This window comes from Pipra filicauda, unplaced genomic scaffold (assembly GCF_003945595.2).
Source record: "Pipra filicauda isolate LSUMZ 115617 unplaced genomic scaffold, ASM394559v2 scaffold58_size5111680_pilon, whole genome shotgun sequence".
Lineage (NCBI taxonomy): Eukaryota > Metazoa > Chordata > Aves > Passeriformes > Pipridae > Pipra > Pipra filicauda.
The window spans coordinates 2,175,705-2,377,612 of NW_024104742.1; the positions used below are offsets into that span (position 1 = coordinate 2,175,705).

Consider the following 201,908-nt stretch of genomic DNA (forward strand, 5'->3'; position numbering starts at 1 on the left):
GTGCGCATGCAGAGAAGTTTAATATAGAGGCTTTCGCTAATAAAGAAAAATAAAGAATAAAAGATCTTGTCCGTGTTTGCGATAGACACAGAGGGGGAGAAGTGAGCTGCGCTGCTCTCACTGCACGTGTCCTGAGGCTGGCGATGCCCTTGGGGTGGGCTCGTGGTGTCCCTGAGGGAGAAAAGAGCCACTGGTGTGGAGGGCGGGAGAAGACAGGGATGGGCAAGAAACTTGGTGGACTTGGGACTGGAAGGAGGTATAAAATGGGACGGGTGTTGGATTGCAGCCTGGAGAGTACTGATTAGGGAAAAAAGGAAAACAACCCAAAACCCAAACATGAAGGCTGGCTTGGCAAGGAAAGGGAGATGAGGAAGAAGAGACCGAGGCTGGAAGATGGCAAGGAAAATAGCAGGCAGATGCCTGAGGAGCTCTGGGCTCAGCCAGGAACGGCCTCCTGGAATGACACATTCCTGTTTCTGATGCTGTAGTAGAACGGAGGATTTTGAATAATCAGGCTCTAGGAGACATCCCCAGCTATGGGAGAAGGAAAGAAGGCTGAAAAAGACAATAAAACACATTGACCTGATATACTGAGACAGCCAGAGTGTAGATGGTGTTGACAAGAAAGCAGTTATGGACTCCTGAGGAAGTGGCAATAATGCAATTTGTTATCAAATGGCTGTTAATTTCTTTCAGTTTTGTACTTGCAATACCAAACTTTTCCATAGAGCACCACAAACCCAAAGCTGGTGTGTCAGGGCCACCACAGAAACCAGGGCGTTGAACAAATGAGGGTCCCACACACAAGTGCTTGTGAGGTCAGACACGTTCACTGCTTCTTTGCTTTTCTTTGTGTGCTTAATGACTGCACCTAGAACCCACTTACCATGTGTATTACATACCTGCACATGCAATTGTCTAAGCAAGGTTGCATGTGAATATCAAAATTCGTATAATTTCAAAACCCTTAGGATAAATTTATATTTTGCCTTTGGGCTTAATTATTGAAAATTTATTTGAAGAAATAAACTTTATATTTAATAATTGAGCCAGCACTTGCTGTAGGCTGTGGGGGAATGTCCAGTAGCAGCAGCCCAGATGAAACCACGAATTCTGAAAGTAGCAAGTCTTTGCTCTTTCTCGGCTTCGCCACAAAGAATGGGGCATTTCAGGGGCTAGGGAGAGTCCTGGTCTGAGGAATTTTATATTTCCTCAGACTTCACTATTTTAGTTCAAAATCCTGTTTTTAAAAAGTGAACTCTCAGGGAGTTAGGAGCAATTACATTAGGAGGATTTGACTATTAGCAGACAGACAATGAATTAGGCTTTAATTAATTGGAAGAGGAGAAAATGATTGGTCTGATCCATGCAGCTGGTGTGGTTGAGTGTCACCTTCTGTATCTGCTGGAATATTTACTTCAGGACATGTAGCTTTATATATAAACATTGATCTGTTCAAACACTCCCCTTGTTCTGAGTGAAAAATCCTGAATATTTTGATCTCTTTCTTGCACATAGGAAATGGACTGTAAAACAGCTAAATATTCTGCAGACATAACAGGAAGGCTGATTAACTTGTTTTCTTTATGCCAATTTAGTGAAGCTTGAAATGAAATCTAATGGTAGCTCTCATAACAAGCAAATCCCTTTCTGTTAATAACACAAGAAAAGTAGCAACTAGTGTGGGATTAAAGGAGCAGTATAATTTATATAATTTAGCATAATGAAAAACGTATTGCTTTGCACCAGAAATACCATCATTAATGCGAGAATGCAGATTATTCTTTCTTTCTTTGCACCTGGTTACTTTGCCCTCCCTGTGCCTCCATCCCTGCCATGTAACAGCCTTCCATGGGCTTCCACAGGTGGTGATGTGACATCATTTTACCATGATCTCAGCAGACTTTGAGCTGGTTTATTGTCATTGTCACAGACTGTCACAGAGGGACTGACACGGGGTGTGTGCATCAAGGCTGACCCCAGCGACTGCACAGCAAGAGATGAGGCAACCACAAAAGCTGCCCAAAGGGCTCCTGCCCTCGTGGGGAATCCTTGGGGAAACAAATGGATCGAATTCCACCTGCAGAGAGTTGGTACAAGCACCTCATGGTCATGTACGGGAGGAGGTTTGTCTAACAAAGCCCACATGCTCCAGCCATCTGTGTTAAAAGGTTGTTAAAAGCAAGGTACTATTGCATTTGCACAGCGATAATTCTCCTCTTGCCCAGCCAACTGACAGAAGCTTGATTTTGGCACTGTTCTCCCTGAATAAAGAATTTTTGGGCAGTTCCCAAAGCCTGTCTCTTCTCTGAAGCTCTGAAGGGAACAAAATGAAACAGTTCCTCTCCTTTAACAAATCCTTCAGCTTTCCTTAGGAAAAAAAAATTAGTGTTTGGCATCAGGTATTGTCTGATTCCTCTTAAGTTCCATAAGCTATTATATTCAGTACTTGTAGGATTCAACCTCATCTTATTTATCAAGAGTAATTTCTTTATTGATTGTGTCAGTCTTAAAAACCAGTAAAATTTATGTGATAGTTGGACTTCAGGGACATAAACTCACACTCATATGCAAACTCAGCTACTTTCCTTTAACGATAGAAGACTGAATGATTGTTACCAGAATGCAGAGAAAATGCCTTATCCTTTTGCTTACTAGAGAGAAATGCTTTTGCATTTGGCATGACTTTGGGAGCCGCTGATGGATGGCAAGCTGATCCTGGTTTTCTAAGACATTCCTTATGTTTATTGATGGATGGGAAAATAAGGACTGTAATGTTTCTGTAGGGCATTACAGTTTTACCATGTTGCACCAAGTCTGATGTCAGTCATTTTAAGAAGGTATTGACATGTACTGAGAACAAATATGCAAAACCTTATGATTTCTTTTTAAAGCTTTGGTTCATCAAGGAATATGGATTTATGCCTAATTTCAAGTGTAAAGGCTGTTCAATAACTTTCATTCACATCATATGCTTAATCCTCTGTGACTCTTTTATCAGTTTCAGCTGGTTAGGTATTATATCTGTAATCAAACTTTTCTTAACCCAGGGACTTGCAAAAATTGGAGAACGTGTGTGGCCAGAAGTGAAGTGTCCACTGTTTAATTAATCACTGAGTAACTTAATGTTTCTGATTCCTGGTGCAGAAGAATAGAGATTGTGATAAAAAGAAGGAAGAGATAATGCCTAGGACGTGCAGTAACCACAACTTTATTCTAATGTATTTTTATTCATTCTTTTAGATATCTCTTAACAGAAGGGCAATTCCTGTATTTTTTTTTCCAGGGACAAGATTGTGTCAGAACCAATTATTCCTTTCCAGGAGGCAGAGGAAGGATTTGGTACCATTTCACGTGGAAGGGATGGGAAGAGGAATATATTAATGCTGGGCAGAGAGGTCACATATTCACTTGGCAGAGGGGAATGAACCGCAGGGGCCTTCTTGTTACTGTGCCAACAACTGAGAGTTACAGCTGTTTTTTCCTTCTCATGCAGCCCCAGTCTGTAGCCTGGGGACTAGGGATTTGGGATCTGGACACCGTAATGAAGACCATACTTTGTCCAGCCCAGTGTGACATCTGCAGTGCTTCGGCCGCGTGTGTGAGCCCGCCCAGGGACAGGACAGGGAGAGCTCTGAGAGCTCTGTGCTGCTTGCTCTGAAAAAACACTCCTTATCTAAGCTGTGAGAAAGCTCTGAGCAGATGGCAGCGTTTCTGAGCCGCCGGGTTTCTGGAGGAGGTGGTGGTAGGAAACCAAACCAATAAATGCTGCTGCGGGAAACTGCTGAGTCAAGACCGGGGAAATCACGTGAAATGCCAAAAAAAGAACGGCTTGGTGGGGCGGTGAAGAGATCAGAGAGCAGGCTGCAGCAGAGGGCTGCAAAACTTCCTGCTAAAGCCCTGTGAAATCTGGTGTTGTGACACAGCTGGAAAAACACATTCCCGGCGCAGCAGGCCGGAGCAGAGGCACAGGCGGCGTTTTGTCACAGCCTGTTAAACAACCACGGCTCGCACACACGCGGCTTGGTTTAGTCATGTGCTGGTGCTCTGGAGGGGGGGAAAAGCGGGGCAGGAGCTGGGCTTGGACACGGTGCCGGGGCAGCAGCTGCTCCCGTGCTGTCCCACTGCTGTGGGATGGGGGGCGAGGCGTGCCACTAGTGTTGGGGTGCCCTGTTGTGCTCAGAGGCATTTCCAGCTGCTGCTGGATGTGACACGTGCTAGAGCGCTCGGCAGCTGGGTTAACATGTGGCAGCAGATGAGATTTATGCGTTCTGTGAGTCACGACAAACTGCTTCTACATGCAGGTCTGTTTAACGTGAAAAAAGAACTCGTTTGACCGACAGCTCAACATGTTCTCTGGGCTTGTTACAGCGAAGTAGAAAAGTGTCAATACTCTTCGCTTTTGTGGTTTTATCGACACACAGTGAGAACTTGCTGGAGATACATCTGTCAGCTTCAGAGCAGAAATTATTGTGTGAAAATGGCTCTGCACAGGAGGCACCTCCCACTTCCAGCTCTTATGAAACGTGTTGGCTGTAACATTTTCTGAGAGATTTCAGCAGGAAAGGAAGTTATATCAAAAACACAGGGCTGGGAGAGAGATTATGCAGTACACAGTCATTTTCATATCTGGATATTTTAACTGCAGGATTTCAGGGCTACAGGATCCCTTGTGACCTAGAATAACATTACATCCCTTTTACAGAGAGCATAACGATATCTGTAATTAGTCTACAGTTCCCAGCTCTGACACAGGTTGGAAACCGGGTCTGGCAAACCCTGAGCTGATGCCTGTTTGGACTGCATCGTCCTGAGCCCTTTTGGAGAATGATCTCTCTCCACTTTGAGGTTGTGTGTCTGCTGTGCTTTTGGAGCTAGAATTTGAAGCAGCAGCTGCTGCTGTAGGAATGAAAAGAAGCTGAAGGGATATGCGGATGGTGCCAGTTCTGCAAGCAATAGAATCGCAGCTCTGTGGTTGCAGAACCAGTTCTCTGGAGGAGTGAGCCTGACCTAGTCCCTGACCACATCCTACAGCTTTACCTGTGTGGTGACAAGGTTTCAGTTCATCTCCACAGAGGCTCTGTTTTGTAATCTTTGTTCCCATCTCGTACCCAAAAGGAGCTGTACCTCCTCCCCAGCACGCACGTGGCAGAACTTGGCCTGCACAGTGTCTTGCCCAGCCTTTAGTGAAAATTAGTAAAGCAGCCTTGCCTCAAACTAGCACCAACTGAAGGACTTGGTGGATGTACTCAGGGGACTGTCAAAAGTGACAAAGGTATCTGGTTTTGACCATGGTAACAAATTGTTCTCATTTGTATCTCAAGCTTCAGAGGCTAATAAGGGTAAAACAGAACAGGCATTGTGATAATTTTGTGTGAGGTTTGGTCCAGAAGGGGAAAAAAAGCTACATATTAAGTGCATATCTCGCAAATAACTCAGCACTGATATTTCACGCTGCATTAAATCTACTTCCTGCTCCAAATAGTAAAAAGAAATCTATTCCATATCATTGTAGATGCACTTTACTTGTATGCTTGCCCTTGTCTGCAAAGTCATAGTGACTAAGCTTTGCAAAGAAGCCTGGGAGCCCTCGAGCCCTGCAATGGCCTGGGCATTATTGTCAGTCTGACACCTGACCCTCTGTGTGCCTTGATTGCATAAAGCATCTAAATGTTGGATCTACTGGAAAAGCAGTTACTGCAACTTCCTTGCTACTGCAAATACCATTAGATGGAACAGAATCTGTACACTTTTTGGAAACAACAAAATTTCATAGCAAGCTACGATGACTCAGGCATTTTAACACAGAAGCACCTAGTGACATCCCTGCTTTCCTCCAGCTCTAAAAGGTTTTTCAAGCTGACAAACAACTGGTTGTTTTAAGGAGTAAGCTAAAGAACTATCATCAATGTTATAGAGGAATTAGGTTAAGTGTATTCTCCTCTCTGAACAGTCTCATTTAGCACTGGTGTCTCACCATCAGCAGCTGAAGCTGCAGAAGCCTCAGGCCACAAGAGCTGACCAAACATAAACTTCTGATAAAACAATGCTGCTAACAAAGAACTCCCTGAATTCAGCAGATAGGAGCAGAATGGAGATGATAAGGACCCAGGAGACAATTCCAAGGTAATAAAGTAACTTCAGAAGGCGGCCAGCCCAGTGACAGTGAAATCCAGTAAGAGATCAGGAGACCATGGACCAGAATTTAGTGACTGATTTGGGGATCAGGTGATGGGTGGCATGGGTGTAACTGAGATGTGTGAACTGGGGTAGAGGTCTCTCTCTGGAAGCACCAGCTTGAGCTGTAACTAAAGAACTAACAAGACTAATTTAAAACACTCATTTAGACTTGGCATTCTCAGGGTCAGACCCAGTTACTGTGGCTGGCCTGGGTAAATCTGTAGCAATCAATAAAAATTTAGTATTTGCTGGATTTGAACTACTTTTCCTAAGCTTAAGACAAGGGGTTTATCTATGGTACTGCAATGTCCTACTGCTTTTAGAAAATTAACTTTCAAAGTTCTTTTTCTTGTTTTCTTTATATCCTAATAAGCAGTGGCAAGACAAGCTGTGAGTCACTTTAAAAGTGACCTTGTATCAGGAAGCAATTACTTTACCAGAAGAAAAACCTGCTCCATTGAAGGTTAATCACCATCCATTGCTCCTCTTCCCAGTTAACTCCATATTTTACAAGATACCCTCTGCACAAAGTCTAATGTCTCTCAAGCACTTGAGTAAGTTTTGAGGTGTTCCCTGTCCAAATGTATGTCCACAGGCCCTGGAAAAACTCTCTTTAAGGAGAAAGTGTTAGTGGAAAAACCCTCTTTAAGGAGAAAGTGTTAGTGGAAAAACCATCCCATGCATTTAGATCCCTCCAGGCTGTAATAAAGTAAGTGCCTGAGCAGGATTAGTGGCAGACATTTCCCAGACCTATCTGAACCCACCGGCCCTAGGACTGTTTTGTGATTACAGCAGGGCTGTGTGACCTCCCTGCAGCACATGCCAGCTTTCCACAGATCAGTCTGCAGGACCAGCACTTGCTTTGCTTCAGCTGTCCAGGTTTCCAAAACCCAGAAAAGAAATTCAAAACACTCTGCCTCCCATCTCCACTGAGTTCTCAGAGCTCCTGCACTGGGAAAGGCCAGGCTGGAGATGGTCCTGCTGCTCAGATTTGCTCCAGTGGTTCCAAATGGCTGAAGAAAACTCAAGGAATGGCCAGCCGGCCACCCTCAGGAACAGAAGCAAATTCCCTGTGAAGCCCTGTCCCTTATACTTCAATAATCATATCAGAGCCATTGAAAAAATTATAAACTGTAACCGGGAGACAAGGAATAATCATACAGGAGAGGAGCTTCCTCTAAGAGCAACAAGCCACCACTTTTGGTATTTTTGTACCATTTCTGACACTGCTACACATTCTAATCCTGATTCAGAGTTGGTGAGGATGCTTATCTCCTTCCTCTCCAAGAACCACAGAAGACTTAGTGAAAAACCCAAAATAATAAAAATTCAGGAATGGAAGCCACTTAGAAAACTCAAGGGATTTTAATGACTGAATGAATAAGGAACTATTTAAGAAGCAAACAAGTATTTTGCTATCAAAGCACAAGCTAAAGAATTTAAAGAAGCCATAAACATTAGTAAGCCCAACATACAGAACTTGGGAGTAAGAAGGCATTTTACACACAAGAGTTTATCAACACAAAACTGTTTAATATTTATTAAATGACACAAAATACCTAGATAACAGACTCACTCTCTGAAAGGACATGTATTTACATTATTTACCAACTTAAGAAAGACTCTCTGTACCCATATCAGACTTATGAAACATAAAAAAGGTTTTGCTGCTTTTTGCATCAAAGGATGCAACGGTGATACATGCCCTGTTTGCAAGTCTGCATAAACTATAACTTTTTGATGCAGTGAAAAAGCACAATTCATATTCTGGTAGCTGAGGGAAGAGGCTTCTGAAAAGTAACAGGGTTAGTTTTTTCCCCCCACTCCAGACACACTCTGAAGACTGTTATACAAAAAGTATATTACATTTTTGAATGCTGCTGTACTCTTACATTAGTGTAACGTTTCAAAGAAAATATTCTCCCTACTGTTTGAGAGCACTAAAAAAAGTGGTATTTGAACATTTTTTTAGATGCACTTTTTTTTCTTTTAAAAGAAAGCATTAGGGCAAATGATATGTCTAGGAAAAAATGAAAGGCTGACAAAAAAAAAAAAAAAAAAGAGCTGAGACCAAAATATGAAGAACAGCTAAAGCAACTTAATAATTTGCTAGGGTTTGTTTGTTTTTTTTATTAACTATTTACTTTGGCACCTTTGTGTAAACTATAGAACAAAACAACGTTTACAACACATTTGCAATTACAGCATTTAAACAAAATGGTCACTTTTGAAACCAGCCAAGACAAAAAAATAGTCCATTTATGGGTATAAAGATTAAAAAACCTAAAATATATATTTCTAAGAATAAACTGCAATTTCTTATGAACAAGGTGCTATAAACTGCATGCAAGAGTCAGGATTAAAAATGTGTGGCCAAACAGACAAGCTGTGTTCTAGCCAGATGAGTTGTGGTCCAAGCCCACTGGAGTTTTTTCTTACAGAGATATATATGGCTCAATAGGCAGGCACATGATCCCAGCAAGAAGTTGCAGAGTTGTACGGCTAGACGACAAATCTTGGCTGCAGCTTTGTCATTAACCAGGAATGAGTGAGACCTTAGCAGAAGAGATGAACAAGTTCTTGGGGAAAAACCCATGAAGCTACAAGGAGAAGCCTTCTCCCCTCCCCTCGCTCACCCCCTCTCCTGGCCTGGCCAGGGTTCTCAAAGTCCATTCTTTGGGTTGCTTTAACTCGATTGCGTTTAGGGTCTGCCTCGGCTCGTGGAGTTCTGATCAGATTTGAGGATATTTTCTATATAGTATTTTCTGCATTTAAGTTACAGAAATAGACAGGATAAAAACGAACTAAACCTACAGACCTGTGCAGTTTGACTGAATGCAACACTTGTGTAATGAGGGAGGGTTTTACCAGAATGGGTATTTAAACGTGTAGTGGTGTTGGATTTATATGCTACAACAGACTGAATGGAACCAGTTCCATACTGATGTGCATCATCTCCTGTGTCCCAAAGAGTTAAGTCTTATGCTTCTTCCCCAATTCTCTTTAAAAGGAATCTTTTATTGGCTGAAGATACAAAACACATACAAGAAAAAGGAACATTGAATGCAAAATACAGAAGGGATATTTTTTACGGTGGGGGGCATTCATTCCTCCTCAGTGGATCTCTATTTGAACTCATACTTGAAGATTTGCAGGAGCAGTCTTCAAGTTTCTTACCACATAACTCTACTGTCAGTATTTTTCTCACAGAGGCAGGGGTGGTCCTGGATGTCTACCAGTGGTTATGCTGTAATAGTGTCAAGGGGCAAGGTAAACTTTCTGCAGATCACGAAGAGCTGTACAACAGTTAGTTGAGGGTGACTGCAAATAATTTAGTAGGAGAAAAAACCCACATTCGCTTCATCTGTCAGCTGAGGACTGCATAAAAAAGAGCTTGAGAGAAAACACAGCTGGAGAAAGTATGGAATTAAACAGCAGATAAAAAAAGCAATAAGGATGGGATGTGTCAGATAGAAAACACACACACATACACACATGCACAACCCTGAATGTGGGATCACAGTGATAGAAGTTGTAGGTCATAGAGAGTTAAGTTACACTGCCATTAAACAAAACTAACATCTGGCTTTCAGGAAATATCTGGTATTCCCCAGGACTATCAGTGCCTGAAAGAGGATGAGGTTTTTCCTTGTGCTCTGCAACACAGCTGATTGTAGATCTAAAGCCTGGCTGGGTAAGGAAGAACTGTTATGTGGAGGAGTTACCTTTTCTGCTGACACTTTTTTCCCATATATTCCTGGCACATGCTGCTATAAGCAATTAAAAAAAATGCATTTTGTTGAAACAAATCTCTACATTCAAGTGACTTACTCTCCCATGTCTTATAAAGATGCAAAGAATGCTCTCTGGTCATCTAAGAAAATATATTTTAGATGCCTTGTAGCAATACTTAACTTTCTATATGAGAGGTAGGCTTCTGGGTTCTAGGAGGCCTGCTAGGCTCTAGGGCTGAGTTCTTAAAGCTTTAAGTTAAAGCAATCCAAAGCAGGGCAGTCCTAGAAGAGCTGCCCTGTCTAAACCTTGAGGTTAATTCAAGTTTAGAATGTTGCAAAGCAAAACAAGTATTAAAATCCATTTGCAATTTTTGTTCTTACAGCTTTACCACAATAACAGTGTGGCTTTTCATAGTTATCTGTAAATAGATTCTCTTTTCTAGAGTATTGCTGCCAAGAGGTGAAGGCCTCCTACCCATGACTAGTAAAACCTGTCACTTCTTCCATTATGGCTGTTTTATGCTTAAAATTCCCAAAGGTGAACACCAAGTCTCACAGGCAAGCCATATGAATCTAATCTGAACTTGTTTTGTTGTAGCAGTTATTTAAGAATGGTGTTTGTATATACAGTATATAAGCCCACACCGCAAACTTTATACATTGTTTTATATTGGTAACATTTTGTCTTAATTGTGACCAAGAATATTTTCCATTAGATCAGCAATAAGCATAGCCTGGCTTATTCCCCCATTTTCCCTCCCTCAAGGGAAAAAAATCCAAGTGTGGGCATCAACCAAACCAATGGTATGTATAACTGAAATGCATTCTGTACAGTAAATTAAAAGTTTGCATGCAGTTTAAGCATTTTTAAAGGCTATTTTCTTATATTAATTAACCTTCTGTTTCCATTTAAAGATGTGAAAGACATCTGTCATACATCAAGGGACTCCTCTTCAGACCCAGAGACAAATGGAATCACAAAAGACCAGGTACTTTCTTTCAGCTTTCTGCACATCTTACTAAATAACATGCAAAGAGTTCAACAGCATTCTTCTTAAAATGTAAATAGTACTCTTTAAATGGGCATGTTAACCACTGAAAGAAGTCCACTCTACTATACTTTTCCATTACACTGCTTTCATTCAATCATCGGTAGTATAAAAAGTCAATTAACGGGATCAACAGGCTAGTTTATCCACTGGCAACTGTGTAGGACACCAAGTGTGCAGTAAAATAAAGGCCAACATATGTTTATGCAATATAGTTGTACTGATTCGGGTTTTCTTTATCTCTTTCCATGTAGTCCCTGTCAATTAAGGATTCTATTCTCTTCTTAAGGTCAGCAGGCTGCAAAATAAAGCACATGTCAGAATTACTACTTTGCAGTCAACGCCTTTTGGTTCTTTCTTTCCACTTAAACCAAATGTCTATACTGCTTAAGATGACTGAGGAAACAGAAATCACAGTTTAAAAAAAATCCTCTAAAAGTATCAGAGCTTTTAAAGTCTGCAATGTATAACTGATGGAAGAGAAAGTTACAAAATTAACTTGTCACCTGCAGTTAAACATAGATTTTTTTTTTTTTTACAGCAGGGAAAGATATTTACTGCTGTTTGAACTGAACTCTAAAGAACTGCAGTTCATGCATCACATACCAAAGCGTTTCTATTTCTGACTTTTAGCTGGTAAAAGATGGTACAAGTTTCAATTCCTCTTGATGCAAATGAGTTTTACAACAGTTTGGGTGCCCTCTGCTTTTGTTGGGTGAAGGACTTCATAAAAATCCCTCATGATAAAGAGTGAGGAAAATCATTTAGATCAGCTGTTATACTCCTACAAAGCCCAACTGCAGCTTATGCAATACTTACAGGCCTGCAGGAACTCACCATGGTAATAAAACAGAATGAGATGGCATGACCTTTCATTTTACATTTCTGTCATATATTTGAACTCCAACAATGCATCACTGTTTATCTGAAAACCCATTTTCATTTGTACACAACAAGCTAGTCATTATATGTTGCAACAGTGGGCTTCTTCAGCTTTGAGACATTCACCAAGATTTTATTTTAATTCCTAGATATTAAATAGTATAATCTGTCTAGAAAAACCACTGTACATTTATTGGTTACTAATTTATTAAAAAGTATCAACCAAATTAAGAATGTAATGCAGAATTGGTTTTGAGATCTGAAGCATTTTCCCCTTGTGCCCAAGAATGCCTTGCCAGAACACTGCAAATGCAGGTAACAAGGAGAGCCAGCTGCACCCTTACTGCTGACAAACTCCAGCACTGAAAGCCTTTGGAAGTAGATTTTATTAGTAACTGGCACTTCAAAAATTCCTGAAAGTGAATATTTGCCCTTTCTAATACTAAAGAGATGCATATTTTAGACAGAAGCACTGTTTAACTGAGGGCAGCCCAGGGAATATAAAAGAACTGTTAAAGTTTTAGAAGAAAAATCAGTAGCACACCTTGACTGGGAATTTGAGCTGGTTGTAGACCTCTGACACGAGCAGGTTGTGACTCAGTGTCTTGCGCATCTTCATGATCCGAACGATTGCGGCGTCGATCTGGTACTGCCGGTCCTGGAATACCCTCTCTGTAGTGCTTGCCTGTTCCTCTACCTGGAGGATCCATTTAGGAAAGTTTTAATGAGAACACCAGTACTGTCAAAACAATTCTTCTTCGTATCTTTAAGACGGTTCTCAGTGTAAGACAGTAAAGTGTCTGTTGTCAAATATCTGACACAAATCCTTTACAAATATAAAGACCGACTGTCTATTAGAAAAACCACTTGTACAAGGAATTAAAATCTTTGCACAGATTTTACATTGGACAGCTGTCAGGGAAAATTCGCTGTGAACTTGTTTCTATGTTCAACAAAATATTCAGTAAAGCTCCAGGGAATGATAAAGGATGAAAAGAACATTCCCTAATTGGAACTTCTCTTGAACAACCTTATTTAGAGACATCACTGGTGTCTTAGTATAGAAGCACACATTTAAATCAGCACTGGTAGGTATGTGCTGTCATCCAAATTACACGTGTAACTTTGACAGAGACATCAGCATGTACATCACAAGAGAGAGGAAAAAAAACTTGGAAATGGGCAGGCAACAAGGTTCTTAACCCAAGGATCTAAACCCCAGAGGATTAAAAAAAAATATACCGTTTCTTTCATCTGAATTTGGTTGATTTTTATCCTGAAGAGCTTATGTCTGAAATCATCATTACATGTGAATTTATCACCATCTTCCACATCTTTGCCTTTGGGGCTTTTGGTCAGTACTCTGGCTTTGCCACAAGCCAGAGATTGAAGTGTCCTTCTCAGCTCTCCATCCTCTAAAGCAGAAACAAGTTGTTTAGGTTTTTTTCAGTAAGAACACTTGGAAGTAGTTGGCTGTTTTCAATACCAACCTATTCCAGTGGCTTGCTTTATCTCCTCTAAACTGAACTCCTCTCCTTCATTAAACATGAGCAGCACCAGTGTCTGGAACAAGGAGACCTGAAGTTCTTTTTTGCCCTGTCATAAGGGAAATAAATAGACATCAGTAGGCTGGTTTGGGTTTTTTTTGGGGGGGGGAGGAAGGTAGAGGGTGGAGGGGAGAGGATGAGGGGAGCATGAGGAACAAGTCACTATTACATGTCAATTATTTCACTTTAAGGACATTATTTATTTGAGAATATGAAAGAATAGAAGTTACTTGTCACCTTGTGTTTACTATGAAATGTAGCAGAAGCTACAGGTCACAAGGCTGGACTATTCTATCCTGTGACAAAATTCACCCAAGATATGCATCAGCCTACTCAAGACAAATCTAAAAGCACTGAATGCTTAAAATTACAATTTGAAAGGTCTTCAAGTCAAAGTCTAACACAAACATTAATTTAAGAAACACAGTATAAGGAACTATAGAATCTTTGAAACCACCAAGTTTGATATTACTTGTTTTAGCATTAACATTTTTCTGAAAAACAGAACGGGTAAACATTCCTATTTCATAAGAAAATTTCCTGTCCGTGAAGAAATGCTGAAGGAGAATAACTGGAAACTCTTTTAAAAACAGTTGTGTTCTTGTACAATCCAAAACTTTACAGTAAGCTTTTCACTACTGAACTAAAGATGCTTGATGCTGTCAGATGATGTAAGGCCACCTAAGGAACTGCCCCTTTTTTTTCTCCCCACTATAAAAATTAGTGCCATTTTTAATCTGGAGCTAAACCCATTGAATATTTTCCTCAGTAGTAACCAACAGGGCTTTTTTCCCCACCAATACAGAAATTGGGTGCATCTTCTTAGACCTTACTACTTTACTTCATAAAACTACCAACTCTGAAAATGATAGCAAGAGGTTAAAAGTAATTGCAAAAACAATGCTAGGTTTTCCATCACAACACAAAAAAGCTTCCTGATATATCCCTAAAGTACAACCCAGCCTTGGACTTGACAAAGCAAAGGAGTAAGAGAAACAACAGACTCACCTCTTTAAATTCTGCTTTTAGCACACAGTGTCCTAGTGTTGACTGCCACTGAAGTTTCCTACCACTGTGTTTTCCTAAATAAAAGGTCTTGAAAATCTCCTGCAGTTTTACCATCTAAAGAAAGAAAAACCCCAAAACACTAAAACACAGTTTTCTACTTTAAAAGCATCCTTCCCTCCTCCACAATCAATTAAGCCTTAAATCAAGGCTTAGAATGATGACAGGAATTGCAAGAAAACAAATTTCATTTACAAAGAGACAGTTGTGCATTTCTTTCTCTACGCATGTTTAAAAGCAAGTTGCAGTTGATTCCAAGATGCATTTCTGAGAGGCTGATACTTGTAAAACCTGTCTGTGTTCATTACCTCTGGGGGCAGATGGACCTCCATAGGCACGTAGGTTGGCCAATAACCCATAGTCAGAATATTCACTGTTAGTTCAATGTTGCCAGGGACATTCTGATTTTGCATATACTGCAGAGAGAAATAAAATACATGGAAATAAAGCCGTGTTTATTAAAAGTATTTCAGGTAGAACTGAAAAGTTAGAACAGGTGTTGCAAGAGCAGAGAAGAAAGAGACCTATAAACTGCAAGTTACATACAAGAAAATTAAGAAAAGCACTTTTCTCAAGTTCTAAAGGCACTTCAACACAGGAAGAAAACAGCAAAAGTAGTGTTTTAGCAGACTGATGTGAAGATCTACCTCATTATGTGTGAATGGAGTAGAGAATGTTAAAATTTCTTTGAAATCAAAACACTGCCAGAACTAATGGGCAAAAACTTCCAAGTCAGGCATCAGAATATAGTGGTGCTAAAAATGTTTTAGAATTGGTGTTAAAATATTTTTTAAGTTTACAAATCTTTTATTGTTGCAGGTGCTACTTGGTTTATTTGTCTGAAGAAGGCAATTTCCAGGTTTAACTCTGTTACTCAAGAAAACCCTTAATAAATTCAGTAAAACTTTCAAAAGCACAGACAGCCCAGACTTTCCCCCAGTACCTGTTTGAATTGTATCATTATGTCTTTTGAAAGCTCCATATCTTTAAACATTCCTTCAAGTTTGCTGGTGAAAGCAGCTCCACATTCTATAAAAGAGAAAATGGAAATCTTAGAAATTAACCTTGTTTATTTTCAATGCCACAGAGTAGTTGTTCTAAATATCAGAATGCACTTTTAAGCAAGATGACCTATTTCAGCAGATGCTCTTACATAAAAGCCAGGATTCTAATTAAGGTGCATATTAAGGTTATATACAAGAAAGGGGAAAATGTTTTAATGTGGCAGCTATTTTTAACCCAGTCCTTTCTGCACATGGACCTGACTGTTCATCCTGGGACTATGGTGGCAGCCTGTCACTCAGATGACAATTCCAATCCCTACCAGCTGCCTGCCAAACTGTCTCCTGATGGCAGAACAAGATCAAGCTCTAAAAGTCTTACTCTTACCACCCCAAGATTCCATCCAATGGAACAATGAAGATCAGACCAGAGAACCACTAGCTGGCAGCTTCGTGTTCCAGACCTTATACAGAGTGAGTAACAAGTGGAAGTCATCCTTAAGTTCTCTGAGCACATCACTGATTTACTCAGCAGGGAACCTCAACTCTATCCCACAGGCCAAGATACACCTCAAGCTCCTGTTTTTTGGCTATTGCTGTTATAATTACAAAACTAAAAGCAAACGAGTCTCCTCAAAACCCACCAGTCATTCAAGACTCGCACAGGAGGCTTTTGCCCTCATGTAAAGGGGAAACACTAATGGCTCTTCTTGGAAGGCCTCTTAAAACAACTACTTTTAAAAGAAAGCAAGCTGATAGATATTTACCATGTTTGAGTTTGGAAAGCATAGATTTTTCAGCATCCACTGATGCACTCTTCCCAACTAATAGTCTCTTTGCTAGATCTTTTTTATAAAAGGCCTCAAAGACATCTTTTCCTGTAAGAGACGAGATTTGGAAGTGATCACAAATCACTGTTGGTTTTTAACAAACATTACCTACAAGAGGCCCAATTCAAAGCTCAGTAAAGGAAAAAGGCCTTCACAGGAATATTTCAACAGGTTTTAAGTCAGGTCTTGTTACTGACATTTTAACAGGCAAAGTATTTAAACAGCACTACACCAACAAACCACATCCACAGGGAAAGAACACCTGAAAATGCAGTCAGACTGCAAAAATAATTTCCAAGTACCTTACTGATTAAACAACAGTATCCCCATGAAAAAAATCCCAATACTTACCATATATGAATCTAAATATGATCATAATTTTATCCAGCATTTTTTCAAGTTCTTCATCAGTAGCTTCTTTGTTGCCTGCACGAAGCTTTGAATCTACATATTTAGCTAGAAGTGTTGAAGAATAAAGGGTTTAGCATATGCTTAATATAATAGTGAAACAAAAATTTATAAATCTAATATTGTGAAATCTTGAAAATAAAAATGATCCTGAAATCACCTTCTATCAGTTTCACCACAACAAACTTGATACCTTTTCATAGAGGCTATAGACTTACAAAAAACATTATGGGCCAATATTTTTTCAGATAAGGAATTACTGCATTTCAACTTTACTAGCATACACAACATTAAAAACATTTGTGCTTGTGTAGGAAAATCCTGGTCTATATTGTGATCTCAAAGCAAAAAGTCACTGTTGCTACAGATTGACATGGATATAATAAAAAAAAAAAAAGAAATCAGAAGAAAAATATATAAACCAGTTATTTAAATGTGTTGACTACACACTGCTGAATTCCTCTAGCAGATTACTGGCTTTTTTAATTTTTTTAATTTCAAATGGTGTGATAAGCACATTACAGTTAGGGAATTAATGTAAAAAAAGGAGGGCAGAAAGCATCACTCCACAAAACTAACAGCACAACCAACTGCAAGGCAGGTATTATTCACTGTGTGGGGAAGATGAAGGAATTCAAAAGTGCAGAGTGCCAGGCATGGAGCACAAATCTGTAAACAATGTTCTTTGCAAACCAGAGACTGTCCCCACACTGTGAGAGCTTCAGGGCATCCTCAGCTCTCTTCACTTTCACATATTAAGCCCCAGATATCTGCAGAGCCCTGAACAGCTCTGTGCACGTGTGCTGGTGGCACAGTTATGTAAGCTGCTGAAAAAAAATCACATTAGCACTATTGTCACACCTGGACAGCAGCCAATGGCTGGAATGCCCAAGTTCTGATGCCCTGGACTTTTCTACAGCCCAGCCAGTGAACTGATAAACAGAGTTATTGATATTTAATGCTACCCTCTCCAACAATTCCCTTGCATCAGGCAGCACAGGAAAGCCCCAGTCTGACACGCACTGTGCATGGATTGACACACAATTCCAGCATATCCCATCTGCAAGCTGCATCAGCAACTCCACACCCAAATTCTCACATGGAAGAAACTGAAGAAAAATACCTATGAGTTCAGCTGGCTTATTTGGTCTTTTGTTAATGAACGTTTCAAAGGCTTCTTTCATGGCATTTACAAACTTCTCATTCTTCAGAAAGCAAACATCAATAATATGGTCAACTTTGTCTTTAAAATCAAGAAGTTCTTGGACCATGGTTTTGTCTTTTTCTGGATTAATTACTATGGTGCTACCAAATGCCTGCAAAATAAAACATAACTTTCAATTAGCCTGAATAATTAATTTAAATGACAAGACTTGTAAACCCCTAAAGTTACCTTCTTAATGTGTTGTTTCTAGCACTCATATTAATTCCACTAACACAACAAAGTAGTATTATGAAGTATTTACTATATAATCATTCCTAGATTTTTTTATAGATTCAAAACCAATTGATAAGCGAATGGATTCAGAACTTTTGTCTAAAGAAATGAAGTTAAGCATGACAAAATTAACACACCCTTTTTTATCATCTATAGCCTCAGGTTTCACACAGGTAAAGCTCCCACTAAACTCAATTTTATTTAACTGTACTCCTATGCCATTCCAAAGCCTTCCTTTACAAGAACCATACTTTCTATGACATTTTCACTGAGAAATAAGATTAGACTTCTTAACTTAAGCTACTGCTCATTCTGACAGGAAATTTTATCAGGAAGAAGACAAACATTCTGCCATTACCAAAATAACTATTGCAGAAAAACAGCTGTCCCCCAAAACTAACAATAAGCAAGATTATAAACTCCAAACTTATCTGGAGTTCAATAATTCAACTCAGTGTTCAGTATTTTCTTTGACAGGGCCAGAACAGTTACTGTACCTTTCCCAGGATGTTTCAAAAGCTGTCTATTAAACACATGTTTATAAGCAAGAATATATAATTTTTTTAAAAATGCAATAGTTTATAGAGATGACTCAAGTATCTGTGTATAAACCCCACTGATGCAGTAGTGGTACCTGTTCCAGAGTTTTAGCAACAGTACCTTTATGTACTCAATCCAGTGCTGCAAGAGGACCTGTACTCCACCTCTTACACGACTGAACAACTGATACAGAAGAGACAGGTCTTGAATTCGGTTTTCATCAAGAAGGTGGTTTAAACCTGCAAATGCAAGAGTTTCAGAAGGAAATTAAAACCAGTGTAACCCAAAGAAAGCATGGCTTATTGTTACAGTGAGAGACCTCTTCAAAACTAATGTTTTTTATCAAACAATTACTGGGGGTGGGCAGGGGGGTATTTTAAGCTACCTAATTTAACAGCAAAACACAGAATGGCTGCCTGAACCAGCTCAAACCTTAAAAATTTGTTATTACAGTGGATATCTTGGGCTACACGTACTTTACATAACATCCTTATCACAGAACCTTTGCTTACACCTGCTTTACTATTCTCTAAAGATTTGAAAAGTTTACACTGTACTGATCTGTAGGAAAAGTTCCTTGGCAAGGCAGCTCTGAGTCTCAACTCCAGCTGTAAAATCAATGTTAATGTCTGAAGGCAAGCAGCTTTGAGGAGAGTCTTCACCATTCACATTTTAACTTTCTGGGGGAGAAGGCCTGATGCATCACAGTAAAGTCCTAAGCAGACGGGTAAATATTGCAAACTTGATACTCCTCTCAGTGAAGAGTTTGTTAGAGATGTGCAGGAAAATGCTCACATACTTGTTTCATCCAGAATCCAGCTACTAAGGACTTGGCCATTTTATTATTCAACTCTTGCTGCCCCCGTTTCTATTTCCCAATCCTCAGGACAACAGAGGGTCATTTGACTCCACAGAGGCTATTGCAGAACTGAGGCAACCTATTCCACTGCTCAAATTGTGCTACATTTCTGAAACAAGCTGCTTTTTGTTAGGAGTACTCAGTATTTCTCCTTTCTGTTACAGCCATAATTTGAAGGCTACTCTTTTCTTTACCTCCAAGTCTTTGAAATGCTATTTAACAGACTTAACTCGAGGCCCCTGTTCTAGTTGTCCTTTCTCTTTGCTGTGTATCAGAAGACAGCACAGCATCCCCTCACCTCCAACAAGGAGAATGGGACTTGCCCTCCCGCAAAATGGTCAGTGCTATTTTGTGTGTTAAAGGGTGTTAAAGAGTGATGGAACTTGTGTCCTCCCCCAGCACCTGAAACTGCCACTTTCTCTTTCTGCACAGGAATTGAAAGCCCTGAAGCAGTAATTAGAAACATTTCTATAAAGAAGAAAGATTACCTTTCTGAAGAATGGCTGTTAAATGTTCACCTAGAAGTTGCTTTTCTACAGTAGCAATTAGTGGCTTCCTACAGAAAAAAATGATTAGAATTACTTTTCCTTTTCCCATTATTAACACTTTTAAACCTTGTTTTGAGATTATGTTGACTACATTTTCATTAGGAGTGCTCTAATTATAAGTGGCTAAGGACCCAAAATGGTTATACACATATTTATCCTTTTCCCTCCCCAGTAAGCAATCTTTTTTCTGTTTGCTGACTGATGATTTTAATTCACACAATAAGTCTGTTGTACATGATCTGTAGGCAGCTGGACAATGATTCTATCAGGCAAGAAGCTGGGCAGAAGTTTGTCAAATAATATACCTACTCCTCTTTTATGGGAGGAGATTCATGTCTTGGGAGATAAACCAAGGAGATAAAAAAACCACACCTCAAGTCAAGAGGTATTAAAACAAAATAGGGAATTGGCCACTAATAATGGTGTGGAAGAAGGAAGCCACTAAACAAGTGAAATGTTTTCAACAGCTGAAGGAGGAAGAAAATAAAAATGTGTGATGGTAGTGATAAAACACCTTCCTCTCAGAGATCTTATAAATGACCTACATTTTTTATGGCTTAATGGTAGGAGAATATTTCTCCTGCCCTACTAGTCATGACTCCACTTAACTGTGTGTGAAGAAATCCTGCCTCTAAGTAGAAAACACTGAAGAGTGACACTATTTGATAATTTCCCAGACTCCATAAAGAATATACAAATATTTTAATGAAAATATTCAGAGTCCTTAGTTTGAGAATTCTCTATCCTGGGACCTATCTTTTTCAGGTAGGACACCAGTTGATTAATTGCATTTCAGCAAGAAAGAGACATTTGGACTGTGAGTGGCAGCCTATTTTTCTCCAACCAAATACCCAACATTTATGTAAAAATAATGAGTGACTTAGAAGAAAAAGCTCTTAGCTGTGTGAGCCAAGACACTGCTTCACTGTAAAGTGAAAAGCATTTGATAGACAGTCAATAACTGAAATAAACTGTAGCTATTTAAATGGCCTCATCAGAAGAGGAGCCAAACAGGTAATACCACCAGGCAGAGACAGTACTTACTGTGTGCTCTGATCTAAATAAGTGATTATTCTGTCTGCTTCTTCTTCCAAGCGCTTGTTGACATGGTGAAGATATTCTGGAACCTGAAATGCCAGAGTAGTTTTGTATGTTTAAAAAACCCCCAGAACAACCAAGAAGGGAAAAAGAGAGACAGTACTGGTCTAACAGCAGCAGCAGCTCCAGCTTTAAGCAGAAATCATTAGCACTGTGACTGAAGGCAACTGTATGTGCATTTCTTTTTCCAGAGTACTACAAAACAAAGGTCACATTATTGCCTTGCACACTGGGTAAGGCAGCAGCAAAGTTCCACTCCCTGACACATGCTTTGTCATTAGGCACAACAAATACTGTTAAACATTCAAAATACCTCTCGTTCCTGCATAAGCCTCTGTCCCTCTGCTGCATACAGGCGGTTTGTCTCTTCCAAGAATCTATGTTCGAAAGAGTCCTGATAAATCTGGGGAAACAACAGCAATCCAGGGTAAAGCTTACTGAGCACTAAATAAGGATTTGAGCTATTTATTGGTTTAGAGGTGAAGCAGGTTTACTCACCTGCAAGTCAGAAAGCATGCTCAGAAGGCTCCGCAGCAAACTCCTATCAATAGCCTCCCCATTTCTTTCCCTCTCAATCAGCAGAAGAATGCCATCAATAGTTTTGTTCTGAACCTTCTGATCACTGATTATATGAGTTCTGAACAATTCTAGCCCCATATCCCTAAAAAGACAAGAAAGACTGCTCAATAAATTGCATAAGAATAAACCTCAGATATCTCTATTGTTAAAACCTGATCTAGATCAAATAAAGAGGCCAATACTAGCACTGCTCATTTCTCTGCCCCCAAATCACTCCAGATGAACAAACACATGAACACTACAATAAACCATGACAAAGCACGAACAGTAAGCTACAGGTTTTAAAGACCAATGCAGATATTTTTTCCCAAATAACCACACAGCTTTTGCAGCATCTTTATTTTTCAGCTGGTTGACAAGATGTTGGAACAGCAGCCTTCACGAGAAAATCATAATGCCACCCTGGGTTCAAATTCCATGGTTAAGTTTTTGGACAACGTTCCTTTTTGTCCATCACTTGCCAATCTCTAATTCTTAGGCAGGGCTTAGAAGAACTCAGTGACGTGAAAGACAAGGATCTCTGCTTTGGGTGTCCCAGTTAAAACCTTCCATGAATTTGAAACTATGGGTCTGGACACTTCAGGAAAAGTCAGGCCCTCCAATCTCTGGCAAAGAAATTCAGGTGGTGCCAAAGGCATGGCAGGGCATAGACTAATTATTAATAATATGGGGCGGCAGAAGTTGAAGTCCAAAAGAGAGCAACTTGCTTTTAATTTAAGTAACTTTTTCCTTCAAAAATACAGAATTTGGAATACTGTACATGCTAAAGTCAGTAACTGGGCACACCAAGCCCTTGCACTTTGGTTGTTGACAAGACCCTTCCTTTAACTGTGCAACTGGAGGCTGATACCTACTTCACTGAGATTTGGCATCACAACTATTCTAGAACAGTGCTGTAATTCATGGCAAATAAATTAAACATCTCCCTTTGCAACAAGGACATATGCATTTATCATGTAATTTACAGGTCACTACAAGGTTTAAATAAAAAACCCACAAAACAACCTGAAAATCAGCAAGATATAAGCAACTTTAAATGTACCCCCAAATAATTTTATTCTTTGTGTCCTTACCAAATAGATGGCAGCATGGAATTCTGCAGTACGTAAGTTCGATCCAAGAACAAAAAGATACTTCTAATCATAATCTGTCACGAGAAGGAATAAAACAGCCACAATCATTTTACTCTTGAAACTAAAAAGCAACACAAATTATGCTCAACAACAACAAAACTCCCATCGATGGGAAGTGTGTGCTTTCCTAGACACTGCTATTTATTTAACATCTTGTGCCAATCCCAGCATGATGATCAGTGTGACACTTGGCATGTTTCTGTATAACAGAACAGCTCCTTGAAAAATAGGTATAAAAGAGAAAGGTTTGCATAAAAGTGACAGTGGGGAGCTGGGGGTGTGTGTGTGTCTGCATACTGCAGGCAGAAGATATTTCAGAAGTTAGAAAAGGAACAAAGTTAAGCAAAACACAGGCTGCAAGGCAACCGGTTTTCCTTAAAAAGACAGAAAACTTACCATTTGTCTGCAATGATCTTGCCAACATTTGTCTATTTTCTTTAGGAAAAGGACACTATCCAATGAATCCATGAAGAAATCATTAAGAAAATCATCATTAATAGGTAGTGCTAGCAATGAAAGGAACCAATCTTATCGTACTTTTTAAAGGCACTTAACAGAGAGCACAACTCACCTACTCCCAGAAAGAACCAGTTAACTTCTTGTAACGTGTTTATTTTTAACGAGGGTCCTTGTGTTAATAGTCAGAAATCAAAATTATCTGAACAAATTAAAAAAAACCTATCTCAACACTTCTCAGTGTTTTGTTTAATCTCCCATTCCTATGGAGCAGAACACAGGTCCACACCTCCACACCCCAGAAACCAACAATCACAAACACGTGTACGAGCCCACCACTACACAGACACTATAATTTCAGCTCATGCTAAGGGATAAATTTTGCCCTTGAAGTTTATCTTTTATTCAGCTCACTGCACAGTTCTGGTACTAATTAATATCTGCTTAACAGGATCTCGATCTGATGCAACTCCAAACTTTTGAAAGTAAAACATTTTGATCTCCGAATCTGATCTGTGCTGCCAGACCACGAGTATTTTTCAAAAAGAAAACAACAATTACTTGTTGGAAGACATTTCTGTTTATCTAAGCATGGCAAGTTCAGTATAAAAAAGCCTGATGTGATACAGCCAATACAGCCTTTTTAAGCCTTGCTGCAAGTCTAACATGAGCTTCTGTAAGATGTCAAAGTGTTTCATAAATACCAATGAAACTTTCTCACAAACTTTTCAAAGGGTTACAGACATAAAAGAATGAGTTGTGTTCTCTGATGTCCCACAAAAAAAATGAAAACAAAACCACTTGTGCAAAAACCAGGAATTCAGATTACCGTGGCCTAACGACATGAACTAGTCAAAGAAATCCACCACTTGCAGGTAAAATCATTTTGGCTTGTCAACAACTAAAAAAGGATATTCTCTGAATTGGTGAATTTGTGCTTTAATGTGGTCTTCACAGATCTGTCTCAGTTGTTTGTACAAATTTGCAGAAATCTTGTAGGAGCAGAGATTTTCAACAGCCTGAAGTAAAGAGAAACAGATACTAAGAAATCTGTTTATATTTTTGTACGTGACTTTACAAGGAAAGGGCCCAAACAACCATGGAATTCTTCTGGTTCTCACAGTTTTTACCATGTAAAACACCAGAGAGAGACATGGCACTGTGAAGGTAACAGGAGACAAAGGCAGGCCATGAACAGCTCACAGATTATCAACTTCAGCTCGAGTATTGGGATCTCATATGGAACTGCAGGACTGGCATCTCTAAGAACAAGGATGTGAATTTAATAAGTTCCAGCAGCTTGCTGGGCTTCATACCTCAGAGCAGACACTTAATGTCTTAATTTTATTAACTGTTGTGCTCTGCAGGGGAAAAGCACTGCTAGTTTAATTTCCTCTTTCAGTCCTTTCCTTGATTAAGCTTCCCTCATCCCCAAAAGTACATACATATACATATTTTATTTATCTCCATCCACCAACCCCATGCCTGAGTAAGTGTAGTTATAATCTTGAACATTAGTAGCATGACTACATTCCAGATGTTTACAGTGACAAATCCCAATTTCTAGATCATCATCAAGTATTAGAAGAATTATCACTGTGCTTCACAGCAAGTGAGAAGAAATTTAATGTGGGCATGTCTTGGAGACTATCAAGCAAACAATCATTAAGTGCATAAGTGTATCTCCAGACTTTTCCAAAATTCATATCTATTGACCAGATTTGGAAAGCAACTGAACAACTTTAACTCTTTGCAGACTAGTGACAGAAAATATATGATTATTCTGTAAAACACCTGTAGAAGCTAGAGGAGAGATATATATGATTTTCAACTAACACTTCTTGCTATTATTTATTTATTGGAAAAGACTTCAGTTGCCAGTACCACCAACTCCTAGGGAAAAAAAAAAACAAACAAAGGACTGGAAGATCAAGTTTGTTCCCCAGCACCTGCAGGCAACTGTGCAGGGACCACAGCTCAGAAGCACACAAAGCAAATCTACTCCATTACACTCAAGTCCTCCAGAATCCTTCCCAACAGTCCAGACAGTCACCAATAAAAGCACAGCAACAACCAAAACAGCCAAACAAGGAGTTCCTCGATTTCTCCTGGATACCAATGGCAATTATTGACGAGTGCAAGTGCACTACATCCAGTACTGGCTCCAGGATTAAAGAAAACCCCAACAAATCAAAACCACAAACAAAACAAACTTCATAAAAACCAAAACCCCACAATGAAACCATCCCACACAATGATAACAGCAAAAAAACCCCAAACCTGCATGAGCTTACTGTCAGAATTTTACAGGTACAGCAAGAGAGTGAGTGTGCCAATTAAGACTAAACCAGGTCTGAATGGCAATTATAAGGAAAGTGGAATTATCAACCAAGTATACAATATTAATATTTGGAAACAGCAACAAGTTTAACTCTCAGCCTTAACATTTAAGACCAAACAAATACAATGATGTGATAAGAAAATACAACCTATAGTTCACTGCTCAGAACAGGTTATGGGCTGTGCTCAGCTCTATTCCACCACTGTACCCCCAGGTTCAGGCAGCAAAGGAGGAAATAACCCCATACTTCGGTTCAAAAGAACAAAGGAGTGGAAAACACTGAGCATTAAAAGCCTGATTAGACCTTCAGCAAGTGCAAACTTCCTGGGTTTCTTAATTTCTTCCACTTACTTTGGAGGAGGCAACAGAGAGCTGGGAAGGCAAATGTTTTGGATGGACCTTGCCTGTCACCTGTGGAACCACCGATAGTCTGGCCTTGACCCACCAGCCCAGGACACCAGTGGCCCCTTTCCTGGGCCTCTGGTCAGCTCATCTCAACTACCAACACTGCCATAACTCAAGAAGTTTAACTCCATTAAAAAAAGAAGTATCTTCTTTTGAGGTGTGCAGCAGAACTTTTGCAATTCCCCTCTGTGCTGGGATAATGGTGTCTGCCAAGGCATATTTGGCATCAGATCCATTTACCAAGCAGCTGTTCAGAAATGGCATTAGTTTAGATAGCATCTAAAAACACTAGTGATTCCTATTACTATTTTTAAATCAAGACACTTATTTTTAGATTTCTGTAAAAAGAGAAAAATTTCATACTTCACTGCACTCTATTTCACTGAGAATTATCTAAGTTATTACAATGTTGAATCATTGAGATTTAAAACAAAAAAGCTTATCTTTTGTTTTCTGACCACAAGCAACAATAAATTAAGCCTGTGGTAAAAGTGAGCAGAAACTTAAGTAATAACTGTGAAACAGAAGCAAGGATTTCAAGAGAACTTTGTATTTTAAAAAAAATTCTGGATATCCTTCAAGCATTTAACAGTTATTTGCACAGTTATTTAGTCTAGAGTAATTTACAATACCAGCCAGTACAGCTGGTTGTAACTTGTTATTAATTTCATAAAGTTTTACAAAAATAACAATACTATATATTATTCAGTTAAAACCCCACTATTTTTAGTTAATTAATTGAGCATTATAAATTACTGACTCAAATCTTCATTCACGAAGCTTAGCCATGATGATGATGACAAATTACTGTAGTGAGCTAAGAATGCACTGCACTGAGGAACTGTGTGCCACGAGGAATGGCAATTTATTCTTCCTTAAATCCGTCCCCAAACCTTGTGCAAACCGGACTTTTTCCCCCCCACAGAAATGCAACTTGTACTGAAAAGGGGAGGGCAGGGGAAGAAGAGACACTAAAAAGAGATGGTGAGAAGGCTACATACACACAGAGGAACAAATCAAACAGCTAACCAGGTAAAAAAGGCTTTAAAAGTCGAGCAAAAAGTTCAGGTGGTTCTAAATACCCAGCCAGGGCAGCACCGTTGCCAAGCCGCTAAAACCGCAATACTGGGACGTCTGTAGGGAAAAGGTGAGGGGGGGAAACCTCCCCAGCACGTTCAGCTGAAAAAGCAGAAGTGGAGCTTATAAAAAAGAATCAGGAAATGCCCTTCAAGTCTGATCACTTCCTAAAATATTTAAGACAAAACAATCAGAGCTGCTGCTGAGAATAAATTGCTGGTTCTCAGCTGTTAGAAGAGACAGATTGCTGCAATGCCAAAAAACGACAATCAAATAAAAACAACACAATTCCTGGAGAAAAAATGGTATTCTATTCACATACAAGAAGTCAATAGAAAGTTTCAGCTTTTAAACGATCTCTGATACTTGATTATGGACAGATAATGTCTTCAGAAATTATATTTTAATATAAATCATCTTTTTCTTACCTAAACACCAATGTTTTAGGATTTCACATTTTTCCTTTAGCAGATAAACACCATATCCCCAAAACAGAAAATGGAATACAGATCCTTGCCTTATTTAATTATTGTCAACTGTTGCAAGGGAAACCGTACCTTGGATTATGTTGTGGCAAGTAAAAAAAAAGAAAAAAATTTGAGTTCAATGTTAGGTCTTGTGAAATTTTTACTCATGATTTTAAAATAGAAAAACTATTTGGTGACAAGTTTTTCAATGACAAAAGCAGCTATCAAGCAAAATGTCATATTCTTACCACCATACCAAAAGTGTTTTAAGCAAAAAAGTCCTGCAACAACCTAAAAAGCCCTACCCCATCCCTTTCACTTAACACACTTACCTGGTAGAGCTCTTCTAGATTGTACTTAATTGAAGTACTGTTCTGGATAGCTTCTACAGCTTCTTTCAGTTTTTGCCAGGTTTCATCTGTGTAGTTTTCAGGCAATTTGGGTTTATCTTTAAAAGAAATTACATAAAGTTTGAGAAAGTGTTTAGATAAAGCAGCACCTTTCACAGAAATGAGAAGAACGTAGCTTTGAGGGGAAAAGGTATGGGTTGATGCTCTAGATTTGAATTTATACTTACATGAAAAGAGTAAAAGCATTCATGTAAAAGCAGTATCTTATTTACATTTGAAAGACTAACACATTGCAGAAATTGAGAATTGCTCTTCAAATACACATCACAGCACTTGCAGCCCAAAACAGTAGGTGTGGTTACAAAAATCACAATACTGTTCCTGGAAGGGATTAAACCAGCAAGAACTGTCTACATCTTCATTCCTCTCACTACCAGGACAGCAGAGCCAAAAAAAAAGTGAACATAAAAGGTGAAAATGGTGGATTAAAAGATACAGAGTTGTGTGTATCTTATTTTTTAATTTATTGCTCATTAATTCTACTCTCTATTAGCGGTCGGAAAGAAATCCTCAAGAAACATGCATGGAAACACTGTAATTATAATACAAGCTTTATGGTCCCAAGGAAAACATTCCAATTTTAAAGTAATCCATTTATGTCTCTCTTGGGTTTGGCCAGTGGATATTTGTTAGAGTTAAGCCTCCTTTAATGTTCAAACAGCTCAAGCTTCACAGATCTGACCCCTCTCTGTTATTTTTTCTGCCTCTTCTCTAGAGATGCCCCTGCCCTGCAGCACCTTCAGCAAGACCAGAGCATTTGCAACAGGCTCAGACATTCCCCAGGTCACATCCTCAGAATATGAGAACTATTTCAAAATTCTGTGTGTTCTCATAACTAACTAAAATGACCATGTTTGTTCCAATATGCACATTCCCAAATGGAGAAAGGAAGGAGAAGAAAATTTAGGGAGAAAGATGACACATGTGCATCCATGCCATCAACAGGTGAAACTGGCCCAGAGTTTATACTCTATTATAGTTGACTTTTACATACCTAAAGGTAAAACACAAATTTTAAAGCTTTATGATTTCCTGAGAAATAAGTAACAGAGAGAAGTAACTTTTTTTGTTCTCTCCCAAGCATTTCCCTACAATATTGGCAATATCCCAACATTAGCTGCATTGTAAGGACCTGGAGAGACAAGTGACTACAGACTTGCCTATTTTCACTAGCAACTCCTGAGTACACTGCTCAGCAGTAAACACCAGGGACGTGGATTTTAGGAAGTTATTTAAGTTGTAAAGGATGCTACTGCTATCACACTAAGATAAAGACAATAATTTTAAGATTATTATTCAGTTTAGTATCTGAGAGTAAATAAAAAGCAAAGCTGTCACATTACTGAGATGCCCTTTCCAAGCAAGTGATTCAAATACCAATTCATAAGCAACGATGATCACAGCACCATGCAAGCCGTGACATTTAACAGGTAATTTACATGTGAAAAGTTAACTTCTTCTAAAGATACGGGTGTAAAACAACCAAAGAGTGGCTTTCCTTCTCACTGTGCTGCATCATAAGTCTATATTTTAAAATAATCAAATTAAATGATGCTGCTCTGATGGGTGGAGAACATTTCTAAGAATTGGAACCTTAAAGTTTCACTGGGATCGTGAATTGCTGTAAAACATTACAATGGGTAAAATAATCCTAATCCTTACCTAGTGCAGTACCTCTACTGAACTTTTGTGCCAATTGTGTATTTAGAAATCAGCTATAATGTCGGTAATATCTTTTACCCCTCCCCAACCCCAAACACACGAGGAAGAAGAAACAACTCAAGAAAGCAAGCTATTGGACTGTTCTGGAAGGCAGCAAGAGGCAGGAAGTAAGAAAAGTCCATGATTTCCTCATCTTTGTAGGGAAAAAACGACAGCATTTTAGCTTTCTGCCTACACCTATTTGTATTTTTGTTTACTAGAAAAGGAAGCTGCATCATAGCAGAAAAGTTTCACTTCTCTGCTTCAGCTGGTCTCTAGTAACAACACCAGAGAATCTCAAACACATCTTGTGAGAGACTTTATAAAATAATGTAAACTTGTAAAATAAGAGTAAGTTAAGACAGAGAAAAGAAACTACTATTATAAGTTACAGTGAGGATATTACAAGGAAAACACTCAGTAAAAATCTGAACTACCTACTTCAAAGGCAACTGGGAAAACCAGAAAGGAAATCCGCCATAAGAGCCTGATAATCACCTTAGTTTCAACATTTAAAACTAAGCACAGGCAGATTAACCTATAAACAGACAACACTGACAGAGGCAAGACATGTAGATTCAAGGCCAATTTAAAAAAAAAAACACGATCTGTGCAAAGACTTATCATAAACTAGGTTAAAATAAACACTAAGCCCTGAATCAGGATTACTAGCAAAGAGGTATAAAACATTAGAAGTTTGAACGGAGGCAATTTACGCACTTAGGTAGTAAAACCTTTCATCTAACATACAAGTTAAGGCCTTCTCGACTGACAAGAGTGAAAGGAGCCTGAAAAATAATTCCAAGCAGCAAAGTGTAGCTCAGGATGTGTACATGACTGGGCAAGCACGCATCAGAAAACATTATTCTCCTTTACATAAGTATAGAAATGTTCGCCACAGAAAAGCCTTTCCCGTAAAACCTGGAGCTATTTGAAAGGAACCGGTTTTCAGGCTGAAAACAAAACATGAAGTCGAGTGTCAGCTCCCCCTAAGTTGTGACAAATTATGGCCTGTTACCTTTAAAGTTCTTGATCACTAATTTCTTAGCAGAGCCAGGTTTACTGTTGGCGAAACTGGAAACAGTAGAGGAGGCAGCTTTGGTCAGGCCATTTGCATGGTGCCCCACGGCCACTGATGAAATTAAAAGGCTTTTATTTTTGAGCTGCTGTTGGTGCTGCTGCTGGGAAGAGGCAGCAGGAGAGGAGGAGGAAGAAGACTCTTCAGCCATCTTCACATCGAGTCCAATAAAATCCACGGAGTCCTCAAAGCGCAGCTTCTTCTGGAGGTGATGGTTGGAGGAAGCAACCCCTGAGGAGGAGCACGAGGAGGTGGTGATGACGGAGGAGGATGACGAGGAGGTGTTTTTGGAAGGAGAAGAGGTGCAGGAGGAAATGGAATCAAATTCTTCTTTTTCGGAATTGCTGTTGCTGCTGTTATTTAACTTTCTCTTCTTGCAGGAGGAGCTGCTGCTGGTGTTACCATCAGTGGCAGGTCTGACCTCCTGGGCTGCAGCTGGGGGGTTGGGGGAAGAGAAACCTGTGGGAAACATGAACACACAGAAGTGAACAGGCTGAGGGGCATCAAATCCTTGTGGTGTGACAAAGAGAGGGAGAGTTTTAGAGCCAGTCTCTGTTTGCTGTCTCTCGTGGGGGGGTCTTTCAACTCCTCTCTCTCATCAGTGGAGTCCTTCCGTATTCCCTCTCCTTCTCGTTCTTCTTTGTCGGAGCAATCACTTTATCTCCTCTTCCCCTTTTCTTTAATACTTTGTTTCTTCTCGTAGTTTGCCTCTGCCTTCCTGCTTCCTCTCCTTCCTCAGTGGAGCGCCTCCGTTCCTGCCTCTCACCCCCCACCAGCTCCTCTGGGCTCTGCTCTCCGGCAGCGGAATGCTCCACGGCCGCCCGCTCCCCCGGCTTCTCCTTGCGCTCCCCTCCTGCTCCGGCCGCCTCGTCTCCGCCGAGCAGCAGCGGGGCGGGCTGAGCGCGGCTCCCTCTCGCCTCGGCTCCAGCCCCTGGGCCCCGCACGCCTCCCGCTCTGCCCCGCGGCCGCTGCGCTCGGGCCCCGCTCCCCCCTCTCCGGCTGTGCCCGCGCTGCTGAGGGGGGACGGCCCGGCCGGTTGTTATTGTCACCGCACGGCGGAGGGAGCGCAAAGATGGCGGCGCATCCGCCCGCCGTGCATGACGGGGCGCGGCGCACGGAAGCGCGGCCGGGGAGGCGGCGGGACCCGCCCCGGCACCGGGGAACCGCCTCAGGGACCGCCCCGGCACCGCCCCGGGACCCGCCGGAACTGATCCCGGCTCGTTATCCCCGCGCTGGCGGGCTCGTTCTGTGTGGTGGGACTGCGGAGTCGGGGAGTCTCGTACCGGGGTCCCGCCCCGCCCTGCCCTGCCCTGCCCTCAGCCGGGGCGGCTCCCGGGCCCTCACCCGGCCCGTCCCCCCGCGGGTTCCGGCTGCGGTCGCTGCGGTGCACGGCGGGGTTCGCTGGAGCCCGGCCCCGGAGCCTGCGGCCAAGGCCTCGGCCTGTTATGGAAATGGTTTTTTTTACACGTATTTATAAACAATCATTTAGCATCAGCTTTTTCGTATGACTTTAATACATACGGATTTGCATCGGGTTACAGCCTAGTGTGTTTTTTTTGTTTGTTTGGTTTGGTTTGGTTTGTTGTTTTTTTTTTTTTTAAACTTTTGGAAGCAAATACAGAAGTCGTGGCCCTTCAGAGTCTTTTTTTTTTTTTGATGCTGGTGGATCTGTTACCAAAAAGGGCTGTGAACTCCCCGGGAACGTTGTTATGATTCAAACGCTGTTGAGAAACGGCTGTGGAAAGAGTAACAAACCAGGCGATGAGGTTTTTGTTCCAGGAGGTTCTCCAAGGATTTCAGCAGAGAGCGCACACCTGCCTGCCTGACAGCAGAGCTCCTCGGGGGAAGGCTGGTGGCACTTCTGTGTTTGATAGGAAAAGATACGCTAACTTGTCTTGACAGAAACTGTGGCGCATAGAGATAGGAATGTGATGTTACTGAGGTTCTTCTGGAGCATGTTTTGTCACTGAGTCACCGTCAGACAACTCCTGAGGCCTGGAATGTAATGCTAGCGATGTGTAGAAAAGTGCTTTTTCCAGATTAAAAAAAATACATCAGCAAAACAAAGCTTAAGTCTGTTTTTGACTGGCTTTAGAACAGTTTGTGGGTTCCCAAGGCTAGTACCTTACATTCCAAGTCAGATGTAACAAATTAACAGGTTTGCTAAGTAAATAAAACTTATGTGACTGTGCTGTAAAATTTTCCTCTGTTCTCAGTAACTGTCATGTTCACTTAAGCCAAACTAGTTAAGGAGTGTAGAGCTGTAAGAGATACAAAATTTCTACAGATTCTTGGTTTGTTGAAAGGATTAGATTTAAAAAAGAAGAGACATGATTAAGTGCCCCTTCTCCTGGAGGTGCAAAAGGGTTATCCTGTCCAGGAGTCAGTGACTCTGTCCCATCAGTGAGAAAATGCAGCTCTGGGATATGGAAGAGCAGGTGACGGTAATGTAAAGTGCTGGGGATCCACGAAGAAACCAGGTGTGACGGTTTCTCCCCCAAACTTATGAGGGAAGAGATTCTAAATCCTTTCTGTTTAGCATGTGGTCCTGAGGGGTGGTTTTTCTCAGGGCTGGAAGGGTCATAATGCCATTTGCTGGATATGCCCCTTGCTTTGTCAGTCCTGTCCAGGTAAAGTGCTTTTAAAATTCTTGTACTTAGAAGTGACACTGCAACCAGAGCAAATGTCTCCAGCTTCTTGGTGGTGAGGCTGAACAGCAACACTGAGAGCTGTATTACAGAAGTCCGGTCCAGGTCCTTGGAGCCTTCTTCAAAAATCCTCTGTACAAGCACTTTTAGATCGGGTGAGCCGTTACCTGGCCCTGAAGTCTGCAGCTACACCAGCAAAAAATATTTGGAAGAGAAGATGGAAAAGCTGAGACCAGACTCGGTGTTAGCTCAGCCCTGAAGGGAACCAGTGGTCCAAGTGCTTTAAGATAGCAAAAGAATGGAGGTAAGGCCTTCCTGTTGACAAATACAATTTTTGAAAATTAGGGACTAATCTTGCTTGTTTAGGCAGGCATGAAAACAATTGCTCGGGTGGTAACAGTCCTCAGGAAGGGTAGAATTTTATCTTTTTTTTTTTAACATCTGAGGCGGAAGTATGATGAATTTTTCACTACAGTTTTTAAAAATGTGATTGTTTACATGGCAAAGTATTATTTAATGAAGATTTTTCTAAGGAGCACCAAAAATGCATGACATAGTTTGTCAGTGTGATAAGCTGTTCTCAGTTTCTAATCTGGGCATGAGCAGTGTCACTGTGTTTCAGTTATAATTGAATTCTTGATTATAACTCAGTATTTTTAGTGATGTTACAAAGTAGGTGGAGGTGGCATTTATGAGTGAAATGCCTGACTATTTATGTAATGCCATAGTTCATTCCTATCCTTTTAAAAAGTTATTAGTGTGTTCCTGATGCTGTACTTCACTAGTTGAATAGATGATACCACATATAAAGCTTGATTTTACTTTGTATGACTGCTGTAACTCTTAGGATTTAATTAGTTGTTATAGTATCAAAGGTGATTGCATAATTTTCTGTGGAAAAAAGAACTTGGTTGTTGGCATAATGATAACCTGGTGTTTTATGTCCTCTCCTCCCTTCCCTTTATGCCAGTGAAGGGACTCTAAAAAGCCATGACTCTAAAAAGAAAGGATGGCCACCTGTATGTCTGCTTATATAGCAGCCACCCGCCTAGAGAACAAACACATGCATGGCTGCTCCTCAGAGAGTGAAAAAGCAGTGTGGTAAATTCCCTCTGTCTACGGTTTTCTATTCAGGATTGCTGGAGCCGTGACCAAGCAAAATCTAATGTGGTTCTAATAAGCACTGTGGACCATAACTGTCCCCACCACAGCCCATCTCTCTGCCTGGCAGCTGAAATCTCTCCAAACCAGGCTTCTGCTCCCACTCCCTACTGAAGGATGTGGCACTGTCACTTGTGACTGACTCCCTGGCCGGCTCCAGTATCTGCTGCTTGACAAGAAACGCTTTTTTTTTGTTTTTTTATCCCCCCTTTTATTTCCAGAATGCTGGTGACAGGATCGCGTGTCCTGTTCTGAAGCTGGCGGGGGGGCAGCTTCTCCCTCTGCTAGTTTGCAGGTGGCAGCGTTTTTTTCCCGTTCAACACATTTTGTGTCTAAATGACGTGAGCAGCTACGAGCACTCCGACACTCAGTTAAAGGGTTTATTTTGTCGGAGCGGCGGCGTGCCCGCAGGCGTCCAGCGCCTGTTCCCGCGGGCAGGGGCAGGGCCGCGCGGGTGCCGGGGGTGCTCGGGGAGGCGCTGCCGGAGCCCCGCCCGTTCCGCGGGGATGGAGCGGCGCTTCCGGCGGGCGCGGAGCGAGGGACGGCCCGGCCGGAGCCGCGTGTGAGCAGCGCCGAGGCTGTGGGAGCCCGGCCCCGGCCCCCGCCCGGCGCCCTCTGCCCGCAGGATGTTCAAGAAGTGAGTGTGGCCGGGGCCGGGAGGGCCGGGGGAAGGGGAAGGGTCCGGGCGGGCCCGGCGCCCCCTCAGCCCCGGGCTCGGCCCTGCTCGGGAGCGGCCCCGCGGCCTCCTCGGGCAGCGCGGCCCCGGCTCTGCCTCGGGCACTCGGTTGTTAAATGGGAAACCCTCCGGAGGGAGCTGGGTCATTAACTTGTCTCAACTTCGGGGTGGCACAAAGCGCCGTTCGTACTTGTGTGGTGGAGGTGAGGGGCTCGCATCCCAACGGGGCTCTGGGCGTTTGTGTTGCCAGCAAAGTGCTCTTGGAGTTGAGTGAAATAACACTGTGTGCCAGGGTGTGTCTGTGAGGCTAAACACCTGCTTTGTGGAGATATTCACAAAGTTCAGGGATGAAGACAGCCTGCTAGTGGGGCTCCCCTACCATCCCTCTGCCCAGTGTTCCCAGGAGACAAAATAAAGTCTCATGAAATCCTGGATCTGAAAGTTGGACAGTTGATGTGCTGTTCTATATTGAATATATAAACATTTCTGAAGAATGCTACAAATACAGCATTGTTCAGGCAGTAAATTGTGCATTTCTGAAAAACTTTCACTCACTTTACAGATTTGATGAAAAGGAGAATGTATCGAACTGTATCCAGCTGAAGACTTCAGTTATTAAAGGTATCAAGAATCAACTGATAGACCAGTTTCCTGTTATTGAACCATGGCTAAACCAAATCATGCCAAAGAAAGACCCGGTTAAAATAGTAAGATGGTAAGTTTCTTCTCTCTTGAGCTTTGCTTTTAAGGTGCTTCCTTTATGTGTTGACTTTGTAGAGTAGATGAACCTGCTCTTTTTGAAAGGCATCTATCATATCTTAATAGCTAATAGTCCAAGTTATGGCCAAACCAGAAAGTTTACATGTGCTCATCATGCTCTTGAAGGCACTTGCTGTTGTAGGATGCTTGAAGAACATAAAACTGCTGCCTAGTAGTGAACGTGCAGTGTGTTCAGGGACTGCCCAAAGTTCAGACTTGTTTAGATACCTTCCAGTAACATTTTTTACAATTTTTGAGCTTCCATATATTATCTCAGCTATTTAGTTTTTTTCTAGATAGAGGGTTAGTACGTTTTTGCTGACCCTTTCTCCTTATCCACCCCTTACACTGCATTCCAAAACTCCAAAGAAATGCAATTTGTGCATTTTGTCTGTAGTTTTTTTTTTCAAAGGGGAAGGAAGTGAGCAGGAGACCATTATTGAAGAATAAGCCGTGCAAAAAGATAATATTTTTAGTTTTATATTTTCTTGCTAATTGACTGTCTTAATTCTCAGGTGCCAAGATAGACCAGACTCTGTGAAGTGAAATATTTCATTTAAACTGTAGAAGGATTCAAGTAGCTATTGGAATAATTATTTTTTAATCTTGCAGTCATGAACATATAGAAATCCTCACTGTGAATGGGGAGTTGCTGTTCTTCAGGCAAAGAGAAGGGATTTTTTACCCCACGCTAAGGTTGCTTCACAAATGTAAGTTTTCTGAGGGTGGAAGTGCTGGGAAGAGAAGGATGAAAAAAATATTTTGTGATCTGTAGTGGGTTTAAGGATGTAATGTGTACTTGCCTCCTGTAGGAACTTAGGCTGCATGATTTTTACTTTTTACAATTTACTGTTGCATTATTTTTCTTGCTGTTCTGCTTGATTGTGTTACTCTGATTTGAATCCCAAAAAATGTTATTCAGTCAAATCTCAGTGCTGGAAATACTTCAGGAGGGTGCCTGCACTTGAAGGATGGCTTGGAGAGCTGACAGCTTTCATGAATTTTGTCCATCTTTGCCTTTTTTGTCCTCTTAACATTAAACTGTTTCATATTAGGTTAATTTGTAAGAGTACATTTGAGGGATTTGGGATCTCTTTTTTTTTTAAGACCTCTGAGTATCTGAGCACTTGAGAGATTTATTTCCCTGTGGGAACTTGTTAAAATTGTTACTCAGTATGTGGATCTGTGAATGTGCAGGAGGCATAGGCCTCTAGTGCTGGGTTACCTTTGATTCTCAGGTAAAAGATGTGTCCTTTTGGGACAGCACTTGTGTCCTTTTGGGACAGCACTTGTGTCCTTTTGGGACAGCACTTGTGTCCTTTTGGGACAGTACAGCCCATCAGGAGCCCTGGTGATTGTCAGACTTCCTGCCCTCACAGCACACTGTGTATCTAATTGCCCCCTCTAAACTGACTTGGTAATGAGTTATTCCTGTTGTCATCTTCCTGTATTAACTGTAATGCCCTATCTTTCTCCTCCTAGACCCATTTATTCTGCCACATCAGCAGGTTGATAAAGGCGCCATTAAATTTGTCCTAAGTGGAGCCAATATAATGTGCCCTGGCCTGACGTCTCCTGGAGCAAAGCTTTACCCTGCTGCTGTCGATACTGTCGTTGTATCCTTCTCTAACTATGAGTTACTGCCTGCTGGGAGACCAGTTAAATTCCGGTCTTGTATTCTCAGCTGATCATAATCTGGATTACTTTGGATTTTAATAGGATTTTATGAAATAACTGGCAATCAGAAAAGAGCTGCAGAGGTTTAGATGTTATTTGGCAAGGTTACATTGTTCTTATTTTTTTACTTACTGTGATGTTCCTGCTGTACTGCTGGGGTGGGCTGCTGTTCCATTAATCTCCTTGGTAAGTGGAGCTCCTTGATGATTTTATGCAGAACTGTAAAAGTAGATGAGGTGCAGTGTAATGTGTCCCCTGCCTCCATAGTCAATCTTTTATTCCCTTCAGTTAAGGAAGAATTCTTTCCTGTTCCTATGGAATTTGGAAAGATGTTAAGGATCAGCTTTAATGTAGTCAGGACTTGCTCTCTGTGTCTGATGAAGTTAGCAAGTGTAAAATGAGGAAAGTGCTAATTCACTCCTCATTATGTTATTGAGAAAGGAAACCCTGAGCCAATACAGCATTAATAACACCAAGCTGTGCTGCTTGTGTTGTTAGATAGATGCTGTAGGAAAAGATCAGCTGTTGGCACCATGTGTTGCTAGACTTTGAAAAAGACACATCTGATTTCAGTACTTCTGTTTTTTTAAATTTGTGTCCCAATTCTTCTGTGCCTTGGAATCTGAAATGGCCCCACAAACATGTGCCATTTTGTTCCAGAAAGGAGAGACTGTCATCTCTGTGATAGGCACAAAGGAAGACATGGAGTGTAATGCTGGGAGGTTTTTTTTTTTCTGTAATTGCTGTTCCAACTTCATAAATACATGCTTTGTTCTACACACTGTGATTCAGTTGTTAAATGCAGTGCATTGTTTTGTTTATCTTTAAGAGCTGCAGCTTTAGAATTACTTAAAGGGTAAAAGTTCAACGTGGACTTTTGAAAGTGTTTTGGAAGTAATTTCTTCATATTGCTTTTCCTTTTCTGAAATAGTTTAAAAAGAAATCTGTTTTCCTTAGCAGTAATTTGTAGGCAATAATGGCAGAGGGAAAACAACATGCATTATGTGTGGGAGTAATGAAGATGTCAGCTGAGGACATGTAAGTGTTTTAAAAATTGAAATATAACCTGTCCCATGTCATTATTCTTAATGTTAGTTTGCAATGTAAGCACCACTGTCAAGGTTACTGCATCACTGTTGCAGCATGTGCTGTTCAAGTACAGAGTTTTTTAAGATTTCGTTTTGGTGATTGGTATTCCGGGAGAGAAGAGTAGGCAGGGAATATCTTCTGTACTTATTTGGAATCAAATTTCATGTGAATATGAATTTTAAGGTGCACAGCATTAGTATTACTGCTGAATGTTAGTATTTCTAGAGCTCTGATCATACTTTGTCAAAGATCTTGTTGAACAAAGAAATATTTGTATCAAGTACCCGAGCTGGGCAAGAGATGCAATTTGAATTTGAGAGGATTGAAAATGTTGAAGTGATTTTTGTGTGCAGGGACAGGGAGACTGAAGTCATGCTGGTGTTTGGCTGCCTGTCTGGGCTTTCCTCTGTGGCCTGCCCTGTACCCACACGCAGCATTCCTGCTTGATGTGCTGACTAGCTTATCTGAGCTTTTTGTGAAATGTAGAGGTCTGTTCAGGGGATAAACTGAAAATTATTTGAGAAGGAAAAGGGATAGAAAATGGAAATGGGTGCTAGTTGTTCTTGGCTTTCACATAGTGCAATATTTTAAGTAGCTAAATCACCTTGTCATTTTAAGTTCTGTAAGGTCTTGCAGCAGGATGTGAGGGGCACCCAGCGGGTTTGGGCTGGTTGGTTCCAGCCCTGTGTGCCATTTGTGGCAGCGAGGAAGCTGATTTTGATGAAAACAAGTCACTCTCTTCTGTGGGGATAATGCTCAGCAGGATCATCTCCTGTGCTGGGTGACTCTGCGGTCCCAAGTCATAGTGGTGGCAGCACAAGAGAGAGAGGGAATGTGTAACAGAGGACAGGGATAGAGTGGGACTGGAGCAACCTGGACTTGGACCTGCTGCAGCTGTTGAGAAATTATATCTCTCAGGATTCTTTGTAGTGCTTCAAAATACTCTAAGAGTAAGCGGAAAGAAAAGCTACTAAAGTGTCCCAGCCCTCAGTGTGCAGGGATATGCTGTGATCATGGCAAGCCAAGGTTATCTGTGTTCCTAATCCTAACTTCAAATTCAGCAGCCTTGCAGCTGAATATCCTGTTCCTGTGAGAATTATGATGAACTGGAGAGGAAAACAAAGTGATACTGATCTCTGTAGCCTGTTGGCTGCTTTTTTGTGTTACATTGGTTAAACCAGAAAATTGTGGAACAGTGTGATTGTGGTCTCTCGGTGTGATTGCGATAATTAATGTGTTAATTCTGGGCTAGCAGCATTTTCCTTCCTGATTACTTTTGGACAAGCTGTGTAAGTAATAGAACACTTGGTGTAAATACAGTAAATTATATTCTCCAGGGGAATGAAACTTGTTCCCACTCCTAGAATGATGAAATTTGTCTTGTTTATTGTGACAAAACTAGATTTTTTTTTTTTTGGTGGAATAATGTACTGGAAAAATGATAAACACAAATTCAGTGCAGACACACAGACTAAAAATTTTTAAAACATGACTTGACTGAAAAGATACAGAGTCAATACTACGGAGGATGGTATGTTTGTAACATGCTGCAAGTCCTTGGCACATAAATTTAGCATTTTTAATTCTTTCTTAAGTGGGTAGGTGACCTGCAACCAGCAGCAAGGCAACTCACCTGTGTTTGATTGTGTTGGTGGCATACTTGGAACCAGAACTTGTCAAATTTCACATTCCAGTCATGTTGTACCACCTCCTGTGCTGGGAGGGGGAGACTCACAACTGCTGTGCTACTTTGGTAGAGAAATGCTAAAATTAAAGAAAGTGGCAGAAGTCTGAAGAACTGTCTCCCACAAAGAAATAGCAAAAATACTGTGGAAGGCTGTTGACAAAATGTGGAAGGCAAATATTGTCCTCTTATCAGTCACCAATGTGGGCAAATGTAATAACAAATATTGTTTCTTGTCCACCTGCAGTTGAAGATAATGATTTTGTGATTATTAGCTTTTCCCCTTCCAGCTGACAAATGCTGCATTTTCTACTTTAAATATTATATTTTATACTGCTCTAATATTTCACCTATCTAATACTTTTGTACCTTTTTCCTCCTTCCACAGTGAGAAGGTCAACAAAGGGATTGGTATTGAAAATATCCACTATTTAAATGATGGCCTTTGGCATATGAAGACATACAAATGAAACAAAAGGAACTGTTACTCCAAAGGAATGCACTTAGATTAAATGTGGACTGCTTTGTAATTCCTTGTTTTTAATGTGACTGAATGTACAAATTATTTTGTTCTGTGGCTATGCTAAATAAATCACGTGAATGCAAAAGTACTGTTAGGCTACAATAGTTTTCTAGATTTCTTTTTATTACAGTTATTTTGTTTTGTCTTAAACCCAAGTCTTCAGTGACTGAAGATACCTGGTGGAAAGATTCTGCATGGACTGTGAGTAGACTATTTCAAACAGAAAGGAGGAAAAAGCCAAGAAATGTTTACATTTTTGTGCTCTTCTAAAAGAATAATATAAAGTGTATGTGAAATATAAATACAGTTTTTAAAACCTCTGAAACATTTCAGATTTTTTCTTCTGATTAACATCTTGTTAGTCTACGTGTTTCTGGAATGTGGAGAAATCATTTTTTTTGACATTATTTTTTAACTTATTAACAGCATTAACTTCATTTTACTTAAGGATTTTCTCTTTTTTAATATGCATTTATCTGTATAGGATTTATGAATTTAGACTGATATGTGGACTAGAAACTTTTATGCTGGTTCATATCTGAAGACTATAGCTATGTTCAGATTTCTACCTGCCAACACTTTGAGATTGCTCTCTTTGTAGTGGAGTTTATAGTAATGGTGGGCAGGCTCCAAAGGGAGCGTGTGCCACCCCGGTGCCTGACGCTCTCTACTCCCTGTTTGCCGCCTTATTTTAGGAGCAGAAGCAAAATCACTGTTAGATAAAGGCATGATAGGAAACCATGGTTATCAGTGTAGCCAGGAGCAGCTTCTTCAGGTGGAACTTCAAGAGATCTCAGCTTGTGCACACTGCCACACGTACCTACAGCTACGGAATGGGTTCAGGAGCACTGTGTGTTTGTCTGGGTAACCCAACCCTTTGTTCAGCAACTGCATACCCAAAGCTATGCTATGGAAAAATGGAATCATGTAATAAACTAAGGAAACCTTAAGGTCTACCACTCGTAACTGTCTCTGGGAGCATTTATTAATATTTCAAGTCTCTAACACATGCACTGTGCAATGGCAGAATGTAATTTTGTGTGCCCGTGCCTTGTCTCGGTGCTGTTCTGCATGTTTGGTTTCCCCACCCTGGGACCTTCACAGAAGAGAGTGGCCAAGGAGTTCTCCATCTGATTCTAAAGCCAAATTAAAATGTGGGAGACGAAATATATTACGAAATATATTACTTTAAATATATTATTTAAAGTAGCATGTGCTACTTTAAAATTTCTCCTGTAAGATTGTTTACGAGATTGTACTTCTGAAAATGGCAGGGTAAATCTGAAACTATCGATGTAGGAAGGCAAAATTTAAGCAGTGTAGCAGAAAAAGTTTCATCAAACCTCAGAACTTCAGAATGCTGATGGACATTTTTATGCATCTTAAAGGTCCCACTATAAATGTACTAATTCCTGGTTAGTGCTATGTGAAATCAATTTGTGCTTCAGTGTTTGTTTCTTTTCCTGTGTAAAACAAGCTAGCCTTGTGTTCTGTGGCTTTTTCCCTTTGCATTGTCTCCTCCTGTTGTTTTACAGTACCTCTCAAATCTGTGACAAATGAGATTTATTCTCATTTGAATTGTTCACTGCCATCCTTTCTCCTATGACTGCTGTTGCTATGGGGGGGTCAGAACTGTCTTTAATATCAGAAACACTGAAATGAAAATTTTACTTTCTTCATCTGGTTGTGTCAAAGTATTCCCAACAGTGGGTCTAACCTTTATAAATTATTCTGTAAGAAGATACAAGTCAAATCAGGCTTAAATTGTTTATCAGTTTAGCAAAACATCAAAAATACAGGTTTTATATAGGTTTTAGCAGCAATCATGGACATTTGTCTTGCTCTTTCAGCTGAGCTCTGACAGGACCAGAAGGTGCATCTTGCCTCACCTTTTACACATTCTGAAACAGCTGAGCTGTGGGAGCTTGTCAGGGGGTCTCAGCAGTTGTCTGACCCTTCTTGTCAAAAAGGAAGGATCTGATGCTTAAAACAAAAAAAATAAGATGTGGATATTCTCAACAATTTGAAGCAGCTGTTTCACTTTCCCACCTACCCCCTTGCAGCTCAGGGTAGGGTGTCACAAACAGTCTGTTAAAGGTGAGATAACACCATCTTCTCCAGTGTTTTATGAATATTGTAGTACCAACAAAGCCTGTGATAGTCCCAGATGTAGCAGATAGATGTAGTACCTTCCTTAAGTCTTGAAACACCCACGTCAGGTCAGTGAATTCTAAATGGCGTAAATACTGAAGTGCTGTTTATTTGCACATGCTGTGAGGGGAAGGGAGTGTGACCCAGTAACTTGAGCCTCAGCTGTAAAAAAAAAAAAACCCAAACCCCAAAAAAACCAAACCCAAACAACCCAAAAACCAAACCCCAAAACTGTAACAACAAACCCAAACCCCATCACCTCCCCATCAACTCCAGTATGGGAGAGTTCTGCAGGTTGTTTTGTTGTGTTACCTGTGTCACATAAAATTCCAAGGGTGGGAGTGCAAGCACGTGCTGTTCTTTCTGCATCTTCATGTTAAAAGCCTCTGTAAATGTATCTACACTACATTTTTACTGACAATTAACCATCTACTTCCTTGTAAACACTATTAGCACCACTAACATGAGTGGAAATAACACCAAACCTTTATTCTAATACACTTATAGGTGGAGTGAAGTTTTAAATGAGCAATTACTCCTGTGCAAACAGGCTCCCTGACCACATTAATACTTACTCAAATACAGTTATCTCTTTCTTTTGTCTGCTTAGAAACAGCAGTCCAAAGGGCACTTGATATGATTATGCTGCAACTTCCTACAGGATTTCTTGCCACCTTGCTTCCTGATAATTCCTTACTGCGTTAGGAGGCTGTACATGAAGCAGCAACTGATAAAACAATGTAGCTCAACCTATTGTGTAGTTGAGAGTAAAAGAAACATCTTAAAGTTAGTCTTTGAGATTGAATCTGTAGTCAGTTTTATTGGTATACTTTAGAAAGATAAAAAGACATTCTAGAAATGCCTGGAAGAACTGAGAGAATCAAAATCTTGCAAAAATATATTTGTAAGAGTAGACTAAACTTCATTTGAATTTTCATTAATAAATATTTACATGTACAAACCCCCCCTATAAACTTAATTCCCTTTCATTATAAACATTAACAACTTCTTTTTATCATTTCACTCCGGCTCTGTCAAAAGCCAGAAGCATTTTTGTATAAAAGATTTAGAAAAAAAAATTTCTCCTTCCACTTTTGAAATGGACCTTCACCAACCCTCAGTGTGCAAAAACAACCTGTACAGCAGGACCAGCACGTGTCAGTACCAACGAGTGTCGCGAGATGAGCCGACTCCACTCCTCCCCTGGTGGCACCTCAGTCGTTGTCCGAGCCCTCCGGGGGCAAGAACGCGAGGGCATCGCTGTAGGTGTGTCCGTAGGGCCGCAGCCGGTACACCCCGTACATCATCACGTGCATGTGGTTGGGGCTCAGCCCGCTGAAGGTGATGGCCATGTCGGAGCAGCAGCCGTCCACCACCTGCTGCGGGTGGGTGGCCATGGCCTCCTTGATGAGGGCGCCCACGGATTTGGTGTTGAAGACGTCCTTTCCTTCCGAATCCTCCGCGTTCTCAGCGAACACCCCCGTGTACTTCAGGCAGATCGCCAGCTGCTTGTCCTCGGCGAGTTTCCAAATCATACCTCCCTGCTCCGGACACTTGTTGGGGTCTTCAAGAACACTGGAGAGTCGTCTCAGTGACTCGATGCTTAAGACGATTCCTCCCTCGCCATCCACATACTCGAGGTCACCAGATTTCACAGCGTGGCCGATGTAAAAAGGCTGAGAGGGGTCTTTTCTCAGCAAGAAGTACTTGAGATTTTCAACAATAGCAAATGTTGTTGGATACGCAAGAAAGAACCAGCTGAATTCATCCTTGTAGCGTTCATACGTTATCTTGTAAGCTTTTCTCATCATCACCCACATGTCTTTTGTGTTGAGGGCCACAGAATCGAACACTTTGACATTTTCAGAGCTGTAGAACTCTGCCTTGTCGCAGTGCTTGCTCCAGGTCTCCTTTGCTGCAGCCCAGTGCCCCAGATCTTTTGGTTTGACAAGAATGATACAGTAAACACGGATACTTTTACTAAGCTCCATACGTTCACCCTCAGAAAGGTTTAAGACATCCTCTTTGTCAGGAGCCTGGATGTGATGGTGCTCGTGGTCCCGCGCTTTGGTCCCGTGCCCCACCTTGATGTGCCCCAGCAGTGTAACCAACATGCAGAAGGCTCCTCCAAGCACCATGCCCTTCACGAAGGAGCTGCTTTCAGAAATCATTTTTCCTAGGAAAGAGACGCACCGTGAGACCTTACAGGAATTAAGTGCAGCAGAGCACTAGCCCATACGGGTCTAATTCATTCTCCAATTTACAAACCCAGCTGCAGTTCCCTGACCTCCCGCACCAGCACAGGGCCGGCGGAACGGGTGGCAATAAAGAGGTTCCCTGTCGCGGCTCTGGGTACCGCTAACGGTACCACAGACCCCGCGGGGGGAGCCTTGTGCCCCGGGCCCCCTCAGCCGCCGGGATGGCGCGGTCCCGGCCCCGCCGCCGCCACATCGCGGCCCGCGCGCTCCCGGGGAGCGCTCCCTGAGGCCGGGCCCCACCCGCTCCTCCCCCCCTCGCCCCCCTCGCCCCCCTCGCCCCTCGCTGTCCCGCCGGTCCCGGTGCCGCCCCCGCCCCGCTCACCGGAGCCGCGCGCGCCGCCCCTTCCTGCGCCGCCGGAAGCGCCGCGCGGCCGCTCTGGGCCCCGCGCGCGCCCGGGGCGGGGGCGCCGCCTGGCGGACTGCGGGTGGTACCGCAGCCCTCGCGGAGCCCTCGCGGAGCCCTCGCGGAGCCCTCGCGGAGCCCTCGCGGAGCCCTCGCGGAGCCCTCGCGGAGCCCTCGCGGAGCCCTCGCGGAGCCCCCTCACTGCTCCCCGCCCGCCCCCCTTCAGGTGTCCCCGGTGTCCCCCGGGGAGAAGCGCCAACCCTGCTGTGCCGGCGCGGTTGTTAAAGAAACTTACCAGTCTGACCGTCCCCGAGACGCTCTGGGAGCCGCGCTCCCGACGCCGGACACTGTCACCGCTGGGACCGAAGCCCCTTCACAGCGGCGGCTCCGGTGACCCGAGGTACCCCCGCTTTGGTTCCTCCCGCACACCCCACTCGCACAGTTGGACCGGGTTTCCTCGGCTCGACCCCAGGTTTCCTCACACGGCAGAGTCTCAGATGTCTCGTTCCATAAAGCAGTTTATTCACGGCACGGTAACACAGAAACAGCTCGATCTGGTGCCTCCGAGGAGGGACCCCAACAAAGGCGCTAAACCATACCTAGGATCAACCCAAATATATCCAAATATATCCAGTATATCCAGGATCATATGATATCAGATATATCAATAGCTCAGGTATATCAATAGCTCAGGTATATCCAGGTTCAAATCATGGATATACTGCCCTAAATTTCCAATAAATACCATTAACATAACAATATAATACAATAAAATGTGCTTCAAGCATGGTAATATGGTTAATATTTAGAGTAAAGCCAAAATTTTATTTTCTACTCTTTCTTTTCTTTAGTGATAATTGTTCCTGAGCTCCAGATTGTCCAAATCTCTTTCTACACGTTGTCTCTCGAGAAGTTACAGGTGACACCTGATTTGAAAAAGCATCACTGACCAACAGTTTGATCCCTTTTCCACCACCCTCTTCGGGAAAAAAAGAAAGGTTTTACATATTTTATCTCTTTATTAGCTGATAGTGGTGTACCCTTAGGCCACCACAGGGGTTAGGATAAAGTCCTGTATGGGTTTTCCCTATATTGTAAGGTATGCCCTGGTTGGATGAACTTAGCGGATTTTATTTAAGTCAGTTTACAATTGAGCTGCTCTGGATTTTCTGGCATCTGTCTGGGTTCCTCAGATGCCTCAGTTATTCAGGTAAGGATGTTTTTTTTAGGCTCATGGCTGTACCGTAGACTTCAAGGCTTAAGGATCTTCTGGGCCTGGGGATGCATTGCTCAAGGTTCAGGTAAAAAGGCTACAAAATAGTTACTTTGGTTGGATCAGTGCATGTCCAGAATGGCTCCATTCAGTGGAACTAAACACCAATTACACACAGTGACACAAAGTACTGTCAGCTTGTACGGGTAGTTCTGTCACTGCACTAAGGGAACATCACTCATCCTATATTTTCCTACTTGACTGCTTTTACTGTATAAAATAGGTGGACACTCAGATTGTTATCACACAGCAGAGACTGGAGGCGAGTTCAGTTTGTTTTATGTATCTCCTGTTTGCAGAATCAATTGTGGCTTTCAGGGCTTCAGCAGTTTGCTTGATCCTGTACTTTCGAGAGATTTGAGTGAGTTGCGACTCGCTGCTTCAGCTGATGCTTCAACAAATTGTTTTCCTGCATGACTTCAGTGAGGTTCTTTCCCGTGTTCTGACAGAATGACTAATGTAGCTACAGATCCTGACTGTCATTTTAATGTCTTTTCAACATTGTTCTTATCCAGCAGCAGATAAGTGAAGAGAAAGTCTAAGCATCATGTAAAGCATGTTAGAAACCCGGAGAGACTCTCTGGCTTCTCTGTTGCTTGAAATTGTTGGTTGGTGTTAAAAGGACTGAAATGGCATAGGAATGCATAAGGTCTCACAACAGCCATTGTTAAGTATTCTGGAGCTCCTTTAGACATGTGTACTCCTGTAAACTCTCCATTTCAAATTACTACAAGCAACTGTTTTTAAGAACTTCAGGAGATAAGTATTTGAAGTCATTCTGCCATTGTCTGGGAACCAGCCAAGTGTCATAGCTGAGGAACAGCCAGACCTAAGATGGAAATTAAGTGAGGAAAGCTCAGGCACACGGGAGGAGTGAACCAGGAAAACTCTGTGATCAAGGCAAATGGCCTTGCTTTAGTTTTGTATTAGAACATGCACTCATGTATGCATACAGAATATCACCAGATTTCAGCTTTGAGTACTGACTTGCTGTCCGTGGAGAAGTTTGTTAGTGGCAGTTTCATCCCTTACTTCCTACTGATCCTTTGTAGGGTCTCTACCACACTCTGGAAAAATAGCAGCCTTTGGAACCTGCAGACCTGTGCCAGGATCTGCACTGCTGTCAGAGCTGACGAGCTCCATGGCTCATTGCTTGTCTCCACAGACAGCGGTTTCCCTGCTGTTTTCTGTTTGTCTTTCTTTGCTGGCTGCAGCTGCATTTGCCTTCTGGTGCTCCTTCTTGCCTCCAAGGAAAGACATAAAACATGCTCTCACTGTGTGGTGCAAAATGTCCCTGAGAGATTGGCTATTATCAAAATATATTTGATAGGAACTTTGCTCCAATTAATGCGAAATGTTTCAGCTGACACATGAGTTGTCATCTTTCATGGGGACTGCTTGTTAATGATCACAAATGAGTGTCCACTGTCTCAGAAGCAGACTCATCTGTCTCTCTGCGTGTGCAGCAGGGAGGCTGGGCCAGAGCTGCACAGACACACTCAGAACAGGTAACTGAAGCCAGGGCAGAGCTATTGCAGGTGTTTCTGAGCAGTTAAAACACCAGCTGAGCTGTATGTCATATAGAAAGAACCCCTAACGAGATACAGTTGCAGTTCAGAGAAATGCAAAGGTAAGTTTGAACTGGGACAGCTGACTTTGCTGTCACGTCCCCCATATATTTTTAATGCTGAAGCTACTGGAAAACACACAGGTTCTACCTGTCCATCTGATTCTATCAGAAGAGGGAGTCAAGTGTGATTATGGTCTGAAGGTTGCAAACTCTCACCTTGAATAGCTGGAAAGCCCATTGGAACCAACAGACACAGTGCAGGAAAAGAGCTTTTAAGAAGAGGCCAAGTATTACTGTTCTGTCACATGCCCGGTCCTTCCACTGTTTCATTCAGCCCATAAAGGGCATAACTGAACAAACGTGTCTGCTGAGGTTTTCAGTCCTGTTGCAGGAAGGTTTGGGAATCCTTGTTCTGAAATCATAAAATAGTCAGGTGGAGATTCGAGTTAGCAGGAAGATAAAGCCAGATTTCTTCATTCCCTTCATAGGGCCCTGCTCATTTTTTTTGGAGGGAAATGGATTCCTGAGCCAAACTTTAACCACTCCTTCTGAAATTTTTGCCCTGCATCCTCTTCTTCACTCTAGTTTCACACTCAAAATCTGGAATCTGGAAAGATGTGAACCCTTTGTAGGTCATGTGCATCCTGAGCCACATACAACATCAAGATCTTGTCACAGGGGTAGGCACTGGACTAAGGAAGCAAGTTTTAAAGCCAAAAAGTGGCTTTATAATTAATACTAATTTCAGAAGTCAGTTTGAAGTATTTACCTCTGAAAAAGTGTTCTCTCTGGGTGTTGGACAAAATTCTGGAACTACAGGATGAAATTCTCCTGTATTTATAGGAGATAATGCATAATCTGATCTTTTAGCCTTGAAATCTGTTAAATTGATTAACTATGTTAAACAATAGTTTTAAATCACTTTCCTCTTTCTTCCATGAGCACTGTCAAGGAAGGGCTTGGCATTGAAATGGCTGTTATTTACATAGTGCCCTCAAGCACAGGAAGATATGTGAGAAGCAAAACATATGTGACTCCAAAAGAACTTAGCAACTTTGGATTGCTTTATAATTTCTTCAGTTTTTCATGTGTGTAGCTGAATGCAAAACCCATCTTATTCTCTGGATATGCTAAATCAATCAAGTGAATGCTAATGTCCTGCTAGCTCCAACAATTCAGCTGGAATTGAACTAGCAGAGACAATGCCCAGAGCTGAGCTGACATCATTGTGAATGACTCTGATGCACAAATACAACAGAAAGAGAATAGGAATTAGACATTTTAATGCCAACTCTCTTAGAAGCATAGGAAAAAAAGAATTATCATTGATCAAATAGAAACAGACGAGAAAAAAAAAGGCAGATATAGGAAAATCTTATATTCAAGCTCCCAAAGGAAAAAAAAAGTGGAGATGAAAATAGCATTCTACCAGAAAGAATGGATTCTTAATAGGCCTTTAAAATAAAGTGCATGAAACAGTAATGAAGTGATTTTGCTGCATCTTTAAGGAGCTTGGTTTTGTTATTCTGGGGTTATTTGAAAAAGGCCCTCTGAAGAAAATTATGGTCTCAAATTATGGCTTTTCAGGGTCAGATTGCATAAAGAAGCACCATTGTGAGCAGCAGTGACAGAGACAGCCCTGTGGCACACAGAGAAACCAGAAGGGGAACCTTGCTCTGCTGGCACTGCCTTGATGTGATTTATGGACAGTTTGTGGAGCCTCAGCACAGGACTAGGCTTGTGTTTTGGCTTACAGGAATTCTGGTCTGGTGTCTGAGAAAATTTTTTAACATTGCCTTGGTTTGGCGACGTGCAGCCTGGAGAGACACAAAAGTTTCTGGCATGGTGTTTATTGTAAAAGGGCTTATGGTGAGTAAGTGGTTATTGTTACTAGATGGAAAGATCTGTGAAGTTCTGTTGATATCAGACCACTAAGGGAAGAGGAGAAAGAGGAAGGATGGAAATAGCAGAGCATTTGACAGGCTTGAATGTCTGTAGCTTCCATGAGATGCTTTCTTGTACCAAGTGTTGACATCCCTTCATTTTGCCAAGGAAATGGAGGTTTTGAAGTATCAGATTCTCCAAGCAGACATTTGCTTTCCAATACCAATGTTGAAAGTGTAGACTCCTGAGTTGCATGTGCAGAGACAAAAATGTCTGCTAGATATGTGTTTGCAACAAACTGGAATGACTAACGATGTTAGAGCAGAACTCAGAGCCTTGTGCTGCAACTGTAGATCTGTGATTTATCAGAGAGGAGATGCACCACGGACATGAAACGCCTGGTCCTGGAGTGGGGGAAGAAGTGTTTGCTGAGGACCCCTGAAAGAAAGCTTGTTCTGTGTAGGAGGGGCTGCTGTCACTCCAGCACTGTGATCAGGTGTAGAAGCTTTATGCTTTCTGGGGAAACAGGGATGTGAGAAGTGCAAATAGCTCGGGAGCAGCAAGAAGCAGAGACTGCAGGCAAGAGAGGAGAGCGCACAAGGTCTGAGATTGCCGAGTCTGAGATCAGTGATGTGTCAGATTTCAGCCTCTTTCTCTTTCAAACAGATGCTGGCAGTGCTGTGTTGCCTCACAGAGGCTCAGCCTGGCCTGTCTAAGGTTTCTTTCATTGGGTTTGGAAATAGTGGGCTGTATTTAGACTTGTGACTTGCACAGCCTTCTGCTACTGCAGCTGCTGCACCGCAGCCTTTTGCAGAGGCTCTGCTGTCAACAACTAAAGCACAGCACTCCTGTGCTCTGCCTTTTGTGGGCCTTTCTGGAGCCCTTTAGCAAATGTGTAGAAATGCATAGTGCCAGGGTGCCACTGCTCCTTAGCACTGTGGTGTATCTACAGTGTGCCAGAGGCTTAATCCTGTGGGAAGGGGCACCAGGAGAAAGGCACCTGGGGGATTCCTGAGCCTTCAATGCTCGGTGCTGCTCCTGGCTCCCTGCAGGGCTGGCACCGAGGATGGCAGTGCTGTGAAGTGAATATTGGTTCTGTTCACACTGGCAGCACCTCCCTGTTGAGAGGCAAGGGAGGGGATGCTACAGTGCTGCATGGTCTTCTCTCTTCTCCCCTCATTTCTATAGAGCTTCCATGTACTTTATACTCTCTGTGTGGGACTTTTTTTTAAATATGTGCCATATCTGACATGCTCAGAATTTGGAGAGTACACTCACAGTTTGGGATGCTGATATGCTGGTCCATGGGTGATGGTGCCCTAGTTCCTGCTCATATCTTAAAATCTACCTCAAAGTAAATAAAGCAGTAGCTGATTGCTACACCTCTGGGCTTTGCTATCTCATTATTCTGAGGATTTTTTCTTGAGGAAAAAATTAAACATGCTTGGGTCACTTACATCAGTACAAGAGGCTGTGAAGCTGCTATGAAGGAATAGAAAAATCTCTTTAGGAATTGTCAGTGATGTACAGTATCCATTCTCACTCTAAAAGATTAAAAGTGATAATTATGTGCTGTTTTTGCTGCTTAAGTTGTTTAATGCCATTATGACTGTGCTACTTAATAGAAAAGCTTAGAATTAGACTAGCATGGGAATACTAAAAATTTTAATGGATTTCTGCTCAAGTCATTCTTCCTAATATGAAACAAACCCACCAAATATATATAACTAGGTCTTTGGATTCAATTATTAATCCTCTCTCCTAATTTGAGAAGCAAAACTATCGCTTAACAGCAGTTCTCTGAAATAGAATTTTAATGATACTAGTCATCTCATAGTTGAACATGATTTTTCCTGATCAGAACAAAGTTAGAAGATTCTCAGTGCTGAATCAGGGTTAATTATTAATCCCAAGCAGGTGAAAAATAGAATGTCAACAGTGTGTCTTGAACATCTGTCAAAGAAGCTGTCAGAAATGTTTTCCATGGGTTGTCATGTGTTACCTGGCTTCTCTGCATGAGGAAAAGGCTCTGGTACATGGTATTGGAATGAGGTTGTAGGAATAATGCATAGGAAGAGAAATATACCATTCATCAGCAACCTCCTGACACACCTGAAAATCCAGTCCCCTCTTTAGGCCAGCAAGATGTCAGTCTTTATTCACTGCTACTGTTAGGGTGTTTTATACAACATGAGTCAAATCAATACTGACCAAGAGGTTTGTTTGGCCTGTTAGTAGTAGTAAACCTCTGGTCATTCTTCAGAGAATACCCAGTGTTACAGCCTGCCAATCTGTTTAGATTATTACATACTTTTCCTTTTCCATGTGTTTGTATTTTGTTTTGGCCCTTTCCATACTTTAATGGGGAAAAAAAGGTGTAATAGACTCACATTGTATGTTCCCAAGGTCTTTCTGATGGAAGTGTTGGGACTTCTTTACAGTTGCACTCAGTTTTGATGACTTAGAGCAGGAAAACAGAGCAATCTTACAGCTCTGAACAAATACTGTGAGGTTAAATTTCTGTCCCTTTGAAACTGAGAAGTCGATACAAGTTGGCAGAAACACTCATATGCAAACAAGTTTGGAAAGGCTGACTGAGGTTCTCAGATGCTATTGGGATCAATGAAAATATTGCTGCTTCATTTTCTGCTGTGGTCCCAAATTGTCTATCTGCAGTAGCTAATTGTGGCAGTTTTCTTCTCTGATGGTTTTTCTAATTGGATGTCCATCAGGAATGACACCATGATCAACATTAATATAGGTCTTAGTACTGCTCTGCCTCCTCAGCTTGAAGTCAAGGGGAACTGAGAGTGCAGGATCAAGCCTTAATTTGTTACTTACACTTGATTTGAGGCTTAGTGTCCAAGGTTAAGCTAAAAGGGTGATGGAATAACTCAGGCCTGTGAACAACTCATCATGTCAGACACAAAGCAATTGGGTCCAAGGCTCAGCATGTTGGAAGTTTGCCACTTCCTTTCTCTTTCAGTAATGTTCTGCATTCTCACTCCTGTAAACATTCTCTTCATCTCTTTTTGTGGGTAACTGGGCTTCCTTCCTGAAACCTTCCCAAATTCAAACTGAATTTGACAATAATTTTGTATTTGTGCTTATTACAAAAGTTTTCAAAGGAGCTTCACAGACATTAATCAGGGTAAAAATGCAAATCTAAAATCTGCCTTATTCTACTGTTTCCTTTGGAAACCATTTAATTTCTTACAAGCACACTTTGGCAGATGATGTGGCCCTTATAGTAATAAATCACAGGAACATAAGACACTTCACTGCAGCTGTGACATGGCTAGTTAGGATCCTATTCAAGAAAAAAGGCTTAGGCAGTGTATTTTCTTTCCTATACTCTGCTGTACCATTTCTCCCTCTTATAGATCAAGTGAAAAGACTCTCAGAATGCTCTTATAATTGTCTCCTTAGAGTTATAATCTGCAAATGCTTTTTTCTAAAAGATAAAAATACCCAAATCTTAATGGAGCCTTTTTAAATGGCACATCAGTAACTCTCCAACCTCCTTCACGGTTTTGTAAATCTCTTTAATAAGGGTGAGAAGAAGCTTACAGAGGTCTCTTTGATTAAAGGTTTGACCTGGAATTACTTTGAATTTGTATTATGGAGTCAGCAGGTTTACTGTGGTAAGTCTCAGCAGAGAATCTTTTGAAGTGCTTTGCAGGTAGAGCTGTAAAGACAGTAAGTATTCTATAAAACTTGCTAAAGCCACAACAGAGCCAGTTAAGCATCAGGGCACTATGTTGCAAGGCCATATCCATAGAGCACTGGGAACAGGCTGCCTTGCTAGTTTAAAGCTTGAGTTTGCAAGTCTTGTGAGTGAGAATATATGGCACAATTTCAAGAAAAGGAGGCTAGATTCAGTGATCCATAAGGTCTCTTCTGCCCTATGGCTGGTTTCCTGCAAGATTATCATCACTAAAAAGTAACAGTTCTGAGAAATGACTTAAATCAGTAAGAAATATAGCCGGGACAGTGAATTTCATGGAAATTAATATTCTCAGTGCTTCATCTCCATTCACGACTTGGCTCAGAGGAAGCCTGTGAGGCCTTTTAACCCCACTAATTTTGAGTTTTATGGGTATAAGTTTCCTAAAAGGTGATGTTCTCCTTAAGGTCACCTAACTCTCTACTAAGAGATTTGTTTTATTTATCAGTGGTGATCCTGTAATTCTCATGAATGGAAATGCTCCTGTGTAGGATAGATGGCCTCACTTTCCTGTGCTATAACTCTTTGTAGGATCTCTAAATCTTGGGCAAAACTTTCAGTATGGGGCAATGAGTCTATTCTGTATTTATTGCACAATATTTATTGATTGACTTCAGGAGTATTTAGGAACAGAACCATCCAACATCTACAGTACTACAGCTCTCCTGTTTGTCTCACCTACCCAAGGTACAGGATGTACCACTGAGAGCAGCTCTTCCCCTGACACACAGGGCAGCTCCACACTGGCAGTTTGCTGGGCAGAGAGGGAAGCACTGATGATGGGGAATGGGAAGAGATAAGAAGGGAGGAGTGTGTTTTTCTTCTCCCAACTGCTAGAACAGGGAAAGGCTGCTCAAAGGGGACCCAGATCTGCAGAAAAGAAGCAAGGAGAGCCCTCAGAAGGAGTAGGCAGAGCAGAGATGGTGAAAAACAGGACATGAAAGTGGCACAGCAGAAAGCTCTTTTAATTTTAAAGAAAAGTGAAAGGTCTTTGCAACTTCTGAAGGAAAGCCTGTGGGTAGGGCTTTCTGTCAATTTTCAGGCAATGTTGAAAACTCAGACTTCTGTTGCTCTGGTAAAATGTTCTTCCCCTTTGCAACGATAGCATTAAAGACACTGCAACTGAATTATTAGGCTCTTGTGCTTGACACATGCACACCTTACTCCGGAACTTGGCTGAACATAGACAGAATTCTCTGCAAGATGTTCAATGGTTTTAATCCTTCCTGAGGTCGATGACAGAGGAGCCTCAAGCCTTTCTGATGTTTTCCTGCTACATACAAGGAAATAGTCACCCTGGCTCAGCTGACAAATGGTAGTTCATTAGGATATGGTAATTCAAGTGCTTTTGATTGTCTTTCTCTGCTCTTATTATCTGAAAGAGTTTTCCAAATTATAAGGGAAATAATTTGTCGTGATTTATGCCACCAAAAAAAAAAAAAAAAAACCAGAGGAAGATTAATTCCAAGGAACAAAAATGTCTATTAACATAAATGACTGTTAGCGAGAGTGAGCATTAAACTTAAACTATCTGTTCTCTCCATGTGGCACCACAGCTTTTAGTGTAGAGGCTTGAGTGCTTCATGAAGCTAAATGAGGAACAGTGGAAGGTTTATTGCTCAGCTAGACATTGAAATGGTACCGGTTTGGAAAGCTTGACAGATGAGACAGGCTTGAGAAAAATAGGTGAATCAAAGCTGTACTTAGAAAACCAACTCAGTCCCAATACACCAATTTCTCCTATGCTTTAGTAACGATACTTCTCTTGATTTACTTACCTCACCTTGTCTCAGGAGATGAGGTCTGTAACAATGATAGAGAGCTCCCTTTTGAACTTACGTGAACTCACTCTACAAAAGGATTAAAATTGGATTTCAGCTTAGTAGCTCTGATGTTGTCTGGCATCAGGAAGGGCATTGCTAGCAGGATAGATATCTTGCCTGGTGTGTGCCTGTGTGTCCTTGAGTATTAATGTGCTACACAGATGCCTCCCATTTGTAGGGAGGGTTGCCCGGAGTGCCACTTGAGGGCCTGTTGTGGCTAAGACGATCCCTCTGCGAGCTGTTCTCAGACCAAGTGGGCCGTGCTGGTCCCAGCCCGCCCCTGCTCACTGCCTTCACGGTGTCACTGCCATCTCAGCTGGGGGAGGACACTGCTGTGCATTTACAGTCTCCATTCTATGTGCTGGCAGGCAGCCACGGGGTTTGTGCCTGCCTGCACTCCTACGGCTCTGCAGCAAACCCAGCACGTTTTCCTCAGCTGACAAAGCTGCCGTTCTGCACTTGCAGAGCAAAGTGTGTTTGCTCTGGAGGTGTCAGGGCTGGGTGTGCGTGGCCAGCCCAGCACAGAGGGGAGGAGATGTCCCTGTGCTCTCTGACCCTTCCCAGGATGAAACAGGGCAACTGGCCCTGCAAACCAAAGATGGGGTATGTGTGTCTGTGCTGTGTGATGGAGCAGCCTCTTGTATCCTGAGCTCTGTTCCCTCCATTTGCAGTGCTCCAGCATGTTGTGGTCACACTGGGTTGATGAGCACTCTAAAGCTGAGTTGCTTTCCATCTACCAGGTGGTCAGTGGACTGTCATCTTGATTACATTTGTTTTTTACCAAATATCTTCCTGAAGAGGGAAAGTAAATAACAGCCAGCCAGCTTCACCTCAGTCAAAAGAGCGTTGCCCTTTCCCAAGCCTGCGCTCAGCACCATCACGGTTCCGAGCTAGACCCAAAAGCTGGATTAGTACCCTGTTACAAGCCTTTCTAACAGGTAGACAAAGCAGACCCCAGAGAAGCTGACTGTGTTTTGGGAGAGAAAGAACTGTCTGAAAGCTTCATCCTTTGTTAAGGTATGGTTAGTCTACTGCCTGTCATATTTTAATTCCAGCTGCCTTTCAGACAGACATCTAAACTCTTGCCAGTAGGAGATGTTGTAAGCCATTTCATTCTGACTGCTTGATATCTGCTGTTGAAAGACTGTTGATAAAATCCTATGCATTAAATTACAATGGAAAACTAGCAGCATGATGCAGAATGAACTGCAGTGTTGTATGCATAAAGCTCTTGGCACAGTATTAGTCTTGGTCTACAAGGATGATTCCCACAAAGTAAATTAACAAATTGCACAAAATTTCCTCATTAAAAGCATTTATTCTACTTTTGTCACCTCTGCAGTGCTTTCTGAAAGACCCCAGACCAGATCTGTGCAGGGCACAGCTGTGAGAGAACACGTCTGTGAATCATTGGCCCATGGCCGGGCTTTGGCAACCAAGACACAAGGATGTGGGAACAGGAAACTTTCTAAGATAAACAGGCCTGACCTCTTCTACATCTTAAAATAATGTACTGAAAGTGGAAAGGACCAGGGCTGGTTTTCTTGCTGTAAGACATTTCTCTCAACTCTAGAGGCTGAGTTACAAGTTGCATGGATAGAGGGGCTGTGAGTGACAAAGGATGACTGTTGGTGGGGCTGTACAGGAGCTTGGTAAGCAGCTCCTACTGCAAATAACCCAGGGCTCTGCTGGCTCCCACTGGTCTGGTTTGCTCCGGGTGGGTGGTAGAAATTATCTCCAGTCACAAGACACAGTGGAGCACAGCAGCCTATTTTAAGAGCAAAAGTCAAATTTTCTAAGTACAGCTAATGGACTGGGTGTTTGATGTAGAGCCCACACAGGTCACTCAGTGAAGCTGAAATGGCATCAGGAGCCTTAAATCCTGCCAGCTTCCTGGTTCAATAGTGGCCCTAGAAATAAAAATCTGTCTTTTTGAGTTCTAGTGAGTGCCAGGCTAGAAGCTGAATATGCTCTTTCGCAGTGGGATGGGGTGTTAAGCAGTGAAGAGGATGGGTAGGAATCCTCTCTTGGCCCTGGCTTCCTTTCTTCTTGCAGGATCAAACAAATGAACCTGAGGCTGGAGAACACTGTACAGAAGATAGCAGGTGTGTGGAGGTCAAGCATAACTATTCTAGATGGAGTAGGGACTAACATGTTTCACTACACTTTTTTCTTTCCTTTTTTTTTTTTTTCTCCTGGAGATGGGTTATTTTGTTTTGACTTCAGTTATATTCACAGCTGTTTCTCAACAGAGGTGTTTGTTTTTATACCTGGGAGCTGAGGCTTTTTGTAGAAGATGAGTTATAAAGTGGTTAATTAGAAGGATGGAGAGCAGCTTGAAATGAAACCTGCACCTTTCCAGCGAGAGTGACATTGTACTCCTCAGCTGTAGAGGCTGTATTGATTAATTCATGCTGCCTTGGAATGCTATTGTGCTACTTACCTTAGCTCCAGCAAATGGGGTTTTTATAATGAAGTGGAAAGGGTTTGAAATAATGAGGCACAAAAATGATCACTCTGCTGGAGCAATAGGAAACTCCATCTTCTTAACAAATGTACAAAGTGGTCAGTGCAATGGCAGAGTAGCACATCACAGTGACTGCTCTGCTTCCTTCATCTGAGATGATGGGGAAGGCAATGTCTGTATTGAAAATGGGAACACAGTGAGAGTTTTACACTACTCCAGATTCCTTGGACAATGTGATGAGTAAACTTAGACAACGAGCAGTATATCAGAAAACCAAACTGATTATGCTCTGCTTGAAGAGGGGTGAGGAGGCCTCACCCTCATGCCCTCAAAAATCCACACCAACACCAAGCCCCAAACAAACTGTCAGGCTCTTTCTTGACTGTTTTGTAAGCAAGCAGTCTGGTGTGCATCTAGCTATAATCAGCTGAGTTTTTCTGAGAGAAAGGAAACCAAATCTCTTAATGTTAGTGAAATTGTACCGTGGGTATCTATCTTGTGGCATATTCATTGTAGGAAGAAACTGGAGGGGGAGAGGAGAAGGAGGAAGGAGACTCTTGTCCTTGACAACATTCTTGTTGTCTATATAAAGTAAGTTTGATTGAAAATACTTATTTGAACTGAATGAAAGAGAGGATCAAAACTGTTGTATCACACCTTGTGGGTAAAAGGGGTGAAGGAAGGGTACAAAGATTTCATTGCCTTTGAAACAGCATTTTCTAGCAGCAGAAATTGTCAGCTGCTAGTCAGAATTCTTAATGGCTTTTATGTAAAACAGACAAAACACCTAAAACCAAAACCCACTTGAATGGTTCTCAACATTTATGTATCATTCGCTATTCATACACATCAAGTACTTCTACAAGCTCTGAGTGACTTCAGCTGGCAAACTACCAAAAAGTAGTTATTAATATTTGCCCCTTACAAATGGGATGGTCTCAAGCCCAGGTAATTTTGAATTGTAATCTTCAGAGCTGTTGCCTTCTTACATCCCAGCTGAAGACCAGGGTAGCTGGAGGAGCTTCTCCTAAGAGAGGATAGAACTGGGCTGTGTTGGGTATGTGCTGTGCTGCCACAGGTAACTGAGCTGAGAGCAGGGCCAGGAGACTTTGCCTCTCTCTGCACCTGCCCTTTCCAGAAAGCTCTAAATGACTTGCCAGGAACAGAAGCCAGGTCTGTGCTGTGGTAGTGATCTTTCTGCTCTCTGCGAGTATTTTTGAGATGAATACATGTTAAAACTTACCCTGTAACCATAAAAATCAGTAAAAATTACCATAGTTGGAATAAAAATATCAGACCCACTTGTGGTTATTTAGAAGAGGAAAAAGTCATCATGTGCTGCATTAGTGATGAGGCCTGTGCAGCAGAGATTTTTAGGAGATGCTCTGTATTCTCAGTGCAGCACTGATGGCTACTCTGGGGCACAGCTACTTAAAATAATAGTTTCACTTCATTAAACTATGAGTTTCTTCAATACAAAGTACAGTCCAGAGAGAAGTCTTTTTTTAGTATACTCTTAAAAAGTCAACAGTCCATTGCTTCCTGATGTATATCCTTGACTGTGGGAACAAATGCTGCTGTAACTACTCTGAGTCCCATCCTTTTTCAAAGAGGTAAAGTGTTTCTCTAATTAAAAAAAATTGGGATTATTTGTCTAAATTTTTCTGTGTAACCTGAATTAGACAACTGTGGATTTGGGTCCCAACGTAATATGCATGCAATTAAAAAATCAATGTATAAAACAGAGCCCAGAAGAGAATTATATTTAACAGGAGACAGAAAATCAAAACAGATTCCAAACAAATTAGAAATTAACACTGCAGCGGCTTGAGCTGAGTTTGCCTTATAGGGGAAGCTTATTAATGTAACTAAGGTGATTTTTTTTTTGCTAGAACTCCTCATCAGTATTGTTTGCCCATGCCACGTCTCTGTTTGGTGACTTAATACAGCAATACATGTGGCAGATCAACAACGGTAAAATGCCAAGAAGGTAATTAAAGCTTTGCTTTACAACATGTTGGAACTTTCAATATATTGGAAGGTGCTGATACAAATGCTGAGCACCTGATCTGTACCAATATCACCCAAAAGAAGCAATACAGCTTTTAGTGTAGAGAAATATCCTGTCTTTCCCAGATCTAATAAGGTTTATTGGATCCTTAATTTGTTTTAGAAAATGATCCAAGTGCTTTGCATTTGTTTAACCTAATCCAATCTTAACCATTGGTAAGATGAAACTCCTTTGTCTTTCATGTCACACGGACAAAGATCTACTAAATATATTGCTTTTGGAAGAGAACCTGTGTTTACAACAGCAACCAAAACAATGTCAAAACCACCCTCTTTCATATAGGTTCAGATAGTTTAAAAAGCACTGGAAGTCTTACAACTGTTTGCTAACTAAAATATTTATAGGAAGGGAGGGTTCAGTTATTACTATCTGCAGCTGGCTGACTGGAGAACAGGGAGGAGACAGAACCAAACTGTTCTCACAGGTGCACAGGGACCACTCGAGAGGCAATTGGTGCAAGTAGAAACTTAGGAAATTCTGGTTAATTATAAGGAAAAATTGTTTTACCATCTGCAGCAGCTGAAATGACTCCAAGGCATTTGATTTGACAGTATGCATGGCAAAATCATTTGCCTCTGGGGCAGTATGTGTCAGGCTGTTTTTCATGGAGCTTGGAAGTAAAGAAGCAACAATGGGATTGTTTCTGTATTTCCCAATGTCAACATAGTTGAAAATAACAGGAGTTAGAATGCTGACTTTTGATGCTGAAAAATGAAAATTGGAAAGATAGACCTGTTTTAATTAAAAAAACCCCCAACCTAACCAAACCAAACCAAAAAACACAAAAAGAAGAAAAAGAAACTAATTCAGGATATGGCCTCATGTTATGAACTTCTTTATGTGTCCATGCTTTGGTAGGAGTAGGAACATCTTCAATGTTACAGGTTGACAGTGGAATATATTTTACTCTGACTTTTCAATGAAATCCAACACAGATTCAGGGGTTTCCCCAGTGCTTTCCTTCAGGTAACCTGTGTCGCAGTGGCAAGTGTTTTATGGACTTCTCTGTTCCTGTGCCCAGTTCTGCTGCTTGCTTTCCTGATCCCATACCATTCCTTGGTGATAGTGTCCATTAATGGGCAGCATGTGCTTTTTTATCTTTACTGTCAGATTTTTTCTGTCTGAAGCAGGTGAAGAAGCTCGTACAAGGTCAGCTGGCTATTTACAGCTATCCAGTAGTCCACTGAATGTCTGCTCTGGGTACCTGGGTCCATAGGTCCATTTGGATGGACATCTTAGAATGTGTTTGGTGCATTTAAGCACCGCTGCTCCTTTCCCTCCCTTGAGTTACTGCAGCATTTTCCTCTTTGTTTAAGTCATTTAAAAAAGAAAATGTTTAATGAGCCCCACTTGTGATTTTCCAACTGTTGGGCTGAAAACTGTCATTTCTAAGAGGTTATATTAATGGTGCTGTTATCTCTTGATCATGTCAATGTTAATGCATGTATGTGCTGTTTCTGCCTCATTTCCACATAATTACAAGCCTGCATTTGGCAAATGAGTGTATGTTTGCTTTCTTGATTAAGAAGGTTCTAAGAAATTTTTACATGCTTGGTAGGACATAACTTATGAAAAGAGCTGGCTTAGAAGAGAAGCTCAGCAGTAGAGATTTTTAGCATTTCCGTAATACTTTCCTCTGCTGGGCAGAAAGCACTTTGTGAATAGTAATGAAATCAGCTTTGCATTACCCCAGTGAAGAAGCTGTGTGCTACTCCTATGAGAAGATGGAGACACAGCATGATTAAGTGACTTGTCTGGATTCATATGGCTGCTGGGATTCTAGCATTTGCTCAGGCGTTGGCTTTCAGCACTAGACCCAAAGATCAAGCTGGAACACAGTGCAGGCTTGGCAAAGTCTTTTTTAAAACTTCTTTCTTTCCTTCTTTCTTTTTCTTCCTGGAAACTACTATTTTGTGTCCTAAAAGCAAAACTCTTGTTTAAATTAAAATGTCTCTGCTCTTTTATGGCTGAGAAGTTAATATCCAAAACATGACCTGCATGTAATCAATTCCTGCAGTAAGCCTCACATAAATATTAGAGAGGATTGAACTGCAGATGTTTCTCCCATGATGGGTTGGTTCAAAAGGTTGTCATGAAGACTTGGATGATGATGGCAGCCACTGAACTGTTTTTCCTCCAGTCAAATGAGGCAAGAAAGAAGCAGGGTGGGCACACTAATGTGCTAGAAGAGACTGTACACATCCCATCTTCTGCATCAGAGGGAATGGATGTTGGGTTGTATGTGAATTCCCTTTTCTTTCCACTCTGATCCCTTCCTGGGTCACAAAGGGAAGAGCTGACCCTTGTGATCAGTGGTGCACCTTCATTCAGTCACCCAGTAAAGGCCATCATTTAATGATGTTCTTTTCTGAAGAGCTTTCCCATGTCCCTTTATAGCTCTGGCATTGCCAGGACTGCATGTTTCAGGCTGGCTTCTTCTACTGCAGCATTTGAAAGGAGCAGCCTTACTATATGTTCTCTTGTTGTATAATGCTGGTTATGTCTTACTAAGGTTGTTTTAGTAGCTGTTATAGTTTTGCTTCTGTAATATTATAATATTTGTAATATTATAATAATATTTTTCTGTATGGTCTTCAGAAAGAGCTGGGAAACATATCAATAATCTTCTGTGGTTGTGAGTTTGTTTGTGGTATAAGCCTCTCCTTTTTTTGCCTGGTCTGCTGAGCACAAAATTTTGGGTCAGTTTTGAAGCCTCAACTACATGTGCACACACAAGCATTTGACAGAAGCTGGGTCATGTCAGTCTGCTCACTACTGTAAAAAAATATCTTAGTGGTGAAAATTGGTGTGGTTTTTTTTGGTTGGTTTGTTTTGTTTTGTTTTTTTTTGAATTGCAGAAGGGAGGTAGAGTGCTTTGCTGTCTTAACAGCCTCACACCTGGCAGAATCAGTTAAAAGGGAAAGTTATGGCAGTGTGAAGATCAGAGCAAAGACTCTGACAGAGTGCAGCTGGTTCAAATCAGTCTTCATTAATCCATCATCTGTGATTGGTGGTGTAAAGTTGTCAAGGTTACTACATACAGGACAAGGCTAATGATGGTTATTCCTTGAGGATCTGGGCTTTCACCCACATTTATATCAAGCCCTAAATGAATAATACTTAAAATTGAAGGGAGGCAATGATGTCCAGCAAAGGCTTATTCCCTTCTTTCTGAATTTACTTGGGCTTAGATCCTCAAGAAGGCAGTTATGAGACAAGCTACTACTTTTGGAAGTCCAAAGCTAAAATGCTTATAACTTTAATAGCCCTGGCAAAGTCCGTGTCTTCAGGTGTACTTGGGTTTTGCTACTGAGGTGCCACAGGTGCCTTAAATTCTGCTGCTTGGGTCACAGAGAGGTCAGTCCCACCTGTGCTGGGCGGGCCAGCCTCTATATGGGCTTGTGGTCTCCCTGTGCTTGTTTTTAGTGGGGCTGCTGATCTAGTAGGTATTTGTCAGGGCCTGTGTAGGCTCTCTGCTGCCCTATAGAAAGGGAAAATGGTATTATGGGAGGACTAATGTTTTTTTTTTTCCTTTATTTAGGAATAATTGACCTATCTGAGTAAGTGTTCTAACTGCTAGACCACATTCCCTTTGGAGAAAGGAACAGATTGGCTGCTGAGAGAAGAGAGAGTGAGTATGATGTTTTCACTTTGAGATTTGGAGACATTGGGAGAGGGAGAAACTTGGAATCCTGTTCTGTATAAAATAGTAATAAATTGGAAGGAAGGACTGCAAGTTGTTTTCCTCTGCTAGTGTACTTTGGGTACTGTGCTCCTCTCTGGTGAGTGAGTGTGTAACTACTCAACATGGAGGAGATCTGCCTAATCTGTATGAGTGCAAGCAATGCTCTTCTTTGCCTCAAGTAGCTTGTTGCTGGAGAATCCTCCTTGAAGCAGCGTGTGCTTGAGTTCCCTCTGGCAAGAAGGGACCTGAACCTTTGATTTTCTGTGTACTTGATCCCAGGCTTAGGTGGGCTGCGTTAGAGCAAAGTTTAAAGACATCTTGTTCCCAGTGAATCTGTAATTGCTGGCCAGGTCAACAGCTTTTTGTGTGTCAGTAGAAAACATTGCAGGCTGCCGGGGGACAGGTGTTGGTTAGCACAAAGGATGGTTAAAAAAACAGGAGTGGTGTTTCAAGAAGGCTTCTTTCCATTGAAAAAATTAGTGAGACTTTCTGAGTTGTATAGGGAGGTCCATCTCTGCAGCTGAAAGAGAAGGCACTGTGGAGAAATGGGCTTTTTGTGCTCTCAGCACTCCCTGCTTTAGGAGACTCCTGTTGTGTTTGTGGGAGTTCCTGTAATTACCACGGGAGTCAGGGCTGTAACAACAGAGAGCCCTGAACATCCCAGATAACTAATAAACCATGGCAGGAAGAACTTGGGAGGGAGTGGTGGTGTTACTTTGCTTTTGGACTCTGTACTGGGTGGTGATCCTGGTCCTGGTGTGTGTTACAATTGGGTTATGCTTACGCTGAAGCCTCACAGAGGGCTCAGTGTTCAGTGGACGGGTTGTTGTGGTTTCCCTTCTGCAGGACCTCATGGTTTGTGTGATGTGTAGGGATCCATGGGAGTGTTGTTCAGGTGCCCTGTGCTTCCTCACAAGGCAAAACAACGCTAAAACACGAGCTACAAAACTCTGCAGAGACATTTAGGGGCTGCAGCTTTAATTTCTTTTGAATTGATGCACTTCAGTGCTGTGCTGAAAGAACACAGGGCTGTAATTAGTTGAGTCCTGTTTTTCTGATAACTACTTAAGCCTTAATATCCTGAAAAGCATGGTATTTTTCTATAAAAAAAGGAAGGTTTATGTTCTGTAGTTCCACAGAACCTCATTCTTAAGGAGAAGCAGTCCATTATTATATAGAATAGATTTCCTGCATGCTTTTCAACATTATTTGCTTAATAGAATCATTAGTAGCACAACTGCTTATAAAGAAAAGTGCCAACTAACCAGAAAAATGCTCTGCAGGTCTCAGGCTGCAGTAAGTATAATGCTGCTATGTACTTGATAAGCAAGGAGATCCTTCCATATTTATTCTGAAAGCTTGTATCATGTCGATAAGCTGAAGGCTTCCTTAAAGCAAGGCTTTAGGACAGTCAAATCCTACTGAACTTCTAATTGCTGTTTGCTGGCAAGGTCAACAGCTTTCAGATCTCAGAATACTGAATGGTTGCAAACCCATGCTATCCAAATACAGCTGCAAATATATCACCCTCTACCTCTGCTCCACCCACACATCACAAATAGCTATGGGAGGAAAACATCTACTGCTGAGCAAGAAGATTCCTAAATTATAAGCGTCAACAATTTAATCAACTCTAATTTATTCCTTCATTACTTATTGCACTATGGCTAAAATGAACATCTTTGCTCTTTCTTTTCTAGCAGTATTACCATAAGTACAGGATCCTTTTTTTATTCCTGCACATTCAGTGCATCTACAGGCAACAATTTATCACAGCAGTGCCAGCGAGTGTGTGCAAAGAACGGCAGGCTGAGAATTGCTCTGCTCACAAAACCCATGGGCAGACAATCTCTACAGAGCTCAGGACACATGGGGAGGGGAGGAAATGTGCTTTTGGTTAGATAGGTAATTAGTCACACTGCCCATCAGGAGTTTTATTGTGAATTATTTTTCTTTTTAATCTGTGAAGTAGCTGACCTAAGGTTTGTACCTCATTCTGAGGAGAACCTGTATAGTTTGCATAATTTGCCCTGAAATTGGCTACTGAACCCGAAATGCCACTGTAACAATTGCCATCCAGGAGAGGCAACATGGCTTGAGAGTGTCTGTAGCTGTTAGACAGTCTGTTCATTGCATCTTAGTGTTGAATAAAATCCATCTTAGTTTGTGTGAGAAGCTAGATACTTCAACAAAAAAGCAGTCTGAAGATAGGGTGGTAGTCTGAATGTCCAGGCTTCCATAACCCATTGTAGTAATACTGCATAGAGAGAATACAAAAGCACAGGCCCCATCCAGTCGAATTTTAGATATCTCCAAGGATAAAGCTTCTCCACCCACTTGGCCCCTGTACTGGTGTTTGATCACCTGCATGGTGGAAAAAATAAAATAAGAACCATGCAAATATCTGATCAGAATTTCAAGCACTAGTCTTGATTTGGTGTTGTCTGCAGACTTGTGAAGAATATTGTGTAGGTAATTTAAGAAAGGGTTTTAAATAGCATTGAGTTTAATATCTGTCTCAGGTGTTAGCAGTGGCAGCAGTTGGACATAGTGCTGTTGATCCTGAGACTGGGGTTTTTCACTTTAGCCAGTTATGCTGTTATAGGATTGGAGCAAAGTCTGATGACTTCAATGTTTCACCCTGTTTTTGTAACGTGCCTGGATGTAGTTCCTCTCTCGTTGGTTAATGTCCCCCATGCCCTCCCCATTGAAAAGAGCAAAGCAAGTGGAGTCTTGTCACTGTGTCACTTATGAGCCACGCAGTCATAACTGATGTTGAGATGTATCTCGGTGTAGCTCAGCAGTGCTGACCTGAAGGGCCTTTTTCCTCTTTTTCCTTCTTTTGCAGAGCATCCATGAGAATGGGCCATTCTTGCATTGCATGGCTTGTATTTTGGGAGCAGCAGATTCTTGGCAATTCCAGCTTTCATGGGTTTGGGAGCAAAATATCACTAGGCTGCTGCTTTGTGGTGTGTAGAGACCAGTCAGGATGAGAGTTGGGAGGGTGTGAGGCAAGCAGCCTGCCCAGAATGTCAGCAGTATCATCCACCACAGCTCTCACTGTTCTCACTCATTGCCTTGACTGTCTCCTGCCCATGTTCAACCACTAATGATGGCCTGAGGGTCAGTGTTGGTTGTAGAGCAGGGTTTGGGAATAGTTTGTTTTAGCAGTGATGTACTTCAGTTACAAAGGAGTGGAGGTTACTTAGGTCCTGTTAATCACTTTGAATACCAGGTGCTCTACCCCAGGAGTGGGTAAACAAGTCAGATGTCAGGGAGCAGAGAGGTTGGAGTGCTCTGCAAGGGCACGTGAGCTGGGGAACCAAGGGTGATGCTGAGTCTGGCAGAGCAGTGACCTCCCAAACCAAGGGCGAGAGGCCTCAGCCCAGACCTCTCCCGTGTCTTTCCCCCATGTGGCTCTTCCCAGCAGCTGGATCCCAGGGGATCACTCTGCCAGGTCAGAGTAGGCCCTGAGCAGCCAAACCCTGCCAGGGAGAGGTTGCAGAGTGTTTTGATGCACCTGGACCATTACATTTTAGCAGGAGATGTGAATCTCTCTAATTTGTGCATCTGAGACTTTTTAAGTGCTACTGAAGATTAACAGTAAGACTTGTTATTTTATCATGTGGAGTGTTTTTTTAGAGTTGATAAAAAGAATTAGGACCTGAAACTCAGTGTGTTTTATCTAGCAACTTAATCAGCCATGACACTGACTGTGCAAAGCAGATCATAGGCTGTTAATGAAGATTCCTCTGATATGTGTAACACCTGAGGTATGCTGACAGCAGACAGAAATCAAAGGAAAAACTTGTGTTTTTCAGCTACAGACTTGACAGAAGGTGAATTTTGAGAGCAGTAGTGTCAGCCTGAGCACAATGCCTGACTATATTATAGTATGGGAACTTTATTTCCAGAGTAATAACACAAAAGAAAGGGGATAGTGTTTACATTTCAAGAGACCAAATCTGTAGCCTCATCTCCCTGACTGAGAGCAGGACCATCTGTTTCTTGCTAACGTTTGTAAGTGTCAGCTTTTGTTGCATTCCATCTTCCTTGCTGCTCAGGGAAAATCACTTGCTAATTAACAACAAAAATCTCCTGGCATGTAATAAATATAGACACCTTTCTTTAAACCTTTTCAGCTTTACTGAGAGGTGTCTAGTCCTCAGATGGCCAGCTCTTAACAAATGATGGTACATGTCATAGGTAGCTGTCATGTCCCCTGTGATCTGATCTACTCTGCTCAGGAGAATGGCAACGTGTTTGGAAAACATATGGCCTTAGTCACGGTTCTGCTACTCTGCTGGCCAAATGACAAGGCATCTCTTGCTTTTACTGCTTTCCCACTATTTTTCTTGCCATAATGTTTTCATACTTGTTAAAATAGTATAGGTTTGTTGTGTTACTGGCTGTGTGGTCATACTTTCAATTCCAACTGGCTCCTCTTTGTTCTGTGCAGTTACTATTCAGAAATTTATTGTGTTACTTATTTGTTTTTCCAGATCCTTCCACAGCAGTGTTGTGTAAAATGGAGTCTAATGTTGATCCTTGTGGGAGCACGCTTACAAATAATGCTCTTGTTCAAAACACCACTTCCCAACGTTGTTCACTGCTTCTGATTTCCAGTTAACTTCCAAACCATCCGACAGTGCTTCTGTCCAAACCAATTTGGTTCAAGCATTTTAGTGATTTTGTGAGGCACTATTTGATGGAAGTCAAGATATTGCATCTCCTGTGTTCCCTTCAGCTATTATTTTTTTTTTTTGTAATTTGATCAAACAAAGCACTCAATCTTTCTTGTCCCAATTTGTTTTATTGGCCATAGTGCCATTGCAAGCAATAGCCCAGAGCGTGGGATCTTCATTCCTGCTTCAATCCACAATGTTCTGGTGACAGTTACCAGGGTTGCTGTCATTTCTGCCTAGATAGACAGGCATTACTGTGCAGGTGATGAAAATGGAAAAGACACATAGATGACAAATTCAGCGCTTCACTGTGCCAGAAGGAGCAGTGCTGTGTTGGTTCTGTGGCTTAGCGTGTGTCCTCAACCTCCTCTTAGCTGGGCTTGCCTGTGCAGCTTTTCATGACCATTTATTTTCTCTGGGCATTTTGTATGCCAGTCTCTGGTCTCTGCTGGCTCAAGCTCTAGGTGCTGCAGTAATGCATGTATTTTAAGAAATTTTCCTTGGTAAATTGGGCCACAGGGGCTCTTCAGAACTGTCTGAACGAGCTGTACTTCTGCAGGACTAACAGGAATTGCTCTGGCTGAAAACTAACAGCATAATGAGCTAGTGACTAAAACTCAAGATGCAGCAGCCTTACAGAACCTAGTCAAGGGAGTTTGTTCTGTGTGGTTAGAATACAGTGAGAATTATAACAAACCTTGGCAAATATAAACTCTCTAGTGCTCTTGCTCCCTGCCAGCACAGTAACCTGCTGCAATCAGCTCTGTACGGCTACTGCCCCTGTTACTGGCCCTGTAGCTCTGTATCTTCCCAATCAGCCTGGCAGCCATTTCTCAGAGAAACCTGTAGCTCTGAGAGTGCCCTTAGACCTGCTCCATGTCCTTCATGTCTGTGTGTGTCAGCATTGGCAAAAGAGAATAGAAGAAAATGGGTTTACAGTTGGAAGAGTGCTCAGAGCTAGGAAAAGCTTTCATGTATGGAGAGCTTTCAAAGGTTATCTGCAGCTCCTGGACTCAGAGAGGGTGAGAGGAGAGTGTGGTTGAGCCCAGCAGCCTCCCCCTGTGCAGCTGGAGCATGCAGGGTGCCCGTAGTGTCCAGTTGGCACAGTGTGCCAGCGTGCTCTCTGCTTCCTTGGCAGTAGCACTGTGCTGACCAAGCTCCCCTTAAAGGCTCTTGCCTTTGGAAATTTGTCTAAAAGCACTTGCTGCCACAGCTGTTCAGTGTGTGCCTTTGCAGTGATGGCCAGGCTGGACCTCTGTGCATGTGTCTGAAAGGTTTCCTGCTGGGGCACAGAGCAAGTTGCTTTTGGTGGTGTCATGTCCTGCCTTTGTGGGGAATCACAGCACTGCTGAGGTGGTGTGCTAAGAGTGTGTGTGTAATTTTTTTCCCAGTGTTTCTGGAAAGACAAGGATTCCTGCATATATCTTGTGTCTGTGCTGCACAACAACCTGTCTGTGCAGCTGGCAATTTGCTGCACAGGACCTACATCACATGCAGAATTTGTGACTGCATTTGGGGGGTTTATTGATTTCATGTACTGTACTGCTCTTCATCTCTTTGGAGGTCAGGATCATTACAGCTGTGCTGAGAGCACCTGATTTCTCCCCTCTGCCCCTTAACTGACTGAAACAACTTAATAAGCAGAGTTTTCTGGAAAACTTGGGAAGCAGAGTGGAAAAAAAATAGCATATCACCTAAATAAATGAAATGGGTAATGTTCCCCAAAGCAAATAGGATTTATAGTAATTTCAATATGTGGGTACGGGGAGAAAACACCAACTAGTGTAATAAAAGAAATATTGGTGGTTTTTTCAAGCAATCACTGTGTAAAATATTGTCCTTGGGAGAGAAAAGTTACCTTGATGCTGAAATAATGCATTGGGCCTCTGCCTGTCAGCATTATATCAAACCCTCAGTACATTTTTCATTCCCCCAGGCATTATTTTACAGCTATTGTCCTCAGTACCAAACTCCATTCATAACAAGTATTTATAGCTGGACATTCTTCATAATATATAAAAATGAGGAAGCTGCCACAAAATGGCTTTTGGTTTCCTCTGAGACTTGCAAAATAGATGTTAAAAACAAATGATTTAAAACAGCAATTTTATTAAAAATGTATTATTGCCATTTGTAGCTTTCACAGCTATTCTCCAGAACTACCCCAGGCTTCCAAAGATGAAGTATGAAGCTTTGAATCTGCAGCTTTGTTTTTAGTGTATTTTAAGCTTTGAGACAACAAATCTGCTGGACCAAATTTATGCCGAATAAATGTGTGCCAGACTTATGCCAGCAGAGCTTCTGGTTCAGTCTGTTTTTCTCTCTATACACATATTTTCAGCTTTTCTTTCATTTCAGTGGGAGACAGTGAAGGCAGAGAGAAACTAAGGACTAGCTATATCTGGCTACTTAGTTATGCATATCAATACCCAGGTGTTTTTAAAATGTCTCAGGAGGTTGTGTTTCCTTGCCCCTGGCTGTGGGAGTGAGCCACCTGAAAGTTCCAGTAAGTACCCAGATACTATTTGGGAAAATCAACTATGGGCCAAATGTATTTGTCCAAATCGTGGAGAAGCTTGATGGATCAGGAATTTCCACCTAGATTTCCCTGATCCAGCTGGTGATTTCTGCTTGGAGGCCAGGCTGTGCCAGCTCTGCTTTGCTGATCTGGGGTCAGAATCTGCATATTGATCCAGTTCTCATTTAGCCTTTTGCTTCTTTCCAAATTATCAGCAAGTACCAGTCAGTATTTCACTGATCAGTCTGTTAAAGTGTTAAAAGAGATGGTGTTTAATGAAGACTGATTGCATAGGCCAGGTAATGCTGTTGGCAATTAAGATACATAATTCAACATGAGGGTCACAAATCTGTGAAAGAAATAGGAATCCACCCAATGTTATTGGTAAGAGGAGTAGTCAGCACTTGCACTGGTAAGTTCCCAAACTGGCAGAAGAAGACTGACTCTTAGCACAGTCCATCCCCATTTGTGGTGTAGGATACCTTTCGAGTGGGAAAGACATTGAGAAAGATGGATAATAGTTTTTGAAAACTTTAAGATTTCAGTGTTTTCTGTGTACCTGTTCTGGTCCATGTGCACATATGAATTACTTCATGCAGACAGAGCTCTTGAGCTCAGAGATGAAACAGGCCTTTTTCAATGGTGGAGAAAGGGATCCCTTAGTGCAGAAGAATTGCAAGACATAATATTGTGACCTGCCCTTGCTGGAAGCATGTGGGGTTAGGGTGAAAGTGTTCCTTCCCTGCACACCTCTCCTTTGCACAACAGCACAAAGAGAGCTGAGGGAGAGTTTCATCTTTGCAGGCTATAGAAAATTCCCCTCCCCTTGCAGTGTTTGGCTTTATGTTGATTTAGGTAACTCACTTTTCCTTCCTCTCTAACAACTGAAGAGCGAGATAAAATGTAAGTGTAGGAGAGACTTTGACAGTTGAATATAACCTATTGATTAAGTTGACATTTTTGTCAGCAGCAGTGGAAGAAGTTCAGTTCAAGTTAGAGGGTAATGCTTGTGCTGCAAACCCTTCTTTGTGAGCCTATTTAGTGAGAGAAAACATTTTTTTATATCTCAAAAAAGATCTTCACTGCTACATTATGTCATCAAGAAATTATATCAAGTTGCTATTTTTGCCATTAAAACTGTTGGGCATTTTTAAAAAACCTACACCTTCATAAAGGAAGCAAAATAGAGACATTAAAACAGACAGGATATACTTCAAGGTACTGACTAGATTACTGTTTCCCCATCTCTTGTTTTTATTATTCTTTGCTTCTGCTAATAGCTTCTTTAGTGGGGATTTTAAAAATGGATTGCCCATGATGTTCTTCAGTGTCAGATATAAATAAAGGAAAAGTGCTGCATGTTATTTTGTTGGAAGCTTCTTGTAAAGCTGTGTAATCAGGGCAATTAGAACTCTGCCTGTAGTTTGTCTTGTGGGTTTGCTGTGCACACCAGTTACATTAATCAAGAACTGAAGGTAATTGCCTGACCTCCTCGTACATCTGGAGACTTGCTCAGAGAGTAGTGGTTTCTAAGCTGACTCCCCTGGATCCTACATTATTTATGACAACAGTTTTTCTTATCCTTTCAAATCTATTTTGAGGGTGTTTTGCTTTTTTGCATTTTTCTGCTTGTTTGGCATATGCTGAGATGCCTGCTAATATCAGTCTTGCAAATTAAAGGGAATTAATTTTTAGCAGTATTTTTGATCTGTAAAAGGACATTTGTGTTTCCTGCTCCTTTGACTACCTTTTGAAGTGATAAGGGAGGTGTCTGTGGAGGGACTCAGTGCTTGAGGGAGAGGAGTGTCCTACCCTTTTTGGTGTTAGGAAATTAAGAAACAATAAACTGAGCTGGAAAACAGTTGAGAGGGAGAACTTAGCTGTGATGTAAGTCTTGAGAGACAAAGGTAAAGACAACCTTGGTCAAGCTACAAATATCTCCTCCCTCAAAAATCAATTATCCTCAGTCTCATATCCTAAATCTCTAAACAGCAAGGCTTTCAACATAATGTAATAATATAAATAATAGGCCTTCACCTAGCATTATTTTCTGGCATTTAGAGATAATTAAAACTACCAAATTTATAGAAACATCAGGAAATTTCAATTTCCAAAGTCTCCCATGATCCTGTGTTGGTTTTTGATTGAAAACTGATGTTTTTTGAAAACACACAAATTCTCGCAACTTTATGTGATTGAATAGCCAAGTAAACCTGAGATGAAGTACAAGGCAAGTAGTTTGGGGCTTTTGTCTTCTATAAGCTAAATGAAAATGCTTTGCAATAGAAGCTGAAATGTCACTTAGTAGTAAGTTGAAAACTTCTTTTTTGGGGGAGGGTGGGGGAATAGTGTCAAAATTCTTCTACAAAACACTGCATCTTATCTTTTTTTCTTGTTTCTTTTAACGGCAGCAAGATTTTTTTTGTGTGACTTGATAGGCTGGAAAAATGGGAAAGGATGTAATAACAGGCTTGAGATCACTAGTTGTGAGCATATTTGTTGAGCTCTATAATGGTCTCTTGAAACTTATGTTGTGTGTACTTTTGCTGACGAGCAATACAGCATTCTATAATTGACTATACAAGTGTAAAACCTGCCACCTCCCTGAATAAATTATAGTGATGTATAAACACCCAGATACGTTTTGTTCCTTTGAGTGATGATAGAAGTAGTCCAGGGATTTGCAGTTAAGAGTTCTCCTCCTCTCATCCTTTGAATGCACTCCCTATTTACTGGCCTTAGCTGACAGTTTCTTGTTTTCAAGGAGAAACTCTGAAAAATCTCTTTCTCCATGACAAGCTATGGTTTGGTATTAACACTGCAAAGAAACTTTTCTTTCAGCTAATGTTCTAGTGAGTTGCATAATAATTTGACCCAGCACAAACCTTTAAAGAACCAATATTCCAATACTTAAAATAAACAATACAGGTGAGTGTTTATTTTCCAAAGTAGTCCATCAGTGATAATTTAAAAGCAGTCATCTACTTTTCTTGCCAATGAAAGTTCTCACATGAAACCTTTTCAAAGCTACCACAGTTGGGTTTTACAGGCAGATATTTGTGTCATCCTTCGTTTGCACACTTAATCCAAAGGTAGGTTTGGCTCCCCCTGTTTGAGAGTGGAAGAACTGCAGCTTCTTGAGGACTTGGCAGAAATGACTTCTCCACTTAAGGGTTTCTTTCAGAGGGAGAGGATCCATGCATGGAGGCTGGGGAGTAAGGGGATCAAAGCTGGCAGTTAGGATGAAAAACCATAATACAAAGAAATTCTTAAGAGATGCCATTTCTAAATTTGGGTTCCCTTTGCTCTGTTTCTGTCTTTCCAGCCTGTGATATTCTGGGTAACATGTGAGGAAAATGAGTTAATTTTGAGGCATAGTCTTGAAAGCAGACTAAAACTTGATCTCTATTCTGCATTCCTGTTTTGAATTAAGCCTGAAATATGGCACAAACATCCTTATCTGTCCCTTACTGATCTCAGGGGACCTGATGTGCCCAGGCCCTGGGACAAAAGATAGGAGTAACTGCAAAGCAAGGTTTAGGATTGTGCCCCGAGGAGCTGTGTAGTAAATGTGGAAATGTTACTCATGTATTATGGCAGAAAAGGAGAGCACACAACTCTATTTCAGTGGCCTTACAGCCTTCTGTAGTCACTTCTTAACTCTACTTGCTTTGAGAACCTGGGTATCTGCAGCTGCTTACTCTGGAGCCTTCCTGACACCCTTGCTAAGCCATTGTTTGCCATCCAAGGAGTGCTGCCACATCCCCTAGCCCAGATGACAGTGACTGGTATATGGGACTGGTATAAACCCTGTGGGGATGATAACTGAATGCCAGTGCTGGGATAAGTGGATGGACAGGCTTATGATCATCTTGGGTGACAACTGGCAAGACCCTTGGGTGTAAGAGCAAAATGAATTGAATGGAAAATCTCAACACATGAGATGAAATTTTTGGGCAAGGTGTTTATGAACCAAGATCTATCATCATGTAATAAAAGTAGGATAACTGATAAAAGTAAGAAAAGTGGTGGTGAACTCTGACAGAGCTTGCAAGTTTAAGCACTTCTGAGACAGGGAAGAGCTGGTTCTAAACTGGAACACATAGTTATTCTGGGTGCTGGTTGACTCAACTGCGACTTGCTCTGCAATAGTTGTCCTGCATCTAATCAGTGATCATAAGGGTAATTTGCAATAACATGGTTAGAGTAGCCTGGGATTACATGCATGAAAAGAGGCTTGGAAAAGTGAATTTCCTGAGTGGTTTAGTCAGGAAAATCCAGTCTATCAACAGAGGAAATTAGGGTAATAAAACCTTCTCTCACTAACAGGCAAGAGAAAAACAATGAAGCTGAGGGTCTGAGAGCTTCATTTCTAATAGAACCTTCCCTAATGAGGTGGATATTACTTGAGAATAGATGAATGTCCTCCAATTTGAGAGAATTTAAGGGCTTAAGTTCTTTGTGGTAAGATGCTGCTTGTAATGACAGCTTACTTGATTCTCTTCATCCATCCATGCATTCTTCTTCTCTCCTGGCCTTCATGACTATCTTCTCATCTTTGATACTGTATTTTCACATGAGAATTACAGCTTTGTCCTCTTCAAGTGGGGAACACAGATTCTAATGCATGGGGTTATTCTTTTATTTGGTTTGTTCCCTTTCCCTGCTACTAACATGAGTTTTATGTGTATCCCTCTGTATGTAGCAGGGGGAGCTTAACTGTTCCTCTCTGCTGTGAGTACTGAGACTTCTCATTTGGGCAATACTGAAGAGAGTGTAATAAAGTGAGCTCAGGTCGCTCTGAAGGAACTGGATCTCCGAAGGTTTAAAGTCACCCTTGAGACGCTGATCCCTTCAATGTGAGTGAGCACTGACTAATAAAATCAACCTTAGAAAGCATGGATGGAGAGATGGCTTGAGGGGGGTGTGTGTGTGTGGACTGTGGATGAGCAGCAGTGCAGTGTCAGCTACTGGAGTTTAGCAGGAGTGAACTTCTCAGATGCTTCTGTGATCCTTCCATGCTGTGCTGGAGTGACAAAGTGAGGACTGGTGATCTGACAGTGGAGCTGGAGGTATGGCATGGGATGAATGCACAGAGCCTGGGAATAGCTGTTGCCATAGACTTCTTAGAGCTTCATTTTTCCTGGATAGTTTAAAAAATTGAGAGCTTGTTCTGCAGCAGTTGGAACAAAAGACATGCATCTGAGAAGGATTTGTGCAGATCCAGGTATGTGTTCTCACCTGAGGAAAATTCAAGGCCAAGCTCTAGTGTTAGTCATCTAATTTAGAGATGTACTCTGGCTGTGAACATTTTTTCTTTTTCAGCAGGAAATGTTGTTAAACTCATACCTCTCATTCAGTTTTGTTTGTTGGCAGCATGTGGCTCAGCTACTATCTAAGTTATCAAATTAACTTTTTAATTGCAATTACTGGTCTAATTAACAGTATAATTACCCACCCCCTACCCATTTGGAGCAGTAGAAACCACAAGCTGTTTCCTTCTCTTGCCAGTGCCAGCACAGAGTGAACTTCAGTTGAAGTGATGGAAGTTGAAGTGCTGAAAAATGCAGCCGCGGACCTGACTCTGAGCCCTGTGTGTCTTTCCTGCCTCCTGCCTGTGGTGGTTGTTCCGTGTGTGTCTGTCCTTCCCCTCTTAACACCAAACAGTAGCTCTGGCAGGTCTGATGGCACAGCACCACCCTTAGTCTGTGCAGCGAGTTTCACAGCAGGTCGTTAGGAACGGGAGGTGCCCGCTGAGTGTGAGCAGGGGCCGATGGTTTTGTTGGATCCTACTCCAGAGACGGTCTTTTTCTCAAGACACGACTGTAGATGTCAGTGTTTAACTAGCGCAGTGCTGCTGACTGCCCTGCTGCGAGGCTTTCAGCCAACATTTGATTCAGGCTTTTCACTGCAATGGGAAAAAAAGTGCTTTCCAAACTGGAACTCAGTGTCTGAAAAGAGCAGGATCCTTCAATGAAATAGTGCTGATTTAAAAGCCCGTTTTTCCTCATTTATAATGAAATTCCCTCTGTGACCTTGTATCTTTCCACAAAAAACCCCAAACTGAATTACAGACTTGTAAATATGTGCTGTAGATTTGAAGCTTTTTTTTGACAGGTTGCCCTATTGTATTCATGAGAAGCATAGAATAGTTCTGCATGCTTTTCAGTATTTCCTGAGTTTGTAAATAAGTATTTTTACCAAGGACTTGTATAGTTCAATTAATGTTTCTCAGTGGGACAACTGAAACTCAGTGGAAGCTTCCATTGAAAGCAGAAGGCTATGACTGCAGAAAATGGTGATTTTTGAACAACAAATGTAGGTTTTTTAGCATCTTTAATTATATAATCTCACTAAGCCCTGATTTTTTTTAAAGTCAGATTTGAAGGGCACTGAGGATTTTAATTAGATTCTTTTTTTGCCAAACCCAAAATATGTTTTGAAAATGAAGGTGAAGTAAAATTATCAAATGTTGGAGCATCTGCTGAATTTTTTTTGTTATATGAATGCTACTGGTTAAAACAAAAGTAATAAGTACACGTTGTTTCCAAATTAGGTATGCTGCATGTATTACTATGTGAAACACAGTTAATTTATACTCCTATGCCTGACTTCTCAAGATAGCAGGGATTGCATAGTATAATGGACTTCCAGACAACTGCATCCATCACTGGCCAGTGAAGTCTTTCAGTTAATAGAAGGAGGTGTAAATAGGACTTGAATTCAACATGCTCTGACTGCCCAGTGCCAGAAGTAAAGCCTTGCAGAGTGCTTGTTGTTACATATTCATTTTAGAGTGTTTCTTCAGCATTCTAGTTAAAATTTAAACAGGTCAATAATATTGCCAGTTGTGATTGAAAGAGAAGAGGAATTCCAGCAAAAAACATTAAAGATCTCTTGTGAAAGGAATGAGATGATAGTCTTCTGGATAAGAAGCTCTAGAAATGTTACAGATAGGACAGTCCTTTAACTTGTCTTGTATTTCTATGGCTGGAGGGGATGTAGAAAAATAATCATCTGGTTGCAATTTTTTTATCAAGGTTCCTGGGGAAGATTTGTCCAAATATGATCAGACTGTGCTCAAACACTGCAAAATTCCAACTGGGACAGGACTCTACCTCTGGTGTCCTGTCCAATATCTCTGGCTATCGCAGGATAAGGAATGTCATCTGAGTTTTGCATTCCCTGAGATGCTCACTTTGCCCTCAGGAGACCTGTGCCTTGGGCATGGAAATGGTGGCTGTGGTCTTTGCATTTGAGGGAACAGGAGTGGAGAAAATGGGAATGGAGAGCCTGCAGGAGACTGAGGGGCAGGAATTGGAGAGAATTGTGATGTATCTGTGAAAGCTGCTTCCACTGGAGAGCATAAGTGCTACTTAACAAGGACCTGAATTGATTTCTTGTGGAACATTGTGTACAGTTCTGATGACCCATGTCCAAGGGAAATAAACTGGTGCAAAGGAAGCTTGCTACTGTGATAAGGAAAATGGAGAGCTTACTTTATGAGAGGAGACTAGGAGAGGTTGGCTTGTTTGCTTAGCATAGTATTGCCGAGGCCAAGAGGGGGATATGTTTGTCTATAAATATCTGAGAGATAAATATCAGGCAGGGAGAAGGCTCCAGCTGTAGGCCAGCTAAAGTTTAGCTCCTAGTAAAGGCTGCTGCCTTTATAGGGGTATAAAACATCTATTGTTTTGCTGACCATGAAAACAAAGGCCCTGGTGCTACTGTCCAATGGCAGTGGTGGGAGATGAACCACAGTGTTGAAGATGATGATGAGTCAGCCAAGGAGTGACAAATGAAGGGTCCCATGGTCCTTCAGAGCAGGTTTCAGGGGGCGGGAGCAGACTAACACTTTGACCAGACTGGTTATGATGCACAAGGACCTCCCAGTCTCTGACAAATGAAAATCTCGATCCTGCATTTGTGTTTCTGTTGATATTTGTGGGATCAACACAACTTGCCACAAGCAGGAGTGTTTGCCCATGTGGAGTTCAGACTAAAGGTTGCCCAGAACCTTTTAACAGGAAGATTTCATTGTTTGATTTGTGGCAGTCTGCCATTTCTAAATTTAAACTTGGTGGCTTATCTGAAGTAATAACAGTAGACCACTTGTTAAGGCACTGATTTAGCTTATAACAGATTCAGCTCTGTCAGCCTGAACTGGACTTGAGAACTTTAACTTGGCATCTCTCATCTCTTGGTGTGTGTGTTTAGTCCTAGAGGAGTCACATTTTGTCCTAATCAGTTGCAAAAATTTTTTTTAGGAAATATATGCTTAAATCTGTATTGGAAATGGAGATGTCTTGACTGGTATCTTTTAATAAAGTGTGTTAGAGGCAAGAACTGAGAAAGCATGTGCTCTGGGAGCTGTGCAGCTGGATTTTCCTGGAGACTGGGTGGGTACTGAAGGCTTTCAGAGTTCCCCATTTGTCTCTGTCCATGTGAGGTGCAGAGAGGCACAGACTGTTTCCATATCATGAAAAGTTACATGTGTTTCCTTAGAGAAGGCAGTTGTTGGCTTTGCTGGATTAGCTGATGTCTGAGATCCTTTAAAGTCAGTTCAAATGTCACTGTATTGGTTGGACATAAAAAGCTGGATTTTATAATTTATCAAAAACTTTACAGCAGGCTGTGGAAACAGGAACTTTTGCTGACTATTTAGTCAACTTCAAAGATTAATTTCTAATCTTTCTGCACTTTCTCATTCAAATGCATGCTAGGAAATGCTACTCATATCAGTAAAAGCCTGAGGCTTTATTAATGTAAACCCCATAATTAAATCTGCTAACAGAAGAGATTTATCATCATTTATATACCTTCATAAAAATATTTATCATGACAGAATAAATGGGTGGGGTCCAGTCTTGCTGTCTAAATGTGGGCAGCTCAAGGATTTCTAAAGCATATCTTTCAAAATGGATGGTGGGAAACCCACTGTGCAGAGACTGTTCTTTCCATGCCACTGATTGCCAGTAATGGGAGTGGAGTGGCTTTGCCCTGTGAGGGCTGTCTGAGCAGACACTGAGCTCTGCCTGCTCCAACCTTCTGTCACTGGGAGTCCTTTCCAGTTGAAGGCTGACTTAGAGCTCTGTGCAGAGCAGCTCCCAAGGGAAATGCTTCACAGCAAAGAGAACAATAAGAAGAAAAGGCTTCCCTCTGGAAAGACTTGTGGGTTTTATAGAAGCTTTGGACTGCTGTAGATCCTGGTCCCTGTAGGAAGCTTGTGTTCAAATTACATGTTGGATTGAGATGTAATTTTAGCCTGAGGGTTATGTGTACTTCAGCACTCTGTGGAATGACATTGCTGAGTTAAGTGTATTGCTGAAGATATACCTTGACCCCAAAACACTAATTGCATTCTGATTGAATTGAAGAATTTGCTCTGCATTTAATAATCATCTATGAGAGATGGTTGTGATTCAGCACCTCCTACAATCACACCTGGTCAGGTCTCCATTTGCACAGTCTTCATGTCTGTAACTCAACTGAAATAGGATCTTTTTTACTGGGATCTTAGGGCTGATGTAACCCAGAAGAAATTTCTTAGAGTACAAACCTGTGCCTCTCAGGAGAACTTGGAGGCTCAGGAACACCATTAGCTTTGTACTTTGCTTGTCTCCTGCAAGAATTGGTATACAAGGTTCAGATACGCTGAATATTTAAGTGTTTGCTGCAGGAGAGCAAATTCTACATTAGCCTTTTAGCTTCAATTAAGTGTATTTTTGAATTTTGTCTCTGAACTGTCCTTGGTTAGAGTACTTTTGTTTGCATCATGGTGCTGTCTTGGAGCACATAACCTGGATTTCTCTAGTGTTCTGCAGTTCACTTTCATTCAATTTAGGATTGCATTTAATATGTTCAGATGACCAATGGGCCTGTCCTTCACTGGGGCCAACGAGATTTGGGCTGAAGGGAAATCTCTCAGAAATGTGTATAATGCAATAATTTGGTCTTTAGCACAGCCTATTTTACTCTGTAGATCTGTTCCCACTGTGCTGTGCTACTTGTCACAGGAGGTGTATAACCTGAGCCCTTCAGAGCTGATGTCAAAGAACCCCTTTGAGACAGGAATTCTTTCAGTGTCAAGGAGATGAAGATAATCCTATGGAATATATGAAGATTGTCAGTAGACAGCCATTCTTCATAACTCAATGACTCACAGTGAAGACTTGGATGTAACTTGGTATTACTGATGTATGTTATGCTGTTTCACCTCCTGTAACTCAAGGTAGTACTTTAGTATTTCTTTAATTTACCTCATTTCAAAGAACAAACAAACAAATCTGATTTTGATTCAGACCCAATAAAAACAGTACAAGAAAATTGCTTTTGGAAGCTCGACATTCTAAGTGGTGAGGTGTTCAGTGAAAGGCAGACACAGACATCTCTAATAAAATGGAAATGCAATCATACTCAAGCACTCCATAGAAAGGTGCTTCCCTTCTGCTGACGCACAGGTCTTCAGGTAGGATTGCACTCCTCTGGAAGTAAGTGTCAAAATTCCTCTGGAATCTCCTGAACAAAGCTCATGTGTCTGTCAGCCTTTGTCTGACACAAGGCTGTGTTGCAGGGAAAATGAAACCTTTGCCTAGGTCTGCATATTTTTGCATACAAACTTGAATGTTTTTCCCCTAGTGTACTGCCCACCTTCCCAGCTTTAGATGTTTTGTTCACTTTATTTTCTTGTAGCAAAGTGAGGTGTTCCTGGGGACAGCAGGATTTGGTGACACACTGATTTGAGGCTTTGTGCTGCACAGTTTAAAGAAAGAGTATCTTGTGCTCTGGCAGTGACTGGAGGGGGTGTGGGTCGGGCAAAGTTGTGTCTTGCTGAATGTGTATGAGGCAAGGTCTGAATTATGATTCCTGTTAGTTTACGTGAGGCTCAGGGTTGTTCTGGGTAGAGTATTTCCTTTAATTTGATTTAAATAATATGAAATCCCCAGAGTCTAGGGAGAAGAGGTGGGATTCTGTAATTGAAGAGTATTAAAATCCTCAGGCAGGGTTAGTTCAGAATATGAAAACTCAATTACTTGTTCTGGCAATTACTGAGACATCATAGGCTTTCACACTGCACACCACGCAGTTTAAGAGTCAGATTCTAAGTTCACAGCATGCTACAGCCTTAGTCATCCTAACTTGCATCCATCAGGCTCCCAAGAACAGCTCTATTTTCATTAGCTGGAATGGTTTGCGTGAACATCTATCTGCGGTACTGAGATCTGAACCATAGAGATGGGTTGCAAAACACGATGCTTTCAGCAGAATGAGCTCATCTTTAGACCAAGACACCTCATGCTGTAGCTTATTCCTGTACATTTGTGTATATATTGGATCAGCAGTGGGAGCTGGTGCAGAACAGCAGGACATATGTGGTTCCATTGTTTCAAATGGGAGGCCTCTCTGTGGAAGGTTTGGTTGCATGGGACTTTTTCAAGGTTTCTTAGAAAAGGCTTTTCAGTGTTTGAAATAAGTATTCAGTACACAAGAAATATGACTGATCCTCAGGAACAGTAGTAGAATACTTGGTAGAATGCAACACTCGATCTTACAGGGTACCACCTAAGTGGAAATTGTAAGATCTAGCTGCAGACTTTTCATTGGTATAAACATTCACATGACCTTGGGCAATTTCTGCTCCTTTCTTCTGTATTCTCTTCTGCTTTCAGTGTTAGCACAGGGTGCTTCTCTGTGGAGAATTATCTGTTTTGTGGGCTTTAGTAGCAGGAAAGTTTACTCATGGTTCACACCTCTGGTTGCTTCTGCAACATAAGTGAAAATAAAAGCTTTCACAGGACAGATAATTATCCTTCTCATATCCAGGTAGTTCTTTTACAGCACATTCAAGACAGGCCTCTGAGCACCTGTCTGGGAAGCAGTGGGCATGTTACAGTCCAGGAGAGGGCAAAAGGATTAGAGGGATAACCAGTGTACAGACCATAGAGGGGGATAAGACATTTTGTTAAGAATTAAATGAAGACAAACTGTAGTCTTTTCAGCTTATTTGTTGTGAAGAGCAGACAGAGTCCCTTTTTAAGCTCCACATGCTCTCTTGCAACTAAATACCCACTTAAAATCGAGGCTAAATTTGACCCTCTGTTACATGGCAAAAGGTGATGAGCCTGTGAGTCACCTGATGTTAATTCCTAGGAGGTAGTTTTTAGTTTGAGAGCTTTTCAGGGCTTCAGAGCTTTCCTGCTGTTTTCCATGGTAGTGATGGGTTTGCCTAGTGGGGGCATTGGCATGCTTAATGCTTGTCAGGTTCTCCACAAAAGATCTTTGGGCAAAAGGTAGTCTGAGCCTTCAGCGTGGCTTCACCCTCTTGCAGTTTGACTGGCAGTGTGCTGAATGGAAACCCGTGACTGAGGCAGGGGAGTACCCGCAAGCAGTTCTTTCTAGTTACATGCATTTTGACTTTCCCAATCATGTGTTGGAGTATAACCAGTCCCAAAGGCAGCAGAAGAGCCTCTGAACTCATCATCCTCTTTTCCTTTAGTGTTCAGGTACTGCCTGTCACAACAACTGCGCTCGAGTGTCTCTGCACAGATCGTGCCAGTGCTGAGCTGCTTCTGCAGTGAAGGCTTCATCCCGAGGGGGTGACAGCTGGAGTGGCAGGCAGGCTGTCTGCTTAAACCATCCTCTTCCAGGTGCCTCTGCCCTCTGGGTGGCTCAATAGATGTTTTTCAGGTGGTTTATCTGCAGTAAAGAAGTTGTACCCTTGTTTGGGTTATTCTCACCCTGCAGATCTTGCTAGTGAGAAGAAGGACTTGCTTCTGGAATTATTCTAAATCCCAAGGACAATTTGTCCTTTTCAAGTGATAGGGGCAGACTTGAAATACAGCTGTAACCTGGGTCAACTCTCTGGTAAGCAGGACAGTATGATGCAAAGCAATGTTGACTTGACTTCACATAACATTTTTGTCTTGGCTAAGTCTGGACAGTACACTTGAAATATTCACATATAATCTCAGCAGCTTTCTAAAAAACTGAAACAATAACCTTAGAAGTGAAGCTGGTGGGTAACTTCAGAGATATGATGCTGATTTTCATAAAAAGAACTGCTAATTACAGAAATAATATATTGATTTGACCCTATAGACAAACTTGGCAGTGTCTTGTAGCTTGCTCTGAGCTACTTTAGAGTCTTTTTTTTTTTTTTCCTGCATTGGACATATTTTCTATACTATTATTAGACTTACTTGTAGTAATCCTTAGGGGTAGTCATTCTTTCCATTAGATCAATAACACTTTCCTACTAAAGTGCTTTTTTTGAAGGATAGTCATCCCAAATGTGGTATGCCTGTTATAAAACCCTGTAACTGTTAATTAAACCAGATTGAGATTTGCACCTTCTGTTAAATAGTTGTATTTGGAATGATACAAAAGGAGAAGTTCTGTACAGGAAAGCTTTTTGCTCAGATATTGCAAATGTTGTCTGACCATCCCCTCGTTTCCAGAGTTGCACAGGACACGTGTTTTCCTCTACACTTGTAGCTGGCAATAAGCTGTGGTGTGTGTCAGAAATTATTGGTATTCCAGTGACTGCTGTCATGATTGAGAACAAATGCTGACATAATGGGAGTGCAGGATGATGTGTGTGCAGACAAGTCCAGTCTAGGCTTGACTGAACTGCAAATCATTCCAATGCACTCACGTGCTCCTGAGTTTGCTGCTGGTCATTGGCCAGTAGCAGTGATTATATTGGAAAAACATGGCATGCAGGGGCAGGAGTTACCAACTCACCAGGTTACCATCACAGTCATTCTCTCTAGAAGTTCCTTGCTTTACTTGCCAACCCCAAAGAACAGGGGCTGGCGGGAGAACATGAGGAATATGGTTTCTTGGAGGCTTGGCCTCAAGAGAGGCAGCTTACAGGGCCAGTCTCCAGCAAAAGCACTGTGGGTAACTGGTGTTCTGGAGGCTGAAGAGTAGAATTGTTGCAAACTGTCCTTAGTGGAGAAAGTTTTGTTCCATGCCCAAGTGAAAATCCTGAACAACTATCCCTCTAATGGATTGTCCTTTCAGTTTTCAGTGTTTTGAGAATTTTTTTGAGAGTTTAAATGTTTTGACATGTTTGTTCTTGCTTCTAAGTGGGGTTTGAATCTAGGAATTTACCATAAAGCTGCAGGAAAGAGAAATCATTAATTCACATAGCTTTTGGATCCATCCCTAGTCCTTGGAAACAATTCCCAGACCTTGGAAGATCACGTGTGCCTGGTGCCCTGACTTTGCTGCCTGAATTTTGTGACAGAAAATCAGAGGCAAAGTGTTGTCACTTTTTCAAATGGAATCACTTCAACAGTTTCATGTCACAAACACTGTTCAAGACAGGTGGACAGTGCCTGCCAATATTTTGGTATGGAAATGACAGCTATTACTGGGCTCTGAGAAACACTGGCACCCAGAAGCCATGGAGGAGTCTGATGTCCGTGAGCTGTGCTGGAAGGGCTTCATTCTGTGCCTCTTATTAAGTATCTGCAAGTCCAGTGCAAATGTCCCCTTCCAGACTTGGGGACTGTGTATACATATTTAAGAACAGAAATACAGCTTGTAATGAGCTTTTTGTTATCCTATACCTCCTTAAATCTTTGGGACAAACTCCTCTCCACTGCGAACCTGACACGCTGAGAAACCTGTCTGGGAATGACTCTGTGGGCTCAATAAAAAGGTTAAAAGGGGTAAATATTGTGAACTGTGGCTTCAGGCCTCTTTTGAGTTCTGCCTTCAGGATGAAAGGCTGCCTCCTGAAATGCCACCTCCTGACTTGTTCCAACATCCATCCTCGTGCATGGTTCCTGTGCCCTGTTGACATGATATTGAATTTCTTCACAGCGTCCACCGTTTTTATCTGCTTAGTGCTCTGCGAGGGGCAGAGTTGCTGCTGTCCCCAGGACTGGGCCAGAGCTGCACAGAGGAACTTGGTCTACTCTGAGTGACAGCAGCAGTCCTCAGCAAAAAAAGGATTTAAATTGGTGGCTGCCAGTAGGTTAGTGCCTGAACTGTGCATCTTCTCTTCTTCCTTGCTGTGCCTCCAAATCTGGCTTTTGCTGCACCACAGGCATTTAATTATTTCTTGGTCATTGCTGACCTCAGTAATTGTCTGGAAAATTCAGAAATAAAAAAGTATCTTTAAGCCCTTTTAAAAAAGTTCGTTCTTTGATTAGTCACATCTCCAAGCTTCTGGGACTTCACTACCTCTTCCTTAGCCTCTGGGGGGAGACAGCAAGTCGTGAGTGTGTTATTGGGACCGTTTTAGCTTACAGGCCCTTGTGATGTACAGGAGGATGCAAACACCCTGCTGTTGAGTGTTGGCACGGGTATTGTTGAAAATGTGTAGTTTTTCAATGTAGACAAGCAACTTGTTCCTTACAATATAACCACGTTTCACTTAATGTGGTGGGACTTTGACCTCTGATTGCTGTGGATTGGTGCTTTGGTGCATTGAGATTCCTTCTGAGGAACCCTCCAAGTGGGGATGGCTTTTGAGACTTCACTGGTGAAAAAGAGTGACTGAGTCCCTACAGGAGCATTTATTACTGCCTGGGGCAACTCAAGAGAGGATAGAGGGGAGCTGGCATTTCACTGAAACATTCCTGTTGAGGCTCAGTTTCTGTGGAGCTAACAGAAGGAGGATATAGTGCTCTTTACATAACATTTCATTGTTTACTCCTAATTAGGAGGGATCATGCTAAAATGACAGTTTATTTTCATATTTACTTTTCATTTTCATGTTCTTGAATTGTTTTAGATTTCTGTTGTGCCTTTTAGGGATTTTTATATGTAAGCACTTGTGTCAAAGGAGAAAAATGTGTTATTATTTTATGCTGTTGTTTTCCTATCAGGGAGATGTGAAATATTTCTGGCAATGCATTACAAATACACTGGAGTGGTTCTCTGTGTTCAGGAGTGGTGATTTGTGATATTTGTTCTTAGAGGAAATTCATCCTTAATTTCTCTTTTCTTCAGCAGTAATTGAATATTAACTGTACTTAAATATTCTGAAGGTCCAATGGACCTGAGATCCCCAAATAGCCATGTCATTATTTGGGCTGTTAAAAATAGCAGTCATTGATTAATGTCTGCAAGTTGTACCAAATCATGAGAAGTCATTGTGTTCACTGAGGTGCTGACAGGATGGAGGTTCAATTTTTATTTTGGAAGAACTGTTTATAGTAAAAAATAGAAGCCATATATTTGAAATAGTTTGTGAGGAATAATGCCACAGTTTCCATCCGTTTGACACACATGGCATGTTCCAGGCTAACGGAAGGCTGTAGGTATTTGTGCTGCTCTTCAGCTGCTGAAGTCTTTCTCCTGGTCATGCACTGAGCAAACCTGTGACCTGCTCCAGGGTCCCTTCTTAGTGCTTTTGGCAGACTACAAGAGATATGATATCACTGTGTTTGGAGCTGCATCCTGGCTGCAGGGAGCGTTTGATTTTTGACAACTCATGGGTTGGTTGTCACTGGGTCTGCTCACCATGTGTGACTTCCCTGGGCAGTCTGTCCTAATGCTTGACAACCCTTCTGGGGTTGAGGTGTCCAAGGAGATGAAGTGTCATGTAAAACTAGCCATTTGTGAAGCACTGAAGGTGTACATAACTCTTATAAATCACAAACAATTAAACCTGCTACTGGTTTATTGTTGCATAAAGCAACAGGCACTATGGCAGAAAGTACAAGGATGAGCAATGCCGGCGTGGGAGAGCCAGCTCTCAAAACAGCCCCCTCTGTGGAGAGTCAAATATCCTCACTGGGACACAGATGAGAATACTTTGCACTTGCATTGCACTTTGCATGTTCAGTGTTGTCCAAACATTAGCTATAATTAATCTTCACAACACCCCTGCAGGGAAGATAAGTATTATTCCTGTAGCAGTGCTAGTGATTCTCACAGGTGGGCTACCACTGACTGGTTATTGTTGTAGTCTTTATGCAGAGTTCCTCAGCAGTTGGCACTTTAATTTGTACCAGGGTGTCGTCAGAAATGTACTAAGTATCTCCAGCTAGTTCCTAGTTTTGTGTGTCTTGTTAATGAAGTGGCATCTTGAACACAAGTGGCTTTAAGACAGTGAATTAGTCAATGTTCCTTTCCTGCTAATGGTTTCTGGGTTAATACAGTCTGGTCCTTGTTACCTTTCCAGAGCCCACCCTCCCCTTGTTCTCCCTAAGCAGTGTTAAACAGAAACCTAAAATATCTGTGTTGTATGGAGTCATGAACAGCAGTGATGGCCAGGTTTAGATGTTGTTCTGGGGATGTTCCTGTATAAATTTAACATTATTTCTATATACCATATAGGTGTTAAGAGGTACTAAATATGAATGCCATTATAACTTCACAGCAGAGTACTTAACCAAACTTTGGGCCACCCAGAGAAACAATGACCATCCACCCAGAGATGCATTAACTTGCACACAGATTTTTGCATTCCTACATTCATGGCAGCTCTTGCTGTAAGTAGCCAGTTGTCTTTCACAGGATTTCTGTTCTATTTATTCAGGGTGTCTACATGGAGTGCTCCTCAAAGCTGTCTTGTTAATATGGGGCAAGTTATTTTAAAGATATGTTGTTAACTCCTACACTTTAATACTGAACTTGTTTAATTTTTAGTCTTACTGCCAATGTGCAAGAAATACAAAGGTATTGTTTTTAAATTTATGCAGAAAATGTTCAAAACTAATATGAAAAAAGTTGTGAATTTTTGAGAGGTTTAAAAAGACACCTCTAAAGACTGAAAAGAAAATGGAATTTTTAGGGTCTCTTTTTTTTCTTTAAAGGAGAGACATTCACGCATTAGAGATTTTGTTTAGGTGGCACTGAACAAGAACAGAGCTCTTGACACTGGGAAGCTCAGTATTTCCTACCTGTTCCCAGCTGGAGAATGTGCCCACTTTCTGCTGCGAAGAGGTGGGGATATGTAATGCTGAGCCTTTCTGTAGGTGCTGCTCCTTATATTCACACTTGCTGAGGACACTGATATCCCAGAAGAATATTAAGATTCATCATATAGTGGTCATAAGAATATATTTGTTGTTTAAAATTGAAGGAGGAGTGTGTTTTATGCCAAGCAGTCCTGGAGATCCAATTTGGAGTTCTTGTTGTTCCGTAGAGCCAGGATCAGGTTTTAGAATGAACTTGAAAAGTAAAACTGTGTCAAGATTTATGTTTTAACAGTGGAAGAGTTCAACAGGGAAGTTGTTGTAAAGATTTTATATTATGAGTTCCCTTATTCTCATTACGGTTCCTGCCCAGATTTGAACATGCCAAACCAAATCCTCATGCTGAATGATGTGCAAGGCCCACTCTTGTTCTGATCTGCTCAGGAGTGATAACATAGATGTGTATCATTGGGTGCTGCCTCTGATGTATCTGCCTTAATGCAGGGTTTTGTTGTTTTAGGGCCTTCAGTACAGTCTCTGTCACACTTATGGCTCAAAAAGAGCTTTAAAAGTGTGTGGTTGTGTGTTTTTTTTTTTTTTTTTTATAAAGAGAGGAATAGAGGGTAGAGATCATTTGTTTGTGCAAGAATGTTGCTTGTGCATGTTATTGAATCATAATACATGCACTCGAATTAATGCAAGCATGTAAGGCAGGATGATTTGTTCCTGCACTGTTGATTTGCATGTGCAAAGGCAAGTGTACACCTGTGTACACTTCCCATGCAGGAGCCTGTGACCTGCCTCTGAAGCTTCTGTAGATTCGGAAAGCATTTGTTTGTTGTTTGTTCTTCTCCTGAGTTACACAAAGGTTTGGATGCTTGTTTCAACTGCCCCTTTTAATTTTTTATTTGAGATCTCCTTGGTGGCTTTGGAGATCTTGCACTAAAGGCAAGGAAACGCTAACCAAGCTTTTCATCCAAAGCAAAGTTATTTGGAAGAGTGTTTCTTTTATCAAATTGTGTAAATGAAAGAGGCCCAAAGGAAAAGACTGTCTAGAAGCAGAAGATAAACATCAGCCTGACTGTAGAAGAGGGAAGTAACTAAAATATTTATTTCTACTAGGTTGGAGAACAACATATGTTAGGCAGGCTTGACTTTTTCGAAGCATGAACTTTACAGTGACATGCTCTGCTACACAGAGCAACAAACACTCCCTAAAGCAGAACATCAGCCTGAACATTCTGTGAGCACAGGGTGCTGGATGCAGGATGGTGTTTGTTTAAAAAGAAGCTGGCATTTGTCAAAAGCCATGGCAAATATGCCATTATTTTTATTTTTTGCACACCCTGTGAGATATCAGACATGTTCTAATGAGATTCTGAAATACCAAACTTATAAATATTGATAGGGAAACTTTGTTCTTATCCATGGAGAGAGATTGCATTTTGCAATTATACAGCTTCACTCATGTGAACTGTATTGCAATTTGTTCTTTTGTCTCCTTCACAGGAGAAATCATTCAGAGTTACAGTTCAATCTCTGTTCTCAATCAATCCTCTTTTGGCACCTGTATATCCTAGTGGATGAGATATTTAAAATTGCCTGGTGTTCAGAAGATGCCAAACAGGGAGATTTCAAAGGCTTATGTGCAAAGCTTATGAGAAAGCAGCAGTTCTTTTCTGCTAGAAGAATGTGAAATATGCTCACAATTTGTAATTTTAAAGAAAGTGACATATTTTTAACCAAAGCTTGTAAAATGTTGATGTGTTAAAATGTTAGGTTTTTTTGCAAAGATTCATTTATTTCAGCATTTTATCGATAAGTTCTCTGCAATATACTCTGGGATAAGTCACAGCACATTCCACGTATTAAATGTTTCTGTGCAAAACTGGGCTGTAACCCAGTAGTGTGCTATGGTTCTTATATCAGTTGCAGTAAAAACACAGAAGGTTTTGTCTGTCTTCCATTCATCACAGTAAAACCCATCAGAAATTTCCAGGCCTTATTCAACTTCAGACTTAAAACAAAAAAACCCCCACAGATTTCCCAAAAGCAAAAGAAACCAACACAATACTTAGTTTTCTTGGTTAACAACCCTGCTGGTGATACTTCATTGGGTGCACTTAACTGTGGAGTCTGTGAATATAACAATTGGCCCTCCTTTCGTTATGGAGACACCTCTCCTTAAGTCTGACTGGTGCATTGATTTGCAGACATGTGAGTGCAGAAATTGCTTTTCATTCCTTCAGCCTTCACTGAGATATTGTCTCTGCTGCACCCAAGCTAAGGTGTACTGTGAGTGATGGCTGACAGGCACAGAGTCTCCTGTAAGCTGTGTAAGCTGTGTGTGTAATCTTGTGCTGCTTGTTTAGCGTCTTCAAAGCTGAAGACAAAGCTTTTGAATCTGATTTGAAATAAAAGATATATCAAGCAAATTCTTCCTGGGCAAAATGACTGATTTCTGCTGTTCACATATAACCCTAAACAGGGACACTGAGCTTTGCTTTCCCTGTCTCAAAACACAGGCAGCAAAACTGCAATAGCAAAGTGTATTGTAATACCCCTGCCATCCAGAGGGATGTTTGCAAGGGCATGGAGGGCTGTTCAAGCTGGCTGCAGCTTGTCTTTCTGTAGTTCTGTCTCTGGTATTTGATCTTGCAGAGCTGCTGGGCAGCCAGGTCTGTGTGCTCCAGCATCAGACCCTGAGCGTTGCCTGGGACCCTGCTCTTGCTTGACTTGTTCTTTTTCCTCTCTGTTGCATGGAAACCCCAGTGCTGTTTAACTGGGGGATCACCTTAAAGGGTCCTTGCTGTGGAATAATAGGTCAAAGCCATCATGGGGACTGGCTACCCTGTCAAGATAAAACAGGGAACAATCCAGTGGCTCTTCATTTCCTGTGCTAGTCACAGGCTCTTTGCCTGCTATCCCACAGTTGCTTGCATTTTTGAGTCTGTTGACCATTATTTTCTATGATTATGACTTTGTTGTCTAAATAGAAAATAAGAATAGGCCACAGGGTGAATAGATCAAAGCTACTTTAATAGTACACTTGTCAAATGTACATACCCATAGCAGAGCTGTATTCAAACAGAGTCCTGTTAAGCCTTTATTGGTACCCAGTGAGAGCATGTAAATACATAAGATATTGAAGTAAAATTACATCTTGAAGTTCTTGCCTGCAGAATTATGCAGGCATTGATTTTTCAGTATATATTGCAGCTCCTTCATGCAGAACCATAATGTATTTACTTACTATCTGGTAGAAGGGCTTATGAAATTACCCGCTCCTGAGAGCGTGAACCCGTGTCAGAAACGAGCCAGAAATCAAACACAAGTAAAAATCCAGATCTCTCCAAGTGCCTGAAGCTATACTGTCCTAGGCTGTGATTTGGAAGGGACATCCCAGTTGAACGCTTTTTGAGCCACTGTAGAAATGTACCTTGTTGCAGAAGGGGATGGCTCTTTAGGAGCCTCTCCTTGGATGAGAGCACTGAGACTGACGTGTTCTCCTGTCACTCTGCCTGGAGACCTTCCTGTAGGTGAAGTGAGCAGCTTCATGTGACAGCCAGGGGTGAATATCACAGCCAAGTTGAGAAGGAAAAATCCTTGTAGAAGGAATGAGAGTGAGGAAGATGACTCACCTCTCCAAGTTAGCAGAGCATATTTGCTGGGTCACTGAAATACGAGGTGAAGTTAAAGCAACACAAACATAGAAATTGTTTTTATGGCATGCAAACTGTGCTGATAAATGTACTGTGAGGGAGACACGTGTGGTGGATGGGAGCTCCTCTGGGCTCTGTGCCAACCAAAAGTCATATGGCTGTGGCAGGTACTGTGCTGGAGCTGCATTAACAAATTCTAGCAAGAGGGTGAACAAATGTTTTTTGGCAAGAATTTAGAGAACATGGATTCGGCAATGCATGAATATGATTGTATACATTTTGGTTCTCTTGGACCTGGGCTATATCAAGCGGACATTTCCTGGATACTGTACTGGACTTTGGTGTATCAGTTTGGGAGGAGTGTTTGCCTGGAGTAGTTTTCCTACGATCCTGCAGGCCAGCCCAGCATGATGAAACAGCTGTGTGGCAAGAGGCTTTGCCCACTTATGACTTATTAAACTGGCACAGTTGATCTTGCAAGAACAGATACTTTATCCTTTGTGTGTAATGAAATTACTTTATATGCAATTAAATACCAATACAGCATTCTTCATTCTTTTTGTGCTTTGTGTTGACAGTTGTAAGCCATTTGTGTCTCTGTGCCTTCTTCATTCCCCTTATCCCCAGTACAGATGTATTTCACTGATGGCTGGATGATCTCTTCAAGGGTGTGTTCCCTACTTTAAACTATCCTTTGTGGTAGTGGGTGTTCTTCATGCTGATGACTTCAATATCAGGCCCAGGTTTTTTAAGGAGCCTTCAGATTCACTGAATGAAAATGCTGTGAACTGTAATTAGCTTGAATTCAGAGTAAACTTAAACACCCTTGAAGTAAATGTGTGTAAAAATTACTTTGAGCTTCTGATGGAGAAAAGAGCATGATGTTCAGTCATGGATGTAAAACTCATCAGTGTTTCAGTGCTGTGGTTTGTGGTGGTATAGATAAATTCCAAATGTGAAGCTCTGCCCAGTGCAAAACAGCAGTGATGTGAAGCTGCCTGTTCTTTATAAGTCACTGAATATAAAGAGAGTTTTCCCAACCACAGACTGCGATAAGACTGCAGCCTTTGGATGTTTCCTAATGCACTGCAGCATCTATGGAAAAGTGAAGTGCTTTAGAATGTGTGAAATGTTAGTAGAATATCTGTCATGAGTGTTCCCTGCTGATATTGAGGGGGAGTGACTAGGGTGGAATATGGACTAAAATACATTCTACTGCCTCATCAGCAATGGCTGCAAACAGATTTCTTGTTGAAATGTGGTGCTATGATATGCCTCAGGGACACTTACCTGGGAAGGTTTTGCCCAAGTTGATGCATTAGCTACCTTGCATTTGTTCAAGGACAATTCATGTGTAGAAAGAGAGGAATTTGAACAGCCCTGGGCAGTCCCTCTATTATAATTCAAAATTAGAAGGACCACATTATTTATAATTAGGGAGAAAAGCAGAAGCAACTGAATGACTTCTTACTATTAAAGAATAACTGAATATTCCTGGCAGATATGTGAATATGAACAAGAATTATGCTTTTGGATTGTTAGTAATAAGGTAGTGAATCTTTCTTGTTAATGCAGGAGAGATTTCCCTAGAATTGTTTGCTTACTTGCAGTGCAGTTGCTGTATTTTAGGACAAGAAAAACTAATGTATGTCAGTGTTTTCTTCTCATGTTTTTGTAGCCAATTGCAGCTCGAAAATTCATAAAATCTGATGTATTTTAGTGAAATACAAATGGAATAGGGAGATTCATGTGCTTATTTTTTACTGTTATTAACACTGCAGCTTACGTAGGCAAACACTAAGGAATGGAAAAATCAATGTTAACAGTAACTCCTAAAATTGGGCAGCATAATTGGTTGACAGTAAGGAGGGGAAAATATTAGTATGGGTTTTGAATGATTCCATAAGGAATGGCATCCTTAGTGAGATCTTTTCTACCTTTTTCCTTGGGAGGTAAAGCTGTTGTTTTGAATTTCAAGATTAAACTACTGCTGTTTGGATTAAATAGCAAAAAAAAAAAATTTGAGATTTCCCAGTTACTGAGCAGACCACACTTCCAAACTGTTTTCTGATAGAGCTTCCTGACATCATATCAGTGCTGTATCCAAGACCAATTTAAATAGTGTTGAATGCCCAGCTCAAACGTGGAGTAATGGAGCTGCAGCATGCTGGAAGAAAGCTGAACTCCTGCTACCCATGGAGCTGGATCTGCAAGGTGCAGAAGGATGTGCACAGATGCAGAGCAGTTTTCCTGCTCCATGCCATAGAGTAAAGCTGTCAGGAACAGTTTCTTTTGCTGTTATAGAGTTAATCAGTGACTCTTGCAAAACACTGTTTTGTCCACTGTGCATCTGCCTGCTATTTTCTGCCACCCAGGACCTGCCTCCTCCATGGGTTTTCACCCAGAGCTTTGCTTGGTCATAGGTCTGTTCTCCATCAGACACTTCAGAGTTGCCTTGTGTGACTTGAGTGGGACAAAGAGTGTTTTGCAGGTAGAGGATTTAGAGAGGACAATCTTGCTGGCTGGCACAGGGGGTTTCGCTTGCCAGCCCAGCATCTGTTGGAGTAGAAAAAGAGCACAAATATTTGATTTTTGAAAAGTCTCATGTGCGGATTTCTTGGTTGCCTCCCTTGAGAGAGTTTGTCTTGCTGCCCTTCCCATAGGAGCACTCCTGGAATAAGCCATTGGATGGGAGCATCCATTAAGGATGCTTCTGGCACAGCACAGAAGCACGTGTGATCTCTGCTGCCTTGGGCTCAGTGTCATAATTATGAGATTTGGTTTTACCCAGGTGAAGCTGTTATAAAGCAGAATGGGGTTTTTTTTGGTATTTACATTCTGATGTTGGACTGTTTCTTTAAACTTACTTTGAATGTCATCACTAAGATAAGGCTATCACTCAGGTGTCATCACTGAGCATAACAGATGACTTATCTCAAGTCACTGCACACCACATGTCAAAACACATACTATAAGTATATTTGAACTTCTTGTTTAACCCTGTTTGTCAAGCAACAGTTTTGTAAATGGATCATACTGCTGAGAAGGAAATATTACCATCATACTGCCAGCTGGGGCAAACTTTGCAGTGCATAGGAGGAGTGGGTGAGATCAAAAAGTATATATTTGTCATATTACAGCAGTGAGGCTGTAATCTGCTGTAGACTTTATGGCAGTTAATTTTCACTTCTACTTTTGGACTATTGGTACTGAGGCTTTGATCAGATATATTTTCTTATTGTGTTTAGCGAGTTACTTGGGATGTACTAAAGTCCTTAAAGCACAGAATAGAAATCCCTCATCACCTGAGGTTGTGTAGGCACTGCTGCCTCCTGTGCCTCCATTACTGGAAGTGTTAACACATCTTCCCCTTTAGCATGTCGGGGAGAAACAATCCCCTTGGCTACTTTTCTTTTTTCCTTTAACTACGTACTTTGAGTCTGTGTGTTGCTCATCCTGCCTCTAATTTTCACTGTTAAGAGGAATAAAAAGGCCTGGGCCAATGCTGTGCGTGTGTAGGCTTTCTGCAGTACGCTCACTATCGTAAAGTTGCCTTGCAGAGCTGTTAACAAAAGTATTCCCCTGGGTGTATTTCTCCCTTGCATCAGCAGCTATTCCTTGCTTTGGTTTACCCTTTAACATGAAAGTTTTTGTGTTGCTTTTTCTTCTGGAAGAAGGAAATGATTTTCCTATTGTGAAAATTGTGTCCTCTTTGGCTCTACAGAGCTGTGTCCCACCCAGGTGGGAGCTGACAATCCCTGCTACCTTGCTGGCATGTGATATAAATAGATTCTGAAAAGGTGAGGCAGGTTCAGCAGCTGGAGATAAGGACAGTGAAGGCAATTCAGCCAGAATGAAATGATGATGTTGTATGGCTGAGAATTTCTTGCTGAAGCAAATATTGGCTGTGAGATGGTGGGAGTTGACAAGTATTGCATGACATTTCTTACAGGAAAGATTTTTTTAAAGATCTGTGGACAGAGATTTGACTTTACTTTTCACCACCTGTTTAAGTAAAAAACATTTGAACTTGGAGAAAGGGAATAATCATTCTGAGAATTTTTTTCCCCCTGAATACTGTTGATGAACTGTTATATTAATTTCACTGGAAAGAGAAGCAAGTAATTGGTTTGGGCAGGTTTACAGGTTTAACTCTATTTTCTGGTTCTTACCTTGTGTAGTCTTAAATTAGCATTTAGTTTTATATTAATATGTGACAATTCTGTCTTGATTACTTTGCACTGAAAATATGGTGTCTATGAACAGAATGGAAGGATAAAATAGAGGTGCACCTGATCATTTCAGAAGACTAGTACTATAAGTGAACATGTCTGTGTTGCCTTTCATTTCAGATCCATTGAGGGACATAAATACTTCCACACAGATCCGATTTTCCATTTAGCACAGCAGCCTGTGGCCAGAAGAGGATGCCTAGGGAAAGAATACATGGAACAAAGCAAATATACTCTAGTCTTCTGCCTATTGCAGATACTCTCAGCATTCAACAGTTTAAGATTTTTTTTTTTTTTACTCCCTGGGAATGCAGAGATTCCTTAATATATCTGAATGAATCTGACAGATTAAATCATGCTTTATTTCCCTGTAAAATGATTATGCTGGGGAGTGAACTGTCCAACTAGAAAATGGGCTCTGAGAAGGGATATTAGAAGTTGCAAGGTTCTCCGTCGACGCTGGGGGAAGCAAATTAGTGTTTTAGCAGGTGGAGATGACAGATAAACAATAGCTGAGGTCTTTGAGAAATGAAAGAACTTAGAAACATCTGTTAAGGGACTGAATAGCTAAGTGACTGTAATAAATAATGTGCCATTTGCCTGTTCAGATTTAGTGTAGACCTCAAAAATGTGTTTTCTGTGCTCGTGACTGTCAGAGAGCTGATAATGCTACTGGACTCAGTATCATGTATAGTTGTGCTGAATATTCATTTGTTTTGTGTATGAATGAGTTTTCTACTTTGTTGGAATGATGGATTATGCTCAGTACAGATGGGACTGGTGCTGGGCATGGTCTCCTCTCATTAGCTCAGTGAGGAAATTCCCCCTGATTTCACTGGAAGCATGCTTATGCTGGAGTGCCTCTGAAAGCTGATTTTTGGCCTGTGGCCACTTGCAGGGCAAAGGTGGATTTTTGTGCCAAAGCAGCACCATGTTAAGTATTTGTGCTGTTTGTTTGTGGATGAAACATGGGTGCAAAGATACAAACCCTCAATCCTTGTTAATGTCATTTTTCACCCATGACACTGGAATTTGGCACATTTCTGTTCTCCGCTACAAGCACATGGCATTGCACGGTCTGTGATGTTACTTGTGAGTGAACTGTTAGTGACAGTAAGTTTTTCTAATTCATTAAAAACCACCAATGCTTTGTTGTATATAAAATAATGCTGTGCAGAAACTGTTCGGTCTTGAAAGCAGCACTGCCTAAAAAGAGCAGAGGAACTGAATTGCTTGGGAACTTGCTCATGGCAGTGGTGTGTGGTCTTTACCCACCTTTTGCTCTGTGTGGCTACTCTGTACTAAATCTGTACAGCTAAACCAGACAAGATCTCTAACAGAAGCTTCCCAGAACTCAGGAGTATTGATATATGTAGTTCTTGGTTTAAGGTCTTGATTTTGCTATTTAATTGCTTAGGAATGAACTGTGAACGTCTGAAAATCTTAATCCAAAATTTCTAGTATCTAGAAGTGTTGATATGAGTCCCCTTTCCTGTTAGTACTGTGAAGTTAGAGTAATTGAATATTTTGCTTCAAGTATTTTGCCTTAAGTGGATGTGGTTAGACACTGTCCTCTGGCTGCAATGTCAGATGCTTGGAGAGTTTAGATGGGAACTGTTTAATTGGCTTTTGCTACAGATCCCAAACTCTTTCTTCCTGATGTCCACTGAGATTCCATTTTATAAGTGTCTGTACTGAATGATAGATGTTACGTTTGAGGTCTCACAGCTGAGACCAAGGCTGTACAATATCTCCCCTAATTTAAATCTTCTCCAGATCTTATCAGTCTGAGGAGTACCTGGCTGAGGCTTTGCTCTGTCAAATTGTCTTTTAGGATTGTCTGAAAAATTCAGTACAGAAAAGGACAGAAAATGAAGTTGACTTTTCTTCCTACTCCTCTTCCCATTCTGCTTTATTGAGAGAGAGGTATGTGACCCAGCACTATCTGGGTCTATCTAGACAATTGTGTAGAAGGATGTGAATTCTCTTTCCTCTAGTACATTCTACTTTCAGCCAAGGGACTCCTTTTTGGAGGGTGGTGGTGTCAGACGAACCTCAGTGTGGTGGGTATTCTGGAAGGGACAGCCACCTCATCTGGGTGGTAGGTTGACTGTTTTTTTTTTTTTTTTTTAATGTACTTCTAGAAGTCTGTCCATGCTGATTCTGCACTTGATTTTGTTCCTAAACATTTGGGTCATCTGGTATTTAATGTGATTTTGAGTGACAGAGCCACCAAATTCTCACAACTTGGAGCTGACTCCAAGTTGAATGAAGAACTGTGTTTTCTTCACCAATGATAAAAATTGGTTTCCTGTGGGAGACCAGATATCTTTGCAGAGCTCACTTTGGACTTCCCAGTATGTCAGGTGTTTCTGCAGCAATACATAAAATGAAGGGATATATCCATAGGTTGCTTAAGTTATTCTGGAAGTTGCTTTTAGATGGAGAAAATAGTTGATGGAATATGGGACATACCGAGTTGGTAAAAAACCAAAAGCCCATATCTCTCTTTTCCAGCCTTTTGCATTCCAGATACCTGAGCATGGGCTGAATAGATGAATCCCAGAGCTTATGACTCAACACCATCATTTAAGCTCATAGAAGCACATTCCAAAAATACTCTGAAAAATAAAACTGTTCAGCTGGGCTTTTCTAGCAGTAGAAAACGAGGCTTCCTGTGATATAGCACTAGGTATTGTGTAGTGATTTAGTAAGCATTTTAAGAATCCATTTATTCAGGGCTCGAGTTAGACATTTCTGTCCTGAGCAGTATCGTGTTTTGTTGAATCCAGGCACTGCTGACAGCAGGGGGTACTTAGAGACTGTAAGACTAATTCAGTGGTTTTATGCTAACAGTAAATATTTTTGCTTTAATGTTCATAGAGAAACTGCTATACATGTATGTTGCAAATTCTAGTGATAATTTTTTATTAATTACCTGTTCAGTGGTGATATGTCTCCCAGTTTACCTGGAGCCTTTTACAAGCTTACTGTCATCCGTGAAACTCTTCTGTCTGAGCTGATTGTCTCCTGCCAGTTGTGGTGCTTCAGTGAATCACTCTGCTGAGGAGGTTGCCCCACACCTCTGCATCTTAGCAAATTGCCTTCTGAGCCCTGGCACTGAAATGCAATTGGTTATGCTTCATTATCTCATTCAATAGAAATTCAGTCTCCTGAAGACTGCAATTAAGTTTCCTCTTTGTCTGAAAGGTACAGAATTTAACTGCAATCTTGTTGGCTTTCCCTGAAGCAGGGGAAGGAGGAGAAGGCAGAAAAACACCAAACCAGAGACAGCACACTTTGACAGACTGTTTTTTATTTGGTAACTTGCTTTCCTCTGTGTGACTTTGACCTGATATTTGTGGTTCTTTGTTCCACAGCTGGGCATGCTGGGAGTGAGCCAGCTTGCCCAACAGGGAGGGAGGCACTGGGCTGGCAAGAACAGCCCAGCCTGGAGCCAGGAGGCTTTGGGGACTTTAGGCTGTTGTGTTACCTTGAACACCTGATGCTTTGGCCCACGATTCGTGCTGCTCATACCACCTGCAAACTCTCTTTGGCAAGCAGACCCCTTGTGTTTATGGTGCTTTAACTGTAGTAGAGGAGCTATACAGGTGTCGTGTTCTCTGTTGAGTAAGGAGAAAGTACAAAAGTCGCTTGGGCAGTAGTAATGGGAGGCATTTACTATTGCCCAAATGGAGGGTATATGGATTTTTTACAATAGAGGAATTTGTGTTCTAATATCCAGAATCTTTCCTTTTCTTGTCTTAAGATGAGCTAAATGTATCTAGCCTTAATTTCCCATGCTTGAACTCTTGAAACAAGGGCCGTGCCTAGTAGTGGAAGGTATGGCTCAGTAGCAGGAATATTTGGCCAATCCTTTTTTAATTTGAATTGTGGAAGGCAGAACAGACCATGCCTCAAATTCTGTGCAAAGTCAGTGCTTGCTATTCTGCAAAAGTCAAAAAAACCAGAGCTCCAAGTCTTAGCTCTTCCTGGTTCCAACCACTATCCTTCCTAGTTCTTCCCTTTTCAGGTCTGTCTCATTCTGTTCCCAGGCCTACTGAGTTATTCCATGCCACTCTTGTGAACTCAGTAGATTTTTTTTAGGTGATGACTTAATTTTTTTTCCTGCTTTTCATGGTGCTGTCAGACTGCCCTGCAGCAAAATGCATTTCAGGTATGAGCTCTCAGCAGTCCCTCTAGGAATGAGTCACTGCTTCACTTCTCCTCTGTAAAAGCAATATCTTCCTCAATCTCATGGGATACAGGAATAGAGAGTTGATTTGTATGAGATGTTGGGACTCTGTAGATACAAGGCTGTCCAGGTTTTTAGGAGAGCTGTAGATGTTATTGTCCAAGGCACTGCCTTTTCCTACTTTTTTTTTTTCTTCTGTAGGATAGTCCTGTAAAAATAATTCATTAGTCTACTGCTTTGGCAGAGAAAAAGACTTGTTCAGAGAAGAAAACGGTATTAAGAGCATACCCCCTACTTAGGCACTGTGGCTATTAACTTCTGCTGGATGAAGAGGAATAGTAGCTTGTATTTCCCAGTAGTGAGAATTTTTCCAGGCTATTTTTTAAGTTCAGGCAATTCTACTGAGATGTAATATGATATGCTGGCTTCACTGTCCTTAAACAACCTCTCCAAATCCCACTGAACAACAAACGTATTGGTGTTTCTTGCTGTTTTCCATGACTGGGGAGTGAAGGTGGAGCTCTTGGAAGCTCTGGGCATGCTTTCCTTCACATTCTCCCCACCTTCACGTGGGCTCAGTTGTAATACTCAATCTTGATTTGGGATGGGGTAATCCTGGCTATACATACAAATTGTGTGTGGTTTCCTAGAGGAGCTGGGGGGAGCCCTTCCACCAAACCTCGGAGGCCCAAGTGAGCCCCAGCCACCCATTGCTGTGAGTCTGAATGGCTTGGACTTTTCTGCAGTCTGTCCTTATTACCTGACCCTCTCACAGATGACAATCTGAATACAGAGAGAGCTTCTGAAGTGCTCAACTCCTTCCTTTGAGTTGACTTGAAAGGGAGGTAGATGTCTGTCTAATGCAAGATTATGTGCTGAGATGACTTGTTCAGTGCTTTCAGAAATCTGTGTTGGAGCAGGGCATGGAGCAAGTCCTGACTGGTGTCACAGTGGATCATCCTCCCCTCCACAGAGCCTGTTCAGTCATGCAGGCTGTCTCTGGCCCTTGATGAGCTATTTTCTATATCGACTTTGCTTGTCCTTGCAGAGCCTTTTTTTGACTGTCTGGTAATAAAGTTTTTGCTACTGCTTGCCCTCTGTCCTGGTTAAATTGCTGATGCATCAGGCTGATGGAAGGGGGTTGGAAAGCTCTTTTGTCTCATTGTATTATGATGTGCTGTAGAACAGACTGCTTCAGATATGGGTGGCAGAGTGTACACAGGTATTCTTGAATGCAAAGCTCAACCTTTTAATGTCACCGTTCTGGAGAGCCACATGGAAGGGAGTTCACTTTTATGATGTGAGCGATAACTTGGGACACTCCCTCATAGCATTTACCTTGCTCTGCTATTAGAGTCCTCTGGGTGTTTCTGTTGTTGACAGCATGCCGGTGGCACTCATCACCTGTCTGCCTTCATTAACATGTCTTTTATTTCTTTTTCTAGAGTGCCAGTAAAGATTGCAAAATTACAGGCTGCTTTTTGGCACATTTCTTGCCTTACTCCCAGTGTGCTCTTCCTCGACAGATTGGGGCTTTATCTTGTGATACTATCCTTTTTTTAATAATGTTACAGGCAACTGTCAGTAATCTTATGTCCCAGCTGTTCTTGGTTTAGAGAGTAAAATTTGAGACATTGTGCAGAAATCAAATATATTCCAGCTGCTTCTGTGATAATAAACAAGTACTTTGGTGACTAGCAGAACTAATGAAACTCATTTCCTATGGCTTTGTGTCTTATGGTTGATTGCCTTTTTAACTAAATTAAGCTACAGTAGTGAGGTAGAGCTTTATAAGACATCAGAAAATTCTCAAAAAGTGGGAATGAGTTGGAGAGTATTTTGACCATGGGAAGAGATTTAACTGAGTTGATAACTAAGAGTGAGCTCTGGAGGATTCATAGTAGTATAAAAATGTGAATAAGAGGTAGAATTTCTCATGTCTGATAAAGTTTTTGAGAGATGCTTTTTCTGCAGTTAGGGCACTCTAAGAAGTGTTTTCCCCTGAAGGTTTTTTGATTAATAAAGGCTGAGCTCATACTGATGTCTTCTTACAGTCTTTATTCACCATATCATCTTTTTTTAACACTTTTTTTTTTCCCTCTAGCAGATTATTTTCCATGAAATTTGAGGGATATGGTAAACTTGAAGACCCCTGTCCAGGTCGATTGCCATCAAAAAGTAGGTTTGTGTGTGATTGTGGCAGAAGGACAAACATGCACAAAGATTGCACTTTCACATGGAACTCCAAACCAGCCTGCCATCATTTAGAGGGAGGTTATGTGGTCTTTGCAGTCAATTAAGGGCAATTCCAAAGGAGGCATTTCTTGGGGAGTGTCTCAAGGGACTCAAGGTCAGTCTGCCCAGACACCCGGCTTGTCTCAGGCTTTGCTGTTGCTTTTCCCCTTTGCTGCTCATCTTTCCAAACTTGTGCTTGAGTGTCCTTATTCCTTGAACAGTCCTTTTGTTTCAACACTTTCACTTACACTGTAAACTTTCATGGTTGTGCTGCTTGTGAAGCTGAAAAGTAGTTGGAAAGACAGTGGACTTATGCCTGAAAGAAGTGGAACTTTGTGAACTGACAGTCAGTGTAAAACTTGCCATATTTGTTATGAGGAAGAGCTTTGATTTGCTGAAATATTGGAGCATTAATTGAACACTGTTTATCCTATCCTATCTAAAATGAAGGCTGCAGATTAGTGTTTAATTGTGTGTAGTGGGTTTTTTCCTCCACTAGCCATTAGTATATTTGCTGAATATTTCATACTTCATGCCCGTTTCCCACATACCTTTTTCTTCATTGGCTTCTCAGTGATACCTGTCAGCAGTCACTTCTGTGAAGAGTTTGCTAGCTGAGCTGCTGTGGGTGATGAAAAGCATATTGGTTTTGGTTAGAGTGGCTAAGAAATAGAAAAATAAATCTGAAAATATGGATGTAAAACATCTCAAAATCCTAGCTGCCCCAGGGAGTGAAATGCTCTGAAATCCCAGGAAGAGGTAAAGTGCAGCACACAGTGTATGAGGATGTCTTCTTTAGCAGCAGGCAAGCCAGTGGCCAGGGATGCTGGCTCTGTTTTATTCCCTCCAGCAATCTGTGCTTTGGTTTGTTTTTTTCTCTTCCTCATATGGAAAGCATTGGCATTGGCTCTGACTCTTCCCTCAGGTGTGAAGTGTTGTATAAACATCTCGGTTTGCCTGTCTAATGTCTTCTGAAAGAATTCTGGGCTCCCTGGCAGACATACTTTGGCAGTCTGGCGCTATATTTATTCAAGATAAAGAAATTGTTTCTTGCAGTGACCAGTGAAAATACTTTTTTTTTTCCCCTCTCTGAATTATCATTGCTTTGTGCTTAGCCAGGTGACAACAGTACTCTTCACATAGTTAAAATTACAGACTGGTGTGATCTGTTTCCCATATTGAATCAAATGATAGACAGTTTGGGGGAGACAGCAGGTAGTCTGTCTCTGACATTTCTAACAGGATTCTGGCTGTTTTTTGAGGTTATAACAAGTAAAACTCATACATGTATTTAGAAGTGGCCAATAGACATGTCTTGTGGTGTCTCTAGGCTCTAAGTTTAACCTGAAAGTACACAGAGTAAGTCTCCCCTAAATACCCAGAACTATGAAGAGATTTAAACATCAAAGTTCTGCATTTACACACTCACCTCCAGAATTTAGACCTTTAAAATCCCTGCCCAGTTCCTGCCTAACTATGGAGGGATCAATGTTTCCTTGGGTGAAGAAACTCCTTTGGCTTCTAGTTTCTGCTTTTCTACTGGCAGGGCCAGCAGTTCTGAGGTCTGGACGGGGCTGCACAGTCAGGAACCAAACTTGCACATTAGTGCCTGACAGTCTGTCCCAATCCAGCTTGTTTACGAAGCTCAGGCTTTCCCCCCCTTGCTCATGCAGCACCCTGTGTAGGAATGCTCCCTGTGTCCCACTGTCCCAGGGAATATCAAATTATTGCACGGGAAGTGGGACAGCTCTGGGGCCTGGGATTGAGTGAGTGTTACATTGGCACCGCCACCACAACTGCCCTGGGCCTGCACACAGCTTGGTTTGGAGCAGTTATTTAGTACCTTAGGTCACAGTAAGCAATCTACTTTGGAACAAGAGGAACTCGCTCTTTAGAAAGTTTGTTATTCTTAACTCTTTTTCCCTCCCCATCTCTCTTTTGTCTTCCTGGCAGTGTTCCAGCCCCTCTCTTAAGCTGCCTTGCCCTGTGCTTGACTCAGCCTGTCTGTGTACCTGTGTAAACCCCACTGTGCTGTTTTTTTTTTTTTTTTTTTTTTTTTAACAGTTACCACCTCTGTGGCTTCCAGAGGAAATCACCTGCTGAGAACTTGCTTATGGCAAGTTCACACCTGCCATAATGGCTGTGATCCTCCCCAACTCTAACTTCCACGGGGATCTCTTCAAATGTTTAGGATGTAATTACTCTTCTCTAGACTTGCAACCCCCCAGCCTCTTTTGAGGCACATAGTTGCTGTTGTGTAGGGTAAAGAACATCCTTTACTTCTTGAGATGCTTTGGAGAGACTCTTTCTTGCTTGTCATTAATGTTTGCTTACTCTTCTTACTCCTTTTCTGCCAAGTCTTACTTGCCTGGATTCCATGGGTGTCCAGAAGATTGCATTCAATTGAAGACAAAATAACATGCTTTTTTTTGTAGTAAATTCCCAATGACTTTTTAGGCTTCAGAAACACCTGGACAATTTAACCACCTTCCTCTCTCGTTAGCCATATCCCCAAAATGTCAGAGTGCTGGGAATCCCTGTGTAATTAACCTGAAAGTAAGGTGCTTAACAAGGGTAGAAAATTAATGGTGGCAAACCAGTGGATGACAGAAAAGGAACTGTAATAGTTTTAGTTCCTTTGTGTCCAAAGTCTTACAAGCATTGTGGGATTGTTTTCCCTGTGATGTCCTGAAGTTACTCAGGTGAGCACAGAGCTGGGTGACTGTGGTCACTTCAGAGGTGGGGACTTGACCCAACCCTAACTGTGTGTGTATATCAGTATTTTCACACTTGTGTTCAATGCACTCCTTCCACATACACCAATTGAGATCAGTGTGGAGCTTCTGTCTGCTCAAGTGTAAGAACATGATTAAGATCAGTCTTAATGTTCAAGATCCTGGAATAGCCTCAAGAGAGGCTTGGCAAAGCAGATGGTGTACTGCTCTCCTGGGCCGTATTGGCAGTTCTTGGGAGCTCATATAGGTTTTAAAAGGACTTCTTTGTCCTTTAGGCAATCATGAAATCAACTGAAACAAACACAGCTAATATATTTTATAGAACTCTCTCAGATGGTTGGTTTGTTCAGTCTTTGGAGAAAAAGCAGAGTTGTGAGGGGTGCTTGGTCAGCCTTTATAGTGCTCAGTCATGAATGATGAAGCTTTTGGTAAGCTGGGAGTGGGGCCACAACTGATACTGAGAAACTGTTACCATGGAACAGAACAGACACGTTAAGTTTTGATTTATTCGTGACTCGGGGAAAAAATAAATTGATGTTTGCCAAAAGGAAAGAAAGAATCAATAGGGAAAGACATTTGCTTTTCAGGACTTGTGAGAGGGGTATTAAAACATGGATTAAAAAAATAAAATTAAAAGCTATAAAAATGTCTTGGCAGTGTAATTTTAATCTTAAAATTGGCAAAGCATACAAGTGGATTATATTGTTTTGTAATAATGGAGAATTGATTGATGACTTGGGCTTTGAGTGGCTTTTTGATGTAAAGCATGGAGAATGGGGTAAATACATTTTAGAGTGACAGCTCATTACTATCCTTCCTTCTTTGTGTTTTACCTCTATGGGATGTTTTTCTCCAAGGTGGGAAGACAGGTCAGTGTTAGGCAGAGAGATAGAAGTCCATCAAAAGAATTAAAGCCTAGGGAGAGACAGAGAGAAAGGTTTATGTGATGTTGGAAGAGACCCAGCAGAGCAGAAGAAAAGAAAAAGATGAAGTAAAGGAGCCTGTTCCAGAGATGTGCATAGTATGAAAAGTATCCTAGGTGGCAAACTTATCAATTTAATTTTCACATGCTAGAAGGTGGTCTACAGTTAGATAGGTTTTTCTATGTTCTTCAGAGCCCTAAGAAGTCTTTCTTCATTCCTGGAACCATCTCCCCTCAAGGAGAACAAGTGAAAAAATCTCTTTTTAGAAGCTTTGCACCTTTTTCCAAATTGTCACCACAGGGCTGTGCCTTACAAAGGTCTGGGCATGCTGTTCTTTAATATCCCCGTGCCTGCTGCTCTGGATTAGCTTCTTTTCTCCAGCATTTTCCCTGCTCATCAGCAGGTTTAGTACTTAAGAACCCCGTTGTTATTACTCTATTGATGCACTTTCTTTTGAAGGCTGTAATTTCCAAGAATTAAATTGATTTATCCCTGTGTTCTTGATAAGGCTGTGGGAGCACCTGATTATGGGAAACGGACCACATCCATCCCCTCCACATCTCTGAGAAATGCAGCATGAAATCTTATCAGTTGTCTTGCAAGATTTCTGGCTGCTTTCAGCTTCCCCAGGCACAAGAGCATGGAAATGCTCTTGTGAGCTTCGTGGATGTTCCCCCAGTGTTTCCTGCTGTGAAGTGAGAAGGAATGGGCAGTAATCCCTCTGGGCTGTAGGAAGAAGGCCTTAATGGGAGCCACTTCTCAAAGGCCCTGTTAGAGCAGATGGATGTGATAACCCTTCCTGCTTCAGCCTCAATGGAGGAGGTGATTTCATCCCACATGGGATGGTGGGAATGGAGGAAGCTGCTGTTCCAGGCCTGAGGACACGTCTGTGGCCAGGCTAATTCAATGAGACTGAGAGGACTGATGGCAGCAGCCTGGGGACTGAGTTCTGCCTGCGTGGATAAAGCTCAGAGTGTTGAGCACAGCCTGGGAGGAGGTGAAGGCAGAGCTGCTCTGGGACACGGGCCTGTGGCAAAGACTGACTGAGATAGGAGGGAGCTGGTTATGCTTGTTTATAGTGTTCACGTGAATGGGATTTTGAAGGATCTTTTTTAATTGCTATGGCACCATTCTTGCTCTGAAAAGGAAGAAACTTAGAAGACCCTGAGTTCTTATCTAATATCACAGTTTCTTAACCCTTTGCATCTTGAAGATGATTTTACAGTCTAGGACACTCGGTCTCATTTCAAACGTGTGATGGAAATCTCTGCATTGTTTGTAATTGGGTGGGAGGGTCAGAGAAGGGGAAACTCATGGGAAATGTTTCTTTAGTGGAGCCATGAATAAGAAGAGGGAGGGGAATGGCTTCTATTTCACATAGAGGCTGCAAACAGGGCATCAGAGGCCTCTTCCTGAGGTCTAAAACCAACAGCAGTCTCTCTGGAGAGGAGTGCAAGCTTTTTTATATTCTTTATCTGTGCTCCTCTGCTAACTCTGTCAGGCACTTGGGAAGGGAGATTCAGATCCTGGATGAGCTCACAAAGTATTGCTCGTGTGTCTGGTGCTGTCTAAGGATTGCTACCTGTACAAGCCACTAATTAATTGTTTCTGTTCTAGGACTGAGAAACACTCAATGCATTCTTGATACCACACCTGGTTCAGAAATGTTAAAATTCTAAAGGGCAGGAATAAGCCCCAGTAAGAGGTACAGTCTGCCCATATGGACATCCCAGTGTTATTGGGGAAAAATGGAGCATTGTGCCTTTCTCTGACTTCCAAATATTGATGGATAATTGCCAAAAATAGGGAACCAGTGAGTCCAGAAGATCAATAAAAAGCATGTGGTGAAAGTGCAAATGGAAAAGTCACATATCATAGCATTTTTATATAGTTCTAATGTTGATAATCAGAAGACCTTTAACACTGAGACTCAAATGGCTTTTAGTCATTTTAATCACCTTTATTTCTAAACAATGCTCTCGTCATGAATAAGCCTTTGCTGAGGATTGGAACTGTTGAGAAGATTTTGTAATCCTTTAATTAGTCTTGATAATGAGGCCTCATTTTGGGGGAAAACTTAATGGTCTTGCTATTGAATGACCTTGATGTGGTTAAGTCACTTGTCTATATGTGTGTGGGAAATGCAAATAATGGAGACTATTTTGGCTCCCAGCCTGTGAACCTCAGTAAGGCACTGGATGTTACTTTAAATTTGCTTGCTTTGCAGGTCAGATTGAAGGATGCCTGAGACAAGCAATAAATTTTTTTTCCTGCTGTTGGGAGGTTGAGCCTGCTGATTAATGCACCTCTCATTTTTTTTTTTTCCAAATGCTTGAATTCACTCTCCCTTTGAATTTTCTTTGTGGTGCTAGAGGCTTCCAAGATTTTTTTTCCTTGGTAAATGCCACATGAGGACTATGACTCATCGAGGTCTGATAATTGAATCCAAACATGTAATTTATTTTAACTAGGGGAGCTCTGAATGTGCTGCACAAAATTTCTGTAACATGTTGCTCTTGAAAGCAAGATTGCCGTTGAAACAGGAAGGGCAATTGTTAATGTTTGATGCCCTACTTCACTGGGCAAATGCTAAATTAAATTGTATGTATAACTGCATGTATTGATATTTGTAATATATAGGTGTGTTTTCTTTCACCTTAAGCTTATTTTTGTGTGTATGATTTTTCTCTTAGACTTAAGATCCCAACTGTAGTTTATTTTAGCATTTTTTCCATATTACTTCTTTGTTTTCAGTCCTAAACTAGCTCTTATGCGAATTGCTTTCTCCAACTTAATGGAGATCCGGGCCAAGGCATACAGCAGTGATGACTGGAACAGGCTTGAATTGTAGAGAAAGCTGTTTATTGCATCCTGGGGATAGTCTAATTTGTGAGAAGAGAGAACAAGCTGCTATTTCACTGGGACAGCAACCTGGGAACACAGTATAGGAGGCACTGGAAATACCAGGTTTCTATATCTGGTCTTGCTATTAGTTTGCTGGATGGTGCATGAGTCACTTTATTCTTCTGGATCTGTTTCCTCATTTCTAAGCAGGGGATGATGCAAACTTCTGTTTGAAGCTTGGTGATCTACTGATGGAAGCCTTTCTTCTAGAAAAGCTACTATTGCTGTCCAAGTGCTGTTAATTAGGCATTGCAGTGAAAGTGGTAGTGAGGAAAACGTGGATGACCTCTTAAAACTGAGCAAAACTGGTAGCAATATGGGACAGAGAAGGATGGAAAATAGGAGGGAAGCAGCTGGAACTATCCAGATTGTTTCTATGTTCTTCTGTTTAAAGGGAGCGTTGCCAGTTGTGGCACAACCCCAGTCATTACAGAGCTAGTGAGCCTTTGCTAATTGGTCCCAGCTAAGGACAGTCATGTCCCTACTCTGTGTTTTGCTTGACTTGAAACTGGCTTTGCACTTGTACTTTATGGCACTGGAAGACCAGAACAAGCAGCTGGGAGTCATGGCTGAAACTGCTGCTTAAGGTACCTGCTTAAGGTGACAGATGAGCATGAACCCACCTGTATGTCACTTTTCTTGTTTGCAAAATAGATATTAGGCCTGCTTGTGAGAACACCTTGTGCTTCAGGTTGTTATCTGTAGGAAGAATGTTTCCATGTGTTTTGGTGGACCTCAGTTCAGGAGGCCTGGAGCTATGCCTAGGTGGAGGGTGTTGCTGATTCCAAGCAGTGCAGTGCTGAATAAGGATGGCTTCTGACTGATGGGTTCTGGGATTACACATGATTTATTCTTGACCTCTCTCAAAGGGAGCTTTTGGAGTAGTATTAGCACTTGTGAAGAATGAAATGGGCTTGGGGCAAAGGCCAAGGTAGGGGCTGTACAGGGTCGATCCCTTGCTCTGGTGCCTGGTGAGGCCTTGAATGTGTCTTTTGTGTTCTCAGTGCCTTCAAGTTTGAAACTGGATTAGGGTTTAAACTGAAGCCAGCAGAGCACTGAGCATCCAGCTGATGCGCTGAGAACTTTGTGATTGTTACATTTTCATGTCAGGTATGTGTTTGCTCTGTTTAACTGGGGATCTACTGTGTCTGTGCCAGAAGTGGCCCTGTATTCTGGCCATGGTGTGAATCCCTAAACCACTGGTGGTGCCTTCTCTCCATGTGAACGGGTGTGCAGGTGCACATGGGTGTGGAATTGTGTGATGTGTCCTGTCTCGAGTGCCTCCCTTGCCTGAGCCTTCACCACAACTGACAGCGCTTCCAAGTACACAGTGTCACACACCATCCTGGAAGCTGCTGGGCAGTGTAGTGTTAAATCTTGCCTGTTAAGATGACTCTTTAAGTCCAGTTTCTTTAAACAGAAGGTACTTTTCTGCCCCACTGAAGCATGGCTGACACAGCTTTCAGCTGGTAGCACACAGAGATGCTTTGCTGCAGGACAGATGTAACTGGGAAGCTGTGATAAAATGTGGGTTAAAAAAAGTAAAATTGTGTCCAGGTTGCATATTTTTCTAAAAGTTTTTTTTAGAAGTACATGATCTCTGCTTCTGTGTGTACTTGCCTGCTTCCTGGCTGCAGATGATTGCTAATTAAACTTCTGCCATTATTTGAGCAGCACTTGTGTTGATAGGCAGCAGAGGAATGTACAGTCATGAAGAATGTAACATTGAATTTCACCAGCTGGGAATTGGTACCCTTTCTTGTGCATTCCCTCTTCCCAATCTTTCTTGAAGGAGAAGAAATAAAGGAAGGAAAAAAAAAGAAACTTATGGAATGATCAGCCAAACTAGAACATATGTCAGGGACTGCACATGTGCCATGTGTCTGTTCTCACAGCATTTCTTATTGATGTGCACTGTTACATGCTCAGTCCACTGCCTTTGAACTTGTGCAACAGAGCAATGATAATAAAAATATTTTTAGTTAGTGCTATTTTAGTGCATCATATATTTGATTCTGCTGCAGCATGTTTTCCTCACATTCTAAATACTGAAAAGTTAAAATGAATCTTTTTGTGTCCATAAATTATGGTGCTTAAAGATTCAAATTTTGGTCCCTGCATATCCATAGCCTTAGATTTATGAACTCGTAAAACACTCACTGTGTTTCTTTGTGATTTGTATCTGACTCTGCTTTTTTCAGATATAATGCACAAATGGAGTACACTGCTCCCAGATGACATCAGGTCTCTAGAAACCTTTAAAATCATTCTTGTGTTTAACTGACTTTACACTATTGCTGTATAAAATTAGAATTTTATGAAGATGAATAGGAAACTTGCAGATTACATAAGACCTGCTCTGGAGCTGCAGTGCAAGCTGTTTACAACAGAAATGCAAACAGCTTGACAGTCTTGAGCCTTCCAGTCTGCTCTTTGCCCCATGGATTGTCATGATGGTTCATTTACACTGACAATTGTACCTACCACTGATAAAGAGGTGGGAGTCTGGATTTGAGGGGAAGTATTTGAATATCAACAATATTGTATTTATAAAAATTGTCCCTTGGGGGCAGAGCTTTGCTGCAGATGAGCAAAACCCAGTTTACTTCTTGTAATCCATTACTGTTAATTTGTTGTTCTCTTTAAAGCCTTCAGCTGGCCATGTGAGAAATTATTTATCTTGCTGGTGTACAGAGCCCTCTGAACTCCAAAATGTCAAACGGAGCAGTGGAACGGAAGGGGAAGGGGATCCACCCCAACCTTGCTTTTTGAAGTCAGCAGCTCAGCCTTGGCATCCAAAGGGCAGCTATGGAGGTACTGCCTCCTGTCCATCTCAGTTAAGGAGAAATAATCTGTTAAAGTGAAACCATGACAAGATGTTCAGAATCTCTCTGAGCTCATTAGGCAGCGGGGCGGCAGATCCCTGATGAGGCTGATCACAGTGGAAGGCTCAGTTGCAGGTCAGGGAGCTCAGTCTGCAAGGAAGTAGGACGGGAGAGCTGGAGGAAGGGATCATGTAGCACTGCAAATAGCAGTAACTGCTGCAGGAAAGGGAATTCAGGATGCAGGAGATGGGAATGAGAAACACAAGTTATTTAAAAATCAAGGAGACCTGTACTGGATGTATTGTTGGATGTCTGTTCAATGAACAAGGCCTGTCCCTAAAGTTGATGGCCTCCCTCAAAATGAATTCCTGTTCATCAACAGTCTGCTCAAACAAATACCTGACTTGCAGCCTGTAACCAGTTCCCATGCATCTCCGGTGGTTTAGGACTTTGGGGACATAACAGAAAAGGTAACTGTCTCTATGTGGATGATCATTGTCTTACACACCCTGTCCACACTGAAAATAATTTGGATAAAGCTAATTGCTCTGTCTAGCCCAGCTTTAGTCTATGCAGAGAGCTTTACAGGACAGTGATCCTGATGCTGCTTTTCCAGTCTCTTTTGCATCTCCATTCCAGCAGCTTACTCCTTAGAGCAGTGAACTGTAACCTTTCATGTTCTGCACTAAATGCCAACAGCTAAAGTCTGGAAGGGAAGCTGCACACTGAGGAGAAGCTGAGAAATGTGTTAGATGGCCTTGTGGTAAGGAATAAGTTGGGTATGTGCCACAGCCCTGCTGTGCTTGTGGGTGTTAGTTCAGACTGTTAGTGGTGAAGGTAGTCCAGGTTTGCTGGGTTAGTAAAAAGAACTAGTGCTGGATGAGTCTGATATGCAGTGGAGGATGTAAGTGGAGCACAAAATGGCCACTAAAAGCTATAGGAGAACCAGAGTAGCTGTGATTTTGTTTGGAAAAGAAATGATTGGCAACAACCAATTATAGTCTTTTCTCTGTCCCTTCAGAATGTCCCCTAGGAGGTGGAATCCTCATATTTGCCTTGGCTGGAGAGGTATTAGAACCTCTCAGATTCTTGGGATTGCGTCTGTAAAGTTTCCATTTCAAGAATTCCGATGTATTTATTTCAAGAATTCCGATATATTTCGAGCTACTCTGTGGAGGTGAGCAGAAACTGCAGGTTTTACAACCTGGTGCTTTCTGCATGCCTGGGAACAGCAGGACTTCCCTTTGGAAAGAGGTTCTGAAGCTTCTTTGTCTCAGTGAGCCAGGGACAGATGGGAATAGAAGCAAGATGATCTCTATGACTTCGGGTATGTTTTAAACCATGGACTATATAATGGCTTGGGACCATCTGATTGAACATCTTCTGTTGGTCCATCTGGTCTCTCCCTGCCTCATGATGGACTGAGTGACACAGTTTTTGGATCAGCCCTTGCAGTAATCTCCTTGTGCTCTGAGCATTTACAAAGCCTCTCTTTTGGTTTTGTTTTTGTTAATTTGACACAATATTCAGTGTACCTTTTTTTTGCTGTAGTCTGTAATCTGAATTTCCCCTGCTTCAATTTTAAGCCTGTTTGTGATAGGCTGATGGCTAAACTGATCACTACAGATTTTTTTTCTTATATTTATTGGTACTGTACCTGTGATGGGACTACTATTTTGTAGCTACCTAATTATTATGAAGTAAGAAATCTGTTTCACATTTTAAGAGAAAGGGTGGAAATTCGTAGTGGCTTCTTTTTCTCTGAAGCACATGTTTTGCCATTCAGAATTTAGTGATGTTTCTGCAAGCTGGACTGCAATTTTCTCTATGTGTGAGTTCCTCTTTAAGTTCTTAAGCTTGAGAAAAGTTCTTGACTCATTTTCTTTATATCTTGCTTTACTGTGGGTGGGAGGCTTATGGCTAGGAAGTGAAGTTTTCCAGATCAAGAAGTGGGAGGCTGCTGCAGGTGAGGAACTCTGCATGGTACATGGATTACCCTTTCATGTTTAATTTACTGGAAAAGTGAAAACTATGGGAGTGGAGTTAGCTCCTGCTATATTTGCAGGACAGCAAATCTCTGGTGACAGTTGTTACAGTGGAGGACAATGGTATAGGTTAGGTAAACAAAAGCAAACATTATTTCAGGCCTTCTCCCTAATTCTTTAGGATAAAATGTTAGGGCTTATATTGTTATGAGAACATCGTGAACATGAGTAAATAAAAAAAAGTTGCAGAAACTTGGAGCTAAGGCTGCTTATTGCTGAACCCTTCTCACTGATGTACGGACATAGCACAGAGATGATAAATAAAGGATGCAATGTTGTTTCACAAATAAGTTTTCTCCTTTCAGGTGCCTGTTTGCTCTAGGTGCTAAGCCAAGTCTGTAAAAGTCACTTATATTTGTGGTGTGTAGAACCTGCTGTCAATTAAACTGAACAAACCGAGCATTTGCTACTCTCTGTGAGGGTAAAGCAACTGTCTTGTGCTCTCAACCAAATTAGTTTTATAGCTTAACTGCCTTCTCCCCTGGATTGTACCTTGTAAACTGCGGAAATGATTCGACAGAAATAAGGAGTGAGCATTCAGTGAGGTCTCTTCTTGGTACAGCAGTTCTAACTTTGACAGTCAGCAACACAGCCTTGAATCACTGGGTGTGCCCTGCTCAGAGCCTGGCTGTGAGAGCAGAGCTGCATCCCAGTGCAGGGACACAGCTTGGCACCACTGGTGGCTGCTTGCAGAGCTCTGTAGATGGTGTTTGCTCTCCCTGCCCCTTCTGGATCTCACAGGACTGATTTGGGCTGTGTAGAAGAGCTGGGTGACCTGGGAAGAGATGCCCTATAGCTCCTCATAGGCAATTCTACATCTGAGCAAATAAAACAGAGGGGAAGATTATTTTACTTCTGGCTGTCCATGGCAAGGCACAGTGAGGTTTTTCAACTCTGAGACTCCTCTATTTCTGAAGAGATCTGCTCTTGGATAAGAGTACCTGAAGCACTTGTTGGTGGTACCCATTAGGTATGACCAAGCTCTTATGGACCAGTCAGTCATGACCCCTGGTGAAGACAGAAAAACCACTGAGTATTACTAAATGCTTGGGTCAAGGTTCTGAAAGGTTGAAGAAGAACTGGAGGAGGCATTATACAATTTTAGCCTGTTCTGACTTCCCTGTGACCTCTGCTTGTGGCCAGTGTTAGGGCATAGAAAAGTGGAATATTTGATCTGCCCCCATTTGGCTGCTCTCATGTTGTCATTTCAAGTGTAACTCTGAAAGTCTGAAGCCTTGTCTGCTTTGGAAAGCCGGGCATCCCGTGTTCCTTCTCGGTGCTATGTGTACTGGGCCAACAGATTTCAAAGTGGGAGCTTGTTGGCTGTTGGGGGTCTGTGCTGCTAATGATCCTGAACTGCTCCCTCACAACAGGCTTCTCTTCCAGCTGGGTTCCCAGCCCTGACCTGAACAATTTCATCACACCCTCCTTGCTCTTTGTCAGTGCACCTTGGATGGGAAGGAGTGGCAGCTGTCTGGATGGGGCTGTCTCCTGGTTTTGGCTTTTCCACAAGCATTGGCAGGAGTTTCTCCTGGATACCAGCTGCCTTGGGGTTACCTGGGCTCTCTCTGTAGCTTCCTCTGCCAGTCTCAGTGCACCTGGACATCAAAAACTCACAAAGCCAATAAGGTCACGTGTGATGGACCACACAGGTCTGACCTCCTGTAACAGAGACAAGCTGTCCTTGTTACCACAAAACACACAGCTTTTCCAAACAAAAAGAATAGGGGTGTGGCTCTTTTTTTTTTTTTTTTTTTTTTTTTTGAGAAGGGGAATGAGCAGCAAGGTCTAGCTCAACTTTTCCCAGGGATTTGCTCTTTTTCTCTTCAATCTCTCCCACCCCCGAAAGCTTGTTGAGTGGTATTTTGTCTGAGAGGAAAAGGTGCTTGTTCAAACAATCCTGCCTCTCTGGTGTGTTGCAGGCACTGAGGGTGCTGTCACAGGCTATTCTCCTTCGCAGTCCCAGCAGCCTGAATGAGGGACATGTGCTGTTTGCAGCATTTTACCCCTTCTGCCTGCCCTGCCTGGGGGGCTGTTCATTTTATTGCCATACTGTCTTTACGTAAGGTATTGCATCAGGCAGCACAGGGGATGTGGTGCTGAATTTAAACAGCTGGAGCTTGTGTTGTGTGTTTTTCAAGCAGCCTTGAAATAGCCATGGGCTTTTTTAAAGTCTTTTTCAGTGTGATTCTGTCCATTCTAAGTGTTATGACCATCACATGTTTCCAGCAGAGGCTGGTGAGTTGGTAACCAGGTTTTTCAGTGGGATATTTTACCTGTAAACGTGTTGGAGGGTTTTATTATCATCCCCACACACCATTGTTCTGTAGTGGGATATACTTTACCCATTTGACGTATTCAACCAGTCTGGTCATGGTTGGCTTTGATAGATTTGCTAAATTACACTTTCTCTTTTCCTCACCCTTCACAAAAAGTTCCTGCCTTGGGTGCACCACTGCTGCAGGGGGTGTTTATTGGGTTGTTTTTCTCAGCCCTCTGGAAGGCAGCAATATTAGGGTTTGTCATGCAGGTACAGGAGCATTTTACAGATGATTTCTCAGAGCAAACTGCCTCAGTGCTAGTCTCTCTTGCAGGAGTCTTGGTGAACTACTGTCTTATATATGTGCAGGCTTTGTGTGCATTCTTTCGTTTCTGGGGAAGAGAGGGGCTGTCAGAGCTTTACACAGATGGCTTTGCATGCAAGTCCATGAAACCACCTGTGTCCTGCCTCATCCTTTCTTAATGACTACTTCAAACTTGTCTCAAAGCTGTTGGTTAGCATGGCCTCTTGGCTGGCATTTATGCATATTTCTCTTTTACCATGTCACATTCTTTTTTTCATGATAGGGTGCTATGCTTTTTCATTTCACAGCATAAATTTATTTTAAATTTTGTTTTATAGTTGGTGGAGAGGAAGGTATGCTTTAAAATGGAATAGATCATGTTACTTTGTTGGAGTGGGTCCAGAGGAAGGCCACAGAAATGGTCAGAGGATGAAACATCTCTCCTATGAAGACAGGCTGAGTCGGTTGGGGCTGCTGAGTCTGGAGAAGAGAAGGCTCAGGGGAGACCTTAGAGCAGCCTTTCAGTACTTATAAGAAAGGTGAGGCTTGTAGTGATAGGACAAGGGGTAGTTCTTTTATACTAAGAGAATTTAGATTTAGACTGGATATAAAGAAGGAATTTTTTACAATAAGGGTAGTGAAATACTGCTAGAAGTTGCCTATGGAGGTTGCAGATGCCCCGTTCCTGGAAATATTTAAGATCAGCTTGGATGGGTCTCTGAGCAACCTGATCTAGTTGAAGATGTCCCTGCTGATTGCAGAGGGTAGGACCAGGTCCCTTCCAATCCAAACCATTCTGTGATCCTTAGGCAGATGCTTCATCTTCATACAAGAGATTTTTTTTTTTTTAATCTGTTTATAAGCAAAATCAACCTAGAGGGTGAAAATGCATCTCTGATAAGCTGTCATTTGGAACAGTGAGGTGCCAGTGCTGCTAATATGAAAACAAGTAATTTTAAGGGTGGCTTAGTACTTGAATACAGTGAGAGGTAGAAATTAATTGGTCTGAACTGCCTGGCTACTGACCTGCAGCAGGGCATGTTTACACACATTATTTCCTGTCTTGGGGCTCTATCGCTTTCACTTGCTGGACTGCAAGAAAGCTCTTGGCACAAACTGAAGTTTGGAACTCATCTATCAACTGAGACTGTATTAAAACAGAGATGGATGTAGCCTTTTCTGCATATCCTTTTTGCTTGGAAAAAGTAAACATGAGGATTCAGGTAGGCAGCAGGAAAGCTGATGTCTTGTTAGTGGCACAGTGCTGCCCACAGTGCAGGCTCTGGTCAGGAGCTGGTTGAAGAGGAGCAAAGATCTGTTCACCCCAGGGGTAGTGAAGCCATTAGAAGTGAGAGACACACAGGGGAGTGACACAAATTCCCAGTGTCCTTCTCTCTGAAGACTGCTAGTATCACTTTCTAGCACGCACACACACACACTTCATGTTACTGGGTTTGGTCACAAACTGTTCCATATACATTAATGCTATTTCTCCAAAGTATTATTTCGTCTATTCTAATTGATATTTGAAGACTTCTGTCCTCAGGATCAGGCTTTGTAAAAAGGTAAATTATCTGAAATGCATGTGCATGAATGTATGTCTGAAGACTGTCCAAGTCAAGAGATTTGAGATTTTGCCTTCAAGGCACAAAATGATTCAAGCTCCCCACGTGCAACAAGGACCACTTTATACCCTAATCTCTGTTAAATTGTGTGGTGCTTCTTGTCCCAACAGGGCTGTTCCATGATGGTCCTTCTGTGCTTGTTCAGGTTACATGTAGGACAGGCCCCCTGTCTCCTTGGAAGTTGAACAAATAAAGCAAAACTCCTCAATACAATAAGAAAACTATTCCACGTATAGTAAAGGAGGAATATTGCTTCTATACTTGGTTGACTCAGGTTTTGAGCATAGAGGAGCTTGCAGATGTGTATACTTTCATAGTATGTCATCTCAGGACTTCAGCAGTACTATTTCAGCAGTACCTTCAGAGAAAGCAGTATCTGAATTAAAAAAAAAATTGAGTAATTTTCAGAATTATATCAGTGTAATGTATCCAGCTTCCTAAAAATCTGAGGAGATCTTGGAAAAGCCTCTTCTTCTTTATATTGCCCCTCTGCAAACTAGCTATCTCTTTGCATTTTGTGAAGGATGTGAGCTCGCTAATGATTTTTCCTCTAGATATTTTTTTTTCCAGATACCTTTTTGATTAAGACTTGACAAAAAGAAAGGCAAGATGTGCTCCAGGACTCTCTGGGGGTTTGGTCTCAACCTCTGCAGCTGAAGCTGTTCTTCATGCAAGTAAATTAAAACTTTGTGGGGAGGACACTGAACCTTGTAGCCTGTCATATGCTGGCTATAAGTCATGACTTATCTTTGTATCTTGCCTGCAGTAAACATTTATTTATAAAAGTAGCACAGCTGCAAAGGAATCCTGTCCCTGCCAGGCAGTGATAACTGGATTATGTTGCTTACGGGATTGAGAGAGGCTGAAATTCAAATCCCTGGTTTGAATCAGTCACAGCAGAAACTTAAACAAGGGTTTCCAGAGTGTAAGCAGTGTCTGAGCCAAGTCCTGCCTTTATACAGTTCACTGGTGTCTCCTTTCATTAGAACTTGGTGATTTCAGTGGTTAACCTGGGACCTCATTATCTTCACTCTGGAAATTTCTGTTAAACCCTTCTCTTTCCCCTTTTCCTTGCTGTGTGGGAATGCCCTGATAACCACTCTGAGGGATATGTAGGCTGCCTGAATGACCTCCCCCAGCTTCCTCAGTCCCCAAACTGCCAGCAGTGGCAGTGGCCCCTTTGCCAAGTGAGAGGCTCGGGCACCTTGTCTTTTCCTGCCATGCTGGATCAAACCCAGCACCCAATGGCAGTGGGCTCTGCTCCCTGAGGAGAGCAGCACTGCATTCCCAATCCCACCTTTTCCCGGCCCAGGTCCATAGCAGCCACTTGGATGTGGTCAGTTGGCACTGTGCTTCCCCATGGCTTGTGTAGCACTGGGGACACACTTGGCACCTTTGGGATCTGGGCACTTCCATTGCAGCCAAAGTTCACTCACTCGAGTTGGCTGAGTCTGGGGGTTGGTGTGGGAGAGATGAATGGATCTCTGGCTTGAAATCTGCTTGGACAGAGAAATAACCATTTGACCTTTATCATGGAGCACCATTCCCACTGCCCTACTTGCCTCTGAGTAGTTTTTTGCAAATAGAGGTAAAGAACAGAGTAAAATAGTAGTGGTGTATTTCAATAGAAGTTGGATAAATTTTGCTGACAATAGCAGCAAATAGCAGGGTAAAATTATGTTTTTAATGCTGTATTTGGATATTCTTGTGAGACTTCCTGCCACAGATTTACTAATCACTCAAAAAAACCCCTTAAAATATTTAAATTTAAGTATGTATTTATGGATAATACAGGTTTGAAAGGTATAATGTTTCATTTTGTTAATCTAAAATGCCTTGGGGCATTCCTACTCACCATCAGCTGTCCTAGGTGAGCTGTGCATCCTTCCTAAGTCCTTGGGTTGTTCATCTGAAGGAACCTGCCAGGCTCAATTACTCTGATCTTTACTGGGCATGTTGTGTCTTGTCTAGTTCTAAAGTTATATTTTTTTTTCTAAAAGCTGTCTGTAGAGATGGTTAGAATTCCATGTCTGAAATTCCAGGCCACTGAAATTCCAGGTCAGCAGCCATAAGTTAGTGGGAGATGAGGTTGCCAAGCAGAACAGGGACCAGGAACTTATCTTGAATGGTGCCAGTGGGTGACTGGATAATGAGTAACTTAAACTCAGCAGTGTGTTGAGCTGCCCTTAAGCTTGTTCTTACAGCTCAGACTGTGAGTAGCCCATGGCAGGAGCTGTTTGTTTTACGACTCAGAATTGTTTTACTAAATTAGGGTCTGAGTCTATATGACTGTGCTGAAAAGGAGTCCTAAAGTTGTAGTTAGTTATGATCAGTAGAATACCTGCTGGCTGGCCAGTGTTGGAGTCACATCAGCACTGCTCAGGGTGGACAGGGAGCAGCTGATGTTGGAGAAAGGAATGTCTGGCTCAGAGCCAGGTGTGTGGTGCTGGAGCCCACCCTGCTGCAGGAAGGTCTGGAGCAATGCCCCGTGTGCAGGCTGTGCTGCAGACCCTGCTTTTGGTGGGACTGCAAGTGCTGAGCAGAGGATGATTATTGCCAGGCTAGAGAGGAGACCTTATTCATTGCTTCTGTTGGAGCCCAAATCAAGTCTGGTGTGTCCCTCCCTGTGCTAGAGCAGAGCTGTGGATAAGCTGTGGAGCTGGGCACTTCTGTTTCCCTCCCATCCCAGCGGTCAAAGAGTGGCAATACCTCTGCAATTACACTGCTGACAGCAATAAACTGACTTGCTCTGTTTCAGTAGGATTATAATAACATATTATCTCATTACAGTAGTGTTAATATTTCACAAATATCTTCAATGGGAAATTAAATTAGAAGGAAATTGTAGAAATACAGTAAGCAGTTGTTCTTGTGGACCTCAGTAACGCTTACAGCATGAAGAGGGCTGGAGGGTCTCGTCTGCACTGAGGAGTTCCCTGCAGCGTGGAAGCTTTGCCTTTGTCTTTACACCATGACAACCCACATACAAAGCTTTCTTTAAATGCCTAGAGAAGGTGGAGAAAATACAGTAAGAAAGTTGTGTCTGAATGAGAGTGCAAAGACAACTGGTTTAGGAAAAGTTGGAAAATCACTATTCCTAAGGTCTTATGATGTAGTTAATGTTTCAAATTACTTATTTTGTTACAATAAAAGAATAAAAGTGACTAATTGTAGAAATGGTGTTTCTCAACTAGGCTGTCCTTGTAACTCATGGGAGGTGATGTCTCTACTTTGAAAAGAACTTGAAATAGTTTAGCTCTGCTAATCTCAGTGTTGTCTTTCACTTTCTGGAAGAATATAATGCATTTCTGCTTTTATTAATTTCTTGAGATGGGCAGCTTTTGTGTAAAGGGTGAGCTTGGATAAACACTCATTTTTGAGTTTGTCTGTGGAATCATCTTATATCCTGTCTGAGAGAGAAGACAATGCTGTGGTAATGAAAAATGAGTTTGTGTAAAAAGTTATCTTTCCTCCAAGATACTACGGAAATAGTGTTTCACAGCAGGGTTTATTACTTTTCCCTAAGATATATAGACATGTGTTATCAGTTTAATGCAGCTATTGGACTTACAGAGGAATAACATCACTTCCAAAGTTGCAGATAATATTGAATAGATCTTAGGGAGTCAAAGAACTTTGAGTTAGCTCAGCTTTGGCTTTTGTTGGTGGTGTCTCTTGGCTTCTTAAGAGCTTTTGTATTGTTATTTTAGTAATTCTAATTTTCTGTTCACAAAAGTATAACTAATACAGGTTATACCCTTTTAAACAAAATTTTCTCCCCAGTGAAATGCCAGGCTATTTAAATGCAAATGGCAAAGGGGAGAAGTAGGAATTATCTTGCTAGATATTTGAATGCATGGAGTGGGTATTACATAGGTACTTGTTTAGCCGAGGAATAGTGTTTTCTGGAAGACACAGATAAATTTTCATTCAGTGAAGAAATTTAAAATCTTAAAGATAAACTTGAAAAGTCTGTGAAAAAAATAGTGCTTTGGAGATTTATAAAATTTAAAGCTTGAGACTGATCTCTTCCCGTTCCAGGATTACAATAAAAATAATTTCATTCAGCTTTCTTGAATGAAAAGGATAAAAGCTCAACCCCTTTTCCTTCCTTGTCCTTGATATTAGCATTGCCTCACTGTATTTAATGAATGTCATTTTCCTGGGTGTAATAATTTCTGAGAGGGAGAATAATCTTTGGAAAACCTAAGAAAAATCGAAGGAGACAAGATAATTACAAGGACTGCCACTATCTGATGATATGGAGGTGCACACATTCTCTGCTTGAAGTGAAAAATCCAGGCATAATCAGGAGCTCCTGCATGAACTCCCACGCATCTGGATGAAGTCAGAATCGAGCCTACTGTTGCAAGTGACAGTGGTTATTTAGGGTGGGATATTACTGCTGATATATATAGTGCTGGAAACCTCTCTGCTGAACGTCATGAGGCCATCCTTTACATCTTGATTTGAATGCAGTGAATTGCAAATGCCAAGTTGTAAAAACATCAGCAGTAAATTGAGCAGCTCATTTGTTAACTGTAAGGAAGAGTATTACTGTTTCCAATATGCAAATTGATAAGCATAAAAAGAGTCTTTTACATCTACCTTGAAATTGTTGATCTGCTGCTGCATGGCTGATGCCTTTGAGAAGTACAAATGATTAGAACAGTAACATTTGTCTAGATCACTCTGCATTTAGTAATGAGTCTCAGGGGTATTCAGCCACTTGGCTGAGTGCAGATTCTGAATCCTAGAAATACAGTACATGAAAATCAAAATGCAGTGCCTGTCTACTTCCTAACCACAATGTAAATAATATTCCTGTGCCAGCTCAAGGAGAATGCCTGAAGGTGTTAGTAGTAAAAAAATGAAATCATTGTCAGGAGTGCCTTGCAGGGCTTTCGTAGTATGACTTACTACTCAGAGCTAATAAGAGATGGGACAGCTATTAGTCCAAAATTGCTCCTATGAAGTGAAACAGCAAAACCTAATTTTAAACCTTGACCTTTCTGGTGCTAATCGCTGCTGCAGGGCACGTGTTAGCACTGCCCTTTGGAGTCTGGCTCGGTTATCCTGCCTGGGAGAGGGCTGTGCTCAGGCAGTGCCCACGGAGGGGTGCAGGGCTGTGATGGATGCCATTAAATAAAACTGCCTCCGAAATTGGTAATGGTTGTTATAATGACTTCAAGACACATAATGGACAGATCATTCCTGCACTCCCCTGGCCTCAGGCTGACTGATGAAATGCAATTCAAGCCACTCAGCTCAAAACAGTGTATATCCCTTACAGGAAAACACTATAGAATTTAATAGACGCTTAACAATAGCTGATAGTTCTTACTGCCTGTAAGATTCTTGAGGTGTTTCTCTACGTCCTACTGAGCACTAGAAGATGTGTTCACAGGAGGCACTATAGAAAAGTCCATGTGCTGATTGGTGACTCCTTACACCCTCTTACTTCTGGTTTTAGGTATGCTCAGAGGGTCAGAATGTGTTTCTGCACTACTCCAAGGAAAGCACAAGACTGCAGAAATCCCTGTGAGCTGGACTGAGGCCCTGCATATCTACTGTAGCTCTGGAAACTTGAATAATTTACAAAGCACTTTGTCCTTCAGATTCCTGCAAAGTTAAATGCTTCCAACAGTACCCTGCTTTTGCCATTTGCAAAGGAATCCTGGGATAAATAGCCACCTTATCTGTAGATCAGCAGGAAAATGTGTATTGATTAGATGGGCTGGAGGCTGGACATAGCTGTCAGCAATCCAAAGGTACTACACAAGTGCTCAAGAACATTTTAGCTGAATTAAAATTACTTTTGTGGAGTAATGTTCATATGGCTTCAGGGTTGTTTAACTACCTAGCCAGTTTCTTAATATGGTAATGACATTAACATCTGTTCTATCAGTGATTGCCATTGTTAAGCAATTAATTTCTGATTTTGTGAAGCTTCCTGCAGTGATAATGAACCTTGGACTGTGAAGAAATTCTTCAACGTTTGCTTTGAGCATCTTGGGTTTTTGCCCTCTCAAGATTGAACTTTTTGTATCTCGCTACCCTGCAGCAGAAAATAAAATGATTGAAACTACAGGATAGCCAGGGAACACATGGGTTGTTGAATCCAGTCTGCTGCAGTCACAGGCAGCTATAGAGCAGATGTTGAATTGAGAGAATTTCACAGAAATATCTGTTCTTCTTAAATGTCTTCTGAGCCACTGCAAGCAGATCATTAAATGGCTCCCATGTCTATTAAAATAATGAGGTTGTTTAGTACAAAGACCCAAACATCTCACATACTGTAGTCAAATCCTGCAGTAGGAGAGAGCAGAGGAAAGATACCTCCAACTCCACTGCACCCCAGAGGTCCATGGAAGAACCTGGCTTTCCTAAACAATCCAGATTGTTGCCTTCCTCAGTGTCAAAGCTGTAAATATGTCAAACACCCTTGGATAATGGAACTGAAAATTCCATGAGAGGAGATGAGCTCTTTATGCAATGGGTTGAGAGGGTTTTGCTGCAGAGACTTCAGCTTAATATTTTGCAGCCTGTTTTATCCTTTTAACTCTAGTGAGATCACTGAAGTCAGAGGAGGGATGAGGTTGCCCATTTCCTTTTTACTGCCCTGGAAAAAAATTTGATGCACACAGGGCTACCCAGAGTTTCCTCTCCTTTCTCTGGAGTCTCTTATTTTATTAGTCCTCCCTGCTCTCCTCCTCCATAACTTCTCCTCATGCTTTTCTTTCTTTCTCAGTTTCCAAATTGCTACATTCATCACTGTCGGCTTTCCCTTCTTTTGTAAACTCCTTCAACTTCTCTTCTGCTTCAGATAAATGGTTTTAATTTAATATTTTAGATGCTTCCAGGTTTCTTCTGAGTTTTCCTTATGCATCATCTCCAGCTATTTTTTTTTTAGCTATAAATATTAGATTTGATTTTTATGTTGAGGGCCTTGAAGACCATTTTGCACTCTGATATTTCACGTGCCAAATTTCATGCACTCAGCTGTGCTTAAAATGAGAAATATCTTAAGGGAAGAAAATCTACAGAGGATTTTACTTTTCCTGCAGTAGTGGAATAAACTTTTAACTTTGGAAATGGCAGAGAAAAGCATGGATGGAATATGACTTCAAAGCAACATTTACCAGAAGTGGACTGAGTTATTTTTGGGGTTGTTTTGATATACTCAGGCTGACTTTAATCAAATGCACAGATTTACATTTTCGTCAGTCTGTTATTGCTAGACTTGCTTTCATGAAGATATCAATGTAGAGAAGATGGAAGGCATCCAGAAAAAGTGAAATCTTACAGGGATAATGCATGTGGGAGCTTAGACCGCTCCAGTTGTTGCTCACTGAGCCTGCTGGAAATTAGTCCTCAGAGTCCTTCTCTGTTCTGCTTCTCTTCTGGGGCTTTTTCAAAATGGATATCTGTGGAAACTGGATATCATGGAAAATGATACAAAGTGCTGTGAACTTTCTTAAAACTGATGTCTGAGATGCTGGCAAAGCTTTAAGAAAACAAAGATGGGGCTATATTAGGCTGAATGGAGTATTTCAGGATTTTGAATTCCTTCTGGAGGATGAACTGCAGAAGTCTTCTGCCACTGTGGAAGTTTTCTGCTTCTGAAAGCGTCCCTATTAATGTCCTTAGAAAGATTCGGTCAAGGTTCTGGTGCTAGAACTGAAAGTTTTTCAAACTCCCTGACTGTGTGTTGCCATCTGCTGTGGCAGGAGGTGTACCTTGTTATTGTCTCCCTGTGGTGTTTTTTGTTTGTTTTTCAAATAAGTTTCTTTTGACACTTTTTTTGATGCATAAGACTGCTCCAAAGGAAACCCTGACAACACTAATGTGGGTAAGGAACTCTTCTCACAAACTGCAGGGGGGAAGTATTGGAGGCAGAAATATAAGGCCTTTTTTTAATTTGAATGTTCAGGGAGGAAAAAAAGTCTTAGTTTGGAATTTTATTGCAGTGTTTTGTCCTTTATTTTGGTCATGTTGTAGTTCTCTCTTTTCCCATTGCCTCAGAGCTAAGCTTGTTGCAACCTTCTGGCACTGATGTGACTTCCTGGCATGTGTGTCCTATACAAACATCTTGCTGTGCTTCCTTCCTATGGAACTGTTCCTCTGTAATCCCTGGGTTGGTCTCCTTCAGGGCATCACACGTTAACCTGGTTCATCAGTGCTGCTCTTCTCTGGTCTGTACTCCTGCCTCTCCATTGATTGTACCTCAGCCATGCAGCTTGTTGTGAACTTGGCTGAGAATTTTAAGTGTTTGCACTTGTTTCTTCCCCCCTTGCCCATCAAGAGAGAAGCTTTGTGTTAATTTTCTCCTGACACGCGAATGATTAAGAAAAAGTGCTTTGCAAGTCTCTGGTAATAATCTTGACTTTATTAGCACCCTGCACCAGCCCTTTTTGTGCTGGCTGGAGACTGACATGTTCTCCTGTTTTCAAGATTTTCTATCTAAAACAGTGACTAAAGCTATAGAACTGAGGAACTGAGAGTCTAAATAAAGAGGTTTCAGAGGAATCTGGATGTGGTTTAAAATGCCAGGGAGAAGGGAGCTGAAATGCCATTAGGAAGAAAGCTTGGAAACATTGGGTAGAATACTTTAAAAAATGCATGGCCTGTTGCAGGTGGACTGAAACAATATTATGTTTTTAGCATTTTATCTGAAAGCTTATATATAATAAATATCATTGATGTGAATTTGAACATATCACTGGCTTTGTGGCAAAACTGTTGCAGTGTGATGTTTAGTATTTTTATTCCCCCACTAAAAAGAGTAATTTTTGGATGCAGTTTTTAATTGTTGCATTTGTCTCAAAAGGCCCACACTGAAGATCTAATTTACTGTCTTCATAACTGTGGACAGTGCAGGGTGTTTAGACTTTCACTTTTGCTACAATGGTCTTATTAAATATGGATGTACTCTTGCTACATAAGGGGAAACTAAATCAGACCAAATTTGTTGCACTTACATAATTATGCATTGAGAACAATGTATAATTAATAAACTCATTGTAGATTCAGACTATGGGTTGTTATTACAACAGAAATGTAAAATTCTTTTTAAGGTGAGTTTTTCCTATGGTTTTCTGGAAAAGTCTCTACAAAATAGAGGTGTTGCCCTAATAAATTAAATTACTGGAATCATGAATTTCTTCTGGGAGAAGTAGGAAATGGTTCTAAATCAAGTAAACTGAGATGATTGTCTTTTCCCTATTTTCTTGGCTATTTCAATTTTTTGTGCCAGTTCCATGAAGTTTCATAGTTAAATATTGAATTAATACTTTATAGCTCAGTTTTTAATGTGCCAAAAAAAAGATTCTTTCTGAGTTAACAAAGCAGGAAGTAAATACCTGCCTGGCATCAATTCCCTTTTTGGTTGACACCTTGTTTTGAAAAAACAAGTATTTCTACTGTAAGAAGCCAGAATGCACCTTTTCATGCTCAGTTGTGCATTTTAGCTGGGATTACTGATAATCAGTTTGGGATTTCTCCTGTGGGGTCTGGGCACCCTTGTGAGCAGGTACCAAGTCTGGAGGATGGTGCCTGTCGTCAGGGTTCACTGTACATCCAGGAAAGCAGAATCAAAATATGTTTATCCCTCCTTGCAGACAGGGAATGGGTGATTGAAGGCACCTTTTAATTAGTCAGAATTTCAACACCTTACACTAAGATATAAAGGTGCTTAAATTAATCGCATTTAGAAATTGGAGGAATAACAGAACAGGTGTAATTTCTTCTATTTAGGTGCTTCTTTGTTGTTGCTGTTCTGCTGCATTTCCTACAGGCAGCAGGGAAGATCTGATCTGTTGAAACACTGTGGTCTAAGAGAACTTTAGGTTATATTTCTTCAGGCTGATATATGATAATTGTATTTGTCCTTCCTCTTGCAACACCATAGCAACGAGTCCTTTTTCTTGTTTGGGAATCAATACAGGAATACATTCTGCCAGCAGCTGAATTCTGGAGCAGTCCTGAAAGGCAAAGGTTTAGGGGGAATCCTGATGCCCTTTGTAACTGTAATTGCTTTATTAGCTATGGCTTCATGCTGGAGCTGCTGCAGATTTATCCTGATGACTGTAGGTGGAACAATGAGAAGAAAAACAATACAGACAAAGTCAGAATCTGAATGGCAAAGCACTGAGGCAAAAAGTTTATTTATTTATTTTTTATTTGAGAGGTTGCTGGTGGACTGTTTGGTGATGGCCTTTTAGTGGAGCTGTGTTGGGGCAATTACTTAAGCATCAAGATGAATTTTTCCTTTGAAACAAGATTTACAGGATCTGTTAACAGGTGTATGGTTTTTCTTGCTGGATGAAATGTGTGACATTACTTTTAGAGGGAAAAATTAGTTTTCAATCATAAAGATATCTTCTCTGTCTTCACAGATTATGATAGAAAGATGAAACCAAAATTGACCACTCTTTTTTTCCCCCTAGAGAATCCTGATTTCCATGCAACACTGCTGCTGTCCCAGCTCAGCTCAATCTGTGCTGTCATGGCATGAGGGTAATGAATAAAATGGTCATTTCAAGTCTCCACATCAAGTGGGTTCACAAGAAGTAAGTCAGACTAGAGATTTTTAACAGCTCCAAACAGGGAAGAGATCCTGCTGGAATTCTGTTTCATCAACAGTATTCACCACCTCCTCTGTGGGTTTTGGCAGGAATAGTTCTGTTATGTAAACTTTGCCTCCAAAATAATATAGTTAATGTAGTCTGATAACCAGTGGCTGCCTGTTAAAGGCTGGTAAATTTATAGTGCAAACAGGATTTCCCTTCTGCTAACACAGAAGATGATACAAGGTTAGAACACACAGTAGTATTTTTCCCCTTTCCTTTTTTTTTCCTTAGACCACGACTCAAAGTTTGTCTGTAGTTTAACTGCACTTCAGCTGCTCCATTTCAGTGTGGGAGAAAAGTGAATGAAATGTCAGGGTCTTTGTGGGGCTGGACAGTGTTGCCTCCTGCCTTAAGTAAAAAGGAACAAAATAAAGCCAGAAATTGCAGGTCGAGTAGCATTTCTAAATATATTCTTCCCCTATAGCAGGTAATTAGATTCATTCCTGTCCACTAGGAACCTTCCCAAATCAGCTAGAATTTTAAGGATAAAAATTATCTCCCTGAACAGCACTTGGAAGAAAACTGTAAGGTAGGGAAAACTTCAGGGAATTACTGTTATAATTCTTGTGACTTTACCAAATAAGTAGATAGTCTTCAATGTTGTAATATATTATTACAACATAAAACAATTACAGCCTTTTCTTGATTGTGCTTGCAAGTCTTTGACCATTATTGCAACCTGTGAGACTTTCAGCATCAATCTAAAAAAAAGCTAAAAATAAGGTGTGTTCCCAAATTATAATTTGTTTGTATCAGCATCTATCACTATGGAATCTGCAATTGTTAAATCCAGTGTTAGAAACTCCAGGTATTTCACAGTACACAGAATTCAAAAGCAAACCTTAATGTGAATAATCTTTCAAAACGATTTCAAGGGTTTTGGCTGAAATTTGAGTGGAAAAAACCCCTATATTTGTTTTGTCTTCCTGCAGTGGACCCTTTATGGCTAATGTATTGAAGACATTGTTTTTCCCTGAGTTAATGTTCCCCCTCCTTGTATGGTCCAGCTGTTGCTGGGTAGGTGATGATCCGGTGATGTTGTACCTGGTCCCTGCTCCTGATCTCCAGCACAGGCTTCTCACGGGTTTGTCAGCAAGTGCATCAAAGGCTCTGGGCTGCTACTGCCAGAGTGTGCTTTGGCCCTGATGAAGTGACCCTGTCTGTGATAAAACAGTGGTGTGTTGCAGGGAGTTGCAGCCCTGACGTTTACACTGCAGGTTGGGAGGGGATTTTTCCACCCCCCTCTTTAACCAGCACCAGACCTCAGGTAATCTCTGAGGATCTTCAGGAACAGCCAAGGAGTAATTACTGCCCTTCCAAAGCCAGCCAGCTCATCAACTTGGGGCAGTGTTGTTAGACTTGCCTGTTTTCTTTCTTGGCTGCCTTGGTTTTTCCTGCCTCTTTGTTCTGCAGGGTCTGCTGTGCCACCAGACCGAGTGATCCCCTCCCTGGGGTGACACACACTTTCCTCGTGCTCGCCTAGAGAGTAACTTCAAGGCTGGTGCTGCAGACACAACCCACTCTTGAGGCCTGCTTTTTGAACTTGAGAACTGGAAGCCAGATCCTGAAAAAGACAAACTTGTATTTCTTTCTCCTTTGGATCAAGTATAGGTGCCAAAGTCCAACAGAGCAACTCAGAAAATAGCACCTAATTCCTCAAGTGTTTCAGCAGCCCATCAACTGCTGTTTGGCTGACAGGTGGGGATGCTCGAGGGGAGCAGCACCAATGCCTTTCTTGTCTTTTATAGGCCAGTGTTTTCTAAAGAGAGCTTTGTTTTAAATAATTTCCTATTACCAAATATGTTTATTTAATTTTGTTTTTATCCTTTCATTTCAAAAAAATTTTAGATTTTGGAAAAACAGCCCTTTATATATGAAACTTTTTTGTATGTGATAACTGCAGGGAAGTCATACAGAGGAGAAAGACAACAGGAAAAATACTATTTTTTCTTGCCTTGTCTTCACCCTGTGGACAAGATTTAATATACCAAGCAGCTGGCCATGGATATACCATTTCTCATTTCATTTTGCAAGCATTTTTTTGCATTCTAATTCTTTTACCTTTATGCTTACCTGGCTTCTTGGGAGGCAAATGTGTCTCATTTTCTCCCACTTTTTTTCCCCACTCTGGCATATGTTGGAAGTATGGCTATAAAATGGAAATGCTTTTATACAACAGTGAATGCTGCAATAGTTTTGTATCAGGCTGTACTAACCAGCAGAAGATTTAGTATCTTCTCCATGCTTTAGGTCAGTTAATTTATAAAATGAGAACATCTTGCACAAATACCAAGATAAGCTGAAATTTGAGACTGAAGATCAGTTGCGTCCCACGTTTAATTAGGCACATATAATAAATTACAAATAGTGATTATGGAAGAAAGGAGGGGGAGGAGAGGAAGGCCACATATTGGGAAGAAAGTTTCCTGCAAGCTACTTAGGAGTAAATGAGCCCTTTCTTTAATTATCTGCACTAGTCTTTGAAATGAGAGTATCTGACTACAGCTGTTCTCTAAAACTAAATTAAAACCTGAAGAAAATCCAGTCATATTCAGAAAGGGTTTGCCAAGATTTCTTCATGGTCTAAAATGGCAAAAACTGAAGTGAAATTTGGGTAACGGAAATTCCCATGCTGGGCTCCCCCCGTGATCTTTTGGAAGAGAGATGGGATTTTGAGGATGATGAGCCAAACCCTGAGGTCTCTGATCTGATAAGCCACTTACTGAATTCTGTGTACTGAAACATGAGACTGTGTCTGGATTTTCTGGTGTTTGAGCCCTCTCTTGGGCTATTAACTGCCTGGTAACATTTAATATAGGGAACTGCACAGGGTCGTAGGAAGGGGAGAAAAAGGCACTGAAATCAAAAAAGATCAACTCTTGTTGCTGCTTTTAATGTAGTGTAAAATAACATGGCACTAAGGCAGAGGGGCTCTTCTGAAAGTTCGCTCTTGCTCGGAAATGTTGGGTTTTTCCAGTTCCTTGTGGTAATAGGACTTTAGAAATGCAGCACCCTCCCTTGAGGAAGCTCTTAGCAGCATCTGACTGTTATACTGATCGATGGGGTAGTGTGAGAGATGTTTAATTCTCACAGAAATTTATTGCTGCTGGAGAATGATAATGGGGACCTTGCAGGGTAAAGAGGCTTATAACAGGCAGCTATTTGTCTTGTGCTGTTTGTAGCCTTTTGTTAAACCCTTAGCCTGACTCTTAGGCTGAAGATTGTCAGTGATGTGGAATTTCTTAAGTCTGTACTTTAATGTGTCAAATATTTTTCCCTGATGTCCTGTGTTGGACGAGTACAGTTAATGCCATTAAATGCAGGTAAAACAATATAAGGGAAGAGGAGAAAGATGAATGGTCTAGAGATTTTAAAGGGTACTACTGGTGTTAGATTGATGTTTAATTGATGCTTAACATCAATTAAAAATTGAAAATAAAATATCCAAACAAGTTGGAAACTTGCTGTTGATGCAACTTAAGTATGATATGTTGGTTAATGATTATATGTTGCTGTTTTTCTAGATATTGCTTATCACAGATAGGAGTACTGGAATGTTGACTTAAGTCAAAACTGCAAGTTATAGAGGCCTTAGCAGAAGGTTCCAGTACAGTGGATAGAGAATTTGTCTAAAATAAAAACTCAGGTGCTTTTCACATGAGAGAAGAACCATGGAGTAAACCAGTGGAAATTGCCAAAGACAGTGAGATGGACAAACTTGTATTTGTCCAAATCAACACTGGAATAAAACTTGGCTGAGGATTGAATGAGAGCTTTGAGAGGTCAGTGGACTGCAGCCGTGGACATGGCTTCCTAAAGAAACAGAGACAGGGTTAAACATCTTCACATGCATGTGAAACCCCTTCTCCCCAGTGTGCATGCACATCTGGTTCTTTCTGTGCTATACTAGTCCATAATTATCAGGATAGAGCACCAGAACTCTGCCAGAGAAATAAATTGGTCAGTTTGAATTTTTTGAATGTATGGATAGTGCTCACTTCTGTTTGAACCTCTTGCTGAATCAGGTATAGTTTTCAAAGGCAAAGTTGTGTCAATGTATGAAAAACGATTTGGTTTTACTTCAAATGGAGATAAATTAATAGAAACCACCCCAGAGTGAACTGAAACCTTGAATGTAAGCTAAAGAAGATCTAAAGGCTTGCATATTAATCAAACGATGACACTTTTGTTCTTGACTACTTGTGCTGCTGTCACTTGCCTGCACAGAAAGTCAGTTTAAGGCCATTCTTAACAGAGTATGACTGCCTTTCCTAATCCTTGCTAGAATCAAAGGTGCCATCAATCCTCATTTGAGCTTAGAGGTTAATATAAACTCTTTTCCTCCCCTCTTTACCTAGATATACAATTGTGTGTGTGGAGACCACTTTCCAGTGTTTCAAGCCTTTAATTTATTGTTGCAAAATGCAAAATATAAAGCTGTATTTTTCCAGCTTATGTTTTTTCTTCTTATGAAGATGCTGCCCTCTTAGTATTCAGACTGAGAGTCAGTTCAGTGGTAATCAGTTTCAAATTAGTAAAGGTATCATTAAGCTCTATAAGAAGATAGTCTTTGTGAGGGTAAAATTCTTTGAGATTTATTTAATTTTACTGCTCTTCTTTGTTCCTGTTTCTCATGGAATAGCTCAGTATACTGTTATTTTTTTTTTTCTTCCTCTGACAGGGGGCCCTAAGTGTTAAAATGCTTATTAACCTGAGCCAAACCTATGAATTTGAGTACACCCACATTCAAATTTGAAGATTGCCATCTGGGCCCACCTCTGCATGCAACCAATGTCTGGTGCTGCTTTCAGACAGTTTGAATTGAAGAAGCACTGGAAACATCAAGACATTTTTCTCTGAGCTCTGTACAAGTTTTTTACTTTAACCATCTCCAATTTCTATGGCCATTGCTCCCTTCATCTTTCACAGAGATGCATTACTGTTGCCACATAGGGGTTTTAATTTGCTATAATGTGACCCAGCATGCATAACATGGAGGTTCTCTCAGAACCGGTTTAAGTAGTTTTCATTTAATTAAATATGTAATGGTTTATTTGGCAAACACACTATTTTGCTTCTTTCCTGGCACCTCTGCTTCTGTTTGATTTGCTGGGTTTGTGTTTTTTAGAAAAAACTGCAATAAAGGAAAATGCTGAATGATTACTGACAGTACTGCCTTAAATGCAAAGAGTAATAAAGTGATAGAGAGGTGGTGCTGTTTAAAGATGCAGTGCTGGCACTGGGTGGAATATTTTAAGATTTGTTTTCATCTAACATGAGTTAGGTTGAAGGCTGGATGCATGAGATAAAATGACATCGAGAGCGAGGTTATGCTGCCCCTATGAGCCTTGCATGCAAATCATGATGTAGAGTTTGCCATATGAATGATAGCAAAGTTCTTGTAAATGCAAATTCTTTATAAGCAAAAGTTAGCCAAGATTTGCATTTAACTGGGTGACAGGGAGCAAGGTTTGCAGAAGATTAGCAGCAAGCAATACAACTTAATAGTAAGGAGTAAACTGAATATTGTTGTGTTATAATATGTGCTCACAGAATTTATTTATAGGACTCTCTTAATCATTGTTCATTTAATCACCGCAGAAAAAATTGTAATTAAAAGCAGGGTAGAGAAAGAAGAGTGCTCAGAATTTAAAGGCTGGATGAGCTGGTGGATAACCTTTGTCTGGGACAGTAAGCAAAGCAGGTATAATGGTGAATAAAACAGGTGGTGACCTCTCTCTGGCACTAAGATCAAAAGGCAGAGAGCAGCACACATTCTCTCTTCCCTCTCCCTGGCTCAGTAGTATGGCCTGGTCTATACTGGTTATTAGGAAGCATCCCCTGGCTGTGCTTGCCTGAGGAAGGGGGTGTTGCAGTGCACCAGGGAAGAAGTCAGCGCTCTGGGTGATGCTCAAACCCAGTCCCAGTTAGTCACTGCCATGAGCCTGGGGGAGTCTTGTTTCCCTGTCTCTAAATTCCCTGCAGTCAAATACTGTTATCCCTGGTTTTGTCCCTTGTGTATTTTAGGCATGGCCTGTGCCATGTCTGGTTATCTGGGGTCTTTACAAGCATAGGTTTCAGTTATGCACTCTTATGAAGTTGATTATTTTCATCATGGTAATAACTGATGTAATTGTGGATGTTGCTAAAGGCACATCGTTGGAAGAACCTGGTTCTGTCTCCAACAACCTCAGTGTAAGTTGAGGGGGACTGACATTGAGCCCCCTGAAGCAGCTACTTTCTGGGCTGAACAAGGCCATCCACCTCAGCCTCTCCTGGCAGGGCAAGACCTGTAGAACCAGGTCATCTGCAAATGGTTTGGCACCACGTTTCCTACAAACATTCAGTTTTTGAAAGCTGGAAAGTTGTGTGATGGGGATTTTTTTTCACACTCCAGTCTGGCCAACAAGCAGTGCTCTGCCTCAGGTCTGCCCCACTCCTCAGCTTTGAGGGGGTGCTGGTGGAGAAACAGTGTCTTGGAAGATAATGAAAGGGACCTGAGCATATTTTTCCCATGCTGATGGCAATTAGAAGCAAATATGCAGGCTTTCCAGCAAGACTGTTTAACGGTAAGACTAACAAGCAGGATGGTGTTGCAGGACATTTGGGACTCATTAGTGCTCTGAACTTGAAGATGCATTACCTTTCCATCTGATGCTTGGTTTCTTAGTAATCCATAAAAAAAACCATTCCCTCCTCCCCTCCCTCCAGCGTCTTATAGTAGGAAAACACAGTATTGACAGTGCAAAACCATATCCTGTGTAGTCAGTTACAAAATCCAATAACAAATACCCTCATCAAAATAATCCCCCTGGAAAAAAAATCTGAATACAGGGCTCCAGTGAATGTTTTTGCTCATGCTGCTACATAAACCCCTGTGGTGAGATGGAGTTAAGGTTGACGTGCTTGTTACCATTTTAGAGCAAAAAAAATCTCAGCAAGGGATATTAGTTGTCCCCCAAACAAGTAATATGTGTCAAAAAATAATTTGCTGTTAAAGGAAACCTTTATACTTCAAAATGTGGGAATACAATATTAGAAACCCAAGTAACATTGGAAATAATAATGCTATATGGTAAGAGAAGTAAAAATAATTACTATTTATGGTATTAAATTAGATTTTAAAAAAATGACCTTTTTACATCCCTTCTCATCTGCTCTCCTTAGAATAAAGTGCCTGATTTAAGGGAAGCTGCTATGTTCATGACCAGTGAGCATGTTTCATTTTAAGTCATGTGTAGATCTGTTTGAGTTAGAGCTCAATGTGTGTGTTATTTGTACTGGTTTATTTAATTTGTACATGATGGTTTTGTGCACTAAGCCTCAGTAAGAAACAATGTTCATAACTTGTGTAGTATCAAAATCAGGTGGATTAATGGGGGACTAAGTGGATAAGGCAATTAGTGCAGCTACATAAAAACATTTCATAGATGGCTTTGCTAGTATACTGAATGCCAAAAAGTCTTCCAGTGCCTCATTCCTCGGCTAATAAGCAATTTCTGATCCTTCAGCAGGCGGTCACGATGGGCCTGAGAACAGCCAGTCAACAGTAACACACCCGCTGTGTCAGGTGTTGCAACCTCACTCGTTCCACCATGCTGGGGGAGGATAGACTTGATCAACCTTTTTTAATCAAAGAACTGGCTAATTTTTCTGAGAAGCTCAAATGCACCTGGGACTGGTTTGTGCATTACTGCCATGGAGGACTTGCATTCTGAACACAAGAAAAAGTAGTTTTTATGTGTGTTAATTGGTGTTTAATTTTCCCTCCCCTGTCCATCACCCTGTTTCATGTGCCTGTCTGTAAGCATTGGAAGGTGTAGGTGCTTTCTACCAACATTTGCAAAGGTTCCTCATGTCATACAGCCCCTTAGGTGTGTCCTGGAGTGAAAGACTCTGAGGTCCCTCCCAGTCTCCATAATTCTGTACTCAGAAATAACTTGCATATTTTAATTAATTTTGATGATGTGGAAGCTTAGAAATCTCAGTTCATTTGGGATAGAAAAAGGCCAACATGTGCTAAATTTCTTAAATGAATTAAACTGGAGTAATTAAGCTCAATTTAACTAATGATTTTGTTTGTACAGTCTCAGAACAAGTAAATACTGTCCTCCCCAACATGTGTGCTTTATTTCTCACACCCAAAAATATTCAGATCCCTGCTAAAATAGGGAGGAAGGAAGATAATGCACAGTTTCCTTGGGTTGTGTGGGTTTTGTGTGTGAGAAACATGAGCATATTTGTAATGTTTTTTCAGGACAAGAAGTTGATTTAAATCTAGAAAAACTATTTGATTTCCCAGCACAGAGCTATGCTGCTGCACAATTCTGCCTCCCACCAACTCAACCCAATGAATGCGTGGTGCTGCAAAATAAACACATTTTGTATCTTGACAATTATTGTGAACTACTTCAATTTTATTAAGTGCCCTGAGGCCTCTGTTCAAACAAAAGTGGACAGAAATGGCAGGTGAGCATTTCCCTAAGCCGAGAAATAATTGACTAATTTGTGGCAGGGGAATGGTGATTGTGACAGGTATAATTTTGCAGAGAATGAGACTTTCTAGTATTCATTATGATATTATTATTGTGATAAGCTTAGGAAGTCACTGCACTCTCCTATGATTTGAGACTTGTGCCAATACTGCAAAGTCCTGCATCGGGCACTGAGAAAATCACAACATTGGCTTAAGTTTTAGGGGAGTGCTCAAGTTTTGAAAGATTTTCCCCCGCCCCCACCCCCAGTCTTGGACTGCTTGATGGTTGAATTCTTTTTCTAAATCTACCAAAGCTGAAAAGATTCTTAAAACAAAACTGAAAATTAGAAGTGTCTCAGGAACTGGAACTTGAAGACAAATGTCAGAGGCCACAAGTGAGCAGCACTGTGTGACATTGCAAACATTTCACTGTGCAGCACCGAAACAATCAGTTGTCTTTGGCCAGGGAATAACATAAAGTTATCTGAAATGCAGAGTGAGATCTAAGTGAGTTAGGCTGTCCAAACTCTAAAAATAATGAAAAAGAAACAACCTCCCCCTGATTTACCTGTCAAAGGCAGCTTTAAGCTTCCCTACTGTTCAATTTATTGTAGCATACATCACTCAACGTTTCAATTACAGCAGGTAAGCCAAGGAAAAACCTGAGTGTAAACTAATTTTAATATTTTTCTATATTTAATATATGAATAGTTTGTTGCATAAAAGCAGTTAAAGATACTCTGTTAATTTGTCGTGTGGAGAAAGAGATGACAACTGGTGCATTCCAGGAAGGTAAAAATTCTTAATTATAAATGCCAGGCTAATTTGTTTCACTCTGAGCCATTGTTATTGTGCTACTGGGCTGTTGTGCAGTCTTGTCAGCTGTTTTCCTGAATATAAATAACTGTAATTTTCACACTTGTCTCTTCCTACAGTTTGTAAAAACAGTTGGCTACAACATGAAATTAAATTGATATCTGAGCAGGTTTTAATACAAAGAGTTCTCAACAGAATTTTTATCTTCTATAAAAAACCCCACATATGGACTTAAAGACACCCAGGAGTCCTGTTTTCAAGCAGGCTGTAGTTTTTTGTCAGGGAGCTTTGGTAATGCTTTCTTCTTAAGCTCAGTTCTCCCAAGCAAAGCCCCTCTTGCATTATCAGACTTGCCTGGGAGGCCAACCCTCCAGGCTGCCTGTGCAGGTCCATCAGCAGCTGCAGAGGGAGGGAATCTTGCTGGTGTGGGTGTGTTTCCCTCAGAAAACGATCTCCCACCCTGGATTTTGCTGTCAGAGGCAAGGCCAAGGATGTAGCTTTTCATAAATGGGGAAGTTTCTTCACATATTCAAGGATGGCAGCATAGGGTTGCTAAGCTGTTCTGCAAAACTTGCTTCAAACACCTTTTCTGAGGCTGAAGGGAGTGTAGAGTCAAAAGAACAAACATATTGGGGAAACCAAGGTGCTCTGTCTGGTAGAGCATCCCACCCTGACCTGTGCTTACAGCAGAGTGTGGCAGTGGAGGGAACAGGCATCCTGCTGGGTGCCAGGCTACCAGCCTCCAGTGTCTGTGCTTGTGGTCTCCCTGAGTCAGTGTGTGTGTTATGTAGGATTGGTACCTAGGCTAAGACGCTTGCATGAGTCTGACTTCTGCAGCCCACTACACTTTTCTTATGCCCAGGCAACACATTTTTCCAAATGATGATTTCTAATACTAGAGAAATATGCCAAGTTGTGATTAGGCTTTCTTTAAACCTTTCTTGTGTCTCCAGCAGAAGAGTCCTGGGAGTGCTTTGCTCCTTGGTTCTGGTTTCACGGGCAGGCTCAGCCTATGTGTCAAAGGCCTGACATGTATGCAGCCCTCTGGCCTGGGCCAGTGTTGTGAAAGCCTTGTGTGACACAGGCACCTCTTCACTGCTCTCTTGTGCTCTTCTTAGAAGTGTTTTGATGAGGCTGTTTGGTCAAGCTGGCCATAAAATCGTTAAGGTTGGAAAAGACTTCCAAGATGGTTGAGTTAACCCAGCACTGTCACGTTCACCACTAAACCAGGTCCCCAAGTGCCACATCCACACATCTTTTAAATATCTCCAGGGATGACAATTCTGCCACTTCCCTGGGCAGCCTGTTCCAGTGCCAGTCCTCAGTGCCTGCTTCCCCCATTGGGTACAGGAAGAATATAGGACCAGGCACAGCGTAATTCTTCATCTGGTGATAGGGGAAAAAACTTTACCAAGGTTTCTGTATACCTGTGTTTCAGTGTCCTCTGGATTCATTAATCAGCTGACCAAACCAGCAAGATATCTCTTCAAACATGCTGATTTTACAAGGGTTTAAATTATCACTATTTTGGGAGCTACAGGTGCTTTTGTATTCATGTGACTGGTCAGTGACTGGTAACTGGACTGGTTTTTGGGCATGTATCAAGGAAGGGCAGGTACTATTGTATCAAAGGTCTGGAAATTTTCAGAGTATTGGGTTAAATTTTTCAAAGCTGAAGGTCCTGTTATTTGGTGCATGAGTACAATGACAGAAAAACCTTTAACAGTATTTTATGTAATATCTTTCTCACTCTGAACAGGACACAATTTAGAAAAAAAACATGTTGCATTTGCCTTTGCCCTAATTATCTGTGGAGCTGAGTGGATGTACACACTTGAAAAGCAGCGGCAATGCGACCCTTTCATTGCTGATTGTAAAAAAAGAGCTGGAAAAACTTAAGTAGGTACCAGTGGTGTCTGAATGTTATAAAACCCCTTGGAAGGTGTGGCTTGGCTCTCATCTTCCAGCAAATTAGCACCTCTGTCCATGTGCTTTTGGGTAATACGAGCTGCCCAGGGAATTGCTGAAAGTGGGATAAAAAAAAAACCCCGAACAGAAAAGCAGTAGCCTTTGTTGCTCCTTTAGCTATTATATGCAGGATCCTGGAGCTTCTTGGAAGGAAAGAAGCCCCGCTGCCACGAGCAGGAGCTGTGTTGGCCTTAGCTGAAAATGAGCAGTTTTTCTCTGCGCAAATGGGAACGTTGTTGCCAGCCCCGAGCTGTGTGAGCGCTGTGCTCTCGGGAGAGCCGCTGCCATCGCAGGTGTGCGAGTTAATGGGGCAGCAATCGGCTCACGGGAGGAGAACAGGTTTTCTTGCGTGTGGCTGATCTTAACTCGCTCACAAGGACTAAAGCAGGAGGCTGTTGGCTGCTGCTGGTTTTTTCACCTCTGTATTTGCAGGTTTTCTAATATCTGTAGGCAGGGGTTGTACCTGAAAAGGTTGATCATGAGAGGAACTGAGCAGCCTGGTCCCTGTCCACAGTGTTTTTGGTAACAGTGTCTAATCCTAAGGAAATAAGGGCATTTATTTTGAAAGGAAAAAAAGAAGGGGGGGATTTTATTTATATTCTGTTCAAACATTGATAATTTGACTGTGCAGATTTTCTTCATCTGACATGAATGTCAAAAATGTGATTTTCTATAATATGGTAAAATTGCTGTCTTTTTTTATCCACTTGTTCTCCTTCTTGTGCTGCAAGTTGCAAATGAGATGTTTTGGCTGTCCTTTCTTCTGAAATATTTTTTTGTTTATTTTCCTTCCTCACTACTATTCCTTTCACATTACTGGGTTTTCAGCTGTCTCACATATTGTCTGTGTTTTCAGGAAACTTTCCAGTATTCTAATTGCTCCTTGAATCTTAGTTTGATCCTTGAAATGGTTTCTAATGATTTAGAATGTGGTCACACTTCAGAGGCTTGCAAAGGCCATTTTGAAGAGTGTCCTCAAACAGCTTCTACTGGCCCTGCAAAGAGATGGGGGCAAAGTAGATAATCATCTCTTGGACCTGTGTGGCTGCTGACCTTTGAGGATGTATTCTTTGTAGGTCTTGGCTCTTCCCAGCTCAGAATAGAGGAAGATCGACTCTTCAAATGAATCACTGTTTTGCCATCCTAGATATGCTATGTCCTGAAGAACCCACTAGTTTTAATGAAGTTTTGTTCATACATGAGTATTTTTCCAAAACTTTCCTAAAACAGAAGTGTTGTGTGTTTGGCAGAAATGAAAAGGCCCGATAGAAGAATGAGTTAAAACAGTAAAATTCAAAATTAAACAAAACCACCTCAAACCAACAATAAACAAATCTATGAAACCCAGAAAACCAAACCCCCAAATCCTTCCAATCTCATGACACTGCCGTGGTCATTCCTGTAGAGCTTGTGCTGTAGTTCCTCTGAGTCCTTTCAAACCTTGCCTAGTGCCTCTGGACTTGGGTTCAGAGAGCTGGCATTTTTCCTGCGACTGTTCCAGAAGTTCTCTTCACTGGGCTTGGGCTATTTTTCTCTGCCTGTGTTGTAAGCTGATCCCTGTGGATATGAGCTAATGTATCTGTGCAGTAATAATGTGATACCCCCGTGCTCTTGCACAGAGCTGTTCACGGGTAGAGCTCAAAGCTCCCCTTGGGGGAGGTCAGATGTATTGGCCGGCTTTGTAGACATGATGCTGAAGTTCCTGGACTTCAGCTCAAGGTCACCTACCAGGCCAGCAGCAGATGTAGGAGCAGAACCTGCACCTCCTACGCTGCCTCTGGGGTCCATCTGTCACATTGTGCTGCTGCAGCTTCTGCTTAACACAAATTACAAGCAGCTCCATAACTGTTGGTGTCTGGCTGGATCTTCAACATCCTTTTTTGCTGCAAAGTTATGGGTTGGCGCTGCTGAAAGAGAGTAACAGGCACATTTGTATCACTTTTTTTTTTAGGAGATGCATCAAAAAGCTGATGCTGCAGTCTGTAAAGTAGAAGTATGTTAACTGGGAGGGATGTGGTGAGATCCCCAAGAGCATGGATCACATTAGGATCTGTGGTTAATGCCGAGTTACCTATGAGGTCCCAGAAGAATTAATTCCAGTTTTCAACAGGAGCTGTGGCTCATGTCAGGATGGTGATGCTCAGTCCTTGCTTCTGCAGGTCACTCCCAAGGCATGAAGTCCCATGTGAAGTGTGGTGCAGTCCAGGGATACTGTACTGGTGTGGGCTCCAGGTGTGCCCACATTCCCATTGCCATAGCATGTCACTCTTCCAGCAGAGACAGGGTGAGGCCCTCAGAAGCTGATGGTGGCTGCTGCAGCTCCTGCAGCGTGTACAGCTCTGCCTGGCCTTGCTGTGTGGTTGGGAATGTGGAGAGGCAAAAGGGGAGGGCAGGGGCAGCAAAAGTTCCTGTCACCAACCCTCCTGTGCTGTAGTGAAGGGAGATCACAGAGGTGGGTTAATTGAACAGTGCCGGGAAGCTTCACATCCTGCAAGGAATCCAGGAAGGTTCTAATGATGAGAGAAAATCCTGTGAAATCATGTTGTTATAGCTTAGCTGCATGCACTGAGGTGCCCCTGTGCTTTTGTGAATTGGGAAGCTTTGCAAAGCTTCTGCTTTGCAAAGAGTGTTTGCTTTCTCTATTTGTGTCTCTGTGCTCTTCTGTTGTGCCCATCCCGTGAGCCCGACTGCTGCTGTCCCTGTGCTGTGTGCAGTGAGTTCTCCACTTTGTTTCCTGCTACTGGCACAGTTATTGTTTCTGAGGAAAAGAAATGAAATGGCTGTTCACTGTGGGAAGAATAAGCAAAGATATTGGCATTTAGCAATATGCATTTGTAATCCATCTCTGAAGCACCCATTCAAAAGTTATTGTATGAGGCATCTTGTAAGAATGGTTGCTTTGTTGTATGACTTTTCAGTGGAAGAGTACATAAAATTTCACAACCTGTTCTTATTTAGTTGTAAGTCACATTTACTTCAAAGCTTCCTGGATATTGACTGAATCCCCTTTTTACTAATACAGTGACATCCCCTTATAAATCCAAGTTTATGGCCTTGACTCATGCTCTTTTTATCTTCTGTCCATCTACACAGCCCACAGCTATTGCTGGATAAGTATTTGAATGTTCTTCCTGTCAAATACGCGTCATCACAAAATATTGTTCAACAAAGCAGGTTTTCCAATGCCTTTCAATTTTCAGTATAAATATATAACTCTAGGAAGTACTACAGGCGTTCTTCCTCTCCCAACCTATAAACTCCATTCAGTTTAATCTTGTTCAAGGACAGTAAATTACTGTAATAGAGAAAAGCAGTGGGAATTGGGGCATGTTTATGGCTCTTGGAAAGCAATACCTGCCTTTGAGTCTGGTCCAGGGTGGTGATAATATGATGACTGTACCTAGTGGCTGAGGTGGGAACTGGGGTACTTCTGTGGAAATCCTGAAGCTTTGGTTTATTTTGTCTGTAGTAAACATCATCCTACACCCAACTTGTCCTCAATACCAGCTGTCTATAAAATCTACTGGCTTGTTACAGCAGCACCACTTTTTTGATGCCCTTGGTGGACTAGGGATCCAGAAACTACATGTTGAGAGAAGTGCTTTTTCATTGATTTCATTAAAATGAAAGAAATAACGTCCTGGAAACTTTTTGATTATCTTAGCTTTTGCTAAAGCTTGTTATAAGCCCTGAATTTTGGCTTTAATTTAACTCGGCAGTATGTGTCTAACTTCTTCCTTTCTGAAGCTGTCAAAAACCCCTTTATTTATTAGTGCCTACAATGTAGCTGTTTCTGCACTTTAGATTTAAAACATGATCTTTAAAAGTGGCAACCAATATAACACCGGGTGTCAGTAGCACATCCATCATGTCAGAGCGCTGTTTAGGAGGACAAAAGCGATGAGATGTTGTTTTAGCTATATTTACACGTCTCCTCTCTCATGCCTCATTTCTGTGAAACCCATTGCTGTTTAGAGACTGTCTGGAGCTCTGCTTCCTGCAGGTGGAAACAAGGGCCATGTTCAAATGGCATCAGAGGGCTGAGAGCGTCAAGGACGTTGCTTTCCTATAAAAGGAAACTTTGGAGGTTTTATCTTGACAAGAGTCATGGTTTTTTGGGTATTAAAAAGTGTGAAAGCATTTAAAAGTCAAACAAAAGTCCTTAAACAACATGAAATCCTTTCCCAAGTCTGCTTTCACTTAAATCTTTGACCAGGATTTCATATTTCTCTGATGTATTTCACCAGTTTATTAAGAATATCTGTAAATCTCTTTTCTTGCTGTGTAATACATAAGCCCAGGGTAGGATTTCTCCCCTTTACTGTAAACATGAACGTTTTATTCAGAGAAGCCATCTGATGAGTCCTTCTTTCACTCTTCCAGTGGAAATCTGTTGTCTATTTCTGGCATATTTCCTTCTCCCAGGATCTGGGATAAAAAGGATGATAATGTTCTTTTTGTGTTGCAGATCTGTAGTTCTTAAAGGGACGTTCCCTTGAAGATGGATGTATTACCTGTAATGACTTTGTTTACTTGTCCTGTAATGCAGCAATAGCTGCATTTACTGGGGCTCTTTTAAAAACCTGGTGATCATATTTTTTTTTCTTCCCATCAAAGACTAAACCTGAATCCCATCGAAGTCAGTGGGAAACTACTGACTTTGCCAGACTTGCATTAGAGCTATGGGCACTGCAGAATGCTTCAAGGAAGGGCTGATATCCAAACACCTTTCTTGAAGCATCTTTAATGTTTTTTCTCTCTGAGCAGAGAAACAGCATTATGGATAACCTTGGAAAGGCTCATTTCTTTTGATGGGAGCTGCACTCCAGTGTCAGAACACAACTCATTCTCAGCAGGGGCCTTTTCTGGAAGCAGAGAGGTGGTGATGGTGCAATGCTCTCTCTCTGGACACTTATTGCACTTCCAGCAAGCTGGACTCAAATGCCTGGATGGTGGGAAGAGTTAAGCGGTTTCTGCTGCATCTGACCTTGTTGCCCTGGCTTTGCTGGGAGCAGAGCAGCCTGCACTGTGCTCTTGCAAGGCTTTGCAGGGCCCTCCTGGCCCAAACATCTATCTACTCCTGCCTGGGCGTTTCCCTGAGGGGCACCAGCCCCTAAACCACGATTCCACCGCTCAGATTGTGCCTTATGGCTCTCAGATGAACGTGTGAAGCTTAGGAAGTGCACCCTCTCACCTTTGGCTGTTGTGAACAGTTTGCAAGCTCTTTATTGTAAACAGGTTCCTATACCTTGGTTTGATGGATCACCCACTGGCCTGGGATGTATTAATAGTGGCAGGCTCTATAGAGGTAATGCTTGCAAAACCAAAATTCGAGTGGAATAAAGGTTAAAAACAGTGCAGAAATAAATAAGGCATGTTATTAGAAGAGAAAGGCCTCTCCTCTGCTCTCTCTGCATCTCATTTGCTGAGGATGGTTAACAGTTGTCTCTAATTTGCAAGCTCTGGCATCTGCCTTTGTCAGGGACTGCCCTCATCACCTCTCTTCTCCCTCCTCTCTTTATCTCCACGTTGTGCCCACAGCTGGGTGTAACCCAGCTCTTCAGTGCTGTCCATCCTTGCTCCCCTGCTCTTCAAAAATTCCTGATTGAACCTCAATATAAATTAAAAGTGTTGAAACATGCTTGGCTTCAGTTCTGTAGCTGTGTCTTCCTGAATATTTAAAACAGAGTAACTTTGCTTCGTACATTGAATGCTAAGAGAAATGTGGTGTAAATGTTGGTAAAGACGTATAAAGTTTAGTTTGCTATGATGCACACTCTAAAAGAAAAACAAAACCCTGATATGAACATAGGCCTGCCAACATACTTTGGCAAACCCTTTAGAGATAAGCTTTACATTTAATGTCTGTGTGTGTTTTGTTAATAACCAGCTTTGAAGGAAGAGCAAAAGCATAAACGAGGTCTTACAAGGATTTCATTTGGAAAATCTGGGATTCACAGCTACACATGGAATAAATAACATAGGGAGAGAAAGAGGAGGTCTAACTTCAGCCAATATCCTTTAAGCAAATGAAAGCCATTTGTACCATCTGATGCAGGTGTCTCTTTCCAGGTGAGAGGATAAAGACTGTTGTAAATACCTCTTCCTTTTTAGAAGGGAAATTACAACTGTCTCCTCAGGACTTGTTTTTTTTTCTTCTTAATAGCAGCACCCACAGTACAGGGAAGGTAACTTATAACACTGGAATTAAGGTCACATATGTATCTGTGTTTATCTTCAGGTACCCCAGCATCCTGATGACCTCTGGTAATAAGAAAAGCCCTGCCAACAGGGACAACCTAAATGATCTGAGTAGAAAAATGTCTCAAAGCCACCTCTTGTCTCTTTTTAAGTGCAAGGGAGAAAAATCTGCTAAGATCTCTAGGTACTTGACAGAATATGAATGCTGAAATGTCAGTGTGTTAAGCTTGCTCTACTCACCAGCCTGTGTCCTGTATAGATCTGGATTAACATATCCATGGAAACAATTCCACACAACAGCAATATAGGTGGCTTAGAAGTTTTGCTTGAGTTTTTGAATTTGTGAGAAAATTAAAGTTCATGCCAGTAGTGTTTTTTTCAGCACTGCTAAGCACCCTTTATCTAAAACTACTCTGAAACAGGTTTCCTTTCCTATAAATATTTGCTTCTAGGGTCTGTGCTTTTAAAAGATACATTTTGAATATTTGTATCTTGAAAGAGTATGTTAGAACGTATAATTTCTTTAAGTTACACTGTTTATTTACTTTTTCATGCAGATAACTGTGCCTGGAATAGTCGTGATAGTTCCCAGGTTCCAGGTGGTTTCCTTAATTGCAGGTTTCTGCAATACAGAGATGAAACTTCAGTTTTAATTACTTTTCTAGTAGGATATGATGATTTTTGGTTGGCTAATATCAGCCACTTAATCTATCTGGCATCAGCATTTTGTCCTTTAAAGAGAAACTGTCTGATATGTCTGTACATAACAGGGAAAATTTTTCTTTTATTTGGTAGCTGGGATTTTTCCAGTTCCCTTCTGTGAGTACCTTGTCACTTGCCCTGTATCTTGGAGGATCTGGCCCTGGAGACTGTGGGAGGTGGCAGCAGAAACCCTGGGATATGTGGACAGGTGGAAGAATTGAGGGAGAACTTTAAGAATGAGCTTTTAAAGGTAAACTGCTCTCGAGGAGAATTTCATTAAAGCATTTATTTTTAACACTGCGCCTGGAAAACCATTTGTTTTGATCTGTGGTGCCTTATTTAGATTAACAGTTACCCTAAAACTGTAATAACTGTTATAAAAATATGTGATTATTCCCATTCTAAGAGTTTGGGAGTAATTGGATTTTTCTGGGCTCCTGTTAGTGAAGTGTTCACCTACAAACACCTGGGACCAGGGGCTCTAAGCTGGGGCTCAGCTGGTGTGGTGGAGACCTGCTTCCCTGTGGCAGTGGAGGCGAGCTGGGGTTTGCAGATGGATTAGCTGTTGCTGTTCCAGTTAATGATTTTCTCTTTCCAGCTATTCCCTGCATTTGTAGTGCTGTAAAAGAACTGCATAAGAGAAAGGACAAAACCAGTGCAGTCATGTTTTAGCAAAGGGAGAGTCTGGGTTTTTGGACACTCACTGTTTCTTCTCACTGTGCAAACACAAAGGTTGGTAACATGGAACTTGACTACCGAGTTTTGGTGCTAGGAAGCCTTATTTGAGGCAGATCATAAATCTCTAAAGGGAGGTCATGATCCAATTGCTGATGCAACCTGATTATATCAGTGTGAATGGAACTGCCAAAATACAATTAAGGAAAGTTCTTGTGTTCTGTCTTCCAGCCAGGATACAGCTGTTCATGTCACTATCACACTTCTTATTTTCTTGGTGACAATTGATCCAATATACTGTTTGGAAAACACATGTGCTTATTCTTTCAGGGCTGATTTATGACATGGTAAGGCAATGGCAAATTTTTAGCAATAAAACAGATCCTGTGCAGCATGCTCTATATGGTCAGCATTTCATCCACTGGTCCCTTGATACTGGGGGATTTGTGTTTGTTTGAGAGAATTACTTCTGGCTGCCCTCACCTACAGTTGCATTTAATATAGGTGAGGCGTGACACTTCCTTGGCTGATTCTCCTGTTATGCCTGGAGTAGAGAAAGGCAGGAAGGCTCATCGTGGCTCTGCTCTGTGTGTTGTGAAGGCCCAGACTTCACCCAGCCTGTGGATGTGAGTGCTGGCTGTGCTGGGGAAGGTGAGGGGCGTGTTGGGAGCTTGGTGTGGAGTTCACGTGGCTCTTCCGTCTTTGCCTCGTGTCTGCCCAAGGGATAATATTCCCTTGTTGCTCCCTAGGTGCTTGCCTGGGTAGGAAGGGCCTGATCCAGAACTCACTGGAGGCAGTGGGGACAGGAGTGCAGGTCTGGGGAGATTGGGTGGCTTTCAGGGCTTGCCAGGCTGGTGTAGAAAGCATCAGTGGAGATGAGTGATGGGGAAGAGAAAGCAGATCCTTTGCTCTATTGCCATCAGTATTATTCTTGTTTTCTATTTATGCTTTTAAAGTTAATTTTTCTGAAGGGAGGTTCGTTTTGATTAACTAGTAAACATTAGAATGTGGATTTTTGATGAAGTCAAAATTTGGCTCTTACTTTTAGAGTTTGATGATGTATCTGCTATATCACACAAACAGATGTAATGTGCACGAGGTTCACTCCTTAATTTTACAGTTGTTTTTAATAAACAGGCCTGAATAGCTTATTTTCTAGATTCATTTTGACTAAGGTTTGGTCTGGATTTTGAATAGAAATTGGAATTAAATTTATGCAGAAAACTGGCGCTTTAAAGTAAATTAAAATTAAATGTACTGAATAATAAAGTAAAATGTAATCAAAATATATTTCCCATTTTCCTTTAACTTGTTATCTAGTGTTTTATTAAATGCGTATGTTAATATATTATTAAACACGGTATTATTGGCACTTGCTGAATTGAAATGATAGTTTTTCATCAAAATATCATTCTGTGGTTTTTATTAATAGATTTCAGAAATGAAAAACTTCTGAATTTTCAGATCTTAGCAGCTCTTTTACTTCAAAAGATTTAAAGATTAAACTGAACTAGATTGGGGGGTGGGGTGTATAAAGAGAATATATTCTTGGAATCTGTGGGAGAGAGAGCTTAAATAATAAGTTTGGGTTTATTATATACCAGACTCCAGCTCAGATGCTTAGACAGTGACTCCCTCACATAATTTTTTAAACAAATTTTGTCAATAGCATATAGTGCTTGAATATTAACATTTAATTTGTTGATTTACTTTCCTTTGGAAGTCCAGTAACTTTAGGCAATGAATATTTTCATAATACATTGAAATTGCTACTTATAATGAAAAATACATATTTTAGACTGAAGTATTTTAAATAAAACCAGCTTCTCTTATTTGTTGTTGGGGTGTGGGTGAATGCCTTGAATTGGTAATTGCCAGTCATTAGATCTCCAATTTCTGGTGAAGATTTGCTGAGCTCCAGGGCATCAAATTGCCCTGCTCTCCTCAGCTGGGTATTTATGCAGATGTGATTAGGCAGACACCCAAGCCCTCTGCTGTGCAGCAGAGCTGCTGTTTGCTGGTGTCACTGTTTTTTGGGGGGTGCTCTGGGAACAGCCACCATTGGACACGTGGCAGAGCATCTGTCAAGGGGCATTGACAGCCCAAGGGATGGGAAGAATCTAAAATCCCCTAGAGGGATGGCAGACTGGAGTTTGAGACAGGATCTTCTTGGAAGTGCTCCATGGAAGGGCAAGAGGCAGCAGGTGTTTGGGGTAGAACCCCCCCAAGGAGCATCTCCATCTGAACTCTTACTTCAACCCCCTTCTCCTTTCAGTGGTTTTGCATTAAGGCTCTGCTCTTCCCCTCTGTGAGTTTGATGTCAGCTGATGATGTCTGGGCCCTGCTACCCTGTCACTTCTGTGGATGCAAATTCCCTATCTTTCAACCTCCCTGTTGTAACTTGTGTATTCTGTCTGCGTGCTGCCAAGCACTACTGGAACTATCAGTAATCCGTAAGGATTTATTAAAAGCTATTCTCTCTGAGGCCTGGAAGAAATTTTCTCATGATTTACCAAGCTGAATGTATAATCAGCACTTGTATCACTTACTGAATTCCTGGTGATATGTATTTCCCAATGGATTGGTGGATATTGTTGCAAATCAGCTTCCTTTATGAATGTCTTTGTATTGACTGTCACTTCTAGTTTTGCTGGTTTTGTTTAAGAGCATTGCACACATAATGGCATTTGGCCCAGAGGAAAGATGCCTCAAAGAGTAATGGGAATTTCTTTAATGAGGATCATTATTATTTGTAATGCACTGACCTGGCCATGAATCAGCTTTCTATTGTGTCCTATAAAACCAGAGGCCAAAAGCAGTCTTAGTTTTAAACTAATTCCAACCAAAGCATAGGTTAAATGTTAGTAGAGCTGACTGTCAAAAGAACAAAGCATGTTAATAAAATAACTTTGAGGGGTTAGAAAGGAAAAGAAATTATTCCTGATTTAATTAAAGAAGCAAAGAAATCAGCTGCTCTGGATTTGAGGCTGATTGTGAGCTGATGTTTCTTTCTTGTACAGAATCCACATTTGACCTTTTGATAGAATACAGTATCTTCATGGAAGAGAAAATGTCTCATTAAAAGTGAAAGTGATAGATCACATCTATTAATCAATGGTATGGAAATTCTTTGGGCCTCAGACTTTGTGTTTCGATGCATCTCTTGGGAATCAATACTGTTTCCAAGTAAATAAAACAAAATCAATAGGAGACATGTATTCCTTTTTGGTTGCAAATCATTAGTTTCCAGTGTTTCTGAACTTTAAACTACAAACAAAATCTTTATAAAGTTGCCTTTAAAGAATAAACAATATTCAGGGCACTCAATATGTATTTGAGATACAGAACCTTGCAAGGATCTAGTTGTTTAAGAGCTGCTCCTGTGGTCTTGCAATGCACTGTTACTGGAAAAAGGCTGTGTGATGGCTTTGAATAGAGTTAATTTTCTTCACAGTACCTGGAAGGTTTGGATTTGTGCTGGAAGCAGTGTGGATAAGTCAGGGATATTTCCTATATCATTGAGCAGCACTTCAGAGCCAAGGCCTTTTCTGCTCCTCACCCCACCCACCAGTGAGGAGTCTGGGGGGGGCACAAGGAACTGGGAGGGGACAGAGCTGGGACAGCTGATCCCAACTGACCCAAGGATATCCCAGACATATGGCCTCATGCTCAGCAATAAAGCTGGGGGAGAAGGAGGAAGGGAGGACGTTTGGAGTGGTGGTGTTTGTCTTCCCCAAGTCACTGTTACACGTGATGGAGCTCTGCTGTCTTGGGAATGCTGAACACCTGCCTGCCCTTGGAAAGTGGGGAATGAATTCCTTGTTTGCTTTGCTTGTATGAGCATCTCTACTTGATCCTGCTGGGAGGGAGGGACCAGCCATGTGGGGCTGTTACCAGTTGGGGTTAAATCATGACATGCTGCAAGCAGGATTCTGGTTGAAAATACTCCTTCAATGCCTTGGAGGTCTGTGGTAGGAAGAAAACAATCTGGGCTTTATCCCTCACTCCTTCCTGTGTCTTCTTAATCTTCTACTCCTGTTTGGAGTCTTCTCTTAGAGAAAATGCTGATACAGAACACCAGGCTGACAACCTTGTTTCAGGCAGCGTTCACTTTTCCCTGACACTCCCTTCTTGTATAAATTCCTCCCCAAAATGCTGCATTGGATCTGGTATCCTAAAAGCCACTAGAGTTGGAAAAGTGTTACTACGGTTCTGCTTTTCCTTCTGCTGTGACTTGGAAGCGATAGTGTGTTGTGGTGGTTTTCTTAGAAACAAACAAAACCCTCTCTGAGCAGTTGGGATGTAAAAAACCCAAGGATAACAAAAATCCTGCTGCCCTGTGTTACTCCTGAAGGCTTAGATTGGACAACAGTTAAAGCCTTAAGAAAACAAAGTAGTAACAGAGGGTGGGGAGAGCAGAGCAGAACACAAACTTCTCTGCAGGGAGCTAAGAAGCCAGTGAGTCATTTTTCCTCAGGGACAGAAGCGAGAGCCATTTGTCACACAAAAATAAGAAAGCGAATTTTGGGACACTGTGCTGCAGTGCAGCATTACACAGTCACTGTCCTACGTCGTTTCATTGAGTTATTGTGTTGTAAAGTTCACACAATCCCCTCCACTGAGCACCTGACCAATATTACTCAGGTGCTCGGGGAAGAATGGGCCTATTGTGAACTTGTATCCTCATTAGCTGTAACCTGCAGAACATTCATCCTGCTTCCCATCACAAAAAGCCTAATCAGTGTCCTTGGTTTTCTTCGCTGGATGATTCATACAGAGATGAAAGCATTGTGGTTCCATCTTGGTTAATGTACTTCATAATGTTGTGCCCCCCCCCCTTCTGAAGTTAGTTTTGTTTGAAAAAATGGACCAGGGAAAAGAAAAATTAAAACTGGGTGACAGAACTTTCAGTCTTCTGCTCCAGAAGGTCAAGGGTGCTTAACACACACTTGAAGATTCAATTTAAGTTAATTTTCTTGGAAATTCTTACTATTTTTTTATTTGCACACTGTTTTACTCATTGCTGTTTCCAAGACGTGAATCCTCCCTTCTCCTTGGTAGTGCTTCCAGAGAAGTCCAGTAGAAAAAGGAAAAACCCAAGTCTAACTTCTCCCAGCTGTTACTGTGAGGATATGTTCAATGTGCACTTAACACAGAACCAGATTTAATAGAAACAGAGACTTGCAGCAGGAATGAAACTTCAACAAATCTGTTAAAAGCTATGAAGAGGAGAAGCTGGTAGAAGAAAGAAGTAGAGCCAAAGTAGCTCAGACTGGAGCTGAGTGAATGCAGCAATAAAGCATTTGCAAATGTTCCTGTGAGTAAAACCTGCTGATTTGATTTGCTGCTATTGCCTTCCATTTTAATCACTTACAAACATCTGGTTCTGCTAATTCTTATTCACAAGAACAAAACACAGAAGAGGAAAGCACCATGGATACTTCCATAGATATCTGAAATATTCCCACTAGAAGTGTTAGCCCTTTTGAAAAGCTTGTTTTTTTCTTTTAATTTGCAGAAAAGACTATCAAAGTTACACATGTTCATTATATGAACTCTTGAAAACCACAACCTGTTTGTAGAGCATTTGTGAGTTAGAGGAAGGGAAGAATTCTGATACATGGTCTAGATCATGCAAAGAAGGGGAAAAGTGTCTCAGCTGTGACTGTCAAAGAGGGATAGGTATGAATAACATGTGACTACCAGTATATGAACAGAGGGGGCCTAGGGATGTTTCTGCTTTCAGTTTAGTTAAAGATTAATCCAAAGTCTGCAAGAGTTGACTGGTTAATTGCCCAACTTGGGTGTCAAAGTTGCAGAGAGTTGCAGGCTTTGAGAAGTGCCAGAGGTGTGTGTTCCACAGCATTAACACACGGCAGCTTTGTCACTTCAGATGGATTCAAAGTGTTCTGGTGGTTTAACCAACAGTGATGGGATTTGTGCAAGTTCAAGTTTTGTAACTCTCCACTGTCCCAATTTTATGCCAAGTCAAATACTGTTTGCCCTTCCATAGCAGGCAGTATGTAATAATGTATATTACAGTGATCTAATGGTATGTTTCCTGAACAAGTAAGAGCTCTTTGTGTCCTTGGAACAGTGTACTTTTCTGGTCCTTGGTAGAAATACCAGGCTATCTTATTATAAATTTGTCCTTTTTCAGATGCACTGTGTGGTCTCTAACACCCCCCTGAGTCCCTGTGACACCCAGCTCAGAGGGAGAGGCTTTATTAGGTCAACATCTCTTTCATTTTCTGTTGCTTGTTTTAAAACTTGCTGTGTGAGATGTCATCTGCCCACTCTCCCCTGAGGTGTAAAAGCCTCGTGCCCCCACAGCAAGGCAAGAACACACTGGTCCTCAAGGGGACCTGGGGGGAAGGAGTCTGTAAGTCCTTGTCCACGATGGGATTTAAGGCTATGATGTGTGGCTTCTCTATTTCACACTTTCATTTTTCTCTCATGTTTAAGTAGGTAAAGACAGGTCTAGAGTCCATATCTGCTTTTAAGGCCTGGGTATTTTATTCTTCAGTTTTTCCTTGTGTAACTTTGTTCGTTGGGGCTGTCGCTGTCGCTCCATCTCTCAATGGCATTGCTGTGCATGTGCAGAGGAGGGCTTATAGCAGAAAAAGCCCTCTTCCTTGGAAAACTGGTGGCTCTCAAAGAACTGCTTTATACCTATATTGGCCAAATAGTTGCTGGCTGGGGTGGGATTTTTTTTTGAGATCTCATAGGTAAGCACTGAGAGCATAAACAAGGCCTTGGGTGCCACTCTGGGCTCCCTTTGCTTTTCCTCTCAGCTCCGTGCTCAGCTGTCCAGCACCTGTGGAGTGCTGAGGTTTATCACTGCCTTTGAGGCTTCATTAGGTGTGTGCTATTCCTGGCCAAACCAACACTACGTGACTTTTGCTCCCATAAAATGTTAATACACCAAAAAGGAATCTTCGATTGATTTGATTTGCTTTGATGAGTTGGTAGCAGCCTTTTCCAGGGCTGAAACTGTAACCTTTGCTGCCCATCATTTCTCCAGACAAATGCTTTTCCTGCAGTTCTCTCCTGCAGGGAGATAGACCTCTTCTCCCTGGTTGGACACTCATTTTATGCAAATCTTACTCCAAGTTTCACTGTATTCCTCAGTCCCATACCTGAACACCCTGTTCCTCAACTTCTGTGGAAAACAGAAGTTGTAACTGTAGATATCAAACTGTATATTCTAAACTCAGGTTGCACCTGCAGCTTCCAGCTGCTGTTCTTCACTTGTTTCTGCCTACTTTCATGGTCTAAGTCTTCCTCAAAATATATGTGGGAAAAATTAAGCTGCACTTACTGAAACTGGGTAAACAAACCTAGATCCTATAAAGATTTCTTTAGTATGTGCTTAACTGTCTAGTGGGTGTGTTTCTGGCTGCAGGGAGCAGTGTTGAGTGCAAATGTGCCCGTGGGCAGGACATCCCAGCAATTTCTGTGACACCCCATTCAGGAGCTCCATTTATGAGTGTTTACATGCATGAGTAAAAAGACTTGCAAAAATCCGGTGGGGAAAAGTATTATTCTCTCCTTTCCCCTCAGAGTGACAGTGTAATGAGTCACAGCAGTGGTTTTGTATTTGTTTCTTCTTACAGGTTTCTTTGCTAAGGCAGTGTTCTTATTGTCAAATTGTTTGCTCTTGCTATAGCTCTATGGTCCTGTGTGCAAACGGAGACAAGAGGCCAGTCTGTACTCCAGTCTGTACCTGCTGGAATTTGATTTTGGAATAACTCTGGAAGCTTGAAGACTGTACTTTGTAAGTTAATCTGTTCTGAAAGTCCAATCTAATCTACCAAATGGGGATTGAAGGAACCTGTTATAGAAAGCTGAAGTCCAAATGAGGTCACTGTAAACTTCACTGTGGACTTCAAACAAAGGGAAATTACTGAAAAACACTTATTTGGTGTGTCTTCTTCGAGACCAAAGTTACCAATTAACTAGGAGGTACTGCAAGCTAAGAGTTGTTTTGGCTGTCAGTAACTGTCATAAAAGATACATTAGTTCTCTTACAGGCACTCTACCACGGGAATTTTATGCCTCCCATAAATTTAAACATGAATTATTGTGAGACAATTGCACAAAGGCTCCTACTAAATAACATCTGTTACAGTTAAGACACTGATTAGTTCATGACCTGGTGAAGCTAATGGCAAGTAAATGGTAGGTCATCTTGTTGGTAGTAATGCAAACATATCTCAAAGGGGTTGGCAGCCAGAGAGGGAGCATCATTACCTTTGATCTAATGTCCAGATCTATGTTGCCACTTCACTTGCTATCTTAATCATAAATTGATCCCAACTTGAAATTGGTTTACTTGAAAAATATTTTAGGATATGCTGACGTTACTCCCTTTAATCATGTTTTCTTGATCAGGTGAATTTTAGTAGCTGCTGTCGTTGATTTCTGAAGCTGGAAATTGAATATGTCAATGTGTGAGTGCAAATTTCAGCTGATGGCACTGTCCTAACCTTCATCTTTATTCTTGTTTTCATGAAAACTGATAAAAGCTTTGGTCAGAAGCTGCTAGAAGCAAGTTAGTCAAATAAGAGGTTAAAAAACCCACAAAAACTTTTACATTTTTTTTGGTCACTCTTGTATCATTATAGATTTAAAAAACATCCTTTTCCTTACTATTTTTTACTACCAAATGGAAAATCTATGGATTTTTATATCCCACAGACTTTTATTATGTGATGGAATGCTAGTGTCCTGGAAATCAGCAGAACTTTTTCCATTATTTGTATTTTTCTGTTAAATGTGTTGAACAAACAGGTTATTCTAAATGCATTTATTTGTCAAAGAAAGGAATGATGAGACAGACAAGTTTTAGGAAGAACAATTTTGCATCTTGGCTGAGCAGAAGTGACTCATCTAGACCTGCTGACCCTGGGTGAGGCAGTAGAGATCTCCTGACAAGAAAGCCTCGAGTTCACCTCGTGTCATCCAGGGCTGGATGTGAGACTCTCGGATGCCTCTTTTGGTCTAAAGTGGTGGGGAAGATAGAAAATTTTCAAGAATGCAAGAAAGCAGAAGAATGGCTCTGTAGGTGTGGTTAGAGGTATAAAGGCTCTTCCTGGAGTAAACTTGGCCTTGAGTAGGACAGCCAGTTCTACCAGCACTGGTGAATATTTGGTGTTACTCAGTGGTCATGGGATGTGCTCTGCAAGCACATGGTAAAGTTGAAGTTCTCATGGTTCTGCTATTATTGCTTCTGCTGGATAGAGCCAGACAGCATCCTCCCAGATGTGTTTTTGTTGCTGTGAGAGAGGAGGTAGGCACTTATGCTGTAGATCATGCAGGATTATTGATTTCAAATACAATGTACACAGACTTTGATAAACTCCAGAGTTTAGGAGGATTTCCTTTGCCTGAGATCTCTTGTCAGGTTTAATCAGTCTTGAAACAATTTTAAAAAGTATTTTGTAGGCTATTCTTGAACCCAGGAAGTGGAAAAGAATTAAAAAAAATATTCCTCAAACAAGCCCTAAATCCCTATTGCTTTTAGAGCCTGGTTTTTTTTTTCATTTATTGGCAATAAACATATAGAAACCAGTCTTAAACTAAAGCTGCTCCATCTCCCATGTGCTGTGGCATCTCTCCTAGGTGGACATGGACCTACTAGCAGAGGTGCCTTAGGTGTCACCAGAGCAGTGATGACACTGGTGGTGTAGACCCTGCTCTCAACTTTGCCTCTACAGCAGCTCTGCCCTGCACAGCATCTTCATGCTGGGGATGCTTCCCAAGTGTTATGGAGGTGACACCTCACACAGGGGATGTGGATAGTTGATTTTGGCAAGGAAAAGGAGAGGTGCCTGCCCTTTAGCAGGCAGCCCTTCTCTTGAACTCTTCATGGAGATAGTGGGAGATGAGGAATAATGGGAATTCCTTTTATAGCTGAACAGATGTGTTAGTTGTCATAATAGCTTCAGTTTTGATTTCCTCCACTGTCATATGTTTTGAGTAAATGTGTCCTGAGTAACATGTTGAAACTTCTGAGTCTGCAGTTACACAAACAGGAGTGAACAAGTCTTTTCTCTTAAAGCTTAATTTTTCTTTTATTTTGAAAATTTTGATTTTTGAAATGAAAGAGCAGAAAAGGATGGGAAAAGGAATTGAGATAAAGGGACTTGATCGAGACCATCTGGGGGATCCATAGTGGTGTCAAGGCTTCTGCCATTTGAATCCCAGACCCAGTACCATGTTTGCTGTTGAAAGCAGCTGCAGAAAGAGCCAATTTTGTTATCAAGGTTTCTTCTACATGTAATTTGTTACTTCCCCTCTCCTGGCCCTTTGCAAGGTCTTTAGGAAGCAGTTAGGGCAAACATTTGAAAATCCTTAGTTTTCCTCCTTAGTTTACTCAGATTTTTACTGTTTTTTTTTTCTTACTTCTGTGGGGCAAGGCTCCTATCAAAACATTTAGAGACTTCCCTGACTGACAGTCATCGTACCTTCTGTGACTGAATTATGCTACATTAGGTGTTCCACACAGACAGTGCACTGATCGATAGTATAAAAATCAGACACTGCTGCAGTTGCCACTGAAGGAAGATTAACTGCCTCTATAGACTTCAAAGAGCAGGAGGAGATGAATGGAGACAGGCAAACAGGCCAGTTTTCCCCAAAATGCATAGAATATACAAAGGGCATCTCTTATGCAAAATTCCCTGCTGCATGTCTGAGAGAAAGGTTAGAAGTAGAAGGTGTGTTTTGAGTGCACAAGTCTGTTTTCCATGGACACTGATTTGGCCTCTTGCTGTGAGTGGGTGTTTATGCTGATCCCAGAGGGTGGTTCATGACAAAAGGATGGATGCTTTTGGTGCTATTGCTCAATTTCTGAGTGCCTTTGACAAGTAGGGAGATTAATGAGTCGAATGTAACAAGAATGTATCAGGTGGGTTTTGTTCTTTGGACAGATTCTGAATTTAAAATGGGAATGCTCTGGTGTAGGTATGTTAAGACACTTGCAGGATGCAAAGATGGGGGAATCAATGAGTCCACAAAATTAAAACTGGATGAGAGGGAGCTCTCAGGTTCCCCTTAGACACCAGTGCCATGAGGACTTCACAGCACTGGGAAGCATCTACCCAGAGATTAGAGCTCCATACCCATTACTGCTGACTCCTACCATTCTGTGAGCCTGATAAATGGAAAATGGGAATTCTTTCACACCCTTAAGAAGTCTGGAATTTTCACGTTTTCTTGCCTGGTGGTTTGGCTGCTCAAGGTAAGTTTTGACCCTCTGACTGCCTGGAAATTTGTGGGAAAAAGATCCATCAGAAATCTCATCTGGAACTTTTTGGTTCAGGAGGTGTCTGGCAGCTCAAACACCTTGCCTGTGGCTCTTGCCTGAGCTGTGCTATGGGTGTGCCTGTGCCCTGCCAGGTACCTCACTGCTCTGGGCCTCATCTTGCTGACTTGACTTCTTGGCTTGACCTGCTGACCTGCCTCTGGTGATCACTGTGGAGGCCACCACAGCCCCGCTCTGCTGCTCTTGCTTGGCACTGTGGGACTGTGCCCTTGTTGATGGTCCAAGTCCTGGCAGATGGCACTGTGTGAATTCAGTGTGTGAATGATCTGTGTCCTCTGTGGACTGGTGAGAGTTACTGTTGGGTCCTGCATAGCCTGACTGAGAGAAGGAAGCAAAACGTGAGCTTTGTGTCCAGTCTGTGAGGCCCTGGGACACCTGGGGGTGCCAGCTGTGATTTGCTGCCTTGGAGCATGTGGGCTTTCCTAGGAATTGCCTGCAGCAAAGGTTGGGAGTCCTGCCCATCCTATCCCATAGCTTGGGTGTGAAGAGTGGAAAGGGGGTGGAGGAGCAGTGAGCATGTCTTAATGCAACTTATTAACTTGGTCTGTGGAGCACTTGCCTGGGAAATTCCTTGGCTTTGTGTGAGGATGTCCTTTTTAAGAAGTGACCTTAATGATGATAATGGTGCCATTTTCCAAAATCTGTTATTTTTCACTGCAAACCCCGAGAGCATAAACACTGAAGGTTTTGTTTGATCTTGCTAACAACCCACAGATTTGTTCTGTCTGCCCTTGGACTTCTTATTCTTCACTTTATTGAAAATCCTACAGTTAATTACAATCAAACAGCTGCTTTTTTCCAGAAACATGAACATCACAGACACGAGCACTTAAAGTTATTAAATGTAGCGTGATGTATTATTTAGTGTGCATGTGAACTTTTATTCTCTGTCTGATACCTGTAACTGAGTAAACATGTATTGTGTGTTCTGCACCTTTCAAGAAGGAGTGGGAAACTCCCTTATCCGTGTGTTTTGGAAAAAACTTCACAGAATGGTTGGGTGGGAATTCCTGTCTTTGCTGGTTTTCTCTGATGTCATCAGCACCAAGCTGGATTTTGCAGTTACCTCGCAGGGTCTCTGTCTGCAGAGTCAAATTCACTCTGTTGACAGTGGTTGTCACGTTTGGTCCACGTGACTGAACACATGCCCACTTGTGCCAACAATGGTACAGGAAAGAACATGTTGGTATTTCTTATGAGCAATGAGAAATTCTGGGATTCTTAAGAGAAATTCTAGAGAGCAGCAGTGTGCAAATATTTCTGTCTCTGATCCCTGTGTGTCCTGAGTTTGGGCTGCATGATGTTAACTAGACACCTGCTTTGCTCTGAAGACCAGAAAATCAAGCTTTTGATTTGTCTCATTTTAAACTGGTTAGGGGTAGCAATAGATGGTTTTTGGTGGTCTGCACTATTATAGCCTGCAATTAAAATCTTTCTGTGGGATTTGTTCCTGGACAGTGACAATCTGAGAAACAAACTCACTTGGGAATACAGTTCATACCAGGAAGGAAGAAGAATCTGAGATGTATGACTCAGTTAAATGACAATGATGGGTCTTAGACTGACGTAATCAGACAACTACTTTAAAGGCATGAGCATCAAGTGGGAAATAATTATTCAAGATGGAATAATGGATGAAATTAGGAAATATAAGATTATAAAATTGTCTCCCAAAGTAGATGGGGAGGCATATTAGAAATAAGAGCAGCAAAATTTTAATGAAAATACTTCGCAACTAGACACATTTAGCCCACTGAATAATGATTTTTGGGTCTAGCAATTGCAGTTCATGAGTGTCAGGGAGCTTGGGGTGGTCCCTGGGTGGTACTCTGGTAGAACAGCTGAACAGCTTCAGCTCAGACATGCACTGTGTGCTGAAAGCTGTGTAACAGACAGTTTTACAAGATGGAGAAGATAACCTGGAAGTAAAGACACTGGAGCAGAGGAATGGATAAGAAACAGTGAGAAATGTGGCTGTGCAGGCTTTTGAGAGATGGTCTATGTTGGGAAGTGTGAGTGTGCTAAAAAGGAAGGGATGGGGAGGGACGGTGTTGGAGCAGGGAAAAGGCGGCTCCTGGAGGCACGCAGGGAACTCACAACAGAGGCAGTCCTGGAGCAAATTTCAGTGCAGGTGCCTCCTTTCAATAAAAGCAAACAGGGCTCTTTGAAGAGGCCTGAGCACGTTGGCTGGGGAACGTGGGGAAGGGGAGATCAGGAGAAAACAAGAGAGATTGCTTCCTAAGGCAGAGGAGGGCTTGGTACATGGTTCCAGTATCTAGTACTGGGGCTGAGCCTAAACTGAGACTTGAGAAACTCCATGCTTCATTTCCTTTTCATATCAGCAACTTATTTAATCCATCTGTTTTGGGAAATTGAAACTTTCCTTTTAACTGCAGTCTGCAATTTTCTTTGGCTATTCAACATGTTTCTTTTTTAAAAAAAGCTAGTGACATTTCCCATTGGCGTGAGGTGATATCAGGAGCTATGCGGATTTGCATAGACTGCTCTTTATTTTTGAAGTGTTTGATGACTGCCTCTGTGCTTTGAAACCTCCTAAACTCCTTGCCTGTTGGTGAAGTACCATGTACAGTATTCCCACTGAGGGAAAGTATTTGACTGGTGTAATTTGAGAGCCTGGTTCTCTTCTTATTCACCTCAGTTTTATACCAAGGCAGCTCCAGGGACTTGTTTGAGTGGGAGCAGACTCAGGCTCAGTATCTCTTCAGTTTGTATTGGGACCATGTATCAGGATTAATAAATCACCTTCCTATCTTAAAAAAAGAAACAACCCCAGAACCTGCTTGGACAATAAAACTTTCAGTAATGAAATCATCATAGATTAGTTGGATTACCTGAGGGTAAAAGCGTGTCCGCTTCTCTCCTTAATATATTTTGCTCTTTGCTTAACCAGGCATTCTTGGTATTTCTCCTCTGCAGAAACACAACCCAGCACTTCTGGTGACTGGATAGAGGGTCAGATCAATGCAGGACAAATTCCTGTTAATGAGATTTTGATTCTTTGACATTTCCAATCAATGTGTACTTGAAATATGTGGAGGGAGTCTGATCTTACTGGTCCGGTTCTCAATTGTTTCTCAAGTAGGCAATCAGAAATATGTCTCATGTGGGTTAGGTTTTTTTTTTTTTTAATTGAGGTCATAAACTTGTGTTGCTCTGTGTTAATTAGCTCCTTAATATACCATGGTCTGTACTTCAGTAAAAGCTTGCTTTTGTTTGTTATTACCTTTCTAGAAAGAACTGCTAGACAACCTCAATGTCTCTTAATTAGTAACTTTTCCTAATTTACTTCCTTGGCAACGACTGTTTGAAAAATGAACTATTCTTGCATGTATATGTAATGCAACCAGAATTCTTATTAAACATCAGAGTTGCACAACTAGGGAACGTGTCTAACAGTTGGTATTCATCATGTTTCATCAACATCTTGTTTCTGGGGGATTGCACTTTCCTGTTATTCTCCTGACCTCACCTAAGCAGCAACTTGGAGGTAAAGTCTCTCATTTCCTGGGTGAATGAGGTAGCTATTCCAACCTTAAAATATTCCTTCTTGTCCTGTCTGAGCTGTCAGGAACAGGAACTTAGAGTAATAATGGTCTGTGTATGCCCAATTAAATGATGTCCTATGATGATGAGCCAAAATGCTGAGGCAGAACGTGTACCTACAGATCAATGGCAGGGTAGAAATATTTGCTGTTATCTGTCTGTCTTCTGTACTTGTGGACACATTTTGAGACAGCTAATTTCTTACAAAAACTGTTTATAGGTGCCTGTTCTCAGGAAAGCACCTTCTTTGGATTCAGAGTGTGTGAAGTCATTCAGACTTACAAGACTGTGTAGTATTAGCACCTGCTTACAGGCTTAATTCTGAACTTGAGTTTCAGTCCTGGGAACTGAGTCTAAACGGTTAACACTGGAATTCCTGACTTGCAGTGCCTGTGTTCTGCCTTAGATCTCATCCTGGCAATCTCCAGCTGTGGGAACTAGGATTGCTGCTGCATCCTCCCTGTTAGACAGGTCATTTTGAGCCATTTATTATAGCTACTGCAGTCCTTTTGACAAGGCTTTGTCATATCTGCCTGGCAGGGAAAGACTTTAGCTTAAAAGTTTTATTTTAGAATAAAGTGTAGCTCAAGGCCTGCAATGATAACTTTCGGTTCTTTAGAAAGAATTTTACTGAAGGGCAGTGCTTTCAGAAAAGACAAACCAGCATTTGAAAGTTTGGCCAGGCAGAGCTCTTGCAACAAAAAGTCACTCAGACATGTAAGGGGAGAGTTGTTTGAGATGCTCCCTCTGTGGTCTGACATTGAATTTTCCTGGCAACAAGGGCCCTCTGCATAAAAGAGAAAAAGACCCCAGTTCTAGGTCTCAGCTGACCCTCCAGCTGAACACAGCTGGGTCAGGCAACCATAAAGTAACTGTCAGAATAGTCACACAAATTGTGGTGAACCACAACTTCTCTTTCTGGAGAGGAAAAATAAAATCTAAATCTACTGAAATGGAAACAAAATAAAATAAAATGTCTCTAATATAAGGTAATCGTGTGCATTTGCCTTATACACCATGCTTTACAGGGTCTTAAATGGACTGCCAATTTCTGTCACTTTGGTTTTTTGACAGTCTTGGAAAACTGATCTGTTGAACTTGACTTTGAGAATAATGTAATGCTGGCAGCATAGCTCTGCTCCCAAACAGAACCACGTTTTTTATTTAGATGGAAATATTCAAGAAAATCCTTTTGTGCTGGAATTTTTATCCTTTAGGATAAGTAAGTGTCCATTACAATTAATAGCTAACCAAAAAGGAAGAATACTTTTCAAGATCTTGATGGAGGAAATGAATCTCAGAGAAAGCTGTGAATTGCTCTGGTAGTGTCTTTCAGCAATGGAATACTGAACTGCAATTGTAGTCAATTATCAGCTTTTCTCTACTGTGCTTTGATCCTCATAGCAATTTTTTCTCTTTGCTAGTGTGCATACCCCCAAAAAAGAAATGTAACAAGATGCCTAAATTGCTGACTGTCTCGTGCATGCTATTGATTGGGCTCACTGATGCTGTGTTATCTAAGACTAAATTGGTGTCAATTTTTTCCCTCTGAAGCCTGAAGATTTTGTGTTCTATTTAATTGTTAGAGAAAGGTCAGCACAGAGTGTACCCTCTGGCTTTTAATCTTAGATGGAAATGTCCTAAATGAATAGAAAACTGCATGTCAGCAAAATGAACTCTTGCTGAAAGCAACGTGTAGGCTTCTCATGTTTTGCGTTTGTGATGACATAAGCTTTGACCTTGGCCTGTATCTTTTTGAAAGAAGAGTAACATTTGTTCCCTTCAGCCTGATAGCAGCGCTGATGGCAGGAAATGTGTGCTTGCAACAGCTCCTGTCCTACTGCAATTTGTAGCACTGGATGGAGGAAGACTTTTTTATTCTTATTGAGACTTATGCTTTATAATTTCTCATTGTAAGGATCCTGGCTTCTCTCTTTATACAGTCAAAATACAGGTGGAAGAGACAGGAAGGGTTAGGACTTAACATGGTAAATTAATTTCTTTGGCTGTTCCTGTGACCACTCTGGCAGATGGAGAACTGAATTTGTGGGTAGGGCCATTCCTACAGCACAAGGACTTTCTGAGCTTATCCCTTCTCTTTTTTCCCAACTACAGCAGGCAGGGAATAGTACTGCTCTGTTACATCCCTTTGTCCCACAAAGGGGGAGGAATCCTCATTATTTCTCCCTGAACATTCACTGAGGGCTGAAAAATGGGAGGAAACACAGATAAAAACTATAATTCATAAGCCACTGGCAGGATGGAGATTCTAGCATAGACTGTGATGGGCCTTCCTACGAGAGTCTCCGTCGCAGAAAGATCCATGTCTCTGTGCCAGGCAGGGAGTAATCCTGTGCTGGTGCAGTGTAAGAGAAGATTAATTTTAGAATCTGCTTGCTGTGGTTGAATGTATAGGAACAGAAGTTTATTCTCCCTCCACCTGAGCTCACCAAAAAGTATGGGAAAAAAAATCCCTCAACAACTCAAGCTCATTTCCCTCAGGGCTTTGGCTCATATTTCTGTTTTGAGGTAGAGATTTGTGGTAGAAGAATAGCTGCCCATCTGTTAGAGGGGCAAAAGAGGTGAAATACATCAGGATCTTTTATTTCCTTCACACCCCATACACACCCCTCCTCTCCTAAGTTCTGCACATCCTGAGAAGAAACAAATTCAGTTTTCTTCTTGAAACCCAATGAAGGCAAGAAGGAAGTGGAACAAATGAAAAACTTCTTAGCATATTAAAGGATAGTTGGAGGGTGAAACAGGCCTGGGGGTATCACTGTGACTTTGAATGAAGTTGGGAAGTTTTGCTGGTCTCTTTTTGCAGAGGTCTGTGTAAACGGTTTCCAGTTGGGTGAATTTAGAGGCTTCCCTGATCTGATCAGAAATTTCACTTCAATTTTCCCCAGTGGCTCAGGGACACTCTCAGGCAGTTGCATTTGGGATGTTTTTTACATCTCCAGTTTGACCATCTGCCTTTGAGGATAAAATGTGTGCAGCAGTTGGGATGTTACAGAGGAACACCCAGAACACGCTGGGCAAAGTGCTGGGAGCTCTCTCTGTCTCATTTCTTTGTTTTGGCCTCACAAGGAGAACATAGAGAAAGGATTAGAAAAAGAACTGGGTTCCAGTTTTCATCCAAAGCTTCCTAATACAGTCCCAAGCTTTCTGCTGTCTAATGAAATGTAAAAACTGCTGCAAGTCCATCTGCCAAGCTGCACGAGTGCTTTGCTGGGTATGTAGCATATCCTCTTGGTTGCTTAAAAAGAGAGAGCGCAAACAGAATGTTTAGTTATTAATCAAGTGCCTTGATGGTTAGTAGGCAGCAAAAACTGATTTATCTTTGGAAAAATAGTTTTGGAGAGTGCAAACAGGGAAAGTCAGCTGAGTTTACTTGTTTGTTTTTTTAAATGGGCCATGATTTGAGTCAAAGCTGAGACCAGCAAGTTGAATTTCTGACTGAAGTTCACCTTGCTTTCTCCGAGCCACCTTCCTCATCCCCTCACTACTCTGATATTCTTTTTCACCTTCAAGCTCCCCCACCCCCTCACCCGTGTTGAGGTAGGAGGTTTGGGCACGGGGGCCAGAGTGGTGCTAAGGGCTGACAGGTCACAAGACTCGGTGGGGAGGGTCACAACCCCCCTTCCTCATGCCTGGCAGTTGGGGTCATTTGGGTGGTACAGCATGGAGCCAGGAACACTGGAGTTCTGGCTAGAAACCAGGTTTGGGGTAGCCTTGCTTCATCCTGTCTGCCTTTGTTTGCAGGAGATGCTGGTCCTGCTCTGTTTGGAAGCTGCAGGGGCCAGAGCTTTCCTGAGAAAATAGCACGTACTGAAGGGGAGGTCAGTGAAAAGAAGCAGACTGTGTTTGTGCAATAAATCCTGGTCCTTCTTCCTTTCACTTTCCTGGCATGGTTGTTTCCAGAGGGACCCATAACCATGAGAGGTACCTGTGTGTGCCATAGCATCGCTGCAGCACTCGGAGGCTGTGGAAAGATGAAGGGTGGCAGTGAGGTCTTACTGCAGAGCTGTGCTTAAGCAGTTATTCATTTTCAGGGATGGGGATTTCCTGGAAAAATCTAAAGAAATAATGTTCCAATTCCTTAAGAAATATGAAATGTCCTTAATTGTTTAGGGAGCAGAGATTTTTTTTTTCTCCCAGAGCTGGGCCTCGTTCATGCATAGAAAGAGTTTCCTTTGGTTTATACAGAGCTAATCTTGGAGGATGCTTTTCTCTAGCGATTGCTAATGTTTTGTTCATGTTTTGTTGTACTATGTTAGAGCAAATGGAGTTAGTTTCTACTGGGCAAAGAATTAAAAAGCAGCATTTTTCAAATAGCCCAATTCAGTGGAATAAGGGAAAACTTGCAGAACTCTTACCATTAGCAGGAACCTCTGGCTGAAGCTGCACACCGGGAGATTTGCTGCTTCTTCACTCTTTCTTCTTGCAATTTCTTCTGTGCCAGGCCTAGCTGCTTCCAGAAGCAATAATGTGCTCCCTCTCTTCCTGCATCATTGCAATGGGATAGCCATGCCCATTTTCCTGGAAGATGAGGCAAAGCTTGAACTCTCCAGGTCTGCTCCTTCTCACCTGCCCCGTGTCCCAGCCGACCTCCCTGACAGGCCTCGGTCAGAGCTCACTGTGCTGGATTTTTGTCTCACTCACTCAGGACACCTGACACCAGATGCTCGAATTTATTGCTCCACTCTGTTAAGGTTTGACATGAGGAATGGCCCTTCTCTTCCTTCTTATTCTCTCTGAGACCATGTTTACGAGAGCTGGATTTATTTTTCCCTTCATGTAGCTCTTTAAATGCTGAGGGCTCCATGTAGAATTATTAGTGTACTCTTGTCCTGCAGGCTGTAGGAAAGGAGATTTTTTAGCAGAAGATCAGACTTTCAGAGGGTCTGCTGTGATGTGTTATGTGAAACACTTTGATTTCTTTCCTTGCAGAGCACATTATGGGTCATATTGCCCTGAACTGTTCTCCTTATACCCACCTGCTGTCTTGAGCTCACTTCCTTACACTGAAAAAGTATCTGGGAAAGAATTGACTCAGAAAATAGTTCACAGTGATGCAATCCTCTAAGACTTTTGAAAAGTAGGCAAAAGATGTATTTGAAGTAATATAGCAGTTTGTTTTGGACACCTCAGCTTGCACCTGTGCTGTTTGCTCACTGGCACAGGTAAATCTGTCCTTGCCGTGCTTGTTAACTCTGTGCTTGTCTGAGCTCTCTGAGAAACCCCGGACACAGATGTTAGGATGTACAGTAGTGATTTATGATGTAGAATGAAGTGCTGGAGAGCAGTAAAGGTTGTTTATAACTTGGCTCTCTAAGCAGTGTTGGCCTGTTCTCGTATTTCTGCAGTGTAGTTCCCAGTACCTCATCTGCATGTTCAGCACTCAATACTCAAGCTTACTGTGCAGTTTTTGTTGAGACCTCATGGCCTGCTAAAAGAAGTGTTGGACCAGTGTTCTGCCCGAACATCTGCTTATGAAGTCACTGAGGAGAACTTATAAATCATCTTTCTACTCTGTATTGTAAAATCCAGTATTACTCTAAGCATCTTGCTTTAATACAATATGTCTCAGATTTTCAGAACAAAACCCACGTATAACTCCATTCCTTTCAGTGGATCCCTGTAATATCAGACTCCTGGTGTTTCCCTGTATGCACTAATTTTGCCTCAAAAGCCAATAACTATATTTGAGTCACACTTGATAATCTAAAGAAAAAATGCTTTTCTGCTGTGTTGTATTTCCTTTCATTAGATACTTCAAAGAGGATGTAATGTTGGTACTGTCCCCAGATACTTCATGAAAATAAATACTAATACCTAATTATTGCCTTACAAACAATTTATCTAGCAGTGGTACAAAATTAAATAGTCTGTTTTGGTTTTTTTTTAAAGCACATATATAATTGTCATCATAACTTTGTGATACTGAAAAAAGAAGTAGAATCCTCATTAAAAAACACATTTTTACCTATGAAATAGTCAAAACTTTAGTTGAGTTTCTAGAAGATGAAACATAGTCAATGAAATCTTAGTACTGACTATTCCAAGTACCCTGCTGGGGATCCTCCTTCCTGTGCTGGTGCTGGCTGAAGCTAAAATGCTGTACTATTTGATTTAAGAATGATTTACAATGATGTATTCTGGTGGATACATTTATATCCTGTAGTGCATTTTCCCATTAAATTCAGAACATGCATTTTACCGAGTATAGGACTCATTAAAACCAAGGAATTGTCAGTAAAAAAAACAGTGCTTCTCACACAAAATGCTAAAATGGGCTTTTGATGTGTATAAATTCATATAAGGGCTTGCTACCAACTGAGTCTTATCAATGCAAATTATGAACAATTTCTTACTAGTGTCAGGCACAGTACCATCTAGACATGTTTGGACATCAGAAGTGTTCATATTTTGTGTTTTATTGTAAATCTGTTCCTTGACAACCTGGTAAAATACAAAATAACAGAGACATAAAATGTAGTTAATGTTCATTGGCAACATATTTTTACATATTTTGTTGTCACAACTGAATTAACTTATGTGAAAAACAAAAAATCCTTCAAGTGAATTTAAACTATTACTTGTCATAGAGTATACATATTAAATAGTCTAGTGGCACTTTCAGTAAAATTTATACTATCCCTTTACCTTGTGGATTGACTGCAATGATAGTTAACCAAGAAAAGAAAAAAGCCATAATATTGTCTGCTTGAAAGCCAGGCAAATAAAAAAAAATAAGACACTGAATTCACCAGTTACAACTTTTTAGTTGCTGCTTTGCAACACCATGTTATCAAGGAAGAGATTCTCTGAAAATGTTGAATAGTCCATTCCTGTTCATCCTTCCATAAGGCCACAAACAACGAAAATTATTTCTTTTAATAAAACAAGAAAAAAATAAGACAGTATAATACACCATTAAAAGAGGCTGGTGAGTGCTCCAGTTCAATTATAAACTACTGTTTTCCTGATCAATAATAATTCTTTTTGGTTTTGAGCCATGGATGTCATTACTTTGGCTGCAATGGGTGTTCGGGTTATATGGCAGAAAGCTGTTCTGGTATTAAAACACAATTTCACAATTTACCATGGCAGAAGTCGCTTGGTGAATTGAGGTGACCAGTTCCATCCCTGGGGATTCCTGCTCTGTAGCCTCTGTGTCTGGTTTCTGTCCCATGTCCACACGGAATGGGTGACATCCAGGTTGGAATGGAAGTCTGGGGACCCGCTGGGTCTCAGGACCAGTCTTTGTGTGCTGTGTATTTAATGACGGGTTTGTGCTGTGGTAGTGGTTGGACATAGTTTTGTCTCTAAGGTCTTGATTTTTCTAAGTTTGTGTTGGAACACAGGATCCTCCAAACTCCTGGTGCAAGCAATCCCTAGCCCAGCTAAGCACTGAGTCACCCTGTCCTGGAGTCTCTGGCACACATTGCTTGTGCATTTTAATCCCATACTGGCAAATGGAGTAAATAGCCCAGAACTTTCAACAGAAGGTGCAAAAACTCTGCAGAGTTTCTCAGACTGGTTCAAGGCTTCTCAGCAGAGCAGGGAAAACCACGTTTTCCAGCCTCAACCCGAGGGCTGGGAGCAGAAGTGGGGCAGGGAACAATGAGGGGAGAGGTCGGAAAAACTGGGTCGCTGACTCAGCACTCCCTGGGGTGGCCGGAGGGAGCCGGGAGACTGTGGCTGCTCTCCAGCCCTTGGAGCAACCTGCCCTTGTCCACTTCATTTAGACCAGGAGCTGTCCTTAACAAGTAGGTGGGAACATTAAAGTTTCATCTCAGTTGCTACTACCTGTGGGGTGACTTAACCCAGACAGTTTCTGGAAAGATGCTCATCTCCCCCTTCCACTGTTTTTTAGCACCAGTCATAGGACTGTAGTTTATCTGGGTGTTTTCTGAGTCTATATACCCAGATATGAAGTGTTGCTGCCCACAGCCAGGAAATAAAACATCCAAAAGGGGATAGAAATGTTCTGCTTTTCTCACTTGAATTACCTGAAGATCTGAGAGGGATGCCTCTCTGTAAATTCCTTTTATATAAGAGATGTTATCTCCCCATGACTCACATTCAAATCTTAAATCATGTAACATCATTATAGGTGAAAATTATTCTTTTCATACCTCCATCTCTGACCATGTGAATACTTCTGCCCAGTTGGGAAGTTTCAGATGTTTTTCTCTCTCCAAATGGTGTTAGTAATGCACTTCAATGAGCAAAGTTTCCCTGGTTTGCTGCATAGGGCTTTATGCAGAGTTTTTATAGGATCTTCTTACTGTTCTCATGCCTTTATATGAAGTAGCTCACAAAGCAGACCAGGTGTGAAGTGTCCATGGACAGTATGTGGACTTGAGGCTCACAAATCCAGAGGGAAGTGTTCTGTTATTCCCTGTTAACATAAGCAGTTTCACAGCTCATGCACAGTAACACAGGAATTCAGATAACAACCACATTCACATATGCTGTTTTTGGAAAAACAAGTTGCAAAGGACTCTTGAAGATGCTAACCTTACACTGTAGTCGCCTGTAATGCAATTTTGGAACTGAAGCAGAGAGAATGGCAGCGTGAGCTATTAAAATTCAGCAGCACAACTGGCAGGAAAAGTAGTGTGAGCTGACTTCCAGAGACACTTGCTATTGTCTTTTGTTCTTGTCCTTCATCATGTTTTGCTTAATGAAAGAGCACAAATCTAACATGAAAATGTCTGTATGACTACTACTGCATACTCCTCTGTCCTAGGTTTATGTGCAGTAAAGCTAAAATCTATCTCTTTGCAGATGGTTGTTTTAGGTAATAAATCTGAGTCAGGCAGGTAGGCAGCTGTGTTTCAGATTTCAGGTGGGGCTGGGCATGATTAGCATAGACTACTGGGGAAACAGGCAGTGAGGATGAAACAACACGCTCAGATCACGTTCAGGCTCTTCCTCAGGGCCCTGTTACTTCAAACAACAAAAACACCCTTGCAAGGCAAGACAAAATGAATTGTTTTCCCTCAGCCAACACAGCTGCTGGCTGCTTCACTTGCCTGCCTGGGGCTGATTTCAGGAGTCACCTTGCCTTGCTGACCCTGCAAGTGAGTCCCAGGCAAAGTAGGGAAGATCTGGCTCCACAGCTGGGATGGGCTGGAAGAAGGGTTGCTGGGTTTTAAGATGCACACCGTGAACCTACACAATTAATATAATTATATATAATCTCTCATTCTCTAGCCCTGTGGTTGAGAACTATTCAGAAGGAGTTATGGGTTTATTGTGTCTTCTTCCTGGACCAGGAAAGACATATCCAGCCCTTTCATGGAGTGACAGCTCTGCTCCTAGCTTAGCCAGCAAATTATGTCCCTAATACAAGGCCTTGTTGGTATCTCCCTGAATTTTCTTTTTCATGCAGAAGTTGGTTCTACCATTTTCTGTAGATGAATATTGTAAATTTGGTCAGTGAATGTTATTATGGCCATGCCTCTTTAACAAATACAACCGTGTATAATTAGGCCTGCAACAATTAATTAGCTGGACTCTCTTACTAATGAATTACCTGAGGATATTAAGAGTCTGTTCAGCAGGAGAACTGGCATTATTATTTTAAAAAAAATGTTTGCAGAAATGTTCCCAGTGTAAAGTGTGTTATCATAATGCTGCATTTGAAGAACAAATGCTAATACAGTTTTTCTGTTGAAATAATTTAATTCCAACCCTGCTGGTTCACAGAAGTAACACATTTACTCCGAGTAAATATCCTAAGATTTTCCATAATGAAATTGTAGAAGTTAGAGGTGAAAACTGTGTGCTTATTCTTTCAGTCTCATTCCTTTCCCTTGCAGGATTTGTTCCTCTAGAATATATGCTGTGTTTTCTTACTGCAAAGGAATTTTCCTCTGTGTTTTACACACAGCACATTAAAATCTGACACCACTGAAATCAGAGGTTTTAATTTTGAGTGGTGATTTCTTTAGCAGATAAACAGCAATAATATTAAGTAGAAGAAAGAAAGAATTGGGAATTCTCCTTCGTCTGGCTTAGACATGTGGTGGGATGGGGGACTGGGTCTTTCCAGTGGAAATTAGGATGGGCATGTAAGTGCAGAAAGACCACGTCCTGTCTGTGTGTGTCCTGCTGCCTGAACACCTGTGGCAATAAGTCAGTCTCCTGACTGGTAAGATGTGCTGTTGATATGGTTGAGTGGTTCAGCCTGGCCTTGATAAAATAGCAGCAATTAGTATCATCTTTGCGAGAAATGCAGTGATCTTATCAAATTTTGGGAGGAGGTTAATGCTAGTGCAGGTTATTTGTGTGGCTTCGCATTGTAGAGTTTCAATTTACAGCATGAATAGTTCAATTTCTATTTAGGGTCCAATTCCAGGGAAAGTATAATTACAGTTAAGGGGTGTCACAGAACTGGTGAAGCTTTAGGTTAGAAAAACACAGGAGGTATTTTGCAAAAACATTTTAGGGTTATGCCTTGGTAAATACAGAGGAGGCATAACTGAGAAACAGCTTAATGCTCAGTTCAGCATGTCACTTTTAAAAGTATGAATTAATAAATAATTCTTCATCTGACTTCGTTAACTTGATTTTTGAAATATCCACCTCTGTTAAAGCCAGTATATATGTGTGATTTTCTAAATATGCAAAATATAGTTAGTGGCACCTAAATCAGAATTTATTTTACATCTGTCACGTTTGAGCTATTTTTAACGAGAAGATTATTCAGTACCATCTCAAAGCATACATAAATCTGCTCACTGGCAGAACTTATAATTCATTGAAGTGGGTACAACTGATATTCATTTAATATGGACAAAATTTGAAGATGCACATTTTTCTTTACTTTCCCCATTTGTTTTCTCTTGCACAGTACGAACACTTCACAGAGACCAAGATGGTCCCCTGCACACACCTGTTCAATCTTGCTGCTTTTTGAATCTACCCATTTACAGCAACCCCAGCTTTTAGCAAAATATTGAGATGCAATCAGACAAAGCTGTCAGATTGCTCAGTGTCTGAAGAAAGCTGCTGATTACTGTTGCCACTGAATTACTGTTAGCTGAATTACACTATTAAAGGCTTTTATGAAGTATTTGCATTGCTTGCTGATACAAATATCAAATCATGGCTGTGCCATGGTGAAGAAGGAAATAATGCTCATCTTGTGACACATTTCTTCCAAGACAACAACAACAGTCTGTGGAAAACATCTATATACAGAACACATTTGAGAGTGTCTTTTGGTTTCTTAATTGCTAAATTGTTCAAACAACAGCCCTCTCTATTGCTTCCAGCTCATCATACTGCTCTTGGCAACGAAGGCAGAGTTGGTGAGGCTGAAGCCATCAGCTATGGTTTTATGAGCCATGAGCACATATGTGGCTTCAAGTTCTGCCCTGGCAATGCTTAAGCCTCTTGTTGAATTGGGGCCCATAAGAAAAATTATGCAACTGGGCTGCATAGCTGTGAAGAAAACAGATCAGCTGAGTGCCAAGTGTCTGGGAGGTAACTTGCCCAAGAAGTGCATCATGTAACTGCATCTGTTTGTTGTCCCTTGAGTGTCACATACTGCTGTTACTCTGTGCAGTCCTAGCCCCAGAGCTCTGAGTTGGTGCAGGGTTAATTGCAGAAAGATGTCTGCGGCATGATGAGCCGACCTTAGCACTGGATAAAGTTGAGAGGAAGGCAATGCATGGAGAGATGTCAGCTCTGCAGATCATCCTCATGTCCTAAAAATTGATGCAAATGGTGTCTGTGACAAGAAGTGTCAACCCTGTATGAATGCTCAAGTAAAATCCTTTTACTACTTGCTCAGCAAGTACAATCTTTAGAGAGGTGTCAAACATGAGAGCAATTCTAGAGAACTCAGATAATGGAAAAAGGGCCATGGTTTAGCTTAAAAAGTGATGGCACACTGAATCTCTTCTTGCTTTCAACTGTAGCTGGAAACATCGTCTAAATGCAAACACTTGCAAATGGCCAGGCAGCTTGTGTGCTGCTGAGGCACATCTGCTTCCCCCTCGCCTTGCTGCGCTTGTATTGTTTCTTGCATTCCTTTGTATCAGTTCTGTTGCGAATACAAAAGGAAATATTGTGTTATTTAACAACAACCATTCACTACAAGCTGATGACAGAGCCTTCAGCCGGCAGGCACTCTCAGAGCACAGGGATACGCTGCTACAGGTTCATCTGTGGCAGCAGGGAATGCCACAGCAGTGTGGCCAAGGTGCTCTGCATTTATGTTTCATTGCTCAGAGGAGTCTTCCTCTGCTGAGAGGACTTGCCCTGTGTTCAGTAAGTTTGATTCACCTGGGATAAATGGATGGGGGACAGTGCTTGGTGCCTCCTAGACCAGCAATGTCGAGTGGCTTCCTGAGCTCTGCTCTGCTGCTGTGATCAGCTCTGTGTGGAGCATATGTGCTGGGGAGAAAACATTGATGGCTGAAGCTGCTAATATTCCTGCCCTGATTGTCTCTGCTCCTGGGCTTGTTTTGGTCCAGAAGGCTCTTTGCGAGGCAACTGGCTCTGAGCAGTTGGCCTTGGACCGGGATGTACGAATTGGGATACTTCAAAATAGCTTTGTATGGAAAAAGAGGCCAGAGATGTGCTGGGATGGGCTTCCCAGCTCACCCAGCGTGTCCCTCCTTGTGGGTCACTTAAGTATCCCCTGGATTTTGTGCTCTTTACACTTTCTGCAGGAGGGCAGGACAGAGCCCTGTCATGTCCCGTCTGCCCCTGGGCACTGTGACAGAGGTGGGGGGGTCATTCCAGCAGTGACAGAAGCAATCTGGTTGGTAAGCTTTTGCCTTGATGACTGTAAATGTGTGATGTTGTCTGTATCTGGGCATGGATATCTCTTGTCTGTAGTGGTAAGGTGTGAAAAGTAACCACATAAAGTAGAGCTGTAAGAAATGATACCAACCCATAATCCTTGGAGTGACCTGCTGTTGCCCCTTAGCACCTTTCTAAAAACTGTCTCTGTGTTACAATAATACACTTGGGAGAAAATTGTCTGCCTTGTCTTCTGTGCTTTATTGCTTGTAAATGTCATTCTGAAATACTTACTGGTGCATTTCTATTATTTAATAGCCATTTAATAAAATGGGATAAAGATTTTACATTTTGGCTTTTGCTTTCAATCTAGCAGGCACTGTTCAGTGTGGTAATGGCTCTGGTAATCAGTTTTCAGCATCGTGTGACTGACACTCTAGTGAGCGTGACTGCTTTTGGCCAGCCATAATCTGAAGTTATAAACACTTGCAAAAATTGCCTTTGAGTTTCTCATTTTAATTTGTGCCCATTATAAATGTGGGACTGTCAAGGAACTCTGTTGTCAGAAAGGACAAACAGACATCTGAAGTAATTGAATACTCGATTCTTTTTGCAAGCTTTTTGACATAATGATTTATCCTATACTTTAATACTACCTCTTTTCATTCTCCCTACTTTGTATTTTTTGCCTGATAAATATTTATACTAGAGTAAAAATAAATTCAAACTAGAGCCAAGTTATAACTTTATGCTCTAATAAGAGCTAAAAAAAAAATCAACTGATCTGGAAGCGAATTTAATGAGAATATGAAATAAAATAGTGACACTCTCAATACCAGATAGTCCTTGTGTTTCCCTGTGAAATGTGTCAGAGAGCTGAGCTCACTTGATAAATGTCCCAGCCTGGAGCAAGGGGCACAGAACTCATGTCCTGGGTTCTGCTTTAGGGTCTGCACAAGCCATGGCACTGGTGTCGTCTGTGTAGCTTTAACTCTCTGCCTCTGTTTCCTCACCCATCTCACCTATTTGAGAAAATTAAAACTGAATGAAATGTTCTTACAAAAGCCTTCTAAAAAAATTGCATGTACTTGAACTGGCCAAATATTGAGTAATTTCACTCCAGTCAGTCTGTATCAGCCCATTTCTTTCTGCCAGCTTCAATTAATCTGTTCCTGAAATTGTTGACAGCATGTGAATGTCTCTGCTGCTTCCTGTCTCTCTGCTTAGCACATGAGAGGGTGATGGACTAAAGACTCTTGTCATCCCCTTCTGATGTGGTTTGGCAACAGATGGCAACAGGTCTTTGAGAACTGTGTTGTTGCTACTCCCAGCACCAACATAATATTTCAGTGCCGTCTGGGAGGGGGATGTGACGTGAACCTGAACTGGCTTTCGGCCTCAAACATTCTTTTATCAATTAGCAAAACCACTGATGGATTTGACACAGCCTTGGGAGAGTGTTCCTGTGTCCTGCAATATGATCTGCTGTGCATGCTGATGATCTGCTCTATGCAGAAAGTTGGGGCATATGTTAGTCGAGTTTACAGTGGTTTTTTCTGTTCCCATTGGGTACACTGTCTATTGTTTGTTCTAGAAAGGCTGGAATACAAAGCCTGATGCTTTCAGAAATCACAATTATGCACAGTATATTAAGTAAACATTACAAGCAGAAGCCACCAATGCCAAAACTTCATCCAGCTGAGATTTCCCCAGGAGTATCTTCGGTTCAGTGCCATCTAAATGCTGGTTGGTAACCTGCTGATGTGCTGGGGAGTTGTGGTTTAATGAATGTGATCAGTATTTCACAGCATGACACACAGCACCCCTGCTGCTAAATGGGACAAGATCTAACACTGGGACTGGCTGGGACGTGGCTTCCCAGGTGTGTTGGTGATTCCCTTTCCCTGCCACTGACCTGCCACACTGTTTGCCATTTTTGCTGCACCTGTCCTGAGCCTCAAGATGAAATAGTTTATGGGTGGTTTCGTTGAAGGAGAGCCTGGGGCAGTGCACAAAGCCAGGGTGAGGATTAGCAGGTGGGGTCATGTTCTCTTAAGTAGGCAGGAGGGATGAAAGGACAAGGAGGAGTTGCCGTGTTAAAATAAAAGGCTCAGGGAGTGCTGGGATGAGAGGCATACTGAAGCTTAGCTAAATGCAAGTGCCAAGACTCTGTTATGTCAGTATTTGCTCTGCACAACTCTGGCTTATGGGTCTCAGCCACGTCAAAATGGTGTAGAACCGTCAGGGCATCAAGAGCGGCCATCCTGGCATCCCCTGGAGCTGGAAACAACCCCATGAGTGCCCAGGCTCACATTTTAACATGGAGATGGATCCTCAGTTTGGTATTGATGTGCTTGTTTTTTCTCCTTTTATTTCCTTTTTATTTTCTTAAAAACAGTACCTTGCTGACAGCAATAGTTTTGGCCTTCATCCTCCTCATCTTGAAGGACACATTCACTCATCTCAGAGTTGTGTCTGGTCCTGCTTCTTATAGCTCTTGGATACCTTCAGGAACCCCCATAGAGAGTATGCTTTGGTATTTTGGCCATCTTTGTTCTGCTGCTCACCATATGCTGGGACAGATTTATAAAGGATTACATCTGCATAATCACCAACCTGGTTTATGGCATCAGCTGTTCCAATTGGCAGCACCAGGTGCTTTCCTCAGTCTTCCTGCTTTATTTTTCATTTTAGTTTTGATCACTGCCCACAAAACAAATGATCCTCCTATGGCCACCTAAATGGCTGCCATTTTCTTATCACCATATGGCTCATCCCTCAGTGCCTTATCCCCAGGTCTGGCATCACTGAGCCCACAGGCTTTGCTGCCTTTCCCTTCTCCCAGACATGGGGCTGTTTGCACTGTCTGGGGATGTGGCTTGAGCAACTTCTGGCAAGGCAAAGGAATCTCAGTGCTGTGTCCTTCCCTGAGACACCTGTGCATTCCTCCTCTCAACATAAATAATTTTCCAACCTTACCAGTTCATATCTCTGTCTTTTGTTTTGTGAAATAGGATGGGACTTATCCGTGAATAGCCGGAAAAGGTGGTTTTACTACTTAAATTAACATTTCTATCTTCAGAAGACAGCTGTGGCAGCCTGTTGGCTGTCCCTTACTAGAAAGAAACTTTTTTTCACATCAGAGTGCTGTCTCTATTAGGGTTTGCAATATTAGTGCCATCTGAATTTGTATCACAGACCTTGTTGTGTTTTGGGATTGGTTTTGTGTTTTTTCTTTGTTTAGAACAGCCAGCTGGGACCTACTGTGTTATTTACCATAGAGATAATACACAGTGAGACATTTTAAACTGCTTTTTAATGTGTCTTCTGGCAAATTATGTCTGTTGCTGTGTTAGGTGTGAAGTCATCTTAAGGAGGACAAGTGATTTGGCATTTGTGCAGGCTTGTTGATTCTAACTAACATTTGCATTAGATTAGAACAGTAAATGCTGTCTCCAGTGAAGAAATGCTTTGCATTTTCTCAATGGTATTTTAAAATGGAGTATTGCTAGTTTGAATGAGTCAGCTGAAATTACAGAAAATGTTTCCTTTAAAATATCATCTGAATAGAAACAGCTGTCATATCACACAGGACCTGAAACAAAGCATAGCACAAAACTTGGTTGGCATGTAATAACCCTACTATTAGATTCTATAATGTTTTAATTTCTTCCCTGGGATATCTTTTGTTCACTAGGAATAGTGCATTTGCATGTGAATGGAAAAAGCTAAATTATATTCCTAGGTTCATGCAAAGGAGCTAATTTCTAACACTATCGATAGAGGAACTTCATTTTTATTTCTAGAATCATTGTAACTTCTCTTATTGCCATCAGTGTGTTTGTCAGCTGAAGTTCTGAGATCATCTAAATATTGTATGAGGTTCAGTGAACAGTGAGAATAATCTTGCTAAGACCTGTCTCACTAATAGATTAATCAGTACAATAGTTTCTCATAGGAAGGCATTTGTAGTCAACTTAGTTTATGCTTATCTCTCTATTTACTTTTGGAACTACTTGCCACAGCTCCATTAATTCCGGTTCATTTCAATTCAGTGAAAATGCCCTGAAAATTTTAAAAGAAAAGTACATTTAATTTTGTTTAGAAAACAAACAGGGGGAAAAAAATCAAACCAGAAATAGTATCCTCTATTGGTTTATTTTTGATGCTATGACATAATATGAAATATAATTTTTAGAAGGGCAATCAAAAGGAAATCATGAGTGTGTTTGAAATCAAAATGATCTGGAGGTACAGCAAACACAAGGCATTTTATTTATTGCAAAGAAATTTCACACAGAAGACAGATAAGAGTGACTTGGTAAACAAGTAGCTTTTAGAGAGCAGATAAAATTGTAAAATGAAAGCGTAGACTGATGGACAGAAAATGTTAAATATGTATTCCCTGAGCTTTATTATCCATTTCACAAAGTGAAGCAGCAGACTGACTTTTTCACCTCTCTGGCTGGTTACATAAAATGGCAGTTACTGTATTTAGTCAAATTGTCATTTCAGATTAAATATTTCCAGGAACACGGCACAGAAGTATAATCAATGCACTGAAAGCTTTTCCTGAAAGGGGAGAGAAGGGTAATGGTAAAAAATGAGTGGAATATTCAGAGCAACCTTTCTTTTATATTTAGGCCTGGCACAAAATGTGGATGAAGAGGATCATAATCTCCTGCTGCTCTTGCTGGAAATCTCACTTTGCTTAAAAGGAGAATATGCCTGGGTCTTAAAAATTTGCTAATGGTGTGCTGCACTGAAAGCAATTGGCCTGTAATATTTTGAGTGGAACTCTTTTCTTTCCCCTCCCCCAGTACGGTGGGAATTTTCAAATTCAAAACTCGAGAGTAAAACACAACCTAAAGAAAGAGGGTGGAGAGCAGAATAGCTGATGTGGCCAGCTCATTACTGTGGGCTCATTGTCATTTAACAAGCTCAGAAAAACATGCTTTGAAGTCTGTATAGATCTTTTAGCACTAAAGCAATAGGGCTTTGCTGAGGTTTATTCACTGATCAGGGTGAGCTGTGCTTTTGAACTTAGTGTGCAAATTAGAAACCTCAGTTTGGGGTTAAAAGGATGAAGAAGGTAAAAAAAAAAATCTGAGAAATAATGTGGGAGTGTAGTAAGACTTTCCCTTGGTTTTGTCTTACTCCATTGTACCTGTATATTGTAAAGACTATGATCACTAAGTAACCTGATAGAGAGCCTTGTTTCAAGTTACAGTCAATACTGAAAAATAAAAGGGAATCAAAGATGGAGGTGGAGCCTTTCACTATCAAGGCTGGAAATCGTTTCATTTGCCCTGTAGGCAAACTTATTTTTTATTTATTTAAATAAATAAATAAAACAAGTAGTATAGCAGGAATTGTAAAGGCTTCCCAAGTACTTTTTTCTCTTTAATCTCAACGATCTTGCACAAAGATTTTATATGTATATGAACCCACCATACTCATCTGTGTCTTTGCAGTAGCTCTAAGATGGCCTCTCTGTCACCAGCTACCAGTGTTAACATTTTGGGCAGGTCTTTCCAGGTACAGGGATCCTTGCTTATCCAACAACCCAAGAGAAAGGAGAGCCAAAACTAAAGAAAGTGTAGCAAAGCTTAACTCCAGTGAGGGCAGGGAAATGAATGTTTGAGTAGCAGATCATTTGCCCTCCGTGTCTGACAGCACAGCTGTTTTTAGAGACACAAGAATCACAGCATTGCTGCACCTCATCGTAGCAGGGAGCAAAATGGGGGGTCTGGTTGTGGCACTTTTGAGTTCTCATCAAACTGAGCACTTCTTCAGTGCCTGTTGTTCTGACTGTGCTTCATCTTTACCAGTGGCTTGCTTGTCCTTCAGTGTAGGAGAAACTCTCTCCAAAAATCAAGTGAAGCCTGACTTGCCTTTGTTTCCTCCTTGGTCAAGATTCTCCATACTTTTCATACTGAGCATTTTTGTACTTCTTAACCAGTTAAAACTCCCTTTCTGTGTCTAATAATCTACCTTCCTGCCCTTTCACTCCACTACACAAACACTATAGATCTAGGACACTTTAAAGCTCTTACATTATTCCCCTTACACTCTTGAACTTACCTAGAGGATTGATTTTTTTAAATATTCTTCCCAGTCCATGACCTCTCCTGACAGTATCAGCCCAAGGCACATTGCTACTGTTAAGTTATAACACTCCAGACTTGAGCGTGCTTCTTATGCTTTTGCTGCTGGGGCTGTTGTTAAAGAAAGGGTAGTTTGTGCTTGGTACACCAAAATGATGCATTTGAATCTGAAATGAGGGGGCTTGCACTAAGAAAAGAAATCTGCATCTCCTTTGGTTTAAATATTTATTTTAAATGTCTTGCAAAAATAGGGAATAGTTAGTGCTATAGAGCAAATAGCTGTATTTGTAGAATAACGTTTGATCAGAAACATTCATAACAATTAAAATCAAGACAACAGCTTTTATTTTTCACACACCTTCTAGGCAGACGGATCCTCAAGCCCACAGCAAAACTATACAGTGTACAAAAGAATTGTTTTATCTTCGCTAACTTCTTGTAGCCTCAGGGACATGATGTAGTGGTTGTTTCAACTGAGTATGTGTCAAGCATTGCCGTGCTGTGGGGAGGTTTTATCTGGAATTTTCCCAGGACACGTGCTGAGAGTGTTTTTTCATTTGTGTGAAAGGCCTTAGTACTACAAGGAGTGGATTGATCTCGCCTCAGCCCTCACTTGGAAAGAAAAACATCCTGCTCCCCCTTCTTCTCCTAGTGTTGTCTCTCAGCTGGCAATATATACCTGAACTATACACCTGTATCCATCTTTCTCCTTTCCTTGTTCCCCCTTCAGTCTATGTCAACATGTGTGGGTACTAATCTGTATCTGTAAAGACAATATATTATGGACAGAAGAATTGTCTGTTATAATGTAACAAAACTCCTTTCAGTTCACAATGGCATTTTTCATTGATGTAACAGTTATCAGCAACTAAGAGAAATAAACTACAGAGAAACTGCAGTTTCACAATAGGGGGAAGGTTACGCTCAGACAAGAGTGCAAAGTACATTTATTTGGCATTTAAAAAACATATAAAGTAACCAAAAGTGTTGGATCACTAACTTTTTAACAGGAAAATATTTAAAGTATGTACAAATATAGGGAAATGTGGCATTCACTAAAGTGACACTATTGTTTTCTGCCATATCCTATTATTATATGAAAGATAGCATCTCTCATCAAAAATATTACATTTCTATGGATATTGTGATTCAGAATCAGACAGTTATTAAGGAGAAGATAGGATGGGATATATCGTCAGAGAGAGGTTTTCATATGCTCAGGTTTGTGCTCAACAGGCATGAAACACAACAGCCATATGGGGTCCATCCAGTACTTGTAAGAACCAGAGTGGAAAACAGGGCTAAATACTAATGGATCACTGGTTTCTGTAAGGAAAGAGAGGCTTCAGGCACTGCTGTGGAGTTTATGCTAAATGGAGAAGTGAACTCAACCATAACTCACTTGTAGGTGGCAGGACAAATTCATGGTTTAGAACCAGGCACTTGAACACCTGATCTGTACACAAGACAGTCATGGGTATTCATGCATCCAAAAATTAACAAAACTTCTGTATTGAATAATGTTAACCATCCTGAGATAATTCTATTTTCAGTCAAAACTAGCTGTATTCTTGCTTCTGAAAAGTTAAGAACACTGCACTTGATAATTTCATTTCATGTTTATTTTTTATATCCAGATGTTTCAAATACTTATGCTCAAGAGCTTAAAAAACTGATCTGGAAATTCTTCTGTACAAACTAATAAATTGTAGGCACTGGTAGTGTCCCTTGACTGACCTCAGTAGTGATAGTGTGGGCACATTTGCTGGTCAAGTGACAAGTGTTGTAATTCATGTACTTTGTGAATTAATTCAGCTTCAATAAGCAGAAATTGCTAAATGGTGTCAAATTATGGGTAGAGGTTTTATGAAGCAAGAGTTTTTTTTCCCTAGAGGTGAGACCGGCTAACAAGTTATCTGGTCTTTTCAAAGGAAAAAAAAAAGGCAAACCTGGTAGGCCATAGAAAATTTTGCATTCACAAAATCAACTATCATTGTCTAATTTTTACATCAGAGCCTGAATGTGGTGACTCAAAAACTATATCGTGTCATACATACAGTGAATTTTGCAAAATATATTGTTAGCTTTATGCTTGCCATTATGTTGATTTGTTACTTGCACACCAGATAAATCAGTCTTTTTATAAGGATTTCCAAGAGCAGCCTGGAGTCTAATATGTTGCTACCATACAAATGGCTGGTTTAGATCCAGAATTTGTGGTGCTTACATGGCTTTAGCCAACAATCACTTGCATAGTCTCCAGTTACAATGCAATAGGTTTTGTAGGTGTAACAACATGCAGTTGTGTATGTTACTTATTTTAGTTAATAAATTCTCATTGCTACATTTTTCTATAAAATATTGTTGGTTATAGCCTGAGTTTTTGGTTAGGTGCATGTTTTTGTAATGGATTCCATTATAGAGAGGAATTTTCCACGCTGCCATGCAAATCCTGTAGATTCTATCAGTGCTCTCCAGCAGTGTCACCATCAGAACAGTTTGTCAGGAATGGGGCCAGTCTTTCATGAACTGCCTGAACTTCTCATTTTCTTTGTCTTTGTCAGATTTTCAGCTCATTTCCATGTAATTTACTTGCTCCAGGACTCTGAAATTTTCCCAATGCTTCACATATTGACCCCTTCCCTCCTGCCTCTTCTGACTCCTTTCTTTTACACAGAGACTTTTACAGAGAGATTAGAGCATCTCAAAGATATGCTTTTATGAACTGATTGGGATTTTTATTATCCATCAAAAGTGGAGCAGCTTAAACCATTAAACACTTTCCTCTGTGTATGTTGTACTTTAGGGATAGCAGCTCTCTGAGTCTTCAGTAAAGCATTGGACAGGAACTTGCCTTTCTGTGAGTTCTATAAAACCCCTCTTTTACAAACCAAGAGTCAGAGAGCTCTGCCTTTAAATGGATAGTTGTCTAAGGAGAAATGAGCCCTGGGTGAAACAGTCCATTAATTTAATCAGCTTTCCACACATTCGTGCTTGTTCCAACATGGCAGATGTAAAACCCAGTGATATGAGTGTGGTTTTGCACAGTGGCTGCTTATGAGCTCCCTGGAGGCTGCTGCTCCTCCTGAGCCACGCTGCAGAATCTCCCTGCCGTGCTATTTTCACTCTGCTTCCATTGGCATTAAATTTTGAGACTTACTAAAGTCTAATGATGACACAGCTTATTCAGTTGTCTCACCACCACGTATATTTATTGTTTCTTTTGTTTTCCTCTCTTTTTATCTCTTCTGACACTTTTTGAATGATAAATGGGTGCTCTAATTAGCTATTCAGCAAAGGTAAGAACAACTTGAGCTCTACTGGCTACTGAAATTCTTTCTTTTAATACATGTACTTTTGGGCTGAATGTGATTTATGTACCATAGAATAGTTACTAAAAAAACTTCTGTTTCATGAGAGAGGAAATGTTCCTTTTATTTCAATAGAAAACATTTTTCCTGTGTGTTTTGCAAAATGTAACTAATTTCTTTTACACTTTCATTGATTGGATTTTGCAATTCAAAACATCTTTTACCAGTACACTTGTATGTATTAAAGCAAAACAATTTGTCTGAAATGAGATGCTTCATGCTCAATTATATCTAAATTTCTCATCTACAACTCTTGATTTCAATCTTGGGTGTCTGTGCAGCTATTGAGGCTGAAACAATGTAGAAAGGAAACGCTGTTATTTTCAATTTGTAGCAATTATTCTCAGAGTGAGGCAGATGTGGTGCTTTTGAGTTCCTGCACATGGCTCAGGCAGGCAGCCTGTGGAGAGGATGGCTGATTTCTGTTATACCTGCAACTGTCTTCCTGGATATGGACTGCTGGACATAATGTGTGAAAACAAACTCCCTCTGAACACTGGTAACTCTAAGGTGCAGTTAAGTCCTCCCATGCTTAGGACAGCACTAAACCATTACCAGAAGCAGGGCTTGAATCTGTGTTTATCATAAAAGATATGGCCCTGATTCAAGAAAATCTTCCTATATAAGTAGACGTTTAAACTTTGCTGTGTTTTAATACGAGCTCGTTGAAGTCAGTGGTGTTACGTGTTCGTGTCCTTTGAGGCAGATTAGCAAGAAACTGAGAGCATTAATGCAGCCTGGATGCTCCTACTCCCAGTCAGTTTGACGTACTCAAGAAGAGTAAAACACTATGCCTTGATTTAATTAAGAGAGTCTGGAATTAAGTGTCTACCACAATCCTGCCTTGAACTGAATAATTGTACACTGGAGCTGAAATCCTCAGAATGGTGTTGGGAAGTTGTAAGTGTATGCTGTTTGGCTGGACTGGAAATTGTGAAGCCAGTAGTGGCATTATTATTCTAATTGATACTCTAGTAGAACCTGGAGGACTTGGTAAAGTTCTGGAGACAATCATGTAGATTTTTTTCCAAGATATGAGAAAACATTATTTTATCCAAATATTTGTAAGTGGCCATGGAACAGGGCATAAAATGTACAGCTCTCTGTGCTTAGTGCTATAAGCCTGCAGAGTTGTGCCCCATGCTGTTTTCTCTCACTGATTCTGATAACTTCTGGTCTACAAAGTAGAACAGCTTTGAGAGAAGGAATAGAAAGCAAATGTTGCCATCACATGCTACAGATGCACAGTGGGAAGGTGGGCTTGCAGAATAAAGGTGATGGGGAAATTATTCAAAGCATAAAAACAAGGTCAATATGACAAAGCTACCTGCACAGCTAAGGGCTTCTTTAGGTCCCACCTTACAATTAAAGGTGTTTTCTAGAAGGAAAGCGTGTCTGAGTTGGCATCAGGAGACGCAGCTGAAAACAGTTCACCATGTCCCAGGCAAGTGCTCTGTCTGCTGTGTTCCTGGAGAGAGGGAACAGGAAGGCTCTGACCCTTCTTACCTCCTTTTGTGACCATTCCTACCTCCCTTTGTGAGCCTGTATCTGCTCTCTGGGAGAGCTGACAAGAGGTCAGGCTATGACTTTTTAGCAGAATGCTTGTCTCTATTTCACAGTCTGGTCAAATCCATGCTCTGGGAATAACTCTTGTCTGCTTTGAAGCAGAGCTAGTCAAAAAGAGATTCTACAGCAAACTACTTCTTGCTCTGGGGGCTGTAGAGGGCAGCAATGCCAGAGACAATACAGAGCATTGAGCTGCCTTGACCTCCACACTGTTCAGGAGCATCTGGGCTGAGGGCACAGTCCTCTGAAAGGTCAAGGGGAACTGTGCAGTGTTTCTTCAGGCACCTGGAGCCTTGCCTGGCTGATTTTGCTGCAAGTCAGCTTAACTTTGTAGCAAGAGACTCCTTGATTAATAAGGCTTTATTTTTTTTGTTCTTATGGCATCCTTTTCTACTTTTGGCCTTCTTGTGAGTTCTTTGGCCAGGTGGTTTTGTTTTGTTTGCCACCCCACACAGAACTAAATTTTAAACAGAAAACAGATTTGACTATGATGTGAGATGATCCAGGTGTGTGTCTGTTGCAATGGAGACACCTAAAGCTGTCTCCTCTGTGTTGTTGATCTTGTCCCATCCCTCTCCTGAAGTGTAGCTCAGAATTAGGAATTGCAAGGATGAGCTGTTCCATCAAAATGGAGTTTGCAGACTGACTCAGACTGTACAGAAAGTTTATATGTTGAACACTGATTCCCAGGGCACAATCAGTTTTTGTTAATCTTCTGAGTGCTCATTATGTAGGCAACTGGGAGCACCTATGAATCATTTTGAGATTACATTTCCTTTTGAGTATAAACATAATGTAATATGGGCTGTTAAATTAAGCATTGCAGATTGTAAAGGTAGGTAGGGGCCAGATTCAATTCATACATTTAGTAGACAAAAAAAAAGTTTCAACGAAGTAAACTCCTGCTGATCAGGTAATGCTGAGTATAATTAAGCTGCCTTCTGTTAAAGGGAACTGTCAGCAAAATAAAGTGCCGGCTAAGGTGAAGAATACAAAAACTGCAATGCACTACTAAACTGAAAACCTGCCAGCTTACCTGCAGCTTGTTTGTTCCTCAATCATTCTGAAATTTGATTAGAGGAACTAGGCTTGGAAAGAAATGCAAATACATTATTACCTTTCATTTTGAGATGCTCAGGCTTGTATCTATTTGCAAAGCTAGAGCTTCAACTCCATGCAGTGTGAAAAATGATTGTACTTTTTAATCCCTGCAAAAGCAGAGAGGAGTCATGTTTTAAATTGCATTACAGAAATACTAATAGAGAGTTTTCGGTTTGTTTAGTCATACCATTCAGAGGAAGCAAAGTGCTGAGACTCTGTGAATTGAAGCTTTATGAATAGATTGGTGTTCTGCAGGGTTTCCGATTTAAACGTTGTAGATTCTCCAGGACTCAACATGTCTTTTGGATTTAAAAAAATGTAAATTGCATAGTTATACTGTCACTAACATACTCCAGGTTAGAAAAAACAAAAACAAACAAATAAACAAAAAATCCCAACCAAAAGGAGTTTTATCTCAGCTATCTAGAGTTTGAAATTATCAGGGGCTTTTCTACACTATAAGTTTGTTTCTCTCTCGTCCCTAGAAATACAAACATTTTGCATATATTGAATATGAAACTGTTGAGTTGTTTGGGGAATTTGGAGTATGTTCAGAACCTTTAACTTTTCTTTTATCTGTCTAAGATATTCTCTTCCAATAGTATTTCATTGTCATAAACAAGTTCATGAATGTGGATAACCCTGCCTTGCACAAAGCATATGTTGGATTTCATAGAATTAACTTGCAGACCCTCTTAATTCCGAAGTATAATTGCTGCCACATGTTATTAGGAAAAAAAAAAACAACAAACCTACAACAAACAACCAGCCAAACCCCCCAATCCCATAAAAACCTCCAGAAAACCTGAAACACTGTAAGTAGTTTAGGCTGATAATTTGCTCACAGGTTTCCCTGGTACAGACTGAAGTAGAAGAAAAGTTTACTCCAGAGTTACATCTTATTCTTTTGTGTATTTATAGGTACTGTCCTGTCTGGGTTTTATTTGAAGGAAAGCTGAAATGTGGTGGAAGGCTATGAAAAGATATTGTGTTGAGGTGTGTCTCATCTCTGGCAACACTTACACAAATAACAGCTGTAAAGGAATGTGTTTACTTCAAATTCCTATGTTTTGGATGAATGTGTTTTTCTTAGTGAGGACTTGATTTGCTGTCACAGATGGAATGCATGATAAAATATTATTGTATCCATCACAAAATAGCAAATTTAGCACTATTTTAAATCTATAAATCTTATGAATATTGGGAGACAAATATTTTCTAGGAATTAAATCCCACTGTTTCAGCTATAGCAAAGTGGGGAAAATACATGAAAAAGCTTCACCCTTATTTTAATAATGAGAGAAAACTGGAGGGACTTGAGGAGAAAGGGGAAAGGAGTGAGAGGAGGCAGCAGGATAGAAGAGGGGCAGAAAGAGCCAGCCTGGGCTGAGGGAAGGCTGCAGGGATGTGGGTAAAGAATGAGTCTAAATTTTATGTTGAGGGGAACACACTGGTAAGGGAGAACACTTACTGAATTAGTGCTAAAATAGCTACGGAGACACGTGGCGACAAAAAGAAAGAAGGAAAGTGTAAGTATCTGTTTCCCTCAGAGGTAACTTTGAGCTTTGTTTGTAAGGTTTTTCCAGAAAGTGCCAAAGCTGGATGCTGTCACATGTGTCCCAGGCCTCAACCTCAGTGGCTGCTTATATAGTGCACTGAGCATCACATATTTGAATTATATATTATTATGTTTACTTATTAAGCACGGTCACACGTGCTAAAGTTTTTGTGTGGGAAGTAGACAATGAATGGATGCAAAGCCCATGATGACTCAGCACCTGTGCCCGGCACTGGAGCCCAGTTTGGGTGAGAAGGTGTCTGTGGGGCCGGGGCACAGCCCTGCCAGCCCTGCTGTCTCTGCTCACAGAGGCCCTGCAGATGTGATTTGTAGTGTTCAATTACCAACATAAAACTTTGCTGCATAAAACTTGAAAGCTACTCATCCTCCTGCGGAGGTGTCTGTCAGTCTGCTCTGAACACAGTGCACCGCAAACTGGAATTTACCGCGCTAATGAAATGCCTTCAGGGAGGAGATGATGAGCCATTAAAAGAAAGGGCACTGTCAGATAATTTAGGCAACTTTCAGAAAAAATGCTGCAAATGTGTTTCTCTTTTGTGTGTTTGATGATGAAAAACCACAGTTGCCTCCTCTGTGTTCCAGAGCATTTCCCTGCCGCTGTGGGGAAGTGCATTCCTGGTCTGAACATGGGGTTATCTGCTGCTTTATTGTGCTGGTCAGGCTGGGGCTGAACCTCAGCCCCTTGTGCTGAGGTTTCTGCAGGCTCCAGCCATCCTGTGCCCTCCACCCCACACCCTCCCACAGTGCTGTGACACCTCTCAGCTGTTGTCCCAGCTCTGCACCTCAGACCCTGGCAGAGGCTCCTCCTGCCTGTGTTTAAGTCTGTGTTCAATGGACATCGGTGTCAGTAAGTCCATCCTTCCTAGGGCAGCTTTGTTTGATGATTGTGAGTGTGACAACACACATTCCCCCTCTTCACAGCTAGTACCAGTGCAGGGGTTTGGCTGCAAAGATGGTGGTGGAAGTAATTTTTATTGTACCTTTTGAGGTCACAATTTTACTAGAAATACAGCTGATACTTTGCAATATTTAGAGCTGGTTTTAACAGAGTCACGTGTGAGTTGAAATAAAAGCCATAGTTTATATGTCCCTATTTATCAAATAGGTAGAAGCAGAAAATGTGTACAAGCTGCCTTTTATTTTTGGACATATTCTTTCTGTCAGCATCACACCTTACCTAACAAAGCAGGATTTCTTACATTTTTCTGAACTGAAGATTGCTGCTACTACTAGGAGAAACTGAAATCTAAACTTAGTGAATACATTTTGCTGTTATGGTAAAATCCAATGATTTTTTGTATGAATAAAAGCAACCTGCTTGCTCTTTTGTCCATTGGTTTCAAAAGACCTTAGTTAAATGCAATGATTTAAGACCTTGAAACAGAGATAGGATTAATACTGCTGTTTTACTTTCCTAATAATTTAAAAAACAACAGCCAAATAAATAATTTTGGCCCAAGTTTTGTTGTTTTGTTAGGGACTGAAATTAGAGTTACCAGACATTAACAGCAAAATTCAGGTTCTGTTTTCCTGTTTTTCTCATGGCTGTCATGGTTGTACCATGCAGCCACGCACTCCCTCCCTCCCCTGACTCAGTGGAATAGAGAGGAGAAGGGAAAAAGGGTAAAACCTCTGAGTTAAGAACAACTTAATAATTGAAATAAAGTAAAATAAAATAATATTAATAATAATAAGGGGGAGAAGGGTGAAGAGAGAGATAGGAATAAAACTCAAGGAACACAAGTGATGCACAATACAGCTGCTCCCCACCCGCTGAGCGATGCCCAGCCTGTCCTTGGGCAGTGATCAGTGGCCTCTGGGCAACTCTCTGCAGTTTATACCCTGGGCAGGATGCTCTGGGCTTTGGCCAGCTCAGGTCATTTCTCCTGGCCGTGCTCCCTCCTGGCTTCTTGTGCCCCTGCTCACTGGCACAGCATGAGCCACTGGGAAGTCCTTGACTCAGTGAGCTCTACCAACCAGCAGTGTGTTGTTGACTTTGTTCCCATACAAAGCACAGCACGACACCAGCTGCTAAGAAGAAAGTGAACTCTCTCCTAGAGAAAACCAGGACATGTCCTTTACTTGTTCAGTTCTCCAGAGTTTTGAAAGAGATCCCTGAGCAGTTTGATATTTTCAAAATATTTCTTTAATATCTTGCAGCTGCTTATCAGTGATGCTTGATAAACTGCATATAGCTGTGTGTTTTGTATTTTATCAATACAATGTATCCATGAATTATTAATGTTTGATTTTTTTCTCATAATTTTCTTGTGAATTACCAGATTTATAATTAAATGAGGAAGGGTTACTATTTTATTTATTTATTTATTGTTTCTCTCTCTGCTGGGAAAGCTGGAAACATTATCCTGCTCCTCTTAAAACTTGAAGTATTCTCTCATTCTGCTGCCTTCTGCCCTTTATTATCTTATAACAAGCCTGTAACCAAGTGTGTAGGCTATCCAAGGTACAGACTGCCCTCACATAACCCACTTGACTGCTCAGCATAAATGAGATTTTTAATGGTCTGGTTACTTGTTATTAATTGGCTTAGACAGGCTTGAATTTTGTCACACGTCTTGACCTTTATTGAACCAACAACTTTGACAAATATAAAGGTCAAGAAATTCTGGCCTTAACACCTCTTATTGGATTATTTTGCTCGCATGCCAAAATCCAAATCTCTGGTCCCTAAAAGTGCTTCTGTAAATACACCTAATTATTCTAGTACCTGAGTGGAGCTTGAGCATTAAAACATACTGTACATTAACAGTGGGTTAAGTGATTCCTGCTCCTCTGACATCACTCTGCATCACTCTGAAGGGAAAAAACAATCCACAAAATTTAAAAATATACCCTATTTTAAGGCTTAGTACTGTCAAAAAAAATCATGTTTCAGATCCCTGGTGTCCTTAGGCAGGATTTTCAGAGGGCTCTTTATGGTGGTTACATCAGCAATAGTTCAGGCTTGCAGAAGACAGAGGCAGGAGTAGAGTCACCATTGTCAGGTGCCACCCCCTCTCTGCCTGGTCTAGGCTGAGCTCTTCATCCTCCTTCATGTCTTTTTGTCTGTTCACATCCTAGGTGTGATGTGATCTGAGTAATGTTTGTTCTATAAAACACAAAATGAAATCTCACCCTCTATTAAAAAATGAACAGTTTTCATGGAGTTGCTATGTCTATAGGTTTCAAGAGGAGAAGCAAACTTTATCAGTATCTTATTTAAATATTGAATTTGATACATTTTCGATGAGAACATTTCTATTTGGCCTGTGCTTCTGAATTACTGATGCAACTTTTAGTGCATTTTGATTCAATAGTTGAAGAGATAGCAACATTTTTATCACAAAGAATTAAAAAAAAAAAGAAAGAAACCAAACCCACTTATTTGTGGAACAGCCCTTCTATTTGTGAGTGTGATTTGTGGCCTGATGGTGCTCTCTGCAACCTTTTTATGAATGTAGGTCACTGTTGTCAACCTGTGTGTGCTGCTCTCCTCGTCCCACAGGTCTGTAGCTATTAATAGTACCTATTTCCAGTCTTCCTTGAATGGTACTTTTCTTTCCCTGTGGTTCATTTGTCCTGGGTGTTTATGAGTCTTGTAGCTTTGACTTTTGTGAGCTGTAATTGGGGCCAGACGCTCTCCTATGTCAATATTCTCTAAAATCTGTGAGGGTAACAAGAGTGCAATTTACAGTTGTGCTTGTAAATGGCAGAAGCAAATATCCTGATGAACCTGACATATGGCTTTAGATGTGGAAATTCTCGGTGGCATTGCCCTTGATCTTCGCTGCAGCCCTTCAAAGCTGCTCAACCTGCATGAATCTATCATGAATATGGTTCCTGCCTGTAAACAAGTGAAGCATTTTATGTGTGCTGTTTCCTGCGTCTGTCTTTAATTTTAGGAGAAAAAGTAAGTGATCATCAGTCCAGAGTGAGTGAGCTGTTGAAAGGTTACAAATTGCTCAAGGAGTAAAACAAGGAGAATGGCAGTAATTCAGAGCTCCTGCCTTTACAGGGGGGCTTCTCCCACGGTGCTTGGGGTTCAGTGTTCTCAGCAAGGGCTGAAGAACAGGATGTGTCAGATGACGACAAGAATTGTAGGGGACGGGGGGATTTTGTATTGCAGGGACACATACAAACAATCTGCTTGGCTTTTATTGTGCATGTAGGTACCACCTACCTCACAGGAAGACAAGCAAAAGCTGAAACTTCTTGTGGTAGTGGTGCAAAATTGTAGGTCAGCCTGATTTGCTTCAGAGCCTGGAAACCCCACGATACCAAATACAGATGTCCTGGCTGTCGCATTCAGATAAAATGAGATTACTTTAAATACAGATGCACTGTAAACTCAGCTTAACAAGACTATTCATATTTCTTCATCCATGTGAGACATCTTACACTCTTCTATGATGAGCAAGATTTAATAAGTGAAGAGTCAGAGTTGTGAGTGGATTAACTTACTTCTAGACGTTGAAGGGCAGCACTTGGGTGTCCAGAGAAGCTGTGAAACAGGCCTGAACTATTTACTATTCCATTTTAATTGTGGAGAGGTTAATTGCCCTACTTTGCTATTTAGTGCTCTAAACCCGCCATCCAATTTGATGTATTTTTGGCATTGACAGAATCCTGCCAAGCCTTTCATTCTAGAGTAAAATCAAAATGTTTGGAGACAGCTGCCTTCAATGGATGCTGTAATTCTTCATGTTGTCTCAGTCATTGATATTTTTACCTTCAATATGTTTTCTACTCAATATATATTCTTTGAACATCAGAAGACCCTCAAGAAGTTGAGACATGCATACTTCTGCTCCTAAACTGAGGGTTTGCATATTGTTATACAACCCTGAGCTTTACTGACTCCAATAATTGTTAATTTAAGTGCTTCTTTTCTGCTTCAAGTAATCTTTGTTAGTGCAGTGAGACAGCTACTACCTACTCACTGTTTTAACACACATAATATAACTGAATTAAACCCTGACATGAGGTCCCTGATTCATTTTGAAGGTCAGCAGCCAGGCAGGAGAAAGGACAGGAGTAGTCAATAGCTTAGACAGAGAAACGATAAATGTAGACCTGTTTCTTCATTTAAACCCATCCTTTCAGATGATAAAGAGCTATAAAAGGAACCTTAAATGAGTGTACCAGCTGCCCTCAGCCTCTTTGCCCTGTTCACTCTGGCAGGCTGTGGCCACATGCAGCCTGTTTGACAGTCCTGCAGCCTGCACTGTGCACGGTCACTGCTGCACCTGCAGAGATGAGAACACTCCAAGTTCTTTGGCTGTGAGTCCTCCAGGCCAGAGGAGGATTTCTTGTGTTTGTGATGCTTAACACAATGAGACCTTGATCTTAAGTGAACAACTAACTGAACACCAAGTAGTGTTATCAATCATCTTAGAAAAAAGTTGGAAAACAGCATCTCATGCCTTAGACATCTATTTTGGTATCACTTAAAAGAGGATCTCAGCATCCAACAGGGGGTAAAATGTAAAAAATAATTACTTTTGTGTTAAATCTCAGCTTTTAATTAGTGCCTGCACCAGGGTCAGTAATGTTTTGCTTGTCTTTAACGAATTGTTACTGTGCAGAATAAAAAGGTGTGAAAATTTTCTCACAATTTAGTGCGTAGTCACCATACCACCATTTTTATAGTTTTAAAATGTTTCCAGGAGTCTTGAAAGATTTTAACACTGTAAATGCTTTTCTTTCACTTCTTCAAATCAATATTGACTTCATTATGACATCTTATTTCAAGGTTAATATTCCTGTATTGTGTAAAGCTGTAATTTTAGTGAAATATCCAAAAATAACCTGTAATTTCTTGTTTTAAGAAATCTGATAATTATTTTGCCCCACGGCAGATAATTTTGTTCCCGTTACATTGAAAAATACATTATTATTTTCTTTTCCAGTTACTACCAAGATGGATATTTTTCAACATATTACAAAATCATTACTAACTCAAAATAGACTTATGAAACTGCTAATTTGTCTGTCAAAAGCGGGCCATGGATGCAGCTGAAAGAGGTACACTAATGGAATGGCACTAATGCAATTTCGCAAATAACTTAATGAAGCATGTAAAGCATATTTCTTCCATTAAGTACACATAGTATGGAGTCACATCTTGCTCATTGGGTGTGAAAAATGTTTTTAATCAGCTAAAAGATGAAGAAACTCTTCAAGGTTATGCTACTGAAAGCCATAAAAAAAGGCAAAAAATTAGAGAAGTCTCATAGGAAAAAGCGAAGCAATAGCATCAGATGAGTAGAGCATTGAATGACAACAGAGATGAACATAAGGCAAAGGAACTGAATAAGCACTACTATAAACCAGGGAGTCTCACCAGGAATTTATTTAAAGTCATTATGTCTTAACAAGAAAGTGTTTAGAGGAGTTAAATACCAGACCCAGGACTATTCCCATAAGCCTTCCAAGTCTTTCCTTTCCTTAAGGTCAGTGTGATGGAGCATGCAGTTGGCTTCTCTCACTGAGAGTGTGTATTGCTGAGAAATCCATCCTGCCAATTAGAACCTGGGCAGGGGTCAGGGGGAGCTCAGCCCACGGTGCCTGGTCACGGTGGGGCCACGCTCTGATGCCATCAGGGATAAAAGCACTGAATGCCAATACAATGTCAGTCTGTGCCATTCAGGGGGACACAGGGCTGTAAAAAGAATTTAAAATCCTTTTAAGCTTTTATTTCAAGATGGAATATTTTTGTTGAAATATAAAAATAGTTCCAACTATTTCCTGTGGTAGATGCCAGTAAATTAATCTGTGCATGTTCTTGTTTGGAGTGCCAAATATTGAGGAAGTAATGCCTGTAATGCAACTGTCCAGTACAGATGAGAGGAAGAAAGTTATCTTTGTTATTTTAGTTATGATTTTACTTTTAAAGCTTTGAGTTAGCAAAGCATTTAAGAGCAAACTTTATTCATCCAAGCATTTTACCATGGCTAATGACAACAGGTAGTATAATTGGATTTCTGTTTTAAGTCACTTGGCTGATGATTACTTCAGTTCTAGTCACCACAAATTCATCAAAATAGGGATAATGCAATTTTGAGTGAAATTAAAACAAAAAAATGTTTTTTATTAATGTAAAAGTAAAATGTGCATGTGAAGTAGAAATTTTCATTTTTGATTTTATCGGTTTTCAATATAGATTGATATTGGCTTCTTATTTCTAAGTGAAATTCTTTCAACTAAGTGTTTCGTGCAAATTTAGCAATATCAGGACATCACAAGTCTAATTTTTTAAGGAACTTAGTAAAAAGCATTCACAACTGAGAATAAATTTGAACATTCCCCTTCAAGATTTTCTAATCAAAATTGAATCTTTTTAATCCAAAACAGACTTTATCTGAAATGTTAAAAATCAAATTGTAATGAACTAAGAAGCATTGAAAGACCTTTCAAATTAAAGTAACCATAGTCTTTATTAGAAATGTTGCAGGTGGCACTTTGAAGAGTTTACATTTTTGTCTCCATAGGAAATGGAATTTTTACAGTTACTTGTGGTCTTTTTTCTGACTTTCTCCCTTTCTTGCAGTGCTCAGAAATGAATTTGAACATTTACTAGTGTATTAAAGTCATCAACCCAATTTTAGCAGATTGAGTAACAGAGGTCACCGTGCTGTGCCTCTTTCACTGCTGGATGCAACAACTGTCCCTTTCAAAATGGCACTCAGAGAAAAAACTGTATTCCAAATTCTCCAAATCCTTTTGTCTAGCTATGAAGGAAAAGGCCTTTTTATTCATTCTTTCATAAAAAAAAAAATTGCTCCTTTTATGGAAAGTTCCTTTGAAAAACTACCATTCTCATCTATATATGTGAGAAGCGGTAAGGGAAAATTGCAGCAGTTCCTTTCAGTAAATGACCATAAAACAGGGTGAAGGTTTCACTAATCTTAGTGATTTCTTAGCTTCTAGTTCTCTTTAGTCATCTCTGCCAACACAACTGCTCTGGAATACATTGGATGGTGAAAAGTTTTCAGAGTTAGCAAAAGATTTTACTGAAAAAAAAAAAATTGTACTTGTCATGTTTTCAAACAACTAGTGTTCACATTGTAGCATTATCTGGCATTTCATTGAAAATCTTTTGGAATATATACTCCTAATTACAGCTTTATTGAAGAATACTGGGAAAATCATTCACTGGTTTGTCTAATAAAATCTCTGAGGGAGTTTAATTTACGACATCTGTATTCATGATTAATTTCTATGCAGATGTTTTGTGTGTAGTACTGCTAAAGTCAATGGAAATTTGCAGTGAAACACTGTAGATTTACCCACCTAATTTTTGCTCCAAGGTAGTCCATCAAGTGTAAAGTTTTGGAAATCAGATTTACATTCAGTTCTCAGCTACAAGTTTAATTTTCGTCTCGCTGCTGCCTGATAGGAATCAGGCATTAATGCCATTGATTTCAGCTATTACACTCATGGTAAGCCAGTTTGATGGAAGTTCACTTATTTAAAACACTGCAGCGATGCAGAACAAACAGGGCACTGAGTTGTGGCAGAAGGAGTTTTGCTGTTTCTGGTTTCTTTGCCATAGGACAACCCGGGAAAGAAAGATCCTTTGTTCCTTCTGGAGTTGAAGTTTTGCCAGAGTCCCAAGCGAGTGTTTAAGGAGAAGGAGAGCCCAGCATGGGACCTGTCAGTATAGGCATTGTAGTGGGCATTCTTTTCTTACAGCTAAAAGGACGAGACTCTAGAGAATATGTGTTGATCCTTCTGTTTAATATCACAAATGACAGAGGGGTGAGGAAATGGCACTGCTTAAAATCTGGGTGTGAAATAAGGAGGAGAGAGTTACCAGTGGTTTACTGTGTAGTGAAGTTGGGGAGGGGAGAAAAGGAATCCACAGGCTGCTGATACAAGTAGTTGGCTTGTTCCATGGATTACCCATGACCAGTTTTTCTGATTATGGATAAAGTCTGCAACTTCTTATTCTTAAAAAAGCTGTGGAAGCGATAAGTGGGACGGGTCATGGGGTGTAGTTCATTATTCTTTCACGAATGGTTTCTTCCTGGTTTAGCTTTGCAGCTCCTGCTTTCTCCAGGGCTTCATGGGTAGAAGGCAAAGTAGTAAGATTTGAATTCTCAGCAAGTATGCTGAAGGTAGAAAATTAGCTGATACTTGTTCACCCATCCATAATGGTAATTAACCCATATCTGTCTTAAGGGGGTTTTCACAACTTGGTCCTTGTGATGAAGTCATAAACCCCCGCTCAAAAGGAGAAGAAAATCTAATTAGAGTGCAAATGATATGAAATAAAAACCACCAATCAGTAAACAGAAACTACTTTACATAAATTGGAGTCAAAGTGTCTTTACAGAAATTGAATGTTTCTCACGCTGAATTAAAGAGATCAAGAATGAAATTACTAGTAATTTGTAAACTCTAACAGAGGAACATGCCAATAAAGAAAGTGTTGCTGGGAATTTGTAAAAATGAAGAAATATTCCTTTAAAAATATCATATGTAGTTTTAATAAAAAGTTAAATACATTATTATGTAAAACTAGGCATGTGTGCATATGCAAATAAATATGAATTACTAAATTTTTATACTAATTTTTTAAACTTTTTTGAATTGCATAAAAGGCTATAGATGATATATAATAAACCCTTCTCAATATTACCCTTTATTTGCATTTTAAGTAATTGAACCACCAGGACAATACATATTTTTCATGCTGCTCTATTTGATTAATGAAAAGACAAAGCCTGATCCACTTTCTGCATATTATCTATTTGTAGTAGACAATGTTTGTTATGAAAGAGTTGCCCATAATCCTGTTTCTGCCGGGGTTTTAGCAGAGTTGAGAGGAAGCAGCACGTTTGTCAGACAAATATCTCGAGCAAACCTTGGCTTCTGGTCCATCAGCACTTTGCACACTTCATCTGTGGAAACTCCCTTTGGTCTACAAAGTAAATGTACCAGATTTCTTTTCCCTCTTACTGTACTTATTTTATCTTAGTGATACTGTTGGTGCTACTTTAAGACATTGAAAGCCCAGCTGAACTCTGTATATGCCAAGTGTGGTGCTGAATTCTTCTCTTGGTGCTCTGTTAGGTCAGTGAGGTGGCAGTGATGTAAATGGGGGCCCAAGGACCCTGGAGTTTATTGTTAACTGTGAGGACAGAGATATGGAGATAGAGATCAACTCGGGAACTCTGGTGGCAAAAACCGTGTAATTGCAAGGGAGAGTGTCCAGCAGCTGGGAATCACAGCCCCTTGATGTTAAATTATCAGCTGGGTAATATGCAAACCCAGGCATTTATTGTTTTATCGTCTGCAGTTACTGATAGTCTTTGAGTTTTGAAAGTATATCCTATGCTGTATTTTCAGAATAAGATTGCTTCAGCTGAGGCATTTTAAGGACATGAAACAGAATGTAAGGATTTGCTTACAAAAATTAAATCATGTTTGCCAATGACAGAATGTACACTGACAGAATTGTGTGGTACAGGAAGTTCTGTGGTGGAAATTAAATGTAAGAAGACTTTGCTTAAATAACTGCAAAAACCTGAAGAATTCGAGAGAGCTGCACTCTGTCTGTGTTGCTTTTAGGAAGGATTGCCATTCCTTACCAAATGTTTTTGATTTCAGAGCAAGGTGTTTTCCCGCTTTGTGTTCTTTGTCAACAGAGTTGGTAGCCTAAGAGCTTTACATTATAGTTTTGATGGGAGAAAGAAGAAAATGTCAGAAGTGAGAATAAACCTAGTAGGAAATTCTTGGTCTGCATAAAATACATAAAATATAAATCTTGACAGTAGAGATCTGCACAAATTGGTTATGCATTTTAATATTGATTTTATTGATCCAGACAATGCAGAAGCTTTATTTGCTATCAAAGCACATCTCTGTGGTGTGCTGTGTTGTATTGTCTGGTTGTTTAGCATTTTGAATTTGTAAGTTTGTAGAATGACACAGGGTGATTCAGCCTTACTGAAGGCGTAGGGAAAGCTCAGGGGACACAGAGCAGCCACCATCCCACCAAGAGCTGCATGGCAGGGGTGGCCCTGCCTGCCCTCGGAGCCTCACCCCCCTGAAGGACTAGACACTAATTCCTTTTGTGGGAAAAGAAAAGGCAAGGTGCAGCTGGGTTAGATTTCTTTCCAAAGACAGTTCATACTCCTCTGACTAACGATGTGTGTTGTAAACTAGCTGTCATGGCAACTGGGAAGCCTCCCAGTCCCACTGCTCAAGGATCTATCTCAAAAGATTGCCCAAAATAAAGCACAACAGCAGCCTGCAGAAAACCCTCAAAGGAGGCAGCTGGTGAGGAATTAATGTTCAGGGAAGGTGGATGAAAAAGGTGGCACCTCGGAGAATTCTTTATTTTGTACCTCTGTGTTTTTGTCAATGAGACTTGAAAGACTGGGTAACTCAGACTAGCAGGGACAGGATTTAGGATGTGCACTGCATTAGTTTGGGATTCACAGGTGGGCTTAACCTTGATTTACTCAACATGTGAAGAAGCAGATCAATACGGTACCAGCTGGCAGGAAAAACCTGGACATGCAGGAGGACCAAATCCAGGGAAGAGTGTGGAGCAGTGTGAGGACACCCACATGCTTTGCACTGTCCATCCACCTTCTGTCCCGAATCCTTTGGACTTTATGGTCTGACAAGGCACAGCAAAGCATCAGCCTGCCCTCAGCTCTGTGCTGCTGTGATCAGATTGCTTCTCTGGCACAACTAGTTAATTTACAGGCTACTTG

The 201,908-nt window shown here is 41.2% G+C and overlaps 3 protein-coding genes and 1 long non-coding RNA gene across 5 annotated transcripts; 2 read left to right on the plus strand and 2 right to left on the minus strand.

Annotated features, from left to right (window-relative positions):
• Positions 1-7,526: 7,526 nt before the first annotated feature.
• Positions 7,527-31,920, minus strand: CUL4B (cullin 4B). Its single transcript, XM_027716388.2, has 20 exons — positions 30,767-31,920; positions 27,970-28,085; positions 24,263-24,366; positions 23,288-23,357; positions 22,832-22,905; positions 21,678-21,840; positions 21,493-21,582; positions 21,126-21,208; positions 20,022-20,089; positions 18,795-18,913; positions 17,820-18,012; positions 16,640-16,744; positions 16,226-16,336; positions 15,401-15,486; positions 14,766-14,873; positions 14,401-14,514; positions 13,336-13,441; positions 13,088-13,260; positions 12,390-12,542; positions 7,527-11,261 (listed from the first exon to the last, which is right to left on the minus strand). The coding sequence occupies exons 1-20, from the start codon at positions 31,296-31,298 to the stop codon at positions 11,166-11,168; spliced, it is 2,664 nt and encodes an 887-aa protein (XP_027572189.1). The 5' UTR covers positions 31,299-31,920; the 3' UTR covers positions 7,527-11,165.
• Positions 31,921-35,143: 3,223 nt separating this feature from the next.
• On the plus strand, positions 35,144-42,009 carry MCTS1 (MCTS1 re-initiation and release factor). Its single transcript, XM_027716391.2, has 6 exons — positions 35,144-35,272; positions 35,874-36,026; positions 36,683-36,780; positions 37,553-37,686; positions 38,718-38,785; positions 40,909-42,009. The coding sequence occupies exons 1-6, from the start codon at positions 35,262-35,264 to the stop codon at positions 40,988-40,990; spliced, it is 546 nt and encodes a 181-aa protein (XP_027572192.1). The 5' UTR covers positions 35,144-35,261; the 3' UTR covers positions 40,991-42,009.
• Positions 42,010-43,658: 1,649 nt separating this feature from the next.
• C1GALT1C1 (C1GALT1 specific chaperone 1) lies at positions 43,659-45,790 on the minus strand. The gene is made up of 2 exons (XM_027716389.2): positions 45,775-45,790; positions 43,659-45,370 (listed from the first exon to the last, which is right to left on the minus strand). Exon 2 carries the CDS (start codon positions 45,363-45,365, stop codon positions 44,409-44,411), a length of 957 nt encoding a protein of 318 aa, XP_027572190.1. The 5' UTR covers positions 45,366-45,370; positions 45,775-45,790; the 3' UTR covers positions 43,659-44,408.
• A 214-nt stretch (positions 45,791-46,004) lies between these two features.
• Positions 46,005-196,159, plus strand: LOC113985560. Of its 2 annotated transcripts, none has more exons than XR_005565948.1 (3): positions 46,005-46,195; positions 64,152-64,241; positions 196,089-196,159. It is a non-coding gene; the product is annotated as an uncharacterized LOC113985560 (long non-coding RNA). The 2 variants fall into 2 exon arrangements; XR_003539862.2 differs by lacking the exon at positions 196,089-196,159 and adding an exon at positions 124,796-124,879.
• The last annotated feature ends 5,749 nt before the right edge of the window (positions 196,160-201,908 follow it).

Bases quoted from the DNA above. Each gene is read 5' to 3' on its own strand.
- CUL4B (XM_027716388.2), bottom strand. From the start codon at position 31,298: ATGTTTCCCACAGGTTTCTCTTCCCCCAACCCCCCAGCTGCAGCCCAG. The intron at 28,086-30,766 runs GTAACAGGCCAT...TTTCTTTTAAAG, and splicing joins AGTGATCAAGAACTTTAAAG to ATAAACCCAAATTGCCTGAA. The intron at 16,745-17,819 runs GTATTTTTCTTC...CAACACTTCTAG, and splicing joins TAAGCCAGCTGAACTCATAG to CTAAATATGTAGATTCAAAG.
- MCTS1 (XM_027716391.2), top strand. The intron at 36,027-36,682 runs GTAAGTTTCTTC...TTAATCTTGCAG, and splicing joins CCGGTTAAAATAGTAAGATG to TCATGAACATATAGAAATCC. The intron at 38,786-40,908 runs GTAAGTGTTTTA...CTCCTTCCACAG, and splicing joins AAGATGTCAGCTGAGGACAT to TGAGAAGGTCAACAAAGGGA.
- C1GALT1C1 (XM_027716389.2), bottom strand. From the start codon at position 45,365: ATGATTTCTGAAAGCAGCTCCTTCGTGAAGGGCATGGTGCTTGGAGGA.